The 249,637-nt window shown below is 42.8% G+C and overlaps 3 protein-coding genes across 4 annotated transcripts; 1 reads left to right on the plus strand and 2 right to left on the minus strand.

Annotated features, from left to right (window-relative positions):
- The first annotated feature begins 16,972 nt into the window (after positions 1-16,972).
- Positions 16,973-227,318, plus strand: SYN3 (synapsin III). The gene is made up of 14 exons (XM_009557594.2): positions 16,973-17,105; positions 38,683-39,183; positions 56,643-56,700; positions 71,160-71,251; positions 85,327-85,483; positions 92,584-92,673; positions 193,585-193,647; positions 203,152-203,294; positions 208,073-208,147; positions 211,388-211,490; positions 217,056-217,190; positions 221,932-222,016; positions 223,501-223,798; positions 225,329-227,318. Exons 2-14 carry the CDS (start codon positions 38,867-38,869, stop codon positions 225,459-225,461), a joined length of 1,749 nt encoding a protein of 582 aa, XP_009555889.2. The 5' UTR covers positions 16,973-17,105; positions 38,683-38,866; the 3' UTR covers positions 225,462-227,318.
- Positions 95,649-134,263, minus strand: TIMP3 (TIMP metallopeptidase inhibitor 3). Its single transcript, XM_054074687.1, has 5 exons — positions 133,892-134,263; positions 108,209-108,291; positions 101,923-102,034; positions 100,874-100,995; positions 95,649-100,244 (listed from the first exon to the last, which is right to left on the minus strand). Exons 1-5 carry the CDS (start codon positions 134,013-134,015, stop codon positions 100,047-100,049), a joined length of 639 nt encoding a protein of 212 aa, XP_053930662.1. The 5' UTR covers positions 134,016-134,263; the 3' UTR covers positions 95,649-100,046.
- Positions 227,319-227,465: 147 nt separating the features above from the next.
- Positions 227,466-243,420, minus strand: FBXO7 (F-box protein 7). 2 transcript variants are annotated; one of them, XM_054074665.1, is made up of 9 exons: positions 243,125-243,420; positions 240,798-241,089; positions 238,664-238,891; positions 237,178-237,319; positions 235,896-235,979; positions 234,573-234,665; positions 233,440-233,616; positions 232,417-232,454; positions 227,466-232,048 (listed from the first exon to the last, which is right to left on the minus strand). In XM_054074665.1, exons 1-9 carry the CDS (start codon positions 243,244-243,246, stop codon positions 231,644-231,646), a joined length of 1,581 nt encoding a protein of 526 aa, XP_053930640.1. In that variant the 5' UTR covers positions 243,247-243,420; the 3' UTR covers positions 227,466-231,643. The 2 variants fall into 2 exon arrangements, with proteins under 2 accessions (XP_053930640.1, XP_053930650.1); XM_054074675.1 differs by lacking the exon at positions 243,125-243,420 and adding an exon at positions 242,572-242,597.
- Between the last annotated feature and the right edge of the window lie 6,217 nt (positions 243,421-249,637).

Raw genomic sequence — 249,637 nt, forward strand, 5'->3', positions numbered from 1 at the left:
GACATGTTCAGGAGTGTCTCTGGGTACTGAGGCCAAGTGGAATAGAGTGGTTTATTTCTGTGACAGTAATTTCCTATCGTTGGACTACAAAACAGCATGGCTTGTCCAAGCTCCTTAGTGGGAACAGTCCCAGCAATGCCTTCATCACTAAACTACAGATGGTTGGTGAGTGTTCTAGTGCAGTTTGTAAGCAAGGTGTATATACAAATGTCCCTCACTCCAGTCAGAAATATCCTGCCTATGTCCCACTTACCTCATCACTACTGACCTGCACTGTCTGGATATGGAAGATTTGCAAAGGACTACTGATGCTTCCACTGCAGACTTGAAAATAGTGCTTGCAAATACAGTTTGTGACTGTATTGAACTGCAGCTAGTTCTTAAGATTAAAAAGATGCCTTCATTTTGATAAATGGTATGCCACGAATTGTTTTCTCAGCCTATTTAAAAAAATTAAAATAAGAAAAGGAAAAAGCACAATGCTATGTAACTGGCATAAATACACACTGAGAACTGAATGGTGTTTCCCAAAATATATCCTGCTTGAAGAAAGAACAGAGAATAGAAGATGCTAGGAAGCAGGCTCTAGAATACCTTGCTTTCTTCTCAGTTGGCATTATTCTCCCTTTGTGTGACAAAACCTAGTGTCTATATAAGCTAGCATGCTCCCAGTGAGAGAGAAATCCACTCCCCCTGCCATCTGCTCTCCTGCACAAATAGTTAAGAGGAGGAAACAGGCCCAGTTCAGTAAGAGTGAGAAGCAGAAAGCAGGCTTAAGTGGGAAGAAAATACCCTATCAAAATTAGCAGCAGACTGGAAAGAGGGAGAAGCGGGGAGATGGATTTCCACCTGGAGGCAAATGCAGCACACAGTGAATGAGGCTGTTTGCAAAACAACCGGCAGTGCTTGGAGAGGAAGAGCTGGGAGGGGAGGGAGTAGCACTCCAGTTCCAGGAAACACTGTCCTTGCAATTGCTCTTGGGTGAGCACTGGCCAGTACACTGGAGTTCTGTAGGCTGCCACTGCAGCTCATGACTTGTGTGTAAACTGCCTTGTTTACATCATCTGAGTATCTCAGTCTTGCATTCAGTTGATCCATTGCCTTTTGCTGTTCATAGTCTCATGTCAGCCTTTATTTCCTAGAGCAAGAGATTTGTACCATCCAGAAACAAGCACCAAAGGTATCCCCCACAACATGACATTCTCTAATATTTATGATCACAGAATCACCAGGTTGGAAAGGACCCACTGGATCATCGAGTCCAACCATTCCTAACACTCCCTAAACCATGTCCCTCAGCACTTCATCCACCCGTTCCTTGAACACCTCCAGGGAAGGCGACTCAACCACCTCCCTGGGCAGCCTGTTCCACTGCCCAATGACTCTTACTGTGAAGAATTTTTTTCTAATATCCAACCTGAACCTCCCCTGGCGGAGCTTCAGGCCATTCCCTCTTGTCCTGTCCCCTGTCACTTGGGAGAACAGCCCAGCTCCCTCCTCTCCACAACCTCCTTTCAGGTAGTTGTAGAGAGTAATAAGGTCTCCCCTCAGCCTCCTCTTCTCCAGGCTAAACAACCCCAGCTCTCTCAGCCGCTCCTTGTAAGACTTGTTCTCCAGCCCCTTCACCAGCTTCATTGCTCTTCTCTGGACACCCTCCAGAGCCTCAACATCCTTCTTGTGGTGAGGGGTCCAGAACTGAACACAGTATTCGAGGTGCGGTCTCACCAGTGCCGAGTACAGAGGGAGAATAACCTCCCTGGACCTGCTGGTGACCCCATTTCTGATACAAGCCAAGATGCCGTTGGCCTTCTTGGCCACCTGGGCACACTGCTGGCTCATGTTCAGTCGGCTGTCAACCAGCACCCCCAGGTCCTTCTCTTCCGTGCAGCTCTCCAGTCACTCTTCCCCAGTCTGTAGCACTGCATAGGGTTGTTGTGCCCCAAGTGCAGGACCCGGCATTTGGCCTTGTTAAACCTCATGCCATTGGTCTCGGCCCAGCAGTCCAGCCTGTTCAGATCCCTTTGCAGAGCCTCCCTACCCTCCAGCAGATCCATGCTTCCTCCCAGTTTAGTGTCATCTGCAAACTTGCTGAGGGTGCACTCAATGCCTTCATCCAGGTCATTGATAAAGACATTGAACAGAGCTGGACCCAGTACTGAGCCCTGAGGAACTCCACTTGTAACTGGCCTTCAGCTGGAGTTAACTCCATTGACCACCACTCTTTGGGCCCGGCCATCCAACCAGTTTTCAACCCAGGAGAGTGTGCGCCTGTCCAGGCCAGAGGCTGACAGTTTCTGAAGCAGAATGCTGTGAGAAACTGTGTCGAAGGCTTTACTGAAGTCCAAGAAGACTACATCCACAGCCTTTCCCCCATCCAGTAGTCGAGTGATTTTGTCATAGAAGGTGATCAGGTTAGTTTGGCAAGATCTGCCCTTTATAAACCCATGTTGACTGGGCCTGATCACCCGGTTCTCTTGCTTGTGCTTCATGATAGCACTCAAGATTACCTGTTCCATGACTTTCCCCGGCACTGAGGTGAGACTGACAGGCCTGTAGTTCCCCGGATCCTCTCTGCAACCCTTCTTGTAGATGGGCACAACATTAGCCAGCCTCCAGTCTAGTGGAACTTCCCCAGTCAGCCAGGACCGCTGGAAGATCATGAATAGGGGTTTGGAAAGGACATCCGCCAGCTCCTTCAATACACTTGGGTGGATCCCATCCGGCCCCATAGACTTGTGGGAGTCTAGCTGGGCAAGCAAGTCTCTAACCGCCTCCTCTTGGATCATGGGAGCCTCATTCTGCTCCTCTAACTCTTGGGTTTGTAAACAGAAGGAACAACTTTCTTTGCTATTAAAGACTGAGGTGAAGAAGGCATTAAGTACCTCAACCTTGTCCTTATCCCCTGTCACTGTTATTCCTTCTGCATCCAATAGGGACTGGATATTCTCCCTCGTCCTCCTTTTCCTGTTAATGTATTTGTAGAAAGACTTTTTGTTGTCTTTCACAGACTTAGCCAATTTGATTTCTAGTTGGGCCTTGGCCCTCCTGACTTTTCCCCTGCACGATCTCACTTCCTCCCTGTAGTCCACCCAAGATGCCTGTCCTTTCCTCCAAAGCACATAGAGCTTCTTATTATTATTGACACATCTTGAGATCTTCCTGCTCCACCAAGATGGCTTTTCCCCCCACCGGCTCCTTTTCCGGAACACAGGGATGGCCTGCTCTTGATCTGCTAGGATTTCATTTTTCAAAAGCGCCCAACCCTCGTGGGCTCCCTTGCCCTGAAGGACTGTTTCCCATGGGACTTTGCTAACCAACCTTCTGAACAGGCCAAAGTCTGCCCTCTGGAAGTTTAATGTGATAGTTTTGCTAGTCCCCTTCTTTATCCCACCTAGAACTGAAAACCCTATCATCTCATGATCGCTTAGTCCCAGGCGTCCTCCAACCGTCAAATCCCCAACAAGACCTTCTCTATTCACAAACAGCAGGTCTAGGAAGGCACCCTGGCTTGTTGGTTCACTAACCAGCTGTGCAAGGAAGTTGTCTTCCATGCACTCCAGGAACCTCCTAGACTGTTTCCTTTCTGCTGTATTGTACTCCCAGCAGACATCCGGAAAATTAAAGTCACCCAAAAGGACAAGAGGCAGAGATCTAGAGACTATCCCCAGCTGTTTATAGAAGAGCTCATCAGCTGCTTCTTCTTGGCTGGGTGGTCTGTAACAGACTCCTATCACAAAATCCCCCTTCTTGTGGGCTCCTCTGATTTTAACACATAGGCACTCGGTCCCATCCTCACCGTAATCCAGTTCAAGAGTATCAAAGCACTCTTTAACATAGAGGGCTACCCCGCCTCCTTTCCTACCCTTCCTGTCCCACCTGAAGAGTTTATATCCCAACATAGCTGTACTCCAGTTATGTGAGTCATCCCACCACGTTTCTGTGATGGCAATGACATTGTAGTCACCTTGCCCTACAACAGCTTCCAGCTCTTCCTTCTTATTGCCCATGCTGCGTGCATTGGTGTATATGCACTTCAGCTGGGCTGATGAACCTTCAGCCCTCGTAAAGGGAAGAGAGTTCATTCTCAATTGACTGGTCCTTGGAATAACTAATTCCACAGACCCAGTTTCATCCTTACTGTCCCCACTTGTACTCACCCTCACTTGCCCTTTGGTGATGTACTGGCAGTCCTCTCCAGCACACCATTTCTCAGTCACCGGTGTCCCACTTCCAGGCTTATTCCCAACTAGCCTGGTCTCCTCCCCTTCCCCCTTCACATCTAGTTTAAAGGTTTATTTAAGACCCTAACTAGATTTTTAGAGATTACTTTAGTCCCCCTTGGAGACAAGCATGACCCATCCCTAGTAAGAAAACCTGGGGGTGGGTGGGTCACCCCATGATCAAAGAAGCCAAAGCCTCTGTCCTCACACCAGGCTCGGAGCCAGGCATTAATTGGCTGTTTGTCCCTGACCTCCTATTCCATATTCCTTAGTACTGGGATAGAACTAAACACCACTTGTGCTCCAGAGCCCTCCATCATCCTCCCTAAAGCCCTGAAGTCTCTTTTGATGGCTTTCAGCTTTCTGTGCTGTAAGTCATCATTACCTATTTGAAATACTAGCAGGGGATAGTAATCCGTTTCCTTCACCAAGGAAGGGAGTTTTCTATTGATGTCCCTCACTGATGCCCCCGGTAAGCAGCAGACCTCCCTGTGGAGCGGGTCCGGTCTGCAGATGGGTCCCTCCATTCCTTTTAGAAGGGAATCCCCTAACATGATCACTCTCCTCTTTTTATTGACAGAGGATGTTTTTAGGGCCCTCTGAGGATGCTGGAGCCTAGGGAATGTTTCTAGGCTGTGGGGACCATCTTCTTCTTCCTCTTCTTCTTCCTGGGGGATAGGTTCCTCCTGCAGGGCTTCATATTGATTTCTGAGGGCTATCTGGGGGTTAGTTGTCCGGGTGGGGGGAGCAGGTTTCCTGCGCCGGACAGGAACTTGCTGCCATCCCCCATCTCTTGTTCCCCCGCTTCACAGATTATAGGATTGAGCTGCTCCGCTGCACTGGCTCCAGCAGCCTGCTGGGTTTGTGCGAGGGCACTGCTCCAAAGATCTATGTCCCTCTCACATTCCCTGATAGTCCTTAATCTGTTCACCTCCTCCCTCAGCTCTGCCACCATGTGAAGGAGTTCTCCGACTCGCGCACAGCTCCCACAAGTGTAGCCGGTACCAGAGGCACAGGCTGGTGTGGGAGGGGGGCACTGCCTACAGCCCAGGGTCTGCGTGGCTGCATGGACCCACTGCGGCTCTGTCTGGGTGGCAATATCCATCCTGCTCGCTGCTGCTCCAGGAGCAGCTTTAATCTTCTGCCTGGTAGCCACCATGGTCCGCTGCCCCGTCTGATCCGCCACCAGCCTCTCCCTGAGCCCTTCCTGCTCGCCCTGTCCGCTCGAACTGCCGCTCAAACTGCCCCTTTGTAATAACGTGCCCCGCACCTCTTTGCCTTGCTCCTCTTCGCCGCGCTCCCAGTCAACGTGCTCCTAAGAGACCGTTTAACTCTCCCGCGGTGGCCGCCGGGACCGCCCCCTCCCGTCAGGCACCGCGCGGGACCATCTGCTGCCGCGTGTCAGGAGCCGAGCGCCGCCCGCCCCGCTCCCGCTTAGGTTTTCCTAGGCTTTTCCCGTCTCAGGGAAGTGCCCCACCACCTCAGATGGCCTCCCCACCGCAGTACTCACCGTCCTGCCGCTGGATGTCGCCGAAAAAGCGACATCTTTCACACAGAAGACTACCAAGACTTGTCAGTGCCATCGTATGTTGTGGAAGAATGGCTCATGATTTAATAGCAGTGAACAGTCCAGGGTTTGCTGTCTGTAGCTAGGCCTGACCTTGAGATAAGATAAAAGGGAGTAGAATACAAGAATGTGGAATCCACCGCGGGAAAGACCTGAAGAGTTGTGATGAGAACTTTGTATCTGCCCCTTTTGCGTGCTCAAGAGCGTCTGGCCAGTTGCGTGACAGCACAAGGCGTGTGAACAGTGGGACATAACCAATTAGGATTTGTTTTGTTAGCGCGTGCATTATTAGGATAAGTATATAAGAAGTGTAAGGTGTATGAATAAATGAGAATGATCATACTCATATTGAGACTCCATCGTTACTCCGGGTCCGCCTCCCACTCTGACAGTATGTAGTACATCATATGCCTAGTAGATACCATGCAATACTGTGTTCTGATCTCGGAGCTGTGGTAACAGGCGGTAAACAGAAGACTGAAAATGATAGGGTCTGGGTAAGATTGTTGTTAGCCCTTCTTTGAATGAAGACTTTTTATTTGATTGGAGAAAAAGGAGTGATGAACACCAGGACACTTAGATGTGCAGAATGCAGTTCCCTGCTGCTTTATCTCTTGGAGGTATTCCAATATGCACTGCAAAAGAACCTCAACGCCATTTGTGCATACACAGGCATATAAATGGTTGTATTTCATCCTGTATTACTGACATTTTCACCACTTCTGTCAGTCATGTAACTTTTGTAAATATTTAAATACACACATGCCCAGCTAATGCGTGCACACACATTTTTACAACACACAATTTGAAAGCCCTGTTTCAGGGGAAAAAAGTTTCATAGGGGCTTTCTTCAGTGTATTTTTTTAATCCCCCTTTGGGCAAAACTTTTTTACGTGTTTCTAGCTGCCTTTTCAATGTGTGACATGTCTGTCTCAGAACAACCTATGCAATTCTGTATACCTATCCACTCACTCTTGTTAACCATGGTTGATTTGTCTTTATTTTATTTTGCTCCTTCTGTGTAGGATTGGAGCAGTTGTGTATCAAAAGGAAATACTTCCAGAGGTTCCCTCAATATAATTGCTTTCTTCTGCAGTAAGAAACTCCAGCTGCATTTCTTGTATTTTGGTTCTGTAGTAATGGGGCCTTTTTTTGCCCATCACCAAAGCAGAATGTACATGTTTTATCTGCTTTCACCTTTACCTCATCCTTGTGGTTCCTGCTGATTATTTGGACTTTTATTTCATGCAGTAATTAATGTGTTGTAATAAATTAATTCTTGGCTTGCTTTCTTCTTTCATTAATGCAGGAAAATCTTTGTTGTTCAAAGAGGTTATGTGTCTGCCAGATTTCACGCAACTCATTAAAAAGGAGCTTTAAATACTATAAACAAATCAGCCTTCAACCCAAACAAAATGGAAGGGAATATGGGAAAGCATGGCAGTTCTATTTGCATATGAATCTCTCTCATACAGGTAGCTTTCATTTTATCCCTAACTGACAGTCCAAGATTTTGCATTTTCTTTATTTCTTACTTGTGGCATACATATTGGAACCAGAGTGCTTCAGCTCAGGCTAAAGGCTGCTCTGCCCTCATCCTCTGCATCCTGAGTATTGTCCACTTTTATAAAATAACAACAACAACAATAAGAAGAAGAAGAAGGAGGAGGAGAAGGAGAATATGGTGTTTTTCTCTCATTTCTTGAAGCAGGAAGTGTTTTGTTTTGTTTTTCTCCTTCTTAACAACTGGCAGTACATAATCTGGGACAGTATCTGTTTGCTTGTTCACTACAGTGAACTTTCTTGTATTGTAATGGTGTTAAAGCCTGGAGGACTTAAATACATGTGAAAGTCATTAAAATGTAGAAGCTTCACCCACCCGCAGTAATTCCTGTTGATCTTTTTAACTTTCACTACAGTAAAGAATCCTTGGGTGTTTTCCTTCTCTCTTAATTAAAGCAGACAGAAGACTTTTCTTTGAGGTTCTGTGTCTGCTGAATTTCACACATTGCTTTATTTGAGTAAACAGACCCCATAAATACGTATGGAGAAGCTGTCCCAGCACAAATAAATTGTTGCAGCTCATTTCAGAAAATATAAACCTCTCTGAATGTTTTACTGGTGCTGCTTAGCAAATAGTGGCACTAGAGGTGTATTGTAGGGTAGTTTTGAACTTCTACTCTAAGTCCAATGTTGAATAGTGGAATGGGCAGGGAATGCCCAGCAATGTTCACAAGGAAAGGGCAGGTGCTATTGCTGTGACATCTGGGGCTCTCAATGTTGTCCTTCCTTTTCTATGAGGTCTCTTAGAATGTATTGAATGATGGGTTGTCATTGCCTATCACTTACATGCTTTATAGATGTGACATATAGCACATCTTTTACCACTAAGACTGTAAACAGCCTTAACCTGTACCACAGCCGCTAAAGCCAGAATTGCTGCCTTATGCAAATGTGGAAGTGTACTTGCATGGCCCAGGGCACCATGCTGCAGACACCAGAGCTGGGGCTACAGCGTAGCCCCAGGACCAGGAAGGGCTGAGCTGCACTAGTGTGTTCCTCTGCCTAAGTTGGCTGACCCTGCACCGCTCATAATAATGTAGTTGGAATGGGATACAGACCTGAACTACTGTAGGTGCACTCATATAGTGCTGGGTGCTGCATAGACATATCCTAAGAAATGTTGGGGGTGATGGACTTCTTCAATCCCAGAAAAGTATCCCCAAAGAAGAACAGTCTCTTTCCAAAATTACCTTGAAGTGACATTATTTATGATATCCCAGAGGAGATAAAAAAGCTACTGAGTGGCAATGGTGGTCAATAGTTATGCTGACCTGCTATGTCATTTAGTCCTTCCAGTTCTCTGTTGTTCTGTAGCATATGCCCAGCTTTCTCTCAAATTCATTCCAACCTACTGCTGCTGTCTCCTTCTCCTTTAACATGCTTTGAGAAAGGCATTTAGCCATCAACATTATAGAACATGTTCATATTTTGGCTCTCTTATCAGTCAGTGAGTGATTCTAAATTAAAACATGATTTTTCATGTGGTTTCATTTTACATCCTTATGAATAGCTTCTCATTTGATTTCTGTACCCCTGGGAAGTAAGGTGTATTTAAATACAGCGGTTTTCTGCCCGCTGCAGACTGCTATTTGAAATGTTCCCCAAGGGTGTGTGCACTCGTGAAAGAATTTATTCCCTCACCTTTCTTCCACACAGAGCAAGGCTTCGGATACTCTAGATGAAAGGATCCTGCATGGCTACGTCGGAGTCCTCCCACATCATCTGCACTCCACCCTGATGTTTACTGCTCCATTCTCTGTGCAAGTCCCCTTCCACCTGCTTCTGCACCCTGGTCATTCCTCCTGCCGAATTGTGTCCTGGGTTGCAGTGTCCTGGGTTTTGTGATAGTGTCAAATATGTCTCTGTCCAGAGCACAGTTGGGCTGCTGTGGCTGATGCTGCTGCACAAGAGTGCATAGTTGGGGTCTTTGCATCACTCCAAAAAATGTGTATTGTCCGCTCAGCCTATTCATTTCTTTCAAGAAAATCCTTTCTTTCCTTATTTCCTTATTCTAAAGAATTTTCTCCCTAGAGCTAGTAGAGGGGTAGATAATTTTAAAAAATAGATTTAATTGCAGGAATTCATAATCCCACCCACACCCTTCTCATGATTGCAGGGGGCATCTTGACACTAAAAAGTTGAAATAAGCACTTAATCAGAACATCTGTTCTGTTTTCTACTCTTAGGTGCTAGGTTTAAGTGGTAATTAAAAGCAGGAAATGGACAATGCATCAAAAAAAAAAAAAGTTCCTGAAGTTTAGTTTCTTTTTCTTAATCATTCTAAACTTCAGTTTTCTCCTCCAAGAACTGCAAAGGTACTATTGAGATTTTGTAATAGAGTACTGCTTTGGATTTCAGACCTCAATGGAAAAGGCAGCAAGCCAAACTGTAACCTTAGGGGATAAGAAAACTTCAGATGTGCCAGGAAAGAAAAAAAAAAAAAAAAGGGACAGGAATTAACTACCTGTATTGCACTGCTAGAGAACCTAAGGAGAAATTTGCTTCTTGTGGCTGATGTAAGCTGTAAATTTGAACGTTGGATGAAGATTTTTTTTATGAAAAGCTCAGACAAGAATAAAAGGACCCAGAGCAGGACCTTTACAGTCATGAAATTATCTCAATACTAGTAAAACTCAGCTTTGGTTGAGGTGTATAGGAGGAAGCAAAAACATTTTTCCTTTCAACTCAGCACAACATGTGGGTCTGCTATTGTCTGTGGACTATACAGAAATAGCAAGTGGGTACTTAGAAGGGCAGGGAGGGAAGAAAGTTCTCAGGGAAACAGTGAAAATTAGCCTCAAATTCCCAAGATATTTGGGGGAAAATGGTTAAGAGACATGATCCTAAACTGTGACTTCAGAGTCTGTAGTGAATGCTATTAGGTTGAATGGCCTCAAAGTACAGCCTCTGTCATTTTAGGCAGAAAACTAGGTAAGAAAAATGGAAAACTTTGCTCAGAAAATATGTACTTTCTGGCATGATATGTAGAGGCAGGGGTAAAAATCAGGTTTTGTTGTGCAGTAATAGGTCTCAAAAATATGCCTGAAATAGTTAAAAACATCATGAATTCAGTGTGATTACAGGAATCGATAAGTAATATTAAAGTTGCTGAATTAGAAAGCTTCTTAAATAGATAGTTTCTTCTCTTTCTTGTCAGGCTCAGTCCTACATAGGGTAAGACTTTGCAAAACGAGCTTGTTTGGAAAGTAAAGTTGTAGGTGGCTGTCTAATCTTCCAGGATTTTTTTATCTGACTTTGTACCTATGTTTAGTTGAGGCTACCTTTTTTTTAAAACTAAGTTGTATTTTAAGAGACTAACGGTGCCATTTCAGGGCATATGTATTCTTTTTCTGCATCTCCAAACATCAGATCCTAGCTTCTTTTATTCATATACTTGAGGCTTTTCCCTCAATATAAACCATGAGGGAAGGAAGCTGGATAGACCTGGGAGAATGAGACAGCCTCTCCCACACCATGCTGGCCAAGGGACTTCATGGAGTCCAAAAGAGAGCTTTCCATTTCACTTTGATTTTATTTACTCCTCCTTCAAAAGTGCCTGAGCTTTTGCAAACAAAAAATTTTTATAAAAAAAATTTTCTTGTAAAAAAAATGTTGTTTCTTTTGCATTTGCCCTATGGGATACACTATTACGTCAGTGCTGTGGCCAGCTACAGGAGTGATCCTCAGAGACGTCACAACAATTACATGGGGCATCTGCTGTTGTGAAATCTCCTACTCTACAGGCTGGTGATTTTTATCCTTGAGCTCCTTAAATTATTGGTCTGTGGAATTGATGGAAAACAGCTGAACCTCAGAAAAAGCTCAGAAGCAACCTTGGAGTCTGTGAAGGCATTTATTTTCATTATTATGAGTGTACATCAATTGCCACACAACCAGTGTTCACGCAAAGCAATGCTTCGAAGCAAGATATTGCCTCTGAAGCCAAGATCACTTTGTTCAGGAGTATTTTCTAGGAAAGAAAACCTGAACTCACATGGTGCCCTATGAGGTGGTTTCCTCCAGCAAGCCCTTCAGTCCTTTTTGCAGTTGCCTGGCAACCAGGGAAGGGAGGAGGAGGACGAGGAGGATGTGAGAGCTTGGAGACACCTGAAGAAGCAGATTATCTGTATCAAACCAAATGGCCAAATCAGCTCTTAATTCTCTTGAGCTACTTGATTGCAACAGGTCATCTGCACTGGCCTTTTTTAGACGATTGTCTGTTGAAAGTGACGATGATGATCCTGCGTTAATTTTACATGAGTTTCACTCTAATAAGAATCCTTTGGCATTACAAGAACTATTCTTCTTGGGTAAGAATAAGTGAGGTAAGAAACAAGATTTGGTCAGTGCACTCCCCTGTGACTTAAATGAAACCAAAGAAGAATTCAGCTCAGTTGTCCCCTCTGAACACAATGCTTAGCCTCACACCTAGTACCAGATTTCTCCCCAGTTGTCACAAGGGCTAAAAACTCTGGAAGATGAAGTAGGTTTTTCCAATTCAAGAGAGAAAATAAACAAAAAAGCAGAAGTTTCCATCTCTAGTTAAATATGTCCAGTGTAGGATTTGTATTTTGGATGAAAATAATCTCAGAGGCAACATAGATGTGAGAAAGAAGTCAAAGTGGTGCTCTGTGAGTTACAGACTACTGACATGAATCACACTTTCTCATGAGGGTCTTGGCCATTGCTCATGCATTCCGTCTTTGGCCCAATGCTACAGGATTTATGTAGAAGGTATAATGACAGTCTCTCATCTGAAAAGCTGATAAACATTTGTTGCAGTTACTTTCTGCCCTTTGGTGTATTCCTTATGCTGGCGTGTCTTTGTCTTCTCTAACCCTTGGGAGGGGGAAACCTGTTCATTGATAAACAGGAACATACTTTTTGCCATGGAAACTTCCATAGCCTAGGAACTTCTTTTCGGAAAATATGGCAGGTGATCTGGTGAAGAAGTGGTGTACCTGTATTTTTTAAGTTGATTGCTATTAAATAGATTCTCACTCTAAGAGCCTCATGGACCCAATATTTGTGTTTTCTTGTGCTAGAATACCATAGTGGGATAGAGCATTGCTTTGTAAGATGTCATTCTGCTATAGTGTTTGAGGTGGCAAGAAGTCACTGCAAAAAATAAATTTATTACAGTTAACTGCTAAAAGAATGAAAGTAGAAAAATGATTTGTTTTTTTTTTCCCTAGATTAAAACATGATACCTAGAAGATCTTAAACAGTTTATTAAAATCTCAAGTAACTATTGTTGAAGAACAAAAAATTATTTTAAGTAGGTGTAGGTATGGGGCACTGAAAGATGTTTTCAGTGAGGTGGTAAAATGGTTATAGAAACCACCATACATATGCAGTAGCAGTGAAACTCCAGGATAATGCCTCAGTCTCACTATGTAACATGCAGCTCATCTCAAAGGCACTTCAGAAAATAATATTCCAGACACTTACCAAGAGCCCATTCCTGTTCTGCTGTGCATTGTCCTCTCCTCCTTTCTCCAACCCTATCCTCTATTCTTCAGCCTTTTTTTCCTGTGGACCTGTCACTAGAATACTGCTGCTGTTGCACCATCCCAAGAGCATGTTTGCCAAACTGACAACTGTTAAAGAGTGTGTCACAATGTATTCAGTATGAAAAAATGCTCAATTTGACCTCTCATCTCTGCCATGTGTTTTGGGTCCAAAACAAACCTACATGGCTTGTGTGTAGCCTGATCTATTCCTGCTGCTACAATGTCATTAGCTAATAAATGCTTTTTGCAAGGCTTTGGCAGGGGACCCGGGAGAGTCAGGGAAAACACATGAAAAGAAATATCCAGTCTCATTTGCAAGTAGATAACCAATTAAAGACATGCTTTGTATTAATTTTCAACCTGGGAACAAGGAAGAGGACCACATCAGAAGATCAACCACCTCAACTCAAGATGCTGAAATATTGCCATAACATCTCAGACTAACATAAGGCAGACTAACAATCAGTCTTGGGACTCAAAGGGTGACCAGGACATCAGATAAGGGAGTATTTATATCTTGAAAATACATACTTGTTATCAGTGGCTTTTTCATAATTTCTTGAACTTTTATATGCATGTAATGTGTATGTTTTTGCCTTGGCAAGTATCCTATTTGGAGGACTCACAACAGTACAATCGTATATCTCTCCCTAAATTTCTCAGTTGCTTCTTGTTTTCATGTCTAATCACAGTTGCTCACATGTGGGAATGAAGAGGGAAAAGGGAGAGAGATTTTATTCCATTTGCCTGAGTGTTTAATTTTCTCTGATTTTGAATATGCTCCCACTTATTGCTCCTACTCTCCAGAAGGCGCTTATGCCTAGTGAGGCATCATTTCAAAGGAGAACGCCAAAGATTCCAATAGTAATAAATTGTCTGATCAAAAATAATTATGAGGAATGAGAGATGTTCCATGTACAGTACAAAGCTTTCTGAAAATTATCAAAAGAAATATTATTTGTTTTCATCCAAAAATACCTCAGCTATTGCAATTGAGAACAAAAAAAGACTTCACTAATTATTTTCTACTAAAATAGTGTTTTTTCTTAGAATTTTTGCAACTGAAAAAAATGTTGAATTGGGGGAAAAAAATACACAGAGAGTCAGCTTTAATGGAAAATATTTAGGAGTCCAAGGACTTACTTCCTGCAAATGAACTCTAGAAATCTGTCTTCCATTTGCTCAGCCTGTCGGCTTCTTCTGATATCATCAATCCTGCTTTTTGTCTTGCCATTTTGTTCTCTTATTTGCTTTAATTCATTTCTTAGAGGTTGGTGGAAGACTTTGCTCAGCTTATTCCAGCTTACAGAAGGATTCCACAAGCGGTGGCTGGGACCCTGATTCCTTCTTCCCCTCCACATCTACTCTGTGAAAGTTGTCATTCACCTTTACTGCACTACAGAGTCATGATCTGCCTTTTGATTCAGTGCTCTGCCATGAAGCCTCCTGCCACTTCTCCCGCCATGCCTCGTGTCTTTATATACTACTGCCACTTCTGTGACTCCTCTGTGGACCTCTCAGCTGAGCACCTCTCACCAGAAGTAAATTCACAATTGTGCTGAGAGAATTGGTTTGTGCCTTCTTTATCCACGGCTTTGCTCCCAATCATTAATCCCTTTGTCAGGGAGGCTTTGATGCTAGGAATTAACTTGAAAGGGATTTGATAACCAAGGGCCATATTCGTGATGCAGAGCTCAACACTGAAGAGGTCCCCCCCACCAGCATCTCCTGAATTTTGAGCAGGTTCTCGAGTTGTCATGGCAACAGCCTAATTTGCTCTCTTTTTGTCGTTTAAGTAAGCACCACGTAAAAACTCTTTAATAAATGATGCTAAAACATTCTGAGTTTTAGTAGTGACACTGGGCAACTTGCCACATGGCTTAATTTAATTGCTTTGAAGCTATCACTAAGTGCATAATTCAAGGTTTCCTTTTACACAAAAGCTCTTAAAAGCAAGGGAAAGAGAAAGAGGAAAAGAGCAGCTGCCATTCTTCGAAAGCAAAGCGTCTTCAGGAGCAGGAGGGCAGGTTTTTTCCCTTTTTGTGGTAGAGAAGTCCATAACAGAAAAAGACAAAAACTTAGCTGAGACTCTTCCTTTTCCTCTCTTTAGATCACCTTGAACTTGCTGGGAAAGGCAAAAGCATCTGCCATTCCTGTGCCTAATTCTCCTGGAGAAGGCAGCATGACTGTCCATCCTGCACCAAGGCTCTGGCAGAGGTAGACAGCCCAGCAGTTTAGAAGGTGGCAATAGCTGTGGGTTATCTCAGCTTCCTGTAAGTCCTTTGCCGTGAAGGCAGTGCCGAAAGAAATACATTGCCTTTAGGAAAACTGCTGGTCTCTCACTGGTGGTCTGCCTTTGTGGCTGTTATGGTACTTGGACTTGACTTCAATGTCGTACCTCACTGCCTCTAGAGGCAGAGCCAAGGACTATCCAGCCAGCCAGTCCTGGGAGATGAGCCAAACTGAGAGGTGGTGTAGGAGTTGCTTGAAGGAGTTTGGGCTCCAGTGCAAATTTGAACCTCAACGTTATTATGATAGTAAGTATATAGACTCTGCTGAGTAAATATTAGCAGAGAGGAAGCCGAGTGAAAAAGTTGTTCTTGAACTCTAAGGGATGCAGGCTCCTATAAGGGAAGAAGAATGGCTCCTTCATCCTGCCTATTTATTTTTCAGTTACAGTGGAATGATAATGTTGTTTGTAAATACTGCACATGTGAACACGTATTAGCAATAGCTTTCAATATTGCTGTGAATTGTCATTAAAAAAGCCTTGCTGGGAGCTCGGGAGGGATTGTCGCACTGAGCTCCTTCACTTCTAGCATTGGTCTCATAACAAAAAAAAGTCTTCAGGCAAATGAGGTGGTCTAAGGCTTGACTTGGATAATGGTCACTCTGTTCAGGGAGGCTGCAGTGCTCCGTAACTCTTCAAACAAAGCATCACCTGAGGAAAAACAGCTGTGTTTGTTTTGGGGATACTACTTCTTGGGAAATATAGGTGTAGTTAGTTGTCACTACAAATTTCTGGTCAGAAAAAAAAAAAGTAAAACAGTACAGCTTAGTCATAGAATTGTAGAATCATAGAATAGTCAGGGTTGGAAGAGACCTTAAAGATCATCTAGTTCCAACGCTCCTGCCATGGGCAGAGACATCCCACTAGATCAGGCTGCCCAAGGCCCCATCCAACCTGGCCTAGAACATCTCCAGGGATGGGACATCCACAACTTCCCTGGGCAACCTGTTCCAGTGCCTTACCACTCTCATAGTGAAGAAATTCTTCCTTATATCCAGTCTAAATCTGACCCTCTCCAGTTTGTACCCATTCCCCCGGTCCTATCCCCACAAGCCTTTACAAATAGCCCCTCTCCAGCTTTCCTGTAGGCCCCCTTCAGGTACTGGAAGGTCGCTATAAGATCTCCTCTGAGCAAATTAATCATTTGGTTTGGGGGCAAACTGCTGCTTCAGTGTGGTTTTTTCATGTGGGCGTTCAAACTCCCGCAGCAGATATGAAATTACAGTCCCCTAATGGTGCATATACAAGCTTTTCTCTTTCAGGAACCATTACTTGGTGTGTCTGAACCAATGGGATAACAGCGTTTTTGCTGAATAGAAGATATCAAGATACGAGGCAGACTCCCATTTCCTTGTGATCTGCTTGTCTTGTCACTCCCTTCTGCAGAACAGTTTTATTCTTTTGTCACTCAGGAAAGAGGCAAAATGTTTGATGTGCTGCAGTATCACTTTGCCTGGACAGAAATCTTTGCATCCACTGAAATAGTAATGACTATTCAGCAGGGAAATAATGTGTTGTGGGCTGCAGATGGATGTACAACAATGAAAAGGGAATACCATTGGGAGGAGGAGGAGAAGGAGGATTGAATGGGAAATACAAGTGGGCAATCTAAGGTCTCCTTTTCATGAGAGTGAGAGATCTGGTTTCTTTACCTGCCTCTCTTTGATAAAAGCCTGCCGGGAGGGGGTGACGTCTGTGACACCAGAGCCTGCAAACCCTTGTTGTTTTACTAAATTATTCATCCTGTTCCTGTGATAACATAGTTATAAGGAGGAGCCTAATTGCATTTACTGTCTGGCTTTGGCCAATAGGGCGATAAGGACCCAGCAGAATAGGATGACGGTGAATCCTGCTAGTGTGCTGTGAATGTGAAGCAGGAGGGACTGGCAGTTGGTGTGCAGGAGGGAAAGCGAATCGGTCCAGGCCCCCCAGGATTAGCAGACTAAAGAAAGGTAACAGAGCGAATCGGAACGATGTTTGCCAGGATCACATATTGACCTTGTGCTGAAGGGGTGTTTTTGTTTATAGGAAAGCAGTCCGCAGGCAATGTTTTCCTGCAGGGTTTAGAGGGAATAGGAATGTGTGTTGTTGCATTTGCTCAGTGCATGTGGTTTGTGCCTTTGTCTTTATATGCGCTGCAGGGTTTTATAAGACTGCATTTTCATTGTGCATGTCTATAACGAGATGCTTGTGTTTTATGTGGATAGAGCAGCAACATATGAAACCTGGGCATTATAAATGTGATGAGAAGAGTCAAAAGGGAGAAATAACCTCATGGGCAACATGGTGAAAATAGTAATGCTTTCTGGTTTGATTGAAAATGGAAATGTCGAGGCTCTTATCAAGCTGTTTGCAAACAAAAAAGAACAAGTACATGTGCATCTGTCTGTGTATGTATCGGATCTGCAGTGAGATGTGAAAATGAGAAAGAGGAGGTAAGATAGGAGCATTAGGCATGGCAAATGGAGGTGAATTGCAAGCAATCTGTGTAATCAGATGCTCTAACCTGGAGAGTGAAAGTGAATAGGAAAGTGGATTAATCCTATCTGCTGAGGCAGCTACACCTGGAAAGCAAGGATGGTAATCAGGTTATCTGAATGGTTAGAAGAACTGATGATCAAACCCTCCTGTTTGCCTGCTGCTAAAGTGGCAACCTATTAAGTTGTTTCCGCAGGTTTTCTGTCTCCCTTTTAGTTATGTGAAGAAAGGGAGAGCATGTCTGAGGACCACGTTGGAATTCACACAATTGATGTTATCTGGAAGAGCAGGAGCACATCAAGCAAATTAGCCTCTGCTCTTCCCTTTGTTTCACTGCTTTTGCTCTGATAACAAACGACTGCTAAACAGAGAGGGCAGGTGGGGGAAGCTGAATTACAAATGTGACAAGTGGCATTATGCCATGCAGGCATGGAATGTTGTTTTCAGTGATGATGCTATAATTGCACTTCTGCAGCTTACATATTTGTAAACCTTCAAGACAAGGATGTCCCGAGCTGGACAACCTTAGCCCAGTCACTAACCAGAGTAAGGATTGTAGCCTGCTGTAAGGCATTAACAGGTTTAGCTGCTTCTCATACATTTTCACTACTTCATTCTTTTCAAGCCAGGATCCAGAGAAAGGCATTGTTGAGACAAAGATATGGCTCACCTGTGGATATCTCATCTCAGATGGAAATTAAGTCTTATGATGAGTGCTGAGGGAGTTATGCTTTTCATGGTTGCTCCCTCTGAAAAGAGCAGAAAGACAGAAAGCCCCCAGGGAGATGCAACAAAATGGTTTGTCCTGATCAAGCAAACCTGTTTGCCCAAAGCTCTGCCTCCTCCCTGACAGCAATGTGCTTACATTAGGGGTTAGCTTTCCCCTACCCAAACTCCTTTCTTTTCTGTGCTTTTCTTTCGTAGTCTGAAGATGGGAAAATACAAACATGACTGATTTTCACATTGCAGGGCATCTCCCTGTTCACATTCACCCTCTGCACATGAGCTCTCCTGAAGTCTCTGCGATGTGCTGCTGAGTCTGACCCCCTCTATCTCACAGCTTGTGCACTTGAGGGCAATGACTTGGCACAGGTACAAAAAAGGCCCCTCCTTACAGAAGGTATTTGTATTTGATGATGGAAAACCCCAAGGGAATGTGCTGCACATTCCCACAGGACAAAGCCATGCCCTCCTCATCTCACGTGGAATAGCTGACTGAAAAACAGGTCTAAGACAGGGGCATTCAACATAGGCTAGCAGTTTTTTTGTCTCTTCATTTCTCATGGCTTTGCCATCCCTCAGCTCCTCCAAGTTAGAAAAAGCATGGTCATAGTTGAGCTTGACTCCAGCTTTCAAAGTACTCAGCAACAGAGTGAGCTGACAAATAAAGCAAACCAAAACAAATAAAGCAAACCAAAACAAATAAAGCCTGTCCACCTGAAAATAAACTTGTCAGTAAAGTTGGCTTCTCTTCCCTTACCTCTGCCCCAATAAAAGAACAATTATTAAATAACTTGCTTATTTACATACTCCAAAAGGATGCAGAGCTTCCAGGTGCAGAGCAGGAGGCTCTCCTTACTAAAAAAGGGGCAGATATTGGACGCACATGGAGAGTCCATCTCTTTGCACATCAGAGGAAGCCTTCCTGCACTTGCTTGTTTTGGGATGTGCATCTTCCTTGGGAGAGACACATGGGGATTTGGCAGAAGGAGCGTTCCTCTGATGCTGCGGCAGCGGTAGCCTGGCATTTGCTTGCAGCATTTACTGCCGGCTGGGTGACTACATTGTTTGCTTCTCCCCTCAGAGTCAACAGTAATGCTCTGGAATGGGCAAAATGCCAGCATATTCCCAGGGAAACTTACATCATCACCAATTCACTGGTGCCAGAGACTGTGCTGGAAACCTGAGGTTGCTTTTGCCATTAATTGCCCAGATGATTAATTCATGCAATGATATCATTTTCCTGGGTGGATGTTAGGAGGACATGTACTCTAGTAGTGAGGGCCATGATGGGATGCAAAAGTTGTGCTTCTTATTGATGTTAACACTAAATACAGTGTTAACTGTAACTAACCACAGTGTCCTCCACATCATCTTTCCTCCCCCAGAAAGGGTACTATATCTTTTGTTTGTTTGTTTGTGTGTGGGGAGGTGTTGTAGTATTGCAAATTCTACCCTAAAGGACTGAAACATAATGCCCTTAACTTCCCCAACTCCTCCATAATAAAGGTTGTTGCTTTATTCTTAAGTTAATTCAGGCTTTTTCCACCTTGCAAATCTCATTGCACCTTCCAAAAATTCCTTTTGTTTATGTCATTAATGCTGCACTTTCCCAAAAAAAAAAAGAAATCCAATTATCCTTCTTTAACAAAAAATGAAAAAATCTGAGCCTAGTTCTTATTGCACAGTGACTGCTGTATTGTGTTGTGGTGTTCTCCCCCCAGAGAATGCTACTCTGTCTATGGGGGTGTAAAATCACTTTTTATTCAGTCTGGAAATTCTTCAAAATGTCAAGTTTTGCAGTAAACACTCTAGGATGTTTTATCCTTTTTTAAAAATTTTTAGTCTAAAGATCCCTTTTCCTGCCACTTTCATAATAAGGAAATAAGTACAGATTTCCCAGATTGGCATAACAGAGAATGCCCTGGCCCAGATACAATTAATAGCTCATAAAGGTACAGCAACTTGATCTGATAATCTATTGGTAGGTGAAATTGCTATCTCAAAATGTCAAACAAAACACCCAAGGCATTTTCAGAGCTGTTGTAAGAGCATTTTCTTTGAAACCACACCAGTGCTCTGCCTCCCATATCCCTCCCCCTCACTCACTCCAGTGTTTCTCTGTGTTTTCACCTGGCTTGGATTGCCCCCATATTACAAAGCCCTGGATCAAAACTTTTCAAACAGACTCAGTAAGACCAAATGGAAACATTTCAATTTCTAGATATGCTTGTTATTTGTGGGGTACAATTGTTTCCTTTATGTGAAAGCAGTGGGGAAGCCATGCTCCCTCTCCATAATTTTGCACTTCTTTCTATCCTTTATAGTTTGTCATGGTATTCGCTAGAGATTAGAAAATGTCAAGGAATTTTTATTGAATGCTGACAAACAGCAGAGGTTTGAATAGCAGCTGTAGCATATCTGTTACTGGTTCAGCGTTGTAGACATATATATATTTATAATATGGTTATCAAGGAAAATTAAGTGATTATGCAGAACTAAGGATGCCTGGCTTTCAGGTTACAGGCACTCATCTATTGTCTGTTTAATGGAAAATAATCCTACTGTGTCTGTACAGATCAAACACTAAAGCAAGAGTGCAGTATGACTTTGTTGCCATAAGCAGATTATACTGGCCACAGGAAAGGTGATCCAAGGCACACGGTTGTAATTTAGACCCTGCTCATAAAGGGGAAAAAAATAATGAGATGGCCTTGAAAAAGGAGGAGAAAGCTGTAATGTGGCCTTCAGGCTGGAAATGATCTTTGTCCTAGTGACAGTACTCCATTGCAAAGGGCTGAATTCTGCATTGCCACCAGATTGACATCAAGGGGAAAGAAAAGATCATTTTTCCGGCATGGCCTGTGGTGCCTTGTCTTGGGAAGGGCTAGAGGTGAGGGTGTAAAAAAGTAGATTGGATGGGGTAGGAAAGATGCCTTTTTCAGGCTTCCTAAAACAGGGAGTATTGTCTCCAAATCACTTCTGAGAGAATAACTGTATTTGTTTCTAAAAGCACATTAAATTTTGCTGTAAACCATCAGACTGGGATATGAACAAGACAGACAGTCATTGTGTTGTATAATACTCTAGCTTGAAGAACAGCAGCAGCATTATCTTCCTGTGGGTTGGAAAAAGAAGTCAGAGTTCCTGTTAAAGGAAGGAAAACAGAAGGACTGGAGTGACAGGTGAAGAGCCATGCAAAGTTGGGGAGAGGGGTGTGCCTTTTTTTCGAAGAAGGAAATTTCATATTTGCCAGACATTGTGGAGTTTGACTGATTTGTTTCCTGCTCTCAGCACATACTAAATCCAGCACTTATTCCCTGTATACTTCAACTTGGAAGTATGGAAAAGCATTGGCTTCCTTATTTCTTCTCACACCCAAGAGAAAACACACACATACCGACTCATTTTAAAAGATGACAATCGGTGTCTTCAGCCAGGCCTTCATGGTCAAACCAAATGGCTGTTTGTTCAGATTCCTCGAGTGTAGAATGTGTGTTACATCAAGCCCTACATTTTAATTTACTATTTGATTTTACATTTAGTTGGCAATGGCACAAATACAGAAGGAAATATTTTTTAACTAGCAGGTTCTAGCCCTTTAAAACCACAGGTCTGTTTAAGGAAAGATACTAATAAGCCACTTTTTGGTAAAACTGATACTTAAAACCATTCACATTATTTGGAGCAGAATAAGAGGTTAACTGCTGCATCATTCCATTCCAAGTGAATGGAGAAATTCTCACTCCACTGGGACTCAGTACTTCCAAGCCTGGTAGAAAAAAAAACAGCCAGAAGTGCTTACACCATGCCTCTTATGTAGTCAAATGCAAAATAATTTTAATTTAGAAGGACTGGTAAATTTTCACCCACACTAAATTAAGTTTATAAGCAAACACAAGCAGTTTACATAGACTATTAAAAAGGCAAAACCAATAGCAGCAGAACACTCAGCTCCAAGATTATTCAGTCCTTTAAAATCTGTTGTTTAAAATATAGTAACACCCTTTTTTTAGATAAAATATTTTATTTTTATTATAGGGTGCCTTGGCCCTGTGTGGTTGTCTTCTTTTGTATAATACAATGAACACATCCGTTATGCTGTCATCTTCCTCCCCCACTTAAATCTGTAATTTGCTGGGCTTAGAGTAAGGCTGAACAGCCCTGTAATACATTGCATTCATGACTGCAGAAAGTCTTTTACCTAACTCTGCAGAATAAGCTGATAAACTCCAGAGCTCCAGAGGAAGATGCTAGAAAATATAGATCCTCCTCAGGGAACAGAGTGAAGAAAATCAGTTTTCTCATGCAGCACAGCTCAGTTGGTTATAGCAAAAAAAAAAAAAAAAAACAAAAAAGAGAAAAATTTGGATGAAGAATGATTGCATGTCCCAGAGATGATGGACTGAGTGTTTCTGTCCCTGAGTCACCGCGTACACCTTTGATGCGCTGTGTCCATCACAGGCAGATGCCAGAAAGTGTATATACACCATGTGGGCAAAGAAACTAAATAATGTGATGAGTTAGGAAGCACTTTTTTCATTTTTTAGCCCAGAATTTTTTGGGTTTGCTGCTTAGAGATGAGACTCAATGCCTGTATTTCCCTTCTGCTTGCTAAAGCATTAACGTGCTTTGGAGAGAGAGAAGTTGGATGAAATGCTGCAGTCCTGCCAGCAGCTGAAGGCTGCTGTATTTAGCTTGATGCGTCTATCTAAAATAGTCCTGTGTGTATTTAGTTAATCCTGCAGGCAGGCTTCCTTACTTATTTCAGCAGCCTTGAGAAGTTTCTGTTAACAGGAGAGAGGAGTAGGCGAAGAAGGGGGGTGCTGTCTTATAATAAAACTGAAAGAGGCTGTCAGGAATTAGCATGGATGCTACCTTGGTTTGCTCTGGGCAACCTTAATAATTCAAGAGAGCCTTTCAGTCAGGGCTTCCCCCTGTGTTCCCCACAGGGGTAATTTCATGTATGAGAGTTTCTTGTGGCCATTTAATGGGCCAGCTCCAAAGAAATAGGAGGCATAGGAGAGGATGGTGCCTGTCAAGAGCTAGAGCTGACGGTCTGTATTAATGTGCAGGAAGGCTTTTCCCAGGAAGATTCTTTGATGTCTCCAGCTCCTGGTCACAGTTCACGGGTCTCTGGCTTACATGTCATGCCTCTGTCTTGAAAGGCCACCTCTTTTGCTGAGCCCCACAGTCAGACTGTGTAACTATTGTCCCCTCCCTAGGAGCAATCTACAGAAAGAGCAGGGCAGTGGCAGATCTCAAGGGTCTCACTGGCATCTACTGCAAAAGTCAAGCCAGCCATGCACAATCATCAGCCTTCTACTGCAGAAACAGTGATCAGAGCCACAGCCCAAACTTTTTTTAATTTCAGTGAGAATCCCATTGAAGTTGATGAGAATTTTGTTTGAGGTAGAAGGGATAGAATTGGCTCTGCTTTCTGAGATACTTACCAGTTAAACAAGTAGCATTGCAAGCTTTTGTGTACACTCTGTTCTGCTACCTTGCACCCAATTTTAGACTTAGGTAAATCTTCCAGTAAAAGTAATGCAATAATCAGAGGAAGATATAAAACATGAGCTTCTGCATTGCTGTGGCATTTCATCTTTTGGACAGAAAAGTTTGATGGCTAGCTTTGGTTGCTTGGAATAAATAATAACACTAACATCCTGTTAACTTGTGATATCCAAACCTCATAATGCTCCTTTAACCCCGCTGTTAGAAGTAGTCAGCCAGTAACATTTAGTGCAGCGTTTCTCCACTGAAAGACAAGAGCTCATCAGCTGTGAGGCAGGCTCTGGAAAAGCCTTTTTTGAAGATCTGTCTGGGAAAAAAGCCTACAAAGGAAGGGGATATTTGATACAACATTTATATGTTACAAGAAATTTTGGAATTTTTTGTTGTGCTATTTTGGAGCAACACATATTTTGAAATGGTGAAATTTCTTTGAGATGAGCAGTCTGGTTTTCAACCTACTCTTACAAATCTAAAAATTTTCAACCAGACCATTCTTAGCCCAGGTCTGTATAACTCCCAGCACCGTAATTGCTCTTATACGATAACAGCTGAAAATACATGAGTGCTTCTGTTCAGAAGAACCTACATCTTCAGCTCTTCCCCTGTCAGTCTGCCTTTCTCTCGATCTGGTCATTGGATGGTTGTGATGTGCTAAGGACTCTGAGGTAATTCTGAGGTAGCTGTCCTCTGGCTTGAAACCAGAGTGGACACCAACAGGATTTAATTCTCAGTGAGGCATCTACAACTGCAGCTTTCACCAGAGCCTCCCACAACTTGGACTAATAGAAGCAATAGCTAGTTGCTTTCACATGATGCTGTAAGACCTGTATATTTTCCTAAGGCAAAGTAGGCAGTGAAGAAGGAATATACTATCTAATTGTCTAACCTCCTAAGTGCATGTTTTTATGCTTAGCATAGAGCATCAACGGCCTTGGACAGGTAAGAAAAATTCTAATTTTTTTAAAGAAAGCATAGCACATGCCTGTCTCATGAATGGTCAGAGCCAGCAGCTGGTAGGGTTTAACCCCAGCTGGCCACTAAGCACCAAACAGCTACTCACTCATTCCCCTCCCCAGTAGGATCGGAGAGAGAATCGGAAGGGTAAAAGTGAGAAAAGTCATGGATTGATATAAAACCATTTTAAATAGGTAAAGCAAAAGCCGTGCACACAAGGAAAGCAAAACATGGAATTTATTCACTACTTCCCATTGGCAGGTAGTGGTCAATGCTCTCCAGGAAAGCAGGGCTCCATCATAGTTACTTGGGGAAGACAAACATTGTAACTCTAAAACATCCTCCCCTTCCTTCTTCCCTCAACTTTATATGCTGAGCATGATGTCATATGGTATGGAATATCCCTTTGGTCAGTTGGGGGTGAGCTGTCCTGACTTTGTTCCCTCACAGCTTCCTGTGCAACCCCTTCCTTCTCATTGGTATGCCTGTATGAGAAGCTGAGAAGTCCTTGACTCTTTAGCGACAACTAAAATATCAATATTATCAACACCAGCCTCATTCTAAATCCAACACACAGCACTATACCATGTACTTGGAAGAAAGTTAAGAAAAAAAACAGCACAGGGAGGTAGAATATAATCAGCAATAAACCTTTGTGAGCCTCTAAAGAGCACTTCTGAAACCTAAAATACAGCCAAGCTGTCCATTTTAGTTAACAGCAGGTTCTGTGCTTCCTCTTGGCAAAACTCACCTTTCTTTGCTAACACAGAGCAGTTGTTATACTTACTAGGTGGTAATACTCAGATACTAAATAGGTTTGCCACCACAGTTTTCGCTAGCCAGAAGGTTTCATTAGTATCAAGGAGCATCAGGTAGGTGCTGTGACTGCACGGATGTGCTAGCAAAGACCTAGCAGTTTGATCAAAGTCTGCAGCCTTACTGCTGCTCGCTAGCAAAGAAAGTTTGGTGGGCTGTGGCTGACGGCAGCCCCAGGGGATGGGCTCTGCCATGAGAATCAATGACAAATAGAAAGAGGGAGAGCAGGGTCAAAGCTGATAAACCAGCTGCCATTCCTGTGTTGCCTGGCAATGTTTCTTGTTCATCCTTCAGGGTAGCACAAACTGAAAAAGGAGTTCAGGTAGGGTTTGCTGCCAGGCACTGGCTAGCTATGCAGATGATGCACTAGCAGCAGTTGCTGCTCAAGACCTCGCTGCCCAGGAGACAGCTGCTGCTTTACAGCATGAACATCGGAGGCCTTCTGGGGTGCTTAAGCAAGTGTCTTTGCATTGGAGTATTGTACGGTCACACGGCCCCTGCTGAACTTGGGAGATCATCACAGCCAGACAAAATGCTGTTTTCTTTACTCACACATTCAGGGAGCTGCTGTCTTGCTTTTGCTGCAGCAGCAAAGGCTTAGATACAGGTTTGGTCTGGACCTCACCAGTGAGTATTTACAAATGAGACCTAGAGTTAGATTTTCAATCAGAAATTATAAACTTACAGCAGGAGTTGCTGGGAGAAACTATACAAGCTGTACTACGTGGGAGGGCAAGCTCAATGATCCTGGTGTTCAAATCTCTGATTTTTTAGAAGTGCTCTGCCATGCTTTAGTAGTAATTGAAGAAATCCAAAGCAATTTTCCTCTTTCAGGAATGAGATACTAATAATGGGGAACTGAAGCAAGAAGAAAGAAAATTATTAAACGCATAATATGAAAGACTTCTATGTATTTGTTATCAGGCAGGGTACATTATTATTAGTGCTCAATGTGATGTGGTCTTACCCTGGTTTTACGTATAGATTTCAATACGAAGTGATTTAACCAAAGCTCTTCCTGCAGGTCTTAGGAAAATACAGGTGGACATGCAGGGTCTATCACCAAGACATGAAGGTGATCCACTATTTCTGTGGAGTTGAGCGATGATATCAGATTTTCATAACCCTGTCACTCACTGGGTGATGTTTGGATACCATGTTTATATTACAGTAAGTAAGAAAGGGGACAGAGATCCTGGTGTTTAACCTGGCTTATTTATAAAAGGTCATCCATGCACTACTTTCTTACACAATTAACATTTACCTAGGTAGCCACAACGGTTTTGTGGTGGTCAGCTCTAAAATTGGACTCTCGTGGCCTTGGCAGCTCTGATTTGAGCTGAGAACTCTACATATTCTTCCATGTTAAAAAGTAATACAGTTTGCAGGCAAATTTAATTTTAAATAGCCACTATACTTACTTTAAATATTATAGAAGACCTCTGCAATCTGTATTTATATCACCATGCATCTCAGTCTCTCTCAAACTTGACCCAATTTGGAACTTTCCATACTTTATTTAACTTAAATTTATGCAATCAGGCATGCTGAGGTACAAAGCAGTTAAGTGACTTGCTCAAAGTAAAAACTTCATAAAAAATAAAAAAACTACAGAGAAAAAAAAATGCTTTTTCTATCCACAGAACCCATAAGATTTCTTTCCTTTTGTATCAGGTCTTAAAATGGAGAATAACATTTTGGGTGTTTTAATGCACTGCCTGCCATTCCTATGTGTTGTAACACATAGGAAGATCAACTCTGCACTTCAGCTTAAGACTATGGAAAACACCGAATATGCAAGTGTAAACGCTGGCCAAATTTAGCTGGTTTTCTTAACAGAGGGAAGCCAATATCCTCGAGTCTGCAAGTCTCTGCAAAGCTGCAGGGAATCAACATACTTCCTCGCTTCCTAAGCCTGCTGTAGTTAACACCCCGCCATCCATGCCAGCCTCTGAAATCTTGAGCTAAGTTGTACCCTAGTGTTTTTTTGAGGTTGTTTGTTTTTTATTTACTCAGTTCTGTGACTGGGTAGGGATGATAAAGCCATGGATTTACGAGGTGACCAATTTAAACACACAAGCTTTTATACCTGCTGGGCTTTATAAATTCAAGGCACTGGGTCTGGGCAAGAGCCGAAAATAAACCCAGCAGAGCAAGGCAGGTCTCTAGCTAAACTCAGAGCTCTGTTGAGTTTGGTCTTAACTGACTGGCTGATTTCACAGTCTACTTTCGGACACATTTTTTCTGTAAATTCACATCCGCAGTAAAAGTGGCTTTTGTCAGTAAGCTTCAGTCACATGGGACTGCACCACTTTGTTCTGATCAAATACAGATTGTCCCAAGGAGGAACAGGAGTACTTAGTGATACCGCTTCAATTGTTAGCCATATCTTCATTTAATTATACTTAAATAGTGACTGCCTACCTGTCTTGCTAGTCACAACACATATGCGGAAAGAGTCGCCACAGTGTGGTTCTCAGATAACTTCTGCCTGAGGTTTGTAGGATGTCCCTATTTCTGTTCTCCTGGCTGCAGTGCTCATGCTCTCTGTAACAAGTTAGGCATGCTGCATTTGTGCATGTACCCCACAAGAGCTCATGGCACTGCGTGTGGCTGAAATTCCTTCCACTGCACCCTGTGCAGGCTATTGGGCTGCAGAGTCACCTCATGCTCTCCCTTCCCCTCCACCTCTTCCTTCTCCCCTTTGCAGGCTTGGGAAAGAAGTTCTGCGAGTATGGGAGAAGGAGAAACTAAAATAACTGTGCAGATCAATCCATAACATTCTTAGTTACAACATGGTTCCACATTTTTTCTTCCAAGAATTTTTTTACCCCTGACACCACTCGTGGTGGCTACATATTTGCCAGGCTTTGAAAATCTTGATGATTGAGTTCTTAAACAAGGCTGGCCAATTTTGTAACTCTTAAAAGCTTTATAATTCAGCTATTGGTCAGTGGGGGAACCAGAGCTCTTGAAGATGCTCAGGCTTGGTCCAGTGGTGCAGTATGCAGGAATGTGAGCTGGACCTTACAGTATCTCTGCACTCTGCAATATAAAGCTTGTCTTCCTAAATGAGGAAACCAAGGCGCTTGTGTTGTGATCTTCCCCCAAGCTGATGGCAGAGGACTCTGTTATAATCATATTGTGCTTTATTTCCACATCCAAGCTGAGTCCGCTAGCCTGTTCACTCGGGACTTTATCTGGGTCCAGAAACTATTCAAATTCTCACACTCATATTATGCTATCTGATGCATTTTACCTAAACATAGCTTCTGGAATTTGGAGCCGATTATGGAGGGCTCCTACACAGTCCAGCATGAATGCAAAAACTAGATAGGCACACAGACAGGAACCAGGAGAGAAGACAGCTTGATAAAGAACAGTTAGTGAAAAAAATTATCATTAGACATTTAAAATACGTTTTCTGATTATTGCAGTGCACCTCTGGTGATAAAAGTTTTTGTCAACACCATACTCATGTGATGCTTACATGACTTCTTAAATGGCATTTGGAACCTGGTCAGATGCTTTACGAAGAAAACAAAACACTTGCGAACTGACTGTCCTGCAAAGGCTTGTGGTTGGCACCACAAGTATATTTGGCTTGCAGGTCCAACCTGCAATCATGCTAGAGCAGAATCTCATGGATGTTTGTGAGGTTGCAGCTGGGAAGCAGGCACTGGTGATGCTGCAAAGGCTGGGTGCTCAGTCCAGCTCTGGGAGAGAGGATTGTCACCCTTGCCGAGGTGAGATGTGTGTGGGTACACAGTGTGAGAGAAAGGGATGTATTACACAAACCCACACAGTTTTTCATGTGTCCCCATGTGATCAAAAGTAATCATGCAAAAAAAGCAAAGAAAAATATTTCCTGGAAATGCTCAGCACAATTTGAATTGGTCATCGAAGGGCTTGAGACAGACATAGCCGGCTGGACCTCTACAGTCCTCCAGATGAATCATGGAATTGTTTAGGTTGGGAAAGACCTTTAAGATCGTAGAGTCCAACCATTTCCCTAACGGTTAGGGAAAGAATTTGGTATCAAGCTGTCTGACAGTTGTGTCAGAAATGTTCCCAGAACACAGTAAAACATTGCCTTTCTGTTCCATCATCAAAATAAATCAGCAAATGTGCTCAAATTCCTAGCTTATTCTTCCCTCTGTATTAAGTGCTGCTACATAACATGGTCAAATATGACTAGAAAGCAAATGAGCAATTTGCCATACAAAGGCAAATCACAAGTTTTATTTATCGAGGTGTCTGTTGTTATCATCAGGTCAGGTACATTTCAGGTATTATAAGGGGTTTTCTGCCATGTGGAAGAAATCTGGGAAACTGGGAAATAGTGGTGTCTGAAAAGGTGCAAGGGGAAGAAAAGCAGTGGATGCAAATGCAAGCAAAAAATAGATGGAACATACTAGTGAAACAGATGGTTTAAAAGGCTTAAGATGTTTGAAGGGTGACTTCTTAACGCCCAAAGTCATAAAATGTTTGGGAAAGAAATTGAATTTTTATGGTATTTTAAAATTACTTAGAAGCATTGATGCAAGAATTACAGAGTTGTGTTTGAAGATCCGTTATTTGGAAATATGAAACCTGTTCTTTTCTTATAAACATATGAAAAGTTATGTAATTGGTGCTCCAAACAGAAAACGCTTCTTATTGTCATCAGTTAATAAATAATTATCTATTTGTTGTATATTATGACCTCTTAGTTAATTGTTTCTTCCCTTTCCTTTCAGGATCCCCATTAGTACTAGGCAGGCTGCAGCATTTTCCTCTGAGAACCTGTGAGCTGTCAGTCCCTTAGGCATCTTTTATCTGGATGAGCTCTAATGCATATTGGCAGGCCCTACATATTAAATACATCCAGCTTCTTGATTTTATTCAGACCAGCACTCTTCAAAACAACGTCTCTCAGCTGAAGGAAATCCCTGCTGTATTAATGATGTGTCTGGTGCCCCTTTCACTCTTGTCACCATGAAATCAGGACTTGTACAGTTAGTGCAGGAAACAGAGCATGTCTCCCAAGCACACAACATGAACTACATCAGATCCAGGACTGGGAAGGAAAAAGGCAAGGGCTTCAGAGCCCTGCTTGCTTCCTTTGTACAATTTCATCTGCTTAATATGCAGAGCATTTAGCTCTACAAATTCTCCAGTTTGTACTGCTGTCTCCTGCTTTTCTTTAATATAATCATGAGGAGCCACTTTGGCATGTGTGTAAGTATTAGTCTTACTGGAAGCATTAGCGACGCTATTGCTGGAGGTGGGAATGGCCACAATACTCCAGGGAAATAAGAAATGGAGGCAGTTTGCCAGCTCAGCTGCCTTTCAGATGGAGATGGCTCTCTAGTATTCAAGGATTAGCACAGGATTTCTTTGCCCCTATATTGCCAGCTCCAGTTGATCTGGGTCTGGCTTTGCTGATAAGCAGATATTCATGTTGAACAGAGACAAGCCACAAAAGGTCTCTCTAAGCTCATTGACAAGGGGATATTACCACTGAGACAGCACTGTGGCTGTTACGTGCCAACAGGATTTCCACAGTAGAGAATTAAATGAGGAAATAATGTATTTTTTCCAAGAAGAAGCTCATCATAATTTGTTCTTGGGGGTATTGAAACCATAGAATATTATTATAACATTCAGATTTATTTTTCACTAGAAAATTTTTCACTCTTGTTCACGTCTTTAGTTAACTTCCTTTGCAATCTACTTGAAAGCCTGGTGACATTTTGTCATTTTAGAGTCTTTTTTTTTTCCCTTCTTCTTTTCCTCACCTGCCATTATGAAATAACAGGCAGAAGAAGAAGCAGACTAACTTGTTTTCTGTGCTGGGTGTAGCTCTAGAGAAATGGTCCCTTTTCCACTCAGTTTGGTATGCACACATCTATTATATTCATGAGTAGATAAGGCAAGCCCCCAATAGTGAAACTGCTACACAGAAAGAATTGACAGCTTTACAAACTGAAAAAATAAGTAAGATTTGTGAAGCCTAGATTTTCCAGTTAAATAGCCACTCAAGAAAGTAGAGAAGATTTTTTTTAAGGTTTGCAAGAGTGCAGAAATAAGACAGGAGAGTTGTTGCACCTTTTCATGTATCAGTGGCTTAATGAAACATCTTGAACACTATAAGTGATCCATTTCCAACAGAGGCCTCCTGAAATCTGTGAAGATCTCTCTAAATAGAGAAGTTGGATGTACTGGCTCCTTGCGAAAATCCTTAAAAAGCACGTTTCTAAAAGGAAATCACTGCTGCTGTGAAAGATAATAGAGAATTTGGGAAGCAAGTGAGCAGCTGTCTAACACAGAACAGGGAACTCGGACTCTGGTTAGCATCATTGTCCTGACAGCACGCTGCCTCCACTCCCTTGCCCTGCCACCCCCTCTAGCTGCAGGGTCTTGACTTCTTGCAAACACCTCAAAGAGACAGCATGGTTCTGCTGCTGTCACTCACAACACATACACAATTTCCACAAGTGTCTCTGTCACCGGGATGCACAAACTCCCTAGATTTCAAGCAAAATTTTTGCTGTAGTTTTACATGCTTTGGAAAATTTCTGCCAGTGACTACATCAGAGCTGTATTGCACTGGTGATACTTAAGAAAACTCTCTGCAAACTGAACACCAGCATGGAAATTCTCGGCTCTCCTCTGTTCTTTGGAATGGCCTACAAACTTTCCAGCCCTTATGCTTTTTGTATATGCTTCAAGTTTACAAAATGTGGGGTGTTTGGTGGGGTATCTTTTTTTTTCTTTTCTTTCTTCTAACTCTTATTGTTTTAATTTCTTGATTTATGGAAGTTCAACTTGCACTGAAAAATACCAACACGTGTTTGAACATGTGAGCCTCTTGAGTCCAAAACTGTGGCAAGTGAGGTAAACCCCCCCCAAAAATTCTAATTCGTTTGAGAACCAATTGTTTTATTCTGCTTTAATTTCTTCCCAAGAAATGCCATGCCATGCCAAGCTTTGCCAAACTTGTTTTGTTGAAAAACTGAAAACTTAACAATAATAAATAATCTCTTGCTTTTCTCTTTTGAAAATACATGTGGAAAGCCATGCAGCTAGATTTATTGCTCCAAACATGGCTGTCCTTCCACAGATGTCCACTCACACATTGTGTTGATATATCTGAAGGCAGAAAGAGACCCGTGGAAATATCTTAAAACTTGAATATATGCTGAAGGCTATCCACAAAATCAGTGCAAGGATTATCAATAAGTGGCTGTTGCCAGGTGATGAGCATCCCCTCAGCTTTCCATCCACTGTGGTGCAGAAGTAAGCACGTAGTCTCTTGTTGCAAGATGAGAGGTTTTCCATCTTGCCACCACAAGCATTGCTCTGTTGAGGCTGTCAAGAGCAGGAGTCAGATGCAGGCTGGCATGGTTGTGTCAGTTCGTTGCATGACAACATAGTTAACAAGCTCAAGGGAAATCTAAGCATGATTAGCAGACATCACCCAATTGAGTTTTGTTCCCTCTGGATTCCACTGCATATTACAAAGTAACATGACAAGAGGTTTAAGTGAGCGTTTTGTTCTTGTTTCCTAACACATGTCAACAGGTTTTCTGAGATAACTTGCATCTCTGTGGAGTATATTGTTGAGAAAAGTCAGATAGGTGCCTGGTTACTGTCAACGTGCTAAGGGAGCAGATGGCTTACCCTCCTTTGCCATTCTGAAAATATCAGCCAGGAATTTTAACTGCAAGTTACTAACTGGTTGATGGTGCCAGCCTCTTTGCTGTTCTTTTTCAAGGTCAGCTCTAATTGAACTTCCTCTTGTTTCATTTGGTTGCTCTCATCCTTTCCTTTTGATACTCTGACTGTACTCTCATTGTTGGGATTTCCACGTGTTCCTGCACTGTCTTTTGGTTAAGCCGATTCCTGCTTGCTTCCTCCCTTTCTGCTTGTGCCTTCTTCTCCTCCTTCTCTCCCGCTCTCCCCTGCTTGCTCTCTTTCCTGAGGACTCACCCATTCTTCTGTGCTTCATTTATTATTTCCACATCCTGAAATAAAGTCCAGTTCCCCGACCTGCAGCTCCATGGCCCAGATGCCTGCTGTTTTCCCAGTTAGCTTTCAGGAGAAGCTGTTTCACACAGCAGCAGATTACTCCTGCACGGTGAGAGGCAGCTGCTGTATTGCAGCATAAGGAACACAACAGGAGGTGCTGTCTTGCCTGGAAGCAGCCTGTGGGCTGTATTTCAGCTGTGCGTGGGCCTACAGGCCTTCCTACGGGCAGGTTCTTGCCTGGCACAGCATTAAGTAGATGATTTGTCTCCATGTCAGCCAAAGGAAAACACTAGTGTACACAGAGGCAAGGTACAGCTTGATGGTGAAGAGTCAGCAGCTCTCCTACCCGTGGCTCTTGAGTGCCAAAATGCCGCTTAGCAGATTTGTCTTGCTTCTGAAGGAGGTGTTGGCTCCTCAATTTGTTGAAGTTACAGCCCCACTTGCCTGCTAGGGTAGGATCTGTGTGTACATCAGTGGGCAGTGCTGCATGAGAGCTGAATGCTGTGTGAGTGGCACAGAACCAGATTTGGCCTGAAGGGCTGAGCTCTCAGCGTGTCCACAGGGAGTTTCAAGCAGTTGGAAAATGAGGTCCTATCCTACTCAACCTATGCCTGTATGAAAACGCCTACTGCTGAAAATTAAATATTATAACAGCAAATGTGCATGACACAGAAGCAAACTATGATGTTTTCCACTAAGTAAAGGAATCCGATAGGGTTTACACTGCTTCCATTGCAGAGATGATCTCCTCTGTGGCAGCACTACTGGCAATTGATGAATTGATACAGCGAAGTCACCAATAACTTAATTATTTTAAAAAAGACAACGTCTATTTTAATTACATTACCAATCTCATTAGAAAAACGTGTGCAATGAGAGGAGGAAAGTCTGTGCCATCACTTTGACAGACTCAAAGTCGAAGTTCCTGGTGGTTTTGCCATCCCCCATCCCGGAGTAGAGCCAGGCATTTCTTCCTACTGTCAACAGTGTCATCCTGTTTGAATTTAGCCTACACGTGCTTTGCTGGAGGGAGATTTCCCTGTGACATCAGTTGCTTAGGTTTTCTCCCCTTCCTTCCTGAGCCAACGGCACACAGCCCAGTCTTCACAGCAAGCATAGGCAGTGCCAGCCAGCAGAGGGAAGGCCATTCTCAGAGCAGCAAGAGAGTCTTGACAGCTCCTAGTATCTCCTGGGCAACATCTTCCACTACCAAATCCCTAATGGAAAAAACTGTAAATATGGCTGTTTAAAAGGGTGCAAGATGTGGCCATGGTCTTGAAAGAAGGCCAATAAATTGTTTATTCTAAACAGTAGCCTGAAGGACTGTTGCGGTAGAAACCTGTGTGCCTTCTAGGCGCATCACAGGGTAGTCCAGTCCTTCCCAGCCCTGGACACCCTATGTCTTGTACCTCTTATCCCTTCTTCCACAGTGCAGGGCAGGACAGAGACATTTGTCCGTTACTTTACTTGCTGATGCTTTGCAAGTAGCTCAGGTTCTTGTGGAGAGTGCAAATCTCAGAGAAGGAAACAGCCTTGCAAGCACCTCGCAGTGTGGCAGAAACAATCTCAAGAGCATGAAAGTCCTGCTGGACCCTGTGACAAAGACACTGTCTTGTGAAAAGAGCCTTGTCCAGCCTGTATAGCTGGAGCCAGTTTCTCTCCCGTGGCTGAGAGCCGCCACAGCAGGAACCCACAGCTCTCTGTGATGCTGTGCAGAGCATGCAAGAGGCAGGCATCTCGTGCTAAACTCACTTCTCCTGAGACTGGTATCAAAATTAGATCCCACCTCTTGCCAGTTAACACCGTGGTCCTCCAAGAAAGCATGCCTAATTGCTGTGCATTATAATGGAGTGCTCATTTGGAGCCCTTCTGACAGCAGGCAGATCTCTGGGATGCTTCTCTTAACCAGGACTGGACCTATTCTTGAGTGGACTCTGAAGGTATTTTTTTATTTGTGTGATGCAAGGTAGAAAACACAGGTTCCTGAGCAGAGGGCAGCGCAGCCTGTAAGCCTATAAATCCACCAAAGTCTTTGTAGGCTCTGCGACTGTGGTCATCCCAGACTAGCAGCAGTGGATGTCTCTGTGCTGACATTCACAGTTACTGTGGTAGAATATGAGTAGGCCAAGTGCTCTGTGGATGTATATATGAGGTGCACAGCTAGCTCATAATTCATGGATACTATATGTTACTCACTTTTTGGAACAATTGCTGCATAAACAGCCAGTGCTACTGAAGTGCTCACCAGTGCATGTGTTTGCTTACGTTGTGCAGTCACCGGGCATGCCAGGAGTGGGTGGGAAGTCAGTACAATGCCTCAAGATAGGTTATCAACTGTAAATGTGGCAGGAAGTCATTAAAGATTTCCTGACCCATTCCCTGGGAAAAGACTAACTCCAGGCTTCTGCAAATTCAAGAGACTTGTACAACCCGGGCTGTGAAATTAAAAGAAAAAAATAGTCTAATAAGCAACTATCAGCAGCTTCAGCTGGAAGCCCTCTGCCGTAGACAGATTCTATAGCCACAAGGTCAGGGTGGTGATGGATGATGAGATTTGGGGGGCATGTGCCAAAGGGGTCTTTGTAGCTCATTTACTTCAGGCAGATTCATATGAGCCTCCCTACATCTCTCATCACTAAGAGAGGTATCAACGTACACAGGTCTGAATCCTGTCTCTAAAGCTTTGTAAATCCCTATAGGTGAAAATAAATGGGAGCTCATTTTCATAGAATCATAGAGTCATAGAATCATAGAATCACTAGGTTGGAAGGGACCCACTGGGTCATTGAGTCCAACAATTCCTAACACTCCCTAAACCATGCCCTTCAGCAACTCATCCAGCTGTCCTTTAAACACCTTCAGGGAAGGTGACTCAAGCACCTCCCTGGGCAGCCTATTCCAGTGCCCAATAACCCCTTCCGTGAAAAATTTTTTCCTGATGTCCAGCCTGAACCTCCCCTGGCAGAGCTTGAGGCCATTCCCCCTTGACCGTCCCCTGTCACTTGGGAGAAGGGGCCAGCTCCCTCCTCTCCACAACCTCCTTTCAGGTAGTTGTAGAGAGCTATATGGTGTCCCCTCAGCCCCCTCTTCTCCAGGCTAAACAACCCCAGCTCTCTCAGCCACCCCTCGTAAGACTTGTTCTCCAGCCCCTTCACCTGCTTCGTTGCTCTTCTCTGGACACCCTCCAGAGTCTCAACATCCTTCTTGTGGTGAGGGGCCCAGAACTGAACACAGTATTTGGGGTGCAGTCCCACCAGTGCCGAGTACAGAGGGAGAATAACCTCCCTGGACCTGCTGGTCATGCCGTTTCTGATACAAGCCAAGATGCCATTGGCCTTCTTGGCCACCTGGCCACACTGCTGGCTCATGTTCTGTCAGCTGTTAACCAACACCCCCAGTTCCTTCTCCTCTATGCAGCTTTCTAGCCAGACTTCTCCTGGTCTGTAGCACTGCATAGGGAATTTTAAAAATTCTGTTTGGTTGCTCCATGAGCTCTCAGCTACAACTCCAGGAGGGAAATCCACAGATGTCAAGCTCTCTTTGGGAAAAGACAGCTTTCTGCCATCAGGAAACAATCAGACTGGGACAAGAGCATAAGCAGTGAGGGAGGCCAAACAAGGCAGGTAAAGGCAAAGAGCTCCAGTGTTTGTAGCGGGCTCTTTCAAAAAGACTTGAAAGGAGTTGATGATACCAGGAATTCATGTTTCATCTCTCTTGATGTATGGGATAACTCTGACTTTGGTTCCTGCAGACATGTCTGTCTTGAAAAACGTTTATGTTTTATCAGCGATATGTTTCTTTTTTTCCCCCTAAAATCTCCCCAGTCAGTCTCTGGTCAAGACTGACAGGCTGTCTCAGCAAATAAAAGGTCTTGGGGAATTACTGTTGAAATCTCATTTCTGGGCTGTGCCTTCAGCTGAAAAAAAAAATTAAAAGTAATTACTAACTCTGTGAGGTTATTTAACTGCTGAAAAACTTAGTGTTCTGGATAAAATCAAAGTATTCATACTATGGGCAACGGGGAAGAGCTAGATAGTTATATTTCATGGTGTTCATTTTCTAACTGGAAAAGATGAGCAGAGTAAGAGACTTTTCTTCTTAAAAAAAAAAAAAAACAAACCAATCCAAAACAACAACAGCACACACACACAAGAAAAAAAAAAAAAAAAGGAAAAAAGTATGCAAATATTAGGGAGCCAAACCTCTAGTTTTGAGAACTTGCAAAAATCCTACAAGTGAACTTGTAAAATCAGGTAGCATCACTAGCATGCACCTGGCTCAAAGTCTAATTTTAAGTGCAGAGAGCAGCAGGGACAATAACAACTAGTTTGAAGTTGCCACTCAACTTGATCAAGATGTGTGGGGATTTTGGCACTGGCAGAGGCTGCCCAGGGAGGTGGTTGAGTCACCATCCCTGGAGGTATTTAAAAGACGGGTAGATGAGGTGCTCAGGGACATGGTTTAGTGGTTGCTAGGAATGGTTGGACTCTATGATCCAAGAGGTCTTTGCCAACCTGGTGATTCTATGATTCCATGATTTTTTGAAAATTGTCTACATAATATTTGAATTTAGGATGCTTTTTCCTTAATTCAGAGTCTTGCTTACAAGTCTGGCTAAGTTCATACAAGTTTTTATCCCACTGGATCATTTGGTGGTTGTTCCGTAACAAGCGTATGTTATTTCCAACACATAAAATACCGGAAATAAGCTATCTCTCTTTTGGAAATAATATTTTATTATCAGAATAGATTTTCTTTCCCTACAGTGAACAGTTATAGATTTATTAGCCCCTAAGCTAATGCAAGATGATATACCCTGAACAGAAAGTCTTTTGGGGATGAGAGAGAGCCGTGAAACATACTTTGTCCTATCTGTTTGGACGTACCAGTGTAGCATACTGCCTAGAAACTAGTAATCCTTTTCCCTCTCATTGTTGATTAAGTTACCTATTTAAAAGGCAAAAAAAGTTTTTCTTATCACAGAGTCACAGTACATATCTCACGTAAATATCTTTGATTCTCTTCCCACAGGAGAGAAAGAAAGTACAGCAGAAAAACTAAGACATATTTCTCCAGTAGGATTTCAAGGGGTAAAGCCTGCTTGTCTGGACTGCAAGGAGGTACCCTACACGCACACAGAAACATTCCCTGAAACTGGTGACACCATAGTTCAGCCTCTCTGTTGGTGAGAAGGGTTCCACCCAACACTGCAACAATGAATTTTCTCCGAAGGCGTCTCTCAGACAGTAGTTTTGTGGCAAATTTGCCCAATGGCTACATGATGGACTTGCAGCGCCCTGAGAGCTCCACAAGCTCCCCAGTTTCTCCTGCCATGGAGAGAAAGCATCCACAGCCACCACAGCCCTCACAGTCTTCCTCTACTGGCACAAGCATCTTCAGCTCCATCTCTAGCGCCATGAAGCAAACCACACAAGCAGCTGCAGGACTAATTGATCACTCGACTAGCCCCACACCAGTTGTGGCCCAGAAACCCAAGATCCTCCTGGTGATCGACGATGCACATACAGACTGGTAAGTCATCATGGTCTTCCCTGCTGAATTCAACTCCACAAAGTTCGAGGGATTAGAGGGATCTGGGAAGCAGAGGGTATCTGCAGGGTGGTACACAGATATTCTCACATCTAGATCACCAACTCTGGCCCCAGGTTCATGTTAGACCAGTGACTTGTGTGAATGGCAGAGTAGGGTGTTCTCATAAACTTCTTGAACAGAAATGTTCATTTGGTACTCATTGCCAAACTTCTTCAGAGTCTCAGTATATGAGCACACATAGAGCATTCTTGGCCCGGCACTGAGCTGAGCTGTCCCATCTAGCAAGGGTCCCAAGAGGTCACACCTGAAGGTGTATTAGTGATGTGGTTCAGGACCTTAGCCTACTGTTTGTGTTGGCTCTAAAAATGACAAGGAACTTAATCCATCCAGCTCTCAATCTCTTTTGAGCTTTTCTCTCTACGCAAATTTGTAGATAAATTATTAACAGATAACCCAAGCTTAAAACTATCGATAATAATGACTGGAGTTCATTCACTGGTGAAGGGCCCTTCACCTGCTAAGTATAGCAGCTATAGCCAAAAGACTCTCAGGCTCAAATTTGTCTTGTTCATATAGGTCTCTGTTTACAAACAAAAATACGTAAATTTGTTTCCTGTGACATTGGATGGCAAAGGACACTTTCCGAAGGGCAGAACAACTGAAGGCTTCCAAAGTTGACTTCTTGCTTGCTTTGTACTCACTTTCAAAGTCAGCTGGTTTAGAAAGTCTCAGACAGGCTGGTCAAGAGACTTATTTTGGGATAAATCCAGAGCATGTGTTGAGGAGATGCTCTTGTTTTGTCTGCCAGCTTGTAACAACGCAGAAAAAAGGAAAGGGTAGCACAGGCAAGGGGACAGTATTGAAGACATAAAAATGGAAGAAGTTGGGTTACCTGGCCTTGGCCAAGGGAGATTGTTTTGTTGTTCTTTTCATCCCACACAGCTTTTCAGTAAAGTTGTCAACCTTGCTTTTCTTCATCAACCTTGCTTTTCTTCCCAGGAGAGTGGGGACAAGATTGGACCTGCCTGCTTGGGTTTATCATCACAAATCGACAGCTTAATTCTTAGCTAAGAAGGGGCAAAGAATGTGTACCACTAGGTCAGGCTTCTTCAGCCAGTGTGAAGGAAAAGAGAGAAAACAGTCGGATTTTTCTCAAAGGAAAACAGCGTTTTCATAGACTGGGAAAGTCCCTGATAAGGTGGTCATAGGATCATAGTATAGTTAGGGTTGGACAGCACCTTAAAGATCATCCAGTTCCAACCTCCCTGCCATGGGCAGGGACATCCCCCTAAAGCAGGTTGCCCAAGGCCCCATCCAGACTGGCCTTGAACACCTCCAGGGATGCGGCATCCACCAGCTTCCCTGGGCAATCTGTGCCAGTGCCTCACCACTCTCATGGTGAAGAAATTCCTCCTTATGTCCAGTCTAAATTTGCCCCTCTCCACTTTATACCCATTCCCCCTGATCCTATCCCCACAAGCCTTTACGAATAGCCCCTCTCCAGCTTTTCTCTAGCCCCTTCAGGTACTAGAAGGTGACTATAAGGTCTCCTCCGAGCATTCTCTTCTCCAGGCTGAACAACCCCAACTCTCTGCCTGTCCTTATAGGGAAGGTGCTCCAGCCCTCTGATCATCTTTGTAGCCCTCCTCTGGACCCATTCCAATAGCTCCATATCCTTCTTATGTTGAGGATTCCAGAAGTGGACACAATACTCCAGACGAGGTCTCACAAGAGAGGAATAGAGGGGCAGAATCCCCTCCCTCTCCCTGCTGGCCACGATTAATTGATGCAGCCCAGGATACAGTTGGCCTTCTGGGCTGCGAGCGCACATTGCGGGCTCATGTTGAGCTTCTCATCGACCAGCACCCCCAAGTCCTTCACTGCAGGGCTGCTTTCAGGCATGTCATCCCCCATCATGTACTGAAAACGGGGATTACCCCAACCCAGGTGCAAGACCTTACACTTGGCCTTATTGAACTTCATAAGGTTCTCACAGGCCCACTTCTCCAGCCTGTCCAGGTTCCTCAGGATGACATACCGTCCTTCCGATGTGGCAACTACACCACTCAGTGTGATGTCATCTGCAAACTTGCTGAGGGTGCACTCAATCTCGCTGTCAATATTGTTGACACTGTTCCAGTGTTTGACCATCGTTACAATAAAAAAAACAAACAAATATGTTTTCTTGTATTTACATGGAATTTAGTGTATTTCATTTTGTGCCTGTTACCCTTTCCACCTTCCCTGGGCACCACTGAGAAGAGTGTGGCTCCATCTTCTTTACACCTCCCAGCAGGTTTTTAGAGACATTGACAAATATTCCCTTTTGATCTCCCACTCCCTCAGATGCACAAGATGTGCAACTGAAGGCAAGACAGTAGCCTGGACAGGGCAATGTTAGGATTACAGAGGATCTCAAACAGAATATAACTTAAAAAATAGTCACATTGCTGCTCTTATGACAAATTCTTACTGGAACATATGGACAGCATTCTTACATGTAAGGCAAGTGAACTTACATCTTACTCAACGATGGTCAGGTCTTTGCTGAAAGATCATGGTAAGTTGTAAGGCATCACAACTCAAGGCAGTTGCAGACCTGTCAGAGAGGTTCCCAGTGACAGCAACAACATTGATCGCTGTGCTAAGAAACATCACCCAGGAGGGGTGATGAGAGCAGTTATCAGTGAAGACTGAGGCAAAAAAAGTTGTTGAGTACCTCAGCCTTTTCCTCATCTGTTGGTACATGGTCCCCATCAGTGGGGATTTGATCTTCCTCTTTTGATTGATGTACCTGTAAAAGCCCTTCTTGTTAGTCTTCACTTCCCTTGCCAAGTTCAGCTCCAGCTGCGTCTTGGCCTTCCTGACTTCATCCTTACACAACTGGGCAGCATCTTTATACACGTCCCAGTTTACCTGTCCCTGCTTGACTGCCTGTGCAGTTCCTTTGGCGATGACCATTTGGTCATCGTGCCAAATGTTTCACTGGCACGTGGGTTTTTTTTTTATCACAGTAGTAGCCTCTTAATGCCAGATAGTTCAGTCAGCAACACAAGTTTGGCTCAACCCTGATCCCTCCTTCCTGGGTGTATGTGCAAGTCTCCCAGCAGCCTGATGCTCACCAACCTCCTTCTCCGTTAGTTTTTTTTGCAGTTCCTTGAAGATGCTGCCAGGTGGCAGTCGCTTAACACAGCATCCTCCAGCTGGGGATAGGAGTGCCTCTCATGCACAGCTCCAGCATCTGGGGCTTTGCCAGCACTGCTTAGTCCAAACAGTGTAATCAGAGAGGAAATCTCTAGCTCAAAGGCCAATCTAGTTTTTCTCTTGAGATTAATGGTGCTGAAGGTAGTCTCGGCAGGGGAATGGACAAGGAGGGACTGGACTCTGTTGCAATGTTTTCATGTTTTAAAATGCTCACTGCATTCAAATCCCTGCTTTTATATCTCCCAGCTGCTCTTCTGTCACGCAGACTTTGTGATCTGTGAGCTGAGCTTGCCCAAGGAGCAGCAGCTGGGAGATATAAAGAAGAGGTATGGCTACCCTTGCTGTCTTCACTCCTCCACTCATGTGTAAGGACTCTATGAATCCTGCTGTCTTGGCTGCCCTTCTGTTGTCTGTAACTCGGCGGTTTTACACATGATGGGGGACCCCTTTAATTCCTCCCAGCTCTCTGCCTCTACCCACAGGCTGTGAATATCAAACCATGCTGCTTACAGAGGCTCCCTGCCTTCACTCTGCCAAAGGCTGTGAGGGGACTAAACAAAATTGGTGACTGGGAGAAGGGCAACGTTGTGCCCACTTTTTAAAAGGGTAGAAATGATGACCCTGGGAAACCCTGACTTTTCAGCCTACCTCTGTGCCTGGGCAGATCATGCAACAGATCATCCTAGAAGCTATGCTAAAGCACTTGAAGGGCAAGGAGGTGATTCAAGACAGCCAGCATTGCTTCACAGGGGGCAAGTCCTGCCTAGCCAACCTAGTGGCTTTCTATGATGGGGTGACCGCATTGGTGGGCAAGGAAAAAGCAATGGATGTGATCTATATGGACTTCTGTAAAGCCTTTGGCATGGTCTCCTATAACATCATTCTCTCTAAACAGGAGAGAGATGGATTTGATGGGTACACTGTTTGGTGGATAAGGAATTGGTTGGGTGGTTTCATTCAGAGGGTAGTGATCAATGGTTTGATGTCCAGATGGATATCTGTGACAAGTGGTGTCCCTTGGGCATCTGTACTGGGACCAGTGCTGTTTAATATCTTCATCAGTGACATAGACAGCGAGATCAAGTGCACTCTCAGCAATTTTGCAGATGACACCTAGCTGAGTGGTGAAGTTGTCACACCAGGAGGATGAGATGTCATCCAGAGGGACCTGGACAGGCTGGAGAACTGGGCCTGTGTGAACCTCATGAGGTTCAACAAGCCCAAGTACAAGGTCCTACACCTGGGTCGGAGCAATCCACGATTTCAATACAGGATTGGAGATGATGTGATTGAGAGCTGCCCTGCAGAGAAGGGCTTGGGGATCCTCCTTGATGAGAAGCTCGACAAGAGCCGGCAATGTGCGCTGACAGCCCAGAAGGCCAACCATATCCTGGGCTGCATCAAAAAAAGTGTAGCCAGCAGCAGGTCAGGGGAGGTGATTCTCCCCCTCTACTCCACTCTCGTGAGACCCCACCTGCAGTATTCTGTCCAGTTCTGGAATCCTCAACATAACAAGGGTATGAAACTTTTGGAATGGGTCCAGAGGAGGGTCACAAAGATGATCAGAGGGCTGGAGCACCTCTGCTATGAGGACAGGCTGAGAGAGTTGGGCCTGTTCAACCTGGAGAAGACAAGACTCCAGGGAGACTGGGAGGGACTTTTTACAAGGGTATGTAGTGGTAGAACCAGGAGGAATAGATTTAAATTTGAAAGGGGAAGATTCATATTAGACAATAGGAACAAATTCTTTTCGATCAGAGTGTGAGGCACTGGAAGAGATTGCCCAGGGAAGTTTTGGATGCCCACTCCCTGGAGGTGTTCGAGGCCAGGTTGGATGGGGCCTTGGGCAGCCTGATCCAGTGGGAGGTGTCGCTGCCCATGGCATGGGGTTGGAACTAGATGATCTTTAAGGTCCCTTCCAATCCAAACCATTCTATGATTCTATGAAAATTAATGTATGCATTCATGACCATATGCTGACTTATGACATGAAAACCATGGACACAATATTAGTAACCGTTCTCTGCCACAGATTCCCATGGGTCTTTGTAGCATGAGCAGAAACACATGCCTAGAAACTTCCCTCGCCTGAAGGTAATATGGAGTCCTTCCTGAGAGAGCATACCAATGTTACCACTCCAGTAGGCCAGGAGTGATACTTGGCAGTTGATTTTTGTGTCCAGGAAACTCAGGGAGCCCTTGAGAGCATCACTTTAGAGCAGTGACTCCATGGCTCTGTGGACATTTATTCTTGGTAAGTTCTTCTGAGCAATGCCAGTCATCATCTTAGTTTCAGCCAGAGTGTTACATGAGCTCGAGCTGACCAACCCAAGGCAGCAGTGTTTGCTTTGTAAGAGCACAGCTGAAGAAAGTGGTTATCCAGGGATTCTTGCTGGCCACTCTGCATCATGTATGGAAATGGTCTCAGACTTTGGAAGGTGAACAACAACCTATTGTTACTTCTGTGCTGGTAATGTTGGGTTTGGGAGAAGCATCCTGTTCGCAATGCATTCCACCTCTGCCTGCTCTGGTTTTTGCTACTTGCAAAACCTTTGTATTTGGCTTTCAATAAACCCCTTCTTTCTCCTTTTGAAATAGTTAACTGTACTGAAAAGAAAAACCCTAGAAATAGCTACTGAAGCGCTACCTTCATTTTAAGGCAGAGGGGGACTTCCACAATGCCTTCTCCCACTGAGCGAGTTATATGGGGCTTACAACAAGGAACAGCTTGTTCACAGACAGGAAGGGTGACAGACAGTGGAATCTGCCATTTGATTTCTCTTCTGTAAATGAAAGCACTTCTCATAATTGGCGACTGTAGCAATATTGCAAAGCCAGACATTAATTTATCATCACTGTTTGTGTTACAGCACAGGCAAAGAGATGCAGTTGTGGATTAGGATGAGGTGTTGCACAAGTGCATGACGAAATGCTCTAACAACCCAAATAGGCGAGTGCATGTTGAATATACTTTAAAGTGACAAATGGCAATTTCTTTTATTTTTAAGGAGCTACTATGTCTCTGATGGTACAGTATAGCACACAACTTCTCTCTGAGGTCTGGAGGAAGAGAAGAGCATTCATAGGAATCCACGAATTGTCTTGTTCCATAAAAACCTTACCACTCTTAACATGCAATATGCTCTGGTTTATTCCAAAGACAAAGTACTATAAAAATAATGTGACACCCACAGAATATGATCAGCTGCATTAACAGCAGTAAAAGAAAAGTATGTCCTGTTCAAAGCAAGTGAATTCACCCACCTTTCTGTTAAAGCGGCAACATTTTGACAAATGTTCCATTCTCCAAAACCCTGCTCTAGCGTGTTGCAAGGAAGCACAAAGTGAATCTTCTACATGCAGGATGTGCAAAGAAAGGAAAACACTATCTGTGTGCCTTCCTTGTGCTCTTGACTTTGATAGGCAGCCCTCAGAGGCACCCATAGCACTCAAAGTACCTGCACAGCAGCACGCTAGGAAAAACCTCTTCTTCTCTTCAATGATTAAGGGTAGATATCTTAGCCAGGTAGCCTCCACCTGGAGAGTGAGGCAACTTCTTGTGGTCTGGGAGTATCTGTACCTTGGGAGACTTCCAAAAATGCATCCACAACTCACCTGTAGCAGCTGCCAGAAAAAAGGAGCTCAGACATGAATGTGTGCACATGTGCAAACACACAGCAAGAGGGAGCGAGACCATGAGGAAGGGGGATGGCAGCACTCCATGTAATGGTAGATGGGCCAGCTCCGGCAGCCCAACCTCAGCTGGGAGGAAAAATCCCACCCTGGCAACTTCTTCACCCGTCGCACTGTTAAGTAAAATCATGCTCTTGATGGACTGAATTTCTCAGCAGATCAAACAGGATTTAGTACTGTAAATTGTTAACCCTCATCCCCTGTGAAAGTGCTCAGCTTTCTAGCCTAATGCTTCGTGTTTAAACAGCTTATCTGGGAAGAGATCAAGCACAGCTAAGGCTCCTATTAACAACATATGCTAAAAACATTGCTTTTTGCAGCATAACAAAGTTGTTCTTGTTGATTTGTTAGATATCGTGATTGCATTTGTGAAATACCTCATGTATTTTCAAAGCCATTGGCCTGTTTTGTCCAAATTTCAGGCCATTTCAAGTGCTAATGGTGTTACATGATGTCTTGCACAAAATCTGCATACCCTATGCACGGCAATGAGGATTGTGCCACGTTTCACAGAAAAAAAAAGCCAACAGAGAATATTTTAGTAGACATAAAATTGGGTTTTTGTTTTCCCATATACTTTGCAGCCAAATCTGTATGCCTGAGTATACTGTCTTCAAAAGTTTAAAGATGAAGGAAGAGGAAAAACTGTGATTAATACTGAACGAAATCCTCTTAATAAATCTGAAATGTTTCCTTGTATAACAATAATTTCATCATTCAGGTCTAATTAAGGACTGGTCTGACAGGATAACTGTGTTATACTGTTCAAAGAAAATTTACAACCCTCTTTTTACTAAAATAAAGCTATTTTTACTTCTGATAGTACATCATAGTATTAGGCCTAAAGTCTAAATCTGAATTTTAGTAACATGGGTCTTCCTATATCCTAATTTTTTTTACAAGATATTCCTTTCAAAAATATTCAAGGATTGTCATAAGTTATTTCATGCTTTCAGTAGGCTGAAGATGATATACTAAGATTCCTATCAGAGAAATATTTCTGTACCTAACTCAGTGAAATCTAATAAGAAGCTTTAGACTAGCTTTTGGCTTTGGACTTCATTGCCATTTACCATTATTATTATTATTATTATATTATTATTATTATATAGAATAGATACTTCAAGCTTGACCTCAGGAATTTGCAGATTAAATTGCAAAATTTCGTCTATAGATCCTGATAAGAAGCCCAAAATCATGTAACATGGTGGTAACTGACAATTAATTATTACGAATTAGATTTCATTACATAGTGGTGACCTTTTAAGGTTTCACAAGTTCTGTGCAACTATGTGAGTATAGTTCGAAAAAACTTACAAGTAGAATTTATGTTCTAACAAACATGGGTAAAAACCTTACATTTTCATCATTTAGCCGTGTTTACCCAGGACTGAATACTTCTGTTCCTGTATTTCATGTCAAGTGTGACTAGAGGGCAAAAATTCTACTTAAGGGAAGAGGAAGGAAGTTTGTTTTAAATGTGTGTGTGTGTGTTGCACGCATGCACGCTTGGAAGGTGCATGAAGAGCTCCTGTATTCCTTAGCATAGAGGTGCTTAAGGGTGAAAAGGAAGTAAGGCTGTCAAAATATTCAATAAATTGCATTTATCGCATTGCTTTCCAGTCCAGTTTAGACATATCACCATCATGTCTGCCTGTATTTTTGTCCTGCATGTGTAAAGCAACTTAGGATCTAGTCCTCCTAAATGAAAGGTGATACAGAAATGTAAAGGATTAGTATCATTACAAAAATAGACATAAGGAATATGGAAAACATTCCCCACCAGGTTATAAATATGCTAATGCAAGTCAAATCTGGGACCTTAATTGCTTTGCCAGAGTTCCTATAAATGCACAGAATTTAACCACAGAATGTCCTGCTTAGTCCCATACATATATAAAAAAATGCAAAATTCCCTCAGATGTATTTCTCAAGGTCTGCGAGCCAGACTTCTTCTGCTTGAGAGCCAGCAGCCCTGCCTCAGTGTTGGTTTGAGTTAGCCTGGTTCCCCTGCTCTTCAGGTTCAGGGAGGACAGAAGTGGGCTGGAACCCAATATTGCAAAATCCTCCACAAAATGATACCCCTTGCAAACAGCTCCAGACCATGCCATCTAGATTTACCAAAGTGGAAATGTTCCAGCAATGTACTATTTTGATGTTACGCAAAATAAAATTGCTGCTTCATGTTGTACTCAGAGCAACCCCCTGACCACCCTCCCCCCATCTTTTTGTGGTCTGGAGGAATGTGACCATGGGGATCAGACCTACAGCAAAGTGTCCTTCCTGTTCTGACAGCTCAGAGATGCTCAAAAAGCCATGCCCAAAAGTGATAGTGCTGCACTAACTAGTACTTCTTCTCTTGGTGGGGGATGGCTTTGTTTGCCCCCATTTCAGGAGCAGGAGATGACACAGGAAGATGCTGGGAGGCCAGTATTGTGGGGTACTCTGTAGTTCCTTGAATAGAAAGAGCAGTCTGAATGGTTGTGTCTGCAATCATTGAAGTGCTGGTGGCTTGCCAAACCAGGTCTTCCCTGAAAACAGGCCTTCAGTTCCCTGAGAGAAGGGGAGGACTCACAAAAGAAGATTTAAAAAAAATCGTCTCCCTTCCTGCCCTAAAGCTTCCTTTTCTGTGTGTGTTCAAGCCAAGAAAATCCTTCCAGACCTGTAGGGTGGGACCTTGGACCTCATCAAGGTCCTTACCATGAGGGCTTCCTTTATCCCCCTCCAAAAAAACCCAACCTCATAGCACCATCACAGCCTAATACAAAGCTCAGCAGAGTGTTTCTTTCCTTGGTGTGATCGCATAACTAATAATGCCGTGGGGGTTGTTTTACAGTAACTAGAGCAGGCTGGGTCTTGTGATTCTTCCCAAAGGGCAAGCGAGGCGGTCTGTTCCCACAACCCAACCTCGGAAACTGAGGAATTACCTGCAGCACAGCTGAGTTGACTCCCAGTTCGGTGGCTCCAGCAAGCCAGGTGGTGACAGCGCTGACAGCAAGATGATCTCACCCCCAGGAGATGCAGGGCTGAATGCAGCAATAATGCACATCAGGGCTAGAGCTGGAACTTTTGCAGAGCTCCTGGCAAAGTACTGGAGTATTTAAAGTTACCTTTCGACCCTACCCAAGACTTAGATTTACCACTTGATCCCTCCCACTCCGTCTGTATGGTGTTGGGTACCCTTTCCTTCTTTCTGCACTTGCTTCTGGTCCATTTAACCTGTAGTTCACACCTTGTTTTCTGAGGCGTTGAAGCACACATCCATCATACTTCTCTGTCACTTTTAGCGTTGTGTCACCCCTGACCCCTGGCCCAAGGTACTCTTACAGAATAAGTATTCACTGCCAACCAGTCCATCACACAGTTGAACAGTGCTTATAAAGGTCTCTGGGCCAAAGCAGATGTGGACAAAAGCTCCCGTAGGTTGTAGACCTCGGCATTTGTGATTTTTCTCTTCCCTATGCCCTGGGCAGTTAGGACTTCATTTATCTCTCCTTATATTTGCTGCTGGGAATTGCTAAACTGGAGAGAAGCAGTGAAGGGGTTGAGGGCTAGCCCCTGAAAGGAAAACCTTACTTGTTTTCACCCCTGGAGAATAAAAGGGCACAAATGCATCTCTCCTCCCCCCTCACCTCCCCATTGCCTTTAGAACATGTAGGGACTTGGGGGGGTCGGGGCATTCCAGCGGCTGCTGGGCAGTATCTTGGAAACTGCCTCCTTTTTCCCAGTCCCAGCCCCTTTTATGAAGGAGACAATGTGGACATACAGTGAGTGCCTTGTGCATCACTTGGGCCCCCAGGCCCTTTGACACGGGGATTTTGTACAGTGGCTAACTCCCTCCTCTCCCTCCCTGAAGTCCCCCCACACCCAGTCCAGGGAACTACAGCCTCACCTTTTCCAGTCTTATTCAGAAAGATATTACATGCTTATTTTCCCAAAGGGATTGAGAGAAATGTGTAATGTGATTCTGGGGAAATAATTAGGATAGTTCCAGAATTTACACATGGATTCCTTTAGGTTTATTTACCCAGGACTCTTCTTCACCATTTCTCTCTCTCTTTCTTCTATTCACTCCCTTGCCCACCTCTCCCCAAGAGCGCTGCACATTTCCCCTCTCCTAAGCATGTTTTGCTCTGGCCCTTTTGCAGGGTGGGAAAGGCTGCTTCCCATTCTGGGTGAGCAGTGTTCTCCATCCAAATCGTGGCTTGGCTTTCTTTGTTTATTGTGTCTTGCCCCAGAGGCACAAGCCTAGTTTGAGGAATTTTCTGTTACAATATCCCGGTGCCCCTCTTTGGCACACTGTCAGTGTACTGAATCCATTTCTGAGGTGAAGGTACAAGTCTGCTCCTAAGTTTGTAGCTCAAAGCCTCTGTTGAACCCAAATAGCACTTGGGTTCAATCACATCACAACAGATTTGGGCTCAGGCTTATTTACTCATCTGAAAGATGGCTTCCCAGTTACTGCAAGACATACTACCAGTAATTGCAACGACATTTGCTGGACCAGCTCCATTGAAGTCTCTCGTGGGAAGATTTGCACTATATTTCTTCAGTTTCTTCCTATCCTAGAAAATTGTTTCATACATACATTTGACTGGATACCCTGAAGAAGTCTCATGAATTTACTAGCCTATCTTCAAAGCCGCGTAACATGACATAACCCCTGATTCACCGAGCTAATGGACCTGCAGGAACAGCTTTAAGCTTTGAATTACTGCACTCCTCCAGGCCATCATGATCATTTCAAATCTTTTCTTCCTCCTGGCTATTCTCTTCCTAATGCTGAGGCCAATGTTTGGCACCTTTTCTGACATGGACTGCTGTTCAGTTTCACTGTACCTGAGGAAGAACTCCTTGGGCACTCTCTATCTGATGCTTGATATCTGAGCATCTTTTCCTCTTCCTCACCTGGGTAAAGCATTTTCCAGCCTGGCAGAAGTTGTACAGTCCCCTGCTGCAACCCTGATGTCTCTGTTCCCCAAAGATGCAGAGGAAAACACTGAAGCAGTCTCTGAAACAGCTTGGATATGTTTCTTTGCACCAAGAGTAAAAAATGCAGAGGGAAGAGAGAAGGAATAATTCTGGGAGAGATAGTACAAGCTCTGCACAAATAGATTCTCCTGGATTCCTGTGCTGAGCAGGTATAGTGATTGATGTGTTGAGCACTCATTGCATCTACTTCTGCTTTAAAGCAGAAAAAGAACAAGGCAGATATAACTGATTATTTATCATATAAAGAGAAATTGCAAGATCCCAACATGTAGTATCTGCTTCTCTTGTGCTGTATTTTCCCATGGCCCCAGCTCCCATGGCTGTAGCCCACTGACCCAGCTCTACCTCCCCTGGACCCGGTGACATGCAAGGCTTTGAGCAGGGACTTGGTACACTGTGAGGACTGAATCCTTGTGTTTGCAGACTATGGGCATTAGTACGAAGATGCAAGGGAGCATGCCAATTCGAGCAGCCCTTGCATAGATGCAGTACAAGCTGTCCGCGCTGTCATTGACACCAGAGGGACAAACTCTAACATCTGAGTGCCTTACAGGAGTGTTTGCAGTCTTGGATCAGTGCTGCCATCCCTTGCTCAGAGAGATGCTTTGTAAACACCTAAGGGCACTAATGTTCTACATGGACTTTCCATTAATTAGCTCTTATTTAGGTAATTGTAGGTGAATTGATAATTTATTTTTCCCTGCTGCTATTAAGAATAGACCCTATATCTGACAGAAAATTGTATATATGCTTTCTCCATCCATGTTCACTAAGGCAGACTAGGACTGTTTCATGGCAGCTCTGGAAAATAAGCTTTTATTCTCTCCAAATTACTTCATAGGAAGAGGCATCAGGTTTCTTGTGGCCCTGTAATCATGTCAGGGCTGAGGCAGAAAGCAGAACTTATGTTTGTCTGATGTCCTTGCACCCAGAAAATATGTCCTTTTCCAGAGCATGCGGCTTCTCCATTACAAAGAGAGAGGGGTTCAGGACAACCTTTCTCCCTGGAAGCCAGGACAGACTTTTGGCTTTTATTATAGTGCTTCCTCCCTCCCAGCCAGCATGGCCACATTTAAATGCATTGCCTAGCAGTGTAAATCCCACCCAGGAACTGCTCTTGAGCACAGTCCTGCATTTTTCTTCAGTCAAAACCTGTTTAAATGCTAAATTACTGAGATCACAGCAACCGCACCACCCCATCTGCACCTTGCCTAAACAAATTATAATGCTGTATTCTGGTGGATTGAACATCTGACATGCTTTAAAATAAAGGGATGGCTAGCCAAGTGGTGGCCATCTGCAGTGATGCTCCAGGCTGCCCAGGAGAGCTGGTAGGTTTGCATGGCCAGTGGCTTGCCTGGTGTCCCAAGCTATGGGTTGCCAGACAGCACCCCTCCTGGGGTGATAAGACACTCCTCTCTGATCACTGACAGTAGGCTCTGCTGTGGGTGAATGGGGACTCTTCTAAACCTCCACAGAAAATATTTTGACTGGTTTTCTGGGTGCCACTCCCCTGCCGCACTACGGGCTATCTCAATAATCCTGCAGCATGTCACTTCCTAGGCAGAAACCTGGAATAGCCTTGCTCAGGTGGTTTTGGAGCAGTGAGCATCCACAAACATCTTGCACAGTCTCACTTGCCAGAAACATACATCTCTCTCTCCTGCACCCCCACCTGAGCAGCATGGTCTTCCTTTCCTCCATCCTCCACCCACTGTATGGACCAGAAGCCATTTCATGCATTGCACAATATTGACCCAAAGACTTTCCTTCTTGCACCCAAGGCATTATACCGGGTGATCAGGTCCAGTCAGCACAGGTTCATGAAAGGCAGGTCTTGCTAAACGAACCTGATCGCCTTCTTTGACAAAGTGACTCGACTACTGGATGGGGGAAAGGCTGTGGATATGGTCTTCTTGGACTTCAGTAAAGATTTTGACACAGTTTCTCACAGCATTCTGCTTCAGAAACTGTCAGCCTCTGGCCTGGACAGGCGCACACTCTCCTGGGTGGAAAACTGGTTGGATGGCCGAGCCCAGAGAGTGGTGGTCAAATGGAGTTAACTCCAGCTGGAGGCCAGTTACAAGTGGGGTTCCTCAGGGCTCGGTACTGGGTCCAGCCCTCTTCAACGTCTTTATCAATGACCTGGATGAAGGCATTGAGTGCTCCCTTAGCAAGTTTGCAGATGACACTAAGCTGGGTGGAAGCGTGGATCTGCTGGAGGGTAGGGAGGCTCTACAAAAGGGTCTTAACAGGCTGGACCACTGGGCTGAGACCAATGGCATGAGGTTTAACCAGGCCAAATGCCGGGTCCTGCACATGGGGCATAACAACCCTGTGCAGTGCTACAGACCAGGAGAAGTCTGGATAGAAAGCTGCCTAGAGGAGAAGGACCTGGGGGTGTTGGTTGACAGCCGACGGAACATGAGCCAGCAGTGTGCCCAGGTGGCCAAGAAGGCCAATGGCATCTTGGCGTGTATCAGAAACGGTGTGACCAGCAGGTCCAGGGAGGTTATTCTCCCTCTGTACTTGGCACTGGTGAGACTGCACCTCGAGTACTGTGTTTGGTTCTGGGACCCTCACCACAAGAAGGATGTTGAGGTTCTGGAGGGTGTCCAGAGAAGAGCAATGAAGTCTGATGAGGGGCGACTGAGAGAGTTGGAGTTGTTTAGCCTGGAGGAGAGGAGGCTGAGGGGAGACCTTATTGCTCTCTACAACTACCTGAAAGGAGGTTGTGGAGAGGAGGGAGCTGGCCCCTTCTCCCAAGTGACAGGGGACAGGACAAGGGGGAATGGCCTCAAGCTCCACCAGGGGAGGTTCAGGCTGGACATCAGGAAAAAATTTTTCACGGAAAGGGTTATTGGGTACTGGAACAGGCTGTCCAGGGAGGTGGTTGAGTCACCTTCCCTGAAGGTGTTTAAGGGACGGGTGGATGAGGTGCTGAGGGGCATGGTTTAGGGAGTGTTAGGAATGGTTGGACTCAATGACCCAGTGGGTCCCTTCCAACCTAGTGATTCTATGATTCTATGATGTTTCTGCAGCATCAGTAATAATTCTAACTTGCTTGAAATTTCAGGAGTTCCAGGGTGAGGCTAAAGCCATTTTTCATTTCAACATGGTAGTCTCTACTGCCTGGGGGCTCCAAAACCCCAGGTGCACATTGGAAACATCACTCCATCCATTTCAGTGATAGTTCAGTAAGAAGTGTTTCATTTGTACTCTGGGTTGTGTCAAAATGATGAGCTGACCAAAATATTTGGCTGCAAATTGCTTAGCACTTGCAGTCTTCAGAGACACTCAGAGCAAGATAACCTTCCTGGAAGGCTGTCCTTGAAATAAAATAATATATTATGCTGTTAAAAGAAAGCTATCTGAGACATGGGATAACCTGTTTGGAATGAAGGATAGGAATGAGAGGCCATGCAGTATCTAAGTCGAGGTTCCTTGCTCAGTTCCGATGACTCCTCACATTGGATGTGCCCTCTGTGTGATTGTCCATGAGAAGAGTCAGTACTGTAGTGATGGAAGACAGAACTTTTTAACTGCATGAAGGCTAACTTCCTGGACTAGGCAGTGGAAGCCTCTTTGCTCCATCTGTGCTGGACTGAAGATTGTGGTTAATCACAATTTCAAACCGAAGCAAAGCAGCACCAAGGAGTTTACAACCAGCTGGTCAGCAAAGCAGAGGCCATAGAGGGAGGAAGTGTGTTTCATAAATGTGGGTAAAGAGTATATATTATCGGCATTCTGGGAATAAAAACAAGCTTGTACTAGTGAATAGTGTGCCTCAAATTTCAGTCCAGTTCCTGTGGGCCCACTTAAACCTCATTCCAGTTTTTGAGAAATCACTGGTTCCAGCAATGTCTCCTATGTTTAGGAGTGAGAAATGTTGCCAGACCCTCTAGAGCCATGCCTCTAGAACTATGAATGAATTATTAAGTGCATTTAGCATTCCTGTTTATTGTTTGAGGCGTAATGTCTCAGCTTGACTGTTGAGTTGCCTTTTTTCATGCAACACTCATAAATTCAACAAAAAGGAGGAAAAATGTCCAGAGCTCTGCTTTTTTATATCGGTCAGGGGTTGTTTGAGCCACTTGATCTTGGTCACATCTGGCTCCTACACTGTCCCTCGCTGACATCTGTGCAGAGATCTTATTAGCACCGTGCTGATGGATAGGCTGACTGGGAAGGGAAGTGTAATACAGCCTTCAGATACCCTCGCTAGAACAAAGTGGAAAACTTTTGACAGTTTTTACATCTTTTTCTAATAAAATGAAAACTTTTGACTTGGTTTTGAGCCAGGATGACAAAACAAAACATCTTTTTTATTTACATCTCACTTTGTTGGGGGAGGAGAGCATTCAGCTGAAAACTGGTGCATTTCAGCCATAGGGGAAATTGCCTTCCTACTGTCTCTTCTTTACTGGAACAAATAGACACATACTAAAAAGGCGAGCCAGCTTCTTTTTTTTTGCTTATACTATAAAAGAGGGAGCAATGCCGGCTTCCCCTCATTTTCCTTTACTTTATTCTGTCTTGTCTTTGCCAACTGGAAACAGAGCGCAGAGAGTTACTTTTTCTCTGGAAGCAGTTCTTGCAGGGCTTAACTGTGTTTTCAATGCCTTCCAAATAGAACAGCTTTTTGAAACCTAAGTGGTGTCCCTCGAGTTTTAGAGGACAGATACAAGAAAATAAATTTATGTTTTCTTCTGTCAGATCTGTTTGGCAAGGGGAAGAATTAAGGAGAAATATTCATAGGGCAAATTATATTGGTAATTTCTCTGCTGGCTAATCAATATAAGGGGCATTATTCACAAATATGAATAAAAAAGCTAAACCTGCTTGCCCTTTTCCTATGTTTTCTTCTTCAACACTACTGTCAACCTTCCACCCTCATGAAGAACTGATCCTTCTGAAAATGTTTTGTTGTCTGCATAGCATAGGCAGCTAGGAGTAGAGATGGTGGAAGGAATATGTGTTCATAACACTGTTCAACAGCAAAACAAACACAGCTTCTCAATTCAGTAGAAACGATCCTTCATTAGTGACACTGTAGATGCAGGTACTGTTTCTTTAAATGAGTAGCAGAAAGATGAACAGAATTAAAGAGCAGCTCTGTAGTGGGAGAGCAAGAGAATAGGCTTCACAAGTACTTCAACTGTGGTAATAAAGATCCTTGCTCAACATCAGAAGTATACTGTGCCATATGTTGTACTCCTTCTTTTACAGACTGAAGATTGAGTATTAAATGAGATATAGGAGGAATCATTGATTAGAGTTGTTGCTCTCAAAAAGATAAGGAGAGCATTTGGTTTTCACTTTTAAAGTAAAAACAAAAAAGTCACAAGCCTTGAAAGAACTTTCCAATGTGGTTTTCATCTGGCTTGGCAGATTTCTCCTGGAGAGCAGAAAGCTGAGAGAAGATAGGAATTAGGAAAAAATCCTGGGACCCGGATAGAAATTCTTCAGCAAAAAGGGAAATGCAGAAGTAAAACAGCATGTGATGAAATCTTCTTTAACCCTCTTTGTCTCTCTCATTTCTTCTGCAGGGCCAAATATTTCCAAGGGAAGAAGGTGAATGGAGAGTTTGATATCCGAGTGGAACAGGTCAGTGACAAGTGAACTTGGCTCTAAGAAATATGTGTGGATAGGGCTATGGTCTTAATAACAGGTAATCTGTGGATATTTCTTCTCTTGAAGACAGGAACTAATGAGAAGTTTTAAGACATATGCATTTTATGGAAGCTACAAAGGACTTATTGGGCCATCTCTTCGAGCTCCCTACACTTGCAGAATCATTTGCTATTTCACCTTAAAATGAAATTTTCTGTTCTGGTGATGTTCTATAATTTCTTCCATTGGAAGACTACCTCAAAGCCCTGTCTACGTGCCTGAAAAGGTGCAAAGCCAGTTTGTCCCTGTACTTGTTGGTGATGTTATGTTCCACATGCGAAATATACAAGTTATCTAACCTATGCTGATAGAAGCCTCCAACCTTTAGTTTCAGCATGCAAAATAACTGCATATGGCAAAATCATTTAATCTGTTGAAAGTCCATAGGAACAACAAGGAGGCTCATGGCCTGTGTTCTAACATGCTCTGCAGAGCATTGAACAGATTCTCTGTTTCTTTTTTTCGCTTTGACACCAGACATTCGTTTTAGTTGAAAACTCTTCATGTTGGGGTCTGTCCCCTCCTCTCTGTGTTCATGCAGTATCTGTCAAAATGAAGTCCTAGTATTGACTGAGACTTTGGATGCTGTGATCAAAGTAGAAAAAAATATTAAATAATCATCTACAGGCACCTAACTTGAAAGCTTCCACGAGAAAAGAGAGATGTAGAGATGAGTTGGTGAGCCTTAAGAAATTATTTCCTTGTTTTATACTCATTAGTGCAAAAAAATTGCTTGGATGGATGAGGAAAGCTGGTGAAAGTTGTTTGAATGACTTGATATTTTCTGTTTTTATAAAGCTGGTGATTCTGAATTGTGTGTGTGTGTGCATGTGCATATGTGTATATAAAAGTATTAATGCAGTGGTTTTGAGAACTTTTCAGGACCCATTACTCTTGACAAAGGGGTGCTGTCCAGTTATCTAGGACTATGCATGAGAACACATGGTCTGATCAAAGGTTGTGTCTGGCACAGAAAAGTTAGTACGTTATTTTTTTGCTGCTGTCATAACTATGAATATTTTGCTTTCCTCTTTAATTGGTATCATACTTCTTAGGACTGGTTGGTATTAACAAGAACAATTCTCACAATTCTTTCCTTTTCAAAGTCTTTATTTTGATGATTGCCTCAGTAAATATCCTAAAAGATAACAGGGAAAAATGGGGGAAAAACCCCACACTTCTCATAGAGGCATGGAATCAAGTAATAATTCAGGTTTGCCCTTCAAGGCCCTAATCCATTCCACTCTGCTGCTCAAAGAAGAGTCATCTTCAAAGCTAGACCTGGTACTTTTGAAAATGATCTGTTAATTCTTTCCTAAGCCTCCAGCCTCTTCCTTTCCCCTCATAGTACTTCTCCACAAAGGTCGTTGCACTTGAGGTCGTTATCTTCAAATGGTTGGTGAGTGGAAAGGGGCAGAAATGGACTTTTGAACCCTGATGGGTTAAATCTAGTAATGACAGTCATCATCGTCACCAGGTAGCTTATCGCATTTCCCGAAGGACTCTTTCAGGAAGTCTTTCCCAGTCTGTCTCTTGAAATCCTTCACATAATCTGAATGTTCATCTTTGAGATGAGGCACCAAATTGCTCCAAGCAAAGACTGTAAGGCTGGTGTGACTGTGCTGGTGAGGACTGCTGCCAGACCCCTTGCAGCTTTCTTTAAATACTCAGCATAGTGACTGCAACGTTGCCCAAAGGAACAAAATGGACAGTGGGTAAGAGATTTGAGGAGCAATGCACAAGGGCCCTGGTTGCTTCCCCTTGACCTTTCCCTACCTCTTGAATCAGGCAACTGGTCTGTCACGTACTGAACAAGGAATTGCCAACAACTTCCCCCTACCTTGAAAGCAGAAGACATGATCACTTCCCCTGCTGGATCCACTGTGTATCATAGGAAACACAGAAGCTGTATTGTCACGGGTAGTCCTCAAATATGACCCTAGGGCTCTCTGCATATTGTTGAGGCCAAGAAAGGAGGACTTCTTTCTTCAAACTCTTTCTTTGTCCGGTTCTTTTTTTGTCCATCCATCCTTTCTCAGCATTTCTTGATATTTAATTTTCATTCATTGATCCTACCTTGATTATCTGTAGCGTTGCTGGCTTCTTCATCCTCCTCCTCAAGAACAATCCAGTACCCTAAACTGTTGTGGAACTCACATACCCTAAGGCTGAATGTGGAACATCTCGTCTTGAAAAACAAATGTTCTTCCACAGAAAAGGCAGGGAATAACTGTGCTTACCGGCCTGGTCCACACTTTTGAGTTCCCGGCTCACCAGTCTTCACTACTGTAACTGTCCCGTGAAAGGCACACAGACTGTGCCATGGTGCACAAGCTCTACCTTGACTGTTCAGTTAGAATCATAGGATAGTTTGCGTTGGAACAGATCTTTAAAGGCCATCTAGTCCAACCCCACTGCAATGACCAGGAATATCTTCACCAAGACCAAGCTAGTCAGAGCCCCATCCAATCTGACCTTGAATGTTTCCAGGGATGGGGCTTCTGTTACAACTCTGGGCAACCTGTTCTAGCGTTATAGCACCCTCATTGTAAAAAAATTCTTCCTTATCTCGAGTCTGAATCTGCCCTTTTTTAGTTTAGAATTATTACTCCTTATACTATACCAACACGCTCTGATAAACAGTTTGTCTCCATCTTTTTTATAAGCCTCCTGTTAGTACTGAAAGGCTGCAATAAGGTGTCCCTGGAGCCTTCTCTTCTCCAGGCTAAACAACCCCAACTCTCCCAGCCTTTCTTCACAGAAGAGGTGTTCCATCCCTCTGACCATTTTTGTGATCCTCTTCTGGTCCATGTCTTTCCCGTACTGAGGGTTCCAGAGTTCTGAATAAACTCTGCATCAGATCAGGTTTTGAACCTTTTGAACCACTTGGTCTGCTCAGTAAGTTAATTTAGTTTTTCAGTTTTCCATTTAATCCTGCTTCAGATAACCACACATTATTGACCCAGCCAGAAATAGTTTGTCTTAGGAAATTTTTATATATTTTATAGGAAAAAAAAACCACTTTTGATCTGAAAAGCTAAATAATATAAATAGTTTGAAGGACAGAAAGCAGTGAAAGGAAATATCCAAATGTTAAATACTCTTGAAAAACCACATGGGGAAAAAGCAACTGCCCTGGTTTTTTCTCACTTGCTATTTTTTTTGCCATTCTTCCAGAGTGCTCTGTGGTTGGTTTAAACTGAAGGAAGAATTTGCCTTGTTGCTTTTTCTTTTCTTCTTTCTTTTCTACCTCTATTGCATCTTACCTCTTCCTTAGCAAGTCATTTCAACAATCTTTGGGGGAAGTAGAGCAGGGTAGTAAGTGATACTTTTTTTAAATCGTGACACCACTTATTTGTAATGGAGCAGGAGTGCTGAAAGCAGTGCTGTCTTTCGCTCTCTCAGCAGCGGGAAGTCAGTTATCTAATCTGGTTATACACCCCTATTAGCCCTCTGAGCAGCCTCTCCCCCTTGGCTGTCATCCGAAGAATGCAAGACATATGTGATCACGCTGTCTCGCTCTGTCTATCCCCCACACCCAACACTGTGAAAGGCGTTGGCTGATTTCAGTTGAATTGGAGAAACAGAAGTTCCAAGATACTAAGTTTCTACAAGAGGTGAATTGAGTTCCTATTAGGCACTGGATAATCTTCAGGGAAGAAACTGTTAAATGCCATCCTGCTTCTCAGGGATCTGCTTCTGTAAGAAAATAGGTTTCATGGAGTCTCAAAGAAGAGTGCTGGTTCTTTAGCACAGAAATGAATTACATGACCTCAATACCACCCCTAAGCCCTGGTTCTTCAGCTAAGTCCAATAACACTAGCAAGAGACAGAGACACTCTGGGCACTCCCTGTTGACAGTGAATAGCAGAGAGAGTTGTTGAGGACTTTGTGATAGGTACACCCTCTCCAGCCTGTGCTGTCTCCTGTCATTCATTAAAATGACTGAGAGTCCTGACTTTGTTTCCACCTTTATTTCTTCTGATCTTCAGCATAACATCCAAAACATATTTATTAATGTGCTTTAGATGCTAGGATTTATTATTTCCCGCCCTTCACAGGATCTCAGGCAAGCAACATCATTGTCTCTTCCCTGCTGGCTGCAGGATGAAAAGCATAGGGCTGAGAGAGGGATGGGGCAGTGGGAAGCAAGTGCAAGTGCTCTTCTGAATCCACCACAAGGGCTCCTTTTTCTTTGAGGGCAGTTTGGATTACATTTTGATTATTTGGATATTTTCCCACTGCAAGTCCCTCTGCAACAATGGTAGACTGACCAAAAGACTGATCAAAAAGCTAAAATCTCTTTGACTTATTCCCATTAAAAGTCTGGTGGCTTAAGGTTTACCTAGTTTATGCAAAAAATAAGATTCTTTTAGATTTGGATCCATGTTTTTGCTTTTACCTACCTTGTGATTTCCAGCTTTGAGAACTACAGTATATATATCTCCAGTTCTTTTCTCTAGAAACACAAAAGGTAGAGAAATTCTTTTAGAAGTTTAGTTAAACAAAATGCCTCTAAGGCAAAACCAAGCTTAAAGAAGAATCCTAAAGTACCACCGGAGTTCACAACATTGCTTTTATTGTCTCCTGAAATTAATTTTGCTTTTATCTTCTTAGTCCTCCCTCACTGGCAAGAGGACAGGAGACATTAGGAAACACAGTATATTCAGGAGGAGGAGGAATTCCACCATAGACCTTATGCACTGTCAAGCATTTTCCAAGACTAGAGGAAACTGGCAGTCATTCAGCACCTCCTTCGCTACTCTCTCTGCCATAACCCAGGAAGGAGTCCTTGGGTGTTAGGTATGTCTCGTGCACAAGGGGAACGCTGCATGCCTGTGCGTCGTCAGCACAGTCAGGTAGAAGCAGAAGAGGGCAGGAGAGCTGGTGCTGAGACCTGGACAACCACAGATCCATCAGACATATCATGACACTGGGCAATGGACAGACAAGTGAGATGCTTGACACGTTGCAGGAGACGTGTAGAGCAGAGTCATTGGGATGACTGTGGAGACCCGACTTATGAGAGGGGGTGAAAGAGTTGAGTTTGTTTATCCTGCCAAAACAGAGGCTAAGGAGAGACAGCTGCTTTTAATAAATACACTGGTTTAAGAAAAGGTTTTTGGATGTGGTGCCTGCAGTAGCAAGGGGTTAGAATCTATGACTCTGGTAGGTTTTTTTCAACAAGATCAAGAAAAGCATAGGAGGGAGACAGGACAACATAAACCTAGCAGGCAGGAGTGAGCAGCACTTCTTAGAGAGAGCCTGCCACCTTCCTTCAGGTATTTAGAATCATAGAATCATAGAATGGTTTGGGTTGGAAATGACCTTAAAGATCATCCAGTTCCAACCCCCCTGTCATGGGCAGGGTCATCTCCCACTAGATCAGGCTGCCCAAGGCCCCATCCAACCTGGCCTTGAACACCTCCAGGGATGGGGCAGCCTCAACTTCTTTGGGCAACCTGTTCCAATGTCTCCCCACTCTCATAGTGAAGAAATTCTTCCTTATATCTAGTCTAAATCTGCCCCTCTCCAGTTTGTACCCATTCCCCCTCGTCTTATCACGACAAGCCTTTGTGAATAGCCCCAGCTTTCCTGTAGGCCCACTTCAGGTACTGGAAGGTCGCTAGAAGAAGCCCTCGGAGCCTTCTCTTCTCCAAGATGAACAAGCCCAAAGGCATTTTAATATATCCAGAGACGTGTTTCCTGGCATTGGATAATTGATGGTGAAGTGGGTGAAAAGGATGCAGGAGGATTGTTGAGGCCAAAAAGTTCATCTGAATTTTATTCCTGTTGTTTGTCCACCCGTCTCCTTCCCACCATTTCCTGCTGTGATGAGGTGGGTCCGTCTGTCCGTCTGACATGCATTCTTCTTGCACAGCTCATTCACTTGTTCCCATTGCCTGGTTTATTTTCAGGGAATGAGTGTTCAGTGAACTCCTATGTGCATGGTTCTGGAAAAGTCTTGTGGTATAGATTATGACTCCATTGGCAGCAGTGTCAGGAAAAATGTTGTACTTGGCGCTCACAGAAAATAATTGTAATACAAATCGTGAATTCCAGCTCCATTGTACTTCCCATCCTAAAGAGCTGTTTTCATGTGGTCCTTTCAAAAGGTAGAATCTGATAGGCCTGTTTGTGATGAAAGGAAAATTAGCCTCACATCAAATAACTATATAATTTTTATTCATTGTATGGTATAGTGGGTTTTTTTTCCAACTGAAAGCCAGAAAGCAGTTCAGGAACAGCAACGGCAGTTCTCATTGCTTTGCCACATACAAGCGTTCAGAAACCACGAATAATGGGAACTACAGAAATAGCAAGAATGACTCAAAAATCATTATTTTAATAAATAAATAGTATCTTCAATTTTTGTTTGTTTGTTTTCCATTGGACTCTAGAGTCTTACGGAGTTCATGTTTTTGAGCTATTTCCTGGGATCATAAGGTTGAGAGCTGTTTTTTTGCTAGAGCTCAAATTTTTGGGCAGTCACACAACTTCTGAAGTGAAAATTTAAGAGGCAATTCCAAATGCCATCAGAGCTGATGCACCAAAAGGCATTCACACAGGTCAAGGCATGCGGACATTCAGCATCAGTGCTGTGTGTAGGCTAGAAGCAGGCATCCTATCTTCAGGACTTGTAAAGAGCAGTTGTGGAAGCTCCCCTTGGAGCTGCACAGCAGCATCCGTCTCCCAGCAGGGAGCTGGCCTCTTCTCCCAAGTGACAGGGGATAGGACAAGAGGAAATGGCCTGAAGCTCCGCCAGGGAAGGTTCAGGTTGGATATAAAAAAAAAATTCTTCACAGAAAGAGTCATCGGGCACTGGAACAGGCTGCCCAGGGAGGTGGTCGAGTCGCCTTCCCTGGAGGTGTTTAAGGAACAGGTGGATGAATTGCTGAAGACATGGTTTAGAGAGTGTTAGGAATGGTTGGACTCGATGATCCAGTGGGTCCTTTCCAACCTTGTGATTCTGTGATTCTCCATCCTTTTCTCCAAAGAGCAATCCCAGTACTGGAGGGAGATGAGGAGCAGGGTGCCTCCCCAAGGGAAAATGCCTCAGGAAAGAGACATAAGGAATCAGGGTGTGTAATCTCTTCTGCATGCATGAGCACAGCAAGCAAGCACAGCCCCAGCCCTCCCCCTGTTCACATCCATACAATCTGATCACCCTTCTGCTCGTGCAGGATTTAGGCATTGCTTACTTCCCCCCCGAAATGCTTGTAATGGTTGTAGTGAAATATGCTGTCACAGGAATGCAGTCTGGTGTTTGCCAAAGTCTTTCTTTCCTTGTACATGTTGGAAGATCCACCAAAAACTAAAGCATAAAATGCACTGAGGAATGTATGTGAATTGATTAGACAGTAGTAATTCCTTATCCCAAGTGCCTAAGCCATGACATGGACCAGTCTGTTTTTCTGACTGCGCTTTGTGTCATGGGGTGGGGAGAAAACCAGATGTTTAAAGATAGTGAGAAGTTTCAGGAGTAAGACTGGGAAAGTGGAACGCTTTGGTCAGATCACAATCAGTGGGTAGGGGAGAGCCAAAGGAGACATGGAAACAGGGAAACTCTGGACACGCAAGAGACTCAGTGTCCTGCAAGCTACTTGTAGCTCCAGTGCCGCAAGTCGAGCCATCTTCCCCCATGCCCATTTGGGTTGGTCAGAGTAACTACCAAACTCAAGCTTAGTATCCTGATGTGAGTACTCTGCATTGCTTTATGGAAGGCTGCATACTGTCATGGTAGCTCAGTACTGTGATTTATGTGATAGAATAAAACCCCCGCAAAATGTCAGAGTATGTGTTACAGTGCACGATGAGTTGAACTGAGGAAACTGCAAAGGTTCTCTGGCAGTGCTAAAAGCCCCTCTGCTGTTTATGCGTCTGTGCAGTATATATGCAAATAGGTGTATATACTGAAAAATGTCACACGAAAGTCTAATAAATCTTTGTGTATTCCTTTTAAACAATGACGAGCTCAAATAGCTTTTAGTTAGATTATGTACAGATGAAGTCTTAGAAAGTTCAGTAGCTAAAAAAATCTCACTGTTCTTTTCACTGCATGGACACACTCAACCTGCTTGCCTTAAAAATAAGTCAGCCACCATGCCCCCAAAACACAACCACCAAAATGCATCCTTATTCCTGCATTCTTGTGCCACAGTGAAGATGAACTGACCCTCAGTATCCACTCAAGGAGCAAAATGGGAACCTTTCCTGGGGTTCCCTTTGGAGTGCAGGGACAAATTTAATAAGGACATCTGCCAAATACCAAACTTATCACAGAATGGTTGAGACTCAAAGGCACATCTTGTAGTCCAATGTCCTGCTCTGAGCAAGTTCATCTAGAGTAGGCTGCCCAAGGCCATGGCCAATAAAGGTTTTAATATAGAATCACGTAACCATAGAATCATAGAATAGTTTGGGTTGGAAGGGACATTAAAGATCATCTAATTCTAAACCCACTGCCATAGGCAGGGACACTTCCGACTAGATCAGGCTGCCCAAGGCCCTATCCAACCTGGCCTTGAACACCTCCAGAGATGGGGCATCCACAACTTCCCTGGGCAACCTCTTCCAGTGCCTTGCCACCCTCATAGTGAAGAAATTCTTCCTTATGTCTAGTCGAAATCTGCCTCTCTCCAATTTATAGCCATTCCCCCTCATCCTACCACTACAAGCCTTTGTAAACAGTTCCTCCGCAGGTTTCTTGTAGGCCCTCTTCAGGTTATTGGAAGGTCGCTATAAGGTCTTCTTGAAACTTTCTCTTCTCCAGGCTGAACAACCCCAACTCTCTCAGCCTGTCCTCACATGGGAGGTGCTCCGGCCCTCTGATCATCTTTGTAGCCCTCCACCGGACCTGTTCCAACAGCTCCATATCCTTCCTATGTTGAAGTTTCCAGAACTGGACACAATACTCCAGACAAGATCTTACAAGAGAGGACTAGAGGAGCAGAATCACCACCCTCGCCCCTCTGGCCACACTTCTTTTGATGCAGCCCAGAATATGGTTGGCCTTCTGGGCTATGAGCACACATTGCCGGCTCATGTTGGGCTTCTTATCAACTAGTCCTCCAAGTCCTCCTCTGCAGGGCTGCTCTCAATCACATCATCCCCATCATGTGCTGAAAACGGGGATTGCCTGGACACAGGTGTAGGACCTTGCACTTGGCCTTGTTGAACCTCATGAGGTTCTCACAGGCCCATTTCTCAAATCTGTCCAGGTCCATCTGGATGACATCCAGTCCTTCCGGTGCGACAACTTCACCACTCAGCTTGGTGTCACCTGCAAACTTGTTGCGGGTGCACTTGATCTCACTGTCTGTATCATTGATGAAGATACTAAACAGCACTGGTCGCAGTACAGACCCCTGAGGGACACCACTCGTCACAGATCTCCATTTGGACATCAAGCTATTGACCACTACTCTCTGAATACAACCATCCAACCAGTTTCTTATCCTTACCGTGGACCTTACCGTCCACCCATCAAATCCATATCTCTCCAATTTAGAGAGAAGGATGTTGTGGGGGACTGTGTCAAAGGCTTTACAGCAGCCCAGATAGATCACCTCTGTTGGTTTCCCTGTGTCCACTGCTATGGTTACCCCATCATAGAAAGCCACTAGTTTGGTCAGGCAGGACTTGCCCCCTGTGAAGCCATGCTGGCTGTCTTGAATCACCTCCTTGTCCTTCATGTTCTTTAGCATAGCTTCTAGGATGATCTGTTGCATGATCTTCCCAGGCAAAAAGGTGAGGCTGACAGGCTTGTAGTTCCCAGGGTCATCTTTTCTACCCTTTTTAAATCAGGCACAATGTTACCCTTCTTCCAGTCACTAGAGACTTCTCCTGATTGCCATGAGTTTTCAAACATCATGGAGACTGGCTTGGCAACCACATCAGCCGATTCCTTCAGGACTCTGGGATGCATCTAATCAGGTCACATAGACTTATATATGTTCAGGTTCCCCAGGTGGTCATGAACCTGATCCTCCTCTACAGTGGGAGGGCATTTACTCCCCTGGTTACCATCTTGTCCCATGACCCAGGAGAGGTGAGGAGAGCGGTTATCAGTGAAGACTGAGGCAAAAATTTAAGTACCTCAGCCTTCTCCTCAACTGTTGATACAAAGTCATCATTTTCAACCATCAGTGGGGGTACGTTCTCTTTAACCTTCCTCTTCTGATTGACGTACCTGTAGAAGCCCTTCTTGTTAGTCTTCACTTCCCTTGCCAAGTTCAATATCTCTGGGGACAGAGACTCCACAGCCTTTTGGGCAACCTGTTCCAGTGTTTGACCACCATTACAATAAAAATTTAAAAAAAAAAAAAGTGTTTTCTTGTAGTTACATGGAATTCAGTGTATTTCGTTTTGTGCCTGTTGTCCTTTCCACCTTCCCTGGGCACCACTGAGAAGAGTGTGGCTCCATCTTCTTTACACCTCCCAGCAGGTTTTTAGAGACATTGACAAATATTCCCTTTTGATCTCCCACTCCCTCAGATGCACAAGATGTGCAACTGAAGACAAGACAGTAGCCTGGACAGGGCAATGTTAGGATTACAGAGGATCTCAAACAGAATATGACTTAAAAAATTGTCACATTGCTGCGCTTATGACAAATTCATATGGAACATATGGACAGCAGTCTTACATGTAAGGCAAGTGACCTTACATCTTACTCAACAATGGTCAGGTCTCTGCTGAAAGATCATGGTAAGTTGTAAGCCATTACAACTCAAGGCAGTTGCAGACCTGTCAGAGAGGTTCCCAGTGACGGCAACAGCATTGATCGCTGTGCTAAGAAACATCATCCACAAGAAAATCTTACAAGAATGTGGTTGGGTGTGTCTAGGGGGAAAAAAAGGAAGAAGGAAGGGTAAGGCTTCCAGCAGTAAGTCTTCAGATTCTGCAGGAGAAAGTAATGAGCAAAAAAAAAAATCCACCTTAAACATGTGCCTCTCATGAAGCATTAAAAGGTCTGGCTATCAAGCCAGGCATTTCTATTATTGCCTGGTTTAAAAATGACAAAATCCTCTTTTTTTTTAATGTCAGTAAACATAAATAGAAATTCTAAAATAGCTCACCAAACAGATTTGTATCACCTAGAGAATACTAATGGGTGAAACTGAAAGAAGCTTAAGATCTAGTCCAAATGATCTGGAGAGATTTCTGAATCTGAATACCTGAAGCAGGCAGTTTCAACAGCTATCCTCAAAATATCTGTAGGCGTCCTCCCAAATCTGGGCCTCGCAGAGGTACAAAATATTTCTGCTCCCACAGTCTGTATTATGTTATTCTTCAAGACAGATTGTGTCACGTTTGTCACATATGGTTCACTCTTGCCCTGAATGTTTTAGCAGCCACTGGCACCATTGCAAAGCAAGTATAAAACACCATCCAGCTAACATAGTGCCTTCTTATATTCGATGACTCCTAATACAAATGACTCCGTGAGGCCGCTGGGAGCCGGGCTCTCCTGTTTAATGCACAGTTACCTGTCACTCTATCTGCAGGGGCTGCTTTCAAAGACCTCTTTGTCTGCAAGGTAAACTCAGGCTGGAGATGATTTCAGACTTGAAATCCCAGCCAAAGGAAGTCATCAGGCTACAAACCCACAAAGTTAAAAATACAGGGAGCACTGGAAAATCAACAGGAAACAGTTTCTGCTGACTGAAGTTTTCAGCCTCCTTCCAAACGCCAGCTAGCAGTGGCCTGTCAGATGGAACAAAGCAGCTACATGAAAGAAGCAGCAGCCCTGAACTTAGTCCCTTAAAGTAGGAACGACTGCCAGGAAAAGATTATGATTGTCTCTCAGCTGTGATTGCATATCTGGATGTTTTAGGGACGAGGTAGCTGAGTCCTGCAGACCCTCTTTCCACCTCTCCCTCTCCTTGCCAGGGTGCCTTGGACAATGGATGCCAAAGGGGATTTTTCCCTTTCTTTTGGCTCTCTACATTAGCAGGCCTGAAATTGGTCCTGGCAGTTTGGTACAGAATACTTACCAGCTCTGGGGATTCCCAGGCCTGTTTGGATGTCAGGTGTCTGAACACAGCTTTGTTTGGTTTGACTGCCTTAGGCAACGCCTGTCAAACCGGCTTAGATTGTAAGTGCTAGCCCTCAAATGAAGATTGCCCATTTTGACCTCCAGCACAGCAAAGAGTTGCACTCTTTAGATCAAAAAAACATTATGGAAAAAATTACGGGAGAAAAACACACAAAAAAATGAAAACATAGACCTAAAACTTTCCTCTCTTTCTCTGATGTTCACATCAGATTGTGAATCCCTCATCTGCAGAAGCTGAAGATCCAGCTCAGTAACACTCTGCTTTCAGAGTGGACATCTCTAAGGCGTACGGAGACAGAGAGGTGGGGAAACCATCCTTTCACTTCCCCAGTTCATAGAGCCTCTCAAACTCACATGTAAGATAGCAGGCTTGCCTCGGTCCACAGGGGAGTTCACTCATGGTACCCAGAGCATCTGCTCTTGCTGGATATGCTTAAGGTGGACTCCTCTCTCCCTACACCTAATGAGATTTTTTTTTTTTAACGTACAAAATGCAGGTGTCTGTTAGAGTTACATATTTCTCATCTCTGATCCAATATGATCACTGAAGATAGCATGGCTGTGGACAAGGTAGCACTGTGCAATCTCATAAGAAAAGCCCAATCAGTCACCTGAACTACTGCCACTCCCTCTATGTGTGTGTGCATGTGTTTGAAGTGGAATTTATTTCTCAGCAACAGGAATTTTCCCCTTCCTTTCATTGTAATTCAGAGTTACAATGATGTAAGATCATATAAATGTGTTGCTTTAAAAAGTTTACACACGGCCGCAGACATGAAATCTAATTACATCATTGGGTCACCAGTCCACGGTCAGTGCTTTAAAATTATGTGGATTTAACAAAAAAAGTTGGAAGTGATTTTCTTCATGTATCGTCTGGCCTCTGAGCCTTTACAGGTGCACTAGTTCTCCATTGACAAGTTTTTTCCATGCGTTCATGAGGACAAAACAGGCTTTCTTTCATTTTAGTTTTTTATTTTCATATAAAAGTTATTCCTGGCACTATCTTTTGGTTCCGTCTAGTAGATGTATCAAAAGAATTTAAAATACTACAAGAATACACAAGACTCCTACCAAGCATAAGCAACACCATCTGAGAACTCTGATTCTAGGTAGGCACTGGCTAGAGGACGATTTTGATGCTGCCCAGTCACCATCATAAGAAGTCTGAAAGAAAAGTGTAAATAGGAAATGGAGAGGAACTGCTAAAAGGGTGAAGATTAAATTTTCTGTCTCAGAAATTGAGATCTGAATATTTATATACACAGGCACTAATTTAAGACAGGATTGTAAATCCGTACAGGTAAAATTGCCTTGTACTGGAAAGGACTTGCTTGGCACAATAGGGTATTCCAGTCTGGGCTCTACTTGTTTGGTCATAAAGGGCAGGGTTAGGATTTGGACTCCAAGACAAGCACTGACCAGCTAATCCTGCCATCCTCCTCCTACTGAGTGGCATGAGACCACCAGGTCTTGCTGCCACTCCTGTCTTGCTCCTGCAGAGCCAGCGACCACATGGGAGGATTATCACACTTCTCACCCAGTTAATCGCTCTGATTTGTGTCTTAACCTCCACTGACACCCACTGCAGTCGTAATCACCCCAGTGCATATTGCCTTTTGCTCCCCGCAGCTTAAATATTCCTTGCCAATCTTTCCAGCCTTGTAAGTCACAGCTCTTTTAAAACATAAAGTGTTTTAATAATTGAGCAGCACTGTTAACTACTTATCCAGCTTTACTAACCCTTTAATAGTTACAATCTTAATAAGTAAACTTCATCAGTTGGGTTTCTCTGCTTATCACCTTCCTGCAGCATAATGAGGCTTTTTAGCTATTTAGGGATTTTTAAATCTTTTGTATTAGGGTTATAGATAGCCAGTGGCACAACAGCCAACTCAGACACAATTCTTAATAGATGTTTTTAAATGGAAACTTCGAATTTGAATTCAAATGACCTTACCTCTTTTTATTATTATTATTATTATTATTATTATTATTGTTATTGTTATTATTATTATTTCCTGTATGCGTTTCTCAGCTTGCTCATTCTTTATTCCTTCAGTGCTTATTATTGCAACAAGCCTAATCCTGTCTACTAGTACACCCCCAGTGTGGGAGCTGTAAATACTTCTGCAGTCTCTCCAGGGCAAATCAGCTGTAATTGGATCTCCTGTTGCCTCATAGAAAAAAAAAAATAGGGAAAAAATAAAAGAAAAAGAAGGAAAGGCACATTCCAGTCCAAGACAACTCTGCGTAGGTGTCTGCATCGGTGTCTGCATGTTTGTGTCTCTGCTATCCTTGAGTAATGCTTTGTCCCTTTGCTCCACTCCAGGCTGAGTTCTCCGAGCTGAACCTGGCTGCTTATGTTGTGGGCGGCTGCATGGTGGACATGCAGGTCATGAGGAACGGCACCAAGGTGGTCAGGTGAGGAGTATCAGCTTTTCTTGAAATTCACGCTTTCTGGAGCAATGCTGGGGCAAGAAGGATGACCTCAGCATCTGCTGAGTATCTGAACTAGGGCAATACTGTCCTGACAACTTCAAGGTTTGCTGGAAGTGGTGGAAAGACTGCCCTGACTCTGGTGGTTTTATATCAAGTCTCGGGTGCACATCATGCCACACGGTCATTGTTTCCAGTCCAGACCCTTTGTGCAACTACAAGTGCATACTTTTCAGGTTCTTTTTCAGTCTCAAACCTCCCAATAAAAGAGATAATAGATCTTCCTTTCTCTTGATTTTTCTCTCCTTCTGTGTCAATTAACCTTCATTGTAAACAGGGGTTAGCATTTATTAGCCTACCTGTATTTGATCCTGATCCCAGAGGACAAAGCCTTCCCATGATCATCATCTTTGTAGCCTGATTTTCTCCTGAAATGCTATCTCTTTTTGCCAGATTTCCAATACTCTGGCCTTGCCCTGTGTTATATCTTACAGGTAATACTATGTTTCTGATAGAGATTTCTCTCCCTGCTAGCATTACTTCATAATTGCAGTAATTGTAAGTCAACTCTTTTCCTGAGCAATGCTTCCACAATCATGCACACCATTCACTTTCCAAAAGCATTGTTCCCCTTCTCTCTGACACCAGAGTGCTTGCAAATTTGGAGTTAATGTTAGATGCATTCTTACTACTGCAATATAAAGAGCAATGTAAGTTGTCAAATCTGTGTATGACAGTAAAATGCCTCTGTTTACTTAGCCCTGTATTACTTTTCACCCTCTTATTCCCAAGCCTCCATGTTTATGAGTTTCTGTCATTACAACTTCTAACTCTGCATTTAATCTTTTATACAACAGCTTTTCTGTGTTTGCACTGAAATTTCACTGCTATTACCAACATATTTTTTTCTGGTGTTCCTACTTCTTTGTGCAATTCTGAATTAAATACCATTCACACATTTAATCAAGACTTTTGTCTGTTTGCTTCTAGTTTAGAAATAGAAATGGAAATACATAATATAGCGTGCAGGGATATTTTTGAATGGGATTATTAGAACAGCTGAAAAACAGTGATTGAGTGTGCTGGCCTCAGTTTAATTTCTCAAGATGTCATTTCCAGTCCAAACAGTGCAAAGCAACACTTGTCACTGTCAGTTAGCTATGACTGTGGTCCATCAATTCATTTCAGGTCTTGACAGCTCTTAGTAGGTCCACAAGTCTCCATTCGTTCTTTGCTACAATTTCACGAGCCTCTGTTAAAAGCTTTTAAGGTTGAGTCTGTTACATCCATTTGCTTTCTCTCAGCCCACAAATATCTGTTTCACAGTGAAACAAAGTGTATGTCCCATGAATCAGCTGCTGGAGCATCCATCAGCTACTGCACTCTGCTAATGCGCTCTTGTGTTCACTTGCTCACCATACTGGAAGGTTTCCCAAGAACCATTTCCTAGCTTGATCACATCTTCATTTTCCATCCTGTGCCTTTCCTCCTAAAGCCATTCATACATCTGGCAGAAAGATCTTGAGCTATTAAACTGAAACTGAAGACAAAATATATTTCACAAGAGCATCTGGGACATGGTGTTCATGTTTCTGCATGCAGTAAATACACAGGTACCACAGTTAAGCTTTTTGCATATTTATATATGAAATTTATATATGAAAATGCATGGGGGGTTATGAATGGCATTAGTTCAGAGCTTTTGTTTTCATTTATTCATGTTTAAGGACACGTGTTCCTGGGTTGGGAAGTGAATTTGGCAAATATGTACTTATCTGGATACCCAATTCCCAGTTTATGCAGCATGTGTTTTCCATGGTTTGTTATACTCCTTACAAGGATTAGCCATTTGTTTACAGCTTGTGCTGATGTGCCCCTGTCCTGCTTAGCTCAGCAAGTTTAAGAGCTCAGGCTGGCCAACTTCCACAGCTACTCCTACCAATATTTTAGAAGAACTCTTCTTCATTTCAGAAGGTGAATTATGGAGCATAACGCTACTGAACTGTTTGGAGGTCCATCAGTCCTCCTTGGTGCAGTGTGTTTCCCACCCTAAAAAGGCCCCCCATCCTACCTGCAGCTGTGTTCTGCCTCAGCGCAGACACCCCTTGGGGGCATAGCCACAAGGAAGACGCCACGCGGGACACCTTCGATTCACATATTTGCACCAAGACTACTGCTGCTGACATCTTTTTTCCCATCACTTATTAGGTCTCTGTTAATTACTAAGCAAAATATTCACAAGTCAGAATCACAAGTCAGAATGTTTCTAGACAGTGAGATGTAATCCTCATCACATTTTTGGACACATAAAGTCCTCTGAGATCCCACTAACAAGTTATAGGAAGGAAATACGACAGCATCTTCCTAACAGGCAGATTTGGGATTTTCCTCCTGCAGAAGTCCCACCTTCTTCATACTCTTCTTCAAAGCAAAGGCAACCAAGCTTATCAGTTTAGTCAAAAGACAGTGAAAAACCAGTGGATTTTAAATCAATGAAATGATAAAAAGTTATAACAAAAACATCAATAATACTAGTAAAGCAACTACTGGGCTATTCTCTCCAATTTGAAATCATGTTAACTGATAAATGATCTATAGACTATTAAATAATTTTGCAGCAGGTTTCCTAGCTGTTTCTTTAAAGTGGGGACATCCTATTGCATGTTTAAATCAAAGCCCTTTCTTTACTGATCCCTTGACCCTTTCCAACACCCTGGAGTTAAGGCATTCTTATAGACCCTGTTTCAGCTTACTGGAACTGCACCAGGAAAGAATTGTGGTTCTTTAACCTGAAAGACAAATCCCCAGGTAAGAAAGTATAAGAGTCCTTCAAGCCCTACACTTAGGAATTACCTCATGCAATTTTTTTTTTTTTTTTTTATAAAAAGAAGGAGATTTAGAAGCATTATTGGCAATTAAAGAGAGCAAGGAACTGGAAGTATACAGACCACCATGACTACTAGCCTGTGTTTCTTGAAACAAGTAGCTGCAAGTAAGTTAGAAAACAACATAACCGAAGCCAGACATTACTTTCCTCACTGTGGCTCCCGGAATTTAATTTTACAGTAACAAAATTCTGAATCTTCACTTCTTCTTAGCTACTAAGTTCTGCACATCTGTAGGATGTAGTGAGGAACTTGATACTCTTCATGAAATGTGCTACTGGAGGGAGAGACTATCCTCTAACAAATCTAAAAACCTGCATGTGGTTTTTTTCTGTGCCAGTTCCACCATGGTATGCGATGGCTGCATCAACAGATTCAGCACATTTTCTTTAGAGTTGGAAGATAAAAGAGCTGGCCATGGTGTATCTCATGCTGTTTCTAGTGCTTTCCCATTCCAGTCCCTTGTAACCCATGCCCTGCAAGAGGTGATAAGCTAGGCGCCAGCAGAAGTGTTGGGCTCAGCCAAGGCTGGTGGGGAGAATTCTCCCACATGTTGATCTTCATTATCCAGCATTTCTTTGGGTAAAATTGGCACCAGAGCTTCCCCAGTGAAAAGTTAAATATGGGAAGGAGGAGGCGGTGTTTACTCATCCCGAAGGACCCCTCACCAACTTAGACATAGCAAACCCGTCAACAGAGGGTGTTGTTTCTGGAAGCAGATGGAGATCCATGACAAGTGGTGTCCCTCAGGGGTCCATATTGGGACCAGTGCTGTTTAATATTTTCATTAATGATATAGACAGCGAGATTGAGTGCACTCTCAGCAAGTTTGCAGGTGACACCAAGTTGAGAGGTGCAGTTGCCACACTGGAAGGACTGGATGTCATCCAGAGTGACCTGGACAGACTGAAGAAGTGGGCCTGTGAGAACATCATGAGGTTAAACAAGGCAAAGTGCAAGGTCCTACACCTGGGTCCAGGCAATCCTCGTTTTCAGTACACTATGGGGGATGATGTGCTTGAGAGCTGCCCTGCAGTGAAGGACTTGGGGATGCTGGTTGATGAGAAGCTCAACATGAGCCGGCAACGTGCGCTGGCAGCCCGGAAGGCCAACCGTATTCTGGGCTGCATCAAAAGAAGTATGGCCAGCAGGGAGAGGGAGCTGATTCTGCTCCTCTATTCCTCTCTTGTGAGACCTCATCTGGAGTATTGTGTCCACTTCTGGAATCCTCAACACAAGAAGGATATGGAACTGTTGGAATGGGTCCAGAGGAGGGCTACAAAGATGAACAGAGGGCTGGAGCACCTCCGATATGAGGACAGGCTGAGAGAGTTAGGGTTGTTCAGCCTGGAGAAGAGAAGGGTCAGAGGAGATCTTATAGCGACCTTCCAGTACCAGAAAGGGGCCTACAAGAAAGCTGGAGAGGGACTATTCATAAAGGCTTGTGGTGATAGGATGAGGAGGGAATGGGTTCAAACTGGAGAGGGGCGGATTTAGACTAGACATAAGGAAGAATTTCTTCACGATGAGAGTGGTGGGGCACTGGTACAGGCTGCCCAGGGAAGCTGTGGGTGCCCCATCCCTGGAGGTGTTCAAGGCCAGGTTGGATGGGGCCTTGGGCAGCCTGATCCAGTGGGAGGTGTCCCTGCACATGGCAGGGGATTGGAGCTGGATGATCTTTAAGGTCTCTTCCAACCCTGACTATTCTATGATTCTATGATTCTACAACTACTGAGTAATGGGAGAAAACAGATTTGGGTTGATGCCTACTTTTAAAACATTTCGATGGATTCTTTAGCATCTTTTTCATGCATGCACAACTTCTTTTGCACGGGTCTACACACACATACAGCCAGAGTGAACTGTCTGGAGTCTAATATACCTTAGAGAGCTCTTGGGCTGTGTCACCTCTCCTGGGGCTTAACACAAGAAATGGGATTTTCATTTCTCTTTATTTCTCTGAAGTGTCCTTCATAGCAATGTTTCTGCAGTGCAAAAAGGCCATCAGTGCTGGCACTGCACCCACTCTGAGGTGCATTTATGCTTTCAGGATACTATAAAAGTGTCTTAGTATAAATGAGAATTTGGGCTGTCTCTGCTTCTGACAACACTTAGACTCCCAAACTATGATCTCAGCCTCTGCACTAGATTAAATGCAGTCCTGTGTTTGCCTTTTGGCCTTTACGAGCCTTCAGTTATTAATTCCAGTAGATGTGGGAATAAGACAGGGATATGTTGAAAATCTGGACAGCTTTCCTCACATGGGGAATACTAATGTCTTTGGGAGCATTTCAGACTTTTAAGCATATAAATTAATCATGCACCAGACTGCTCTCATCTCCTGTCTCCCTGTGGAGCTGGCTTTTTTTGCCATTGGGGCTGATCATCTAAGGGAGAAAGCACATTTTTTTTGTGTCTGCATGGGACCTACCACAGTGGTGGCCATACCACTTACAATGTGGTATGCAGACTCACTGTAATACCACAGTACAGACAACAGCTGATGGACCAGGCAATGCTCAGGATCTGAAGTGGAGAGGACCCTGCATGGAGCAATGGCCCTGGCAATTGTGGAGAGGTGACAAAACTGACAACAGAGCAAAGGGGAACTGAGTGCCATGGACAAAGCCTTACTGTGAGGAAGGATCTCTACCATAGAGTGGTTTTTAGTTCTACGGATCTTGCCTGAATTTGGCCAGTCTGTGTAACAAGGTGCATGTCTCACTCCGCTTGCCCTGGATGATATGTCTTTGGCACTCATAGCTGTGGTGGGGTCAGTGAATGCTCCAATTCCTCCATACAAGCCCATTCATTCCTTTACTTAACATTGACCTTCCTGTTGGTTGCAGCTGATTCAGTGCTTCTACTATGCTCTTCACACTGTCAGCGGGATGGTGGCATGTTGAATCAGCATCCCAAACAGACCAAGACCTGAAAGTGCTTTTTTCCACAAAATGTGTTTTTGCATTGCAAGCTGCAGTACAATCACAGCATGAGGAAGCAACTCCTTTCACATGGGGAGAGCGGGGAAGAAACTGGCCAGCCCAGCAGCAGGTGCTTTCCTGCTCTTCAGAGCTTGCAGACCCCAGGGGGTATGCACTGTGGCTAAAAAAAGTTTGCCTCCAAGATGCAAGAATCTTTATAGCCCAATGAGGATATTGACCCCTTCCCACTGCATCTTTTCCAATCCCAGTGGGTTCACCCAACCCACAGGGCCATTGTTGAGCTGTTCCTTGAAATAAGCATGTGGGTTTTCTAACCTGCAGAAGCCATGCTTTCTCACCAGACAGTAGCTGCACATTGCTGTGAGATGGATATTTTCTTCTCTCTGAAGAACTATTAATTCAGAAGAGTCAGTGTTTTTTTGTAGTTCTAGAGGGAGAATATCCAGGGAGGTCATAGAAGCAGCTACTATCCCTGTACATTGATGTCATTGATGTAAGGCATATTGGTAAGCAGTAGGTCACTTTCCAGATTCTTGTCTTCCAGGAAGCTTGTGTCAAAGAGGAACCCTTGGCTCTGTCTAGTCCCCGTCTTGTTAAATGTAACTCTTGATCTAATCAGAGTCTTTTTTAGGATGTCTTTTTTAGGATGTCTTTTTCTACATTTTTGTTGCTTCCAAATCAAAATTCTGAAAAATTCTGCGAAGATACAAATGGGATAAAAAAAATCCAGAGAAACTGATTAGGAGAGTTTCAGTTCCTAGAAGCCAGATGGAAAAATATGTTGAGCACATAGTTCTCCCAAGATTCACAGAATGTGCCATGCTATATAGTACAATATGTGCTATATATTTAATTCTGAGCAATATTTGGACAATGTGTAAATGTAATGCAGAAGTGTTTGTAACAGCATGTGAGCTTTTGAAAGTGCTCTTTGGGCAAAACACCAACATGCCAAATGACCCCTTCCCTTACCTAAATACCCTGAAGAGATAATGGGCTGGGACAAGTTGACAAATAGGATAGAAGTTGGCAAGCAGCTACACACAAAGCAATATAACACCTCCAGTAAACATTTATAAAGTGAGAAATTATTCCCACGTGGAGGATGATTTACCATCATCTTTCATTACTATCTGCCCCTTCCTTACCTGTCTTTCTCCTCTTTTTTTTCAGCAGGAGCTAAAAAAGAAAATTACGTATTTATGAATTATTTATGTATTTATTCTCAGTTGCTTCCAACTCAGCTCCTGCTGCTAAACAGCTGCCTGGAGGCCTGCTTCTCCCTTCGGGGTTTACTGATCTCCCAGATGAATAATGTCCCATTTCACCTCCCCAGCAGCTGGCGTCCAGCCGATATGCAGGCAGGATGCTGACAGTTATTGGGAAAACATTTGGCATGCAGGCAGCTGCCAGAAAGCAAAAGTCACTCTGAGCAGACCAGGGTGGGGAGCATCTCAGAGACTAAACTACTCCCTGGCCTTTTTCACATTTACAGTAATTCTTTCCAGGAAAAAATGTGCTGCCAGGGCCTAAAGCACTCATTAATTAGTTAATCCTGGACTGAATGCAAGAATGATTAAAGATTGTTGTAGATTGTTTCAGTCTTGGTTGCCTTTTTCTTTTTTTCCAATGTTGCCTTAATTCATCTCCTTTCTACATGGGTCTATACTAAGGCTTTTTCCAGGGAATGGCAAACAGAGAAGTGAAGGGAAAAGTCTGGTTGCACCTGCACTATAGTATTCAAGGTGGATCTTCATTAACAACTTGATACTGGGACAGAGTGCAGCCTCAAAAAGCTCATGGGTGGCAACAAGTTGGAGGATGGAGATCTATAGATATGCCAGAGGGCAGAGCTGCCATGGAGAGGGACTTTGACAATTGGGGAAATGGGCCAACAGGAACTTCATGGAGTTCAACAAGGACAATCAAAGAGACTTGCAGTGAGAGAGGAATAACCTCAGTATTGCTTGGGGGCAACTGAAGGGAAAAGAGCTCTGCACAAAAGGACCTAAAAGTCCTATATACCCTTGCAGGGTGAGAATCCCAATGGCTCACTAGGTATTAGGAAGCGTGTAGCTAATAACACACTGTTCACATCTCGAGTACTGTGTCCAGCTCTGTGATCCGCAGTACAAAAAAGGCATTGGCAAACTGGAATGAGTTGAATGAAATGCCACCAATCTCACTGAACCAGACCAAAGACATCCAAGGAGAGACTGAGAGATAGCTTTGTTCAGTTTGTAAGAGGAGGCTGAGAGGGATTCACCTACAGCCATCAGGCAACTAAAAGGAGGGTGTGGAGAAAATTAATCCAAGCTCTTTGTGAAGGTGTACAGTTAAAGGAAAAGAAACAACAGTCACAAGCTGCAGCAGCTGAAATTCCAATTAGATTCAAAATTTTTAAAAACTTCCACAGTGAGGGTGGTCAAATACTCAAATAAGTGCCCAGAGAGGCAGAGATCTTTGTCCTTAGGAATATTCAAAATTTGCCTGGACAAGGCCCTGATCAACATAATGCCACTTTAAAGTTAGCTCTGCAACAAGCAGTGTGTTGGGTCGGATGATCTCAGGGATACCCTCTGACTTAAATTACTCTATGACTTTATTCTGCAATGTTGGAAAGTATTCGGATCAGCTCCTGTAAAAGCTTGGGGTCACAAGCATTTTGAAGGCAAGCTGCTGTTGACAGGTGTGGTCGTTACTGCTTTGAGAAATCATCTGGGTCCACATGTTTTTCCTTTGTCAAGTTTGATTGGTTTACAAGTAAAATACATGGCAGACTCAGGAGACAGATTGGAGAGTGTGTGACATGCAATTTATGGCTTGTTGACCACTAGGCTGTTGCTGAGAACATGAGAACATCTTCCAGGGTGTCCTCACCAGCATACAGTGGTAATGGTACTGCTGCAACCTAATTCCAGGTTCCTCCTGTTTTTGCTACACTCATCTCCCTGACACCTGATTTTTTTTCCCCAACCATTCTCTATCATAGTGTCCCAAAAGAACCCCTGCTCCTCTCCTCCAGGCAAGTAAATAGAGGTCACTCTTTATTCTAGTTTCTCTGAAACCAGCTCTGCATTACTTTATTCACATAAGCACAGTCATTCTTTCTTTGAATAACTTCAACAGAGTTTACTTTTTTCTGTTGAAAATATGACATAAAGTTTTGACTGAAATAAGATTTTTTTTCTTAGCAGATTTCCCACTTTGTTGTGACATCCAACATTAACATTAAATCTAATATTGTGATAGGTGAAAATATCATAGATTTCTTACTACTTTTCAGTAATGCAATAACAATACTATTAACAATCAAGTAAAGCACACAAAAAAAAGAATTGTTCCTGTCTGTAAATGCCGTTTTTTATTTGCTGTGAAAAACAGGAGTCACTGCATTTCTCAGGTAGTTGCAGCCACTTACAGCTTGGACTTGTACCTCAGAAGCTTGCCTGAAGGCTCCATTAATTGCCAGTAATGCAAAGCTTGTTGTATCATATTGCTTAATTATGTGCTTTTCTTCCTCTCTGTGTGATGCCAAGCAGATGGGAAAGGCTTTGGAAGTGAACTTAGTCAAAATGTGTTGATCACTGGGAATTGTCAGAAAACTAAGCAAAGCCTATTTGAATAATAGAAGGTAGACAAACCTAAAGTATGTGTTTCTGCAGTGTACAAGGAAGATATTTTTCTATTGACATGAAGGGTCAAGTGCCTTGTAAGACTGTAAGTCTTTAAGAAAGTGAGCAAGGAAGCTCATCCTTCTCCTACAGCACAGGCATGAAGCTCTCTATACTGAATATGGTGCTAAAGTATGAAGCAGGTCTACCCTTTGGCTGAGGTGATTTTCCACAGTGAAAGCTAGAAGGGCTCTTTAAAAGGTATTTTGATAACGTAATCTATTCTTGCATGTCCTTTCTTCGTGCCCATGAGAAACTTTTTGCTTCAGTGAGAAAAGCTGAAGGACTAGGAAGCAAGCCACTGATATGGCTATATGCAGAAATAAGAAACAGGAAATCACTTTAAGACATGAAAGCTTTCAGTAAGATTTATTGTCTTCATTTTCTCTACCGCAAAGTAGACTGGGGACCTACTTTGTCCAAAGAAATTTTATTGATGATCTTCTCAGAGCTGAGTATCTTCTTATAATTACAGAAGTTAGACACATGGTGATCACATAGCTACTGCTGCTCCTGAGATATTTAACTTCCATATTTAACATCAGGAATCTCTTAAATTGTTTTATGTTCACTCATTTTTGACAAAACTATCTCTAAAACAGCTAATATTGTCACAGATCTAAGTGTAGATGGGTCCAACCTCAGAAACCATATTCTGCAGTCAGGCCTCTTCCTATTTGGTGTTTTGAATCCACGCTTTATACTTAGTTTTTTTCTCTAAAGTATAGTTTTACGACCAAGAAACAAAAAGATTGTTAAAATGCATTGGAACAAGTTGAAAAAAAAAAAAAAAAAAAGAGATAGTTAAATGCAAATAAGCATCCTGCACTGCAATATCAGAGCCCAGGCTCAGGACTGACGGCACTAGCAGTGTCCTCACCAGACTTTTGTCATCACTGGGGGGTGATTGACTCGGGTAACTGCTGGCAGATCTCAACTGCAAAGAGGAGAGGTAGGCTGAATGGTTGCCACATGCCTTGGCTAGCATCTGGGACAAGGAGGCAACTACTGCAAAGTGAGAAAAACCCACCGAGACCTGTGGGGGCTGCTTTGCTCTGGGGTGGCTGATCCAGTCATGCATGCACTTGTTGGAGTACTGAAAGGCTTATTCTGTGTGAGGCAGGGGCCACTGCCTGTAGCAAGATGAACTGAAAGGAAAGCACTTTTCCATTCTGAAAGAAAATGAAGTCTCACCAACTATTTCAGTCGGAAAATGAAACTTTCAGTCTGCCAGATTTTATTCTTTTTTAAACAAGGATTCTTGTATCTCTGTGCCCCTCTAGAAATGTGTTACATGCATTGTAGTGGCCTTTATTTTGCCAGGCAATGTTAGGAGCCAAACTCTGAATCAGAATTGAGCTCACAGGGTCTGAGAAAGGGTTTCTGTGAAAGGGTTGTGGCCAAAGGTGGGCTCCAGCTTTCTCCTGTAAGCTTCATCCACCTATCACACTAAAGAAAACTTCAGGTAGGTATCTGTCATGCAGCCCAGGAAGGGCACTAGACCAACATGCGGAGCACAGCTTATTAGTGACATGTTCTACATCTGTGGTTTATTTTAGTTCCATTTATCTATCCCATCTCCCTGTCCATTAGATGTTTGAATGGGCTCTCCTGTACTCTCTCTGTGATCAAAACCATTCCTATGACCTGTATCTAGCAGGGGTCTAGGTACAGTTTTATTCAAGTCTGTTTGTGGTCATCTAAATGCTGGCTGGACAGATCTAGTGGAGAGGAAATGTACATGCTCCTTCCATTGCTCTCCTAGTCCTGCTTGGATTTGGGTGCTTAGGACATCAACACAGTAGGTGCTACTGAGTTTGACTCACTCAAAGGTTTTGGCAATGGTGTTTCAAATATGAGACCTCTGCCTAACCTGTCTGTCTGCCAAGTATTTAAACTTTCTGTCATGGGAGATGTTATTGGGTTGGGTTGAACTAGCAAAGAAAACAGTTATGCTACTAGCAATTCCAAATCCAAGGCTTGCTATGTTAGATTAAGCTTTTCACTCTGAGAATGAGCAGTAGGTTGTGGAAGTAATCTTCTACCAACTAAACCAAGAATTCTAATGTGAAGCAATTAAACTTTTTTCTCCCCATATCACTGGTACCCCTAGTTATTCAGTTTTCATGCCACTATTCTTATCATGACAATTCAGTTCCCTTTTACTGCCTGCTACCTTTCCTAGCTTTTCACTTCACATTTTGCCATTGGTCTCTCTTTCTCAATTACAGACATCTTGCAGACCCTGAGATTCTCCAGCCAATGTTTATTCTCAGCTAGTCCCAGGCCTTGCACTCCTCTGTCTCGTTCTCAGTATCCATGGGAACATCCTCATTGTCCCCCAGCTCAAAACAGGGAATCGGTGTCCACTTTGGTTTAGAGATTCACTCCTCATCTGCTGCGTGAGAGAGTGTTCTGCCTCCCTACACAATGTGGAGTTTGAGAATAGTCTTTTCTAAATTAGTTCTGTATTATTGTGTCCGACTTCTAAGCAGAGAAACTCTTCCTTTGCCAGGATCTGAAAAGACAAGAGCTTTTTTTCCTAAATTTTGGCTGGCAGAATTAAAGTAACTGAAGGCAGCTTCTTAACTGCTGTGTGTCCTCCCCAATCTGCTGGCCACATTTGTTTCAATGCTTCATCCCCAGCAGAGCACCACATCCCTTCCCCGGGGTACCAAGGCAGATGTTGCAAGGGCAAATTTATTGCTTCCTCTGGGGAGAACAAGAGTAATGGTCTGAACCATTACCGTGCAGCTCCAATAAGTGTTGCTCTCTAAGTCAAGCCTGGGGAAAGACTTTAGCTATGACAGAGTCCATTTTCTTCTTCATGTTCTCTGAAAGGTGAATGGAAGAGGGAAATGCCTGAAGCTAATGCCCCTCCAGGCATCACAACTGTTTAGTAACTCAGTATGGACACTGAGTCCTAGTCCTAGGAAGCTGATTAATCCTTCCCGAGGTCCTGTGCCTGCCTCCACGGTATTTTCTACATGGCAAGTCCAGCAGAATGGAACAGTTCAAGCTTTCCAGGATTTGTATTCACTTGCTGTTTCTCAGCAGGGGGTCACCACTTGCCTCACCCCCATTGACGCCAAGGAGGTCCATAAATCAGCTGCACAGTGATAGTGCAACCCTCTAGATGCTCATTATGCATCTCACTGCTGGAGGAAAGCACCACCTTTGGTGCCAAGTACATTAGGGAACATGCCTGGGTTTAAAAATACTCCATGGGAGGGAGTCACATTTCCAAAGCTTGGCCTCGTGCATCACAAAAGCAGAGTGTGTTCCTTACCGTGTCTTGAGTGATAACAAAAGCCCAAGGCCAACAAACAAAATGAACTGCTTTGAAACAACAAAGCTGCATTGGGGTTTGTATACAGAATTTGTTGCCACAATCTGGCACAAAGTCACCATCTCGGATTTCCCTGCCAGAAAGATGGAAATATAAATAGGGCCTATAAACCCAAGGTATTTCCAGCTCATACATCCAAAGTATAGAAATTATAGTCTCTTAGCAAGGAAAATGTTCGAGGCTAGTGAGGTAATGGGACCTGGTTACAGAGCTTATTTCTCTGAAAAATTTTAATACAGAATGGAAATTTCTCCAATGTCCTTGATGCAACCTCTGTTAAAGTATAAAATAATCCTTGTTTCAGTGGAAAAGCCCCTTCCATGCCTTCAAGAATGAACTGCCGAGCTCCATTTTGGGAGCCGTTTCTTTCCAGCTGCTGTTTCCAGACATTTCTGAATGACTCCAAAGACACAGCATCAGCAAGGAGTGAGATCTGGCTGTTTGAAAGATTGCCTGTTGGCTTACCTAGAAAGGGCCTCACTTTTCTGCACATTTGCTGAGAGCTACTGCTGTTGAACCATAGGAGCCACGGCTCCAGTCTTGCTAAGAAATATTCTGAAAATCCACACTATGAGTCACAGCACTGGATGAGGGGCTCTGCTCATTTGATTAATCCCATTGCCGTGCCTGCCCTTTGCTTGTTGAGTCATAGCCATAGGAGTCTGGGATGCGCTGCGTATGTAGTAAACCGATCGAAAGGAGAACATATGTTAATGCATGAATGTGTACTATAGCTTTTTGAAATCCCTCATGATCTTCCCACCCACTGGGCATTGCTTCAATATCAAGTTCAATCATCAGGAAACAAACTTGCTCCCTCATCTGCATCGCACATTGCAATGAGCTTGCCAAAATGGCCAAGCTTTTAGAAAGGAAAGAGAATCCCCCCTCACCAGTGAATTTATGACCCTTGGCTCCGCTTGTGGCTTGTTCCTGTGCATGCCTGAATGACATGGAAACTGCAGCAAATCTCTTTGGCCTGTTTCTGCACTCTCACACTTGCAGCTATGTTGGAGTTTTCCTTTTTTTAACAACTAGAGGGATTTTTTCGGTTTGTTACCTTCTAATGCAAGTAACTCATGACAAGAGGCACAAAGAAGTGCAAAATGCGGTAATGAAAAGGGGAAGGATGGAGAAGACACAGGAACAGGATAGAAGTGCTGCTGGGTGTTTGAAAGCAAAACATCACTCCCTTTATCTCTTCCAGGTCCTTCAAGCCTGACTTTGTCCTAATCCGGCAGCATGCCTACAGCATGGCGCTGGGAGAGGACTTCCGCAGCCTCATCATTGGCCTCCAGTACGGTGGCATCCACACGGTCAACTCTCTCTACTCCATCTACAACTTCTGCAGCAAGCCCTGGGTGGTAAGTGACAATACAGCTCTCCTGCATGTCAGCACTGCAAACTAGATATGTGGTACTGATAAAGCACCAAACTCAGCTTCCAGGCTACTTCATAGGAATTCATCTCTTTATGTTAAAAACACTGTTAAAACAAACTTAGAGGTCCAGCTGGCAATTCCTTGGGAAAAAAACAAAAAAACAAAAAAACCCAGACATCAGCAGGGCTTATTTATCAATCTCTAGTAGTATCAACTCGTTATTTCCTCATCGAGTGTCTCTAACGTGTCTGTCACAAACAGTCAATACAACAGTAACAGATTTCTTGTAAGGCAGGGTAAATTAATAGCAATAGATTAATAACAGCAAATCAATAGTAGCATATCTCTGTGCTGATCAAAACACAGTAAAACTACCTTACAAGAAACATTTAACATCCACTGTTTTAGAGAGTATCTGAACTACGCTATTTCTATCATCTTTTATTAGATGTACGCTTGTGGTAGGCAGGTGCCCGAGGTTTAACTAAGATTATCCATTCTTTGTCTTCTCTTCCAACTTTTTCTGTGTGGTGTTTTGTTGTGAGGAAATTAGCTGAAAAGAAGGGGAAGAAAGGTAGAGAGATGAGGTCTAGGGAAAAAATGAACATAGAATGACAAAGACCTTAGAAAGGGGAGAACATGCAGAGTTTTTCATCAGTTTCAGAAGGAAACAGAAGATTATCATAAAGTGTAGGTTCATTGAGCCTTAAAGGTTGCAGCTTGGAAACGCCTGGAGCTGAGTCAGCTCCTGGGGAGAACAGGGTAGTGTTTTGACATTTTGCACTGGGACCCCCCCCCTTCACCTGTTCTTTAATTTTTATCGAGTTCACCTGGAAATCTCAGAAAAATCTTAAAAATATTATTATTGGCTTAGTCCCAAATCAAAGTCTGTAATAAATACCCAGACCTGTTTTATAACCATCTCCAAGTCAGCAGATACTGCAGGAGCAGGAAAGCCAGAGAAGTAAGACTGGCCATCATGAGCCACGGCAGCAAGGCTGGCCATCACACCATGTACAGGAAGAAGTCAGATGCTGATACCATTTTAAAGCCCACTTTTGGGTCTTTCAAGCAGTTCCATCCCAAAGTGCCCTCTCTGATTGCTGATGCACCTAGAGTGGAAATTTCCCCGCATCATCCTAGGTCCAAAGCAGGGAACTACAAGCTATGCGGATGTGACAATCCAATGTGACCCATCTAATGGAAAAGTTTTAGATAAGTTTTTAGGAATTCCCTTTATTCATTCCACAAATATAGCTTGGGTGAGACAGAATGTTTATAGCAAGTGGTAACTATCTTCTTCATTACCTAAGTCTTTTTTGTTGTTGTTTTTTCCTTGAAATAAATATCTTCTTAGTTTTCCATGTGTTGACTCTTAGTTCAAATCCAGCTGAGATGGGTAATGACTCAGACTTTTATTTTCGTGACTGTGCAGTGTTGGATTTAACTCCTTTCTTAGCAAAAAAGTACCAGTATAACAGACAAGTTCTTCTTGGTTTTCACCTCTTTATGACATTGGGGGGGGAGGGTTTGAGGCCAAAAGCAGGGTCCTGTCTTTTCTAAAACTGTTCCTGTGCAGTAATAAGAATAGTGAGAAAAATCTCACTTTTCTGTCACTATATGAATAGATGATGCACAGTTGGCCTTAGTCGCCATTTGAATGACAGCCGTTACAGGGACAAGAAAGGGGAGGAAGAGAGGGATCAATACCAGGCTCTGTACAACACTTTTGCATTGTTCAGTTGGTCAGTTGTACAGTTTGTCACCCTCACACTAGTCTGTTGATCCTGGTGACCAGACAAAAAAATCCTCCACATTTATACAGGCTTTTTCTGAAGAAGACGGTCAGGTGGTCTATTTCATCTGATTTTGGAGTTGAGTCAGTCAGTGTTTAGTTGATATTTCTCCACTCATGCCTTGTAATTACATTTCTGATGGTGTGGAGGGGTCTCTAGATGTGACTGACCTATTTTTAGGAATCTAAAATAAAAGAAAACAAACAAATGCAGCATATAAAGGAAAAGGAAGAAGAAGAAAAAGAAGAAGAAGAAGAAGAAGAAGAAGAAGAAGAAGAAGAAGAAGAGGAGGAAAGGAAAGGAAAGGAAAGGAAAGGAAAGGAAAGGAAAGGAAAGGAAAGGAAAGGAAAGGAAAGGAAAGGAAAGGAAAGGAAAGGAAAGGAAAGGAAAGGAAAGGAAAGGAAAGGAAAGGAAAGGAAAGGAAAGGAAAGGAAAGGAAAGGAAAGGAAAGGAAAGGAAAGGAAAGGAAAGGAAAGGAAAGGAAAGGAAAGGAAAGGAAAGGAAAGGAAGGGAAAGGAAGGGAAAGGAAGGGAAAGGAAGGGAAAGGAAGGGAAAGGAAGGGAAAGGAAGGGAAAGGAAGGGAAGGGAAGGGAAGGGAAAGGAAGGGAAAGGAAGGGAAAGGAAAGGAAAGGAAAGGAAAGGAAAGGAAAGGAAAGGAAAGGAAAGGAAAGGAAAGGAAAGGAAAGGAAAGGAAAGGAAAGGAAAGGAAAGGAAAGGAAAGGAAAGGAAAGGAAAGGAAAGGAAAGGAAAGGAAAGGAAAGGAAAGGAAAGGAAAGGAAAGGAAAGGAAAGGAAAGGAAAGGAAAGGAAAAAAAGAAAAAGAAAAAGAGAAAGAAAAAGAGAAAGAAAAAGAGAAAGAAAAAGAAAAAGAAAAAGGAAAAGAAAAAGAAAAAGAAAAAGAAAAAGAAAAAGAAAAAGAAAAAGAAAAAGAAAAAGAAAAAGAAAAAGAAAAAGAAAAAGAAAAAGAAAAAGAAAAAGAAAAAGAAAAAGAAAAAGAAAAAGAAAAAGAAGAAAAAGAAAGAGAAAAACCAGGGCTGGCAAGGCAGTGTGGGAGAAATTGGCTCTACCAGTAACTAGGCTTCGGCTATTCTGGGTCCAGTTGTGCCATGCTTTCCTCACAGGGAATATAGCTGGCTCAGGCAACTTCCCAAAGGAGTCAAGGAAACCACTTGTAAACACTTAAATTTGCAGAATGGCTCCTTTCCCTACTGCCCCCGCGCACACATCAACCTCACAAACCAATGATTGTAACACAGTACGTGATCTAAGAGCTCAGATGGGATCTGAGCTAGTATTTGGCACCACTGATATTTTATCAGGTTGGAGCTCAGGTAGAGATTGCAGTGGGGCATTTGAGGGCAAAAAGCTTCATTTGCAGCAGAATCAGCAAATTTTGATCTTGTAATAGCTGGGAAATGAGAGATAGGGACAGACCACTTTGGTGTATGATTGCAAAACAGGCATCTTGAAATACAGGATCTGCTTTACAAAGATTACTGGAAACTTTTTGGATCTCAAAAACAGTTGAGATACGTGAAGAAATGAAATGAAATACCCCTGGGAAATGTGCTTTTTAACTCTCCCTTTTATTTGTATTCCAAAAATGGTTCCATTCCATAGAATTGTTTATACTATTGTGGAGGGGGATAGAAGTGAGACTGTTTGTCCTTGGCAATTGGCAACAATGTTTTTTTCTCAGCAGCTCTAATTACAATCAGCTGAGTTTGGGTTTGAATTTACTCAATCAGCAGCCCCATTTTTTAATAACATTTGCCGGTTTTCCAGTACCACAATATACAAATTTCTTCAATGGTTAAAGTTTGCATTAAACATAAGCACACTTTAAAACAGGTGTTTCTGAAAGAAAAAACAGAGTATTCAGGGGATCTCACACACAGAGAAACATATACATTTTAAGATAATCCCAGAATTACTGAGAAATAGTGCTTCTAGCACACTGAACATAATGCTTCAACCACCAATAATAATTTTTGTGTTAGAAAAGTTACAATACAAAATGTACTCAAAAACACTCAGAGTAGTACTCATATTATATGCATTTAATGTCCATAATCGCAAGGAAACCTTTGCATCTGTAAGACTGCAGGAAACAAGAAGTCTTGAAAACAGTCACCTGTAGAGTCCAAGAGACTCCCAGTAAAACTGTTACTGTCAAGGAATATCGGCTCCCTGATGATCTAGGCACTTTCAAAATATGCAAGAGGCATTGAGATCCTCCAAATGGACATTTTTGTCTCTCTATAAATACTTCCTGCCAGTAACTCTGATGTCCACACAGCCAGGCAAGGCATTCCACTTGCATACCTGTTCCAGGTATTTAAAGCCAGGCTGTGTCACATTGCGTTGCCTTGTGTCTTGCTCTGTGATCTGAATGCAATCTCACCCAAACCAGTGGAACCACAGAAAGTAAGAACTGATACCAAAATGGGGAAGGGTTCATTATATGTAGCTGAGCTCCTGACAGTAACATTCCCACTGGTAGTTAAAATCTAAAATGCACTGGGTAGTGCTACTTCAGCCCTGCTCTCAGGTATATAAGAGACTGCTGCACCACGTTATATTGGTGTCTCTTTGCCAATATTTTGCCCTAAAAATTGGCAGGAAAAAAACCCAAAACGTAATAAAAAAAGATGGAATTTTCCCATGAAGGTCAATACTAAAGTTAGACTTTTTTGCTGGCTTGACCCATTAAGGAGGCTCCCAGATGCCTGAATCTCTCATCTGTCCATTTGAAACACTTGCTATCTCAGCAACAACAAAAAGCTGTATGCTTCAAAATGCAGACCAAGGAATAAGTCAGGACACTGTCTGTCAGCTACACAGTTGTTCCAGTTATTTTATTTGACTGTTTTCCTGGGTTAAACGTATGTCACCTCAACATCACAGCATCCATGGTAGTCCAGGGCTGCGTGCACATGCAGTGAGGGGCATAGTCTGCTCTCAGCCAGGGTGTTTTTCCTCCTCTCCTTGTCTCTGTCTCATTTTGTTTAACTTTCAAGCCTTGTTTTCTCACTTCACTAGTCAAAACAGGGCTTTATTTTTCTTCTCAGGGATGTGCAGGCCTAGTGCAAGTACTTAACAGAAGCAAACTGTCCTCCTTCCCCAACATCAATACTCTCTGTGCCAACAATAATTATTCTACACAGGGTGTTTTTTTCTTATCTGCTGATACATGTGAGGGGTGGGATGGTGTTAGTGATGGGATATGCCACCTCTTGATGTTTTCTGGGTTTTCTTAAACACCACACTTTGACCTACGAGATGAGGAAAAAGATTCTCTGCATTTGTCTGCAGATGTGCTGGCAGCTGCCCCATCAGCACGTGGCCTGGGTCTGGCACACTCTTGCAGCCTAATATTTTTGCACATTGGCTGCATTTGTTTTCTTACACCTATTCACCCTTTAACTCCCAAAGGGGCATTTCTTCTCTCCCACTAAGTGAAGTTTCAATTTGTAATACAGAAATGCTTGTACTTAGACTAGCCCAGTAAGCAGGACAGGAGTCTAACACAGCTGCTCCACAGAACACATTCTCAGTAGATCTCTTTTTATCTGCAGTGTAACCTTGAGGCTGCAATTTGGTAAATTTACTCAGAACATGTACAATTAGTCAGCTGATGCTACCGGGAAGAAAGAGGGCTTTCTTTCCCATCCTTTGTTCCCTAAATATTTGTCTTATTTCCTTAATCTGTGTGTCACCTCCCTCAGGTGACACAAAGATCTCTTTCAAATGAATGCATTTCTAGATTTGTGGGAAACTTGAAGGAAGTTGTATGAAGGACTTACAGGGAGACTTGGCCCAGACTGGAGACCTTTATTAATTTAACTCGATTTTACCAGCTTGAAAGGTCTTGGAAACTCAATCCAGTTTCTGAATTTCTCTGTAAATACGACATCAATGGAGAATTTAGCCACATCTACCAGCTCAGCAGGAACCTGTGGAGCAATCCCCAATCATGTTATTCTCTTAACATCCATGAAAGTAAACAAGCTGCCTTATTCAGCTGTGCTCCCCCTTCTTCAAGGCTGCCAATCTAACCACTTCACCAGCAGCATTGCCAGTCCAGCACTGCCCATGGTAATGGGGCTATACCATTTCAGATAGAAAGCAGGATATCCAGATGTGTGATTGTAAAGAATCTAAGTTGCTCCTGAAACTCATAAGGTTTCTGGGTTATTTCTTACCTCTTATTCTCTTTGGTATATCACCTCTGCTTCAGCAACATTTTGTCATGGTCATGAAATTTCTCTCTACCAGTTTTATTTTCTTCTGCAGCTGCTCAATGATAGATTGAACAAGGAGGCTGCAGACAGCATACAGAATAGTCTGCTTACTTCACAGATGACCAAAACAGAGAAGGAATTTGCTGTGCTGTGCTTCTGTTGGGGTTTTGAAACCTGAAGAGAAATCAAAATTCAGTCCCACCATGGGGAGCTTTGTGTCTGTCTGGGCACAACCTCAAATGATAAGCAGTTTATAGTAGTGATGATAGTGGCAATAATGGTGAGGTTCATGCTGACAGGTGGGGACAACGGCAAACGTTCATCCCTGTATGTGAATTAGTAGCACTGTTGCATTCACCGTTGATGGTGCTTTCTTTAGACACCATCCTAACAGACTGGTGCCTCCTCACTGGAAGATGGGACAGGGGTAGCAAATGATCTCCCCTTTCTCCTACCATGCATGAGGGGTGTTGGGAGACCCTTGGTTCATAATAAATGTCAGTTATGATTGACAGTGGTCTAGTGAGGTAGCACTGGCAATTCCCACTAGACACCTCTGTCCCTTAGCAAGTGTCCTTCCCGTCAGCACAATGGATAAATGTGCCTTGCTTTGATTTGGCTGTGAGGGAGAGATCCAAGGGACAGCTTTGGTTTTCTTTCTTTCTACTCAGGAGTGGTGGCACAGATTTTCTGCCCGGTCTCTCCTCTGAGCCCTTTCCTGTACGAAGAAGGGCCCATCCCTCTAAGCCACATTTGGAAAGCAAAGCTTGTTCATAGCAGATCTGTAACTAAACCCAAACTGATTCACCTCTGACTCTTGAACCCCTTCTCCACTCTCTTAGTCCAAGGTTTGTGTACACAGGCTGGCTTGGCCCTGGATAAATACATACTGCCCCAAGGTCGAGAAAGTAAGGTGGGTAAGGCATAATAACATGTTTCTCTCATCTCCTTCACCCGTGTCAGAACATTTTGCAAACAGCTGTTACACAATAAGCCACTGACAGCCACTGTGTCTGTTTTTTGTTTCCCCTCCCTCCCCCCAAGTTCTCCCAGCTGATTAAAATCTTCAACTCACTGGGTCCTGAGAAGTTCCCCCTCGTGGAGCAAACGTTCTTCCCAAGCCATAAGCAGATGGTGAGTACTTTTGCTTTCTTCTGATGCCAGCATGGGTAGGGTGAAGCAACAAATGTGAGCTAGGCACAAGAGATGGCTGTGGGAAGCCTGGGAAGACTCTCAATTTTATTTACAGAGAATTACTAGCTAAAAGGCAGTATGCAAAAAGCACTGCTCAGGAGCCTCTTTCCTTTCTTGCCCACCCTCCCACAGGTCACATATGGACCCTGAAAAAGTGAACAGACTCAAAACCAAAGCAAAAATCCATTGCAAAATCTGGTCAACAGACGCTCATCCCTTAGAGCAAGGAATCCCTTTATTCAGATAAAGTGGATTTTTTTCCCCTCCCAGAATTCTTTAAAATATGTTGACAATTTGGGACAGGGGCCATAAGAGATGTTTGTTTTACAATTTCAGGTGGCCTGGTCTGTCACGAGGTTGCCATCCGTGAAACATTTATCAGTCTGACTAGGTATTCAAAGTAAATCAGAGTTCTTGAAAAAGAGTTGGTTTCAGCTTATAATGTTTCTTTTGCACAGTGGCTCTGGGGTCTAGTCTTCCTGTCAACAACTAAACACTCAGTGCCTTGTATGGCTACTGGGCATTGCACCAAACTCTTAGGGCACCTTCCAAGGAGATCTGTGTAGGTACTTTTAGTCCTGCAGAACATGGCAAAGCAAGTGGCTTTGTTTAAAATTCTCCATATCACTTGTTTTCTCTGGGTTAAATGGATGAGCAGTCCTTCATTAATTTTTACTGCCAACTTACATCCATGAATTAGTGTCTCTTCTTACTTTGCTGTGGCTTTGATGAGACCCCATATGAACCACAGCCCACTGTGTGAGCTGCTGGCTGCCTGAGCTTATGTCGCATGCTTGATTGTGGACTCAAGCAACACTAGCAGCCTGAAGTTTAGAGTTGTGGAAACATCAAACCAGGGCTCAAAAATATTCAAACCCCTCTTTTCTCACACACTTGTTGCAACACTGTGGGCCAGCCACAATGCATAACAGGGTGCAGGCACCTGATGGCGGAGATATGGACCAACTGAGAGTTTGAAATTCAAATAGAAGTCTCATTTAGATTCTCGTGAAAAATCCCGCCACTGCTTGCTAGGTACTTGAATATTCTGAAATGCTGGTCCTTCATCTCTCTGTTCCAATGTTCTGTTCTCTTTCTGTGCTGTGTGGACAACAGCACTTCCATGCTTCACAGGCACATCATGGAGGTAAGTACAGTCACAAGAGCTGTAAAGCACTGAAGTGATGCAGTAGTAAGAGCGGTATTATCATTTAAGACATAAAGAAATAGATGGTCCTTAAGCACTGTGTGACAGCTTGTTGCAGACTTTTAAGACAAATTATTTGGTAGATCTTGTTGTGTTTAATTCCTGATGATTCATATATAAAGAGGGGTTTGTGACATATGTAATGCTTCAGGACAACTGTGACTGTGTGACCATCACTTCAGGAATGCTATTTTTGAAAGTATTGGTTAAGATTTTCATTGCAAACATGTTGACTAGTACTTTTAGCATTATTTTCTTGTCTGGAAATCAGATTCTTGTATCCTCAGCATATAAATTCATTTGTTATCAGCACAGCAGTTTGGTTTAGTAGGGCAGTGCTCTTGCTTTCACATCTTTGTCATCTTTATAACTGAACAGCTACTTGGAGATGCTATAGCAATGGCATCTGCAAGTAAGCTTACTTCCAAAAGAATACATGAACAATTTCAAACTGAAGGTAAACTCATGTGAACACAAATGCTAATGTTGATATGCAAGCTTGTGTAATCTGGTTTAAATCAGTAACTTTGCAAACATTTACACAAGCAACAATCCACTTGGGCAAATTCAGGCCAGCCCTTTCCAGGTGGGAGGTCTGCTTCACAGAATTAATCTACGTAACTTCTCAAGATAAATCTCCACAGTATCCCGCGCTGTGAGAAGCTGAGAGGGCAAGTGCTTAGGCCAAGCAAGCTCCCTTGCAGTCATCACTCCATCAAACACCTGTGAAAGTTGCTTGCCCACTGTGTTTCAGCTTCTCCATGTGTCAGACAGGAATATAATACCCTCCCTTCCCCACTCTTTTCTTCCCTTTCCTGGCAGCGTTTTCAAGCTGTACCAGTTAGCAGTTATAAAATGTTCTGTGGTCCTTTGATGGCTGCCTCCCTGGAAGTGTTTATAACTAGTGTTATGGTTTTACCTCCTTGCAATGTGATATATTTTAAGCAATGAATTTCTCACATAAGAGATCCTCACCCTTCTATTTCCAAAACTTTCCAAAGCTTGCTTTCTAAACCTTTGGATTAAACATAGAACAGATGTTAAAATCTGTTTCATTCTTTCATCCGTGAATAGAGATGTCCCAAAAGTAAAAGTGAGATAAAGGAAATTTCTGACAGCAAGACCATTTTCGTGAGCATTTTAAATTAGTTGAGAACTCTCTGAAGCTTCCTTCTCATGACAACGGGGCATTTTAACCAACCTTAAACTCTAAACCTGAAAAGAGGATACAGGGCTCTGACATTTCACAGCAGAAAAGATCCAAAACATGAATCTCTCTTCCCTTTGCCATGGGCATGTACCTTTCAACCCTCCCGCCAATGATCACTTTACTGGAAATTAGAGCGATCTGGCAACTGTTCTGAGGTCCTACTGGTGCTACACACCAGCCACAATGACTGCCTTGCTCTGTAGTGACCCCCTATGGCCAGTTAACAAGTGGGATAGGTCAACTTCAAAAGGGATTTTGTGCTTCTCCTGGGCTTACAACCCCAATAAGAATTCTTAGAGAGATCAGCCTCTTAGAGGGAGGAACTGCTGGATTGATCTTTGACAAAGAGCAAGAACTGCCATAGGTGGGCTATCTGCTTTGGGTCCAATAAAACGGTATCAAAAAAAGGGAAGGAAATGAATAAATTCACTTGGAAATCCATTTGTGTACATTTGAAGTGGACAGAAACTAATATAAGTGAAGCAGACACAGAATGTCTGTGATAGAAATAAAACCACTTTACTGTTTAGAATAAAAGGACACTATAAAAAGTGAACATTATGCAACATTACCTTAAAAGACAATATACATTCACTGAATATAAAATTTATAAATAACATGGAGGAAAACTGTAAACAGTGCTAGAAAATTTAGCAACAAATACATTCCTTCTGGACAAGATTTTTCACACGGGTTTGGTTCCCTCCCCAAGTTTCCATGACTATCAGGAACAGCGGAGTGGCTCTATGAAGGAAAGACAGAGTCAGAGAGAAGAAGCAGCCAGTAGAGGCAAAGCAGCAGCAAAAGTTTAGTGGATTTTAAAGATTTTTCTCAAGACTGGTAGCCCCCAAATACACTTATTCTAAAATAGAAAAAAACTTTTTTTGCAGCTCCTTAGATTTTGTTCTGCCCTTTAAGCTCTAAAATACATTGTAAGTGAGATATACTTCCAGAGATATCTGAAAGAATGGAAACTTGCTCCTCCCATGGAGGACTTTATTTCAAATAGTCCTTACTGTAAAAAAAAACCACAACAGCATGTTTCTCATCGCCATGAGGAAGCATTTTGCTCTGGCCAAGAATGAATGGGATATGGTGATATACTTAGGTTTTAGAATAGTCCTATTTAAAGGACCATGTAAGTCTTCAAAGCATGAGAAATTTAGACCTAAAATGGCAGGTTTGTCCCAAATGGGAGGAGAAAGCCTCCCACAAGAGGACTTTATCCCAGGAACTCCATTGCACAGATCTCCTGCTCTCCTCACTCTACTTGGAAAAGGAAAATCAAATCCCATCTTTCCCAAACCTTCAATGTATTTTTCATATTTTTTGTAACTCTAAAGGGAAAAACACTCTCAAGCAAATAAGGAAATATAACTATAAATAAAAAAGCAAACAGCAACGGTCTTGAAATGAGCTATGCGTTTTTAAAAGTACTTTTAATAATGTTGGTATCTAAAGCATGGGGCGAGGGGGAAAGCTCTCATCCTGTTCGTGGCCAAAAGTCGTGCTCACATGAGCTATGCTTCTGACAGTTCCTCTTTAACCTTAGGTTACAAGGAGCACATCAGAGGTGACAAGAAGATATTTGTGCTGCTGCAAGCCATTGTACGCTCTATAGCCTAACATTTTGGGTAGAACTTCACACCTGCCTCCTTATATCTCCATGCCTGGTGTTGCCACATATTGCACATCTGCTGTAACGAGAGTGAGAGTTTTGTCCGTTGGCAGGCAGAAGTGAATTAGCAGGACAGAAGAAAGGAGAGCAGACAGAAAGAAGAAGTCTTTGAGTCTGATTTAGAGCCTGTTCAATCCATTTAATGGCTCCCTCCCACTTCAAGGGAGCCTTCAGTCAGGTTCTTAATGCGAGCACAAGTTAAAGCTTAGCCTAAGAAACGCATGTGCCTGATAGCATGCATAGAAACAAAATTAAGAAGCCTCCCAAAAGAAATGTATTTTTACTGGATTCTTGCCCCTCCTTTTGGCTCCACATTTTTAAAAGCCATAACAACTATTTCTTTACACAGCAAGGGGAAAAGTTTGTTACCAAACCCCCATCGCTGCTGTTCTAGCTGTCTGCATCTCAGAAATATTTTACCATCTGCAATATAAAATGGGAATACACCTCACTTTCTGGTAATGCGGCTGCCATTTTGTTGTTTACAAAGCACATAGCTACATTATATCCTACTTAGGGACACAAGTCCTCATAGTATTAGAATGCAAATATTTTCACAATAATTTGAGTGCAATACTGTGATGTCTCAGCTAGCTAAATGAATCAGTGACAGGTAAAATACGCAGAGCTGCAGTTTAATGACAATTCAAATCAACACTTCACTGCATCGAGAGGCATTTTCATTTAGCCATCCAAAGCCACCAAAAGTGGCTGCAGCTCAAAGAGACTTCAGCTTTGCAAAATCACCTTTGAGCATTAGGAGGGCCATCTCCTGCGATGCTGACTCCACACAACGCAAAGAGTGAGGGTGGTGAGGCCGGCTCCTCCCTCCCCTCAGTGACCCTCAGAGATTTTGTGAGTGGTGCACAGCTCGAAAGAGATTGCTCCACTGTGTCCAAAGCCCAAGCTCACACTCTGCCAAAAGGGGCAACCCACCAGCTGATCCTATGATGGGTACTATAAAGCACCCTTCTCTCCCTCTCATCTCTAACCCATAATTTAGTTACAGTCACAGAGAAGAGGACTTTTTAAAAAGTGTTCCAAGACTGAATCACAGAAAAATCTGTGACTTTCAGGGGTTTTTTTGTGCTGTGTGGCCACTCAGAGCAGCTGAAAAAAAAATAAACAGCAGACCTAGGCACCTCTTACATCAAATCTTTGAAAACGCCCTTTAAAGCTCATGTTAAAAATGAAGCTACAGGCTTTTGGCCGCAACAATTCATCTAGTAAATGGCATCTAGTAAATGGCGCTTTTCATGGGATGTATGTCTGGGAGAGCTCTGGTAGTACACATGGAACAAAAAAACACATCAAGGCCCACCTCAGACACCTTTTCCTTTCCATTTGGCAGAGAGGCCCCAAACAACTCTCCAGTAATTGAGGTCACTGACTGTAAAATGCTCTGTTGCCCAGGGCTGGAATCACTATGCTTTTTCCTGCTGGTGGCAGCTCTGCTTTCTAAGTGGAATGAACTGAAGATACATGGAAATGTAAGATAAATAATCATAATAATACAAAAATGAAGTTAAGCATAATCTTCTCCCTGCCCAAGCCCTCCCCATCCAAAACTCAGTCACCCATTTTGTCAGCGCCCCTTCTTCACCAACATTAAAACTTAAAATACTTTTATTTGATAAGAAAAATTATATTATAGTTTTCTTAATAAAAAACAAAATAGAACAAAAAAACTTCTCCAGTCAAAGCACAAGACAGTAAGGCTCCTCCTCCACATCACTGCAGGGTGTGGTACAAGCACATGCACAGAGCAATGCTTAACAGTGCTTACAGGGAAACACAGCACTTGACACAGTAGGAATCCTCTGGGCAGCTGAAATTTTATGATCCCAGCCAGCACTTATTAGGAGACCACTTTTCCTTGCTTAGCCCCCCACACACAATTCCTTTCACTATACAAACAAATGCAGCTAGAGTAGCCGCAGGGGTGGAACCGTGGTATGAGAAGGTACAGAGGAAACAATGACTGTAGCAACTACTGCAGATACACTGGAGCTTCAATATTCAACTCCTCACTGACTCGGAATGTCAATATTTCTGTCTTTAAAACACAATCAAACCATTCTTTTGTTTATAACACCAAAAAATTAACACATCCTGTCAAAAATAGCTTATGTCATTATGTGTATATACATCTTAGTTCAGCAAAACACTATTTTGGCAATTTTTTTTATAGTAAGAGCTCTAGCAAGCCTCCCCTTTCCCTCTTCCATGTGATTGATTTACAGTTGGTACTTCTGCATCTGTTTGATTTAAGGTGTTCACAAGCTGGTTTTGCTGTGGAAGCTAAGCTGCAAAAATTTCAAGGGCCAATGCTGCTCAAAACAGGGTGGCACAGCATTTCATCTGCTCTGCTGTTGGTGGATTTACCTCCCTGAACACAGGAGATGGTGCTTTTGTTTGTTTTTTTAAACAACAACAAAAATACAAAATGCTTTCCCTTTTGTTCTGGAGAAACCCAGAACTTTAAACGTGCTGCTGCATTCAAACTGTGACTGAATTAACTAGCACAATCAGTCAGCAATGCTTTTATCGGATGATGTAGTCAGACACACCAGGTGAATTCTCTCACTGTTGCAGTCAATCACATTGCCAATCTCTCCCATAAAGGTGGATTTCATTTGGACATCATTTTATCCAGACTTTAGGCTAAGTTTCTTTTCAGTTTGTTTCATTTGCCAATCTGATTAATGAAACCTGTTTTCCTTCAGATAGATTTGTCTACATATTTTCAGCACTTAGTGCATGAGGAGGGGTGACAGGAAGCCAGCGCATAGAAGAATACAGTGCCTAATTGGCATAGTTTTTAGATTTTTGTTTTCCTAAAAAAATAGAGATTATATTGCTACAGCTAATGATACGTGTAAGAGAGCAAGAGCTCTGTTTTTTTCTTTTTTTTTGTTTTTTTTCCTCCCACTTTTCCCTCTGGTGTGCAAAAGTAAGCTCCCAAGTGTTGTCTGATCAAAATGAGTGGTATCAAAAAATGGAAAAGATGATTACAAATTCAGTAAGGTAGCACAGACTTTTTTTCTTTTCTTTCCTTTTTTTTTTCCTTTTCTTTTTTTTAAGTGTTCGAAGTGCTAAAATTTGCATGAAAACAGGCACTAATTTCATTGTCATCATCATGATCTGGTAAGAGTTAGTGTCCAAAGGAAGATCAGCCACAAGTAAGGGAGAGGGGAGATAAGGAAGGGATAGTGTGCTCAGGGATCTGTGGCATTGATGATCGTTTTATCTGGAGGCGCCCATCCTCTATACCAGCTGCAGTAACCTTCCACCCTCTGGATGCAGGCATAGTGCTTTGCTTGGTATCCTGAGTGGCCGAAGTTGGAGAGCATGTCTGTCCAAATACACTCGTTCTTGGAGGTGGCAAAGCAGGGCAAATAGTAGCATGGCCGAATCTGCAATCGTAAAGAGCAGTCGGGTTAAGGCTACATGGAAAACCAACACCACATAAAACACCTTTTTATCAGAACCAAAGGATTCAAAATTCCATTCCCCTCAACCTCGCTTACCAATCAAAAATCCGGTCTCGGTAAGCATGTGCTTAGCTTCATATACACAGGTAACTCCAGAGTTAAAAGGGCTTTTCAGGTTCAGAAAAGTTGAGCTTGTGTCTATGTTTTTGCAGGCCTTGGGCCATGAATAAAAATCTTATTCCCAGTGCCAGGCTGTGAGATTTTAAGCACTCAAAATGTTTACACAAAAAAAAAGTTGGATCTATCTTTGCCAATACCTCTGGTACCTGATTTCATTCACCTGCAAAGGATTCTGTGGGGATTTTTAAATCCTTCCCCAACCCCAGTTAACTCCAACAAGGCATTAAAAAGGCACAGACTCTGCATTTTATTTGATTGTCTCTTCTCTAATCTAAACACAAAAGCTGGGCTTTAGTTTTTTCCCTGTAAAAAATTGTTGCCCTCTATTTCTCTTCCTGGCTGTTCACTGGTATCACTGGTATTACCAGCCAGGGGAAACAGAATTCTAAAGTATGAATGTCTTTACGCCACCTAATTAGAGATGCACATACCTTGCATCCACAACCCAGATGATAACGATGATTCAGTCCTTTGCGCTGAGATAGAGTCAGACGGTCCCATTTCTCATACCAATTGCACAGGCCAGTGTAAACCTTTCCTTCATACACGCGGCCTTGAAAACAGAGACACAGTCACAAGTCAGCACTTTTCAGCTCAAGCACTTTTCTCGTTTCCTGAGATTGCTAATGCTCTCAATGTGTTTGGCTTCAGTCACTGTTCAACAACTGCTTTCTTTTTATTAACTGGTTCGGGAATCTCTGGCCAGTGAGATTATAGCACTTCTGTAAATTGGGAGGGTTGTGCCGGCTCTAAGCACCAGCAACAACATGCAGGCAAGTAAAGCTGTCAAGCTCCTCTCAACAACAGAGCAAAACTAAGTGAATTGACACCTTCACTACAAAAAACACTTGGCAACTACCACACCTCTATCTTCTTGCATACCCCCATCTCAGCAGCTTGCATTTCTCCCGCTCATTCCTAAAGGGATCTTCTGTTTCTGGCACAGCTGAGGAGCAACCAGTTCCCTGTTACAGACATGCCAGCTCAGGTATGAACTGACAGCTGTGAACTGTTATACAGTATGTTTGCCACGACATGGCTGGGCGTGAGAGATATTGCAGGAAAGAGAGGGAAATTTAGAAAGTGAAATTACTCTCAGCTTAAAGAATACTGAGCAAAAATATTGTTGACCATCTTAACACTTGGGAAGCTGTATATAGATCATAGAATCATAGAATAGTTTGGGTGGGAAGGGACTTTAAAGATCACCCAGTTCCAACCCCCCCTGCCATGGGCAGGGACACCTCCCACTAGAGCAGGCTGCCCAAGGCCCCATCCAACCTGGCCTTGAACACCTCCAGGGATGGGGCAGCCACAACTTCCCTGGGCAACCTGTGCCAGTGTCTCACCACTCTCACAGTGAAGAAATTCTTCCAAATGTCTACTTTATCCACCCACATATCCTTACATACATGTCCTTAGCAGGTGTATGTATAGAACAGAAGAGGTTTTGATTACGAAGAAGTATACTGTCCTTTACCTGTAATCAGATATTGGTACTTGTTGACCTCCAGCTTGACTCCACAAAGACTCTCAGAGGCTTCTGTGTAGATGTACTGAACATGTGGCATTATCTGGAAGCCCCTATACATCTGGAGAAACAAATAAAAAGGCTTTAATCTTCTTAAGGTGATGAGTTTTTCCTTAGATTCTCCACAATCTTTCTTTCTAGATGGTGGTGATAAGCCGCAAACTTTTAGTGTTTACAATGGTGAGGGACCAATGGCACAAGTCTCCTCATCAGATCTGCTGGTGGAGAACACTCACCTGTTAACAAACCATTGCAACTCAGCACAGGAACCACTTTTCCCCGCTTGCAGTAATTCCGGCAGCATTGAGTGAGCAAGGTGCCAACATTACAAGCTCTGCCAACACCCTGAACAATTTTTTTTTCTTTGTATAGCTCAAAATTAGGGAGAAATTAAATTATCTCAGGTTCGGAATCTTCCTCCTTCATGCAATTTAAACCATTTCTTCTGAATTCGGGGATTTTTCTTTTGAACAATGACCGTATTTTCAAATGTTGCTGCTGTAAGAGTTTCAAACCTTTGGCACTTGATCTAAGTTATCAAGCCAGACATCTCTTTCTCAAACACCTAGCATACACAACTTCTGCTGACCTCACCAAGGTTTTTATGTTTCTCTAACTAAATGCAGAAATAGAATTCTACTCTGTCTCCTAAAATTAGCCTGGTACTGATGGGCACCATAAAGAAAATATCATGTGTACATAATTCCTCTATGCTCCTTCTCCTTTTTCACAATCATTCTTAAGAGGAGGTCAACATACAGTTCAGTTTAATTGAAATATGAACCCACAGATATACTGGCAGTTGGATTCAGAGAAATTAGCACGTGTCCCTATCTGACCTGACCTTACTGCTGCAATTTAGAGAAACTCACGCACGCCAGTTAGTAGCATAATGAAGTCTTCACACAGCAATAAAACAACCCCTGTATGTGTACATTGCACCCAATAAAATGTATCCTAATTTTGAAATATTGAGGATTTTTTAATCCAAATTTCATCTTTAAAATTTGGTTATCTTCTCAAAGTATTTAGCTTCTCTTTCTTGCTTACTAACTTTATGAAGGGCCAATGTATAAAACTTAAATGAAAACAATAGGAGTCAGAGACAATCACAGGTTCATAGCATTTCCCAGTCTATCCTTTTCTCTGACAGCTTTATAGATGGAAAGCATATTCATATTCAGTTTAACTGTAAATATAAAAGTGAGGCAAAAGAGAAAAAAAATCCCAAACAATCCCAGAGATATAGATGCTCACTGCTGTGTTATCTGAGCAGTGGCATTCTCTTCCATACCGTAATTTATTTCTTGAGGTCTCCTATTATCTCCAAGCGCGTGTCTCCATTTGTTCATCTTTCACTATTCCCCCTCTCCTTTAAAATCAACAAATCTTTTTCTCCTACAGATTCATCAGTGCTATTCCTTCTGTTGTCAGGGGCATGATTCATACCTCTGTGAAGTCAGTGAAAGGATATCTGTCTATTTAACTGATTTCATTCTAGGCCCAGATACTGCATAAAAAAAAAAGATTCTACTAATTCTGCTATGCTGAGAGCTCAAACTATCTGCTCGGCATCCACGGAATGCCTGCCAGGTCTTTTTTTCTCCTTAGTTATATTACCCAAATCAGCATAATTGTATAACTGTATCCCAACACAGTAACAGCAGTGCTTTGTATAGTAAAGAACATGCTAAAGGGTTTGCATTTTCCAGCCTTCCCTCTACACCCAGAAAATATGCAAGGAAAGAATTTTTTTTAAATTAATCGTACTGTATCAACAAAATCTCACAGATCATGTTTGGAGTATACCCTTGTGTCCATAAGCGTGCAGAGGGCATATTCTTACACTGAATATGGAAGAACTGAACCTTGCCTAATCTATACTTTATCTCTGTCGTTTTCTTGGTATGGGATGATCTACTCAGATTTTCCAATTATGCTCAAGATAGCTGGAGATACAGGTTCTGGCACAGACATCCTGTCTGTCTTTGGATGAGTTATTTAGCCTTCAGTACACTTTTGTTCCTCATCTCTAGAAGAGCCCTGCATTGCTTCAGACCCCATTCTAACGGGCATCACAGCAAGAAGCTATGATAACAGTATCTAAGCAGATAAGACTAGTTAAGATAACAGCTGATGCCACCCAGTCTCTCCAGGCAGCACATTATTTATGCCACAGAGAGCTGTGTGCTCTGCATGTGCAGTACAAGTAATCTGTCACTCAGAGTGCTAAGCTCCAAGCAGTGCTGGGCTAGTTAAGTACGCGTGCTGAGCCCATCCTCCCCCTTGCAGAAGGGGCTACAAGGCAAATTAATCATTCCTCTGAGAAGGTGCTCAGGCCTTTCCTACAGTACCCTTATAGCCATCACTCCTCGCATCTTCTGCACCAGTAAGCTCATCATGATGGTCTGTGAAGTAACTAGTGATGCTGAACCGCAGCTTGGTTTTTGATTCCTGCACCTAATTTCCTGTTCACATCACCATCTGGGACAGCACTGTCAGGATTGCTGAAGGAAGCTTGCTCAGCCTCTCAAAAAGTCACCCCTCAGTGACCCTCATCAATGCCAGCAACGGTCACCCTAATTGATCCAGCGCTGTGGGCAGACAATGCCTACCTCAGCCTCTGATGACTAAAGAAAATTCACCATGACCTTGGTTCTCAGGGGAGGAAAACAAAAATTTGGCAAGGGGGAATATTTCAAACAAATAAAACAATACCTTAAGCACTATTTTTGGACCTATAACATATCCTGGAAGTGCTATTAGACCAGTCAGAAGAAAACCAACCATAAAGCTAGCCTTTCTCCTAACTGCTACCCTAGCCGTCCTCCTGTCACCACAAATGTGTATTTTCAGAAGCATAATGACAGGGAGCAAACTATTAGCAAGCATCACATGGTGGTGTTTGCTAGTGCTACTCTATTTCCAGCTGTGTCAGCATTCCCCTTAGCAGCCCCTATTCTGCCTCAGAAATGTACATGCAAATCTTGTGGTGGTTCCTGCTGCATGATTAACTCCACCCTGGGATACAACGTTCCTCCCTTTATCCGTCTCATGTGAGGTCACACTAGGTATCAAGGCTTATGGTCATCTTGCCTAAGCTTCAGCTACCTAAAATTTAGGCACTTCATATGAACTGGGCATCCTCTCTCGTCAAACACCAAGGATGGGCACCTCCAGAACAATTCAGTTCATCCGAAAATAGCTGTCTACAACTGGTGGGCTGAATTACACTTCGGTGGTTCCTGTCTCTCTTCATTGACAATCAAGGGAGCAGAAAAAACTCAACACCTCATTTTAGTCTGTCTAAAATTAGACTAATCCCACCCCACTTCTTTCCTCTGGAGGCTATCAAGTTTCACCTCAGACTCATTTTACAGGTTAGCAACAAACCAAGGAAAGCCTCCTTGCTTCTGGCAGCCTATGCAGAATGCTGCCATGGTCAACCAGAACTGTTTGTGTACATGAAGTAGAAATAGCTTATTTCCTCGTTTCCTTCGCAGTTTCCTGAAATAGGTTTGCGCCATTCTTAGAATGCACTGCAGCATCACAGAACATGCAGAGGTTAGATCAGTCCCGACTCATGACCTTGAAATACTCTTAAATGATTTGAGAAAGCAGTGGAGGAAGGCAGAGGGTGGCTGACAAAGCAAAAGGCCTTTTTGGGCGACAAACCCGAATGCTAAAAAGCCTGAAGGTCTCTGTGTCTGTGGGCTGATCTTGTGCTCCAGTCTAGGCTCCAAAGTAGTTTAGTTGTGAAATTCAGCAAAGAGTTCAGGAGTGTTAGTGAGAGCAAGAAACAGCCACAGCAAACTCCAAAGAACACATGAAAGAAATATAAAGATTATTTGTTGCCTTTTAAGGCTCTCAGTGCTTTTCACAGGCAATTCAGTACACACTGACAGACTAAATGGCCTGTTTATTTTTCATATGCAGGTGCAGACCGGTTTATAGGTGGCCAAAAAACACTGATATGTTAGTTTTATCTTCAGAGTCGTTCCCACGCAGCTGTGCAGAGCCATAGGCCTCCTTAGTTTTCTTTTCAGCAGGAGGACAGTCAGCTTTCATTGGGGCGAGCAAGGGAGAGATTTGCTGCATCATTCTGAGCTCCCCTACTGAATGGAGCTGAATCCCTCTTTATACTGAAGCCTTTAAGCTCAGCAGAAAGACAGCAGGGTTTCAAAGAAGACACTTTGTTTGTTTATCAAGAACTATGTCCTCCAGACATTCCAATTCTACTGAGCACTTTGATTGCTTCAGGTTCCTTCCTGCCAAAAGTCACAGCTAAATGTGCAATGCAACATCTCACCAACTCACCATCTATGTAGCAGGCATAGCTGCATTTTGACCAACACATGCTCTCCACTTTATAAGCACTCTTGCTTTTGTTGGACATGTAGCTTCCTAACAAAACACCGTGGAACTGCTCCTGCAAAAATGCAATTGTTCTATAGTCTTGGCGCAACGACTTTGCAGATTATTGCAATATCTGCTGTAAACACCCTGGTCCTGTGTTGCAGAATAACCCAATGAAAACAATCAGGACAGCCTCAGATATCATATTTAAAGATTGACACAACAGTGTCTACTGACAGTGGCATGGGTGCTGCTCCATTCAACATGCTCACCTTGCCTGGTCTTATGCTCCTCCCCATGACAAAAGACACATAGAAGCCTCTTCTACTCACAGCAGAGACGCTGCTGTAGGCTTTTAGGTCAGAGGAGAAATGCTTAATACTGCTCCAGAAATCTTTGACACTGCAGCTCAGTGGCAGACAAAGGGGCAGGCTGCACCACGAGTTAGGAGAGAGGCTAGCGTTATAGTTGGTAAAGGTTAGTAATTAATTTTGGGGACTACTGTTATTCTAGATCACCACTGGACCTTGGTAATGGTCATATGTTGGACAAGAAGCACCAAACTCTTAGAACCGAGCAGGAAGGAAACTGAGCTGGAGAGTGACAAAAGTGGACGAGAACAGAACAGGGTGCTGCAAGCCTGATGAGGCCAGGGACAGCCATCAAAAACAAAGGAGTGGCAGCAACGTCTCACTGTTGCCAACATAACCAGTTGCCTTTGTTACAAATACAATACAATACAAATATGTATTTTCATTTGAATCTTACAAAGCAATTTTTAAGTCTAAGGAAATTAGTAAACCCAACACCTCAGCCCCCTTATTCTAAGTGCAAGCATTCCACTCCAGTGGAAGAGTCGTGCCAGGACCAGATTTGGCTATGTGTGCGGTTTTGCGACAGCTTATGAAACAGGCTTTGCGTCTCCTCCTCCCAGCTTTCATGCTTTAGCTATAAACTGCCTTATAAAGAGAGTTACTGTTAGGAGGCAGGCAAGTGACTCTTTTTTTCTGAACCTTTACTTTGTCTAATATGTTTCAGATTTCTGCAGTCTCTGCCAAGCTTTTCCATTCCCTTTCTTTTTTTTTTTTTCTTTTAAAGACATAAACCAGTCTTATGACTGAAATGGCATAGCCAAGAAAAATATCTCAGGCTGATTTTTAGCATTACATAATAAGGGATCAGTTTAAGAAAAAAACCCTAAGTCCAAAGCAGTAGGTTGAGTGCAGTTTATACAGCAAAGAATTAGAGCTCTGAAAAGAGGAATAGAGAAACCAAGCAACTGGAGTAGGAGTACCTCTTTTCACCTTCAAGTCAATACAGCTCTTCTGAGTTGATGATATTTGAAAGCTACAGTGTTTGTTTTAATTTTATATAAAAGACTTCACTATACAAGTTTCATTTGTTCTATATGTGGAAAAAAAATGCCATGATTCTAACTAGTGGTCACAAAGAACACAAGAAAGGAAGAGGTCAAAGACCACTCTCTGAAGTCTGGCAGACCCCCTACCACCACCACATCTTGAATTTAATTGAATCACTGCATGGAAAAACTTGTATTACCACAGCCTAGCACTGCGTATGTTGAACACAAACAGGACTCCAGTATCTGGAGAAGTCCATGTGGCATCTTTGACTACCAGAAATTTTAAAAATAAAATGAAGAATTCAGGTATTCAGCACTGGATGTCAGGAATGATGTCTTTCTGCTCCTTTCCCCTGTCCAGGCAAACTTCTACCAGTTGCTAGTTACCTTCTGTTCTGGCTGACCAATAGGAAAAGTTGAGGTGCTGTTATTTAAAGCATGCAAACTCTGTTCATAATTACATGCTAATTAGAATCATCATATCAACAAACCTATCAAAAATTTCTGCAAACATACCTTCATCTGCTTGACTGTGTATCGCATTGTTCCAAATGGTCCATCTTTCATGAGTTTCTTCCCCACAACTTTAGCTCGGATCACTGTGATAAGAGAGGAAAAATACAACAAATTATAATCAACTTTACACAACATTTAGGCTAGACCCTCTACTTCAAAAAAGCCAGTTAAATAAATTGTTCTGTAAAACAAAACAAAAATGCAGGCCAACTTTCCTCTAAACTTATTCTAAATCTGACACACAGCAAAGGCACATTGAATGGAATGTCAAAGCAAGTATTTATTTAGAGGAAATCCAGATCTGTGTGAGAAATAAGAGCAAGCATATTTATTGAAATCTTACTGACCTCTGCAAAGCAGATTATAGCTACGACCAAGATAGGTTAAAATCTTTGCATCAAGTGACTGAGATGAAGTTTGTAATTAACATCTTAACTCTCAACATAAGGAATGATGTTCAACAACATACTACTTTAAAATTGTTCTCTTGATGCCCAATGCAGCCTCTGTTTCCCAATAGCCACAACACTATGGTACAGCACATGGGAATATCCCATATTTATAGGCTTCACTACAGCTGCCACCTTTCTGATACCACAAAACTCCCAACAAATAGCTCCCTTGAACAAATGGCTGCTGTATAAAAATAGATTGTTCAGCAACCATCAAAGTCCACAGTGAAAGCTTCCAGGCCAGCCAGAAGCCACCTGGAAGGCAAACTAAAGCTGACCCACCAGATTTCACATACGTTGCACTTCATTTCCTCATGGATACTATGGCACAGTGTGTGTGTGTGCATGCAGCATCCAGCCCGACAAAGATACCTCCACTATACCACAGATGCACCACAGCAATGCCAACTGAGCCCAAGCAATCATAGATAAGGATTTTGATGTCTCTCATACAGATCTAATGGATCATTTACAGTCAGTGCTTAATGAAGAGTTCCACTGCTCATGTATTGTTGGGGCATTCCGTAACGAAAACTACTGTTCCATCAATCCTCTTTGAAAAAGCTCTGCTATCACCTGCTCATCTCGGCACAGGAGCAAAGCTTAGTGACACGGCAGGCATTATTCAGCTGAAGTCCACTCCTCTAGAATAACAGCGTCACACTGTATAAGGACCAGAAGTGGCTTAATTTTACAAGGACTGCAGAAAATTATATTGGCGAAGACCAGTCCTGGCAAGAATAAGGATCACTGTTAGAAAAGCCTGAACCCCAAATGCCACTCATACAAACAATAGGACAAAAAAAAAAAAAACAAACCAAAAAACCACCAAACCCAAGGAACTCAAAATTCCATCGACCAAGAGAAATATCAAAGCTACAACACAATTTTGCAAATCTTGCCTAACGTCTTATTCATGAAGCTGAAGCTTCTCATTGCAAGAGCTATGAAAATTATTCCAGTAGAATAATCCAAGGAATGCAACATATTCATGGCACAATTGACATCGTAATAGTTATATATAAATTCCCAACAAACCCTTTTTTTGTGGAAGAGGAGATATCAGATACTTTTGTATAAAGCTTATATCGCTACACCACTGCAAACAATGCACCTCTGTGGAACAGAATCTGCTGAATATATGGCCAAATGGTTCCACACGACTGAAATCCAGTAGCTAAAACAGACTACATGCACCATTTCTTCTGAGCTTGTGAGAGTCCTGATTGTCCCTGCACAGGACAGAGATAGTGCTTTCACAGCAATCTTTTGCAGCACTTCATCTGTGTTTTGCTGAATGTATCATATTAATCCATCACAGAAAACAACTCATTATAAAGCAGGAAGGTATGGAAGGGAGACAAAGAGGTAGAGGTACTCCTTTGCAAGAAAATGCAACAAATTATTATTTGCAGTACAGCACTAACTAAGAGAAGCAAGGAAGTTCTGGCCTCTGTTTTGCTACAAAGGCACCTTGTTGCTTCTCATTTCATTTGGGTTTCAAACATCTGTAGAAGCCCACTGGAAGAAATGGGAAAAAGAGGAGGCTAAGTTTTTGTTCACTACCCAGACCAAATTAATGAGGCAAAAAGCTCGTCTCAGCTTTCTGAATAATCTGAAGTACAGGTTTAAAGGTTATACACAACAGACAGGTCTGGTTATACAGATCAGCTCTGGAGCTTGTTCCGTGAGGATGGTGTGAAAAGAAGACAAACTCTGTTCTGATTTATATATTCTGTGCTTCAGCCAGACTTGTCAAATAAATTTTAAACCAGGTAAGACAGTCCTGCTGGCTTTGATTCAATGTACCAACAAAACCTTCATTCACTGAGTGTCAAACTTCATTCTTAATTTTTTCAAACTTCGATTATCCAGTGGCAGTAAAAGCCAGTACAATTTTACTGATTCTGCTATTGAACAAGTTGTTCAGACTGTGATTTACTGCCTTCTTCAAAATTTACTAGCTACATTGAAACATGTCCTTGAAGACTGCAAATGTCTTTAAAAAGCATTTGTTCCCCTCAGCCACCACAACCACCAGTGATGCTACAAAACCCAGACTGCCTAAGGGTCAATGAAAAAGAACACAATTTCTTTAAGGCTTTGTGAATTCCAGGGCACTTCACTAATGCTGGAGTCTGGAGCAAAGGTTGTCAAAAATCTTATCTTTATCTAGTGCATATTTGATATCCTGAAATTAAAAAATGTGGTGTTTGTCCAACATATCTGAAATCAACAATGAAATCTTTTATCTTATTGACAATGATAAAAAATACACTAAAAGGCAATAATGCAAAACACTAGAGTTTCCAAACCAGAACACAGCTGCCATAAATGATGACAGGCACATTCCCAATTGCTGACAAAATATTTAAAACCCCATCTTCTTTATGTACTTCACTGTTATCTTGGCAGCCCTTTAACATCTAGTTAGAGTAGCACAGCCACTTCAGAAAGAAAGAAACTTTGATTTATGGTCTAATCAACAGCTTCACCACACGACCAAAGATTCAAAATATGCATCCCGCTAGCACATAACAGCATTCCAGTTTCAACTAATGCTACTCTCGGCAAGCAGATGGAAGGATTTGTGACTGGACTAAGAAATCCCTGTATTTTCAGATTATTGTTCCCCAGTAAAATTAAAGAAGAACAATCGTCCTAGCAAATTCATCTATAAAAAACATGAAAAACCTTAGCGTGGGCCATCACTTCAAGCCTTTTGTAAATAGGTCAAGCCCTCTGTATCTCAGAGAAGTTGCCTTTATCACTCAAATGGTAACTTTCCTAGGTAAACTCCTTCCTTTACCAAAAAGCTAGGAATGAACAAAAAACCCATCCTGCCTCATTTTTCCCATATGAAAGGAAAACTCAAGCTGTTAGCTTAAATCTATCCCAACTTAAGTCTACCCCTTGTATTTTGTGAGGCTAAATACCCACTCCCTGAGGATTAGATGTATCTGGGTAACTGAAGAGAAATGCTGGATGGACAGGAATGCCCAGAGGTTTCTCTTGCAAGTCCAGCTTCATTGCTGTAAGCCTCCACACATCAGAACCACTTGTAAATCTGCAGAGAACAGAACTCCAAGCTGTAGGTTTGCAGCCACATGTTCCCCAGTTCCTGTCTTTGCTCCTTCAAACCACCACTCACCAGTTATACTGCTGGACCACTCTTTACATCTGGTCAGAGGATTGGTCCTAACTGAGCAGGGGCCATGCATACTTGCCACAGGAATTTTTCACCCTCTGCAAATCATCAGGAATTCACAGTATTTCTACTGCAAACTCAGTCCATGTTACGTTAACAAAGTCAACTGTTTACTTCTGGGGGCTTCTACTGCTTGAACAGAATGAGGCAAAAGGTGCTGCGACTGCTCCTCTGAACTCCTTCCTTCTCCCTGAAGCCCTATTACAGCACTGCTATTACTGATGGGAAACTTTATCCCACACAAGTGGTCACCAAAATAGCTGCATATTTTTAAACCACAATTCCTTTGAAGCACTGCCTATGAAAATACTCTGAGATGAATGTTTCTCAGTACTTTGGGGTTTCAGATCGGGTCACATTGTGGGACTGGAGGAGTTGGCAAGGTCTCATGAGTGATTTGTAATTATTTATGAAAAGTTAAATTAGATGAGGATATAAATCTTGATAAGCATGGCAGCCATGACTCAAAGAGGAGAAAACATATATGCTGCTGCTCAACATTTGACATGATGAAAAAAATTAAGGAGAACAGAGGGAAAGAAAACCAGATATTTAGCTGATATTTGCAAAAGAAATTATTAAGAAAATAACAACCTGCTGTGTTGGAGGAGTCAAGAAATTGATCTAACAATGTATCAGAAATGATTACTGTATTTATCTCTTTTCCATTTACTTTTTCTTTTTTTTAAAAGAAAAAAAAGAGTAAACTGGCTTAGCGCACATAGGGAAACAAAGATGGCTCAGATTTGCCGCAGGACTAGTGCAGTGTAAGCAGCTAATGGTTTGTATTTCACTGGCATTTCTAGCACAGTACAAACCATTGCATGTATATGTATGCACACACAAATACACATAAAAATCCCTTACACCTTTTCCAAATGTCACTGGATGAGGTCTTATAATGGCAAACAAATCAGAATGGGCCTAAGAGAAAAAGGCCTTTATATTTCCCCAAAATGCACACAGATCTAACTCAAGCACTCCTTAACTTTATCCCTTAATCTGTGGCCATTTTCTCAAGGATTTATAGGGAGAATAGATCTAAAGGTAAGATTCTGTGCAGAAGAGGGTACTGGCTTTACAGCTGGGATAGCAGAAGGCATTCTTTTCATGAGGCGAGCAGAAAAAAAAGGCAATGACTGATGTGAGGGAAGTGGACGTGGGAGATTCAGACGAGCATTTGCCAAGCTGAGGAAACATCATGGTGAAAAGACTTGTAATTACCAAGTCATTTCATTCAGGCACATACTAGCTACTACATGTGTAACAACTCTTTTTCCCAACCAAACAGCAAAAGCATCAATCGTCTTAGTTCAGTCCAGCCTGTGTCCTTTAGAGGGGACAGCCACTAGATGGTGACACTATCACAAATCTCACCTTGAGTTAACGAGAGGACAGTGGCACTCGCACAAGCCAACACCACCAATCCCAGTTGTACACCCAACTGCACCACAAGAACCAGATGCTTTCATGCAAATGGGCTGGTTGTCATCCATAAACAGTATTTTAAGTAGAGGCACACACCCTTTAGAGACGAGGATTTGCTCCAAACCCATTTCCCTTGTGACCAATTATCATGAACAGCTCAAGAGAGTAACATGCTATACTTCTCATTATTGTTTCAAGGATTTATTTTATTGCTGTGCAATACGAGCAGTGTTACATGATGGGGTTGGCTGAGATGCATGCTCACTGTATTTAAGTAAGGGAAGGATGAGGAGGATTCATGTTGTTTACTAATGGAGACACAGGGGACAAGTTATTCTGCCAGTCCATCCCAGGACATCCAAAGATGGTAAAAAAAATATATATGGGGAGCAACAACATGAGCAGGAGGCTGAAGAAAGGCTCCTTCTGTCCCGAGGCCACTGACTACACCAGGAACTGGACAGCAAAAACAACCCCCAAAAGAATGGTGCACTTGGAAATCCTGCCTTAACACTAGACACAAGACATGCCAAGGAGGACGGTTCCCATTTTATTCATCCAAAGACTATACAAGGGCTCAATTCCAACAGTAATTTACTGAGAACTTTTTACAAAGTTTACTAGCAGCTCTCTCATTCAGCCTGTCTCACAAAAACTCTTTACTGTGCTCATACATGCTGTAAGGCTCACATCACACAGGACTAAGGCAGCTCGTATGTTTAAGACGCCTGATCATACTTAGCACACTACTGAGGTATTAGTTTATTTTGGCATTTATTGGAGTGTCTCTGAACCTTGTCAAGACAGGATGCTTTTACACACAGATTTTCTTGCGCTAGTCCTGACAGTGCTGCTAAAAAGACGGAATTACTGGGTCTGTCTTGCTCACTCTCTCTCATGAGCTGAATTCCTTTTTCCACCCCTCTGGCTGATCTGTTAGCAATTATTTCCAACACTCTTGGCCTCCGTAATAACAGGACCATAACTACAAGTGGGTTGTGTCCTTTGGACTGGAAGTCTGGCCCAACTATGTGCAGCCTCTTGGGAAGATCTATTAAATCGCCTGGCGGCTGTAGGCTTGTATGAGAAGCAAGTGGGTGGGGCTTGCTTTGGAAAGGGGACAAGAAAGCAACCTCTCACCCATTCTTCCACTTCCACAGCAAAGCAGAACAGAAGGGGAAATGCTGATGACTGCAGGGGATTCATGAAGAAGGAAAAAACCAGATATGAGCTTCCACTCTGTTTGATGTTCTATATGAAAGTCACCTCTTCCTGCATAACCGAAATAGAATCCCTCTAGAAATTAGAGTATTGAATTTGAAGGCTTCTTGCAAAGTAGGAGAAGGCTGAAAAAAAGTAAAATAGAAGAGCTTTCTCTTGCCTCATTCCATTATGACCTCCAGCCAAAGCCACCAGAGCAAAGCAAACCCCTTTTCCTTTGTCTTGGAAGAAGCCAAACTCAGCTGTGCTGCTACACAGCATCACCAGAGAACCTCGTCACAAAAGCAAAGGAAGGTACTGAAATAAGAGGTTCATGCCCCTCACCAACAAACTAGCTCTCATTACTGGCAGCCCAAATCTTGACCTTTTCAAAGCGCTCTGAGGAATACTAGTTGAGAAAGAGCACATTCTTGACACCAATCATCTCTACCAGTCAGATAGATAAACTGTCACACAAATACCATGTTGGAAAGGACTTGTGCTTACTTCAGCAAGCATGTTGGAACATTTTGACTAACAATAGAAGCCTAAATAAAAACAGGAAGGCAAGACACCCAGATAACTTTCCTTCCCATTTTCTAACCAGAACTATGACATTTATTTTTGGCCTTTGTTTTATGGATCTAAAAAACTTTCCCTGTCTGTGTCATAGCAAGGCTCTTTGAAGGCCACCCAAAAAAAGTGGAAGGCAACCAAATATCTTCACCCAGGCCCAAGCTCTGTTCAAACCAACAGATCACAATTGCAGTTGCTAAATATTCATCTGGTTTCCCATCCCTGCAGATTTCCTTGCCACTGATAATCTGTTTGCACAAGCTGAAATTCCTGATTTCCAAGACTGCAAAATAAGGACTGATACAGCTCTTTCATACAAGACTATGATTGCATTGGACCTCTCATAACTTCAAAAAATGTAAAATACTCTAGGAGGCCTTTACCTGGGAGAAAGTTAATCCTCCCAACAAGACTACAAATTAAAGACGCAATGTTGCCTAAAAGAAACAGAACTTGGATTGTGCTTGGCATTTCACCTGTGTCTTATTGACTGGATACAATTTTTCTGATTGCAGCAGTAGCAAGCATTTTTCTCCCTCTCCATGTGTTGCATCTCACCCTGTGGAAGCCCAAGCTCCCTTTGAAATACATTAGAATCAGAGAGAAAGGAGAGGTCTGTTAAATAAGAAACTGCAAATACTCTTCTAGATATTTCATTCAGGTTCCAATATGGTTGAAGACTCTTCAGCTGCCCAGCACTGCCCCTGCATCTAACTCCTGATGTTTAGCTCTCTTGCTTTCCCACCATACATGGATACTGTGTTTGGAGGATGGAGGAAAGACTGAAAGGAGGAGGAGTAAAGGAGGAGGAGTAAAGGAGGGATCTGAAATGCATTCATATTCATTTATAAGTAGAATCTTTTACAGCCATGTGTAGATGGCATGTTTTATGCCAAAGGAGACTAGCTTCTGGAAATACCTTGTGATAAACACAAAGAAGCTAAAGGAAGAAAAAAAATAAACAATATCTGTTGTTACTAGCCATTACATCTACCAAACTCAGGGAAGCCAGGTAGGCCAAGTGATTAGCTGGAACAGGCACACAGTGTTGCTAGTTGAGTCACAAGAGTTACACACGTTGCTAAGTTAGTCTCAGAGCTTGCACAAACAAAACAGTCTAGGTTTGCTACAGATGTAAGCAGAGACACTCCAGACCACATAATGAACGTGCCTACAGCTTTGAGAAACCTATGGTGAAACAAAAAGAAAAACCAATATCATTCCCGCACCCTAACCATTTCTCTGTCTCCTTTTCGAGAAGTTTTCACCTTTCCACTTAAATATTTTTTAACTAGGTACTGAAAGCTGAACTCAGGTTAGAGGCAAAAGGCAGTAGGCAAGTATCAGCATAAAAGGAAGGCAAAGTGATGCAAGTGAAGGGAGGGGAAGTGAATGTTGCATGAACAGAGTGCAGTAGAGACGAACCTTAGACCTCTCTCCAAAGGGATGTTTTCAGCAGAGTGCATTTTGCCTTGTTTTGTGCCACTGACAACTGCCAAAGTAAGAACTGCTTTCAGCTGAAGTTAGCAGTGTTGGAAAGATGGTTGTCAAAACCAACACACAAAGGCACTTCCAAAGCCAGCTTTAAAAAAGTGGATAAAAATAACAAGCACGTGACTAAGAGCTGGTCAGACATTGCTCGTCTCAAAACACCTTTCAATTTTCTTCTGGTCCGCGTAAGACTTGTGCAATACGATTTAGCTCAGCCCTCACTTCCAGATCCAGTACTCGTAGACGCAGTATATACAGGATGAGAGGAAGCCAAGCTGAGACAGACAAGGCTCTGGTTTCTCATAGCTCTGTGCAATTGTTCAAAGAAGCCACAGGCCTAAGCGTTCCACTCAGAGAATAAGGCAGAGCTGAAGTGAGACCAATTAGGGGCAAATGGAAACCATATGCGATTTTAATGAAACAAGGAGCTGGTGCACATGGCTTACTGCTGCAGGAGCATTTACTGTCTGAAAGGAATGTGCATCTGGCATTGATCATTTCCCAACCCATCAAGTGAACAGTAACGTGGAAAGCAAACTGGAGCATATGATGAGAGATGAATTGCCTAAAGAAAGTTAGGGGAGCAGCCTCTGCAAGGAGAAAATCTGTCCTTTGCCTGGGTAGAGCTGCAAGTGAGGCTGATCTTCCCTTTCCGCAGATCATGGTAATAATCTACAAGAATGAGTCCTAGAGTGATTAAAATGGATAGAGTGGTATTTTAAAGAACCTACTACAACCACAGAAATCCCATTCTGATTCACATCGGGCAGGTTTTTACTCCCTTAAGGTCATGGGCATTGCTTAAAGAAAAAGTACTGTTGATGCTCAGCAAGAGTAACATACAGTCTCCAAATGTGATGTCTGTTGCTGCAAGTATTCCAAATGACGTCTGAATGTACATCAAAATGTACATCGAAATGGGTACACCAGAAGGAAATCTGAGGCTGAAGAGGCAGCATAGATGTAACTTTCCATTCTTTTTTAATTTTACTGACAAGTTCCCAGGAAGTTTCCATTGCTGAGAAAGAAAAGTCCTTAGCCTGCAGAACTGTAGGTAAGTTGCTCTACTAGGATATAGTCTTCCTTCTGCAAGCTGTTGTGTTGCAGCTTGATATCTGGTTCTCAGAAAAAAAGCACTATCTTTAGCAAGCAGTCAGGAGACTGCATACATTACAAGAGGAAGGGGAGAAAGATGGTCTGATCCAGCACTCAACCACGTATACAGTGAAAGTCCAGGGCTGAAGCTCATAGATGCTACTTCACATTGCATGTAATAGCGAGACATCTGAAAAGCCAGATACACAGAAGTGGCGTGAATTTGCTCCTGGGCGCTACATTTCCTCTGTGGGATAACCATAATAAATTCATCATTGTTTTTTTTTCAAGAGGCAATAGAAAATTCTTGAGTCAAAACTGCCTATTTATTAGTCTTCCTTAACACACCATGCAATCTATAAATGCACTGGGAGCTCACACCCAAGTGGTCCAGCAGGAGGAGGAGGAGGAGGAAGGAGTCCTGCTGAAAAAAAAATCTGAAAGTAGTTTTCTTCTGCACTTTAGAAATAAGGCAGCTCTGACAGCCCATGTAAACCTTTCAAAACAGGGAGTATCAAAAGCCACAAGCCTGGACACTCCCTGGTTCAGCAACTTACTTCAGAGGACTCTCCTTGCTTCAGCACCTCACTCAGCTGGGATGGGTGCCAGCATTCTATGAGGAGGCTGCACTCCACTGATCACATGGTTTACAGTCAATTTTGCACGTAGGAGCTATAGAGAGGAGGAACTGTTTGGGAACATGGATAGATTTCAAGGGTACTGGGTGGGCCTGCAAATTCCTTCCTGCATTAGAAAACTTGCATTAAACTGACAGGCTAAGCAGCTGTCCGCGCCAAAGAGGTATACATATTTAACCAGGTCAGGTCTGTATGAGCTGCTCTGCTGTTCCTATTTGCACCGGACTTGATAGGACCTAGTATCAGGCCTACCAGATCCTGGAATTAAAACTGTATTCAAACAATTTCTCCTGTGAGGATCCAGTACCTTTGCCTACCATTCTTGAGCCTCTATACACTCTTTAGGAGCTAAGAGCCTCTGCAGGTTGCTCACATATACTGGACGTGTCTGTGACACGGTTCTTATCTTAACACTTAAGGAATTTTATAATTCCTGAGTTTATTAATGTCTATCCTGTAACCACAGTCATTAATACTATGCAGCTGAGCTCGACTACATGAAGAATTTTACCCTGGAGTCTAAGCACTACCTAAAGACTTAAATGTAGCACTTGGATCCTGATTCAGTGTTCATTAAAGTAAGTGGAAAACCTCCCTGAGTCCTGAAACAGCCTCATGTACCACAATTCCCAGTCAGACTACAGGTCAAGGTCATGACAATATCAGGGCAAACCTCACACTGACCACTTTGACCACCTATCCAGAACTTTCCAGGATCCCATGTAGTGTCCTGTCCTGTGTTATGAAACATCATCCTTCATTTTCGACCTTCAAAGGGTTATTGAAGGCCAGAAGAACTCAGTGTTAATTTGTTGTGGGAGTAAGGTCTATAAAAAAGGAGAATGACATGAGTCATCTCATGAAAGAGATAGTAAGATGACCTGGAAGTCTGAGAACATCTATAAGCAACAACTGTTTACACAAGTAACTTAACTACTGTACATTGTACATCCTCTGGTTCTGGAGACACAGGATTTTCCCTATACAATGACAGCAGAAAGGGCAGGCAAACACCAGCCAGTTACCTTTTTTCTTCAAAGAGTTTTCTCAGAAACTCCCTAACTGTCCTACTGACAGACCGGCCAAAGTTGTTCCATAGAAACTGCAGGGGAGACAGAAACAGTACCCCCATCTCGTTCATTTATTACCCAGACTTCCTTCATACAAACTTCATCAAAATTTCATGTTCATGAACAGCTCAATAGGCCAGGATCAGAACATTTCCAGAAGTTCTGTGTCATTACTTGGACTCTTGTATGCATCTTGGTGCTCCAATGAAATATTAATGAGAAATAACTCTTAGCTAGACTTCTGTAAGCCCAGAGAACACACTGAATGGTTAACAATGCCTGTCTACAGTCAATTGTTGACCTTCTTTTCTTTTCACAACAGATAATTATACAAATCTAAGACTAACCCATACTGTTTTAATCTTAGTCTGTACTGCTAATTAGTGTTTTTTAGGTGGAATTTCTCAAGTCTGACCATAAAAATCTGATGGAAATATACTCAAAGAGAGCCTAAGAGTCATTTAACTCATCTATGCTACTGGAGTTTGAGAGTTTCATAAAGTAATCTTACCAAAAACTTTCATAAACTTCCAGTTTGGGGGAAGTAAACCTTCTTAGGTGTCCTTGTAACTTTTTAGGAGAGAAAAAACAAAAGGTCACAAGATATGGTTGGATAGTCAGTTCAAGGCCACCCTGGCACAGAGATTGCTATTTCTGAATGCTCTGTGGCCCATTAACTGGTGTGGGAGGCAGGAGTTCCCCTCACACTGCGCTGCTGAATGTTTACAGACAAGGGTAATCATTTCCAGGGTACAGACCAAGCTTGACGGCTTCCTGCCTGTCTAGGTCTCCTAAGACATTGCTGTAGCAGGACGATTTTGGAAAAGTAACGAACCATCATCCCAAGAGCCAGCTTTTCCAAGCTCCAGTTAAGCTTGCACCTGGAAACACAGGTGTAAGCATGTTTAAATATTGATGGGGGGGGGGGGAACACGGACACGAGGAGAAACACATGGGGAAATGCCTCGTCTCAGCCCACTGGCAGCAGCACAGCCCAGAACTTGTTTGTTCATTAATGCAGCAAACCCAAGGAGAACTGCCCATTGCCAAGGACTGGAGCAAGTGAAGGCTATGTAGATTTGTGTTTTAAAGGGAATTCTCAGCATTCAGAAAAATCTAAATACAAACCCCAGAGGACTATTGAACTGAAATCTTTCCCAGCTTGAGAGGTAGTGTGTAACCTGATCAAAATACAGCACTTCCAGAAGGGGAGGCTGTTACTGTTAAACCATCAGGGATAGGACTAGTAGAAATCTATCTGTAAATGCTTTTTCCTGTCAGGAAAAAGTTTGGTTTTACTTAACTCACAAATTGCGAAGGAAAGCATTAACTTCAGTAATATTGTTTTCTATTTTTCTTCTCAGAAAAACTGAGACCTATTTTCATCCTGAATCAGCATTTCTTTTCGACTGCACTTGAAGTCTAAATACATGTTGATATGGAATGACACCTTTGTTCAAAGTGGACATTTTGAATTTACCCTTCAAAACACTAGATTCAGATGCATCAGAATCACTTTTGCCAGAAAATTCCATGCTGAAGACACCGATGTTTTCATTTTCTCTGACATTTCAGATAGAATAAATTTCCACTATTTCGAAATTCTCTATGGAACAGAAATTCTGACCCTCTCCAGCAAGATTCTAGACTTTCACTGTATAAACTAGAGGTGACAACAAGCCACTCTAACAACAGAAGCAAGAGTAAATTCTATTTCCCCCCTCATTTTTCAGAAGCAGCCAGTAAATTCCTACCAAGGAGAGATGCAGGTGCTGAGAAATGGCATCTTTTCAAACAGTAAGCCAGTATCCCCTATGATCTCAAAGAGTATCTAAACTAAAATAAGCATTCAACATCAGAGATCAGTCCTTTAATTCACTGTGCCAATAAAAGTGCTTCAACGCTGTAGACTTCAAATGAACATAGACATCCTAGAGCTACCTTTAAAAAGCAACTTAGGATACCACAAACACACAAATTTAATCTGTTCCTCAAGTAAAACATTGGCCTGCTGAGTGCTTGTACTTTGAGACCTCAGGCAAGTCAACCCTGTGACAAATGCCTTCCTACTCTCTTTTTCCTTTCTAGCCGTTTCCAACATTTTGAAGCAGTATTGTTTGATTGCAGCCTGCTTCCTGAAGCTGCTTCCTCCAACTGCCTGTTGAACCCAGTGGGAATCTTTCCACTGATTTTAACTGGAGCAGGATCAGGCCCTAAATAATTAGTGGCGGAATCCCTAGACTTACGACTGAACAGCTGTTTCTGCCTTTCCAAAAGAAAAGAGGGAAAGTTATTTCTGCAGCTGTTTTCTCCTTAAGTTCCTTTGCTCCAAACTGTAACAGGACTGGAGGGAGGGGGAGAAGGTGGAATTTTAATAACCCATTAAAAAGGAGCATGGGCCATTGCGCAGCAGGTCTTTCAGTTCTACTCAAGCAGGGTCACTGCTGCCAGGCTCAGACAACCCTAAGGGCACGGGAAAAGTCGTCGTGTTGTTTTCACATCTCATTCACAGAATGGATAAGGAGGAGGAGGGAGGAATCAGCTTTTGGGTTAATTAGCACCATGAACAGACAGCTGCATTGTCATTAAAAGTTCAAGAAGTCATCAGGGTCATCACTGAACAGCAAGATGTACACACATGCACACGAGGCACACGTCTAAGCCTGGGTTTTTAGCAGCCTTGTCCCGCTCCGATTTTCCACTACCCCAAGGGGAACACTGAGTCAAGAACACTGAACTGTTGTAGCTCTGAGGAGAAGACAGAAGCACAAAGGCACTCCCTCTGAATAGCAGATGTTCATCCCCTTGGAACTGCTTAATTTCACACTTAATATACCAACTAAGAATAGTTACACAGCCTTTTTCCCCTGAGAAAAATCAGAGGTGTGGCTTACCAATGTACAGTTTCATGTCCGCTCCTGACGTTCTGTGGGATAAGCAGAACCCCAGTTAATAAAATCAGGCTATTGGTGTGCAATGTTACCTTCCACTGCTTCCTTCCACAAGCAAAGAAGCTGAAGAGGTGCAAATGTGTATTAAGCAAATCCAGAAATGAGCATGTATGAATAATAATGAAAAAGATAAAATGGCAAGGACTGATATAAATAAGGTTTGGAGCAGTGCTAGCCTCAGAGAGTAAAAAAATTATCTTAAAAACAAAACCAATAAATTATCCAACTATGCCAAACAGCTCCAGATTACATTTTCGTTGCCACAGTTTGTAGTAACTTTTTCTGGTACGGGATTTTAGTGAAAATGCACCAAGAGAAGTAAGGATTCTCCTGCCACCTTCCAAACAGGGCAGGGAAGAAATACAGCCTTGAAAAGCTGAAGCATTACTGCTTCTACAGAAAGCAACCTGGTGTAGCCTGGTCCTGTCAGCTGTAGCTCAGCTGCCAATACATTCTAACACCACTACCACTATAGTGCAATCTCACCAAAATGTACTTTTCCTTTTCTGGGTGAGAGGAACACAGATCCTGCTTGCTCTTAGTTCTAAATTGGCAGGCAAACATGTAGCTAGCTCATGAGTGTATAATTCCACTCCGTGCTCGGTCTTTGCCAAATTACTCTGGGAATACAGAAACAATTTTTTTTTTATTTATTTTAACCATCATAGCTCTGTTGATTCTAGCGTATACTGGCTGTGCACATAACTGAATTTCAGTACATTTATCACAATACAGCTGTTGCAGCAACTCTAGTGGAGATGTTCTCATGACAGGAAAAAAATAGAAAAATAGATGCAGTCAAAAATTCAGGAGGAAAACAAAATGCATCAGTATTTCAGTTCTAATCGCCCAAGTTAAGATGACTGCTGTGAGCTCTGAAGTCCATGTGGGCTAAGCAGCTCCTCTTAGAAAACGCCTTTGAATTCTTTCCCTCCCAATTCAGAACCTTAAGTATTTTTGGGAACAAAACCTGCCTTTTCCATGTTTTTCTATGGTGCAGCCTGTTGGTGCTGCCTCAAAGTACCATCACAATAATCTTTTAATAACAACTTTGGTTGATCCTTCCTTGTTGTTCCACGTATATATTAAGGAATATATGCTGGAAGGAACCCTGCCATGTGCTGAACTTATGACAGCTTGAGGAAAAAACAGAGCCTGCACAAAAATGTGAACCCCCGGGTGTGCCAAGGCAACTATCACCCTAGAACCCTGTTCTGTTCGCTCCCCTGTCCTTCTGTCACAAAGGCTGCCTAGTCAGGATGTGTGTACGCAATGTTGTCAAATTCAGGAGAGGGAAGCTTTGAACAGCACAAAGGACAAAGTTTACGTCAATGGCCAAGCTGCCATACTACATAAAAGACAAACAGGAAAACAGTTTCTGAGACAGGCGGGAAAGAAAGACCCACTGCTTTCCTTTACCCTACCTCTTCCAACAGCCATTGGTTCTAGAGGAAATCGGTATGAGAAGGGCATTCAGAAACAAACATGAGATCTTGCACTGACAGGAAGGAACCTACTGGTTTGAAAACTTTCCGGTACTAGTGAAAGCTTTGTTTCCCATCCAGCCAAATATAAAGGTGCTGTCTGCTTTTTTCTACCCACACGATTTCTTCAACAAATTTAAACATGGCATAGGAATAAAGGCCAGTAAAGACCTCCTTCTCAAGGAAAAACAGCCAGTGAAGACCTGCTTCTGATTTTGCTTGCTGTTTTTTCAAGAGTCAGTCTGTTGGAAAGGATAAGTTGCCTTGGGATCAAGCTGGCAGTGCTACTCCAGCAGGCTCCTGCTGAATCACACATCTGTAATACATGGATTTATTAGTCCTAGCTTTACATTCCTGTAATTATTTGGCATCAGGAGAATCCTGAGTAAATATATGATTCCTCTCCTATTGACCTCTCAGTCAAACATAAAAGGAGCAAACCAGAATACACTGAGAAGCTCAGGAGATAGCTGCAATTTAGAATGCATGTGGGAGGTAGATTAGACATTCATATTGATAACAAAAATAGACTCTCCAGCACTAAAATAACAAATGCTTTTAAAGAGTTTTGGAAGGAACTTGAAACTGTAGGGTTTAAGTCAATCTTCAACTACAAGGAATTAGGATGACAGCCACAGAAGGGGGCTATGGGAAAGTCAGACTATGAGCATCAGAACTCCAGCCTAGCTGGATGATGCGTATGACTCACCATCACTGGTTCTGCTGCAAGGGTGCTTGTTCGAAAGCAAAGGTGTTAAAGGAAACATACTGATAAGGGTCATTGGCTGTTTGCCACCAGGTCTAGTTGAGCTTCTCTCTGAGTAGATAATACTGCATTAAAACCTTCCTGTGATAATTTAGGGTCTCTTAATGTGCCACCTTGAAGTTCTGCGTGATGTTGTGGAATCCTCTATTTCAGTGCTTCTCTGTAAAGCTGCAAACTGTTACACAGTGGGGGGGGAAAGCAGGACAGCTGCTTAATTCTATTGAAAATATACTGTCTGTAGAGAAAATGGAAACAGACTTACTGAAGTCTCCTTTTTATCTTGATCCTCTAAGGAAATAACCGACTAAATCCTTAATCCCTCACCCCCTTGGGAGAAGGAAAAAAAATAAAAAAAAAAAAAAGAAAAAAGAAAAGGAAAAACAGACAGGTGCTGGTCTTCATCTTTAAAGAGGTAAACTAAAGGGCTTAAGAACTCATCCTGCCCTTACCCCCCAGCACAATCTTTTGCAATGCTGAGCCTCTCGCACAGGAACTACTGCTCTTGTCTTCCCACGCTTCTCTGGGTTTGTGATTTTTGCCCTGCAGGATGCTAAGTGAGGGCCCTGTATTTTGTGCCTATTGAAGTACTGTACATGATGGCTACTTAAGTGCTCCAGGGGTCACTTTGCTGTTCTACTTCCTCTTGGATTGATCCTCTTCATCACAGCATTTAAGGTACTCATTATTGCAAGTGCTATACTTTTCCATGTAGCGTGATCCCTTGACTAGTGTCTCCAGTTCCTTCGTAAATCTCTTTTCCTCACCCACTCTTCTCCCAAATACCAGAAATTTTTCAGCTTTTAGTCCAGTGCCATATGTAGTATGTTATTTACTAGAGGAAATAATTTACTCAGAAACAGACCTATATCCTAGTGCAGCGGTGAGTACAATAAACAGGGAGACTTTTATTGTTAACGGACTCCATTTCCCCAGGGAAATCATGCACTTTATAAGGGCGGGTCTAAAGGCTGTTTCATACTGTCACCTCAATCTCTTTTTATCTGTAATGTACATTTCTCTAGACCTATGAAAGGCAGGCGGGATATTTATAGCAGTGTCAGAAGACGCAGGAAGTAGCAAACTGGGGCGGGTGTTTGGAAAGTGTATAAAGGGCTTGGAACACTGGAGCCAGCCTGGAACTCCTTCCCCAGAAAGAATGTAGAGCTGAAGAAGAAGTGTCTGGGGAATAGCTGGTTTTCTACAGATATCCTCTGGCTCTCTCTTCCTCTACCTGTTGCCTTTCCAACACCAGCCATTTCCTCTCTTTCAAAGTCAAGTGGAAGTTTTCCATTCTGTGGTTTTCCTGTCTTGGTACAAGCAAGTACATCTTTTCCCTTCTATTTTAACTATTTAGAGACTGTTACCAAAGCCTGCTCACTAGGGGGAAGAGCTTCCTATTTAAAGCTGATCAGACGTCAGAGGAGCAAGATGTCTGCTTGTTCATGTATTCACTGAGCATGAGAGATTGAACTGGTTGTCTGAACAAATGCTCCAGTGCTCTTCTATAGAAAATTAACAGACTAACATAATGCCAGCAGGCCTCCCTGCAGGCTTCACTGCAGTAACACCCAATAGTGAGGGAAACATGGAGAAAAGGAAACAGATGTTGAAGTCCCCTTATTGTAATTAAAATACAGCATGAGGGAGTTAAAATTCATGTCCTTCAGTCTAGGCCAGCACGAGCTTGGGTCATTTTGAACATGGCCCTATGAAACAGAAGTACTCCTGTTTCCTATGTGTAATATTTTTTTTTAATGAACCACCAGGGAGCAAGAAGTAATAGTGTGTTACCTTCATGCTGTTGCATGAACCCGGGTCTTTTCATGTCAAAGTAAAGGAATTAAGAAGGGAAAAACTATAGAAACTCTTTTTCATCTTTGGGCCCTTTTATGTACCTTTCTTTACTTCCCCAATAAACTACTTTTAAGCTCTTACAAACTAGCAGGATTACAATACTTTAATAACAGATGGGTAACTAAGAACAATTGTGGATTTTTCATTAGAGTGTGGTTTTTTTGTCCAGAATCAATAACAAATGTGTTGAACAATGATGGCTCTGCCATTTGCACGCTCTCCTTTTATCTCCTGACTGCAGCGGGCCAGGTTACTACATCATGAATATCAAAAGTACCTGTAGACAACATGTTACATCTGGTTTAATTTCATGTGCTTCTCCTGCTGTGCAATCTGCATCATTTTCCAGCTAAGATGCATTTGCCTTATAACTCACCTGGCAAAAATAAAAGGAGACCTAGCCCTGCACACACACTCACGCAACCTGCACTTCTCAAAGGGCTATCTGAAGGAACTTCGCATTCATCTGAATGGAGGAAGGCAACAGCTCGGCTACAGTCCATCTAAAGTGTGTGCACTCTGTCCATGGTCAGTCTAACCAAACAGCTTTTTTCAAAGCCTAAGCTTGAGTGCCAGTCAGAAATGAACATACTACAGGCTGTTAAGAGATCAATCAGCAGAACATCACATTGTTTTATGTGACTTCTCCTACTTATGCGTTCCCTGAAGACACAATACCCATTCACTCTTGTGGATGGATTAGATCTACCTTGGGCATGCCTCACATAGTTTCAGAAGGGGTGGCATATCATCTGTCACAGCTAATGATTCTTCTTAGCTTGACAGCCTATATCTAGTGCTTCACTGATACTTCCATACAGCATCTCTCCTTCTTCAGTTATCTTTCTCTCCTCCTTATACTCTGAGACTAGTTTTTTAAGAGCCTTTGCCACTCCTACAGCTTCTAAATACCTTCTCCTATTGCAAGTTTCCCATGGAGCCTATGGCTGTGATCCTCCTCTTTCCCCACTTGTAACAAAGACAGGTTTTCAGAGCTGAGCCCACTGACGCAGACCACTAGTTCCCACTAGCACAACCCAAGACCTTATCCCCAAGCTGACAGCAGCCTCCACAACATTCTCCCTCAGCACTGCTCTCTGCTGTTTCGTGGCGCATTTCAGTCCCAGGAGGGACAACCCAAATCACATCCTTTCTTCCCAAAACAGAAATAATATTCTACATCTTGGGCAAACTATAGCTGATATCTAATGAGGTTTGGTATTATTTTATGCATATGCATCTCTCTGCTATTCGACTTGAGTTTTATTGTCTGTATAGTGTTTCTAAAGCCTGAAATTGCCCTTTGGAAGGGACTTACATAGACATTAGCAGGAATTTGGGCTATTCATAGTCAACATTTATTTTACCAGCACACAACTCAACAGACTTCTATTTGGTTTCCCAGAACCAATTCTAGCTGGCAGCAATGTTGAATAAATAAAATAATCAGGTTTGTGTAAAACTACTTGCATTTTTATGTAATTAGACACTGTCAGTTAATGCACTGTATCTTCACTCTGGTCACTCAAAGGAATTACTTCGCATTACAGTAGAAGGTTAACTTTCTTCTAACAACAACAGTTTTAAGCTGTCTAGTGTTTGTAATATTCCTTTTAGAAACCTGAAACCATCACATCAAATCCAACTTTGATACAAGAAGGTAAAACACTGCTGAGACCAGTGGCACTGCACCTGCTTTACAGAAGTTATGAGGTTGGTCCAGTATTTCCTTTCCATATCGATAACTGGCCCAGATTTTAGATCTACTGTAAGAGAGTGCAAATCCATTTAAACACCTTGGTCTCATTTACATCAGGCCCAGCAGCAGCCTAATACTTTCAGATAGCAGAAATTTGAAATTCACTGGTTAACATTCCTTTCTCAAGTTATTCCAAAGTTTAAGAATCCAGTTTAATCCTAGTTTTAAATAAGGACCTAGACCACTACGGGCAAACGTTAGTAGCAGAGTCAATGGACAGCAGAGCACCAACAGTCTTGTCATGGTCTTTCAGGTGTCTGCTCTAGAGCAAGAGCTCAGTGTTTTAATAACACCTCCCTCCTTTGTGCCCCGAGTACTTAGACACAGAAGGTTACCAGAGAGGTTGACCTTCAACTCTGCTATTTGCAACAAGTGCCCAGTGCCACAAAGCTAAGGAAAAGTTAAGATAGTCTTGCAACAGTTCCAAATGTAGTCAGCTGCTTTGATCAACCTTCTCTCAGAGAAGTCTACGTAAGGTGCTGTTAGCTTAAAGAGCAGTAACAGTCCATTAAAGTTACACCAGTAAAATTTAAAATGTGCACATGTGGAGGTTTTTCAGACATTTAGATGTGTTACAGTAGGCCTTTAAGTTTAATTACTTCTGTGTCTGCTTAACTAATTGGTGCCTGAAGGCCCAGTTTTCTTCTCTTATCTTTACACTACTATCATTTCACCAGTATCATTTAAGTTGCTTCCAATTTATAACATCACGTAAAAGACAGACTCATACCCTGAAAGTCTAGAGCAATAAGCAGCACGAGAGCAAAAGCCTCTTCATCTTGAACTGAAAAAAAAAAACCCATAAATCTTAGAATTAAAAGAAAACTCAACCACATGCACTGCAGACAACATTAGGACTGAAATTAGTCCCTCAGCTTAGTCTGGCTTAGAGCTGGCAAATACAGCATGCCTGGCCTTGCCTGCTAACTCAAACCAAGCTGTCTTCTCAGGTTTACTAGCTCTTATGAACTTCCAGAGAGCATCCGGCGGAAGTTTCATCTAATGACAAGACCTCCTGCCCAGACCAAACAGTCTCCTTTTTTCAGTGATGCATGCTCAGTTGGGCTACATAAGAGCACCATATGGTTTTGGAGCTGTGAGAAAAAAAGACACATGACCTCAGCCAACATTGTTAAATCAAAAACCTAAGTTTTCATCCTAATAACTTTAGCATCCAGTTAAGGCCAAGGTGACTCACTGGGTGCTCCTCCTAAAGATTCTTGGTCCCACCCATCGTGACTGTCAGTAGGATTATGCATGAGCACAGAGATCCATTTCATCAGATACCAATCCACTTGCCATATCTAACAGACTCTTAGAGGATAAGACAGCATGTGAGCTCACTACAGAGTCTATGCCAAGGCAAAGAAAGTATGTTCAAAATCTCGTGTATGATCAAGTTGTTCTGCGTCTCTCTTTAGCTTATCCATGAGAAGGTGGAATGATCAATTCAAGAAAACCAATGAAAGAAAAAGGACAGGTTTTCAATTAGGTGCTTAGACTTCGGGCCAGGAAAGATCATGAGCTTCCTCCTTTTCAGATGTCTCTTGCTATTCCCATATCACATTCTCGGTTCAACAGCAGCTAGCCACTACAGGTGTTGTGAACTCAGTGCTATGGGTACAGCAGGCTGGGGGAATGAAGATCTTCCTGAACACCAAGGGATGCTAAGAGCTTACCTTCATCTTCCCAAAGTTTGCCTACTCCAACTCACCAAGAGTGAAGTTATTTAGAACAGAGAGCAGCACTCCCCACCGGCCACCCTAGCTGAATCAGATATTTCTTCCCCCAATGCAAACTATAGAAAGGAATGTTATTTTGAGCTCCTTTGAACTAAGGTAAAAGACGGCTAGTAGTGCCATAGCTCTTTTCTGAAGTATATGCACAAGATGAAAGCAAGATTGGTGTGGAGTAGACAGAGTACTTTCTTCATCAAATGCAGACTGGTTTGTCAAAATCTAGCCTGTGATTTCACATATTTTTTCTTTTTTTTTTTTTTCTTTTTTTTGAAGGGGAGGTGGGGCAGAAAGGGCCAGACAGGAGGTGTTTTTTCCTAACCTGTGAACACAGTATTCAGCAGCCAAGCTCAAAAGTTACTGCTGCTCCCACAAAAAAAAAAGTACAAACAAGCCTTTTTCATGTCAGCTGTGTCCAGCTGGAAATGTCACAGCTTTGTCACAATGGAACAAAGCATGCCTGGTGTCTGTTCTTTCAAAACGTCTCTTAATTCAAACAAAAGAAAAAGATTCACATCTGGATGGGGTCATATGCAGGGGGCAGGAGTGGAGGAAACAAAGTTCAGATGGCAAGTCATAGCAGTTGTTGCTTGTCTTGCTGTTTGTCTAATTATTGTACTGACATTCTAGCTCTTATCGATCCAGTAAAAGAAAGCAAGCCAAGAGTTAAAACAGCAATTTTATTATTTATTGACCTCAGAACGCCAGATGAGACACACCTCTTCACTTTTGCTCTATTCATCATGCTAGAACACTCAGGCTGAGTGAAAAGACCCCCTGTGACTAGTCTGGCAGTAGTTCCTTTTTTTTTCCCCCCTCCTTTAGAAGACCACAACCTTCATTTTCAAGGGATGTACATATCAAAATCCTGGCCTTTCCTATGACTTTATTTGAGCATCTGTTTCTGTAAAGATTAAAACCTTCTAATGACTGCAGAGTTGGGACGCTGTACCAGAACTGATCCACAGAAAAATAAAAAATTAAATGTATAGTGATGTCAGGTTAAAGGAGAGAAAGAAGGTGAGAGTAGAACTTTGCTGGATAGGCATGAAAGACTATTAGCAAGAGTTTACATTACACTCCTAAACTGAAAGTTTTCTTCTTCCACATTCAGCGTTTCTGAAGATGAAAAGTCTCCCCTAGGCTGCTACCTAGCTAGTTAATTTCTTGTATTGTTTTAGGAGCTATTTTAAAAGGTCTTCTGCTCCAGCCCTTACTGTGTTGACTCCTCCCTTTTGAGCTGGTATTTTGTCAGGAGTTTCGAGAGCGACAAAAACTTGCTGCCAAGTCCCTCTCTTCCCCACAATGTGTTTTATAACCCAGCGTGTAGTTTAGTCTGTCTAAACACTGCACTAATACACTGCCATCAGTTTCCATGGAGATTATTAACTCCTCCAGAGCCAGAAAGTTTTACTGTACTTTTTGCCCTTCCAGCACATGAAGAACATGAGAGCATTTACTAAAATCAGCCTGCAGAAACATCACGTTTTCTGGACAGTTCTAGCAAATGTAAGCATTTACATTTGCTTCAACCCAGCAAACAACGGAGCATGAGTCTTAACCAAACTTGCATTTAAGTCATCTACTAGAATGAGTTGCTTTTTCCTCTTGTGCTTCTCCCTCCTTTGCATTGCCATGATGTCTGGAGGTATGAAGTTCCACTGACATCAACTGTTTAATATGTCTCAAAGCAAAGCCAAGGCATGAGATACAAGAGTCCAGAAGAGAGAAAGATAAGGAAGATGACTTTGAATTCAACCAGAAATCAGAAAAACTTTGTGCCATAAAGTTTAGGAGCACTGTTATATGAAACTTCATAGTTTACCATACTCCTAGTCACTTAGGCATCTAGCAAAAATATACTGTCAATGTGTGTTCATTATTAAAAAATTATTTAACACCATTTTAAGTAGTTGAATCAAACTGAAAACTATCTAGTATAACATCGTCTAATCACAGCAAGAAAGTAGACGTCCCAAAACCACAGCTAATAAAGGCCACATGCTGTCATCAACTTTAGCTGTGGAAAAACAGTTTCCCAGTCTCACTTTCACAGAAAGGACAATCTCCCTGGCAGTTGCCACTTAGGTTGCATGCTTGTTAATCCAGACTATGAAAATGTCAACAGAATTTTGATTACTGAAGTTTCCTGGAAGAGTTCCCCAGTATAAAACTATTATATAAATGTTTTCCAGGCTATTATCACCGAAGCAAACTGAAACCTTCCCAGCACTTTAATATGTAATAGCTTTTTTGACATTCGGTACACTACGTAAACTAGACATGAATAACCAGACATAACTACAGTTTCTGTAGAAGAGTTAAAGGCAAGAGAGGGTTTTTTTGCCAGTAAGCTTGGCTAACTTGAAAGAGCCACTGGCAGGGTTCATAGCAATAAGTGTTCTGCTGCAGTGAGAATTATTTTCTATTTAATTTCCACAGCAGCTGCCAGGACGATTTCTTTGCAGACTCCACTTGGAGTCAGTACCGCATAGGTACCAGCAGTGCAAAGTCCCTCAATCCCTTTCACAGTCTACTACTAAGATAATCCATAGAGGTGCAAGAAGACTTCACCCCAGCAATCCACTCACGACTGCTCAAGTGACAGCCTGTATTTACTGTTATGTGGTCAGGTGTCCGTTATTAACTGAAAGAACAACACTAATTGATTTCATATACTTTGTCACAGGACACTTACCAAGCAGCAACCGTATTTGGTTAACCACCCTCAGCTACAAACAAACCAAAGAATGCGAGACCAGAGTCTCCATTACCTCATCCTCAGAGATTTTGGGTGTTCCTCTTGTTCCCTATCTAAAGTTAGTGTAGTGGAGACTCCTAGGGATGCTAAAATCCATAGCAGAAAACATCAGCAAGAATCCAATAAAAGTGTTGCAACCATCTAAACCAGGATGGGTGTTTGCAGCTGCAAAGATCACAATACAGCACACAGAAAGCCTGGAGACACTTGTTACCTGCTTCTCCAGTCACCGGCGCAGCACCACAAGCCTATGTGAGACACACCTTCCCACACCAACCTTCCTGGCTTCAGAGCACTCATCCTAATCCTGCTTCCTATTATTTGTCACCAGGTTGTGGAAGAAATTTTGTCTGCCTGCACCTCCAATTGTGTTTTTTGCCCCGCTGTAGGAAACAAGCTACTCTTAGACTTACTAATTGCTTGGAAGTATTTCTTGGAGAGTCTGCAGGACAGGCTCTGCAGCACACCTCACTTCCAGCCGTCCCTCAGGAGGGCTGGGTGGAGGGTCATAGAATCATAGAACCACTAGGTTGGAAACGACCTCTTGGATCATCCAGTCCAACCATTCCTATCAACCACTAAAACATGTCCCTGAGTACCTCATCTACCTGTCTTTGAAATACCTCCAGGGATGGTGACTCAACCACCTCCCTGGGCAGCCTCTGCCAGTGCCCGATGACCCTTTCTGTAATTTTTTTTTTCCTCATGTCCAGTCTGAACCTCCCCTGGTGCAACTTGAGGCCATTCCCCCTTGTCCTGTCCCATCACTTGGGAGAAAACGCCAGCACCCTCTTCTCCACAACCTCCTTTCAGACAGTTGTAGAGAGCAATAAGGTCGCTTCTTCTTCTCCAGGCTAAACAACCCCAGTTCCCTCAGCCGCTTCTCGTAAGACTTGTTCTCCAGCCCCTCCACCGGCTCCGTTGCTCTTCTCTGGACACGCTCCAGAGCCTCAACATCTTCCCTGGGTCCATCCCACGCCTCTGCTCTCACTAACCCACACCTATGCTGGGAGGTCAGATCTAACCCGCCCCACCTCTGCTTTCACCGAGTCACCCGTCCGACTCAGGCTTGTGGGGGTGCTCCCCCGGCTGCTGCCCGCACCCCATCAGGATCCCGCAGGACTTTTTAGTACTTTTTAGGACTTTAGGGGGGTCATTCCCCCCCCCCTCCCCAAGGCTCTCCTCCTTCCACGGGAGCCGCCCTCGGCACTCACCGATGTCGGAGTTGCAGAAAGCGTCCTGCGGGTGGATGGGGACGCAAGTGCAAGCCTCCACCACCAAATCCCGCAGGCTCCAGCTGCACAGGAACACGGCGAGGAAGCTTAGCCACGCCGTCATGTTGCCTCCGAGGTGCCTCCTCACTTCTGCGGAGCGGGAAGCCGCTGGTTTTGTTTCGCCTGACTTTTTGTTTCGTAGATTCTCGCTAACAGCCCGCTCGCAGCGCCTCTCTCGCTGCCCTTCGCTCGGTAGGACAGGGCGAGCCTGGAGGCGGCTGCGCTGCGATGGGATGCGATGGGATGCGGAGCTGAGCTGAGCCGCGACGGGGCTGCTGCGCGGAGTTATAGCCTGGATCGCGCCCTGCCGGGCTCCGGGGGCGCCGCCGACCCCGGCCAATGGGAGCCCCGCATTACCTCATCGGCGGGAGAGGCCGGCGGGACGGGGCGGGGCGGCGGCCGCAGCGCCTTATACGGAGCGAAGTGCGGGGAGCGGCGCGCCGGGCGCTGTTGGGCGCCCCGCAGCCCAGGTAGCAGCGTACTCGGAGCAGAAGTCCCTCCCGTTGCTCTCTCCGGTTTCAATCTCTCTTTTCAGCCTGCGTCCCTCTCCACCTTCCGTCCCCTCTTCCCACCTTCCGTCCCCTCTTCCCACCTTCCGTCCCCTCTTCCTACCCCACATTTCTCTTTCCACCTGCCATCCCCTCTTTCCACCTTCCAGCCCCTCTTTCCACCTTCTGCCCCTCTTCCCACCTTCCGTGCCCCTCTCCACCTTCCATCCCCTCTTCCCACCCCACGTCCCTCTTCCCACCCTCCGTCCCCTCTTCCCACTCCACATCCCTCTCCACCTGCCATCCCCTCTTTCCACCTGCCATCCCCTCTTTCCACCTTCCGCCCCTCTTCCCACTTCCCGTCCCCTCTTCCCACTTCCCGTCCCCTCTTCCCACCTTCCGTCCCCTCTTCCCACCCCACGTCCCTCTCCACCTTCCGTGCCCCTCTTCCCACCTTCCGTGCCCCTCTTCCCACCCTCCGTGCCCCTCTTCCTACCTTCCATGCCCCCCTTCCCACCTTTCGTGCCCTCTTCCCACCTTCCGTCCCCTCTTCCCACCCCACGTCCCTCTCCACCTTCCGTGCCCCTCTTCCCACCTTCCGTGCCCCTCTTCCCACCTTCCGTGCCCCTCTTCCCACCTTCCATGCCCCCCTTCCCACCTTTCGTGCCCTCTTCCCACCTTCCATGCCTTCCCGCCACTGATGCCACCAAGGGAGGCTTGAAACACTTTAAAGATTAGTTATACCCCCGAGGTACCGGCAACCTATCTGTCCCCACAGCTGACAGTGCCCAGGATGACTCCCCACCACCCCATTCAGAACCTGCCTCCCCACTGTCACTTCGCACGTAAGGGTACAAGAGGCACCTGGAAAACACATTTAAGGGATTGTTGCCCACTTGAAAAGTTTTGTCTGTTTCCTTGAAAAACAGCAAACTGGTTTTAAACTGGAGGAGGTGCATTAATATTGTAAAGTGCTTTCAGAAAGCGATCAGAAAATGCAAAGTGGGGGTGCAGCGTATTGCTGCTTTTCTTCTTTCCATAGGCAGTGAAAAGAGGATGGAAGAAAAAAAAAGACAAGACCTTGTTGAACTGTAAACCGGGATTTCATCCTGCAGTTTTTAATCCTGCCCAACTGTTCCTTCTTCTCCTGTCACCACACCACCATCACCCATCACTGCCCTCCTTGGGGCTTTCGGTCAGCAAGGGGTCATAAACGGCTAAAACTGAGTTGGAGAAAGCTGTATTGTATCTACCCGGGCACTCCCAACATTTAATCTCAAAGTATATTTTCACAGAGCGGCTTTAGTGGAATTTATAGAAAAGTCCTGGTTTGTTTTGTTTTCCCTTATCCCCTTTTGGAATCGTAAATTTCTATCAGCTGTAGGAAAGTAAATGTTACAGAAGAGCTGGGACTGTAAGGAAGGAGATTGCCAGCTGCAAGATGCAGACAGCCTTATTATCCTGCAAAGGGGACCGAGGGGTGATTAATCATGGCATCAAACCAGTGTATGTAATGTCAAAGTACTTTCCACGGGGTTTACAAGACTTAAGCATGTCAAGTTATAAATTATGCTGGTATTAAGGGCCAGGGACCAGCTGTCCTAAATTTCTAAATAGTCAGCTAAGTCTTTAGATTTACAATTCTGCTCCATCTGGGTGAAGCACAGCCTGCCCACACCTTTTCTTTAATCATACCATCCATATAAAATTAAAACCTACAGTCTTACGGAAACACAGGCTGTTATTTGGAGCATCAGTATGTAAAAGCTTCAAGATGAGTATTGCTAGTAGAGATCGAGATTACAAGGCTAACAGTGGGAAATGCAGGTTCCCACCCTTGCTGTGATACAACCTGTGTGACAGCTTTGTCTCAGTGTGCTTCAAATCCCAGCCTGTGTAATGGGGATAATGGTGATGGGATCTTCTCAGAAATGTGAGAACAAACCGAAAAAAATGGATAGTGTTGAGGTGCTAATGGGTCATGTAAGTACATATGAGGCAGGGTGTTAGAACAGTAACAGATTTACACACGTTAATTTCTGAATTGCTTGGCTGCAAATTGCAATGTGAGAGGCTCCATGCAGAAAAACCCTTTAGGTACTTGGACTGTCTGCTCAAGGTACTACAGCTGAAGTTGAATCTGTCAGATTGGACTGTCATTTCGGTCGCACGGGCTGTCAACAAGGAACAGCTCCACTCACCTCAGCGGAGTAACACGGAAGAAAAATGAGGTGTGTCTGGCACTTTCATTTTTCCTTTGTTGTTGTAGAAGGTTTGATATCACCAGCATCATGATACATCTGGTCTATCAACATCTCAGATCAGTATCTGAGGGAGGTGGAGTTATTCCATAACCTGACACTGGTGTAAATAAGGGTGAGTTTGGCCCCCCCCACAACTAGATTATAATCACAGCTTTAGCAGCACCTCCCTTCGCTCTCTGGCCACGTAACTCCTCTAAGGTTGTTTCTTCATTTCAGTAATGCCTTTGCTGCGTGTTCTGACTACTAACAAGATGAATACATTGTAATAAGCTGTAAAGATGTTGGATGCTGTGTGTATGTCGAGTGACTCTAATACACGGATGCAGGACACATTCAGAGGAGACTGAAAAACAAACCCTTCAGCCATCTCAGTCTCTGAAAAGAGAGGGGGAAGAGGGCTAGGAGCTACTGAACTTACACAGGGCCTTCCAAGCCATGGATATAGCTTGTTTACAGTGAAACCGACAAAGCTTGTTAAAGTAACACCAAGTTTATGCTGATTACAGGATCTAGTTGACTTTTCAGATCTAACCCCGAGATGTAATCTAGAGTTACTTTTCAGGATGAAAAGGAGTGCCACAGCTTGATCCAGTGGCAGGGCACATCTGTTTGGAAGGGATGGTGTGCAGGCTGTCTGTGTGGCAAGGTTTCCCATTGTCTTCCTTACCACTATTTCAGAAGTGATCCAGATTTTTTTTAATGCATGTATTAGTACTGCCTAGGGTAGTAGTACCTATGTTTGATCAGTTAGGACTTAGCCAATTCACCTACAGTTTTGACATCTAGAGATGAACAACAAGATGAACTTCTCTATAGTAGTAGGGATGCAGTTTTTCAACCATGACTGGATACTGTACAATAATAACAGTATTTATTTGCCAATTAAAGGATACATTTCATACAGAGAAACTAGAGTGCTTTATTTTTGTAAATCACAGGTAAATAATAGTGAGAAAAGCTCAGTCTAGCCAGTGACCTACTGGGAGTCCTTGGTTAAATCATTTAACCTGCTTGTACATTCATTTTATCAACTGTAAATATTGATATTGTATACTATCCAGTGATAATATCTATTAGATATTCAATAACAGCCTCTCTGCTTTGAGACCTACCAGTAAAGTACACTCTGAAAGAGTCAGGCAGGAGTTCTGGGTGTTTATTTAAATGTGAAAATTTTGATAATGTGATCAAAGTAACAAAGAAAGTCAATGAAGGAACTGAAAGGAGAAGTATCTCCGAATTCCTGCTCTATGCCCTGTCTGTGTGGGAGAAACTGCAAAGCGAAAAAGAAAAAAAAAATCCACACCCCCCCCCCAAAAAAAACCAAAAAACCCAGCATTCAGCTCCATTGCCTAGATAAAACTTTAAGCCTTATACGGCCATAAAAAGTGTAGCAGAAAAAGAAGGAGAAAATAAAGACCTTGACCTTCATATGAGAAAATTAGAGTTCACATTTGGTTAATGTCACCAAATAAAGACATCTATGTTATTTCAGTCCTCCACCAAGAACACGCTGTTGAACACAATTAAGGATTTCTCTGCTTTACTGGGCAGCCACACCACTTCATGCTGTGATCTTGTCGGATCCCACAAGCTAAGCATGACTGGGCTGGGTCAATAGTTGGTGTGAAAATTCCCAGGGAAAGCCATGTCCCACAGGTGGTGTTGGCTGAGCAGTGGCCTTCATCCCTCCATCCCGCATGAATGTGTGGATGCAGTGCTAGGGGGCACTGCGCTGCAAGAGATGTTCACTTTTTTTGTCGATGAAGCTAGGTTTATTGCAATATATAAAGAACTCACTCTTTGGAAAAGGAAAGATGTTAAGCTGTATATCCTGGTTAAATTTCAGGATGGATAAAGACGTTATGCTTCCATACTTAACTGTAGTTTACATCAGGATTGTATTAACAGTATCGTTTTCCTTCCAGAAGTATTGCTTGTGGCTGGAAAAGACCATCCTGGAGCTAGCTGCAGAGACTGAGATAAAAGCATTTTCAGATATTCCTTCGAGAGGCACAGAGTGTTGCTGTAAATGAACTAAAGGCATATTCACTTCACTTCTGATCACATTTCATTGTGAGGGATGCCAGGTGCTGGCAGAAAGCTGCTTCTGAACTAACAAAAGCACCTGAATGTCAGTAGTGCAGAAGGGCTTCATCAAACTACAAGAACTGTTGGCCAAAAAAACAGGGAGAGAGAAGTGGGGAGGAGAAAGTCAGGAAAAAAGGAAGAAAGGGAGGAGTAAAGAGAGTAAAGAATACCCCCCACTACCATCACTGCCAGAAGAAAAAGAAACCAACATCTGTAGTGGCTGAAAACGTTGCAGCTTATCACCAGACCTCAGCTGGCTTAAACTGAGCACAGCATGAATGAAGTCAAGAGACTTCAGCCTGCAGCCCAAACAGCCTTGCCACCTCCATGAACAATATATTAATTTTAAAAGCTTGTAAACTATGGGCATTTTTTCCATTTTAACTTTTCCACAGTAACTGGACTTTGATTCGTGAGCATGGAGTCATGCCACTAATATTCTGAATTATCCAGCTGCCAAGTTGCTCAAAAGCCCCCTCTTATCCTAAAAACTCTTCTTGAAGTTGACGAACCTCTTATATTTTACACCAGCTCAGCATCACACCCTCTAGGAGATATCATTGTTTTTCTGCTTTTATGCAGCAGGTGGGAAATGAAGAGTCCTTTTCAGAGCCATCTGATGTCTTTTTTTACAGCACAGTCACACTATCTCATAGGTCAGTACAGAGTCGTCATGCATTACATTAGCAAAAGATTCTCGTTGTTCCTGACTATACAATTTTTTCAGAATGTTTTTTTTCCTGACACTGTCCTATGAGAATATTGTTTTGTTTAAAATGTTTGGGTTTACTGTGATTTATGAGCACAAAAGTTGAAAAATCCTCCTACCCTATTAATTCCTCCGTTGTATCAATGAAGTTCATATGCTACCTGAAATAAGAGGATTCTTCCTTCAAAAATGTCTTTGATTCTATAAATACATATAAAAAAAATTATTTGATCTCTGAGGTTGCAAAGAAATGATGTCACCTTCCTGTCTGCAAGCCAGACATAGGTAACACTCTATCCCATTCCCAAGTTTTTAATTAGATGTACACCATTAAACCTTCATCAGCTGTAACACTTCTATACTTCAAGAATCCTTTACAGATTGTGCTTTCAGAGAACACTCAGCCTGGGAGCAGACCATAGGCACAGTGTGTTGCCAGAAGTATTACATTATAAAGGATTGTGGAATATGAAATCACCCTTTCAGTAGTGCAGGGATCCTCTAGTCAGGCTGTGATGTGGCATCAGCTGCAGAAGGGCCACCAGGAAATATCTTTTAACAGCCTTATCAAGCTGAAAATATTTCCTGCACATGACTGTGCTCTTTGGCTCCAAGCCAGCAAAACACCAAGGCACATGTTCCACTTTAAGCACACAAGATGCCCTACTGAAGTCAACAGGACCGTTTACATGCGTGAAGTTAAATATAAGCTTAAGTGCATTTCTGGATCAGGGCCAAAGAGCTTAGTACCATGCAGGGTTCAAGCCAGGAGGCTGTGATTAGATGGTCTGACAGAGTCAAGGGGGGAGGACACAATGTAATTTGCTTGGCATTACCTGCCTGTGCCTCATTCCAAGCAATTAATTTTCTCCAATTTTTATTTATTGTAAGTTTTTCCATTTCTCTTTCTTTGCTTTCATGCTGCTGTAGCCATTTCCAAACTGAAGTTTTGTTTTTCTTTTTTAAATTCTTCTTAGCTGCATCGATAGCTTTAATTGACTGAACAAAGAGATTTCAAATAGATGAAGTACTTCAAATGGTAATAAGAGCTGGTGTTCCCAGAGCTTTGTAGGCTTGAACTAAGCAGAGAAGAGAGTTAGAGTGATTGAAAATCACTTTTCTGTTGTTCCTTTGTATGAACTGGTTTCTGGCTTATGCAATGCACACTAATTAAAATGACTGGAATGCCTCACATTTTTAAGAGAGCTTTAAGGCAGCTCTGTGGCATTGTGGCCAGCAGAGTTCACAAGCAGATTCGTGGCTGCAATTCAGGTTCAACGTTTCTATCAGCATAACTTGAAGAAGCCAATATCTCTATAAAGGCCTTGGAGGGGAGTTTGAGGAAGAAAGAGTAGACGGAGAAAAGCAGTAACTTCTGCTCCTTGCATCAGTTTCTTAAGCAGCTATGGGGCAAGTCTCCCTTTCAGAGAGATGAGAGCCTGAAGGTTGGTGTAGTCATCAAAAACCTCACGGCTTTCTTTCACTGTAGCCCTAATGTCCTGCACAAATTCAAGCGTGGGACAGCATTTACATGTTCTTTATCTCTCACTGTAATATCAGTTACTCATAGTGCCCCATCCTAGGTACTGTACAGCAAACATCTCTTTCTGTGAGAGAGGGTTACATTTGAGGACTGACCACTGCAGCTGCTGGGCGTATTTGCAGGGGTCCAAATAGCTCCCTCATATTTAGAAGACTGCTCATACTGAGTTGCTCTCCATGTGATGAGTTTTACTCTACCTGGCAGTGATGAGGGAGTATCTTGCTGCTTTTCAATCCTCCTAGCATTGTCCAGAATTTCATTTTCCTATTTCACTATGTTCCATTTTTTTTCATTTTCAAGGTGCCTGGCTACTGCATTGCTGGTCTTCTCTCAAAAGGAGGCCTGGCTTCTCACAGTGATGAATGGCCACAGAGGAGCAGGAGAGCCTAATACAGACTCTTTCAGAGCTGACTGGCCTAAGGGTATGACCCTTTGGCATGTTGAGCAACCAGATCCTTCTGTCACCTCTCTGCCTCTCACCAGCCTTCTGAGGATGTGGACCACTCTCTCATCTCACAGCATAATATTTTTCCTCTTCTCCTACACGTCACAGGGCACAGTCAGGATACTGCGATCTTCACAACCCTGTGTGAGTGTAGGGAGATAGGGAAAGATCCCAGGCAAGAGACAATAATCCTGGATCTCTTAGACCGTTCAGGTTGGCAGAGCTACAGCCCCTCCATATGCAGTAGGCCAGCCAGTCCCTAGGATGTGCCACTGGGATTAAAGCATGTTGGATCCTCTGAAATCACTTGTGGAAAGCAGAAAGAGCAGCAGCAGGGACCTGGCACCCCTCCTTTTGTTACATTAATGAGCTTAGAGACAGTGGCTAACAGGTCTGAAGGAGAGAACAGGTGCAGCTGCAGCTAAATGTACCATCACTTCCCTCTCTCTGCACAACCTGCAAAACTGTGCTGCAAGAATAAGCTAGTCACTTCATCCCCGTGGTACACTTGTTACTAGTTTCTCACCTGAAACTCCAAATAAAGGTATTAGTTACAAGAACAGTCTCTATTGATAAGGATAGTGTCCCAGCAGGGAACAAACTCAGTGATTCCTGTCATGCATGTCCGCACATGGATGTCAAAAGTGAGAAACAGCACTGCTGTGTAGAGATGCCAATGGAGATTGTTGCCTTGGCACAGGATTTTTTTTAAAATCCAAATTGGCTTTTTCAGTGCTTTTGTTCCTGTGTTCCCAAATCAGTGCTGTATTCTAAACAGCAGCTGACTCCTCACTTATGGCAGAGCCTTCCCACACAGACTCACAGTCCCAGCCCGTAGAAGCTGGAAGATTTCTGATGTGAGATCTCAAGGATGAATCTCTTTCTTTTCTGGAGCAAAAGGCACCGCTTCTGTTTCCTCACCCTTTTGGAATTTTTCTCCATAAATCTTGGCATACAGTTTGAGACAAAAGATGAGGAGATGATAGATGTGCAGCCTAGAGTGAGGACCCTCTCATTTGTTTAGTGTCTTGTTGTTCCTGAGTGAAGAGCAATACATTCCTCAAAGGACCTTTTCAGGTCGGGAGTGTGAGTTCCACACCTAAAGCATTTATGTCAAGAGTGAAAAGATCAGTGTTTGATTTAGCACAGATGTGTGAAGATAGTATTCTTGCTGCACTACAGATAGAAATAACAATCTACAGCCTTTCTTCCCCTTTCTTTTAACATAACAGCCCTGATTTCCTTTAATCTGGTGGCCTGTATATCTTAGTTGTGCCTTTCTGTTTGCTCCTGAGGGGTGCTTCAGTGGGGGATGCAGAAATATGGAAAGATACTCTGTTTCACAATCACAATGTAATTACAGAATGTAATGTTCATTTAGCAAAGAAGCCCTGTATTCCATTTCCTTATGAGCTGTAACAGGTATTGTGCAGCAAGAGTTAATCTGTAACCAGATACAGCATGGCTGGAGGTGAAGCTAAGAAAGAGCAGTGAAAACTCCCTCTGTTTTTCCTTTGCAATGAATAGAAGTATCTTTACCAGGGACTGTAGGGCTAGGATTACGATCATATGTTTTATTAGCAGAAGTTTTTAAAAATCAGTGTCCTATACTGACAGAGTTCAACTCCTTCGTATTTTAACTTGCATTGTAGCAAAAGCAACATGGTAGTTCACAAGGGAGAGTTCTCCTCTGAAGGGCAAGCACACAGTGTGAGTAAATGTACTTGCACAACTGGTACTACCCAAAGAGGAAGACTTCAAATGCATAGCCAAGGCAGCAATGAGAACTACCCAGAGCTGTCAGGAACCAGGAAGGTGTTGAATGTATGTAAAAATTACATACCAGGAGTTTAGCTATGAAGACATCAAAGCTTGAATATGTGCCTTGAGCAAGAAAACACCTCTCTGTTCTTAGTAACAGTGCCACCAAATCTTGCCTAGAGCGTTGTCAAGGGATTTGGCATTAGTGCTCTGCTGTGGGAGCCTCAACTGCTCCAGTGCAGAGCTTCATCACGGGTCCTAAGAGGTTGGAGAGGTTGTGAACACTTTTAGTTGTAGCAGGTGGCCAACATGAGCTTACTACAGCACATTCTTCTTCTCTCCTCTTTTCTCCTCTCCACTCGTGACTGTTGCACCTATGGCTGACAGTTGGCTGGGAGGCTGCTCCACAGCATAACTCTCATTCTTGCCATCTCCCAGAATCTGCACCAGTGACTTTAGCAATGCTTAAAGCTCACTGTAAGAAGGGATTGAGTTCTTACTACATCATCCAGGAAGGAAGAAGAGCTCTCCCTAGACACCTAGATGAGGTCAGGAAGGAAAGTGCTCTCAGTGCAAAGGTTCTGCAATGCATGGGAGGGATCTACAGTTTTATTCATGGGACAATTCATGGAAAACAACCAACAAAGAGTCTGAGCAACGGCAGTTTCTACCAACAAAGAAGTGACTCTCCAGCAGACTTTCCCCAGCACCCGACAATACGAAAACTAGATAGACAAGTTGGGGTTGTTTTTTTTTCATTAAGCTGTATCTTCATGTCTGTAGATCACAACCAAGCATTTCTTAACCAAAATCTTATTTCCTCTTGTCTCAGTTCAAGTTCAGCAGAAACAGCATCACTACTACTCTTTCTCTGTCACAGACACACACACACAGAGTGAGTCTAAAGGGGAAGGAGGGAGGGCGGGATAGAGGTATATTCAATGCAGGCAATTCCTTAGTGCAGCTAAAAGAGAAGGCACTAACCTAGTCTCCCTCATCTCAGAGTATAGCTTTAGGAATACCTTCTGAAGGCACTGAACTTCTCTCTCGCACTGTTCAGGTTAAATGATCTGTTACTGGAGAAAACCTCCTTCCACTGAAACTTACATAGTCACTTTTGTTTCAAGGAATTTTTTGTGCCAAAGTAGCAGGATCATCAAAAAGAGCACAACCTGCCCCATGGAAGGAGGAGCAGGCTAGGAAGGGAATATTTTACTTCATATGAAATTGTTCTCCCCATCCGGAATAAATCTTCACCTCTGAACATCATATATAATGACAACTCAGTTTAGATGGGCTAGTGTAGCATATGCTGTGGATGGCTGTACGTAAATAACACTGCAGAGAGCTGGCTAGAGGAAGCAAAAACTTATTCCCGGTGAATGTGATAGCATTTTCTCCTCCTTGCCAGGACAGAACCTAGCTTCTTAGCTTAGGCAATGCTTCCAAGTCTCCTAAGGTGTTTCCACAAGTATCAATGTGATTACTTTAAACAACCTCCTCCTCCCTCCCTCTCTCAAAACTATAACCTGAAGAACAGGCAGATATAGCCATTCAGTTTTATTTTGAGGGGAGGCTTTTGAGAATAGGAAGGAGAAGAGAGGAGAAGCTGGTTCTGCAAAAAAAAAAAAAAAAAAAACAAACCACCCTTATTTCCATGAGGCATTTCTGGAAAGGAGGACAAAAGACAGCTTTTAAAGCTATGCCTATGGCTGCATGTAAGGGATAGTTCTCAAAGGATTCCCTTAATCAGATTCTGCCAAAGATAGGTTGTCTCTCTGTAATTCACTCCATGTCTTATTCTAAGGCCATATGCTCTGGTCATGTGAAGATTTACCGTGTCAAATTTACTGGCCTTGGAGAATCTAAAAGAATTATGCAAGAAATCATGTTCCATGATAACTGAGGCCTCACACAGCCATGCATTCTAAAAACTGCTTCTAACTCGATAGATGGTCCCTTTAGGGCTTTGTAAGCCCTTCTGGAAAAGATGGAAGGGGAGAAAAAGGGGGAGCTGCTGATCGTTGCCATATGTGAGAAGCATCTCTGCTTGCATGTGGGTGTGACGTCCATGTTATCAGAAAGGCTGTGCTCTCCATAGCCCCCCTGTTTCCTGTTTCCAGTCAGCAACTTGTTGCTGGAGCAGGCATCCCATATCAATTTGTACCGCAGTTACAAAAGAGGAAAATGATGGCCAGCGGAGGGGGAAGGGGTGGGGGAAATCCTCTTTAATAGCCATGTAGAGGATGTCTGAGCAGGGATATGAGCCAGGAGTCCTCAGAGGCAGTAGAATAAGTGGGAGTTTAGCAAACAATCATTTTCTTTCTTTGACTAGTGTTCCTCAGAGACCTCAGCACTCCAGTTCTCAGAGCTAATTTTAGCAGTTTGTGGTTGGCCTGTTCCTAATGTCCCTGTCCTATCTCTCACACACACTGAACCTTGGGATACTCTCTGTGGGCTGACAGATGACATGAAAACCTCTAATCTGCAGGTCAAGTATCAAAAATGAAGTGGGATGAGGAAACTGGGAGCTCAATTTGCTTTTTTTCCAAATAAGGGAGCTATATTCATATTAGAGTTCTTAGCATACCAAGTTTGTGGCTTGTTGGGTTTTTTTATGCATATGAAGGGAATGACTTATTCTTGAAAATTTTATGGTAACCACCAAAGATGTTATCATCCCACAGACACTGCCTTTCCTATGCAGACTATGACTGACATGCTTTCATTATTTATTGGCACTGATCTTCTGTAGGAAAACCAAAACCACGTTGTCCCAAACACTGTAGTGATACATAACAGGCAGAGTGACTCCTTGCCAAAGGGCATAGAGTACATGTTAGAAAGGGTTCAAAATGAATGCAGTGGCAATAAAGTTGTGATGCCAGGATTGAAGGAGCTTGCAGCATGTGGCATTTCTCACAGCATTCTGCTTCAGAAACTGTCAGCCTCTGGCCTGGACAGGCGCACACTCTCCTGGGTTGAAAACTGGTTGGATGGCCGGGCCCAAAGAGTGGTGGTCAATGGAGTTAACTCCAGCTGGAGGCCAGTTACAAGTGGAGTTCCTCAGGGCTCAGTACTGGGTCCAGCTCTGTTCAATGCCTTTATCAATGACCTGGATGAAGGCATTGAGTGCACCCTCAGCAAGTTTGCAGATGACACTAAGCTGGGTGGAAGCATGGAGGGTAGGGAGGCTCTGCAAAGGGATCTGAACAGGCTGGACTGCTGGGCTGAGACCAATGGCATGAGGTTTAACCAGGCCAAATGCTGGGTCCTACACGTGGGACACAACAACCCTATGCAGAACTCCAGACTAGGAGAAGTCTGGCTAGAAAGCTGCATAGAGGAGAAGGACCTGGGGGTGTTGATTGGCAGCCAACTGAGCATGAGCCAGCAGTGTGCCCAGGTGGCCAAGAAGGCCAATGGCATCTTGGCTTGTGTCAGAAACGGTGTGACCAGCAGGTCCAGGGAGGTTATTCTCCCTCTGTACTCAGCACTGGTGAGACTGCACCTCAAGTACTGTGTTCAGTTCTGGGCCCCTCACCACAAGAAGGATGTTGAGGCTCTGGAGTGTGTCCAGAGAAGAGCAATGAAGCTGGTGAGGGGGCTGGAGAACAAGTCTCACGAGGAGTGGCTGAGAGAGCTGGGGATGTTTAGCCTGGAGAAGAGGAGGCTGAGGGGAGACCTTATTGCTCTCTACAACTACCTGAAAGGAGGTTGTGGGGAGGAGGGAGCTGGCCTCTTCTCCCAAGTGACAGGGGACAGGACAAGGGGGAATGGCCTCAAGCTCCACCAGGGGAGGTTCAGGCTTGACATCGGGAAAAAAATTTTCACGGAAAGGGTCACTGGGCACTGGAATATGCTGCCCAGGGAGGTGGTTGAGTCACCTTCCCTGGAGGTGTTCAAGGGACGGGTGGACAAGGCGCTGAGGGGCATGGTTTAGGGAGTGTTAGGAATGGTTGGACTCGATGACCCAGTGGGTCCCTTCCAACCTAGTGATTCTATGATTCTATAATTCTATTATTTCTACTGCAGATGCCATGTTCATGGAAGTCTGAGTCTTACCCAGTTTACACTCCTGTGATGAATTAATGTCAATGATTTATCTTCCACAAGATACTAATTTGCAATACAGTCTGTGATGAATCTGATGTCCAGAGGCACAGGTACAGGGTACAAAAGGAAGGTACAAGGTTTAGGATGATTCCTCCTATTCCAATCAGACTTTCCCAGAAACATGAGCAACAAGTGGCACTTTTCCTTCCCCTAAATTTTTGTGGATTCCTTCTCCTGATCTCCCCTCCTCTCCACATACAAATCTCTAGAGGATACTCTGCAGGCCTGAAGTATATCCTCAGAATGATGTATGTGTGGAACTGGGGACAGTAAAAGGGTGTACGGATCCTTAAGGGATCTGGAAGAAGTGCTGGCTCTGCTCTCTAAGAGGCCAGGGCCTGAGAATCAGATCAGGAACCTCATTTTCATTTGATAGATTTAAGAAGGCTTTGAGTCAGGTAAGAAATTCTAGGAAGCTGTTCAAGAGGAGAAAAAGCTAGTTATTATGTCCCTCAAGGACAGGAGAGCAGTATTTCTTGAGCTGGCAGAGGCCAGATTTGTGTTATTAATTGGGCAGACAGCCCTGGTTTTGTGTTGGACTGGAAATAACAGACTGACTAGGATATCTTGGACAAGACTGCCTGTAGCACTCTGCTCTGGCTGGCAGGAAGCAGCCAGTCTGCACACAATACAGACCTAATGAGCTGCCCATGGCTCTTCTTCATGCCCTGCAGGTATGACACTTCAGGTGAGGCTATGCTGCATAAGGAGCTATTTTGCACTCTGTATAGACCCAACCAGGACACTGTAGTCAGTATCACTCTTAACAGAGGCACAGACAGGCTGCTTGCAGTAAGGAGAAGCCCAGCAGTGAGCAGAGACGTGTCGCGGCACAGGGGTCACCTCATGTTGTCTATGGCTTCCCAACAGATTCTTGAGAGCTCTGCTCATTGCTGGAGATCCCCTTCGTTTTTAAGAGATGTGTTGGCAGCTTGTTTTGCTTTTGGACAGAGATAAGTCCCGTCCAAATTGAAGGTACGGATGGGAGGAACCTTGTGCACACACACAATCTACAGGTTTTCCTAAAAGTCACTGGGCAGATTGACACAGTCACATGAGTCCTTAAAGCTCTATCCACTTTGGAGGAGTAGCGGGTGTGGCGTCATGGATGTGGCCAGATATATGTATTGCCTTTTACAGAGAAGCTCACTGTCCTCCAAAACCCAACTGTCAACAAAGTCCTTCCTGTGGGGACTTCCAGCTCTTCCCGAGCCAGCTGTAAATTCCTTTGAGGCTGAGACTAAGAAAACCGGAATCTTGGGAGGGCCTTGGTACGGGACCAAAACCATTTCCACTGAACATTCAAAAAACTTGGTTTCTCTGACCCAGGAATGTAAGCTCTGTAACAATGGCAAAGCCAAAGCCCTAGACCACTGGCATTGGCTAATATTAGCTTATTACTTCTTTATGCTCCATCTGTCTCATCTAATATGAAAATAATTGTCCCTCTGGGAGACAGACTGTGTTTTCATTCTATTGTGTAACACCTGGCAAAAATGGGGGTGCTGTCACTTTTGTGGGGTCCTACCTTCATATAAACAAATGAAAAAAAATAGTGGAATCCTAGTTTATCTGTTTACTGGTTTCTTTTTGAGTGTTTTATTTTGGAGTGAATTATCATAAAGTTCCCAAGTTAGCACAACAGCGCTAATGGCTGCTGCAGCCAGGAAATGACTGGGGAGAGGGGAAAACCAGCAGAAAGGTAGCTACATACACAGAGAGCTCCTCAGCTGGTCCCAGTAAAGCTGGAAGAAAACTACGTTTGCTCTAAAGCAAGTGAAGATACAGTCCTTGAAACCCAGGACAGCTGGCCACCCTGACCACGGGACCTACCAGCTGTCTCCCCACTTGCCAGACCTCATGTTTTTGCATTCTGTCCCTCAACATCTGTTTGTCCTTTTTATGGGAGTGGTGCCTACAAGTTGTCACCCTCTGCAGGAACCAGCTGAAAAGTTTGGCTCCCCTACTGTGACAAGTTCCCTGCACGTTTTTTTGTGCTTCCTTGCATGATACAATTTCTTTTCTGAACATTTGCAAACTTCCCCTTTTAAATGCAGAGGTTCTAGAGACACTATCACCTTTTGGAGTGAATGCATTCCCTAAAAGCCTTCCCTGTGATGTTGTGACCCCAATTGTCAACATTCTTCCCCCAAAGGGTGGTGAATGCAATCAGGCCTTGCTCCCTTGGCTGTGGTGCCTCCAAAGGAGTAAAGTCTTCAGCATGCAGACAGCCAGAATAGCCACCACTAAGCTGGGAAAAGCATGTCAAGATTGGGAAGGAAGGGTGGCTGCTTTGCATTGTGTTCCTGGGATGCTTAGATGGCAGACAGTCCCGTAGGGACTACTAGATGCTGCTGTATGTTTAGGGCAGCTTCTGGGCTACTTGCACTCACGTTGATAGGGGTAAGGTAAAACCACACAGCTGCAGCCAGATCCTAGGGGCTGTCTTCCTTCCCAGCACCTGTCAGAAAAGTCTGCGCAGAGCACAGGACTTAGCCCCACATCACACTGTTTAGACACACCAACTTCTCTGCCTGTTCCTACCTGGCAAGGTAGGAGGCTGGGTGTTTCAGTCAAACTTTCCCTGCAGTGTGAGGAAAAAGGCAGATAAAGCACAGCCAAGTGGCGTGCTATGCTCACGCTCTTCCTTGCATCCTAAACTAGACTCACAGACTGACATGAATGGTCTTACTCATTTGTGCTTACAGGAAATACACACAAGCATAGAAGGGGAGAAGGCTGTCAGGGCTGTTCCTAGCTCTAAAGCAGCCCTTTGACAGAACCAGACTTATTTTTTTCCCCAGATGAGAGGCTGGTCAACACCACCCCTAAACTCACCTCCACCCCCAAACAGCTGTTTTGCCAAAGGGTGGAGAAGCAGGCCTCCTGATTGAGGGTGGAGCAGTTTGAAGGGCAGGAAAGCAGTGACTTCACTTTTTATTAAGTAATAAGAGAGCAGGGTGTGCGTCACTCTGAAAAACAAGACTTTGGGTGGGGGCAAAGGCTCTCTGCAGCATCTTATGCATGGAACCTTCCCCTTTGTGGGAAATAAGCAAAACACACCATTCTGAAGAGGGAATTCAAATAGTCAAAGATAAACTGGTTTAGAAACCTTGGTATATCTTGGGTTGTTCAGCCTGGAGAATGGAGGGCTCTGAGGAGATTTAAACTGGAGATTAGGAAGAAATTCTTTATGATGAGGGTTGGTGAGGCACTGGAAAAGGTTGCCCAGGGAAGCTGTGGATGCTCCATCCCTGGATGTTGAACACCAGGCCAGGTTGGATGGGGCCTTGGGCAGCCTGATCTAGTGGGAGATGACCCTGCCCATGGCAGGGGGTTGGAACTAGATAGTCTTTAAGGTCATTTCCAACCCAAACCATTCTATGTTTCTATGATCTTATTTAAGGAGATCCAAGCGGATTCCGAAAGTGAGAGGGCATGTAATGATGAAGGTGGTTTTGGCCAGACTTTAGGAAACATTTTCCTCCAGCAGGGATAGAGCAGCACAGGAATAGATTCAAGTCCATGTGAACAAAATGAGGGTGAAAGAGTGGGCTGGACATAGCGCTGCATCTAGCCCTAGGCCAGGGAGAGGCAGGGCAGGGCAGCATCAGGGAAAGGAACACTGTCTGCTTATCCTGGAACCTGGTCAGCCTTGGTTGGAGCACCAGTACTACTGCCACTCAAAATGCCATGCAGCTTTCTCTTACTTGTGTCATTGCCCCAGTCTCTCTAAGGATTCTGAAACTCCTGTAGTCTATCTGGCTTGTCCCTTCCCTGGTGCCAACACATCGTTTACTATGCAAAAAGGGCAGCTCTGGCAATTTTTATACCAAGGGGTACTCTTGCCCTGGCAAGGGAATTCTTTGTAAACAGAACAGAGCTTCTCAAGCAGCACACAGCAGTCAGCTTCCATGGGAGCAGACAGCATTAGGGTCCATGTACAAATACCATGTGGGATGATGGCAGAATAGACAAAGGAGCCTTTCACAGGGAGTTAGCTAGAAGAGTACTGCTGTTCTTAGACTGGCAACAGCCTCTTCTCAGTCCTGTGCTAGTGAACGAGTATTGTAAGATCTGGAACTATCTCCCCAAATAATCCTTTCCCTGCAACTGACTCCTGCAGGGCTGTATGGGCAGCCTCAGGCCAGTCTATAGCTGCATTCTCCTCTCCCCAATTCAGCTGGTTGCTTCCCATCCTGACTATTACTGGAAGAGCTTCTCAGGCTCAAGAGCAGTCTGATATGTCAGAGATCATTCCAGGCTGTTCTCACCATCATAAGAGTTAAAAGCAGTCTTAGACTCCAAGGGCTGCAAATGTAACAAACATTTTCATACTTTTGATACTGCTCTAAAAGTGCAGTATCCAGGCTGGCCATCAGAACAGAAGCTGTTTCACAGATGACCACAGACTGGCTGTAAGAAGCCTTTCTGGTGGCTCTGGCAATGTTTGTGGCACAATCACAGGGTACCTCTGGTGCTGCTTACAGTGGAGACATAACCAAAGCCACTTCTTTCCTCTCCTAGTCCTCCAGGTGAAACTCAAAGCACCTTGACACCATGCTACAGAGACATAACAGTGTAGGGGCACACCTACCTACCATTCCTCTAGCATAGGTACTGATGTGTAGTGCATTGGTGCTGGCATGTGCTTCACTTGTTGGATATTTACCCAGTATCTTGCTTGGGCATGTTTGGCCTGTCTTGACGTCCAGGCTACTGCATTTGGACTCGTGCTACCACTCAAACAGGTTATTTTATATCTGGTTCCTACATTCCTTTGCATACTGCAACCACACATGGTAAGCAGGTCTCAGATGCAGTCAAGAATTCAGGCTCTGCGTAGCAGAAGTGTAAAAAACTGCTAGGCTGTCAGGCGTTCAGGACCTTTATCTATCTTTTTCCTATATATAAACTAAAACACCAGTTTGATTGTACCAATCTCTCAATAGTTCCTCCTGCAGTCTTTCCCTAGAGACTGATGAAGGTCACAAACAACTCAGACGCAAGCAATAAGCAGCTTTCCTTACTTCTGCTTCAAGTATATGGGAGGGGGTAAAGATAAAAAATGAAGGAAGCAATAAATGTGGCTTTTCTGCCAGACTGATTGACAACTGCAAGGGAAGAGTTCAGTTTGTAGGGGTCACTAATAAACAGAATTTTCCGGTCCCATCTCCCAACCTGAGAAAATTAAATTAACTGAGTGTTCAGAGAGCTCTACTTCCTCGCTCACAAATCATAAATGGCTTAGCAGAACAGCATTGTTTTCGAGATAAAGAAGAAAAGGACAAAGGAAGATAAACAAAATAACAGGCGTCCACCAACTCCCCCAGCAATACTTGCCAAAGTCTTCTCTCACTGCTTGCTGACGCAGCTGCTACAGCACATCATTGCTTCTCCCAGCTCTAGAAACACTCCTCTTACAGTTGGTGATTTTGGGGTACCACCACTTTCCTGCTGGGTAGCAAGGGTTTCTTCAGAATTGAAACTTAGCCAAAGTGGGATCCCTGACTAGACTGTCTGTCTTGCTGCTTCTTGTAGCACTAACTGTATTAGTGACTCTCCTTAGCGACTCCAGCTAAGCATCCCCCATCGCCTGCCGTTCCTGCTAGTCACTCCTAATCCTCACCGAGTCCTGACTTTTTGTTGCTCAAAGACAATTTCCTAAACTTCCCTGGCCCTCTAGTTTGTTGTATTTTTACCTCCCAAGACTGTAAATGATCATATGAAGCTAAGGATGCTCACCTACTATGGGCACAGCTAGTCCCAGCTTTTCACACTAATCGAAATTCATATCATTGTCACTTTTATGATGAGATTATTGGCTTTTTATTACACAAATCCTCCCACATGCAGTAGCATTTAAAATTCAGAATGTAAAGGTATTAGACTGGCCTCTAGGCTTTTTCAGCTCCATTTCTCTCCAACTGAGGCCAGCAGAGCAGTCCCGCTCTTCTGGATCTCCATCCATTCGGGCCTCCTTGCTGGCAGGCCAACAAAACATAGAGAAAAAGACAGTGTCTAAGTTAGTGCTTTATGTCCTGCTGTCAGCCCAAGCATCTCACCAGGGTTCACGAAAAAATAATAGCTGTCCTATATAATCCTCAAGACAATCCTCTGTTTATAACAATTTAAGACCCTACCGTTATATCTGTGCCTCAGACAAATTAACTCAGAAAAACTAAGAGATGCTAATGAATTTGTGACCGGTTCCAACGCTTTTCCACCTCTTCCCTGTTTTCTTAGGAGTAGGCAATATTCCTTTCTTAAACCAGGGCATTAGTAACATTAATGACTGGATGTATCATCCCTGCATGCTGAGTGTGACTCACAAAGTCAATATGGCCCTAGAAGCTTAGGGGAACAATGTGGTGTGTTCACAGTTACTCTTTTTGGCTATGCCCAGAACAAGGGCAATGATGTCATGGCCATAGGCTTAATATGTAATAACATACACAATACCACAAGCTCTCTGTGATCTATTACTTCCACATTAATGTAACTTAGGGCATATATGCGCAATTATTTGCCAGAGAAAAGAATAAGTCATTTGGAACAGTTTATATTATTTCAGGCTTTTAACAGCAGTATTTCTTAGTCCCACCCTACAGGCTAGTTCTGGAGAGGTAGTACCTAGCTCGATGTTGAGCTATATAATTTAGTTAAGAACTCAGCTACAAAGACAAAAGCCTGGAATGTAGAAATGGGCAGACAAGAATCCCAGTAAGAAATAGCTTACATTTTTCTGACAACTAACCATTGTTGCAAGTACTTACATAAAAAAAAAAAAAAAGAAAAAAAGAAAAAAAGAAAAAAGAGTAAGAAAAAGCTCTGAGGCAAAAAAACCGAAATTATTCCCTGCCATTTTCAAGAAAATTACTTTGAAGCCTTTTGTGCACTTGTATTTGAACAAGACTTTTCTCCATTAGTCTCTGAGTGGAGGGGGAGGTTGCTCCTTCCTTTCAAAAACTTTATGTGTGTTTAGTGGTCCCTCAAAGGAGCCAGTGCAGCAGGGAGCGTAGAAGGTAAGCATACAGCGACATTGTAATCGGAGGCCAGTCTGTGGGTCACGCAGACAAGCGCATTCTAGCTTTAAACTATCTCATGTGTATGCTGATAGCCATAGACTATGGATATGATAGATAGCCATGGAGTTCACGGTAAAGCTATTAGGAAGCATATTCCCCCAGGGAACTGGGCAGGTTTTGCAGCCCACGCTAAGCTCTGAGCTGCTACAGCTATGCTGTTGGTAGCACCCAGCTCAGGTAGCCTGAACTTAGCGTGGATAGGACTACGTAAGCTACTGTCTGCTTTCTGCGTGGATAGCTGTACCAAGGGTGACAGTTCCCTGCTTTATAAAACTCTTCCTTAATGTACTGCCAGGTGGCTTATGGATACCTCAGGTGACAAGGCCTGCCTATGTCCCGTGTTTTGAGCCCTTTCCATCATTTGCTGGGTTAAGCCAGGATTCCTCTGCCCAGCAAAACAGGGGAAGCCCTGAGAATTCATAACACGAAATCTTATCTCAAGGGAAAAAAACAGAGGCTTGTGTGTAGAGGCTTGTTGAACTACGCATTCCTGTAATAGTTTCCCAACATTGAGTACCAATGGGACAGTCACACACTTTGCTGCATGTTCCCAACAGGCTGGAACCTTTATCTGCTGGGCAGGCTCAGGCTGGAGCGCTGCCAGTCTCCCTGGAGACCAGCTGTGGCCCCATAGTTCCTGTGCTTCTGTACTGGGCAGTAGATTGGCGGAAGCTGGTGCAGAGCTGCCTGTCCGATTAAATTTGTTATTTTGCAAAAGGATTTAGCTTTGTTTGCTGGTTATTACTAAAGCAAAATCCTAAGCCGCTGCTTTAACCTGTGTTAAACCTTTCACGGGGTGAAAGAATCTGCTTCCTTTTCTTCTAAGTTGTAAACAAGGAGCAAAAAACTAAGAGAAGGCACAGAAAACAAAAATACTTTAAATTATTTTTATTATTATTATTGCATTCTTTTTATTTTTAACCAAAAAAAAACATTTTTAAGTTCCCTGTGCTAAAAGGCTGCCACATCAGAATAGTTACTGAACTTTGCTTCTGAAAACGCTCTGACAGCGGTTCATCAGCCACTATCTCAAACGTATTTCAGCTCCCACACATACCTGCTGTCTCTTCAGGTATCTGCTAGCAAGCCCATCCAGAAGGGTCTGTAGAACATAAAGTTGATGAGATATGTTCACATATTTCATCTTCTTTTCCTGTACAAACCAGTCAAAGAAGGCCAAATAAAATAAACCACTTATTCCAAAACAAGCTTTCTACATACAAGATTTGCTTTAGTTTAATTGAGTTTGTAGTTGACTATTAGTTAAAACAACAAAGTGTTATCTGTTGAGAAAGTTTTACAGCAGCAGTGACTGGTAGGCTATGAAAGAAAATGACTGTAAATGTATTGTTTGAGCACAATAACTGCACTAAAGTACTATTATGGTTGCAAAGCCGGGAAATGCCTATAGGAAGTGCCCTTACAAGGACTGCCAGTGGAGTTTTAATTTCCTTTCTCTAAGCCCTGCAAGGTAGATAATTTCTTTCACAGGATTCCTACTGCAGAATTAATATTTCATATTAATATTTCATATTAATATTTCATATTTCATATTAATATTTCATGTTCAGCTTTATCCTTCTGCTCAGTGGATGGACCTAGATCTCTAATACATAGGATTTAACCATGTTCTGAGAGCAGAATAACTAAAACCTTTTTGAGTTCTTGGTGTTCATCTTGGATATCATATCTAACTGCTTCAGAAATACCAACAAATTTGTTTTCACAGCGCTACAGGGGCTATTATGTATTTTGTAGAGGAGAGGCTGCCTGCTGGAAGGGCAGAGTCAAAAGATTTTCTGTACCTGATATAGAAAGGCAGTTTCTAGCATGCTGCCGCACTTTATATTCAAAGCACAAAGACCAAATGCAATTGCAAGTGTTCAGTCCCTTTTGCAAATTGGCTGTGGTTCAGCCATTCAGGGGCTCTGGCTGCAACGCCAGCTTCAATAGCTTGCGCTCCTGTCACCAGAGCCCATGCCTTCCCACCCTTGCCCTACAGCAGATCAACAACACACACCCCCAGAGCTGTTTGTGAGCCTGTTCTGCAAATAGGATCAGGGAATCAATTCACATTAAAAATATCCCTTCTGGGCCTCAGAGAACAGTCTAAAACTGGAGGATATATGTCAGGCATCCAGAAAGCAAGGGTTAGCCGTGTCATGCTCACCAATGGGACATCTGGCATGAAGTAACTTGCCCAGCATCACACTGGACCTGTGTGGCAGTGTCAGGGACACTAGCCATCTCCAGAGGGCAGAAATCCATTGCTTCAGTCTCATGATGACTCTTGCTGCTTCTGCAGCCCCCTTCTTTTCTGGTGACTCCACCATCTACTTCCCACAACATATGATGCAGGGGGTGCTGTAGAAAACTTTTGCAAGGCTTTCACAGCCATGAGTACACCTCAAAGCACTTCCCTCCTGCTCATGAAACATGGGAGTGTCCAGAGAAACAATAGCTTGTGTGCTTCGAGATGAAGACAGCATCATAACCTGTCTGCGCTAATGTTGCCCTGATAACTTTTAGCCCAGATTTCTGAACTTTTTAAGCACTTGATTTCATAACCATTACAAAGTTTTGATGCAGGCTCTTTATGTGTGATATGTGTCCTCATTGAAAGCAATCTAGTATGCAAGAAGAATGAGTAAGGGAGGAGATAGCTATCTGGGCAATGCCAAAGATTGGAACAAGTACTTTCTCCTTGCTCTTTGTGCTAGATTACTTAGAGATAAAGGAATTTGGAATGATTGCCAGCAAAGGCTTCTCACTCTCAGAAGCTGACTGTTGTTGTAAACTGTGAAGTTGAACGAGCTGTTGGATACTCACAGAGAAGCTTCCTCATGTTAAAGGGGTTTTTTCTATTGGGAGTGAGATAGTTGCTGCAATTGTTCAGCATAGGCTCCTTCCTAAGCCATGATCACTGCAAATATGGAAATCTGTCACTCTGTCAGACACACAGAGCATGCATGACAGGCTTTGCTCCATATCACTGTCTAGCAAAATCGATTTTTTTTTCTCTTGGAAGCAGAAATACATAAAAGAGGTGACAGTTCCTCTTCAAGTATTGCCATCACTAGAATGAACTGGGAAATGCCATTACTGACCTCTACACAGGTCTGTCTAGCTCCCTCCAGTAGGACTGAGTCCCAGACATAAGCTAGAGAAGTCTCAAGGCCTTCTGGACTGCTGCATGATAAACGGGATATCCTTGTGTCTCCTCTTTCCTTACCTGAGAACATTTCATCAAGGAATGGGACAGCAGTGTCATCCACTTTGCTTACATTCTTGTGCACCAAGATAACTCTTCACCAGCTCATTATATCAGTTTCAGTGAAGATCCATGTAACTAGAGTGGCACAGAGCCAAATATCAGAAAGGCCAAAACCTGGCACAGAAAGAAAAGCTGTTGTGAAATTCACTAAAATAAAAGACTTAAACTCCAACTGAGTCATCCTTAAAATCATCTTTTTTGGCTTCTCTTTCATTGCATCATAGCATCATAGAATCACAAAATCATTTAGTTGAAAAAGACCTTTGAGATCATCAAGCCCAACTGTACCTGCCCACTACTAAATCATATCCCTAAGCACTTCATCTACTTGGGAGATGAGAACAACATCCATCTCTCTGCAACCTCCTTTCAGACAGTTGTAGAGAGCAAAAAGGTCTCCTCTCAGCCTCCTTTTCTCTAGGCTAAGCAACCCCAGTTCCCTCAGCTGCTCCTCATAAGACTTGTTCTCCAGCCCCTTCACCAGCTTCATTGCTCTTCTCTGGACACACTCCAGGACCTCAATGTCTTTCTTGTACTGAGGGGCCTAAAACTGAACTCAGTATTTCAGGTGCAGACTCATCCATGCTGAGTACAGGGGCAGAATCACTTCCCTAGCCCTTCTAGCCATGATGTTTCTGATCCAAGCCAAGGTGCCATTGGCCTTCTTGGCCACCTGGGCACACTGCTGGCTCATGTTCAGTTGGCTGTCAACTAACACCCCCAGGTCTTTCTCTGCCAGGCAGCTTTCCAGCCACTCTTCCCCAAGCCTGCAGCACTGCACAGGATTGTTGTGTCCCAAGTACAGTACTGTGCACGTGGCCTTGTTAAACTTCATCTCCTTGGTCTCGGCCCATCGATCCAGCCTGTTCAGATCCCTCTGCAGACCCTCCCTACCCTCAAGCAGATTGACGCTTCCTCCTAGCTTAGTGTCATCCAAACTCTTCATTCTCAGTTTTTAGGCTCAGAATATCTGTGCCTTCCTGCTCCCTGTACTACCGCAGTCTACCTTTGTTTTCTTAGGTGTACCTTCTGAGGCTTACACTTTTCTCTTTGTGCTGTGCTTGCTGTTCCCCCCTCTCCCACTCCAGAATCCATGGGACAGACTCAGCCATGGCCAGCTAGCTATTCTAAGGGTCCCGTGCAGTGGAAAGTCATTATGGGGCACACTATATTGAGGCAAGGTGAAAACAACTCACTTTCTGGAAGTTTGTCTGCAGTTAGTAGAGAGCATGCACATCCAGGTTAATCCAGTAATATACCAATCCCACTTATTCTGAGCCATGCTGTTCTTGTCAAAAAAATCCTATTGTGTGGCAGCAGCAGCATTAAAGATGTATAATCATACATGGGAGATTTCTACCTGAAACAGGTAGCTCTTAATTCCCATATAATATGCAGCTTCTTCATTCTCTTTCCAGAAACTCCTTAAAAGCTCTGACCAACAGTTTTCCACAATGTTGGATATGACATGCCCTTAGCCTAGATTTCCTTGTTATTGTATCTGTTCTGACAGTCTGCATTATGCTGACAGGCAAGCTTGATACTTGAGTTTTCTGGAATGACCTTTCCATAGATGTTTCTGTGTGATATTTCTATTATGTTACATATGACTGAATAATAATAGGCGTAAAGATAATAATGCAAATAGCGGGAATAACGGTAACTATAAGGTGAGTGGTAAAATTACTTTTGAAATCAGTCTTAAATTTGAATAAAATGTAGTATTATCCCTTCTGGAGAAGCCAGAGGCACTCTACTCTTGCAGGATGAAAGGAGCTGAGGAATGTGCTGGCTGGCACTGCATCCCTCTCCTCTTGGGCCTTTAATAGGTTTCCTGCTCCCGTAGGTTCAAAGAGCAATTACAGTCTCCGGCAAAAGTACAGCAAATGGAAAACAGATTCTTTGGCTCTCACTAAAATGCCAAGAGAATAAGTAACCAAAAGGTGGAGGACTCAAAGTCACTTCATTGCAGCAGTTTACTGAGCTGAAGGGAAATTTCCCTCCTTTCACCCCTAGATCCAGAAGAAGTCCCTACCATGGGAGGTGGGCGGTGGGAACCCTGTGAGAAAGCTGTGTTCACACCCATCTCCCTAGAGGGGTTTATACTAGAGGACAGAGAAGATACTGGACTGCTGGAAACTGACTCTGAGGTCCAGCTCCTTCCCTTCTTTGTTGGGGAGTTACTTTGTGCCTCTGAAACGGCTCTCAAAGAAGAATAAAAGCAAGGTCTTGAGAGATGAGAAGGCAGCAAGGGCAGTGCAGCTTCCTTCAAAACAGCAAGTCATCATAAGGTTATACAAAGGTATATATCCAGTACAAGACAGATGGATAAACAGAGATAGGGTCTAATTGAGGAACCAGCCTTGGCTATCACCAGCCTGACAGTGACAACACTTGCTAGCTCATCCCGGAAAAACAGTCATATGCCCTTTGCAGAGGAGCAAAGTTGCGAAGGCAAGTGATGGAATATGGAGGACCCTCAGACTCAGGATTATTCCAGAGAGATGCTGGATGCATGTAGCACAGGGGGTTAACATGCTGGGATTTCACCAAGACGGACTAGTGGGCATGAGTGCCGTGAGCCGCATACTAATCCCTTGTGAATATTTGTGTAGGCCACTAAGGTGGCCTTCAGCAGGGCAGCACCACCCGAGTGTTTCCTCAGGGGTCTGCACATTGAAGTACTTAATGTTGAAATGAAATCCACAGCTACAGCAGGACTGGATTTAGGACCATAAGAACACGTTGGTTGGGTTTTTTTTTTTCAGATCTGGAGTTTGATATGATAAAAAATACGTATAGTCCACGGTTAATTAACAGAAGGTAGCATTAAGTACAGTGTCTGCATAAAAGACAGTCTCACATTGTTCTTCCCTCTTATGCCCGGCTCTAGGAAATGCATTCCCATGACCAGTAACACCTGCAGAATTAACACACCACAGCACTGGAGTGTTGTGAGAGAGGCTTCTCTTCCCTCTCTAAGAGCTATTGCTTTAGCAGTAGGTTTCTGATTTGGTATTCTGTAAGCTATGCCATAGAGGGGAAACTAAATAAGACTGTCTGAAGTGAAAAGCCCTTCAAGTTGCTTTGCATCATGTTTCATTTCCACCTCAAGTTATTTGAGATTAAATCCTATCACAGATGGCAGAGAGAAATAACTAATAAGTCTGAGCATCAGCAATAATACCAACTTTGTGCTCAAACAAGGGCGTTCAGTATCCAGTGACAGTACAAGTGGGTCACCCAGCCGGCTTAGCAACCAGAGGAACTTTTCCATTAGAACTTACTTCTGGCTCAATTCAGTCATACCACACGCATATGGGATGTAGCTCAACCCTGCAGTTTCTCAGGTGTAGAGAGGAAACTGTATCCTTATAATTACACAGTTGTGATGTAATAATTGCTAAGGATTTCCTTGGTCATCTTATATTGCAAATTGATGCTTCCTCTAGCTTTCCTTACTGTCAACAGAGGAAGAAGGAATCCATTCTCTCCTTACCTTATGGATGTGCAATTCCTCTTAATCTAACAGGAAACAAAAAGAAATTGAACCCTGAAGAGGAGTGGTGAGGAAGAGATGAGTGAATGAATAAAAGGCCCCCTTATAAAAGCTCTGACCTGGATGTGAGGTGCTTTTCATCTCTGACCTCCTCCCAACAGACATGTACTACATGTACAGAGTTTGGATATCAAATATCTGCATCCAGAGCTATGCACATTTGGACACAGAATGTTTCAGGTTTGGAGCCATGTTTTTACACCAGGAAGAAGGACATGCAGCCAAAGCAAAATTAAAGACTGATCAATTTAGTTTGTTCACCTTTTGAAACTCTTCCAATCTCTCCGGGGTGGGGTGAGATGGCTGTTGTAATTAAATATTACAACAACAGGCCAAGTAATTTTCTTCCTAGAAGAGGATGTTTTGAGTTAACAGATTTGGACAACATAAGGTGGAAGTGGCCTTTTCCCACTACAGTTTGTCTGGGTCTATAGACACTAGCTACACCTTCACTGTTTCTCTACACCAGGCGTCATCCTTTCTCCTTAAACTGAACAATCAAGCTAAATTTCAGTTTCTATGAGTAAGCAAAGAAACAAAGTCAGAAAGAGGAGGGTAAAGTAAGAGTTTTAGAGCTGCCAGTGCAACAGAGCCACCGTCTTCCATGAATGCCCAATTCCTGTTTGAACATGGTCTTTCCTTCATCAACCCCATACCGTCTCATGCAGTCTTTTTGATGAATCAATACGAATGCATTTAGGAAACAATACCCCCAGTGCTGCTTTAGAAATGTCTAGTAATGTTAAACCTCTTCTACCTTCTTCAGTGCCAAGGCTGGAACAAAGGACTTCTATGTGGGTTGAAAATCAGCTCAACCCCAAGACTGAAAGGGTAACGATGATCAAAGGCTTAGCGTCTGCTCACAGCCAGTAACAAATTATGTACTTCAGATGTTGATCGTATGGTCCATGAACTTCAATCTTCAACAACAACCTGGATAACACAGAAGTGCACCCTCAACCTGTTGGTGGAAGATGCAAAATTATGACAGCTGACTGACACAAAAAATGACATCTTCAAACACCTAAGGATTGTGCCAACAGAAATCTCATGAAGTCCAGTAGAAAGAAATGCAAAGTTCTGCACCTGCGATGCTCCCTGCACCCCTACATTCTGGGAGCAAACTAGCTGAGTAACAGCACTGCTGAAAAGTATCAGCAAGTTACAGTGGATGTCAGACTGAAGGAGCTGATAGTATATTGTCACTGTAAGGCAGCTGTGTTCTGCACTACATTAGGAGGAGCATTGCTGGCAGATCTAGGAAAGTTATTTTCTCTGCTGCCTAAAACTGATGAGGCTACTTATGACATACTGTCCAGTCTGGAGACTCTCCATTGCAGAGGGATGTGAAGAAACTGGAGTGTGTCCAGCAGAAAGCTACAACAATGGTCCGAGGTCTGGCTTGAGCAAGCATCTTGGCTTGCTTAGGCAGGTAAAGGGAAGGCTAATCTAATAGCCTACAATTACCTGAAGGGTAATTATAAACATCACAGATCTACTTTCTCCTCAATATCTTCAGATGATACCACACAGAACAACAGCCACAAATTGTGGCCTGGGACGTTGAGCTGGACATTAAAAAAGTATTCCCTATAAGGGTAGAGAAGCATTGGAACACATGATCCACAGAGGTCATAGAATATCCAATTTAGGCAGTTGTCAGTATTCGACTATTCAAAGTTAGGACTGACTTAATGATGTTCTGGCAATAGTACTTCTGCAAATAAGTGGGTGGACTAGATGACTTCTACAGCTGTTTCTATCACATCATCTATTGTTCTGTGATTCTTTACAGTCACTAGTCAGTGGATTTGACAAGGGGATTTCCCCAAGTTCACTGCCAGACAGATTTGTGTCCTAGCAGACTTGCATTGCTGCATGTCTGACAGCCATTTTTCCTCTGAAATAGGGTGGGCAGCATTATAATGAGATTTCCTGATGCCAAGTACCATGATTCTCATTTACTTTGCTGGCTATAGGTTGGCTGTTATCATGCTTGGATTGAACCCGAGATTGAGAAGTGTGCTCATTGAGAGTAATATTGGGATCAGCTGTACAACCAACCTTTTTTTCTCTAACTGGTCCTTAGTCAGAGGGAGCCTCACCGGGCAGTAATATGGGATTTTAAAAGCTTACACTTAAGCTAGTTCTTGAAAGAAAGCTCAGGCGCGTTCTTGATGGTCCAAGACATCTTTTGGATTTTCTCCTTGGTCCTAAGAAGCTGTGAAGATGTTTTCAGGGGTATCCAGCCACAATGAAGAGATGTTGCTCCAAAATCCTGAAGCAAAAGGCCAATTTGCTTTAAATAATAGTTTGTCATCCAAAACATCTTTGGAAGCCCATGCCTATGACCCATGTGTACATATCATACCTGTGAGACAAAACATACTTATTCAGGTGACAGGAATACAAAATTCATTCTTTTGCTCTGACAGCTAAAATCCTAATGCTGTGTCGTCTTTTAAGTAGTCTAATCTCTTTATTATGGAGAAGGATCCCTTGAAAATCCTGGCTATGTACAGAGAACGATGACGAAAAGCCAACTGTCTCTAAATCTAGGAACAGCCAGATCACAGCCCACGTTTCCATCAATGATCCTTTAGCTGGAAAGGATGAGTGGTACCGAGGAAAAAGCCAAGCTCAAAGTGTTGCATTTTCACAAAGAATGCAATACTCCGTTGTTTATGACTACTGAATCATAAGGACCCAGCGAAGCACTAATTAATTTGTAATAATATTTGTGAATCAGAAGAGGCACAGTCTTGTGGTTAAGCTGGACTGAAATTCAGGATGTCTGGATCTAATTCCTAGTCAAGCATAGATTTTCCTTTGTAAGCATTGGCAGGCTGCTTAATCTCTCATCCTCGGTTTCTTGCCTATAAATTTTTTCCTTTCTTTGACTTTTTGGCTGTCTGATCTATTTTAGTTATGAAGTATTTCTGTAGTTTCTGACATCCAGGAAAGGGCATAATAACATGTACAGTGTAACAAATTGTGCTTTGAGCTGCAAATACCTCTACAACAGCCCACAGGCTGCATGGATTCTCTTCAGCAAGCAAACAAAAATATATTTGAAGGAATCAGCCTGGACAAGTGAATGGTTGGCAAATACAGAGACTACATTCAAAAGTAATTGTCTATAATGACTTCTCTTAAATGCCTGCTGCTGCTGTTACCATTAAAACCAGTACCAGCACAGACATCTTTACTACCATTTCATGCCAAACCTTTTAAGTGATGGTACAAGTTTCCATTAGTATTTATAACACCTGCACTATAGGAAAAAAAAAACAAGTATTTGGTTTTTTTCTGACCACCAAATGTGAAATGGGAATTTTATGTCTGACATTTTAAAATATTCTTTACAAATTGCAACATTCAAGTGCTTATCAGTGATGTCTCCCAGGGCTGATACCTCCAACTTTCAACATAGAACATAGTTTCAAAATTGAGCCTACTGCTGATTAGGCTGCTTTCTAGCATGAAATTTTCGGAGGCTGATTGAAATGTCAAGAAGACAAAAACAAATGTGGACGTAATTATCTCTATCTTGCTGCCTAATTTCAGAAGAACACTCTTGGCACCAGTAGGTCTAGATTAAAATAAATAAAATCAAGGTAACATTTTATTCACTTGTCTCTCTGGACCCTAGACTGGAAATTGATTGATCCCAAGTTATTAGAAGTAAGCCAGGGGTTTTTTTCCTTCTACCAGAAGAGTCGTACATCCTTACAGACATGTTAAAAGCTGTCAAAAAAAAAAAAAAAAGAAGTAAAACACAAATATAAATACAGAAACAGAATTTAATCCATATATAATGCCAGACTCGCGAATGTGCCTGGAATCAAAGAGAGAAGGTGGATATCTACAGAAGTGGGCACAAATACCTGGAGAGGAAAAGATTGAGAAAAAAAAAAAAAAGGCTTCTGGATTCCTATCAGAAATTCAGTAACTGGGGGAAAATCCAAAGAAAATTATACAAGTTTTTTACAGTAGGAGGGAGAAGACAAGTGTTCGCTAGGTCCAGTAAAGCAATCAGGTGAACTCACTTTTTCCCGCATTGAAAACAATTTTTGTGCCAGCCAGGCATCTTTCATTCTTAACTGGGTGAAGCTGTGAGTTGGAGTTAGACAGCATCTGTTCTGGGAAACAGCATGAGCTGGAAAGATTAAGAACAGTACAAAAAGACAGCAGGACCAGAGAACCCAGTGGATCTTTGCCCTCTGCAGAAGATAACAACCACCAAGCGGAAAAGAGCTGCATATATGTTAGCTTTGCCTGCGACACATTGCGCTACTGTGCTGTGGACTTGTCATAATACTGGTCATTGCACCAGCAAATTGCAGCTCTTCATTATATTCAACTTTGAATGCTGTGCTGCTACCAAATTCAGGAGTCTCCTTTTCAAGTAGCTCTGCCTGTTGTATACACCACAAATCCTGCGAGCCAAAGGAGCAAAATCCTAGGGAAGTTTTTCAGAATTAGTGAAAGGAGGTGATGGACTCAATGAGTTCCTTAAGAGTTGCGGAAAGGATGTGAGGAAGACTTACAGAGCCTTTAATGGAGCGTGCTGAACTCTGAATATTTATTTAATATTGCATTTAATATTGCATATTTACCAAAATATGCAAGGACTTATAAGTTGGCCTGCCTTCTACATCTTATGAGCTGATGAGGATTTTTTCCCCTGAAGTCTCTGGAAGCTGTTAAAAAGGTAAATATTCTCAGATACAAAAAAAAAAAAAAAAAAAAAAAAAAAAAAAAAGAGTGAAGAAGAGAAGATAAGGTTGTATTACCCTCTTGCATGATTCTGGGCTGACAGCAAAATGGTACCACTCAGTTCTAAAGCTCTAACAAACACCAGCTGAATCTCTCACCTCAAAACACTGGAAAACAAGAACTGATGGACTCATTTGAGAGCTCAGACTCTCTGCTGCCATATGGCAAATCTAATGACTTACCAAAACAGCACATTGTTTAAGAAAGGAAAGACAGTAAAAATAAACAGAATAATGTATTGTAAGAATGATGTAGTCTAAGGTTAGATTAATCGATTAGCCCTTTCCTATAATACAACCACCATTTCAAGCCCTCTCAGGTTTTGGTGACGTAGCTGCTAGTGCTGCTTTAGAGACACCTCCTCGCAGTTTCTGTGGGCCTGGGCCACAGTCACAGCTGGGTATCAAGGCCTGATTCCATCTTCAGCAGACCACATAGCATGTCCAAGCCACTGCTACCTGTCACTCTTAGCCCATTAACCATCCATACAGGTTACTGCAGCTAACCACCTGCACTGACTTTGACAGACACTTCTATTCTTCGGTAACACCTGTTTTAACAAGAATATACACAGCTCAGAGACACATATATAGACCATTCTGTCCAAATAAAGGGTTTTTTTTTAGACAACATATTCTAATCCTTCATTTAGACTGGATTTTCACTGCCCAAGAGTATCAGCTATTGTTAAGATAAGGATGTTCCAACTCTTCCTATGCACATTTAGGTACCGCTGGTTTGTGTAGTTTATTACATATAATTAAAAGCTATAATACCTCCCCTTTATTTTAGAACCTTTTTTTTTTTAACTTAACTACTCTCACGATAAAACCAAATGCACCAGCTGAACAGGCTCAAGCCAACCAGTAAGTCCCTTCCAGTCACTTTCTGACATGGTGAGACAGGGTCACTTGAACTTCAGCTATTCAGCTCACAAATGAAAGCCTGCTTCAGAAGTTAAAGGTTGGAAGTTCTTAGCATTACTTACAATGTCTATAAAACTCCTTCCTGTTAATCTCCATCATGGAAGACAATGACAGTAGTTAAGTTACATGACACTGCTCTTCACAAAGCTTACAGTACCTTTTGGAAAACACTCACCAAGGCTGGCTTCAAGCACGAGACTTTACTCCTGTCATTCCTAGGCTGACCATTTTTGTTCTCCGCTTGATTTTAAGTCAGATTTCTCAGATATCATAATGTGATAGAAGATGAACAGATACAGTAGAGGGCCAAGATGAGGAACAACTCCACCCAGCTAATGACCAGCCACCTGTCAAAGCAGCATTGTTTTGACTCAAGCTCTGAAGTACGCTATGGCAATCCGGTCAAGGGTAGGCCCTCATCCTGCCTTGAATGTAAACATGCATAAGATTTCTTTTACCACATATTTTGGGAAGCATGAACAGTTCTTGGCAAGGAAAAGATGACTGAGAGGTTGCTGGCATGCTCCTTGAGCTGATGTCATCTTGCAGCCTGGCTAGATCTCCGGGTGCACACACTTAGTCACACATACACACAGCTACCAGTCACCAAACTTGTTATGGCTAAAAAACTAAATTAGTTATTTTTGGCTGGAGAGCTCTCCATCCCTCTCAGACTTGCTATATTGCTTCCTGGCTCCGGCTAGCAAGGCACTCCCTCTGGAGCACCTGACACCCAAGCACCGGGATAAGTCTGTCAGGGAGCAGCAAGAGCAGGGCTGCTTCTTAGAGGGAGGTGAGCCAGGAGCCAAGGGGGAGCCTTGCTAGCCAGATCCCACAGTGCTAGAGAGAAGTGAGCAAAACAGATCCAGTGGTGACAACCAGGTCCAAACAAATTTCAGGTCAAAACACAGTATCATAGTGATGAGACAGGTCTGAGGTCAAGCCAGGGAGTCAATCAGGAGGTCAGGAACAGGATTCAGTCCCACGGATCACCAGTTATTTTCATCATGGTAGGTCCACAGAGACAAAAATCAAACCAGGAAGCCAATCCATTGGCTGAGGTCCAGCCCAAATGGTTCCATAATCAAGCAGGTGCAAGGTCATGGCTGTGGCTGCACAGGAGACAAACACACATCCAGCACAGCTCTAGCAAGGCATGAATGCCCACGGCTGAGCTTAAATACTGCTCCTGTGCCATGGGTATGGGACCCAGGTGAGGCTCATGGGGTGATTAGGGCCATTAATGAGCTCACAAAACCAGAGGCTCCATTTAGTCTGGGATAATTTTGTATTTACTGCTGCCTTCCAGGTGTTGACTCCTTACCCACGTGGTAATTGACATCTCTCCTTCAATATGACCCACATAACTCCCTTCCATCCCTCACTGAGATAATTTTTTCTTTCCAAATCTGATTGTAGAGATCCGATTGGCTTTGCCCTCAAACATTTTCCAGTCTTCCTTTGTGACTCACATTAGACTTCCAAATGGGAATAAGTTGCTGGTTTGTGTAAATGAGATGGGTTTCTCTCTAATGTAGGCTCAAAGGAGATACACCTGAATTTATGTCATGCTGCAGCTATATATTTTATTATATTACATTTTCTTTTGTGTGTCCTATGGAAGATGTATCAGCTAATAAACTGAAGAACACAACCAGGCTAAAAACTCTAGGTTTCTTCGGAAATAACAGAATCAGGATTGATTGTGCAACTTTATTTGCTTACCTTATACTTAGGCATCCTTGATTACTGGATCACATACTGAGGGGTTTTTTCATAAGTTTTCTGCATCATTTATTATCCGGTTCTGAGCGAATGGGCTGTTACCTCCTCATATATTTTTTGACCTCTGTTTTCACATCATTCAAATGCTGTCCTGAGGTGAGAATTACGCTTTTACTCATGGGAATTTCAGTGGTTCTCATACCTGAAGTTTCACGAACAATAATCTGTGCACATTCAAAACATCTCTTCCAGCTAATGGAAGATTATCAGCCTCATTTTATAGGTGTAAAATTGAGCTAGTAAGAGGTTACATTCCAAAGTGTGAACTATATTTGAGTGCTGTAAGTGAGATACCTTAGAACCTGTTTTTTTTCTGTCTGTGCACCACTATTTAACTTTTTATATAATCATAGACAAGTTTCCGCTGACTTCAGCTGCAACCATGACTGCCTGGCACTTGGATTAGTAAAGATAAGGGCTGTTAAGTCACTGAGTCTGACTTCCTGTATTTTACAGGCCTATATATACACTTCACTCAGTTGTCCCTGTAATTAGTCCAATAATTCAGGATCATCCAAAGTATAAAGTTAGTAGACTAGGAAGGCAGCTAGTCTTGATTTGAAGACCTCAACTGATAAAGAGCTGATGATTTGCTTGGGTTGATTTTTGAGGGGTGATTAATTACTCTCACTGTTAAAAATTTATGCCAAATTCCTCATCTGGTTCTGCCTAGCTTCAACTCACAGACATAAGTTCTTATTTTGCTTTTCTCCAGTGGTTTAAGGATTCTTTTTACAGCTGGTATTTACTCCTCAGGAACATATTTGTAACCTGTATTCAAGTCACATGTCAAGAAGTTTGGTAGGCAACTCACTGATAGACGTGTTCTTCGTTTCTTAAATAATTTTAGTTGCTCTCTTCCACACCAATTTTTAAGCCTTTATTCTTTTTTCATATTTAAACACCCATCCTAGATGTCATTCTCAGGAGTTAATTACAGCAGGATTGAAAAAAATTCAAGTCAGTTTCTAGTGTTTCAGACTAAGAAGGCAAAAAGTTGAAGGATACCACATTAATTCCTACAGAGAAGTGTGATTTAAAGGATTTTCTCAGAATTTCATTTGTACTTCTTGGCACAGTTAGGGACAGAATCCAATTCACTAAGGTGCCTTTCAGCTGCTTTAATCATCAAAGTGCCCTTTCTTTTTCTGCTACTCCCTGACTCATAATTTATACATTTTCCGACTTTTGGAAGAAATTAATCAGGGGTCCTGCAAACAACCTCCTCCTTAAGTCCGGATTTAGCCTCAGAGCAAGTCTACCTAGTGGACCCTTCTAAAGGGGACCAGTGCTAAAAATAACTCACAGTCATGTAATTAAACACTGATTCATTATGCTTATGTACAAGCAAGGAAAATGAAGGTTATATTTCCTAAAGTTTAAATGCTTAACTTTTTGACCTTCATAAGGTTCTTTTCACATGACGTAGAGGCATGGTGATTCCTAGGCTTACCACAAAGCAAACTGGAAACAAAAATGCCCTCTGACAGCCATATATTGGCACATGTATGACTCACTGAGGTTGGCACTTTGACCTGCACTTCGTGAAGAGCTGGCATGTGTTCACATTCATCACCTGTGGCCATACAGACATCTTTGCAAACATTTTCTATTAGGAGAGCACTGGTAAGATGCAGGACATTTAAAAATCTGCTCTGGGCTCTGTGAAGAGAAAATGTCACAGTGGAGACAGGCTTTTTTGACCTGTTCTGTCCAGTTCATATATATCTTCATGCTGGGATCATCCTATCTTGGCTCCTTAGGCAAGTCCCATTCTGCTCATGTATCTGGTTTTAATATCCATACTATTTTTCTTGCTCACCGATTCCCAATGCCTGCCATCAGCACCACTGGCCTTGGCTGACCCATCCAGTGCTTTTAATCCCTTCCTCTCTGTCTATGCTCTCTCCCCTCTCTATCAGTACTCTGCCCTCTTGCTAATTTCTTCATTCAGACTCCCTCCCTAAACACTTGATTCATCCACAGTGTACCTCTTTATTTCAGACTTTCTCTCCAGCCCATCCCAGTTCTCTCTTTGCACCTTGATCTCTGAGAGATATCTGCTTTCAATAAGATACTTGTCCACACTCTGCTCTACCTTGATCAATAATTCCTTGCCTAGCCACTTTATGCCTTCCTCATTGCTGCACATCAGATCACTGCTTTGCTGTCTCTCCACACAACCTTCTTCTCCCACTGGTCCCCATATGTTCTGCTTTTAGCTCCCATTCTTATTCAGACCCAGCCAAACCTTTACTTCTAGTTTCTCTCTTTCATAGCAGCCTTCAATCTCAGCACAATCACTTGACTTTCCATTACTCCCTGTCCAAATTCAGTCCTTCTTCCCAGGGCTGGTTCTTGTTTTTTCTGTGTTTGAACCATGGCTTTCACATGCAGTGCTGTAGTCCTGACACTGGACTAGCACAGAGTGTAGTACGCACACAGAAAGGGACGGATATGCAAAACCATCACCAGGCAGCAGCACATCCCATCAGCTTTTAATGACTACCAGCAGGTATCTGTCTGTGTGGCAACTCTTGCCATGTTATAAATGTAAGGTACTTCATATGCCTTTTATTGAAGGTTAGAGTGCTGTGAATTATCACCCCACCCCCATTTATGCAGAGTAAGAATGAACAGGAATAACTGCCATATATCAGTTCACACAAAGCAATTTTCTTCCCCGTGTTTATTTGTTCATGTTTCCACACCCATTGACTCCCTTGTTTCAGTTCAGTACCTATCACACTTGAGATTTGCAATAGTAGGGGAAGATCTCCGTGAGCCTCTGCACTTCAGGAACCTGCTCTAGCGCCGACAGGTGATTTGATAGATCTTTGGGAAGACTGCACTTACCAGGTGCTTACTGCAGGTACCGGAAGTTTGAAACTTGACCAAATTTGGCCAAATTTTCATAAGGATGAAGAAATCCAAGAACCGCTACATTTCATTGGCTTTTCTTCATAGCTGGAGTTGTCAGTGACCCAAATCAGTCACGGGGTTCTTCCTCTGCTGAAGTGTGTAAGTGTATGTGTGTAAGTATATATGTGTACGTGTATTTAGCCTCCTGGTTTACCTGAAATTCTCAGTATACTCATCTTAAGGGAAGCATTTAGGGTGCAGTATTCCATCCTGAACAGTCACCAGAAGGCAATTTTTTCAAAAGGTAAACCAGTATTTTATACTACGCAGCCTGAATATCACCACTCCTCTGACAATGCTGCAGTGTTACAGACCACCTTGATCAGCCATAGAGAGCTGATGGCATGTCTGCATCAAAGCTGCTCATAGAAGATATTGTTAAATATATGTACCATTCAAAGTATATATATTTATATAGTGCAGTATACCATAAACAAAGAACAAATTTTAATTGCATCCATACAATCTCCAGCAGAAACTCTTGTGATCTAAAGAATGATAATAACAAGAATAATATGCCTAAGCATGAAACATTCTACATATATGCAAGCCCAGGACTGTTTTCAAGTATGCATTTAGGCAGGCTAATATGTATAGGCCTAGAATAAAGCTGGGTTGAGTGATAGGAAACACATGTTTCTTGGTACTTGTGGTTGCATAATGGTATAAAAAGAGTCCTGACATTCTATAGGTCTCTGGACAATTCAGCTATTAATGTGTTGTGAGTCACTGCAAACAGACCATCGTATGTTTCTGAATCACTTCCTGCTCAAGGGGTTCCTCCACTTCTTCCAGAGATTGTATGCTGAGGAGGAATTCAGTGGGCTAAAGCCCTGGAGATTCATTCTAAATGCTTTCCCTTTCCCTTCCTTTAAGTGTAGCTGAATGACTCAGAGAGGGGTTGACACCTCGCACCGATGTCACTATTCCCTTGTTGGGATGGGAGAACCCTATGGGGAATCCAGAAGGAAATGTAATTTAATGTTTTATTTTAAGGAGATTCCTTTTGCTTCACTTTGATTTATTTTCCACTGTTGGCATTTTTGGCTCTCTAGGGTTTGGTGGGGAATAGGAGTTTGGAAGTGAGAGGCTATGCTGTGATAAAATAAAGGATGTTTCAGCTATTTTCAATACTATTACAATGCCTTGTCTCTCTGCATTAAAATATTAGGGCACAGAACACAGGAATGGTCGTTAGGTACCTAAGTACCTCTGAGGCCTTATTACTTTTACAATTACCAGTGCCATGTAACTAACTGCATTGAGATGCCTGGAACATTCATAGGTGCTTCTCTTAGATCAGTGCTACTAATTTGTTGGTATTCTGGTAACACAAGATCCTAGTAGAATATAGCAGTCAAGCCACTACAAAATTAAAAGTCTTATGTGGTTTGGGATGTCCCAATAGTACTGTATTACCTAAAAAGTAATGTCAAGAGACTAGTCTAATATATTTTCAGAGAGGAGAAAAAATCTGCATTTAAGGAAAGTGAAATCTTCTCCTACTATTTAAAATGTTCCTGCTTTCATTCGACATTTTCACTGGAAAATGCTGTCTCGATGACATTTTTTCACATAAAGATAAGCCATCATGAATTGCAGAAACCTTGCATTTCAAGTACTTTTTTGTTTGTTTTTCCCAAGTTATACTGGACTGATATGTGATCTTTTGGCAAATCAGTATTGTGATGAAAGTACAATCAGTTTCTGAATAGTTGCAAAATTATTTTGACTTCAAGAGATGCTTATCCTGAATGCCAGCTGATGCAGTACTTTCTCATTAAATGACAGTAAACAGTATCCCTGTTTGAGCTGTGCCTGTTGTTCAGAAATCATTTAGAGCAATCATATCCAAAGGAGCTGTTTCACTGTGGCCTGATCTTCTGTCCATCAATGCATATCATGGGGCTGTGATCAAGGCAGTTGCTGCTGACACTTGCTTTTGGAAAGCCTCTTAAAAGTACACTTCTCCATATGCATCTTTGCTAGCAAAAACATAACATAGAATGCCAGAAACATGTATGCAGCATAGTAATTAATACTGCAAATTTCTAAGGAACTCTGTAAAGTTGCATGAAGTTTCCTCAAATCCCCTTCAGTGCAAAACCACCAGCGCGTTTACTACTGAACACCTCTGAGTTTGTTTGTACTTACGGGGCCATCATCTAGGATGCAGCTGCCACAGATAGCTGTGATCATTCCCTGCTTCAGACCTTCCTGAGCAAAATAACCTGACCTTGTGATCTTCATTCCTTCCTTATGATCTTCATCTCTCTGTCACTTCCAAAACTTGGAGAAGTCACCTCTAATTTTAGAGACCAAATGTCCACTTCTTACGATAACCTCATGAATTCAAGGCTACCGTTTCAGATCTCACTACTGCTTGCAACTATTTGTTGTCTGGTTTTGTAATCTGGGTTTTTTTCATTGATCGTCTGCTTTCCTTTTCCTGTAGCAGTGGATGGTTCCACAACCTCAGCTTTTATAAATTCATTTTACCTCATCTGTTTCTTTGTAGATTCATCAGGCTTACAGGTTCTAAGACTGTAGGCATTCTTACCTTTTCAGATTTTTGCTGAAGGAAACCTTTGTAGCTGACAAACCACACATCTTCTGTACAATCCTGTAATTTAACAATGCTAAATGCAGGTCATGGTTAACCTCTGTCCTCTTCTCCAGTGGGTGCTTTCTTATTTTTATATTGCGTTCTACCAACCTGTTGTGCTGAGTATGAACTTGGACTAGTAATAAAATGTCTCATACTGTGTTCACCACAGACTGCTTAAACTCAGATCCACTAAACCGCCATGCCGTGTTAGCCCTTTGCTATGCCAGGTGCCTAGATCTAGTAAAAACGGATATGATCACCTTTACAACTGTCTCATAAGGCCACCTCTGAATTGAATACGTCATTTCTCCGACATAAAGGAATATATGCCAGACTACGTCAGCTGACCAACCCTTTCCTATGCTGCAGAGTTTTCACTTGACTGGCCTGTGCTTTCAATATATGTGACAAGCCTTAACAGGTTCCCTTTCCCTTGGAAGATGTCCTCAAACTCTTATTCAATTGTTTTGATCTTCTGCCTCTTTGGTGAGTTACTTCTTTGATGAGATGAAGGGAGTGGCATGTTTTTATTCATGGATAATTTTTTTCCCTTGGTGTGATTATAAACTGTACTTCTTCCAGTTTGCTCATTGCCCATGAGATCAGTTACAACTCTTCTAATAGGAATTAGCTCGCCACAGTAAGTCCTGAGCTTCACCTATTTATGGTCAATTACCTATGGTTTTGCTTTCCGTGCTAACATGCCCATTCCTGGCAAAAATTCAGTTTGCACTGACATCCGTATTCCAGGCACAGGCATTTCATCTGCTTTCAAGATCATAGAGCTTTAGTCCTCTGCAGCACTAGTCCCATGAAGAGTCATCTGAGGATGTGGTACGGTTGTCCTCTTTGTCCACACTGGGGTAGAATTGTTTGTAGATAGGTAGAAAGTGGTTTGTAGATCTGTGTGCAGCTTTGTGAGGACCACAACTGCATGCTCAATGTACCATTCCGTTGCCAATCTCTTGTCTTGTAACAACCTACATCCTCTGCAGCATGATAACATTGTCTTTCTTCTGTAGGTTTTAGTCTGAATTAGGAAGCTTCCTCTGGCAGGCAAAATTTAATGGCATTTCCAGAAAATAACTGTGGCTCCTCCAATAGATTATGACTGCTTTTCCTAGGGTTTCAGACATGTTTGCTCTCTTACTAGAGACTCAGCTCCTTAAAATCAAGGATCTTAGCTCTTCAACACCATGACAACCACAAACTGCTGAATTATTTTGCCTATTTATTGTACTGTTTAATGACATGTGGTTCACATGCTTCATTTTTATGTAGAAGTCAGTATTCTTCAAATTCCTATGATACAGCGTCCTGGTGAGCCTCAGATGTCAGGCTTAATTTGAAACTATTAGAAGTGTCTAGTACTTCAGCACCAGCTGTTGTCAAAAATAAAGCCTCATATTTCATAGAAGCCTTCAGCTGAAGAGTCACCATCATTTTCCACAATTACCGAGGGCCACAGACTGGCAGTGGAGGTTAGAAGGACACGAGATGTCCACACATCCATGAACAATCACTGCAGACCACTGCACCTTAGGGCAAACTCCTTTTCCTTGGCCTCCAGTATCAGCTGGTAGACAAAAAAGCCCTTTTAAAATGTCCTCCAACTACGTGCCGTACTCCCAGAGAGCATCAGCTCTTGTAAGGTGAAGGTTTCATCAGTTTCACTCTTCCAGTCATAGCATTTTCTTAGCTTTTTTTTCTTGCTTATAAGCTTCAAAGTGTTGCTTAAAATCAATCTCATTCAGGGGCTAGAATTCATCCAATCAAGTGCAGACATGTGTCCTGTAGCTGTGTTTTATGGACATGTGTATATTTGACCTGGTCACCAGCACTGTCTTTGTCATCAGCTGGGAGAAATACAAACATTACTAGGGAGCAGCTATTCTCAGCCTGAGGTACAGGTCTCAAATAATTTGGACAAATCAGGCTCTGAAACCTCCAATTTCTTTCCACTGATTTTGAAGTTACTCTAGACTGGCTGCTGCAAATGTAAAAATGAGGCTCACAGGTGTCTAATGTTAGGTGTGAAATATCTCATTGAAGGAGTGTGATAAGGGCCTGCTTTATTCAGTATCTCATTCCCAGGTCTCCATCAGCAAGTAACATAAACATCAACACAGGAGTGGGATATATCTAGACCTCATAAAGGTCTTCAAGCTCTGATCACAGAAGAAAAGCAGAGTGCGACAGGAGCAGTTTCTCCTGGAAATGATGCAGTGGCTGGAAGGATGGAGTCACCACGTTGCAGTTTGCTGAGATTCACCTTCAAAGTGCAACCTTAAGCGTAACACTGTATAAATCGAATATAAATGACATTTTCCTCACTTTCCTGACAGAAGAAAAAGTGCATTAAATTGCTTGAGTGAAAATCAAAGCAGGGTTTTTGTTGTACTGGTAGCAGCGTCACAGGAAGAGAGTGTTGTGCCTTTTCAGCTCTGTAGACAAAAACCAGGTGTCTGCCAAATTTTCTAGTTTCACTTTAACTGTGAGAAGAGAGTTGCAGGATAGACCCCAAGATAGTAAAGACTGATCTAGATACAAAACATGTACCAGACAGACTTGCAGTTGTTCAGCACGTGCTCTAGACTGACTGGGAGATACATAAGCCTTCTAGGACAGCACTGAGCTCCAGCTGATGTATTCTCATCAGCAGGGGTAGTTGCCTCAGGCTCAGTACTCTGTTGCCAGAGGTGGTGATAATACTCTGATCTGGGAGGGATGTAGAGTGCAGACATGCATCTGTGCTTGCACTATGCATTGCATGAGTGGTTACTACAAGAGCTATTGCTTTTTGACCTTCCTCATGAATCTGTGCCGACTAGAGGGCTACATGGCCCTCGGCTGGTATGCAGTCCCTGTAAAATAACGTCTTCTTTGCCTGTGAACACCATCCCTATTGATCAGTTTCCAGCTGGCTTATATTGATTTAGTTTAATTTAATGCAAGTGTTTTGTATGTCGAAAAGGCTCTGTGAATGTTCCCATGAGGTCTACATCAGTTCCTCTGTCCTTCTTGCTCTTTAAATCCTATTGTCACTCATCTGTAGCTTTCCTACACTCAGTATATGCCTACTTCTGGGGGGAGCAATTGCCAGGGGCTTAATTTTAGAGAGGAATGCTCACGCTGCTGTCTGGGAATGAAGCCTGGTGTAGCCAACTTCAAAGACTAGGCAGATTTGCTGTTGAGCTTAAAAGACATCTTCCTCTTGACTAGGATTTGCTATTGTATCTCTTCTGCCCTCATCTTCCCTTTCAGCACATGGGAGGGCTCAGGTGCTTTCCAGGCTCATTCCATCTTTAGATCCTTTCAAACGCACATATTAGGTGCTGGCAAGTTCTCAGCTCTGCCTCTTGCCCACTGAACATCACTGGGATGACTGAGAATGTAGTGGATTTGACAGTATCTGTGCTTAAAGAATCCATCATTTGGCTCTCCTGTTTACACAGAGCCCTGGCGCTCAGACAGCACAGACATAAAAGAGGGGTTATTTTTAATCCTAATAAACTAGTGCAGAAAGAGAGAATTCTTTGCCTTCTTCCTTCACTTCACAATTTTAGTCATAATGAAGGACTTCACACCAACTATAATAAAGCGATGAACCATTTTTCCTGTGTTCCTGTTGTTTTTCTGACAGACATATGTATTTGTTTATTTTTAGGTTATAAAATGCAATTATCAGGTTCTCTGAAGTACATATGTAAAATTAAAACCATGTTGAGCCAACTTGCTGCTTAATTTATGTTAATTAAGCTATTCAATGGGAAGGATGTTCCTGGTTAGGTTGCTTCAGTGGGATCTGGATGCTATTCTTGGCTCTGCCACAGATTGCTTATTTGATTCATGGCAAGTCACTTAATCTCCCAGTGTTTCAGTTCTTCATTCCCAAAATGAAGATAATTTTCCTTCATCTTATCTGTTTTGATTGTAAATGCTTGAAGCAGGGTTTCTATTGCACAGTATTCAGCATAGTATACTCTTAAGATTAACTTATACATTTATATATTGATAAGAAAGACATCTTATCTCCAAGAACAAAACACCTCTGCAAGTCCTTCCCAATGCACAGATTTGCAAACAAATATACTTCCCACCACACCCAGAGAGGCAATAAGTCAGAGCTCTATCACCTCGTGCTCAAAACTGTGTTTTCATCAGTGGAAACATGCTGATCTCGGTTTCCAAACCCTGGGCTTTTATTCTGGAAGTTATGAACTCATTTTCAAGAAGAGCTTAGTACTTCCATTGCATCCTTAAACTTTATCTAAGGTAAGGATTGTGTGAAATCTCATCAGGAGTTTTACTATGGATCAGGTTCAGGCCTGTGGGTTAGGTAAGACAGAAACTCTGCCTTGAGCACACTTGGACAGCACACCTGGGAAAACTCAGCGTCATGTGAATGGCTGAAGGATCTGCTTCACTGTGACTGTTTCTCACATCTCCATCTGTCAAATAATCAGTCTCAGAAGAGGCTACACTGGGCTGCCAGGATTTACCCCTGATTTACCCCTTATGCTTTTGTACAATTCCCAGTACATTGAAGACCTCAGCCCTAAACTGACAGAGGAGATGATGCCCTCTGTTTGCAGTCGGTCCTGGCTTTGGCTGAATCATTTTCTCAAACCCATCAGCTGTCTTGAACACCTAGGCTTTATTTCTCTATATCTGAGAACTCAGGATATATTTGCAGTAAAGAAGATGAGCAGGAGCTAAAGTGTGATGGGATTACACTGTTACTTTATTACTTGACAGCACATAGACAGAATGCTTTTCAATGTCATCTATGGTCAGTATAAGCCTCTCATTATAAAAGACCATGGTATCTGTGGGGCTTCCCCTCTTCCCGCTGCCTGTGTCTGCCTCAGAGCAGTGTGAAGGCCAGGTCAGCCCTGTAGTTTTTCTACCTGCACAAAGTCCCACTGTAGGCACCCTTCTATCAGCCTAAAACACCTTTCTTCACTTGGCATACAAGGTACCATCCTTTGCAAAAGTAACTGAGACACATCTAATGTGAGCTTCACTATGCGAGCTTGGAATGCTAATCCTCTGACTACCTAGTTAGCTGGATTGGGCTGTCACAGCAAAGGAAGAGTCCCAGTCCTGCACTGCTGCCAGTTTTGGGCCCCATACTACAAACGGACTTCTACTAAATGACGTACTTCCCATAGCCAACCTGGCAGCAATGCCCATGCCTCAAGCACGATCTAAAGGACTGAAGTACCCCTTCCCCACTGGCCTGCCTTTCACAGAGAGGAATTGGCAAAGAGAGCAGTAATACTAAGCTTTCTTAATGTCACCTGGAGTCAGTATAAACCCCACTCATTATAAAAATTTTGTGCAAGGTTTAAATCTGCCCTACTCATTGCTGGGTATATTTGCACAACAGCATTTTAAGCTGCATGATGTAACTTACCCTGTTTATGAACAATATGGTCATGCAATAGACTTCTCTTGCTTGCTATCCCTTTGGGAGAAAAGTTATGGCTACCAGCTGACACTCCCAAGACAGATAAGACTAATGAGCCTAAAATAGAGGTCACTGAAGTTCAGAGATAGTTCATTTTCCACCTGGGTGTTTAATTCATGATGTTTCTGGTTCCCATCAATAAGTTCATTTTCTACCTGGGTGTTTAATTCATGATGTTTCTAGTTCCCATCAATAAGCCATAAGCAAAGGAGAGTGACAGGAACCAAGGATCAGGGTGTCCATGGGCATCTACATTCCCTAGTACTCACACTGAATTAAAGCAAATAGCCTCAGCTTCACCTCATTTAGGCAGCTCACTTGCAATTCGCATCTATCCTATACCACTATTTCCATTTTCATTTTTTCCTCCCGATTCACTGAAAAATTCTCCCTCACCCCTTCCATAAACTCAGCACCCTGTCTTCTGTTGAATTTACAAGTCAAATGTTAGCTTAGCCAGTGATTAATGCAGCTCTTGAAAATGTCAGCTTTGAATCTCACTGCCAAGTTCACCCACCTCTCTGGGCAACTCCTTATATGTCTTCTCTTCCCTTCATAACATTTTTGCAGTTGCAAATAATTAAAACTGATATTCTACTTTATATCTTGAAAGCACCTTAGTTATAATCTTGCTCTTGAGTGTCGGGAAATGTTTTGAGGCTGTGCTTGGAGAAGAAGGATCTTTTTAATTCACTTCCCACATGGATTGTTTGCAGCTCTGAAAATCTGATCTGTGGGTGTCTATCTCGTCCTGTGTACCATCCAACCACCTCTTGAAAGAGCCTGGTGGATCTGAGGAATTGAATTCTATATAATTGTTGTCATCTATTGGTGGGGATACAGAAGGATCACATCGAATTTTACAAACAAACTAAAGTGTCCTCTTTCTCCCTCACTCTCAATCCAGGGCAGTCTTTGTAAACTTTGACAAGTAGTCTCATCACGTTAAAGATTAAGGCTGGATTTGCCATATACTGCACAGCTTAGCTTGTCCCAGTTCTGCCTGGGCTTCTACGTGTGCAGTGTCACCAGATAGAATGCCGCTCTGCCTCAACAAAAGCAAAGTAACCCTTTTGATAGGTCATGTTCTAGGGAATTTGATCTTGGAGCCTCTGCCATGGAGGAATACAGTTAGAGGCAAGCAGATTTTGCCTGTGAGTGTTTTTATTTTCTTATTCCTTTTGAAGTAAAAGAGGAAATGTGGGAACCATTTCCAAATTACCCATGCACCAGAGTGACAGAAGAAACCCAGAAACAGATAAAGACCAACAGCTGGAACGTATTGTGGTACAAGGAAGGAATTAGCTTATGGCGTAAAAGAATGAAATCACATATAGAAATGATTTGTGTCTCGCAGCGTTACCCCAGCAACCCAGAAATGTTGGGGCAAAGGAGGCCCATGGTCCCAGGACTGTGTTGGTGTGGTACGAAGATATGCCACTATATAGGTGGTATTCCTTAATACAGCCTTTCCTTAATGGTCTCCTCTGAGACCTTGCAGATGTGTAGGAAGAAAGGGAAGATAGGGTCAGTCACTTCCCCTCTCTCCAAGCTTTCCCAGCACTGCCCCAAGTTCCCAAAAACACTTGCCTCTCCGTGCCATGGGCATGCCTTGAGGTAGCTTTGATCTATGTTCCCCTGAGACCTTGAGTCATAAGCTGGGTGACTGACCACAGATCTCGGCTGCCCTCCTGCTCTCAGTTGGCCTCAACTTTGGGCACAAAAGTCCAGCCTCACAGGATTGCTTAAAAATTGCATCATCAAGCAATAAAACAGTGAAAATACCTCAGGGTGGGAGAGGAATTTGAGATAAACATTCTTTACCAGACATTGCAAAAGAAACCATAGCCTCATCAGAATGAATGAGCTAACTCCCATCGCCTTGAGTCCAGCCAGGGCTTCAGCCTTTATGTGTGAGATGCCATGCTACCATAGTGATGAGCTCAGGACAGCATTAGCCACATGAAGTCAGACAGTCAGACTGATGGATGTAATCAAATTTCCTGCCTCAGTTACAGTTTTACCAACCAAAGCCTCAATTTAATCAGCATTTGTACTCATATTGGGGTTTGTTTCAGAAGGGACTCCATTTACCACTCCCAGTTTCTGAGAGTTGGTTAATCCTTTCATGGGGCAGGGTTCATATATCATGCCTCATAAACTCCCTACGTGAGGGTTTAGGAAGAAAGGACAGGATTTGTCATAAGTGCTCTGCGAGTGTGTGTTCACAGCAGGCACAGAGATACCCAACCAGATGGCTTCACCCCATTAACTTCTCGCAGGTGGAGGCCAAGGTCAAAAAATAAACAACTGCCCAGTCCATGTATGCTAACCCCCGTCTGCCTTCCTAGAAATGCCTGGAAACAGAAACACCAAAGCTGGCCCTGCAAAAGCCATCTACATATGGCAGTTTTTGCCACATTCATCCAGCTCTACATTTCTCAGATCCAAACTGGTAAGCTTGCATCATGATGGGCTTCATGAGCCTGTCAGCCCAGGGGATCTCCACACGATGTTCCACTGTGAAGTGTATATGCCAGCTCCAGTCCCACGGAGGTTATGGAAAAATTCACTGCATACAAAGGGTCACAGCAGCATCCATGCTTTTGGGGAGCCCCTGCCACCAAGGACTATCACCAGCCCTGTGTGGTGCAGGATCAGTTTAAAATAACTTCCCTTAGAACGCTCCATGGAAATCCCCTGCCAGTCACTCTCCTCACGTGCTTTTTGTTCTGAGAATCAACAGAACTCTAAGAGGGGTCTCAGAAGAGGCCACATCTGTACAGAGTTTGCTTTCATCCCCACAAGAGTTTCCAAACAATGGCAGTGCCAGCCGGAGGTTTGCTGAATGGTATGAGAACCAAAGGCTTTCTTTGCTTTCTGTTCATCCATTAAAACCTTGTGAGTCAAAATTAAGAGGACAGGAGTGGGAGCTCTTGGAGGCTGTGGTTTCTCACAAATGCCTAAAGCTAAGTACTAATGAAAAAGTAAAAAAAAAAAAAAAAAAGTCTGCAAGCCATCACCACACCAATGCCACAATTAGAGACAAAGCCAGTGTGCACTGCTTTACATTTATGATGCAGACAAACTAATTTAGCTAATTAGGGCTGTCTACAAGATGCCTATGACATAGTAACCTGTCCACAAGGTCCAGTATCAGAGTTTCTTGCTACTATAGTCCAAAAGTGCACAGACACGCTGCCTGGACACCTGCTACTCTCTGAGCATGGAATTAGCTGAGCCACATCTGCATAGGAATTTTTGAACGTTTTCTCCATCGTCCCACCCAAAACAGATGTGAGAACCCATAAGTTGAGAAGCCTGCAAGTATAAGTATATAGAAAACTTTCTTTTATTTCAGAATTTGAGAAACAAAACCATGGAAAAGTGAAAAGCCCACCTGGCTTCTTCCACTTAAGACTAAGTTTTATCTTACAGGTTTTGAGTAGTCCTAAACAGATTGAAGTATGGTTTAGCATCTTTGAGAGAGAGAATGGTTTTTCTTTTTCAGTGCGAAGACTTTTATTGTTGTTGTTAAAAAGGAGCTTCCCATGGAGGTTTGGTCTATATATTTCAGAAGCAATAGTTTGTGCAGCACAGAAGTTCAGCTGCTGCATTTCTGAGGTGCTGGTAGTACCTCCATGAGAAATGAAGCCAGGAACACTCAAGGACAACTCAGGAACAACACTTCAGCGACCAGTTTTGGAAAATAATTTAGTGAAGTCTGCTGGGAAGAAAAGAGGTAGAACTGTAATAAGGAAACAAGCACCCATCTTTCCAGAGTAGTTGCAGACTTTGCAAGCTCGTGCAGCAATGGAAGGACAGCACATCCAGTGATAAGTAGTGTAAGCGAGTGGTGCCTCTGCTCCTCTTGCTTCGCTCCCTGTGGCTGGCACTGCCTCCAGCCAGAGTGACAGGCACGAGCTCCCCTAGTGAGCCCAATACCCTTCTTTAGGGCATATGCCTTTTTGCCTCCATACAGGTTTCTGCCCACATTCCAAAATCCTACCTGGATCCCATGTCAGCCTCAGTAATGTGCCTGGGAAAGAAACAAATAACTTCCTGTACAGGGTGTGGAGCAACTCACTGATATTTGTCTCATTTATCCCAGAGAACTGGAGGTATTGCCTCACAGATGAAATCAGCTCAGGTCCCCACCTCTTTTTCCAGTAAAGGGTGAACCCTTTCTCTCTAGACAAAACAGAAGGAGTGGGCTCATGGAGACCACAGCATCCTTTGCTGCTCCAGGCTTGCCCAAGATAAAGAATAGGGTCTATGTGTTACTCCAAAAGGAATTTCTCTGTTTCCTGCTGCTTGCCATTCTTGGCCGCTGCAGCCTGCGGTACATCAATGTGTGTGCTCAGCAGGGGAAAAATGCTACTGACCAAGGTGGTGGTTGCAAGATGAAAAAGGCTGATCCACACAGTGGTTTCTTCTGTCTTCCTCTGAATGTGTTCACTTCAGGAGACCCTTTCTCATTACAGCTGGAAAAGATGTAAACAGAAGCCAGTTCCAGATGAAAATAACTCTGCCTGTGTTGCATGTGGAGCCTGCTCAGTGACTTTACTGATTTTGACTCCCAATGGCAAACTAGTTTGTTCCTCAGCACAAAGTTTGCATATAGGACAGTCATAGGCAAATATTGTACCCACTGAATGCTTTTCTTCCACTTCATTGGAAGCTCTAATGTCTTTAGCAAACAGGTGGAGCCTGACCGTATCTTATCTCATGGAATAAGCCACAAGAGGGAGACAAATACCCATGTGGGTCCATTGTGGGCTCATGCCCTTAAAGCCTAAGTAGGAAAAGGTTTCCTTAGCTCTTGAGAGGTTTCAAGGTTTTAGATTATTTCCTTAACCTAAAGTCAAAATCTCAAGAAGCCTCAAGAATGAAACATGGAGAAACAGAAAGTATGTCGGGAAAAACTTCCTTTTCACAGTTTAAAAGGATTTCATTTCCCTTTTGGATTAAATAAAAATAATAATAATAATAATAATAATAATAATAAAGTTAAATAGGGCTCATACACAGAATCATTGAAACATGACACTTTCAGCTTTGAAAATATGAAGTCTGCACTTTGAGAACTCATTTTCATCCCCAAGGAACTGCTGCATTTGGAGAGATGGTGAAATAGAGCCCTTCCTACAGTTTTTGCCTCCTACAAAAAAACATGTAATTTGAAAGTTCTTAAGAAAACTCAAGAGAGACAGAGCTAATTCAATCATAGGATACAATGGCTGCCTTTTGTGTCCTCAGGGTCTCTGACATGAGTCAAAAATTACTCTGAATAAATAGAGAAACTAGAAGAAACTGTGAAACACAAGAACGAGGATGTAGGAAGAACAAGGGTCATACTTGGTCTCCACCTGCTCTAGGTGCTTGCAAAAGATGTCACAACAACTCAGGGTTCAGAAGAGCTGCCATCAGTGTTCAACTGCATGTGCAGCTCATGGAGGCAGGTCCATGGAAAATGGTTTTGGAGACCCCAACTCCCCACATATATGTCCCAGAGCACAAAAAATAGGGAGTGTGCATCTCACTGCCAGGCCACATTAGTGAAGTATTTGAATTCCTGCATGAGCCTATGGGCTCAAAATGCTGAAAATAAAACCTGGTTATAAAATAGGATGAGCTGGGCCCATACCATAAACATTTCTCCTGTGAGGTAATACCTGACTTTCCAGCTTAGTGGACAAAAGAAATGTGGTGTAAATATCTGAGATGGAAAATGCACCCACTGTGAATTTGGTCTGAAAAAGGTAGTCAGTAGAAATTATCATAAGGGAACGGTATGACATACAGCTGCATGTGACAGACCATTTGTCTGTACAACAGAAAAAACACTAACGTGAGAACATCCAAAGGGCATAATATGAGATAAAGCTACTCTCCTCCTCAGCCCTGGAGACAGACTGAAGCTACATAAAAAGCAGGAAAACATACAGTGCCGGGTCCATCCTCTGGCAGCTCTGGCATGGTCCAGCCCCAGTTGTGCTATCAAACTCTTAGCCTCCAGAGTATACTTATGCTGGTTTCCATGTTGTGCTTGGGAGTTGTTTGGGAGAAAGAATGTTTGACTTAAGCCAGAATATGCCAGGGATTGATCTAATGATTTAACAGTATAGGGAACTTGGGGCAATTGTTCTTGCTGTGTCATTGCTCTGTTTACTCGTACAGACATAGCCTAAGATGCCACTTACAGTAACACATCCTGTGTTCCTCATTCTTCTTTATGTACAAAGTCCCTTATACTCTGGAGCATTAATTAAGCTACTAGCTTCAAAAAAAATATGAAAATAAACCAAGGATCTTTCAAAAAAGCCCCAACAATTACTGTCTGGTTCTCTCTGCTACTATTTCTATAGCTCTGAGTGCTGAGGAACAGATAGACCGAAGGATCCATTACTCAAGAGCTTCCAGGAGCCCAGAAGGTCTTTTTAATGTTCTGGTGGACCATAGTATCCTGTTCCCTGTACCAGGCTGCATCTGTGGCTTATTGCTTTTGTCTTTCTTCCTGCCAACATCCACCATGGCAATGTCAGCCAGAGCTGCGCAGAGTCATTTATACAGTTGTAACAGCATGAGACTTAAAATAAAACATCAGAGCCACTTCTGTGCCAGGCAGAGTATTTGTTGATTAGTGTACTAAATCCAGGGCTTACCTCTTATTTTACACTGACATAACTGCACCACTCTCAAATGTACTACAGAAGGTTGTGAAATCCCAACCCAGCCTTTGGAGTTATGTATAATTCTCCTGAGCTTTGTACTCAAGGCACACAGATTCATCTTGTGTAAAAGCTGGGGTGAGAATCGTATTCAATTTGTCCTTTGGAGATAGGAAAGCACCTGCAGCAGACTGCATGGTGAGGTTAGAGACCGTCAGTAACAGGCAAATTATCAGCTTCAATGAGAACTAATTACTTCTGTGGTGCCTGTTGCTAAAGGTTGTTTTCCACTGTGAAGTTCAGGAAAGTTTTGTTCTCATCAAAGACACCTCATGCTGCTCATTTCGAAATCAGTGAGAATTCAGAGTTTGCCCCAAAAAAGGGACAGTCAAGCCTTCCAAAGAGCTCTGTCATCCAGCATCATGTGAACCTTAGGGGTTCTTGGAAGAGAAATGGCTTTGAAGACTCCGGTATAACGTCATAAAGTATTTTTTTTACCCTCTATCACTTTCCTGTGTGTTCTATCACAGCTTAGATGCTACAGTTTTCCCAGAGATAACCCATCAAAAGAAAATTCCTAAAGAATTCTCAACCCTGTCAACAAATCGAGTCCACCATCTCTCTCTCTACAATGTGTTCATATGGCGAATTGAATTTTCTATTCAGAGAAAAACAGCAAAAAGTGTCCAATTCAGGTCAAGAAGGAGAGGAAAATAAAGAAATTTAAACAGTTTTTCAACATCAGGAGTTGGGGGAAATGTATTCACTCTCTCAGCAAGCAGAGAAAGACAAGAGGCTTCCCTAAAGGAAAGACTGCAAACTAGTGGTAAGCAGACACCATGCATTAAGAAGTTAAACTTTTCTATGTACTCATAACAACCTTTAAAAAACTTGCCTGTATTTTAAGATGTGGTAATTGGGATTTATTGATGAAGACTGCTAGATATACGTGTGAATACAAGCACACACACGTGCATAGACACACATCCTATGTTATTTTCTTGCTGACCATCTGCTTGTCTGGATAGGGTCATATAATTCTCACACTTGAAGATCCAAGTGAATGAGAATAATATAAGATACTCACACTCTTATCCTCCACATTCTGAGGGGGACCCCTGGGAACCCAAAAGTATTCCACCTCAAATAAGGTAGAAGTTAAGTAGTGTTATAGGTGAGATTAATGACAATAAGTTCCATTTCGTGCTTAACCTTTTACACTCGCTTCCGTGACCTATTCTAACTGCAGCAAGTGTTAGTAGTCCTGAAACACTGGTTTGTGGTTTGTTTACTCTAGGATGCGAGGACGAAGTTATGTTTCTGTTGGGAGTTTTGAGGTGGGTTTTTTTGTTGTATGCTTTTTAAAAGCAATGATAGAATCAAAAGATTTTTTCACCATCCCGAAGGATCTTCATGTCCTAAGGGACTACTGACTTCAGTTAGTAGCAGAAATCAATTTCTGTTTTATCTCCCTCTAGTTACCTACTATGTTCATTCCTATCTGAGGCTGGAGGTCTCAGCTCCAGTGCTAAATGAAATGAAAAGTCTATCCATCTAAAGCACCGTAAATCTAACCTTTTGCTTTGCGCTCATTCCTGATCCTCCCATTGCTTTCACAGAGATCCAGGCCTGGAGCAGTGAAGACCCCTTCAAATTACTGAATGTTTTTTCTTCCCTAAAACTTTGTAAACAGTAGCCTCATTCTTGCCTCTTATTTAAGCCACCTCCAAAGCTTTCTTGCCTGCTAGAACTTTGGCCTCTGCCCTCACACGGCTTTGAATCAAGTATGTTAGTTTGTTCCCATTTGATTTTACAAGCCTTCCTTACAGTCTACTCAAACTACTGTGGACTAAATCATCCACCTCCTCCACAGCACTGATTTCATCACCCCAGCTCAGTGATACGCTGTAAAACTTTAACCATCATAAAGGTACATGCTGTCTCCTCTTTTCCTAGAAGGAGCACTGCTGTACTCCAGCTGCCATTCCATCTATTTAATCACCATGCTACTTCAGGTCCTACCTTGTACAATGCTGTCTTGATGCAGCTGTTGTTGAGCTCTTCCTGTCATGAGTATCTCACCACTTTTACTATCATAACCCAAACACCTCCATTCCTATGGAAACCCTTGTGGATGCCTACTCCTCCTCGGGATTTCCTTCAGCTGGCTTGGAAGCATAAGCCCTCCTTCCTCAGCTAATGACTTTTTTCTTCATTGTGCTATAATTATAATATAGTAATGAACATACACGTATATATGTTTTAAAGAAATCTGTATCACGTGTCTCCAATAGAGCACAGATGTTGATGCTGGCAACTCTTATTGTTCAACACGTTCTCCCATCATTGTTCATTTTTTCTTATACTATTTCTGATCTGGTAAACAGCAGAAGGGAAGGACTTGTCTGCCATAGCCACTGGCGATCACAAACCTCCACAGGGCCACACTGTTAGTGCACTGAGTGAGCCATGCCACATGCAGCTGGTGATTGCGTAGACTTGTTAGCAAGTAAGTGTGTAATGGGGAGCAGTACTGCTTCTCCTCCACATTTCGCTGTACAGCCCTGACTTTGCCATGCCTGGCAGGGCTGGCATGTAACCAGTGCTGATCTTCAGCTCAGATTTTCAATAAGATAGTTCCATAAACACAATGACATCGTGTCATGACATCATTACTTTCCTGTAGGTTTGAATCAGCTTGCTTGCTTTTGCAGGAAATCATCTATTCACTGCTCCTCCAGCTTAACTGACACCAGGAAAGTGCCACACACATAACTTGCAATGTCCAGCTCTCAAGTGCATGAGCAACATTCCCGTAATACATTAGGTACACACCCAGAACAAATTTTGTCTTCTTTCAAGGAAGTTAAATAAGCAGAAAAGTGAGTTTTGGAGTGTAAAAGCTTGAAAAATTCAATGTATTACTTCTAGGAAAAGGCTAGAGAAAAAATTACAATGCCTTTCACTATGATAATACAATACCGGAGACCAAAGTTTTGATGTCTCTATCTCCCATCTCCCCTGATCCTTCCTAATATCATCCATGACATCACTGCATCCTGGGCTATTCATTTTAGCATTGACTGGAAAGGTTTTGCAGAAGAAGAAATAATTCTGGAAACTGGAAGTACATCATACGCGATAAGCAGGATAATGTGAACTAATGCACAAACCCTAACATGACAGAAAGAAATCAAAAGAGACATTCTACATTGTTTATGGATTATGGGACAATACACAAAATCACAGACCTAAGATTAGCATCTCCCAAGAGACCCAGTGAAACAAGAGAGCAGAAAGCATTGCATTTACGGGGTAGATAGGTTTTATCTAAGATTCTTCTCTTCAGGTCGGTTTATATCCAGCTTTGTTCTACTGCTCCACCAGAACCAAATACAGAAAATATTCATGTATTTACATGAAATATTGAAAATCTCATTATTTGTTGAAAAGGAGGGGCAGTGGATGAAGGGAAAAGTGTCATAGTTTACAGCTATGTGTTTTCCAATAGATGTTAATGTATGCATACCAGCACTGACTTTTACACACTAGTGCCAAAATACTGCTTAACTGCAAACTGATCTCTGCAGTGACACTACATACAGAGCAGAGCCTTTAAAGTCAGGGGATAAAATTATATACTTTGGGCCATCAGTGTTGTACGCTGGAAATAACTTCATAATTCTCCCTTCACACCTACCAAAGATGGCTTTGCTGAGTTCCTAATTCGGGATTCAGAATCGTACTTACATCTTCATACACTGAGTTCTAGACACATATGTAAACCTTGCCATCTCAAGGCTTTTGCGTGACAACATCTGGGAACACATTTACAGGATTTTAATTCAAAAGGCTGAATTATGCACATGAACTAACATCCTGTGACTGATCACTGAGCTAGCTGTCCCATCCCTAAATCCACAGGCAACATCTACATGAGCCCTGTCAACAGTTCGTGTGCATTCTAAAAGCATCAAAGTGGTTTTCCACATTTTTCCAAGAAAAAAGGGCCTTTACATCACATAAACACAAATGACACAGGCGTATTTCTTTGCATGATTTCAGTAAAAACATGCTTTTCTTATTAAACTCTGGTGCTGTCCTTTGATTATAAGCATGTTATTTCCCAGGAAATCTATGACTAAGCATGTGTAAATACTGATCTCAGGGGTCTGCCCTTGTGGTCGCTGCAGCCACCTCCGAACTTCTCACCACATATGTGTGTGAATTGCCTCATAGTCATGTGTATAATACATTCTCCCTTCCTTCGTCTTCTCTGTCTGTCTGGATGCTTGCCAACTACACTGACTGGCCACCTTATTAGCAGCAGAAATTGGGCTGAAGTCCCGCTGTACACTGGTGTAAGCTTTAAGTATCCCCACTGACTGCAGTGTTCAGCCTGCTCCCGTCACATCATCATGGGCTTCCTAGCTCCATTATCAAGCCGTTGTGGACTGGTTGCTTTAGTCCTGTAGACTGTTGAGAGCTTTGGATTCCACTTAACTCCAGCACAGACTAAGGATGCTCCATTGCCACTAGATAAACCCATTATAAAGTGTAGCTAAGTGGACCTGCTGCTCTCTCTCATTGGTTCTTCCATAAAACAAGTTCATGTAGGCAGAAATTTGGTGGGGCTTCAACGGTAGAAGCAGACTCCTGGCAAACACTGTGCCAGTGTTTTCCCAGAGCTGCAGCTTTCCCTGTGAGGCTGTCGCACAGTCAGAATCTGGATCTGGGTTTCACCCAAAGTCCCACGCACTATGGCCAGCCCAAACTGCTTGTGACTCCAGCGTGCTCTGCCACCAGCTGGTCACCCCTATGTGGGATGATGCCAAGCCTTACCGAGAAAGCTGAGCTCTTATTTCCAGGAAGCAAAGAGGCAGGGAGAGGTTTGAGCAGATCTTCATCATTGCCAGTGGTCTCTTCCAGGCTTGCAGTTAACTTGGGTTGTTTACTGGATCCCAAACTTTCTTTGCATGTACACAGGAAAACAGATGCTTCCCACTCCTGGACCCCATGCTTGATCCAGGCTCCCTCAGCAAAAACCGCAGGTAGGGTACACAAATGGGGCAGTAGAGACATTGCTTCCTGCCTATGGCTGCTTTGAGCTGGTGATATAACATTATCTGTTGTGCACACATTCTTTGGCCTCCTTGGTATCAGCCCGGCTCACATCATGCAGTTTGCTTTTCCTGTGTGGTAGGAACAGCTGCTGCCTCTGCTCACAAACAGGGAACAGAGGCTGGGGCTTGCAAGTGCTTTGGCTCTAATCCTATGCACAGGGCATGGATGACAGAACTGGGAGGTGAGCCAGGTCTCCCAGAGACTGAGCAGGTGGGTGCTCTAACCACTACGTTATCTTTCATCTTCCAGCATTAAGATCTGGTATGGTCCATACATAGCCCTGTCTTTAGTAAGCCTCAGGTGCAGTCCTCCATTTGATTCATTTATACCAGCACCAAATTAAGTTTCAGGCTCTTACAATGAATTAGGTAGGCAAAGAAGAAATAGCACAAACTCATATGCCTGGACATACATTTAATTAGGGGGTTTCAGCACAGCCACCTATCATAGTCTCTTGCCTCTTCTCCTGAAACAGCAGGTGCTGGTCCCTGCCTGTGCCAGGACTGTGATTTATTGCAGCTGTGTGTCCTTCTGCAGTCCAAAGAGGATCCATCGGCTTTCTGTCCGAAGAAGGTCCTCACAAGAGACACAGGTTGTTTAAGAACATGATGCACTCACTGTTCCCCTCTCCTGTGGCATTTCTTTACATAAGCAGCTGAATAGCAAAACATATCAGTGTTCGTTACTAATTTTGTTATTTATAGCAAGCTGCCGCAGATGGAGACTGCAGCACCATTCTATCTTTAGGGCCTAGCGCCTGCCTGTCCATGCAGACAACTGGTAATTAGTACAAGGAGAATTTTTTAATCTATTCTCAAACTTAAATAAATAAGAGAGCCATTTATCTGTCAAAATTCAACTCCTTCTCATTGCCAGATCTCCAGGTTAACTGCTTAATGAATAGAGCTCATAGCTTCAGGCATTTAGGTAAAGACAAAAGTATCTTTTAAAAGAATTCCTGTTACAGGAAATTAAATATGCAATACAAAATAACAGGTTATGTACTGGGGGATAGTATTTAGACCACAAGAATCAGGAGCATAGGACAGGATGAAGATCACAGGCATGTAAAGCAGACGTGTAGAAACGGACCAAGTGGTACGCAAGGGAGGTGTGGTGTATATAGCCTAGCATGTGTGCTTCCTACCGGTCCAGCCACCCAGCCCTCAGTTTGGTCACTGAAAGTGAATCCTTGCATGAGCCTGTAACCAGATAATAGAAGGCAGAGAGGATACTTGCTGTTCTCCAAGCAAAATCCCACACGTGCACTAAGATGCACTTGCATGGCTCGGGTGGCAGGACACTGCTCAAGGTAAACATCACACAAGCCAGGGAGAACACACGACATAATTTTTTCTAGTTTTTATTGCTGATTCCAACTCTTCTTTGGTTTATTTTATTCCCTATACCCACCCCTGAAGTTCGAGAAGAGAGGAAGAGGCTTTATGAGTAGTTGATCTTTGTGAGTTGTACTCAAGGGTAGGACACTGGTCTCTCTCCTTGCCCACACCGCTGCTGATAATAGGGGAATGGGAGCTGGTGAAGGGCTGCTCACACTCACTTTAAAGGCCAAAGCGGTACGTGTGGAAAAAAACACACTACCCTTGTTTTTCTCACAATTCAGATGTTTTCCGCATCTGAAAGCGTTCACTTACTCAGGCTTGCAGGTGCAGCATTTTTATGTGCCCATGAGTACACCCACATCCATACATACAGGGCAAGAAAAGTAACAGGGAAAAATAAGAAGGTTTTAGAAGTTATTGCTATCAGGCATAAAAAGTGGGTCAGATCTGCGGAATTCTGCCTGGCCTCCACTTCTGATCAGATGGGTCCCAGTGAAGAGCTTTTTGCTTGCTGTCCTACCATCTGGACAATCTTTATTTGACCTTTTTATCCTCCTATTAGCATCCAGGAAGGGGACAAAAACTAGTAGATAAAAGTAAACTGTTTCAAATACAATGGCTGCAAATAAGTAACTAATGAGGAGCTCCTTCTTTTGTCTTTCAGATCACGACTCCAAATTTCCCTGTAGTGGTCAAGCTGGGACATGCGCATGCTGGAATGGGGAAGGTAAGTAAAAGAAAAAACACATATAGCTCAGGAAACACACACACACACATATATATATGTGGCATAGCATTCCTGTGATCATACACAGTGTGTAGCCAGCCAGCGAAGGGGTTAAATCTCCCCACAGCCTGAATGGGTTGCACTGGCTGTTCCTATGGGAGAAAAGGCCTTTTTCCGCTGTCATTAACTCAGAGACAGGCAGTGGTATTGGATTGGAGGCTGCCTTGGATGCAGGAAGGGGACTTGTGAAGAGTGGGGGAAAGGCTGGCTGTGCTGAAGTCATTAGGCTCGTCTTTTATATATTTTCTCCTCTCCTGAATGTGGTAGTATTGTTTATTCAAGTACCTGTAATGTGCAGCTACACCCCATAGCTCTAACAATGAGGAGCAGTGGCGCTGGCCTTTTTGAGCGCATTATGATGGCCTTGTTCAATAAAATGGGAGCCCTTCAGTTATTTTTTTTCCTCCTTGCAAGGAAGAACAAGACCTTACAAAGCAGAGTGGCTGGTTGCCTGCCAAGGAATCCTGAAAAACAGTTCACTCCCCAGAAGGACTTGTTTGTTTTTCCCAGGCTCCCTGAGATCTTTATTCCCCTTGTGAATTTGCAGCCCCTGTTTCTTGGGGTGACTGGGATCGCCTTTCAGTGAGGTATCACCAGCACTTTAGCCTCCTCTTTCTTGTGTACACCTTTTAAAAATGCATCCCCTATCTGTCTAAAAATTGATTTTTTCGTAAGTAGGAAATTCTGATGTGTCAACTCTGCATCCAAATGGGTGGTACATGAACTTCGTAACTAATACCGCTGTCACAGTGCTTCCCTAGAACAGACAGACCTTCTCCCAGCCTCACACTTTGCCTGAAAATTATATATAGGTACGCCAAACATAAACTTGGTACAGCATGTTTGCTTGCACTCTGGAAACAGAAGTCCTTTCTGACTTCCTGGATTGTACATGGAAGCTCCCATAACCTTTCTTCCGTTGGTTGCAATGTTCCCCTGTCTGGATGGTAGTTGACAGAAAGGAAGCGGGCTCAGATCCCTAGGCTAGTGGTAGAATTGGCTTTCAGCATCAAAGAACAAACATTTAAATAAGCAGGAAATGTTTGTTAAAATCTTGGTGCTATGTAAACTAAACAGGCAGAGGTGTCATTGAATTAGAGTGCATGCAGACAGCCTAGAGCTGCGTGTAGAGCAAGCCACTGTACATGTCTCTAGGAAGGATTTCATTAGCAAAATCCAACCAGGACAAACCAGGGGATAGAAACCTCTCCCTTCTGAAAGGTTTCAAGAACATTGAGACCCTGCAGTCCTAGATCTCTCTGACTACTTTGTAATTTCACCTGTAATATAGGGAGGGCTTCATGAGTTTCTCTTGTGCACAAAGAATCCTCAGTGGCTACAGAAATGAGTCAGAATCAGATAAAACTACTATTTCCATATAAAACTCTCAGCAGAATATTTGGCTGTTGTCTTCTGCACCAAGTACCAGATTTTCTTCCACCTCTCACCTTCCCTCCAATTTTGTTCTTTAATAATGTTAATTTTTGCTGTCACAAGTTGTAGGTGAAGAGAGTTTCTGTTCAAACTCCAGGCACAACTGTATGCAGTGGTACCAGGCAGGTTTGTAGGAAGTCATTCCAGAAGAAGATAGGCTGGCAGCCAGCATCTTAGAAGAAAGAACTGGTATGAGGCCAATTTTACTTTAGTCCAGGGACTACTAGCAAAGTCTGGTTGTGGATTTGGGCACAGAGTTTCAACACTGCTCTGTTCAGTAGATGAGGAAGGTACAGGGCAGAAGGGTTCTTTACCTTATGGTTTTCGTTTGGGCCCTTCTCCAGCCACAAGCAGGCTGAAGGAAAGTTGAGACTGATTAAATTAGTTTTCTTGAAGTCTCACTGTATTTCATTGCATAGAGCAAAAACAGAAGAGAGAAAGTTAAAATGAAATAAAGAACAAGTTGGTTTGCTTAAAAGATGAACAACAGGAATTTGTTTCATGTTGGCTTTAAGACAATAAGGTTCAAGTCCATGTGGGACTAAGAGAAGGAAATCACAGAAAATGTAAAGAGAAATACAGACAAGCAGAACTATGGTTGTACTAGAAAAGTAACATCCATCAGTAAAAAACATGAAACCTCCAATTAAATAGTTCAGAAACGGAAAGTTTCAAAGAGACATAATAGTGGTTTTAATCATCGTAATGTAAAAGTAATGATTAGTGACGATAAAGAGATTACAAAGAGATAAAGGATTTCTTTGCATTGGTCTTCAGAAGTAGAGATGATAGCAGGAAACAGCATGGTTTTAGCTGTAAAATAGACAGAATATGGAGAGAGAGATGTTTCCTTTTGGTTTAGATGAGTGTAAGAAATTAAAAGTTATTAAAGAACCTGCATCAGGTCATGTTTTATATAAAGACAGTGACTGAAAAACTAAGGATAAAACAATCAACCTATTAGTTGAAGTACACATGAGTATTAAAAATAGTACTTACTGCAAAAAATGATGCCAAGATCATGACCCATGTGTTTGTACCTGTAACAGGTGCTTCAAAGGATGTGACCATTCAGATTACAGTCTTATTACCAGCAGAAATTGCCAAGGAAGTCCTTACACTTTTGGTTTTTCTTAAAGATAAAAATCATATGTAACAGTAGGCACCGAGACTTAGAAGAATGAGTGAAGATGGGAAGTCCAAACACTGTTATTCTTTATTCATACTGAGAAGTGGCCAGGAGCCAGAAAAACTCTGGACACGGGAAAAGGCTCTTCACCAAAGAGCTCCACCAATGGCTTGCAGAGAGATGGGTGTCATTTCACAGTTGTTCTTCAGTTTCTGTGTGTTACAGACCAGAGGGATTATAATGATTACCTGATACTTATAGCTGATGGATATTCATAAGGCTCTTGGCACTATGAAAAGTGCTGAGTGTTAATTATTTTGCATTAATGGCTAGAAAGGGCATAATTACAATAGTCAGACTTTGATTTTCATGTATCCTTTGTTTTCACAACATATTCATAAAATTCACTCACCACATATTTTAATCAGAAGGTTGAACAGAGAATCCTGAAAGCCAAAATGCAAAATAGCCATGTTAAAACTTGCAAGAAACAGGCTCTATTGACTGTCTTTAGCTTTGAAGAGGAACAGTTAGTATTCAAGGTCAGAACCAAAAGGAGTGGCAGTATGCCATTAGTGGTAGAAATGTTCTTGCCAAGTGATGTGTGCATGTGAAGTGCAGGTGAAGATGAAGAAAATAAATTTGCAATAAAAAGACATCTTTTGAAATTTCCATTGAGAAATTCAGAAACAGCTTCACTGTTGACTTCAACAGAGACACAAGGAATAGCCTTCACCTAAAGAGACAAAGGGGTCCTAGATAATCTTCTCATCTAAAAGCCGGACATATGCCCCTTAGACCCTCCCATGACCATCACTAAACTCCCATGAGCCCTTCTAAAACTGGGAGTCACTTCACATTTTGCTGGCACTGAAAGACAATAACAAGTGCTCTGTGTGCTGCTTATCCAATACAATTTCAATACAAATACAATATCTGTAGAATTATTGCTTAAACAATGGCTTAAAATAGAATCAGCAGAGAAGGACCCTTCTCGTATCATATTTAAGTTGCTCAGGCTCATGGAATCCAGGGTTCTTCCAGGGGAACTATGGATGGACACTAAGAGAACATGTCCTTCCCTGTGTAAAACTGAACTATATTTCACCCAGCAGTTCCTAAAGGTCAGGGCATTTTTAAGCATTGTGCAGTTTCAGGCTACCTAGCCCAGAAGTGAGTCTCTGTTGAACAGGGTGAGCACTACAGTGAGAAAGAAATGACACTTCTTCCTGACTCCAGACCTCATAGTGCCAGAGCTCTTGGAAAAGAATAAAGCTTTGACTGTGTTAATATCTGCCATTTGTGTGCTAACGTGACCCTAAAGTGCCCTAGGAACAGAGCCCAGCACTGCAAATTCACTCAAAGAGACTCTTTGCCTTTTTCTGATCAGATCATGAGAAGGAAACAAGTGCCAGATCTGCAAAGAAAGGAAAAACAGTATCTGTTAATGTGACTTTACATATATTTATATTAATTTAATAAATAAGTATCTATATATTTTGCTACTCTTACTTTATTTTTAAGCCTCTCTAATTAGGCCAGTTTAAGAGCCACCTCCTGTCCCCTCCTGCCCCATAATTATAAAACACCTCCCCGGTACAAATCCTGGCTCAGATGAATTTATTACATTGTAGAAGAAAAACTTGTTGTTCATAATAATGCGGTCAGAGTTATTTTCTCTCTTACTGGATGGGACAGACTTCTCTACTTTTTTTTTTCCCCTGGTGTAAATATAGCACAAACTAAACAGAGCCACTCTGTAATGTAAAAATACTGCAAGCTTTTTATCAGGAAGGACAGCTCGTCACCTTGTCTCTCTCAGGACTGGAAATAGAATGTTCCAAATGTGAGAGCTTTGAAAATCCAGTGGGCTAAAGAGGAAAGGAAGAGGAAAGGGCTGCCTCAGTTTGTCAAGGAACAAACATTTTCTGTTACAGAAGACGAATAATGACTTGACATGTAACATTCACAACAGAGCGGCCCAATCACTCTGTTCCCACTGACTCATGAGGGAGGAAGTACCACCCATCTTGAAAATAGCAAAAGCATCCTCATTTCTTGCACATCAGTCTGGAACCTTTTGGTGGATGCAGAAAACGGTGTTTGATCCAAGGCACAAGAGACCAAAGCTGCCAAGACTTGAAGCTGAGAGAAGCTCTTCGTTAGGTAGTTAGTAGGGATTATAGGGTTTAATGCATTAAGGGCAGAGTAACATCTGGTGTATTTGAGCGTAAAGATAATAAGGAAATGGAGACTCTGTTGTGTCTTTATTATTTTCATGAGTCAAAGTTAGGCCTAAACTGAATCAGTGTCAGTTGGATCAGGTATTTTCTGAGACAAGGAGTTATAATTTGGGGTAGGGGTAAGGAGAACTTAGGAAACTTAGGAAACTCTCTGTACAGTCCCATTTGTGAAGACCTGCTGTCTCAAAATGGGAACACCACTGTAGAAAGGGTAAGTGTAGGTTAAAATGGATGAAAAATCACAAGCTCTGTGTGGCCACGCCAGTTCCTCTGGAGGAAAACACTCAGACTTTCACAAGCCTACCAAGATTCACTGAAACACACCATTGCCAAGCCTGGCCCTGGCTCAGCCTTGGACACTTACCTTCCAGCTGAACCTGCCCCTGACCCCAGTCTGGACAAAGAAATTGCTTCTGCAAGCCCTCTCCAAAGTGGTGTGGGTTTAACCTGTGAGGCAGATTTAACTCTGGATGACACAGAGAGGCAAGTCTAGGGCAACCCTAGCAGACTACTATAATTATGCCAGTTTGGCTGACTATTTTTTCACATGGTCACATAACTAACGGAAGCAAAAGGAGACTGTGAGGCAATATCTTGCAGTGCTTAGGCTAAAGATGAGAGAGGAGTGCTGTAACCCTGGGACCCTGGTGTCCAGGAACATCTGGGATATGCAAGAGGCAATAGATTCAGGAACTACAAGGCAGAGGTAGCAGAAATTTCTGCCAAGTCCCTCTTGGAAAAAAAACGTGTTCATGCTGATCTCCGGGGTGTCTCAAACTTCCCAGAAAATATCCATGGTGGTGTTTTAACAGTGCCAGGACCTGCTCTCCGAAATCCTATTATTAAGGAAAGCCTCAAAAGAAGATGCACAGCAGGAATAGGACAGAAGTGTTTGTTCCTGATCTCTCTCTCGGACCACTTTGCAGCCAAGGGCAGCAAGATCAGTGCCTCTTGGGCAGGCTGAGGATGGGAATGGGCACCTGCTGCAAGTCACATAGTATCAGCCTCTGAGATGCCACCGCTAGACATGTGATGGTCACACCTACGTGAGCATGTCCCCAGGGCTCCTGTCAGACTCCTCTCTCCACTGCAGTGATAGGGAGCATGCTAGGGCATGGCTGGTACTCAAATGAGACAAGAGAGCCAGAAGGAAAGAGGGGACTCTCCCAGGGAGCTTTCTTACTCAGAAAAGGCATTTGTCAACACACTGGCACAAACTCTTCACAACAGGTCACTAAAACTCTACAGCAAACAGCAGCTGATGGCTCCAGAATAAGTCTATTACTGCTCAAACAGCCAGCACAGCTAAGCAAACAGTCCACGAGGGCAGGGGCTGTGTTTGCACTTGTTGTTTGCACTCCTCTTCGCAGCTAATGCATTTATCCTAAGAAAGGTGAAAAGAAAAAAAAAAAAGAGAGAGAGAGAAAAGGCTTCCTGTTGACTTTTTTCCAACTTCTTTTTTCAGTTTTACACATTGGCCAACCTGCCATTTTAGACAGATTTATCCCCTATTGGGTAAATTGGTAGCTGTTTTCTCTAGAATGATTTTTAATAGTCCTATCTTAAATAATGCCCTCTGGCATCACACTACATCTACCTTGTCTTTGGTTATCTCTAGGGGTTTTTCTTCTGTTAGGAGAATGGATATTTCACTGACATGTAAAAGGGTTACAAGGCAGGAGGAAATCAATTATACAACATTTAAAAATAGAAAGCCAATAAGATTGCAGACTTTATAGATAAGACAGTAAAATAAATCTAATTTGACTGTAACTCGAGTGCTTCCTGTTTATGAAGTAGTAACTGTACATGGGACTAAAGCAGCCTTAACCCGGGACTTGGCTGTATTTTGTCGAATTCTGCCTGCTCTAACAATTAACAAATGTTGACTCAGATTTCAGCTTTGGTGTGGTGATTATTTTGATGCCTCTGAGAAATAAGGCCATGGCCTCCTGAAAGCAGACCTCTGTGAGGTGCTTTCTCTAAGAAGTCCATGGAAAGGGCTCTGGCATGGACCAGGGAAGATGGCAGAGCTCTTTCCAGAGAACTTTGCAGCGGTGTATCCCTCTGGGCATTATCTTCTTTGGTTTTCATACCTTACTTTGTATTCTCAGTGAGTTGCCTCACTCTTTAACTACCTACCCAGCCAGAAATATTTAGACGTATTGGAGAAACCACTCTGAAGTGCTTTCCCTTTCTCCCCATAGGGAGAGAGTGGTAGAGAGAAGGAAGAAATGAACCTTTCCTTCTCGTAGCATGTTGCATTTTTAAGGAAAAACACCATTTAATGAGATGAGCATACAGCTCCTTTCTAGCAATAACAATGCAGTCTAATTCCAATCTAGAGAGGGAAGCAGTATCCTTGCCTCTGGGAAAAATGTTCCTGGGCTGGGAATGCAAACATTTCTGCTGGGGCCCAAAGACATCTGTTGCACAAGCGCAGCATTATTTTTCAGACCCCACAAACGTCCTTGTTCCAAGTTGGTCATTATATAATGGCTTTTGTCTTTTCCCACTGTCGAAAGGGTCCAGGAGAATGGGTTTTAACACCACGCATTCTCTCGTGTGTGCCCATGCCCTCACGCGATTATCCCACCTGAGTGGGACTTTTTCCCTTGGTGTCAATTCAGCCCAGCTTCACTCCTATCTGCACAACAAAATTATTCAGCCCCAACACTGCCTGCATTGTTCCCCCTGTTATTTTGTGAGCTATGCCAAGGCAGGGGGCTCCCCCCATGTGCTCCCTTCTCCTGCCCTCCTGATATCTCTGGGACTTTTCTGCCACTTGACCCTTCCCTGCCACAGCCCCGCTCAGACATAGAGGGGAACAACACAGCCCAAAACAAGGCTGCTCCTCCTAGATGACGTGCAATGATTGCCTTTACGTTTCCCCTTTGTGTTTGTTATTTCCTTTTTTTTTTTTTCCCCTACCCTCCCACTCCACAGGCAATATTCATCTTCCTCTGCGCCTTTTCTCAGCTGTCTCTGAATAGCAAAAATATAGCTCTCACCACAGCAAATGGGAGGAAGACTAGGGGTATTTGGTGTTCAGCAAAAGGAGAAGCAAAGACCAGGTCTTTTTGGTTCCTATTCAGGCATCTAGATATGGTCAAACTAGTTGCACTTTTCACCTTCCCCATAACGTGTCTAGTTCTCAAGAGCTTTTCTGCACCAGGATGTGGCTGTATCTTTGGCTTATGTTATGGCTGGCACTTACACAAAACCATCTAAACAGAGTAAAACAGGTTAGCAACTGGCTTGTCTTCTGTTCTCTAGTGAAGATGGCTCCTGCCCTCTCATGGTTGAAGGAAGATATGTAAAACCACTTGTTTGTTCTTTACAAAGAAACACCAAATACCATTGCATGTCTCTTCCTTCAGCCGGCTCCAGATAGTCTGGCATCACCCTCCTTTAATACACACATTGACGCAACTGAGAAACTCTACTAGGGCAGAGACTGACCAGTAGTCACGAGAGAGTAGATACTTAGCAAAGCAGCGTTGCAATCTCCGACTGTGGTCTCAAAGAGTTACCAAACTACAAAGTGTAGGTAATACACAAAGTCGCTCACTTGCTCACCCTTTTTATGCAGTGTTGGCCTTTTTTTCCACCAATTAACCCATCCTTCCTGCATCTGTCCAGCTCTGTGGAACAAGATTTACATGTGTTTCTCTGATGCACCAGACATGGTTTTGCCAATAGACTAAAAGGGCTTGACAGTACAAATGAGGTGAAGCTGTCCATTATGTTCTCATCACCTGCTTGTTCAGCCTGAATTACTGAGCTTTTGTAGAAATCTGACCATATCATTAGAGCTTCTACTGTTTTGTTCCTTCTTTCTTCCTTTTTTTTTTTTTTGTATAAGATACAGAGTGTTTCTCATAACTGAATACAAATCTGTGAAAAGCCATCTTCTCAGAAAAGCTCCAGCTCCCAGCTCGTGGGCCACTGCCCTCTTATTTCCAAGCACAACTCAAGCCTAACACCCAACCCATGCGTCCCACACACATGATGCTGTGATGCCCATGGCATCACACTTGCACAAATCTCTCCGAGAATCACAGGCTCCCCTAGAGATATTCTTTTCCTTCAGAGCTTGCTTACAGCTGGGATACCTGCATTGCTCCTCAAAGAATATCTGAAGGGGGGTAATGTGAAATGCCAGGGAACTGAAGCCTAGCGGTGGCAGACGATCAGCTCTCTTGTTGATTTTCTGGCATTGATTTCTCTTTTCTGAGCACCCAAAATACTCTGGTTTTATCCATCCCAACATGGGAAACAGCAGTTCCAATGTTTGAATGAAGTAATGCCACTTAAGAGATCAAATATTTTTCTGAAATATCATAAAAGCAATGAGCATCAGCAAGAGCCATCTGGGCAAAGGGCTAGCTGCCTCCCCGGTGCCAGATTTACTGGGTTTTATGCATGAGGAAGGAGAAAGGGGTTGATTTGTTCTGTGTTGGCTTGGATTGGGGAACCTCTCTTTTTAATTCATGCCATTCCTGCTCCATCCTCAGCTCCATCTCTGTGGGTTTTAACTGATGTTGTGCTATTCAGACATGGAGATGACTTACGCTCACAAAGTATTCCTGTCCTTTTTCGCTCTTACCACTTTTCCACTGGATTTTGGCAATCAAGGTCAAAGTTGAGAACCAGCATGACTTCCGGGACATAGCCAGTATTGTAGCCATGGCAAAAACCTATGCCACTACTGAGCCATTCATTGACTCCAAGTACGACATCCGCATCCAGAAAATCGGAAGCAACTACAAGGCTTACATGTGAGTGCGTGGCTATGCTGGAGTGAGATGGAGGGGAGGGGGAGACTGCTGTGGATGTGATTCAGTTGGTGTCTGCTCTGGGCAGGAGTAGGAAGCTGACTTAATTTCTTTGAAGAATAGCCCTGCTGTTCTCCTCCCACTTCTGGACCCAGATCTCTCATCTACCGATCATCTTCTCCATTACTCACTGTCAGCTCATTGCTTCTGGAAGGTAAATGTCTCTCTACGTGTTTCTGACATTCAGTTAGTTTCCACTGTGATAACTGTGGTTTGCCATCACATATCATTTCTGCCTCCTGTTGTTGAAGGACTCATCTTTCCCAGCAAAATCCTCTAGCTCCCAGTACCCTCTAGAGGGAACTGAATCCAGTCTCTTCCCACATGGGAGGAACAATAAAAAAGATTGAGCCAGCTGCAACTCATGGAGTCCTACAGTCTCCAACCCATAGCAACACCCCCTCCTCTCCCCAGCTGGAAATTGCGGCACTGCAGCCACATGAGGACAGGAGGAACACACAACACTGGGTACGAATGGTCTCAGCCTGGCCAGCATGTGCATTTCTGTGAGCATTTTGCATGTGTGCTCCTTGAACTGTAACAAAGGAGGGAAAGGAAGGGGCACTTCTTTGGGTGCCCCAAAGCTCCTCCCTGCCCTTTGAGGTAGTGAGGGAGGTGTCACAAATGCAACCCTCAATACTGGTGTGTTTAAAAATATTAAAAAACATTCAGCCAAACTTCAGTAGTTCTCAAGCTCAATTAAAGGTCTAACCACATGAGTCGGTAAGACACCTGTTTCTTCTTACTGCAAACCAGTAGATGAGAAAAGACAAATAGCACAGCTTCTCCACAAGCTCCTTATCCAGCCACAAAATTTTGGACAAGCAGACAGCTCCAGCAGTACATTTTTCAGGTCACCAGATAAACATCGTGTGTTACCTAACATCCACAACACTATGAGTTTTGGGTCCATGTTTACAAACCCTCAAGCCATAGTTCTGGCGAAACAAAGTTAAGTGAGATAATCAAATGTACATGACCACATATTTTTCAGCTATAGCTGCCTAAAATTCCCAGTTAGATTCCTCAGTTAGCACAGAGGTATTTAAGTAAACTAGATAATGCTTGACTCACATTCTTCATGGGAAGGACTTGTGGGGCACTGGGCTATTTAGTGTGAACTCAATGAGAGAAAATTCATTTTAAATCTGATCAGGTCAACAATAGCACAGTTGCCTAATATTACATTAACATCTTACAGAGTCTAGCTCAAATTGGCCAAAGGAAGGAAGGTTTAAAATATCAATTAAAATTCCCTGTTCCTGCCAACTTACCCAGCCTTGGCTCCACAGCCTGCTCTCAGCCTGCCGCTAAGTAAAACAAAGGTCCAGTTAGCCTGACCATATTCTGTCCCTGTTTATTATTCTCATTCACCATGCACTCATCCAGACAAGGACCAGAAATAATACGAGATGATTGAGGAAAGAAAGCAGTCACAATAAGAGCTAATCCCACTCGGGAATATAGCTGCGCAAACAATTGTTTGCTAAATGAAAAAACTTTTCACATTAAAACAGCCATGAACAGGAAACACCTTAATGAGAAACGAAGCTTATTAGCAAAGAAAGCAAACAGCAAAATTCACCCAGTGACTTGGTAACCCCGAAGTTTGACTTATATTGAGAGAGCCATTTATGGATGTGAGCTTGGGAAAGCAGTATATTTGGTCCGATTATGGGCTGTTCCTTCTCTCCCAGCATCAGACAGAACAGAAGGTTATTTCTATGGTATAAATAAGTCCCTACTATGTCCAACACCCAAAATATCAGAGTTCTCATTGGTGTCTCAAATAGAAGAATAAAAATCATTAGTCATGCTAGGAAATCTCAGCCTTAAAGGCAATGACAGCATCTGCAGTAACGTCATATTAATTGAATTACTTTGATCTGTGAGCCATAGAATCTACCTCATATTTTTATACCTTCACCCACACATATAAACTTTGAAAGCCCCCTTCCTTCTGAGAAAAGACTGAGTACTGAAATTCTCTAAAATGTGTTTACTTTGCATCAAGCATCTGCCAGAGGGAGGATGCTGCAGAGTGACTCATGCATTCCTCTCCACCCCAGATGTTCAATGCACTTCCTTCCAGCCCATGACCCAAGGCTTGAGTTCAGTTTCCCATTGACTTTAGTGCAGTGACTCCAGATTTACACTACTAACAAACACCTACTTAGGCCGTGCCTTGGGCCAGTCTCAAAACAGCAGATAAACATGTGATACGTGCCTAAAATTCCACCAAATGTATTTGACTGTCATTGTCATGCTGGTGAAGAGAAAACACAAGTATTGTTCATGTGCCAGAAGAAACTGGGACAGAAATTATGCTTGCACCCTCATCCCAACTAGGGGCATTTCCAGTTAAGACTTGTGAAATATTTTTCACTTGAAATGAAGTCAGCTGCTGTTGAGTTTCAGAGGTGGGCTATTCCTCACCAGCTCTTAGTAAGAGGATATTATCCTCTCCTTTCTAGTTTCATGAGTGTGACTTCTGATCTTGACACCTGAAATACGGTTCAGTGTACAGGGGATACGACACCAATTGTGTCTAAACTAGACCTACTTTCAGACTGAAGTGGCCCAGCTTGGAGACGGTGATTATAGGACACCAACAGCCCCTGATTTGCTAGTCTATCTACTTACCCTAAGAAATGCTGAAAGTGTCTTGGTCACAGATCTGCTTGATCAACTGGTTCCTAAAATCCTGGAGTCCTTTCCTTCAAGATACTGACTGTATAGCGTTCTGGGCCCCTAATGTTTAGTATGATTGGAAGCACTTTGATTTTCAGCCCCTAAGAGAAATGGGGCTTGAGGCAGGGCATCCTTATGGAGAGATTTTTGTCTTCAGTCTTCTTTTCCACTTACAGTTGAATACAAAAAGAATAATAATAATTTGACACCTGAACTGTTCAGACATGCTTGGAAGGGAGCGAACTTAGCACAGGCTGTGGTGTAGAGGTTTGGTGAGTAGTCCAGAGGACTTCAGATGAAGGTTTTCCCTTTAAAAACAGGAAAGTTTCCTAACAGGAAAATTAGGGATACAGCTGAGAGAAATATTTCATATTTTAGGCCAAATATTGGCTGGAGATGAGTAGACATAAGCCAGTCAAACCAATCAGCCCAATGACTAGACCAGAGTTTCTATTTTGGGAGCTTTCCCACATCAAACTTCCTTGTAAAAATGCATAGCTGTGTTTTTGGTTTTCTCCGGGACAACACAGCTGCTTATATTTGGTATGCCAGGTACATTTTCTAAACATTGGTATCAAATAATCTTGTCACTAATCAGACTGCAGGAGTTCTCGTCAGTACTAATGGGATTCTGGATGCCATCTGCCACCACAGGACAATTTTCTGAACATAGATGTTAATAAAGAGTGGTTCTTCCCATCATAGAAGTGAAAAATGCAATCCTAAGAATCTCATGTCAAAAGAAAAAGAAAGGCTGAGAGTTGAACGCTGACCATACAGGCCATCAGAGGGCTCATAACACACAAAGCTTAGGAATCCATTCTTTTGCTTAGAAAGTAGGGCAGAAAGATCAATGTTGGGAACAAGGGACAAGAGCCAACTATATGAAAATACAGTTATTCAACACAGTAATTATGCTCCTTTGTTATCCCTCCTCTGACTATTTAAATTTCACAGCAAGTATATATACCACTTCAGAAGATACATGGAAGAAGTACGCCAGGCTTACCAGAGTAAGGGGGAATCTTAGACAGTCAATATAATAATCCAAGTTTATGGTCTGCAGGTCATGAGTATTACCATTGTTTCACAAAGTTTTGCAAGTTCAGAGTCTCTATTTCATATCATGTTGAAAAGGTGAAAGAACTGGCAGTGAGTGTTCCCACCACCTCATGTTCAAGTGTTGGATCACATCTCATACTCCCTTCTCCTAAAATACCTAAATCTTCATCAGCTTAAAGGTACTTCCTGGATGTATCTTGTCCGCTTGTTGACTTGTCCTAGCATATACCTTATGGCAGAGTTATTAGCACAGCATTGTCACAGCAGGCTGTTCAAACTCTGCTTTGTGCCTAAGGTCAAGAAAAGGAAAAACTTTAACTCCTTGATGGATGATGATGAAACCCTGGACATGCCAGCAATAGTAACTTTTTTGGAAATTAACCATCAATTGCAGCTAGCAAGACTCCAACAGTTTTGCAGCTATAAATTCTCCAAGTCCAGACACAGAGAGCCACAAACAGCTCAATGAAAAGTCAGTGAAAAGAGGGTATAATCATATATTTTATGACACTAGTACAATTGAAATCAAAGTTAAGGAGACCCAGAATATCAGAGCTGACATTTGTGAAGATGCTTAGGTAGATGTTTGCCTGGAAAGTTGCTCTTCCATGGACAGAGGGTGCTACCCATTGAAGAACACAAGGGTGTTTAGCCCAGAGATCTTCTACAGGCATTTCAGCTCTCCTGGGTCTGATGTCTAAAGAAATAAAGCACTCGTAGAACTTAACGTGTGCTTAATATTCCTTAGAGTTTTTCCTAACTCCTCATTCAGTTTTTCATGAGTCTGCATGACATATCACGTATGGAGTGTTGTTGAGGCAGGATTTGTGAAGGCTTCTGTGAGGCAGAATCTCACCTCATCCCCTCCTGTACAAGCACTGAGTCAAGAATGAGTACTACAGTATGAGGCAGGATGGGGCAGGGGTGTACTTTCATGTTCGGGTTATGTTTTTGGTTTGTTTTCCTAGGAGGACGTCCATCTCTGGAAACTGGAAGGCAAACACAGGTTCTGCAATGCTAGAACAGATTGCAATGACAGAGAGGTAAGGAAGAGAGTTTCAAGACAGTATTAGCTATTCTTGGGTTAGAAAGGAGGAACTGTATTTCAGACTTCGGTTAATTGAGAGAAATGGTAAGTGAGGTCTCCCAGGAGGCTAGATAAAGGAATTTAAAAGACCAAGTGCTTCCTTAAAAAAATACTAAGGGCACAAAGGCAAACTGTCGTATTTTGGAGAACAGATTGGAAGTACAGATAGAAACCAGCATTGCTAAATCATTAGATCTTTAGTGAATATAGCCACAGGAAACAAGACCAGCAGGCTAAGGTCAAGCACACGAGCACAAACATGTAGGGATAAAAACAGAAAGGTCACAGCACAAAACAAGAAGCAACAAGAAGTTATTCTAAGTATGTTATTAATGAGAGGCAAACACAGAAAAGTCTTCTTCTTCTCCTCAACAGAGAGAATAATCTGTAAGCTGAAGTGTTGAAAGCATTTTTTGCATCAGTGCCCCAAAAGTGGACACTATTTCAGCTAAGGTCTTCTCACTGAAGCAAAAGGAGTTGCCTCATGCACCTTACAGGATAAATTTGCGGATGGTATATATTCAAATCACTGTGATATTTGCTAATATTGCAACTGCATAACATTTGTTCACTTATAGTGATTTATGATTTGCTGTAACTCCCAAACCCTATTCTGCAGAACTAATATCACAGGATCATAGAATGGTTTGGGCTGGAAGGGACCTTAAAAATTATCTTAGTTCCGATCCCCTTGCCATGGGCAGGGATGTCTTGCACTAGAACAAGTTGCTCAAAGCCTCATCCAACCTGGCCTTGAACACCTTCAGTGATGCGGTATCCATGAGTCTCTGGGCAAAGTCACTTGTTCTCCATCCTATGTAAACAGATTATTTGTACATTTATAGAATCCATAGATTGTGTGTAGGCACTCATCCCTACTGAATCTGATATTTTTTTCAGATTAAACTTCCAGTTTGTGGTATCATGATCTGACTCTGTCCAGGTCTGGGCATCACATTTAAAGAGTAATTGCTGACCACCACTTCGCCCTAAAGATGAAAAAATTTAAAGGCCACAAACTCTACAACCATGTAAAAGGCTGCTAATAGGGCATTACTTACTATTTATATTAGTAGCATAATACTGTAAGAAATAATGGGCTTAAAAAATAGCAGGAAATGTTAGTTTGAATATTTTCTAACAGTAAGGATAGTGTAGCACAGAAATGGATTGCCTGGAGGAGATGAGTAATCTCTGCACTCTTTCAGACCAGATTAAAGAAATGTCCCCTCTTTAGAGTACAACAATTGTGCAGATGATCATCTAAGGTCCATTCTGCACTTTTAGTTTTGAAAGACAGAGAAGCCAAGCCAAGCCTCAAATCAGATGCTGAAGGTGACTCCTCAAGACCCTAACAGGACTGTGGGAACTCAACATTATTATGTATCCTAGTTGTTTATAACACAGCTGAAGTTAGAGAGATGAAGGGTAGACATTTCCTCATTGCAGTGTCATAAGACTAAAATCCAGATTCCTGCCAGCTTGCCACACTGCATTTTGAAGGTTCATTTTATACATGTAGTACCACAATTCACCGCTCTAACCTTACCCAGCCATAAATCAACAAATCCTGTGGAAATCTGTGAGTCATCAGTGCATGCAACAAAGAATGTGCTGAAATCCTCTGATGAGAAGGAGCAACCCAAACTACCTGCTGTACTGAACAGTAGCTCAAAGGATTGACTCGTTCAGGTAATACTAGCCAAAATGGCAGTAAATCCACTGCAAATGCCAGCCCTGATGTATATGCACAAATACGCTCTTCTGTCCTGTAGCACTGCTATCCCAGCCTATCAACCCTGATGCTTCCCAGTGCTCACCTAAGGCCAGCAACATACAGCTATTGGGGTCTCTGGCACCTGCAATAATTCCCTGTGCTTGGTGGCTTAACCCAGATACCTAGAGAAGTCCCTCAGGAGGAGAGGTGGTTTATGTGATGGTGTTCTTGGGTGTGGGGTAATGTATGAGGGTGTCTCACCATGACTCCTGCCTAGCTCACAAGGTCCATAGTTCTTCTTCTTATGCTACTGACTCCTTCTCAGGCACTGTCTTCCTCAGGGGGACTGGGGTGAATGTGCTTGGTCTCCTCATTAAGGATAAGAGAACACCAGTATTCATATAAGTCATATTCTTTCTTCTTTCCACAGACATTTTGTTCACACAAGCTGATCATTATATTGTCAATCTATGGGGGCTCTTGCTGGCTTCAAGGATGTAAACTTGCTCTTTGGCCAGAACAGCTCGTTTCCCAGTCCTTGTAGGGTTTGTAAAATGTCAGCGTATTCATGAGACTGTGGCCTTCCCTCCCCTCTCTGCATCTTGTCATAGTCCTGCTTACAGACCTGCTGTTCTGAGATTATTATTTTTATTGAAATTGTGTGACTGCAGTGCAGCTGCACAGGAAATAAAACCAGGCCACCTTATTCCCTCCTCATTTCCACAGCAGAGCAATGCGGTCCCCCATAACGTGACTCTTGTCATTCTCTCTTCTCCTTTGATACCAGGATTGCTAAGGGGACATCAGCTCATATTCCTGTCTTGGAACACCCAGAGAAAAGGGCTACAGCCTGTAATAAAACACTGCATGGTCCATGTGATGGGACAGCCTGGTTAGAAGCAACACTGAGGGGATAGAAGGGAGGCAGGAGGATGTAAAAGGAAGAAATTGAAAGAGTAAATTGTAAAAAGCAGGAGCTGCTGGGTTACAGATCAGGGAGGGGATGGCCACTCCTTGCTAAATTCTGCACCGACTTTCCAATCCTATTCCAGCCCCAGCATCTTATCAGAAGAAAGCTGCCTGCATAGTGGAAGGCTTTCAAGCAAAGCCAATACAAATGCTAAGGGGCCAACACTACTGGAAGATTAAATAAGCTAAATATTTATAGCTTGGCCAAATGACAACTGAGTGGAGATCTGATGTAAATACCAAGGAGGGAAAGAAACATTTTAAGGTGGTTTTGAGGGTAGGATTAAAACAATCTGAAATGAAGGGAAATTTTGTGCAAAACCTTTTTTTTCCCCCATCTCCTGTGCAAAAGAGGGTGACAATGACCCAGCAAAGCATATGAAGTGTGCCTTGTGATAAAAAGGGCTTCTGAATCTCTTTGCCCTCGTGTAGGCAGCGGAACAGTTGGCTGTATTTGATGGACTACCCAATGACAGCTAATCCTACACTGTGCTTCTGTGGTTTCTACAGGTACAGACTCTGGGCAGATGCCTGCTCAGAAATGTTTGGAGGTCTTGACATCTGCGCTGTCAAAGCTGTCCACAGCAAAGACGGAAAAGACTATATAATTGAGGTGAGAGCATGAGAAACCTGAATGCAAGTCATCTTTGGGAATTGTATCTACAAACATTGTCCCTCAGACTTCACGTGCACCAATGTGCTTGTTTACCACTGTGTGCATGGTTCAGCAGTCACTGCTCCTCTGTGCCCACCTGTATCCTCCAAGCTGTGACCCACTGATACACAAGAAACTGATTTAGAGTTCCAGCTAAACTGGCAGATATGCAGCAAGGTGTCACAATTGAAGTGCCTCCATTTCTCAGCGTGGACTGTGAAAGTTAATAGAGAGCCATAGATTGCTGGGCTGCTCCAGCTTTCCACTTGATAAATCCCCACACTGCAGAACCTTACCAGCATGGGACAGATTTGAAGCTACCTTCTTGTTGAGCACATAACAGCCTGCAAGTGTGGCAGGCAGCGGCCAAAGTTCTCGGTGTCTCCAGTGTCACCAGTGCCCCGTACCATCATTCCTAGGCTAAACACTTGCAAAGCCAGTGCATCTCTCATAGCTGTTAGTAGCAATCAACAGCATTATGAGCAAACATGCTCGTATTCAGCCCAGCCTGAATTCACGTGCCAGATGATGCTGCCACATTAGCCAAGTTAACCTCCTCCCATTACCCACACAGAGGTCCAGCAAGGTGATTCAGTCGATTAAACATCTCAGTTTGTCTATAAATGAACCTGTCATTCTCTGATCACTTTAAAGGGACTCTCAATAACAAAAATCCTAGTTGAATCTAATTTAAAAGAGTAAAATAACAGGTGAGCGCATAGCAAATTGCTCCATAAATAGCATGAACAATTTAATTAAAAAAAAAAAAGGTGTATTTTCTAAAATCATTTGCCCACACAGCATTCACTGCTATAACAGATCAGCAAGACAAAGCACCATGCAATTTCTGTGGGCAGTATGGACTACAAACTTTTGTGTTCAGAGCTGGACAGACTATGGCTCTGAGAGCTAAAGTTCAATGTACTTTTTGCCAGGCCAGGAGGAACACTTGGGAGAGGGGTAAATAGCGCACTTAGGTCATCCTAACAGGGCAAAGAAGGAAAAGCTGGCCAGAAAATCAAAGTGGAAATTTAAGAGACACTGAGGGAGAGAAAATCTGGCAAGTAAGCAAGTGCTTCTGTCATTATGTGACTCAAGGAGGCACAGCATCTGACCTGCTGTAAACTCCACCAACACAGGCCAGCCACGGAAGATGAGCAGAGCCAGCCTATGGCTTCATGCAGGGGTGCTGACACACTGGAAAGCTATGTGTGGGAGAGCAGTCCCACCCGCTGAGGGTTGGGATGCTGATGAGAACCACATGAGCCCTCCAGCGACTGTGCATTCCTGCAATATGTATCTGTTCTCCGCGGATCAGTGACCTGTCAAAGGCCGTGTGATAGAAGTGTGCTGCCAGCAACCAGACGCTGGCAACCCTCTGTCTTTCCTGAAGTGATGGGGCCACGGCTGACAGGTCTGCTCCTGCATGCAATTCATCAGCACCTAAAGGAGCGTTCCCTGGAGCAGACTGCTGCCTACTTTTATATCTGTATGCAAATATAGCTGAGAAAGGAAGGGCAAGAAAGCAGAGACAACTGTAAGGACATTTGGACCATGTCCATACATGGTCAGATGCGAGATGAGGATTTCATATCCCTGCACCTATTCTTGCATATAAGCCTATGTACGTGCACACATGGCTAATTCTGTGCTTAAGAATTATATACCTCTGTCAGGGTTTACCTCTGGGCTTTCACATCTACCCCTGTGTGTGACTGACTGGATGAAAAGCACATCCATACGCTAACAATCATCAACAGCTTGCACACAGAGGGGAGCGATGCACACTAATACTCCTCTCTCTGAGACCAAGGTAAAAAGCAAATGATCTAACATGATACAAATCAGAAGAAAAACATCAGCTTCAGATGGATCATGCTGAATTATCCCAGAAGAGAATCTGATTTACTTGGCCTGATGTACCAAGATCTAGCAGGCTTTCAAATGCCAGGCTAATGGACATTTTGGAAAAGGAGTAGAGTAGTGGAATACAAAGAGCAGAAAAAAGCCAAAGTGGCACCTTTTCTACTTTATGCAGATTAGGGGGAGGTGCTGACAAGCAATTAATTGCCTCCAACCTACTTCCTGAAGCACTTTTCTTGGTCAGAAACTGATCCTTTATTTTCCTTTTTTTCTTTTGATAGCAGGAGAAGAAAGTTATTTGACAGTGTGACAGTTGTACTTTTCTTGGTGAGGAGGAACAGTGTGCTGTGACATTTTACAAGAAAACATGCCTAAATGGGCTGAACAAATAAGGAATTTACACAATGCAATTGCAGGCAGTAATTAATTTTCACAGTGCAACATAGTTCTCTAGGAAAGATCTGCAGAGGCAGTGATGGGCAGGCAGTTCTGTGAACTGAGATTTATCACAGTGGTTTGTTGCAAACAGAATGAGATTATCAGCACAGCACAAGAGTCATCTTGCACCCATGGAATTTGCTGTTACTTGAACTTCACCATCTTTTCTTTTCCCATTGAAAACAGCAGAATCCAGTGCATTTTTGCCCTTCAAAGCACTAGCACACTTATGTGCCATTTTCATGGTTCATATTGAAAAGTTTCCATTTATTAAAACAGCTGTGAATTTAATGGTAAACGCTTGTACTTCTTCTTCCTCTGCTTTAAAGAACTTTGTCACTTTAAGGGAATATTCAGCATGAATAATCAGCACTTGATCAGAAGGCCAGATACTCAAACAGTGTAAGTTCAGTACTACTGTTCGCAGCCACATTCTCAAAAGAGCTTCGCAGCATGGATGATTTAATAATTTCTCCTGCCTTTTTTTTTTTTGGGGGGGGGGGGTAATCTAATCCTTTTCCATATCTCTGCAACCATATTTCTAACCCATTTTCATATCTCTGTGATCAACTAAAGGGCAAATAATATGATCCATGTGATTTATTCTTCCTCCTGGATCAGCTAAGCCCTACCTGCCATAGAGTTAGGCGGTGTTACAAGACATGCTCCTTGCTGCCCTGCAAGAACCTCTGCCAGTCCCTTCAGCACTGCCATATCGTTTCTTTTGATATGTCTAATGATCTGTTTCCTCCCTTCCTTCCTTAAAAATCACCGAACACTCCACTCTTGCACATCAGAGCATGGAATAACAAGTCCAGCCTTCAGTCCTCAGCATTAGACAGGCACAGGGGAAGGACCAGGATGGTGTTTTCATGAATCTCTTCTCTGCTTGGCCGCTTTCCACTCCCCCTCGTACACCTTATCAGGCAACAGCAGATGCATCGGGAACAACCACTGACCTTGGGCAGCTACAAAGGCTGGGTCCATATGTGCCGATGTCTTCTTGTCTTGCCCAGCTGTTCTGTGATGTCCCCAGGAAGAGTTGAGTGCAATCTGTCTGTGATTCATGTATTCCTTCCAGCTGTTTGATTTATTTCAGCGTTAGCATTCATATCTGCCCAGTTCCAGAGCAACTCCCCTTTCCTAGAGGAAAGACAAGGTGACATCTTACGCTCCTTCTCAGTTCAGCGGCAACCAGCTGTGTTGCTTTGCCCACAGAAACCTCTGCCATTTTCAAAAGGCTTTCCCCTATGCACGTGAATTTTCATTCCCATATTTGCAATTTCCCATAGCTCATGGTCCCCTGCCAAACACTACGCAGCAGGACAGCAGGTACCCTCATCCCTGGTGCACGCCTGCTGTTTCAGGTGGGACCTGCTCCAAGGTTCATTCCCCCGGTGCCTTTATTTTGCGAAACACCGTCTTCCCCTTCCTCTCCAGCCACAGAAATAGGGGGAAGCAGTCCTTAGGATGAGAAAATTCGGGGTTTAGGGTATTTTGACCAGAGCTGTATCGTGGTTACTCTGCGGAAGGGTTAGGGATGCAGGAGTTGGGCTTGGCTGGCCAGAGTAATGGCATCATCTAGTGGTCAGGTGGGTCCCTCGCACCGTGATTGCTCTACAGGGAGCAGGGAAGACCCCTTTTCTCACTCTTGAACTGGAACTGTCAACTGAAATGGCCACCTGGAATCAAAATGCTTTTAAGCTGATAGCGGAGGGAAGGGAAACCTGCGCAGAGACCTGCAGGAGGGCCCCCAGGAACCCCTGGCTAGTGAGACACAGACAGGAACTAGATGTTCATGACGCTGCTAGGAAACCTCTCCTTTCCCCACCTCATTTTTTAACAGAGAAACAGCGAAGTGGACAGTGGAATGAAAAACCACTTTGTGTATTTAGCTGAGCACTTCCATCTAATTTTCCAACCTCCTCCTTTCACCCCCTGGGTCATGGACATAAACACCCACTCTCCATGCAAACCTCAGTTATAATTTCTTAGGCTGCTTAGTCTTCTCAAGAGACGCCAGCAGAAATTAAATCAAATTATATTCTGCAAGAAAAGAGTAGAATACAAACTCAGTGAACTCATTTTCCCAGTTCCCCTTACTTTAAATCTAAAAAAAGAAGGATGCAAAACTTTCCATTTCACTCCAAGAGTGGACTCTTGCAGCCTTGCCAGGGTGGAGTGCACTTCCGATTGTTATCTGAGCGTGAGTCAGTGCCTTTCTTGAGCAATGCAACCTTTAACTCTGCATTTCCAGGGGTTTTAATGTTTGGTTTAAAAAAAAAATAGCAAAGTAAAATAAACTCTTCCAACTCAAGTATTTTGGTACAATTATATTTACTCCAGCTGAATCTTAAACTTCATCATAGTGCAGTTCTTCCTGTGGGATTTAGCGAATGTTTGGAAAGCATGTGATTTATGATGAACTGTTGAAAATTATGTTTAGGGCTGCTATACAGCTGAGGGTCTGCTGTGCTTTCATTATTATTACTGTTGTCAGACTATTTCTTACCTTAAGGACCCTTTGACAGGTCTCCTTCCCTGATCCCCACAGTCTTGTTTCCCAGCTTTTCCCAGCACAGTTGTAGTATTGCTTGGGAAGTAGTCACATGGCAACAACATCAAGAAGACAAGCAGAGAATAAGTTTACTTTCCTGCGCTGGCTGCTGTTGTTTCGATGACATCCTATTCATTATACATCTGTGGTGTTTACTTCTCAGGGTGCAGTGCTTTGCATTCATTAGTTCCAAATGTTTCCTGGTTTCCCATAGTCCTTATTGCTCTCACACCCTCAGGATGTGGTACATTTCTTCCCTTCTCCTGTGGGTCTTTCTGCTGCAATGTCATGCCCAAATATTGTGAGACAATGCCAGAGACCTCATTAATCAGTGACATCTCCTCAGGACATGTGAAGAAGCAAGTTTGTGTTTAGTTGATTTAGAAAGCCACCAGCCACCAGAAGTCTTGGCTTGGCTTCCAGGTTGTGAAGGAAAGGGAAATGAAAAGTGAGGAAAGTATGTGCCATCTCTAAAAAAAAAAAAAAAAGTGAAATCCCACACCTAGGAAAGTCAAGTCAATGTTTAAGTGTGGAGAGGAGTGGTGACAATAGGTGTTGGCAAGGATGTGGAGACACAGAACAGGTTAATGTGAGAGATGAGTTGAAGCAGGCATCTGCCATCAGGAAACCTCCTTGCTAACTGTTGATTTTCCTTCCTCTGGCAGGTGATGGACAGCTCAATGCCTCTGATTGGGGAGCATGTGGAAGAGGACAGACAGCTTATAGCCGATCTGGTTGTTTCCAAAATGACTCAGCTTGCCATCACCGCTGGATCTACTCCATCACCACTGAGACCCTGGGTATGAGCAAATGGAGACCTTACGGCCAAATCATTTTACTGAACATTTGTCTCTCTCTCTCTCCTCCCTGGGGATGTCAGGCAGTCAGATATCTCAGAGAGACGAACAGTCCCATACTGGAGTGTTATGGATAGACTGACTTCTGCTCTTCCAAAGAAGTCTCTCGTAGACCCTTTGAAATGCGCACCCCTAAGAATGGCATCTTTCTCCTTCTTCTCCTTCTATATAACTGTGACATCACACCACACATCTAAATTGCTAAATTCATAGATTCATATCAAAGACAGTCATTTTTAGAGGTTCTTGTAAAGCCCAATGTTATCTCCATCTAACACCATCCTGCAAGATAGGTTTCTTTACATTTTTTGCATCCCTTATGGAAATCTGTTCTTCCCAGAACAGAAAGTGAGAATCTCCACAAGGAGTTGTTCTATTCCTTACTGCAGCCCTTCTTCTTTGGACATGCCCTCCTCTCCCTTCATCAGGAGGAGGCTTGACTAAAGCTGAATTCATATAAGAACCTGACATTTTAGCATTTAAACTGATGCCTTAATGCTTCTAAAAAATACTGTACAAAATAAAGGACAGGAAAGTAAACAGGCTGAAGGATCAGCTTCTGTTGTATGACAGGCACTCCGGCTAAACCAGGTGCCCAACACAAAGGGTATCACGGTAAGTCCAAACCAAGCTTTAGCTAGAGTGAGGGACATTTAATAGGCATTACAAATGCTTTAAGATGGGGAAAGCAATACAAAAGGGATAGGTGGCCATCTGAAATAGCCGTGATACGGTGCATAAACGAAGAGCAAAGGGGAAGCCAACAGCAACTGAGAACATAGACAGAGGCATCTGTTTTCCAAGTCTGTAATATACTGGTACAGGATTGGATTGGATTGGATTGGATTGGATTGGATTGGATTGGATTGGATTGGATTGCAACAGACCTAAAGTAGGGCCGAAATAAGAATAAAGAAATGGTCCTGGAGAGATAGGATGTCGAATAGAAGAGTTAAATAAGAAAAGGGTCATCATCAAGAACGCAACCTACAAATAACTGTAGATAAAAATCAAGTCAATTAGAAACATGTTAACTAGAATGCCATAGTGAAAGATCATCGTACAACAAAAAATGCAGAAACTGCACAAGCTATAATTAGCAACATAAAGCTATAACACATAGTTGCTAATGTGCGGAGAGAATTAATTACATGTGAGGCTGGTGAGATGCAGAACTAGAGCTACAGGTGAAGTCTTCCACAAAATGACAAATATAACAATTCTGAATACAAATGCAGCAGCATCTATGAATACATAGAAATACCCTTGGATATCCTATGGGTATGCATAGAACATCTAAATACATTACTGGAGCCACCTGTACTAATCTCTGGATCAAGAAAAAAATCAAGACATTATGAAACTGAGTGCATAGCATTGACAGAGGCAGGAAAAAGTCATAATAATGTGAGACTACAGCTATCAAGAAGCAAGTCAAATAGCACCGTGGGAAGGAAATTCAGAGAGAGTTCTCCATTTCTATACGTGTCTGCTTCCAGGAACTGCAAAATCCAAGCACAACAGGAAACAACAATGTGACCTAGCCTTACACTCAGGTGCAAATTCAGAATGTGAATATATACCACTAGGCTTGATATCCAAGGGACAGATATGATATCAAAAAGTAACTGTATGACACAAGCAGTTTGAAAAGATTATTTTAAAATTAAGAAAATAAATCAACTCCCTCATATTAAAACTATACAGATGTTATTAGAGATGACATTGTTTTCCAGAATGCATGTATACATTTATCATCTGCTTTCGAACCCAGAATGCAAGAAATAAACTTCTAGAGCTTAGTGGCAAGGTGATAGAGGATATTCAAGACAAACAGAAAAAAAAAAATCTTCCAAATTTGGAAATCTGACATTTAAGAAAACCTTTATGCACCATCATGCAAGTAATAAAAGGAAACAAAAATAGGATAGAAATTGATTTTGAATAGCAGATAGAGGGAAGAATGAAATAAATTCTTTGCATTCATCAAAAGATGGAACCCTACCAAAGAATTGGTGGGCTCTATGGATCATCCAAAGTTAAGGGAGAAAAGGAAGACAACAGGGACAGTGTTGTGACTCCAGTAAATTTAATTACTGAGAGTGGGGAACTTCTTAAAGTAGATCTAGCATTTCCTGATCAGAAAGACAGGGAAGAGAACAAAAACAGTAGTTAAATCAGTGACGACTGATATTTTTAAAAATTATTAAGAACCCAGACCCAGAAGGCTACATCCAATGAACTGAATTCAGGAAGCAACTAAGCTGCCAAGAAACAATGTGCAATTTCATTATCAGCAGTTATTGCTCCAGAGATTTGGTGTACAACAGATACAAAATATGTGTTTAAAAATTTCTAAGAGTAGTGTAGAAAAATGTAGACAAGTCATTGACCTTATCAATTATGTCAGACAATAATTTAAAGAATAATACAGAAGACTACCAAACCAACAGAGCCATAGCTTAAGAGCATCTACTTTCGTTTTGTGAAGAAAAATGTCCCATTAACTCCTTTTGATTCTTTTGCCCTCGTTTCTTTGCGAACTCTTTCATAAAATGGTAGATAGCAGGCAATCAGTCAAAATAATGTAGCTAGATTGTAAAAAAGCCTTAGGCAAGGTAACAGACAAGTACTATTAAACAAAAGAAGCAGGAAAGGGCTAAAAGAAAGTTTCATTGTGGAGCAGAAGCTGGCCTTGGATAAAGACATAGATATGAGAGATTTTAATTCTTGCAAACAGTTAGCAGAGGGCTAGTAGGTAAAGAATGGCAAGCTTGGTCATGATAATTGGGTTAATTGAGCCACGGACAGGATAAGATGTTAATAACCTTATTTTCATGGCCACAACATGAAACCTCCTTTCATGGTTACATCTGAGGTTCTCTTCTCACCTCTCTGCCCCACTTCCATTCCTTCCAGTCAGTGTTTCCCTTCCAAAGGCATCCCTTCATTTATTAGTCTCAAAATCCTGTTTTGTCTTCATCTCTGAGAAGCCTTTGGTTGGTTGTTGGCAAAGGCTGTAGAGGTGAACATGAGATCTGATTCCCATTCTTTGGCTGGTCTAATCAGCATGTCTCACAGAATTAGGACAATAAATTTCCACCAACACCAAGGGAATGTCTAGTGTCCCAAGCTATGGAGGATGAGAAGCCAGGATGGAAAATTCCCAGGTTTTCCTCCCTGTCCCTGTGGCAAGTCCCAGAAAAACAGCGTAAAAGAAAGCCTGGCAACATCATCATGTTAATGTTAGTCATTTGAAATTGATTTCAATGCTTTCAACTATGAAATGTTTTTTCCCATTTCCAAAATCACTTAGCTCATTCTCCTGACCTTCAAGGAGCCTTGAAGACCCTTTTTATCACTGTGTTCTCCGTGTAAATAATCCAGCATGTACCGGCCTATCTGTCTCCAGCTTCCCCTGTTTTCATAAACAATTCTGTGCAATAGGCTTACTCAGACTTTTGTTAACCTTGGACCAGCCCTTTGTGCAACAGCTCTGTGTTATTTAATCTGTTTATTAAAATATCTGTCAAAAAGAGAAAACAGTGAGAGAGAGAAAAGCGCAGATGGCACCAACTTATTTGTATTAGTCAGGACCAGGGATGAAAATGAAGAATATCTGACATAACTACGTACATTAAGTCAACACAAGAGCAAACATAACCCCATATGGAGGACTGAAAGGTAAGCAAGGCTGGGGGTGGAAAGAGGGAGGACATAAACAATCTGTACACCTAGCAAATGGGACTAACCACGTCCCTGGAGAAAGAAATTGTTGCATGCAGGCTGATGAAAACTGTAGCTCAGCCTATGACTGTGTTCACAAGGGAGAAGCAGAAAATTAAGATACAGGAGAAACGAACTGGTAATGTATACAGAGAACACAGATACTGGTGCCTCTGGAATAACGTAAGTAGCTCTGCCTCTGGCATCTGCAGAAGGAATCACGAATCTGGGAAAGATAAGTGATGAAAACAATTAAGGGCCTGGAAACATTCCCATGGAGGGACTGAAGGGATTCAGTCTCTTGGCTTTAGAAAGGAGGTGAATGACAGAGAGGGCAGTAAAAATTTCCAAAATAATGAATGGCCTAGCAAGGGTAGGTTGTGAGAACTATTCTCAAAACTCAGAAGAAAGCAATGGAGTTAAGAAATGGGAAAACAGTGAGGCTGAGAGCCGAGTGAGACTCAAAGGATCTGAGTATAAATATCAAAACAAAATATCTGGAACTGTTGCAAAGATTTTGTGAAGCAGATAGCAAGCTTCACATTTCAGGGTTTAAGCTGGCCCTTGTTTATTAACAATCAAGAGATCCCTTAGGGTAAAGAGATGATTACTCCATAGATGTTTCCATGGTTCACCCCTCCTTCATTTGGAACATCTGGAGCTGGCAACCGTCCAAAGTGGGAGATGGGACTAAGAGACTCCCTCAGGCCTGACACATTTGGTAATTCCCAATTGCCAAAAAAAATTCTAAGTTGTAACTTCACTGTTATTCCCTGTGAGCAAACAACTTCTGTGCTCTTTATTACTCAGCTCTCCATTTTAGTCCCGTGAGATTTTACCAGCCAGCTGTTTTGTATGTGTATTTAAGGAACACTTCATGACTTTGCAGTTTCTATATTACCTCAGGGCTTCTCTTTGGGGACTCTGTATTAACTGGAATCACTTTTTTTCCCTCTAGCCTCCACAGGTCCAGCCTGCCTCGGCAAAATCTCAGACTGGACCTCAGCTTGGACAACTGTCTCAACCACGGCCTCCTCCCCAAGGTATAGTTCATCAGGTCCCATGACAATATGGACTGAGATGCATCAGTTTTCCTTCTAAATAAAAGTTATTGGGATAAAGTTTTCACTCATTGTTCCAATTCACTGACAAGCAGGCAGCACATTTCAGCAAAAATCGGTTAAAACAACTATTCCACGGCAGTTCAGAAAGTGAGGTGAAACATTTATATAGATTCAGTTGATACTGCCAGTGAGACTTGGGTCAGCAAAGTGAGGCACTCAAACAGGCACTGGAGGAGGATTCTGGGCACAGAGTGTATTTGTCTTTGCACAAAACTGTAGTGGCTACAAGTGTTAAGAAGTGATGGGAAGATGCTGGTACTATCAGGCTTGGAACAGACACCAATATGGTGATGCTAAGATCCTTAATCCATACATCCAGCTGTTCCTCTGTCAGCAAGAGCACACTCCTAGTTGCTCCTGACAGCAGAAGCAGGTTTGACTCGCATGGTCGCTCAGAACAACAGACTTGGTTTATTGGCCTGATCTACACTGAGATGATGAAGCACGAAGTTGCACTGTGGGTATTCAGGCCACACCAACCCCTCCATTCACATAACCAATTAGACCCCTCCTTCTTGCCACTTTTGTCCTTCCATTTCTCCATCCCAATCTTCTACCAAATTAACACCCATTTCTAATTATTTTTTCCTCATTGGTCACAGTTTTCTTGCATCCAAAATCTGGTATTTCTGGTGCCAAAGGCATCTATATAATCTTGGCATTATACGGTATTACTGATATGATGACTTAGGAATTGCTGGCCTTGTGGGATACTGGTTCCCCTTCTGTCTCCAGTACTCCTTCTCAAATGTCTGTGAAAGTTTTTTCTCACATAACTCCCCCTTGACCACCTGCAAAATCCAGCCAGCTCTCACAATGCTGCTGTAACTTTCGTCAGCTTCTCGCTGCTATCTGCCATGACCAGCAATTGCTCATGTCATATCCAATTATTTTCCACATCCTTTTCAGTTTTGAGAGTCTGCTGCCAATATGGCTGAAGCCATGTGCTGATAATGCTGGAATAGGTCTATGGATAGTAATAGGGTGCACAATCTCAAATCAAACTACTGGACCCATGAAGGGAATGCTGACCCAAACCAATAGATTCAGCTTTAATATCCTGCAGAGAGTCAATTCTGCAGTGACTCTTCCTTCACAACACAAAAAGTGCTTGCCACAAAAAAGAAATATTAGTTACATGGAAAAGTACAGCATGTTGAAGTGACTCCCTTCAGAGAGACTGTTAGAGCTTCTTCAGTACTGAGAGAGGCACCAAAACGGACCACAACTGTAGAGATATGGGCATGACAACAGTGTTAGATCTATAAAAGAGTTTTTTTTCTTATTGTTCTGCATGAAGCTACACCAAATAGTCTTTCCCCTTAGTTCTTCCATATAGATATTCCTTGCTTGTTCTCCACCACACGCTCTTCCCCATGTTTATGCCTGTATGTCCTGTTCAGGTGGGCCACGCCAGCCTCAGGGACCTCAGCCTCCATGGACAAATGCACCTCCACAGCAGCGGCTCTCTCCTCAAGGACAGCAGCCCCAAAGTCCCCAGTCCACTTCACCTCAGCAGCAAAGGTCACCTGGATCTCCACAGCAAGTTCGATCAGCAACTGGGTCCTCTCCAGTCCAGGCTTCCAAGGCTGGCATGTTCCCTCCACAGCAGCCTAGACCTCCTGCTCAAGGCCGGGCTCCCACCCAGCCAAGCCCCACTGAAACATCCAAGCAGCAAGCCACCCCACAACCACATCTGAAGTAGGTGCTCTGTTAAACTGTCAATATCTGTAGATACTAGAATACGATTGTCAAAAATGTACCCTGAGCTGGCATGAAGAATGTATCACCTGCTGTCAGGTAGTAGTCCCCAGGGACAACAGCTGGGACAACTATGAGTGACTTCAGAGGTATATGTATCTAGGCATAACAGGCCAACATTGAACTGTTGTTAGGAAGGACAAGCTGTACTTGACATCTCTAAGATTTCATAATCTTACTCTTGCTCATGCGCTCATAGTCAATTGTGAGCTCTACCCCAAGCATACCAACACACCTACTGCCTTTCCAGCAGCGCATATATTCCTTACAGGCTGTATTCCACATGTTATTGGCCAGAAAGCTCAACAAGAGTCATTCCTTCACAATTACCTGAATATAGGAGCTGCATTATGTTCTTTAGCAGGAAATCTTTTGCAATTGGTAACAAAAAAGAACCCAAACTATGGGGGTGGAGAGGGAGTAGAAGTGGTGCTACTCATTTATATAAAACTGCAGATGGTGACTGTGTGTTTAAGCACTCTTTTGGAGCAGAGCACACCACTGAATAATTGTGGCTCTCTGGTTGCAGCTTTTGCTGCCACTCTTCATGAACCATATCCAGCCACCACCACGGTAGGAGACAGGAAAAAAAAATGTTGGGTGTTGACAAAAAGTTTGACACAAGTGCAAACTGGTATGAACAGACCAGAACAAAATATAAGCTAGGAATGAGAAGATAGTTACCAGACAGCAGAGGAATGATGTACTGGAACAGATTTTCAGTGATGATGCCCACATTAGAGGGGCAACCCAAGACCAAGGGACTTGAGGTTCAAAATGTTGGTGCCAAGCATGCAGTCACCACACCATAGATATTTCAGGTACTTTAATCCAGTCTGGTATTGTGCTAAATACCTATTACTGACCAGGAGAAACCACTCAGTGACAAAGCATGGCACGAGGGGAAAACCAGGAGATTTACTTCCAAAGCACAGTCCTGGTTTGAACTTAAACAAGAGTAGATACACATCCAGAAGGACCAGCATGGCCAAAAGAAAGAGCTGTGTAACACAGCAAACAGAGCAGACACACCAGGGAGAGCAGGCAACAGCACACATCGCAGGCTACATGGCTGCCAACTTGCCCAGCCTCTCATGCCCTCATATTTGAAAGGACAGGACCACCATTCATGCTGCAGCTGATGAGAGACAGGTGACCCTCAGTATGAATCCATTCTTCTGTATTAGTAGTGAAATTACTTAACTGCCTCACAACAGTCATTGCAAATGGTGATTGCATGGTTTTAATCATGTTTTCAGAAACACTTCGTACTCTAGACTATGATACTGGAGCCACCTATCTGTGCTCCATCCTCTCCACTCCCCTCCCCTTATTCCTGGATGTGTTAGCACATGAAGATTCTCCTTGCTTACCTCTCCTTTTATCCTTGAATTTGTGATGGAACACAAAGCATCAGCTTTGAACTACCACCTTCTCCTGCCGAGTCTGAACTCTTGTTTTCCATTCCAGCAAATCGCAGTCCTTGACAAACACCTTCAGCTTATCTGAATCATCTCAGCGAGGAAATGCCAACGAAGACGAAGCAAAAGCTGAGACCATCCGCAACCTAAGGAAATCATTTGCTAGCCTGTTTTCCGATTAACAGCCCTGCAGCTGGATCTGTGCTTTTGTCAGCCCTCACTCTTCATATCAGCGTACCTGATGTCATCCTGGAACACGCTCAGTGGTACCCAGCGATTCACAATTAACACCTGGGTAAAAGGAACTTGGTAAATCTATTGTTGTTTTAATACAAAGAAAATGTAATAATGGCCTGAAAAGTGACTGTATAGAAATGCATTATTTCATTAGGTTTTGTGCATAATCAGAACCACATCTGTTCAAATGACTGATTTGTAAAGCAAATTTTACTCTTGATAACCCCTGTGGAACAAATACAGTTACAACAAAGCAAACTAGGATTTTATTTTGATTTGTATATAGTCATTACAACTGCCGATTTCCAATTACTGAACTCTTGTTGTGGTCAAGCTAATATATATATATATATATATATATAGGCTTATTTCCAAAACAGATGTGCAAAGACTGAGTCGAGTAAGTATTCATTGATTGATAAAGTAAGCATGCTTGAGTATGGAAACACAGTGAACTGTGGAACTTCATGATACCAACTATACAAAAGTCACTTTTCAGAGCAAAACTACATTCAAGTTAAATACGGTACCAGACATCTGTAAGTGCTGAAGATCACATGAGCAGGTCATCCAGATGGACTGCTGTTTTTTTCCAGAGCACTCTGCTCAAAGCAGATAAAACATCTCTGTTTCATTTTTTGCATTTATGTCCCCTGCACATGATTCCTGACTTCTGAGATAAAAATGTCATGTTCTAACCCTGCAGCCTTAGCTCAAAAATAACCTGAGAAATGGGCCTTCCAGACAAAAAACAACTTCTTCCCCTGCCCCTGGAAAACCAGAGTTCACGTTCGCAGTTCACACAAATTCCAGACAAAACCCAGCTAAACTCCAAGTACTTTGGTGACTTGGTCACATCTGGATAAATATGTCCCCCAGGAATATGCTTAATTAATAGCAGAGCTGATGAAGTGCACATACTTGTTTGCTGAGTGTTCCATAATACCGAATGGACAGAGACATGGAGTGAAATCCTGTCTCCCTCCTTGAACTCCCACTGACTTCACTAGGGTGACTGCAAAATGAATGCAAGGTGACAAACCTGCAATAGAACAAGAAAACTATCCTTTCAAAATAAGATAAGCTGGGGACCAACCAGCAACACCAAGCTCTGGGAGGGCATTGTATGGGACTGCTCCAAGCAGTTAATGGTCAGTATTAGTCCTCCTGAACCACACCCAAGAATTATTCTTCCAGAGAAAACAAAGAAGGACCTTTGCCAGGTGTGTTTTTCCTCTACGCTTGTAACATATAATGAAGCTGTAAGCACATGTACTAGAAGTGGGACATGGCAAAAATCAGGAATGACATTCATGATTGAGAAAAACACCTTGAGTAAGTCAATCTATCTACAGTTATTTCTACCAGCTAAAAAGCTACCTGTAGCACTCTGCTAGTTCTGTGTATGCCACACCTAATTCAGGTGCCAGTTCCCATCCCATCCTACCTCCTCCACTTTTCTTGAAGTTTTGTGAAGTACTTCAGTCACAAACCATGCACACAGCTCCAAGGCCAGACCTTTGGCTTTGTACTTCCCTTGGCAACTTCACCTTGATGACACTTGGGAACATCCACGGAGATCAGCAAATTAAAAGCATTTGAGCCAATGGCACAGATCTTTGCTGTGACTTACAACACGGAGATCCCCAAAGTAGCAAAAGCAACAGCAGCATTTGCTATGTTGAATCTGACGATTCACTGGTGGGGAATACAGCCAAACAACCAATTCCTTCCTGCACAGCACCTGCAACAAACATCTAAATCCAATGCAGTCATCTGGACCTTGTACGACCTACACCTGATCAGGCTTTTACACATATAATGGCTTTTGTGACCCGCAAACTTTCAGGCAAGTAACAGCATAGCTTTTCCAGGTTGGAAGGCTCTCAAGAGACTCATCTGGATCAATGATTTATATCTCAATGATTTCAATTTTTTATATCTCAATCATATCTCAATGATTTATATCTCAGTATTACAGGACCACCCTATTCCCTGATGATTTATGTTTTTCACACACCGCACCCCTCTTCAAGTTCTGTGTTGTCCCTGTGTTGTCCTTCCAGGTTTGCTAAGCAGTTTACAATGTAGTATCATAAATACATGTCATTGACCAAGGAGAAAAAACAGACCTTGCTGGTTTGCAGTCTCCAGGAGCAATAAAAGAGTGACAAATGCCCTTGAGCAAGCACTGTTCCATTGGCAAGAACAATAGCAGATTAACAGGCTGCACTACATGGAGAGGAGGTAATACAACCCTGGTGGGAAAGGATTTCCTTCTGTAGCACTTCCCTTAGTATGGTTTATGCCTTTCCCTACTAAATGGTCACCAGAGATGCAAAGGCAAAAATAAAAGTTTACTGCCAGAATCTCCAATTGCTCTATCTCCTGAATCTTTTTATGTCTCTCTTACAAACACAACAGACACAAAAAACAGTTAACTAGTGACTAGTATGGCATGGCCCCATAAATCGACCCCAGTTCATCACAGAAGCCACAACAGTTGGATCATTTGCTGATGCTGCATTTGAACACTGCAGTGCGATCCTCCAGTGGACCACAGTAACAGCAGAGCACTGTTGACTGGACACCCAGCAGTGACTCAGATCTCATCATTTGCCTGCAGCTCCCAGCTATCATCTTTCGAGGGACAAGCAAACAGAACAGCAATACCCCTCCTCCTAGCTCCACTTGCAAAAGCAAGTAAAAGAAACAGGCTCTCTCTCAGCTTAACTTGGTTGCTCCCACAGTTCCTGAAAAGCACCTTCAGTTCTATCCACAGAAGCACTTTAATGAAAGCACCGAGCTGATTTCTTAAGTTAAAATGATGAAGCTCTACACCATGTCCCATAAGGACTCCAACAATACACTTCTAGCCATCATGCTCACGCTACCAGATGTTGCGGCTACCAGGAGATTCAGAAATGCATCGTCATATATTCAGGTTATCTCCTTTGACACTATTCCAAAATCCCTACAATTTAATAAAGCAAGAAAGAGAGGGAATCCAAAGTGTATATTCTCCATTTTAGGAATGGGGAATGAAGGTATACCCAAGAGGTATTTATGTACTTAAATAGAACAGCCGGAGTTAGGGGCAATTAGAAGGCAACAGAAAATTTGGCAAACAGAAGCTACAGTTAAACAAGAGGGCAGACATGCCCCACATCACTTAGGATCATCCTCATACAGCTGTCAAAAAGAGCACCTGGTCAGAGCTTCCCTTTTGTCCTGCATGCTTTAATTTTCTTCACATGGAAGACAGGAAACATGAATAGATTTGTGTGGATCCAGCCCAAGAAGGAGCTGGGACATAGCTGAGACACCCACTTATATCCACCACCCCGAAAATTAACTTACATTATGCAGCTTACATAAAGACTGAGAAATATCTTTACTTTCTTGTAGTATCTAGGTGCAGTATTTCAAGAGGAATGCCATTTATATTCCCATATGACTAAAAGTCTCGTATAAAGCTAAGGTTCAGAAGAATAGCAGTCCTGTTCCAACTGCAGTAGCATTTTCTTCTCTTCCACTAATCACAGTCAGGTACATAAAACCTTAAATCCTGCATATGACCCAGTTACTTCACCTGGTCAGCTTAAGTTTCAGGAATAAGTTAAAACAATAAATTTAAAAGCCAAGGACGATAGATCCTTATTTCCAACGGAGTAGCAGAAGCAACCCTGAGAGTGATAGATACAAATGAACAGTACAGTAGGAAATGCCCATCTTCAGGCTTTTTATCTTTTGCGATTTCTCTTCTAGAGTTTGCAAATGGCAATGTCACTCATACCCAACTTACTAGCTGGTGAATAAACAAAATAAAGGTTAGTTTTCAAATATTCCCTCTGTTTTGCCTTCTAACTTTAAACTGTTCATCCCAAGATACTCACTTTATATTTCATATCCTGTTTTATGAATAAAGGGAACTTCTCTTTAGGGAACCTGACACTTGCAGAAGTCAGGTTCCTTTATTTTTGGCTCACCATACCTTTACTACAACGTGAAGGAACAAGGAAGAAAGGGAAGGAATATCTTCAGATCACTTAGTGGTGCAACTATAAAAAGGTTGGGCTAATTTCTTCAAAAACAAACGTTCAAATGACAAAATCTAGCATAAACAGAACCTGTGGCATCAGCCTGATAGAAGTATGATGAGGCTGTCTTCATGGTAGAGAAGGCTCAACTCCAGAGCAGCATGGTGCGTGTCAGCAGACCAAGAAGCACGACTGCCAAAGGCACTGGTAATGCAAGCACCATTAGTGCCACAAAATTAACCTATCACATACACAGAGATCATTGTTCCCAGAAACAGCTTAAAAAAAGCTAAAGCTAAAAGAATAATTTACACATTACGTTCTCAGTTAAAGCTGTATAATCTTATCTGAATACTACACGTGCATTTCTGAAGCACTCATCACAAGGACCAAAGCAGTGTAGATTTCCATCTTCCTTTTATAATCAGTGCAACCAAGAATCACTAAGCTCGAAGAAGCCCAACTATATACTTAAATGAAAGTTCTGTTGGAATAAAGCAATTCAAACACTGCAGGCAAATGTTAAAAAATAAAGCTAGTCTTGGTACTGAAGGGAAACTACTGTCCCCAGACTCAAACTCTTAAGTGTTTAACTATGGCAGAATTTGCACTGGTATGCCATTGCTGTGAAAGAAAAGAAAGAAGCAATACAACTTTTGACAGCAAAATAAAGTAATATATTTTACTTCCACTGGAGTTAATGGCAAAACTTCCTGTTCCTACTGAAGTCAGCTGATTTTATACAAAACAAGAAAATTAATCACTGAAATACCACCTGAAAAAGCACCTAAGTATTACTGTTTAAATAGCTTGTATTTAACAGGAAATGTCAATCTACTTCTTCTGCTGAAATTTCAAAAGGATTTTAGAAAATATCAGCTGTCACAACAGTCATCAGTACCATTTACATGTATAGAAACACTAAGATCAATCCATCTTAAAAAATATGTAAGAAATGAAAAATTTCTAGTAAAGTTTAGTCATTCCAGTTTTCCTTTAATTGAGCTCCAGCATCAGCCTGCAGACCTCATTAGGAGACTTTAGCAGTGTCTTGTTAGTTGCTCACTGGTTAATAAGACAACACTTGAAAGGTGCTCATAGCATGCTACAACACAGTTCCTCTTCGCAAGATGTATTTTGATACTTCATTAATGAAATTAAATGATATTTACTGCAGTAAAGTGAGAATTCATTCTGCTTCTGCTGTGATCCCATTTCCACTGCAACCAGGTCAACCTATTTAATTCCTTAAGTAAGTTAGGAAGGAGGAAAGATTTGGTTTTGTGCCAGTTTTAGTTCACACACAGCAAACAGCCATGTACTATAGCTCCTTACTTGTAAAGTCAAGGAAAAAGAAAAGTTTTGCTGCTGGCTCTTTGTAAAATTGCCCTGCTTCTGTCCAGACTTCTGAGTTGCACTGTAGCATGACTTTACTCAGTTGTTTGTAAAACAGTTTTATTTGTGTTCTAATATCCCCACTGTAAAGAAAATCCCTTCCCTGTATTCTTTGTGTATTAAGTAATACAAAAATGCTTTTTACCTAATAAAACATTAAAAAAAAAAAGGAAATGGCATCTTTGAGAATTTCTAAGAACTCACATCTACCATAACAACAGAAGAATCCTGTTCTATGTCAGACACAGTAGTTCTTTTTGTTAATAAAGATTATTAGCCAGGTACATTTGAAACACCATTTTTCCTGGCAATTTAATAAAACTCTTCCAATAAGACAAACAATTTAAGGGTTTGTACTTTAAAGTGCTCTTTATCTGATGCAGCAAATATTTGGCTGGTATCCTTCTGGTCTCTAAAGTAGCACTTCACAGATGATTAAAGGTGAGAGGGGGGAGGGAAGCAGAACAAACTGTTCTAAGTTGTAGCTCTTTGTGAGACAGACCTTAGCCAGGTGGTAAGAGTACTACCAGAGCATGAAACAAACCCAGCCTTTCTGGCTGGAACATCACCATGCACACATGTTCTTGCTACAATCTGAAGAGAAGGCAGGTGTTAGTGCCCGTGATGTGCAATCTCCTGCAGTTAGAAAGCAAGCTCAGGACTAGAAAACTCACTGAAGGGAAAAGCAGCAATCAAATGAATGCACGACGAATGTCCATGGGGCGGCCCCGGCTGGGTCTAGGTGGAAACCTCTCATTGGGACCAGCTCGTCCTGGAAGTGTGGGGTTTGCTCCAGGCAAGGAACCAATTGGGTCAAAATGTGGTCTGAATGGAGGAAACTGGCCTGGTGCTTCTCCTTGGCCAGGAATGAGTGAGTTAATTGGGTCTCCAACATATGGAAGTGTTGGTCTCTCATCATATTCTCCACCAATTATCATTGGGGGATAGATTGGGTTTGATGGAAATGGGTTGGGAGGAAAAGGATTAGGATAGAATGGGTTGGGATGAAAAGGGATTGGATGAGGTGTAGGGGGCAGAAACATCATGTGCCTCCATCTCAGGGCTTCCTTCTTCTGTTTCAACTTTTTCTTGTACAGCTGCAGAGAGAAACAAAGGCATTTTAAAACTCTGTAAGTGCTCTGTGTTCCAGCTTCAGCAATTGCATTCAGTTCTGCAGTACTTCTTAGAAAACCACTTCTCACCAGTCTCAAAACCCAGAACAGCAACTCCTCTGCCAGCCAAAGACCAAATACAGTATCTCTGGAAGACCCATACCCCATGATCTGCATTATATAACCTGTTAGCCTGTTTTCTCCTACTCTGACCAAATTCAATGCATGTACACAGAACACCACACTTTTAAACTCAAATGTAACTCAAAGTTACTGCCTCCCAAAGTGTGTTCCATCTCCAAATTAGCCCACGGAGACTAATCTCAGAGGAATTATATAAAATAGCCACCTACTTCTTTCCAGTCTGTGTCACGAGGCCTTGCAATAGGATCTACAAAGATAAGCAGAAAATTAGTAAGAGCTGTCTATTTTATTTTTAAGTAGCATTCATGCCAGATGCCTACAGTTTTGTCAGAAATTGCAGAAGAATCAAGAGATGAAAAAACACTTTTGGTCAATATATTTTTCATAAAGATAATGCATCTTAAAGAACATAAAGCTCCATAACCGTTCAACAGAAAACCTACTTGCCCACCCTTTCCATGTAAAGCATTGTCTCCACAAGTTACTGTGTCAGTAGAAAAGTCACAGAAACTGTCTTTGACTTCTGACAGCACTTCCCTTGATAGCCCTATTTCTTCAATCTCTTTTGAGAAATTATAGCAGGAATACCTCTTTCCTCCACTTCCTAGTACCTGCCATAGTTCATACACCAAGGCAGCCAAGAAAACAGATGAAAACAAGGAAAGTCTGCACCGCACAATGAAAAGAACTATGTGGTCTATTAGTAATGGCTGAGCAGACTGCCATTAGCTTTCATGGCAGAAAACTGCGCATCCACCCAACCAACTGTACTGGCCAGCATCACAAACTATTGCATTTACTCAGTGTTTAAAAATCATATTATCATAGAATCGCTAGGTTGGAAAAGACCCACGGGATCATCAAGTCCAACCATTCCTAACAATCCCTAAACCATGCCCCTCAGCACCTCATAAACCCATCCTTTAAATACCTCCAGGGAAGGTGACTCAACCACCTCCCTGGACAGCCTGTTCCAGTGCCCAATGACCCCTTCCATGAAAAACTTTTCCTGATGTCCAGCGTGAACCTCCCCTGGCAGAGCTTAAGGCCATTCCCTCTTGTCCTGTCCCCTGTCACTTGGCAGAAGAGGCCAGCTCCCTCCTCTCCACAACCTCCTTTCAGATAGTTGTAGAGAAGCAGTTGCGGCTGAGGAGCCTCTAACAAAATCTGTCAGACCTAATCCCCATGTTAACACAAGAATGTAATTAGAAAAACACGTGTCTCAACCTTACCTCGGAAATCTCGCAGATACATAAACCTCCACAGAAGCTGGTCATTTGAAGCTGTGTAAAGATCACGGCAAACAGCAGAGAGAGAGATGAGCGAACGGACATCCAGAAGTCTGAAAATTCGAAGCTTGAGCTCAAGAGGAAGGACCACTAACCCAAACACATCTGGCAAGTTTAGAGCTACAAAGCGGATAAAAATACAAGCATTACCTAAGTGGTGCAGAGTTTATCACTACAGATCAAAAAAAAAGAAAAGGAAGGTTACAATAACCTTTCCCTTAAATCATTTCCCTTTGATGCCTGAATTAAGAGCACTTTTCTCGGAAAGTACTGTGATGTCACTTCTTATAAAACAGGATCTCCTGCAACTCCAAGTACATTCACAGCATGCACAAAAAAGAGCAAATGGCACTTTATACTCACCACTATTGGCCACCGTAAGCCTAAGAAACATTCCACGCACCTAACTATGTTTATAGGCTACAGAACAAAGGAATAGGTAGAGAAAAAAAGACCTGCCCATTTCATAAGCCCACAAAAAACACATTAAATACAGAGCACATGCTTCACATAAAACCTTCCTGCACTGAAGTTTAGAGGGAATTCCACTGAATAGTCTTCAGAATACAGCACTGAGACCTTTTATGGTAATACCTATGCAGAGAAAGTCTGGCTTCCTACTACTCCACAGACACCAGCTTGGATTACCTCCTACCATCCTTTCCAAGCCCTCAATGAGTGTTTACTGAGAAGATAATTCCTGGGGTTAGACTTCCAAATATGATGCTACATAAGTTTTCCTGCTTTGACAAAGAAATGGATCAAAACTACAGAACCACTGCCACGAAGTGATTGTGGTATGATTTTCTCATCACTGAGTGTGGAAAACAGCCACTTCATTTCAGTCTCTTCAGACCAAACAAACATTAAAACTGGGAAGTTATCATTACATTAACATTTTCTGACATACACAGATTAATATAGTTGCATTAGAATGTATAAATTATGCTTACTCTTTATATACCCATCACTGAACAGCTGTTTCTAAAACTTTTCCTTCAAGGTTTTAGATAGACTCCTCTGCTTCCATCCTCAAAAATAAAGTGCCATCTCTAATACTAAACATTTTCTCTCACCTTGTCGGGCAGCAGCCAGAAGAGAGTAAACCAGCTGGTCTTTAAAGAGACGGGATAATTTCTGAAGGTCTTTGTAAACACCTGCAACCTTTTCTATCAAGAGAGAAAAAGCTCAACTTCAGGAGATTACAATGCAAGAATTATATAAAAGCAGAGGAATTACGGTTTTCTTCTAGCAGCTCTGCAGCTAGAACGTAACAATTATGAAACAAGGAATTCATCAACAAACTACAGACCGTTCCACTGTCAGGCTAGGCTTTCCTTTAGGAAACACCTTAAAAAGCACCACTAAGAGAAATCTTAGACTCACAGAATTGTTTGGGTTGGAAGGGACCTTAAAGATCACCCAGTTCCAAACCCCCTGCCAAGGGCAAGACACCTCCCACCAGACCAGACCACTGAAGTCCCCATCCAACCTGGCCTTGAACACTTCCAGGCATGGGGCAGCCACAGGCTCCCCGGGCAGCCTGTTCTTCAGAAATAAACCGACTTTCAAGCTGTCAGAGCTTCCTTTGTCAGATTTCAAAGCTCCATGTGTACCACACACCCATGCTGTATGTGTTTGCAATATTCATTTGTATGACAGGAATGTTTTTCTATTACGTTCTTTTAAGAAAGAGGAACAAGAAGACTCTAATTTTATATCAGACACATTTCAGGGCTCAGCTATTCTTCTAAAGTGTTTTAACTTGATTGGTACAACACCAGCTGGGGCTACCAGTGCAGGACAACAAGTCAGCCTCAGCTGTCAACAAAGTAGTTCACACATACTTCAGAGAACAAAAGGCTAGTCAGTTCTGTGCTCACAAATCCATCTGCCCTTCTCTCCTTCCCTGTCTTAGTCTTCCCTCTAATTCTGGCATTCTGGAGAGAGCCACGTGGTCAGCACATATTTTCTGACAAAAAATATGACAATTATGGCACCACAACAAGAGTGTAGGTACCATCAGTCTCTCAAGTCCTGAAATGCCAGGCAGCAAGGGGGAATAATCCAGCATTGCTGCCCCAGAGATTCACACATATGCTTAGTACCTAATAAATAACAGGCATATGGGCCAAAGGACCACTAGGGCTTTGAAAGGTTCATTCCTTACGCAGTTAATCCAGTAAATTCAAACAGTTTCAACAGTAAAATATGAGTAAATGGCTACACTCTTAATTTCTTTTACCACAAAGCTATCAATCACTAAATGGTAGCCGCATTTTTATTCTTTTTTTGCTATTCTTTACCTATTTAGTCCTCTACTGAAGCACATTCTTACCCACTCTGTGACTTCATTAACTTTTAAGTTTACTACCACGAATATCATAGCTCAATCATACCTGGCTCCTGAAAGCAAACAAACGATGCTGGCATTAGCTGTATTCTCTTAACACCTTTAATCTCTTTGTTGATTTTTAATGTTGCTGCAAAAATAAGAGGAAAAAAAAAAAAAAAGACATTTCAAAATTTAAAACACATTGAGAGATAACAAAGATCATTTCACTACTGCCTTACCCTTCAGAAGTGTTTCACTTTCTTCCCTTACTTACCAGATTCCCTCAAGGAAAAAACCCAACTATAGCAAGCAGCTAGACAAACAACAAATCCAGAAAAATGGAACTTAAAATATCAGGGAAAAAAAAATATCTCGGTGAAAGAAACCAAGCACTGCCTTCAACAATTCTATCGCATGGAAGGAGGTGCAACACAGCTAAGAGGTACACAGCGAGGCACTATTAAAACTCAGTCATTAAGTAAATGTTAACTAGAGAAAGACTCAACAAGCTTACTATACAAAGGCTATATGCATGGCAGATATAACACTGTCCTAGTTCTAAACTTGGTTAAAAAATTTGATCAAAATGTGTACGTGTTCTGAGAAAACATATATGCTTATACAACTTGGCATAACCAGTTATCATTTTTAGAAATAAACATAAAAATGTAAATCAAAGATATCTTGAAATTAGAATCAAGTCCCAGTTTATAACTGGTTCTGCAAAAATGTGCAATTGCTCAGATGCTAAATAAAGCATGAAAAAAAAAGACAAAAAAAACAACGAAAAAGATAAACAATACAAACTCTCAAAACCACCATGTGATATGGAAGTTGTTTCAAAAATTTATACTTCCTTGAATTTTCTAGACTGAATAGCTTAAAGTAAATACAATTTTTGAGACCACAGCTAAACTGCTAGTGTGCTACAGGAAAGATTATACCTTACAGTTAAAGAATACAGTCTGGAAGTTGCTTGTAAATCTTGCAAAGAACATGAGACACGACAAAATGTTGTTTGGGGCAAATCTACCTCTTTTAACGTTTGGCAATGTATACTAAATTTTCCATGAAATGAGATGAAAAACAGATTTCTACAACATTGCAATGAGAAGGACAGTTGAATCCCCAAGGACTGATCCGTCATGATTAGAGGGAAAGAAACCGTTAACATGGAGCCATGAAAGGCCAAAATTATTCAGCATAAGGAAGTAGCATCTCAGCAACCTTGATAATCAAGATGCAGTTCTAAACAGAGTGTACAAAAATACATTTAGAATTTTCTCTTGCTAAATACTGGTCATATTCATCAATGTGCATCCCAGATCAAAACTTGACTAATTTACCATTAATAGCAACAAGATCTCCCAAAGGTACACAAGTCAAACCAGCAGAACCTTCTTCACAAAGTGGATGTGTGTACTGTAGCTTATAAACACCATTCCCTCTCCATTTCTCTGGCATAGACACTGCCTTGGCTTCTGTCCCCTAAAAATACAGAGATAAGACCACCAAACTTTAGCAATGTACCAAGGTTAAGGGGTAAAAAAAGAGAACCACAAGTTAGAAATTGCCAGAATGCTGGCTGCAATTCAAATCTTAGTTTAGTCCCTATAATTGCATGATTTTTACCCCAAGACCAACAGCAAACCTAAGGAGGAGTTTAGTAATTTTTGTCCCGTCCCAGTTTCTGACAAGGAAGGCTGTTCAGTGAGCAGACTCACAACTATTTCTTTGAGATATGTACTTTATTTTGTCATTTATCTCAGCATTCTGACAACTCCCGCATGTACATTAATTTACTGCATGAAACACTGCACCTCTTCTGTGAACTTAAGAGGTCTGACAAGGCTTGAAGAATCATAGTTTGAGATCCATTCAAAAATCTGAGTGGACAAACCGTTTTTCCTTTCAATCTCAGTACAAAAAGGCTCAGATGGAATCCCAGAGGAAGACTCAGCACAATCACAATTACAAGCAGACTCTCTCTCTTTCCCCTTAAATCTGCACAGCAATCATCTTCCCTACTTCCAAGTCTACTAATTGACATAAAGAAACTTCTTTCCCAGTGGCAAATGTATTCTTCAAATAGTATTTTAGGCTATAGGAAGGCAATTAACTTAGCAGATTTATTAAAATGGTGTTGGTCAACCAGACACCTAAACTGACCCCCTACATGTGTTTAGTTAGCCTCCCAGCAAGAAAACTCACTAGAATCTAAACATCCTCCATGACAGCATATCTTTTTTTTTTTTGCATGTTTTGCCACATATTAGTAAATATAAAATACAAAACTGAAAATTTAAAGGAAAAAGGTGAATTCATGCATGGTACAAAGGAACTGTTGTAGGTGCTAGATTACAAGTTTGATACCTGTATAGGTTAGTGGAACCAAAGCCTATTAGTTAAATTAATACAGAATTGGAGACATTTTGCCAGACCTAGGCGTTGTTAATCATCATCTGAATAGGATACCACTGAGATGATACTGATGCTTAAGGCAGCACTTCAAAGAAGTGCTGCAATCTAAGCACATCTACACAACATCAACAGTATTAAGCAGAATCCAGCCATTATCAGCTGGGTCCCAAAGAGGCTGAGGACTGAAAGAAACACAGGGATAGGTCTCTTCTCTCACACCTAAAAGCTATTCTAGTCTTTAACCTTAAGGCTTACTGGTTAGGCAAATTAAAGAAGCTGGTAGTTCAGCAGCCCTTGACCTATACAAAACCACAAGTGGATCTTCGGATGCATCTTGTATCACACGTTCCCATGACATTCCACAGCTTTTTCATACTGACCAAGAAATGTCCTGATTGGTTGTGAACCCACCTGAGGTACATAGCCTGTCTCCATCATGAGAAGATGAACTAGGACGATCAAGGCATCAGTGGCACTGGTACACTCAGCAGAAAGGTAGAGCATCTCTAAGGAATGCGGTATTTCACCATCAGCAGCTTCACTGCACAGCATGGGTTCAGAGGGATAGGAGCCTGTACCTTCTTCCAGGTCAACATCTTCTGGGACTAATCCAGAAGGAAATGCTAGGCTGGATCCTGCCTTCAAGGGAAAGCAAAAACCTTCATTCAGAAAGCTGAGCCACTATGTACATCGATACTGTCTGTCTGCTTAGTCCAGTCTTCAGAGGCACCAAGTCTACTCTGCTGATTTCTCATTTAAGTTTTACAGATTGGTTATATCTCCATTTCCCAGCATCCCAGCTGGAAACTGAGATTATACACATAACCCCTGTATTTGACATTTACAATGCAAGCCTTTCATAAAAGGGTCTGTCACTTGATTGCATATACTACATGAAGACAAAATAATACTATATGAAACCTTCACTGGAATTTTTGCAATATGCACATGAATAATTCACTCACTGTAGTACCATCATTTATTTAAATATAGCCAACATGCATGACAAGTAACAAAAATGATAACTTGGACTGGTTAGAAACAGAACAGGCTTAAATAAGTGGGAAAAAAAAAAACTCTATGGACTATATCTGCTGACACTTGAGAAGCGCTGTGGTTTTATTGTGACTTCATTTCTTCTACCAAAATCACAGCATATTATAATGTTAACTGTTAAAAACTACCCACAGGCTTGTTAAAAAAAAAAATAGTGAATGAAAATTATAAGCAGATTTACCTAAGGGAAGGATCGGGAAAAGATTAAAAAAAAGAGTCTAAAGGAACTGTGACTACTTCTCTCCTACATCCATGCCCAGGGGCACAAGATACCCTTGACTGTATGACCTTGGCACAGCCGTCCACCCATAGCACTTCCCTGCTCCAGTTAAAACACAGATTTTCAGACTTCCAGAGCTCTTCTACAATTACACTGGCTTAGAAGTTTTCCTGCCATCTTTCACCACAGTTTTGAAAGAACATGTGAGAATCTTTCATCTTGCCTTCAAATATTAAATAAATATGAAACAGATACTTCTGCATAACTTCATATGGTCTGACTGACAGACACGAGGAGTTTGCATGCCCACAACAACATGCTCCTGACAAGAGCCAATGGGACAGAAGTCCAACTACATTTTCTTTCACTATTTACAATCCTTTCTATGCTAAATCTTATTTTTCATATGTTAAAACAATATTTTTAGAAGACCTTATATAAAGGCTGTATTAAGGGACATTTTGCATTTGAAATTTGTTCTAAAACCAAAAAAAAAAATACTTGCTTTTAAAGAACGTTGGAAGATAATTTCCTCCCAGTTTCTCAAGCTCCTGCCTAAAACAGACAGATCGTATAATGAGATAAGACTGTGGCACTAGGCTGTACCTACAGAGTCTCTTCTAGGGAGACCATTCAACACAGGACCCAGCAGTCAGTGGGAGCTCTTAGGTACTTAACTATCTAATGTACCATCACACAGGAAACAAACACAAGTAATATGAAAAAATGTGCCTGTTAGCTGCATGAATCACACGAGGTCATACACATGTACACTTACAAAGCATGAGGTAGGAGCTACCTCAGCAATACAACCTCCACGTGCAAGACATACAGGTCTCACCTGATGACAGGATGTCAGAATCACAGGGAACTGTTATAAACCATTGGAAAGGAACCATACACTCATCTTTTCAGTAGTGTTTGCAACTGGCACTGGCTGTTGCATTTATTCAGTACCTAGAATCAGCTTCCTCAAGATGACAGCACTGAGGCAGGTAAGAAACATACTCCTAACTGCCTTATGGAAAGTGCATGTTCCGGCAAAACATTAAATCCTATGAAAATGTCAGACCCGAAACACCTCAGGGTCTCTGAAATTGCTTCTGTGTCACAACTAACATACAATGAACAGAGACAAATTTCCATCCAAATAACTGGCTATATATCAGACAAGTATAAGGAGACAAATAGTCTGAAAAGATTGCTTACTATCTAGTATAGCAACACTTTTTCACCTTGTGTTGTACAGCACAGTTCTCATGTACTTACCCTCTCATCACTCTTTTGAACTTCCACCTGAGTTTTCTCACTGTCAGATTGCTCATTCTGCCCTTCTTTTGGACTGCTAGCCTCCATTTTGTTGGGGACCAAGGTGGGCAGCTCATGACCATTCTCAAGTCGGGGAGGAGTAGAAGGAGGAGGTAGGTTGGGTTGTCCATCTGCTTCTTCTAGTAATAAGCATATCAAGTCACCAGGAACAATCCCATATGCAGCTAATGTCTTTTCATCTTCTATGAGAGCATCTTTTCTGTTCAATGTTATTGAAAACGCGGTATCAGAACTGCAAAATAGGAAACAAAAAGGAACCATGGTTGACTGCACCTGGGTAACTGCACGCAGTTAGTTAGAAATGCATAATGCACACTATGATAACACTATGTGTGTTTTAATCCATTAATAATTTCCTACATATTACAGGAAGAGTGAGGAAAATAAATAATTTAAATTATTTCCCCAATGTTTATCTCCACATATATTTTAAGTAGATGTAGCTGCTTGGTAAGCATAACTTCATTTACAGTAATTGCTCATAAAATCATTATGAAGGAAACAAGTGCCCTCCAAATTAGAAGACATTCACACCTAGCAAAACAAGCTTTAAATAAACCACTGGCTGAGATTATTTAAAAGCAAGATAACACTGCAGACTCAGCCATTTTCTCTCCAAGTAAAACCTTCATTCCAAAAGGTTACCAACTGCTGTAGAGCATGCTTGTTGCAACTGAGGTTAATAAGAAAAGGTGCTTCGGGGCAAGCACTTACAAAATAAAACCAAACAGAAATGCAACTGGTTAGCACGGATGCAGCCATCCAGTGTCAGCTACAAAACACACCCACTGTGGCAAGACAGTCATTTTGGATTTCCCCTGCTCACATTGATATGCAGGTGGATACAGTGTAATCAAACAGATGTATAGCCAGCATAACACCAGCACTTCATACCTAATTAGAGGCTGGTGAACACAAACTCCTTAACCACCACCAGAAAATGAGCCCATTCTACAGGCCTTACTCTCCTATAACAGCTGACACCAGTTCTTCATAGATTGTTTATAGAATTTAAACACAGAGGTTTCCAAGAAGCCTGCAAAGCTACAAAACTGGAAAGGCCACATGGAAATCCAAGCTAGCTCTGACTGAGCTGCAATCCGGATATCACAGCGCTTCCTATAGTTCTACTTTCTGGCTCTGTAGCAAACAGCTGCGAAGCAGAACTGGTGAGCAGCCGTGGAGGAGTGGCTGAAGCTACTTGGTCTGTTCAGCCTGGAGGAGACTGGGGGGGGCTTCACAGCAGTTCACTGCCTCCCACTAGATCTGGCTACCCAAAGCCCCATCCAACAAGGCCTTGAATACCTCCAGGGATGGGGTACCCACAGCTTCCCTGGGCAACCTGTGCCAGTGCCTCACTACTCTCATGGTGAAGAAATTCTTTCTCATTGTCTAGTCTAAATCTGCCCTATCCAGTTTATACCCGTCGTTCCCCCTCATCCTATCACCAGAAGCCTTTTTGAATAGCTCCTCTCCAGCTTTCTTACAGGCCCCCTTCTAGTACTGAAACGTCACTATAAGTTCTCCTTGGAGCCTTCTCTTCTCCAGGCTGAACAACCCCAACTCTCTCAGCCTGTCCTCATATGGGGGTGCTCCAGCTCTCTGATCATCTTTGTTTAGGTCGGATATTCGGAGAAGGTTCTTCACCCAGAGGGTGGTGGGGCACTGAAACAGCTCCCCAGGGCAACAGTCATGGTGCCAAGCCTGACAATACCCAAGAAGCATCTGGACAATGCCCCAAGACCCATGGTATGAAGGCTGGATTGTCCTGTGTGGGGACAGGAGCTGGACTCGATGATCCTTGTGGGTCCCTTCCAACTCAGGTCATTCCGTGCGTGATTCTGTGAGGATCTGTGGGAAGGAGCTGGGCAGCGGCCATTCCCAGCCACCACATGAGCTTGGCCGCGATGTCCCCATCAACCAGACCAAACCTCCAAGCCCTAAACCAGTGAGACGGACCACCACCGCCTTCGCACCTGATGCCTCTCCCCGCCCCTTCCCTGACCCCTCCTCCCGGTGTCCGAGGAGGAGCCGCACGACCCCGCCCCCAGGGGGCAGCAGCGACGCCGCGGGGAGCGAGGACGCGGAGGGGGGCGAAGATGGTCTGGTCCGCCGCCCCCCTCCCTCTGCACCGCGTGGCACAGCCCCGCCGCGCCCCCCGCCTCCGCACCGCGTGGTACCACCCCGCCGGCTCAACACACCGCACACACAAACACCCCTCCTTTCCCCCCCCTCCCCTCCACGCGATGGTTCGGTCCGCACGCTACCTGTACCCCCAGGCGGGCAGCAGGGCCCGACGCAGCTGCGCGCGCAGCTCCCCCAGCGTTGGCTCCGCCCCCGGCAGTTCCAGCGCCGCTGTCCGCTTCTGCACCCGCACGCGGAGCTTCATGTCCGCGGCCTGGGTCTCCGCGCCCCGCTTCAATCTTCCCCCTAGCCGCCCCGGCCCCGCCGAGCAGGCCCTACCGCTCGTGTCTCGGCGGGGATGAAGCGAGCGCAAGGGCTGTCGGGGTGTGGCGTTGTTTTGGTTGGCGCGGCACCGCCTCAGCCCGCCCCGCCCCGCCTCCGCCGCCTGGGGCGGGTCCCGCGCGCGATCGATGACTCGGCCTGCCACGCTCTGGGCTGGCCCGCCCCGCCCCGCCAGGCAGCGAACGATGATTGGCCGCTCGGCGGCTGTGATGCAACAAGTTGTTACTATTGCAGGAAGTGAACTGTTTTGACTTAATCTAAAGTAGAGTTTCGTTCATCTAGGTACTAACTAAACTAGACTGTTGGAACGGGTCCAGAGAAGGGCTACAAAGATGATGAGAGGACTGGAGCACCTCCCATGCGAGGACAGGCTGAGAGAGTTGGAGTTGTTCAGACTGGAGAATGCTCCAGGGAGACCTTATAGCGACCTTCCAGTACCTGAAAGGGGCTACAGGAAAGCTGAGGAGGGACTGTTCACAAAGCCTTGTAGTGATAGGACGAGGGGAAATGGGTATAAACTGGAGAGGGGCAGGTTTAGACTAGGCATGAGGAAGAATTTCTTCACCATGAGAGTAGTGAGGCACTGGCACAGGTTGCCCAGGGAAGCTGTGGGTACCCCATCCCTGGAGGTATTCAAGGTCTTGTTGGATGGGGCCTTGGGCAGCCTGATCTAGTGGGAGGTGTCCCTGCCCATGGCAGGGGGGGGGGTGGAACTAGGTGATTTTTAAGGTCCCTTCCAACCCAATTTATTCTATGATTCTGTGATTCTATAATACTAAGTAACTGAGCTTTTTGAAAGCTAGGCAGGATGTCCTTCTGATAGCACGCTTTGTTATAGTGTGTTCTTTTTGCGATAGAGTGTTTCCAGATGCTGTTAGGTTTTGTGTTCCCTGTGATCTTTGCTGAACAGACTTGTCTCCTGCCTGTGGAATATCTCTCCTATCTCAAATGCAAGGCCAGGCAGAGAGCTGGAGCCAGCTCCACATTGACAAGAGATTTGACTGTTGTGAAGTTCATAATAACATTAAAATTAGCCATTGGAAAATAATAGAATATGCATAAGATTTCTGGGAAAACTTATACACACGTGTGTATGTGGGAAATCTGTTCTGTCCCCAGCTCTTGTCTTGCTGCACACAACTGACGGAGATCACTCCCTCGTGTTGGCCAGGTCTGATAAAGGGTGCTTGCTTGCTAAAACTCCAAAACAAATCTTAGAGAGTTTATTTGCCGGCATTTTCTGTATCACATGCACCACAAGGAGTTCCACCCACCTACTCCCCCACTCCACCACTCCTGGACTTGGCACTTGGTGGCCGTGACTCCCGTTCGCCTCCACTACTGAGGTTGCTTTGTTGCTGTTGTTTAGCAATGGCTTATCCCTCTCAGTGGTTCATCCTCGCTGTGCCTGAAAGGGGGTAAGCCACTGATGAGAGAGATCCCCACCATGTGGAGGGGTTTGAATGGGCCGCTTTCCCCTCTTCCCTCTGCCTCAGTGTAGTACTGGTTTAGATGTTACTCTAAACCCAGGAATGTCAAGGAAAGTGTGTTGCTCTCTGGCTGTTCAATTGTGTTGGCAAAGTTCATGGTAACAGGTGTTAGGGGAAGGGCTGGATGAGGATGCCATCCTCAAGAGGGTTAATTTTATAAGAGAATATGTTTTTCTTAAGGCAAAGAGACTACTGAAATGGAAAAATATTACTCATTAAACAGTGGAAGAGCCGATGCTCCTGCAAACGAGCTTGGTGTTGCATACTGGGCCCTCCGCTGCAAACTACAAGTGATTTCTGGAAAAGCCTGCTGCACCTTTTGCCACTGCCTCGGTTTGAGAAGTGCTTATGCAGTCATCATCAAACGAGGCCACCTCCTGGACAAATCCAGAAGAGAAGAGCAGGTTTCAACAATAGAGGGGTGTGACAGGGGAAGTGGCAAAGGCAGGGACAATGACAGTAGAAAAGAGAACACGTGAAGAGGTATCAAGAGCACCACACCTGTCAGAAGCTGCTTTCTTCTCTCTTGAGGAGGGTTGAATCCAAAGTGAGTCATGATGCTGCCTCAACATGATCATCATTTTCCATTGGCCATGGATGTCCTGCTCTGTTTTGTCCTTCAGTGTTGTTCATTTCCCGCACACCTCCTGTGTTCCTACTAGCTCCAGGGCAGCTTAGTCTGCTCTCTTTAGGAATGGTGGAGGAGGCTTCCTCAGTATGAGAAATGTTCATGGCTCAGCTGTGATGTTTCAGTAGCTTGTGCAAGCTAAAGTAATTGTGTGAAATAAAATGGTTTGGTTTCTTAGGAATTATTAGATAACCAGCTACACCTGTTACAAGTGAGCATTTCTACTGGCATTCTGCTAATTTTTCCTTTGAATTTTATGAGTCATGCCTCGATGTAAGGTTTAGACACATTCTCCACACAGCAGTAAGTATTAAACAAAAAACCCTCGTTGGACTTGATGATCTTAAACTTCTTTTCCAACCTAAATGATTCTGTGATTCTGTGAAACAATCACAATGAAAGGCTAAAATGTGTTCCTCAGCTTTCAAGTTTGTCTGCAAATTTCAAATGACCCAAAAAAGCCGTCATGTTTTTTTCCCTGCATAGATCTTTCTAAAAGGGCTGTGTTTTTGGTTTGTTTTTTTTTTTGATGAGTACTATTTTTTTCCTCCAACATTTTCATTTTATCTCAGCATGTAGGCAGGAGACTTCCAGTGGCCATGTATGAAGTTGACCTCAGGCTGGGAAGGGAATCATGTGAAAATAGAACAGGAAGCATGTGTGCTTATGAGCTTGAAGAAATGTCCGTATACAGAAGAGTTCTGACTTTCAGCATAGTTCACCCTTTGTCAGAAATGGTGATTCCTTAAACAAGTCTAATTCATTAAAATAGTATACAGTATTGTAACAAAAGAGAGCTCTGTATCAGTAGCTCATGTCATTGTTAAAGACAATGTGGTTCTCAACTCAGAGTACTTTATTGAGGGTTTTTCTCCCCCATATGGTCAGTGGGTTCTATGAGCCATAGAACTTATTCCACTGAAGAAATAAAACCCTATTGGTAGCCCTACTGGTTTCTCTCAAGAAATTTGAAACTTAATATAGCTGTAGTCCTGTTGACCTGCAGTCAACTTCCCATGGCAGAGGAGAAGTATAAAAAGTAAAGGTCTCTTAGGTTCAGTTACATACCTCATGGAATACTTTTTTTTTTCCTGAAAGCTGGGCATAGTAATAAAGCTGTGAGACAGTGGAACTTTTCCATTGTTTTTCTTTCTGTATTTGCCACTACAAAGACTATTTTATAATATGTATAAATAAATACGTATGTGTATGTATTAACCCTTATGATACTAACGTTCTGAATGACTTGAGGTCACACTGAGAGATGTGAGATATGGTGGAATGAGGAGGATGAGGATAAATAAATATGTATGTGTGTGTATTAACCCTTATGATACCAATATTTTCAATGACTAGGGTCGCACTGAAACATGTGAGAGATGGTGGAATGAGGAGAAGGGTATGAAGGCTGCAGTATTGTCAGGAGATTGTGAAAGTCTAAAGTACCATTTTAAGTGTGCTGGTGGGTGAGGAGATTCAAATCAAAGGCAGTGGAAAGAACCTCCTGACTTCTTGCAGCTTGATGGTGGTCAACTTTACTCCCAAAAGGTCTTTTAAAGCCCTTTCATGATAGTACCCTATAGCTATCCATAGATGGCCCTTTAGCAGTATCTGAAGTTGGATCAGGTGGCTCTTAACTTCTCTGTTTCTGATTAAATTTTTGGTGATATGGAGCAAAGGACTTTTCCGTGGGATTTCTGGGGTTTGACAGATTGCATCAGACCTTTTCGGCTACCACCATATTTTCTTAGACTTACATTTCTTTACAGTATTGAATTGCTGAGAGCTGTGTTCAGAGCAAGTCTTTGAAGTGGTACATCAAAGACAGAGTTTGATATCTTTGCTTTAGCAGACCGAAGTCATATTTATCTGTGTAGTAAAAAGAGACTCCATGCATGGAAGAAAATTCTCTGAGGAAGATTTACTATGTCTTATGATGAACCAAAGGTGTCAGGTTTTTCTTAGTATCATAGTATAGTAAGGGTTGGAAGGGACCTTAAAGATCATCTAGTTCCAACCCCCTTGCCGTGGGCAGAGACAATTTTTTTTATTTTTTCACACACACGGAAGATCAACCAAGGTCTTAGTGGCATTGCTGCATCCACCTTCAAGGAATTTATGGTGACTAATTATAGGACTGCAATTTATGTGAAACCGGAGTAGGATCTATATAGGTTGAGGGAGTGCCTCATCCTAGTGTCATCTCCAGTTAGCAAAGTAACTGAATGGTTGTACATGAGATTAATGAATGAGCCAAAGAACAGGAAGAAAAGCAGAAAAGAAACCTTAGAACAGATCTAATAAGATTATGAGCTCGATTCTCAATCTGGGCAGATTGCAGACAAGTAGTACCTGTTGCATTCCTGTTCAAGGTCTCAGTATTCCTTATTCTTGTCCTGTCTCTTGGGGACCAACTTAAGAGCACTGTTACAGTTCTTAGCTGTGAGGGCAGTGTGCAGTGCAGAGCTAGAATATCATGCTAAATGGACACTGGTAAAAATGAAACTAGTAGTCCTGGCTGAGATGCTATGATAGAACAGTTACAGAGGTCAGCAACGTGAACTCAGTGGATCCAAACAATAGAAAGTGTTCATTTTCCATCAGCTCATCAGGCAACTGCCTTCCAACATAATTATCCATTGTTAACAGATTCTTTGTAAGCATTGCAGCTATGATATTTATTTTCCAGCCTAGAACAGATTAATAGTTCTCTGGCAACTCTGCTCCAAGGCTTTGAGAGGCTTTATGAAGGGTATCAGTAGGCAACCCACACTCGGGAAAAGCTGTGCTAACACAGCTGCTTTACAAAGCCTCCATAAGAGTGTGTATAGAGGTGAGTGGTGTGCGCCAGACCTACTCACAAATATAACTTGTGGGGGCAGGGGTGCCCATTGCCTCCTGTGGACACTGTCTGAAGATTTCATTGAGCTAGGTCACGTGCTTCCTCATGAGTTGGGAAGTGGGTAGCATGGCTTTCCACACTGAATGGAGGAAACCATGAACAGGAACTTACTGGATTTTTTATTTTTCCATGAGTATTTCTGGTGGTGATGGAGACATGATCAACTGCTTCTATGTCATTTAGCAAATTCCTATCTATATCGTTGGCTGGTTTCTTTAAGCATTCCTGCCAATATATCTCTCCTATCAACTGGATCAATTTTGTATTCATTTTCCCTGAAAGGTGATTTTCCGTATGATGTATATTGGTGTATAGGAGGGGTTAAAATCTTGGCACTATTGAGTCCTTTTTGATTAGACATTGCTGACAGAAAGCCTACCTGTTCTTGAGCATGCTGCAGAGTAACTAGAAACTATGGAACAAGGGAGAAACTGAAAACTCCAGTCCAAGATCTGTGTTGACAGCAGAGATATTTGTGAAACCAAGGTGCTCTTTCTGGACTTCAGGTTGGGTAGACACTATATTTGCTATCACATTTGAGAACTGTTTGTCTTGTGTTTCTTAACTGTTGAGGTTTCTTTTCTGAATTTTTGCAAGTGAAAGAAATTCCTCTGTGGGCTGCAAGTAGAGAGTTTTGTGCAGGACCAAGGCAAGACAAAGACAAAATTCTTTTTCAGAGCTGTTCTGTTCTGTTTCAGAGGTTGGTCGGTTTAAGATAGTGTGTTTTTATGGCTGTGTTAAACCTGTAGAAGACAATTATAGTGACTTTTTTCTTTTTTTCGCCAGATGCTTTCTTAGTTGTCAGGCAGATTTTAGCTGTAATCTTTATTGCAAGTTTTATTGAAAGTTTTTGCAGACTCTTCACAAAGGAAACACCAAATGTGGTATTTACAGACTAGTAAGTAAAGTACTTCATTAGGGTAAGACAAGTACACAGACTGAAACAAAGGAGTTTTTCATCATTTTCCTCTACTTTAACTTTCTTGAATACACTATCTCTGAGAAGACAAAAGATTTAAGAGAATTACTTATTTCATGTTCAGTTACTGAAGATAAAAATCAGAGCAATTTGTCTACCATCTATTGTTATCAACAATGCAATTGGCAGCACTGATTTAGATTATCAAGCAGCTGACAATTTCTATCTCCTTAGCTCTGCCTGTTTCAGCCATTTGACTAACCTTGTACAGTCAGTCCTAGCATCTGACAGAGGCATAGGGCTTTGATAAAACCATCAGCCTTGTTGGTTCGAGAAATCAATATGAAATGATACCATCTTTTACTGCCATAGCAG

Source organism: Cuculus canorus, chromosome 1 (assembly GCF_017976375.1).
Source record: "Cuculus canorus isolate bCucCan1 chromosome 1, bCucCan1.pri, whole genome shotgun sequence".
Lineage (NCBI taxonomy): Eukaryota > Metazoa > Chordata > Aves > Cuculiformes > Cuculidae > Cuculus > Cuculus canorus.

What these genes read in the sequence shown, in the direction of transcription:
- SYN3 (XM_009557594.2), top strand. Translation starts at nt 38,867, where the DNA reads ATGAATTTTCTCCGAAGGCGTCTCTCAGACAGTAGTTTTGTGGCAAAT. An exon ending in GAAAAGACTATATAATTGAG is followed by an intron (nt 211,491 to 217,055) that starts GTGAGAGCATGA and finishes TTCCTCTGGCAG; the next exon opens with GTGATGGACAGCTCAATGCC. An exon ending in ACCCCACAACCACATCTGAA is followed by an intron (nt 223,799 to 225,328) that starts GTAGGTGCTCTG and finishes TTTCCATTCCAG; the next exon opens with CAAATCGCAGTCCTTGACAA.
- TIMP3 (XM_054074687.1), bottom strand. Translation starts at nt 134,015, where the DNA reads ATGACGGCGTGGCTAAGCTTCCTCGCCGTGTTCCTGTGCAGCTGGAGC. An exon ending in ACACAGTCAAGCAGATGAAG is followed by an intron (nt 102,035 to 108,208) that starts GTATGTTTGCAG and finishes TTGTTTCTCCAG; the next exon opens with ATGTATAGGGGCTTCCAGAT. An exon ending in ATCTGGGTTGTGGATGCAAG is followed by an intron (nt 100,245 to 100,873) that starts GTATGTGCATCT and finishes TTACGATTGCAG; the next exon opens with ATTCGGCCATGCTACTATTT.
- FBXO7 (XM_054074665.1), bottom strand. Translation starts at nt 243,246, where the DNA reads ATGAAGCTCCGCGTGCGGGTGCAGAAGCGGACAGCGGCGCTGGAACTG. An exon ending in AGACAGGCTATGTACCTCAG is followed by an intron (nt 237,320 to 238,663) that starts GTGGGTTCACAA and finishes CTGTATTTTTAG; the next exon opens with GGGACAGAAGCCAAGGCAGT. An exon ending in GTGACACAGACTGGAAAGAA is followed by an intron (nt 232,049 to 232,416) that starts GTAGGTGGCTAT and finishes TTCTCTCTGCAG; the next exon opens with CTGTACAAGAAAAAGTTGAA.